We start from the raw sequence: 288,358 nt of genomic DNA on the forward strand, positions 1-288,358 counted from the left end.
GTAAAGCAATCCTAATAAGTCTTTGCCTGTTCCATCAAAACAGTGCTTTGCTGCATTTCAGGAAATGGTCTGGTCTGCAGAAGCGTCAATACTTTCAGTTGATTCACTGTGACGCTGGAATACAAACAAAAAGATCATCACTATGTACAGAGACCTCACAATAAGAGAAAAAAGGCAGCTCTGGCAGATCCCTCAGTAATTAACCAACAAACTGTGTACCAATGGAGGCTTTTACAGGGCAGTGCAAGACAATTTCACCATCACTTGTGAAAGATGTCAGGTGAGAACTAGGGAGTGTTCATTTGATCCCTGGTGGTATAGAGCTGTTGCATGTGTGCCTGAAAGGAGTATGGCACCCATCAGAAATTGCAGCACCTCCCATACTGGAACATTATTCACACATTTCACTTTCCTTCAGTCTAAACAAGGTCCTTAGTTTTCTGAAACAGTTGCTTGACATCAAGGTGTTGACTGACCATTTACTGGGCTGGTGGCATCAAGGATTTTTCAAGCAGTCTTTCTATTTAGTACAATGAGAATAGTAGAGCAACACTCGACATCTTGTTGTGGACTTTTGGCAGTCCATTATCTGACTTCTGGAGTGTATTAGTCCATTCAGGCAGTCTAAATGCTTGGCAGACACGAATACAAACAGAAAGCAACCCATTGGAGAAGAAATTAACTGCAAATGCCTGTGGTAGGGGCTGGGGAAAAGATTGCTGAATGTTTAAAAATGCTCAAACAGTTTCAGTTGAAGTGAAGTCTTTTATGCCACTGACAGATTAACTAGGACATGTTTACTGAGCCATTCCTGTTCCTCACTCTGTGTTTACAGATGTAAACTGTGCATGCCTTTCAGTCAACTCAGCTGTTGCACTGGGACCGGGCAAATTTTCCTTCCAACCTCATCACACCTTCTTCTTGGGCTGCTCTGGTTTGGAAGTCTGGTTTCTGACTCCCAGAAATATTTAGGGAATGCAACCGTTATGGTTAAAACATGTTTTCAGTGAAAAGTCATTTGTGAATAGATGGGTCTCATTCCCACAGCTGAACAACACTTTCTGTTATGTCTCAGAAACTGGAAAGGAATGGGAAAGGTGGAGCAGCCAATTCAGATGGTGAGTGATGTGCTATATATGTGTATTGTATAAATATTGGGTCAGATTCTTCTGGAAGCCACTCTGACTCCTGAATGTCTTTGTGAACAAGAAAGCCTTCTTACTTATTCCGGTCACTGGCAGTGATAGCTTTTTTTAATGAACCACTTGCAAATCCCTCAGTAAAGGGAAAAATGGCTTTAAAGCAAGGAAGCACTTCTGACTTTCAAGCACTACTGCCTCTTTCCATGTGGAAAAAACATCACTTTCCTGTGAGCTTCTAAACCAAGATATCTGTGGACAAACTTTTTAGCAGGGCCTGGTGTGACTGGACAAGGGGCAATGGTTTTAAACCGAAAGAGGGTCAATTTATATTAGATATAAGCCTGAAGTTTTTTACAATGAGGGAGGTTAAACACTGAAAGGGGTTGGTCAGAGAGAGATGGTGGCTGCACCATCTTTGAAAAGGTTGGTTGGACGAAACTCTTACCAACCTGATCTAGTTCAAGATGTCCTTGCTCATGGCAGGAGGTTGGACTAGATGACCTTTAAAGGTTCCTTCCCAGTCAAACTATTCTTTGATTCTGTGGTAACAAACCAGGGACATAAATAAAATACCTACAAACAAGCACCCTTCCCCTCATCCCTACTTATTTTTGCTTAAATGGAAGAAAATTATATTGGTATACATAAGAAGAACAGCGAGATTAGGTTGATGAGCCTAATTACCATCCTTGGAATGCTTCTCTTTGTTCTCTGTATTCCCAGATGTAATATGACATATATGGCACTGACATGTAGAAAATGCACACACATACATATATTTATATGAATATATACACACACTATATTTACATAAACACTGCATGTTTTATTTGCTTAGTAAAAAATTCTCCACTAGTGTCTTTTCTGAAGAAACTGTGAATCTGTTTTATTAACATGAGTCACATGTAGTAAAGAAATTTCTCCAAGCCAAAAATAGCGAAGGCACATCCTTTGAGAGAAAAAGAGAACAGATGTAAAAAGTGAGGAAAGAAGATTCAGACAGATTATTTCTCAGTGTGCATAATTCTGGATGCCAAAATAATGTATGTTTTGCATTTAAAGTTGTGTTGGGTTGAGTACAAACATCAGCCAAGCCCCATACAGGTGCTGGCTCACTCTCTTCCACAGGCAGGAAAGGGTAGAGAATAGGAAGATGAAAATTACATCAGTTGCTCTTCCCTTGTTCACAAATGCTGTAACCCCATTGTGGAAAGCCACCAAATTTCTGAGGCACTATGTGCCCTCAGTGAAGTCTTGTGAAGCTGTCACAAATCACATCCTTATTTTCCAAGTACCTCAGCATAGTTTCCAGGAGGATCTGCTTTTTCATTCCAGGTACACTGGTGAGATTGACCACCCTGTAGTTCCCTGGGTCTTCTTTAATTCCCTTTTTAAAAATGACAGGTCCGTTTCTGCGATGGGAACAGTTCCAGATGTGGAGGAAAACATACAGCAATTGACAGGATTTTATTATATGGACCTTACAGTTATTATATGGACTTTACTGTTACTATGTGGTTTCTTCGTATTCACACTACACAGTGCACAGCCTGGACATGCCCAGGCTTGCCATGAGTTTGCCTGCTCTCTGCTTCCCCCGCTCCTCCCCCTTTTGCCCGTGTCCCTATCCTGGTTTGTCCCCCCACTTGTCTGTCTCATGCTCCGCCCTATGTTCTGGTTCTTTCCCCTCCAGAGCTGATAAAACACCGTATGCACGTGTGAATAGAGGATTCTACCTGCATCCCACCTTTGTGTCCCGGATCCGTGCAGTGCCATGGTCTCATCCCCCCTTCGGACCGCAGCACGTTTCCTCTTTTCCAGGCAGTGGGATGTTTACTAAACTGCCATGACTTCTCAAATATGATGGATAGTGTCTTAGTTTGCTAGTTCCCTCACAACCTGCATCCTGTCAGATCCACTTGTGTGCCTTCAGATTCCTTAAATGGCCTCAAGTAGGTAGTTCTTTGGTCCCTGCCTTCACCTTCTGCAACTCAGGCAGCATAATTGGAGCACTTCTTGGTGAAGACTGAGGCAAAAAAATATTGAGTACCTCAGCCTTCTCCACATCCTGAATCTCTTGCTTTCTTCCAGAGTGGAGCCAAATTTTCACTGGTTTTCCTTTTACCAACAACATACCTATAGAAACTTTTCTTGTTGCCCTTAATATCCCTGGACAGATTTGATTCTATCAGGACTTTAGCTTTCCTAACCTGATCCTGGCTGCCTGGTCAACTTCTCTGTGTTTTTCCAGGCTACCTGTGATTGTTTCACTCTCTATAGGCTTTCTTTTTTTGTTTTGAGTTGGTCCAGGAGCTCCTTGTCCATTCACACAGGCCCTCCTCCCTGAGGGTCTTGAACTTAACCGTTTTGTTGTCCCTGAAGCCCAAGCTGCCCTTTAGCTTCATATTCCTCACCAGCCACTCCTGGTAGGTTTAAATTAGATGTTGAGAAGAAATTCTTCCCTGTGAGGGTGGTGAGGCCCTGACACTGGTTGCCCAAAAAAGCTGTGGCTGGCCCATCCCTAGAAGTGTCCAAGACCCTTGGATGGCTCTTGGAGCAACCTGGGCTAGTGGAAGGTGTCCCTGCCCATGGGAGGACTTCCATGAAGACCAAGGCTTGTGAACATGAGGCTGCTCCTGTCTACAGAAGGTGTCATCTACTCAGATTTCCCGCAGTCTGCAGCATATCCCTGTCCTTGCCCTCCCTTTATTCCTGACCTACAAGCTCTCAGTCAGCTCCTCCTCCATCCCCAGGTATAGCTCCATGAACCAGCTCCAGCTGGTCTCTGGCATATAGGGTTACACCCCCTCCTTGTCTCCCTTTCTTGTCCCTCCTAAAGAGCCTGTGTCCTTCCATTCCAACACTCCAATCACGGGAGCCATCACGCCACATCTCTGTGGTGCCAGTAAGGTCAAAGCTCTGCAGATGTGCACATATCTCCATCTCCTCTTGTTTATTCCCCACTCCCCATGTGTCATCACAGGGACATTCAGTTCCTCACTGAAGCCATTTCACTGGCCAGAGTGGCTGCAATTCCCTTGTCCCTTGGGGAATCCCTTTCAGGTGCTCTCCTGCTGATCTATCAACCCTGCTCAGGCTCTGGGCATCTCTTACTGGCACTGGCATCAAAATGGTCAGAATGGGATGGATTGAGGTTCCCCTTCCCCAGAAACTTTAGAAGGATAAATCAGGCCCAGCCAGATGATATACAAGTCCATTGTGCATCGGTCTGTGGTGTCTAAATCATATTGTCTCACACTTTCACAAGAAAATAACATGTATCACTTTTTAAGGGGCCTTTTATCCCACTTCAATGGATCACATACATATTTTATGTCCAGCAGTTTTTGTACTTGATTGCATTTATCGTGACCAAGGCAATATATTTCTCCACAACTCCTACCTACCTCTCACAGCATCCTGGAAAACAAACACATCTTAAAATGTTCATTTAGTCTGCTTTTGATTTTTCAGTTGAATGCAAATGGTTAGTGACCTTTCCTACTGTCTTTTGAGGGCTGATTTCCTTCATGTAGTCAGAAATGTGCCTGCTGACCTGATGTGTCCAGTGTGTGGCCTCAAATAACCACAACCCATCAGCGAGACCAAGACTTGTCTCCATGTTCTTACGTTCAGAGGAATTTAAATATATATACATTTACAGCTCACCAGGCACTGATACATGCACCATTGAAAGATAATTTGCAATAAATGTAATTATAATGTTACACAACAAAGCTTTTTGCAAACCCTTTTTTTTTTGTTTTATATTCTTAATCTAGATCAGTCTTTTGCATCCTAAAGTATCTCTCTATTAAGAAAATTATGCAAATTAAAAAGACGTTGGATCAGTAAAATTATCTTCTATTTTCATTCATTCATTCATGGCTAGGCTTCGCGAATGAAGACTTGAGATGGATTCTATCCATTCTTGCTACAAGCACACTGATGGCTAAAAAGGCCAATGAGAGATAGACAAGTTTGGTTGCAAAAGGCACAGCAGAAGGACTCCTTAGGTGGTATCGGCAAGACACGGTTCTTTCTGCATTGTCTTTTCTCCTTGAGAATGATCCTGCGTGCGTTCTCAAAAGAAGCAGCAGCATTATGAATAATAGTGTGTCTCCATGTCTCCCATTTGGAGGCCAGAGTAGACCAGTTATGTTGATCAATATGGCCAAGGCTGAGATGTTGTTTCAGGGAGTCCTTGTATCTCCTTTTTGGGGCTCTTCTCTTGCAGCAGCCAGTGGCAAGTTCGCCATAGAGCACAATCTTAGGGTGGCGGTGGTCCTTCATCCTTGAGACATGTCCTGCCCAATGCAGCTGTGTTCTCAGCAACATGGCCTCAATACTCGTAACCGCTGCCTGTTCAAGAACAGATGTATTGGTCACATAATCTGACCAGTGGATGTTTAGGATTGTATGAGACAGCGGTTGTTGGAAGCTTCTAAGAGTCGCAGGTGGTGGCGGTAGATGACCCATGATTCAGACCCATATAAAAGAGTAGACAGTACAATGGCTCTGTAAACACTGATCTTTGTACTTTTCTTCAGGTGTTTATTACACCAAACTCTTTTATGGAGTTTTCTGAAAGCTCTCTATGCCTTTGCTAACCTGTTGTCTATCACTTTGTCAACCTTACCCGAGGAGATGATGCTTCCCAGATAGTGCTATTTTAAAATTACCTTCTCTTTTTATCCATTTTGCTTTTAAGAAGTGATCACAGGTCACTTAGTGATCACTAAGTGAACAGACTGGTCTCCTGCTGTTTGAATCTAAGGTAGAAAGCAAGTGTCATTTTTTTTACCACAGAAGCATCAAGGACTACTTCTTTCACAATGATGTAGAGTGTTGATATGCATGTCAATCCCTTGAGCTCATTAGCAGCAGGTATGTGAGGGGTGGGAATTGATAAATAGTTGCTATTCTGAAGAGAATTACTCATTATTTTCGCTCATTGTCTCCTCTAGAATTCCTGGGGTTATACGTGATGGGGAATGAGAGGAAAACCCACTTTTCAATTCTTCAGGAAAACTCCCCATGTTTAATGAAAGTCAGAAAGGTTCAAGATGCATATTTTCAGAAATTTATGGCTGAAGTGCTAATATTCATCCAGTATTCTCCAAAAGTACTTCTTTTCTTTTTTGTGTGTGTAGTGTTATTTTTTTATTTTTATTACTGTCAGAAGTTGGAAAAACTGCAATTCTGTGACTCTTCTATAGAAAGACAATATGCTGTTTTGAGTGTTGGCAGACACTGTCACCAGTGCATGGTTGTGAGGGGTTTTTGTCTCTAAAAGACCATTTTTAGTGAAAGGGCACAAGCATGTCTATGTATGGGCTTATTCCAGGAGTCAACCACTGAAGCTCCACCTCCTTTAAGTAAAAAAAAAAAAATAAAAAAAAAATTATTTGGGCATGACTACCTTTCCATGTACCACTTTAACTGCTAGGCTTCTTCAGTAATTGAAATGACAGAGTTAACTAGACTAGGAAATTTTGGGGAGCAGGCTGTACAGCAAATAAAAGAGAAGAGAGGCAGAGGCATGAGCAAGAACCATTCCTGTTTTGGCATCTCATAGCAGGTTTGGGCTGCAGCTCTTCTTTGTCTTCTCAGGAATTAATTTGCCTATGCAGGAGTGGAGAAGAGAGGATAACGACTGATAAATACCCAGAAATTTGACTTACAAAAAATGAAATTTTACGTTTCTGGTGCTCATTCAGAGAGAAGTAAGACATGGGAAAAAAAAGTATTTTTAGGCTTATTGAAACCTTTGCTCTTTTATATGGAAGAAGAAAGGGAACTCATTGAAGTGAGCACAGCACCACCGTTATTTTTTCAAGAAACAAACTTACCTACTGCAAAGACCCCACTAATGAATCCAGGAAAATGCCACGTTGTATCTCTACTCTGCATTTGCAGCCAGTGATGCTGAGATAAGTTGTATCTCCTTCAAGGTACTGCAACATAAGTGCTTCGAAAAACGACCTCATTTTTCAAAAGTTTTATTGTTAAGTTTGAAGACTAGACAAGGTCGTACTGGTTTTACATTGCTCCACGTGATTTAAGTATATACAAAACCACTCGAATATCACACAGCTTGAAAGATTTCAAAGGTCATTGTGTCCGAGATACTTCTGTACTTACTGACACATCAGAAGCCAGCACTGAATATTATAGTTCATATTTGTTGTATAGCAAAGATACACTCATCCTTAAGTCTTCAAAACTGAGACTTAATTTGTATGCAGCCATTCCAAAAGAGAAAGTCAACCCCAAAACCGGAGCCAGTTAATGTGATGAGCCTCTAACACAGATAAAACAGAGCTTTATTTCCCAGGCTATAAACGTAGCACATTACCCAGCTACATAAAGGTGAAGCCTGCCTACAAATACTTAACTGGTTCGGGGTGAAATTTAATTAGGAAAACATTTTTAGTCTTGTTCAATGTCATTGTTACAATTAATGCAGAAGTCAAGGATCACATCAGAGCATTTCTCCAGCCCCTCTTAAAGAGACATGCACTGTCCTGCACCTCTGGTTTTGTGATGCTGGTTGCTTTCACTGGGAGAGAACAGTCATGTTAATTTATAACTTGTCCCCTATGGCAATGGTGTTCTGCTCACCTAGGACACAAAATAAAATTGAAGGGAAAAAGCTTCATTTTGGACCATAATCTAATTCTTATCTGTTGTGCTAAATCTCAAGTATTTCATGTAAACCAAGAGTTATTTCAGACTTAGGCTGCTGGCACTGGGAGTAGATTTGGTACTATGGCTGCACAATGCCATTCCAAGAAAGCTTTTTGGTAGCTGAGGAATAATGCCATGTAGGTTGAAATTGTAAGGAATCACATGTATGATTCTTTTGTAAATTATCACAGAGTGTTATCACAAGGTATGGAACTCTCCTTGCAGGATGTGAAGACTGCTGGTAGGTGAGAGCTGGCACAGGACATCAGGATGAAAATATTCAACACTAAATTAATACAAAATAAAATCACTATGTTACATACCATGACAACCCTACATGTAGATGAAGGGATAACAATTAAATTACTAAACGAAGACAGACTAATTCAAAACCAAAACTGAAGTCACAAAAGATGAAACAAACAAACAAACAAATCACTTAAGAACATGGAACAAACATTTCAAAAGAACAGTAACACAAGTCGTTAAATGAGGGAGCCTAATTTTCTGAAATGGCCTTCTGTTTTTTGGATACAGTTGACTAGAGAAGTAGCTACATGCTATTCTTCATATCTGTAATTAAATTCAGGGTCAATTACTCTCCCATAATAGGAAAATGCCTTTGAATCTCTTTAAGAATGGTGTGTGCCTTTAAGAGATATATATTACTAATTTTTTTTTATTATTATTTTTCTTAGAGCTTAAAGTGCAAAAATGGGGCAGTAGGTAATTTGGGGATAAACTCATCCTCCATTATTCAAATTTTTTTTGCTGGTTAGAAGCACCACCATGGTTGACTTTCTCTTTAAAATCGCTTGTTATGCTTGAAGACCACTCCATATATACATCATTAAGGAATGCTGTTAACACAGTCACAAACAAGACAGTAACAGTCTAGTGGCTTTTGTTATGCAGCACAAAGTAAAAAATAAAGAACAAACTTAGCAGTGTTGCACAGGACCTCAACATTTCTTACACATACTTTTACCTTTACAGGACTCTTCTTTAGAAGTTTTTAAATGTCTAAGCCTTATAAAATAAATACTTGTATAAATACAGTTTAAGGATTAAGTCATTTTATAGAGGCAGGGTGTTCTGTTCGCTAAAATGTGACAGTTTAAATGACACTATCAGAAAACCGCCACCAATATATCCCCAATTCTTGTATGTAAAATTCCTGGCTGCTATTCTGGAGTCTTTCACAGTTCAATGGATAATATATATTTAGTCTGTGGTGGAGAATGTGTGATTAAATGCAGGTTTTTTTGAAATCCAAACCATTTTGTGTCCAAGGTAAACTTTGCACTTTGCAGACTGTGGGCCAGCTAGCTGTTGGCCTGGGAAGCAATGCCCAGGTTCATACTTCAGAATTATTAGTGAGAATGTAACAGTGACAGAAAGGATAAGTCCAGTGACATTTGCTAAAACATGCAGCTGCATCTCTCTCTCTCTCTCTTCCTCTCATTCTCTCTCTCTGTATCAGCATGTTATGAAATTAAAAGGTTGACAGTAATCACAAATGCTGTTATTTCAGGTAAGAAATAAAAAGGTTCCTGGCCCATTGTCCTAGGATTTTTTTTTTTTTTTTAGACTTAGGTGATACTTTGACATAGTCACAGAACACTTTATTCTAAGGAAACTCAGATTGCTCTTCAAAGGTTGGCATTGTTACCTCCATCAACAGGGGAAACTGAGTCATAAGGGAGAACACCCCCACTGTTGCTCCATTTTTTCTTCTAAAAGCTGCTAAAATTTTAAAGTGGGGTTGCTTACAACACTGCTAAAACAGCATAGCATGTGCAAAGCATTTCTGTAGATGGGGCATGGTGAGGCATGGTAGAAACCAACCTCCTCGTGGCTCACTGGTGTGTGTCTGAAAGGACTTTTGTAGGAGTGGAGGGTGACAAGGGCCAAGGTTTTCTATGCACTCCTATGACACCTCTCACCTTCTGGGAGGAAGGCTGTGACCTTAAGAAGAGCACACAGAGAGCGTGTTCCTGGAATTAAGGGAATCATTCCTCTTGTGTGTCTTTTAGCACCTGGTTCCTCCACTACATTTTCCTCCTCACAGAAATTCAGGGGGATTCTGAAAAGCAGTAACTGGGTGGGCAGCTTTGTCTAGGGCTGTGTGGTCACCCCGGGCATGTAATGAAATGGGATTTCTGACGCACCGTGTGCCTTTACCTATATGGGCACCCAAGATGAGACACCACGAGTAGCATGGTGTCTCCTTGAGAAAGCACATCTCAAGCAAAATTGAATAAACTTTGGCAAATTCATTAATTTCATAATATACTGAGAGCAGATTTGGTTACATATGCAAACAGGTGACTTCTGACAAGGAAAACCACATCAGCAGTGATACTAAACAGAAAAGATGGAGGTCATATTCTATAGCATGCAAAATAGAGGAGGAAAATGGGGTTAATCAGGAAAACACTCTAAGTGCATGGACTCTGCTGTCCAGATGAAAGTGATGAAAGGTAGCTTGTAACACCACAGGTACTGCGCTCTACAGTACCAAGGAGTATCTTCCAAAATATATAAGTACTGACAGTGTTTGATAGGCACAATTACTATAATGCAGTCATCCCCAAGTAAACTTATTGCTAAAAGCTGCAGTATCACTTTTTGCAAGTAAGATGACAGTATGATTTATGGAGAACTTGTCAGCCCAATGTTCCTAAAGCTGCAAATAAGAGTCGTCACACCATTTCTCTTCCCTTGTAAAAAGGATGCTGCTGTTTGGTTGTTTTTTTTCCCTTAATACATTTCAACTTGTGTGAACAACTCAAAGGAAAACTAGGAAGATAATTCCACAGCAGAAGGGATAAGACTAACAGATTTCAAGGACAAAATTGGATTGGATCACTTAAAGGGCAGGCTTAGACCTCCGTGCGAAAGACAGTTAGCGGCCTACCATAAAATGAGCGAGCACTTGGTTCATGGAACACCGACTCAGCATCCTACAGGCTTTGCACTGTTTCCTCCACAGAGGGACCCTCGGTGGCAGTGGGACCCTCTCAGTTCTCGGCTGTGCAGCCCAGCAGCTCTGACCGCAGTGTGATCCGGCCGTACCACGACCAAGGCAGGATCCGCACGTGCCGCGCGTGGATCGGCGGGTCAATGACGTTCTTGCGGTGTGTGTCATTGTCAAAGTTCCCCTGGAACACCTGAAGGGAGGCAACAAGATGATTTAGGAGTGTGTGGGCTGAGGAATAGCCCCTGATGCACCCATGGGCATTGCTCTGCCATCAACTTTTATCATCTGTGCATTGAATTTAAGTTTTAAACAGACAGAGACAAGGTTTAGATGGGATATTAGGAAGGAATTCTTCCCTGTGGGGATGGTGACACCGTGGTGCAGGTTGCCCAGAAAAGCTGTGACTGCTCCAACCCTGAAAGTGTCTAAGGCCAGGTTGGACGGGGCTTGGAGCAACCTGGGCTAATGTAAGATGTCGCTGCCCATAGCACAGGGTGGGACTGGATGAGCTTTAAAGTCCCTTCCAATCCAAGCCTGTGATTCTATGAAGTGATGCTGCTAAGAGCACCCGCCTTTACTAAGACTTTGGGATTCCATGGCATGTAATGACACACTCTGGCAGATACAAGCTTTTGATTCACAGAATCTCAGAATATTCTGAGTTGGAAGGGACCCACAAGGATCATCAAGTCCAACCCTCAGCCCTGTACAGGACCATCCCAAAGAGTTACACCATGTGCCCCAGAGTATCATCCAAACACTTCTTGAGCTCTGTCAGCCTTGATGCGTGATCACTGCCCTGGGGAGCCTGTTTAGGCTCAACCACCCTCTGAGGGAAGAGCTCTTTGCATGATATCCAATCTAACCCTCCCCTTACACAACTTCAGGCCATTCCCTTGGATCCTGTCACTGGTCCCCACAGAGAAGAGATCAGTGCCTGTCCCTCCTTGATTCAAAGCTTAATCTGCTACTGCCAACACTCAGGGCCTGGCCCCAAAATTTACATAAAATTCATTAACATTTAAAAAATTAAATCTCTTTCTACTTGGCATTTGTATCATCTCAAATTAATCTCAGGAGATCATGTTATTGCTTCCAAGAAAATAGCAATAATTAAAATTAAGAAGAAATTTTATTGTATCACTTACGAATGGATGTAACTACACAAAGCCTTTGTAAAGTTGGTGATTATCAAGGATATTCTTCTCATGTCAAGCAAAAATCAGCAGATGAATTAAGGGCATTTGGTTTTGATCAAATTAAAAAATTCTAGCACAGTACAGTGTATGTTATAATCTTATTTCCACTAGTATTGCTTAAGCAACACATGAGTTCCCAAACTTCTGTCTGTGTTAAATCAGTGCCAGATTTTTCCCCCTGACAGATACTATTTAAATTCAAAGGCCATAACACCAATTTCTGGCAAAATGATCAGATTATCCCCTTGGGTTATTTTCAGTTTTTATGGGAAGTGTTCATTCTCTTAAAATGTCAGACAATTCACTTCTCATTGGTAAAAACTGAGTCTGATGGCTTTTTGACTTGAAATGAATGGCTGTCGTTTGCACCATGCAGAGAAGAATATATGGACCTCCTGGAGGTGTGTTTATACAACTGAATTAATGCAGAATTACAACTTTGCTAGAAGTTCTTGGGAAAATGTTAGAGTTTGAATTCAGAAGAGGCTGATCTACTATTTTAGCCCTTTTGTAACATGTTTACACAGTTTTGGGTCTCTACGCTGCATGTCTTTTTTGAATTTTGGAAGCCTCCCTCCAGTGTTATAAATTTAGCACCCCAAATGAAACATGTGCCCTCCATTAGTGATGCTCTTTCACAAGTGATGAATTCCCCTTCTTGTCTGGCATCTCACAAACACGGAGATGGTAGCATTAAAATATGTAGCAGTTCAGATAAGATGGATAAAATTGCAGAGAAACTGACCACAGAAACACCAGTGTTGTGACTCTAAGGAGAAAAAATATGTATTTGCCACAGAAAAAATTGTTTTCTGCCTGAGTACAGTTTTGATTGCATAAATCACCTGGAGCTTGAGCTAACAAGGTTGCACCTGAAGTTGAGTTTCACTTGTAGCACACAATAAAAGGCAGTAAGCTCATTATTGAAATTACGGAGCGGCAAGCCCCCAGCATCCCCAGCTAGGAAAGTTAAAAATAGTTTTTTTATATATATGTGACTTCTTGCACATGCATGTGATATATCTGTTGATATTTTTTACCAAGCTAGATGATAAGCAATGCATAAATACAGACAGTTCTTGCTGCAGAATTACTGGAAATTAATTTTATTCATTATTTCATTCCCTCTATGGAAGATGCATTTCAAAGATAGCATTTAAATGAAGGCTTAGAAAAAAAAAAGTGGTTTACCAGGAGAACCTCTTTACAGCCCCAGTATTCATATCATAATATAGCTATGCAAAATGAATAAAATTATGTGATGCAAACCCAGAAACAAATTCACCTGAAGAAGATGGGATTATATAATTTACTTACAGCAGGAAAACAAGAACTAAATTTTATTTTTAGCTTATACATAACTTCATTACCACTTAAATTCAAACTCATCTGTTTCAGAGGTTACTTTTATGCAAATATGAAATTCACTTTCCCTCAATATTCAAATCTGGTTTCAAGGAATAACTAAATGTGCTAGATAAGAAAAAAGATTTCAGGGAAATAAATTTACCAGAAAGAGAGGGAAGCTTTGTCAGCATCGGCCAATGTGATCAGCCAATACATAACATTCTAAGACAAAAGTACTGGATTTTTTTGCTGTGGCCAAATGGCAAATTTCTCATAGGAAAAAAAATAATTTGTCACTTTTTATTTTGTTTCAGCCTCAATTCACTAATGGAGTGAAGGAACTTGGAAAGAGCAGGGAGGACTAAGGACAAAACATGACATCTGACATCAAAAAAGCGCTATTTGTGTAGCCAAAAGTAACTTTATTTTGCTTTATGCCCAAACAGTCAACTCTAAATAAACCACCTAAGCAATTGAAAGCTCTTGAAGAGCTGGTACCTCTCAATGACCACTCCTCAAATTTGTTTCTGAGTAGTGTTTTTCAGGATACACTACCTCTGAAGACTGTAATGATTTACCAGCATTCGAGAAGATGATGTTTGAATTACAACATATAGCTGTATGTAAAAATATGCTCATTGACAAAAAAAAAAAAAGAAAAAAACAGAAGGTGACGGAATAAAGTACAGAATGTGAGTTATTAATGCGTGAGAGCATAAAGGCAGTGAAAAATCTTCATTTTGAGCTCTGTGTTGGTGCAGATCTGCTCCTGCCTTATCCCAAATGGCAAATAAATAGAGAGAAGCATCAAGACAGCCACAAGCACTGAAGAATGTCCTTTTGCAAATTATTAAACAGATAAGTCCCTTCAACCCGAAAGGAGATATTATAGATGTCTATAAAACCCTAAGTGGTGTGAGGAAAATGGACAGTAGGTAATATTGCACTGTCCTCTTGTAATGACAGTAGGGTCATCCTGGACCACCCAAAGGCACAGCTCCCCATTCAACACATAATTAAACTGTGGCACAACTCTCACAGACTTTAACCACTGTTAAAGATCAGATAAATTGTGAGGGGCAAAGCCAGCAGGGGCTAGTAAGGACACAGATAAAAAAAAAAAAGCCAGAAGCTGGGAAATTGCACCAGGGAAGCATAACAGCCCTACTACTTAAATTTTCTGGTGTCTGCTACAGGATGCTCCTTCCTTTGGACAGAGCTTCAACCTCTTCCCAGCCAGTGACTCCGCACATTGCAAGGTGCATTTTTTTGGTAAAAGTAGACTAACAAGCTCCTGTTTTTTGACACTTCTGTTGTAGAATGTTACAGATTTTATACTGGCTATATCTATTTGTGTCAGTCTGCATATTTAAAAGGTGTAACTTGCTAAAACATTTGCTCAGCAGCTGCGGCAATTTTACACATACAGACCCACATCCATGTGTAGCTCCTCTGTAGTTTAGTCTCTTGCAGCTGTTATTAAAAGAAAAAAGGTAGAAAATGCATCTGCTGTGCTTTTAAATATGATGACTTAATTCATGATCATATTATGCAAAAGAAAATGAAAACCTGGAAAATAGGTACTGATACTCTCTGCCAAAAAAAAAAAGATTTCTGAATTACAAGCAATTCTTGTTTATACTTGTGTACAACAAGCAATTTGAACGTCTTGACTTCAAACATTCACTGAGATTTTTCAACAGAACTGTTTTATGGCATCAGTAGTAAATTCAAGTACTGACAGTGTAAGTTGATTAGAATTTAAAAAAGAAAACTGTTCTATGTTTTAAGACAGAATAATTTAGGAAAAATATCTGAAGACTACCAGATTGAGAAAAATGTAATTTATCACCATTGATGTTTGGTTTGCTCCAAACTTGTAATTAGGGCACATCCACAGGACCTGTTAATAGGTGGCTGTAGTGGGTGAAACAGTTTGTGGTGCTGTGCCAGTGGATGTTCACAGAAGATGAAAATTCAGAGAGCCTGATTCTCCACAGAGACCTCATATCTCACAGAAACTTGTATTTACATGAAATATCTTCATCACCCGTAGCATCTGCTATTTATAATAATGGCTGAGTTGAGACTGAATAATGAGCTCTGAGATGGTGAAGTCACTATGTTGTCTGCTTTAGCTTAACCATATTTTTCACTCTGAGCAGAATATTTTAAACATCTCATGGAGCAGTTAATCCTGCCCATATTAGAAGAAGATTGTTTTATAAAGTGTCTACACCTGACTTTGGAGTTTGCTTCAGTGCAGAACATCTCAATGGTCATATAAATAAAGGGGACATTATTCATTTAAAATCTAAAAAGAATTTGCGTGAAAAGCAATTTATGACAGTCATATTCCTTTTACTTTAGCAACATTTTATATTTGATTACTATTCACCAAAGAAGACTTGCTTAAGCAAGGGAAGGAATCTGCAGATTTGAGGAGTCCAATTAGTTACTTTGAAATTTTTTGCTGCTGGTGGAGTGACCTCTGCACCACCTTTCAACAGATGGACTACACAAAGCGAAAGAGGTGCTGATTCCTCACCAGAAAGAGAGCTACTGTTTACAGGAATATTACATCCCTTGGAAGATGCTTTCCACTGTAAAAGACTGGTGAAGGATTTTTTAATAAACATATATAGATATATAAACACACGCACGTAAGTGTGGGCACATGTATTTTGGAGTGATTAAGAGAAGAAAAAAGTCATCCTTTCCCTCCGTTGTTATGCATAAAGTGTATTTATATATGATACACATGATTATATATTACATGACTGTGATATATAAATAATCGTGATTCGTGAAACGAATGGGTGATTACATCAAAATAAAACAAATGGATTGTAAAACTTAATTGCACCCCCATAAAGAAATAAAACAGACCCTCACAAGGTCAAGAGGCCTAAACCCTCCTTACTATCCCAAGAATGAAATATAGTAGAACTTTAAATCTTTAGGTGCCTGTTCGTCCAAGAATACATGAATTATGACTGGTTGTAGAGATAACCCTTTTAGCTTTAGCTGTAAGAAAACCCATATATTAAATACTCAGCAAAAACCTGTAGAATGAATATGTATATGATATAATTAATATGTATGAAGTAGCTAAGATAAATACTAAATGTACCCTGTAGTAAGGGTGTGCAGATTTGGGAAACTGGTCCCATTTCTGTCACCCAGCCGGCTGCTTGCTTTTACCATATAATAAACTATTATTCAAAAACTTATAGAAACTCCAGACTTTGTTTATCACAATGACCTTTATTATTTCTTCAGGTTCAGAATAGATACAAGCAGATAAAACCTTTAAACTTATGAAACATATTATCACATTCTTCCTATCTTTCCCATTTAATCTACATACTGATGGTAATAAAATGGGAATTTAGTCCACTGTTTGTAGTTTATAGGAGGTTCAAAGTCAAAAAGAGAAATATTTTGAAGATCAACATCCCCCCAGAAATTCAAGGTAGACTGTTTATATGAGCATTTTGTCTTCCCTCAGCTCTTGGTGTGGTATGAGGGAGACAGATACCTAGAATGAGTATAGCAAGGTTGTCATCTGACAGACATCATCTTAATACTGCTGAAAATAATAGAAGTTATTTGCAATTTAAACCAGTGCAGAAAAAAGTCACTTAGAATAGAAATTACAAGTATTACTGTAAATAATAGTATTAAATAGTAATAATAATAATATTACTAAAACAAAAACTCTTTACCTGTGCCAAGTATGAAGATTATCTGTAGGAATGAAATCTACCAGTGTAAACCAGGTATTAAATAATTAAACGACATCAGAAAAACCATTAGCAAATCTAGCAGGAAGACTTTTTAATCTAACATGATCTAACTTTCCATTTGTAACTAGGTTCCTGTCTTCTGTTTCTCTGGCAATATAATGTACATACAAAAGCATATAACTTATAACTAATTCCATCATTCTGTACCCAAATCCAGTGGCCATTTGCATACTGGATATTGTCTACCTGTAGCTAATTACACTGTTGATGGTTGATGATGACTGACAATGATGCAGACTACCAGACTCCTTTAGGCTACTTTACATCTTCCTGTAAAAAACAGCCTTTGAAATGCCGTTTGACACTGCGGCTGGCCTTGAGTTACCTGCAGCAGGATGTGCAATTTATAAATCACATGTGGAATGTGAATTTAAAAAAAAAAAAAAAGGTCAGATTTGGGTTGGATGTCCTTAGCTTTGGAAGCATAGTAAGCTACTGACCTCTAGTTGAGAAAAATAAGATAGCTATTAGCTCTGGTCCTGTTTCTAAAATATATTTCCTTCCTATGTGACAGCCTGCAACGTAGTTTATTTTACTTCTTGGAGGCAACAGGCAAAGCTTTCATATTTTTCCAGGCAACTCATTCAAACCATTTAAAATGAATGAGAAAGGCTTAATTTTCTAAAGTTTTATATTTTTTTCTATGCCCCCAGTAAAACTTTTGTCTGTACTCACAGAAATTCAGCACAGACGTGAAATGAAATGACTGGCCATTAAAACAGCAGAAGCCAAACAGGAGCTGGATGAGACATTGTTCTTGGAGCAGCTTTTCCATTTGAAATGGTGCAAAGAAAACTGAACACTGTATTTATTTCTCCTCTAAACCACTATTTTGTTACAGACTGATCAAAGACACAGGCTGCACACAGTGTGCAATATACAATATTTTATGTATTTATACAAATATGTATACAAGATACAATATATTGTATTTTACACAATATAATACAAGAGACCAATACTTTTTTTCCTTTGTAAAATCACATCACAAATGATGAAGAGGGAAAAGGGAACAGCCTCAGGAATTCAGTAAGATCTCTTGATATGTAGGACTCATCCTATAAACTGAGGAATAGTGAGATGCTCAGCACCAGACAGGATTAAGTTCTCAGCTCTTACTTAAATGTATTAAAGTCACAATATTCATCCACAAATCATTATTGCCAGCCTACGAATATCTCCCTAATTTATGTGTCTGGGACTTTAAAAATATGGGGGGTTTTGTTGTTTGTTTGTTTGTTTGTTTGTTTGTTTGTTTTTTCATCCTGTCTTCCTTTTCCTGAAATGTTTTGGAGCCACCTTTCTCCAGAATTTTTGGATGATTATACAAGGATGTCAGAATGAGTATAGAATGAGTAAATCACCTGTAGAAGAAATAAGGAATCTGTACATTCTATCCTTCATAGAATAAATCAAGATGTTCAGTTAATAAATAGAAGCTAATGAGGGTGAAGTATGAATAATTTACGCTTGCTGTTTTTGATAGTTGCCAATATCTACCTTTTACCTTCCTTCTGTATCTCCTGAATACAGATGAAATATTTCACAACAGTTTCACTTTGCTGCAAAAACTTGGTTTCTTCTACAGTGTTCCTGCATTTGGGAACAAATCTTGTGTCTCACCTTAAGATAAGGAAATTGTTGTGGATCCTGTGTGAAGATGACACTGTCAGATAGGACCAGTGATGCTATTTCTCCCCTGATCCTCATGGGTGAGGTACAGTATTGCTGTGGTTTGGTGTCAGACTAGGAGGGTTTGCTGGGTTTAATGGGCTCCTTTCCCCTGGCCAAAGAAATTTAAGTACTCTCAGTAATGAAATGGACAATGGAAATTGATTTACTTGCTATGAGTACAGGTGTGATCAAGCTTGTTCCCATTTCGAAAGGTGGGATCAAAATTCAGAGTGGTCTTGGCAAACTGGAGAAAGAACAATATTGTAATTTAATAATGCTGAGTAGCAAGCCAAACCTTAGGAAGTCATAACCAATGTCACAGGCTATGGAGAATGATGGAACAGGCAGTAGTCCTGTGCTAAAGATTGCATCAAGTTTGTGAAAACACACTTCAGGAAAAGCTGCTCCAATCAGAATACAAAATAATGATCTGATGTTGAGAAAATAAACATTTTGAGGGAAGACTGAAAGAAAAAAGATTGATTTTTCCCCAAGAACAAACTAAGAAGAAATAGGTTAAAGTATTCCAGGCAAGATAAACTGGAAAAATTAAGATAAAATCAGTCTTTTCTGTCCTCTGAGGGCAGGGCTGGTGTGAGGGGGATAAGCGGCTTTCCACCTTTAAGGATATTTAAACACTGGAGTTGACTGTTTACATTGTAGAATTTTCATCAATATCTGTTTCTGTGAACATATTAAATAATAATCTGGTGGAGAATAGTGCAGGATATGAGTCTTATATGAGGTCAAGAACAAATAATTGAATTAAGCGTTAGTTCTAGAATTGAACAGACTTATTTCCCAAATTCACTCACTTCTGTAATGTCTGCCATCAGACTTGACTTTTTCAGACTTTTGTGATATGGGAAAAATTAAAAATAGAAAAGATATTCTAGATTTGTGTTTCTGTATCAAAGATCTAGGTCTTGACTCTTACTAAATGATCTTTCTTTACTTTGTACAAATTTAGATTCAGGAATGCTAACTTCTACTTTCCAGCAAAGTGTTTTTGGTCTTATTCTGCTCTTAATTGCTCTTGATCTGTTAAAGAATCATAATAATGTGCATCTATTTTACTCTTAGGGATGTTAATTAATATAGGATGTGATGTGTTTTAATGGGAGAATGATTAAGAGTTTTCCATTGTTCCTAACAGAATATGCGTATAGTAATTAACAACACAGATGATGACGAAAACAAAAGAATTTAGTTGCTTTGGCAAATGGTACAAACAAGTGTAGACTGGAACAGTGGTGTTAAGTCAGAGTGCATTTTCTTTTAGATTTGGTTGTGACTGTATTTATCACCAGGGACTTGGATGCATGTTCTCCTTTACAATAAAATGAGTGCAATAGTTCACTAACAAAAGTTTGACTTGGAGAAGACATTTCTTTCACAATAGAACATTCCCTTCTCTTTTTAAAGGAAGTTAAAATAGGGACAGGGAATTAAAATAGGATGTGAACAAAGCACTGAAGTGACTATTTGTCATTTATATTGAATATATTTATGGAATTCCTATGAAAGGTGAACTGTTTGTTTTCAATTTTTATCTGATAACCAATTATATCAGAGACATCAATAATCATCGGTGTCAGGACCTTCTAAACTGAAGGTCCTGGCTAAAACAACTGATTTAGTTTTCCATATTAAAACGCCTTAGAATTTCACAGGGAAAAATGTCAGTGTGAGTTAAAACCACAGTGACTTGACATTTGGCTCTTAAGTGGGACTTTGCAGATCAGGCACCCATCATCTTTGGGTGATAATCTTACAAACATAACTTGCCAATACAGACAGGGACATACAGCTATGTACATATTTAACCCAGTAATTTAGGACACTTTCCCCCAATAAATAGATATATATTTGATCAATCATTTAAAATCAGAGAAATTTAGAAGGTGCAGTGGTCTAAACCCTTATTGTTAGATCTCCTTGTACTCACACAACACATGTCAATACATACCAAAAGCTTTCTCACTACTTAAAAAAAATTAATTTAATTGACCAATGTGGTGGATATGATTTTTTTTTTGCTGAAGAATCTTTGCTTATATTAAAAAATACAAGTGCAAATGGGAACATTTATCAACCTGAATACTCAGATTTGAGAAGTTATCAGACATATCAGCCATCTGGTATTTCAGTAAATGTACCTCCTGTTTCAATAAGACATAGCCCTACTAAGATAACTAATAAATAATTCACATTTTGTCAGCTTGCTTAACTTTCCCTTAAGCGATGCATATGCTCTAATATTTTTCTTAACACATGATACTGTGAACTGAGGTACTTGCAGTATGAAAGTGTTATGCAGTTTAAAGCAAAGGTATAATGAATAAGGAAAGGAAAGTTAAATGTTTCCAGGTAAATCAATCAGCAAACCTATACTTTCCCTATGCTGCTCATTAAACATTGGCAAAGGAAGTTGTGCAACTTTTATAAATGCTTTCATTCATTTTACAGTGTAATAAAAATAATATTTTCATTGGTTATTTGAAACCCATTAATTTTGAGAAAGAGAAAATCAGTCCAAAATGGCTACAGGTAATGAGGTACATTAAAGATGTGCTTCACAAAAAAATACTGAAAATAGTGCATGGTTACTAAAATTTGCACTCAAACACTGTTTCTGAATATACAAATAAACTGCTATTTACACACCTTCCCCTTTGGAATTAAATAAAGAAATAATTCCAATAAATGGAGAACTGCAAAGTTTTATGTCCCATATTTAATAGCATTAAGTCAGGTGCATTGCACTGATAGGTGCAATATTGCTGCACTGTGAATGTCATGGTGTTATATGATTCTTTTTTAATCCATCTTGACTTTTATTGTGGGATCCCATGCAAAGGGAACCCCATAAACCAGGCAGTGTGCAACAACCTACAGACTGTGAGGTCAACACAACCCAAATACCAATTTTGTCTGTACTTTACCTTATCCTTCTTCTGCTTCTCATCTTGGTATATTTTCCAGTGCTCCCCATCATTACTGTAGGCAAGTTTGTAGGACCCCACAAACTGGACATGACCGAAATCTTTAGCTCCCTGGGTAATGATCCCAGTGATTTTTGTAGGGACGAGCAGGTCGACCTGAATGGAACAGAAGTAAACAAAATAGAGGAGAATGTCATTAGAACAGCTTCTATTTGCAGTCTGACCTTACACCACACCAAAGCAAAATGGTGCAGCTCTCACCATGGCTCTCCCACGGAAAGTAATTTTCCTCCTCCAAGCTCTAAGTCAACCAATTTATTTTATTTTTCATTTTTTTGTACTTATTGTTTTTACCACCTAATGGCGCAACAGAGCTAACCTCGTTCCACTTTCTAGTGTGTTGAGTGTCATACACTGTCCCAACAACACAGCGAGCACCATTGGAAATGATGTGTAGCTAAAAAGTGTTCCCACGCTCTCCCAATAATCAGATTCCCCAAGTGCCTTTCAATTTCCTTTACATCCTCAGAGCCCATGCTTTACTAAGTTTTTTAAAATATTTACTATCATGCTTCTTTTCCTGCTGAAATTTCTTTTTTCTTTATGCTTTTCTTTCTTTTTTAACTTGAGACCTCAAACTTTCTCATTCCTTGATTTTCAATTTTTTTTTTTTTGAGTTCTGTATTTTACAATCTTAGCACAAGACTTTTAAAAATGCAAGGCAGGAATCCTAAACCCTAATAAAATCTTAGCTTCCAAGTGCCTTTTATGTGGGTCAGCCAATCTGTAATCAGTTTTTTTGAACCAGAACCCAAAACTGAATATAACAGATTTGGGCCAGATACCTTGGATTAAAATGATCAAGGAAAAGAATGCAATAACAGAAGTAAATTGACCTATTAATGTATTTTCAGAGGAAGAATGAAGAGTTGAATTCCCTATCAACACTGACATTTTCTTGAAATGTGAGAGTATAACTTAGGTTTCCTTCTGTGTCCCCTAGAAATGTGGCAAGCCAACAAAAAAAAAAGAAAAAAAAAGGTAGATTTATTTCAAACAATAAATGGCTGTGAAGCAGCTGGTATTTTTAATATTGTCCATTAAATCTGGCAAGAGAGACTAGCAGTAAAAATATTACAGTAAAATGAGAGGACGGCTAAATTCCTTGAGAAGAAGATTAATATATTTATACAGAAAAAAAAATACTAAAAAGAGAATGTGAAGAAATTAAAAATCTCTGACTGATCCAAATGCTGAAGATCCAGTGTTGGATTTTTTGGAAGCAGCCTGATCTGGTGGAAGGTATCCCTGCTCATGACAGGGGGTGGAATGGGATGAGCTTTAAGGTCCCTCCAATCCAAACCATTCTGTGATTCTATGATGCTATAAAGAAGAAAACACAGAAAACTGTAAGAGTGCATTTATAAGAACAGAAGAGAAAAAATGACTCTTTGGAGCAATCAGACAAGGAAGCCTGGAGATCCCAACATTTGACCAAAGAGTAGAAAATAATGAGTAGTAAATCCTTTTAAGAAAAGAAGTAACTTAAAAATATTGAATACTGAGATACCACAACCTTTACCAGAAAATGTCAGTGTCCACAGATGTCTCAAGAATTTTGGTTTTACCAGAATGAACTAATTTATTGCCCTCTGGTAGCAGCACTGTTGCTCAGGAGAGCACCCTAGGATATGAGGAAAGTATCTTTGAGAGGCAAAACTCTTTCTGTGTTCTCTTTGTTCAATGGAGAGAGAGAGAGAGACGAACTCTCTCAGAGCAGTAGTCAGTTTTGGGTGCTTTCATGGATGGCCTGATAGGACTTCTTTCTTTCTATAAGGAGTGCAGCAGGGCTTGGTTCTGCAGCCTAAATATGTCTCTGGGAAATGAACACTGCTAATTAGTATAAGTCTTTCATGAATTAATAAACATCAGGTTTCCAGACCTTCCTTCCAAATATTTTGGAGTTTAAATGAATAGTCTGTTTTTCCCAAAAAAACCCCAACCCCAGCCTGATCTGGTAAGGAATCACTAGTTGGTCAACACTTTCAGGTAGCTTTTGAACTAAACATTTGAGAGTCAACTTCAGATTCTCTATATAAATAATTTAGACATTAGCATTTTACAAGTGTAACCTCTTTTTAGCAGAGAATGCTTCTTGTACTAAAAGTCAATGTCTCTCCTGTTAACTTGAAAAAATGCCTCCACAAAACCAGTTGTTTATTTTTAAAATGCTGAAAGTAAGCTGGAAGGATTTCACAAATATTTAATATGGCCCTGACACTTGAAGTATTTCTCATTGAAATTCAAAACAGAGAGAGAAAAAAATTCTCATTAAGATTCAGGGGATTCCAAAAGTAAAATCACAATAAATCTCTATTATCACATGATCTAGTGTTAATAAAAATGTCCTACTAATGATTGTTTTGTGTTTATAGGCCGTATCCATTGGCCTTGTACTCTTGCTCAGGAAAATGATGTGGGAAGTTGGAAGGCAATTTAGCATATGCTCAGTCTTTTTCAAAAAGACTTATATAGGACTATGTGTGTGTGTGTATTATATTAAAAAAAATGTGAAAGAAAAGAGCAGTATGAAAAGACAGACTCTGTTCCAGGTCTTGACAATACAGACAATACCTGTTACTGGAGATGGAGGAACAGAATAAGGGATATAGCACCACCTTCTCCTTCTCATATTTTAGCACCTTATTTACTTATTTATTCATAAGCTGATGTGAAGCTTTCAAGCCACAAAGATCATTATTAACCCAGTATTAAATAAATACAGTTTTTTCTCTGTTACTTTATTACCTTCTACAAATGGTTAACATGCTTTTTTTCATTCTGTGCATTGAAACTACTTTAGAACAGAAAGGTGAGAAGAATTTACACCATTTGTAGGCAAAACATCTGCATTAAAGTAGCTTAAATGAAAGTCATAACTTCCATCAGGACACAGAGCACATTTATTCAGTTAGTGCAGATTGCAAGTAACAGACAATGAAACAAATTACTGGGGAGAGAAGCTGAATTAACCACAACCACTATGTATTCTTCAAAGCTGAATGTGATTAGGATTAGAATGTGACTCTGGGTTTTTCAATGCAGCAGAATTTAGAACAAGGAACGGGGTAATTAGTCTGCAACTGATAGGATCATTACCTGCTAACAAGAAGAACCATGGTTTACAGTTAACATACATTTCTACAAGGAGCTGATCAAAACGCAGTTTAACATCTTGTGTCTGAAAGAACCCTCTCAGGCTATAACTATTCCCTTTTCCCACCTTGTTTCAGATATTACAGATGATTCCGTGTGATTTGGAGGAGAATTAATTTAAAGAATGTACAAAGATAAATCCACCTGACTATGAAATATTTTCAATGAACCACTGCCTGGACGTGCAGCATGAACTCCGTGTCTGTGCAGTTGGATGTGTAGTGATGAGTATTTGTACCGGAAATAGGTCTTCTGGATCAGGAGAAACAACCCCTCTGTTGCCCAGAGAAGCTGTGGTTGTCCCATCCCCAGCCTGGAAGTGTCCAAGACCAGATTGGGCAGGGCTTGGAGCAGCCTGGGATAGTGGAAATTGTCCCTGCTCATGGTAGTGGGCGGGACTGGATGGGCTTTTTAAGGTCCCTTTCCACCCAAAATGTCTTGCAATTCCATGATTATGAAAACAGTCACATGCAAACCTTGCCTAGTCCAAAGCTAATCAACCATAACTCTCAGAACTCTGAGTACAAACAGTAACCTAACACTGCCAAGTCCACCACTAAACCATGTCCCTAAGCACCACAGCTACACAGCTTTTAAATCTCTCCAGGATGGTGAACTCTTGTTCCAGCACTTTACCACCCTTTCAGTGAAGAATTTTTCCCTAATCCAACATGACCCTCCCCTGGCACAGCTTGAGGCTGTTTCCGCTGGTCCTGTCCCCTGTTCCTTGGGAGCAGAGCCTGCCCGCCCCTGCCCCAGCACCTCCCCTCTCCCTCCCATCCAGGAGTTGTGGAGAGTGAGAAGATCCCCCCTGAGCCTCCTTTTCTCCAGACTGAGCCCCCCCAGCTCCCTCAGCTGCTCGTCATCACACTTGTAGTCTAGGAGAGAACATGAATAATAAGCCATGTGTGGAAAGGACCTAGAAGAAATGAGCATCTTTCATGAGGTCATGTGTGGAAGGTGAAGGACCAGACAGCTCACACAGTCTCTCCTGGAAACAGAGAGCCGTGCTGCAATTCTGGCTTAGGAGAAGACAAGCCTCAAGAAGGCACAAATGGCAGAAGTCTCCATGACCTCACACATTAGTGGGCGGTTTAGATAAGGTCACAGAATTCCAGAAGGCTGGGTTGGAAGGGAACTTAAAACTCATCCCTTTCCAACTCCCTGCCATGGGCAGGGACACCTTCCACTAGACCAGGTTGCTCCAAGCCTGGTCCAGCCTGACCTTGGACACTCCCAGGGCAGCCACAGCAGAAGAAAGGACCCCAAGTATCCAGAGAGCACCAGACGCTATTTCACAGTGAAGATAATGGTGAAATGGCTCACTTGACCTTCAGCTGTTCATCTCTTCATTTTAGGATTATTTAAAATGCTCATTTTACTCCTCTCCTTCTACAGATAATTATGTTCCTACTTCCAGTACAGCTAATTCTATGCTCAGCTTCCAGTACAGCTAATTCTACGCTCAGCTTCTCTTGTTATTTTTTTTCACCAGGTTTTCTTTTATTTTACCTTTCTGATTTTGTAGACCGGTGTTTTTTTTTTTTTAAATCACTTGTCAGATAACATTGATGAATTCTGGGTAGCTGTACTGTACTTGACAAATAGAAAAGCACCAGGATCAAAAATAAAAAACCTGGTCCAACACAAAGAGGGAAAACTGTTGGTTGCTTAAGGCTCTTACCCTTAAGAAATTGAGTGTCTCACTCCTAAGAAATCGAAAAAAAAAAGAAGATTGGCCTGGTCTCCAGCTGCTAATTCACCAAGGTCCAGATCACCAAGATCACATATGCTGGTCTTGCAATGAGGTCTGAGATATTTTGGGATGCTGAAGATAATGGCAGGGAGTTATGGATGGGCACCTGAATCCCACCAAGAGAGTCCAATGTACTTAACGGGTAAACAACCTGTGCTGAGTAGGTTATTCACTGTTTATTTAAGACCTCGTGATTCCCTTGAAGGGCAAACTGGCGCACTCAGAGATTTGCCACCTGCACCCAAGCCTAAGAAAAGGAGGGCAGGATTGCACTGTCTGCATCATAAAGGCCAGAAAGGCAACTCTCCTTATCTTATTGCATCAGATGGAGGTGCTTTACATTTTCCTGCATGCCCAGACTCTGGAGATACAGGAAAATCAGTGATGACACAGTAAGGCTTCCTGCAGATGTGCAACATATGTATGTTTCTAACAATGTTTCAGCGGCATTTCTTGTTTGCAAACTGTGGAGGTCAGCATTTCAGGCTGTTTTCCAAATGCTCATATTAAAAACAAAACCATCAAAGGCAAAGCCAACCCAAACAATTATATGGCTAATTTCACCTAAAAACTTTGAAGGAAAAAACCCCCAAGCATCTATATGCTCCTTGTAGACAAATCTAATTTTCATCACAACTTCTTACATAGGAAGGTTTTTTTAGTATAGTCACCTAAATATACACTACTAGGGTAAATATTTATTAATACAACCTGAAAAAATTACAAGAAGAAAGTAAGTTATGAGACAAAAGGAATTGCTCTAGAAGAAGCCATAATAATTTGATAGAAAGAAGCATTCTGTTCAATATTCTGCTATACAGGATTTTAATGCTTTCTAGGTAAAATAAAATAATATAAAAATAAAATATAATAAGATTTATTTGCATTTAATTGGGTCTGTATTAGCTAGTATATGTTTAAAATTAAACTTCTCATGAACCCAGGTAGAGATGGGTTGTTTTCAGACAAAATAAGACTGGAGTGTCATTCTTTTTATTCTTTAAAAATGTGGTATGTGTTTTCCTGGCTTTTTTTTTCATTTAAGATTAGACCTTCAGCATGATTTTAACACTGTGTCTCTAGTCCTTTAGGGTAATATAATAAATACTACTCCTATATTCTTATTAGTCTTAATTGCTTTTCCCTTTGAATGACTTTATGGCTGCAGTAACTGCACTAAAGAAATACGTTAAAAGAATACCATGTACCATCAGCTGTCTCCAATTCAATTTAAAAGTGATAAATTGGAGGGTGAAGCCTGTTTGAAATCTCCATGGACCATAAAAAATATCTCTTAGGCCAATATGCTGAAAATTTTGGAATGAAACACACAACCAAGCTGACAAGTCACTTGATTTCCTCAAGCAACTTCGTGAGTAGCAGCTACTTCTTAAAGAGTATAGATTTTGTGAATCCTTCAATTATTTATTTATATACTTAGTTATCTCTGTTATATAGATATTATGGGAAAAGGAGGGAAAAACCTCAGTTGACTTGCTATAGGATTTTTTCATTATTTTAGTAAAAATTCAGTCAAATCAGATGTATATGATAACCATGTGGCCATTTTTAGAGCAGTATTTGCTTCTTTCAGAGCAAGTTTTCATTACCACATTTTACTAAGCCCTGAAAAATCATAGTTCATTGATATTTCAATGAGAAAAAAAAGGCAAAAAGAAAATTTTAACCTTAAAGTCTAGATTTTCAAAAATGCCTAGGGGAATCGTCGCCCATTTCCTATGTGACCTCAAGGTGCTGAGATTCTGAGGTTGCATCAGCACCCTAGTAAATCCTACCTGCAGCTCACACAAGATAATACTGTTTTCATACTCATCCTGCAAACCAGAATAACTCCTGTAGGTCTTGGTAACTCTCACAACTTATCAGGGAGTACCAATATTCCCAAGGAAAATGGTAGTACCAGGCATGTTCAAGTCTGAAGTAAAAGAAAATTCAGAATTTTGAAATTACAACATCAGTGATGATTAAATCTACAACTTTCCCTCCTAACATTGAATATTTCATATCTATGCACAGAAGTATTTTCACTGTAAATATGATTAGAGGATTTTTGTAGAGATGTCATAGTTGACTGCACCACTAATAAAACAGCATCAATCTCTCTGTCTGCTATGAAATATTCAAAGCTTATCAGTCCTTGAGGATGCTAGAGGATTTAAACATTTAATTTTTAAAATTTAAAAAATTAAATTACCAGTGATTAAACAGGTCTAGACATCTGGTGGAGCTAAAAGAAGCCTTTGAGCTGCATTTGTAAACTCCAAGACCTGACAAAATCTGGAACAATGTTCTGTGTTAGCTCAATTAATTTTCTTGTGGAAAAGCCAAGGACAGAACAATACTTAGCCATTAAAATAAAGCAGAGAGAAAAAAATATTAATAGATCATGAGGAGTTCATGACACAACATGTTGATGGTGTTCTGTTGCTTTTCTGTCAAACACTATTGCCAGCAGTGCAGTGCAATTCACTAATCCCAGTACTTAGTTATGAATAGAAATAGATAAGGTAATGGGAAAAAAAATAATTTACATTCAGTTCTCTACATAACAGTAAAAAAAACAAAAGAAAAAATTGCAAAAAATTGCCTTTGAAATAAAAAAGTTACATAAAAATGGATGACAGTAAGAAGTAGCTTTCAGGAGTGTAATTTCTCGAAGACCTAATTTAGAGTAGTTCTTGCTGTGCTGACAATAATAGTGAGAAGTTTTGATCAAATGTGTTGGCTATGAGTAAAGGTAAAAAAAAACCAGAAAAGAACAATTACAACAGTAAAAAATATTAACTATTTACTTTTTTGCTTTTCTCTCCTCTAATATATGAGTAAGGAATATGCTGAGATGCTAGATGGGCATGCTCTACTCTCTTCAGACATAGAGAAGAGCAAGATAATTCTGTTACCTCTCCTTATTTTACTAAAATATATCTCAAGTGGATGAGGAGATTTATCAGTAAGATTTACTGTGTGCCAGTTCTGTGGGCTCAGTCCCAGTGCAGATTGCTTAATTTTCTGTTAAGGACCCCTGCAGGGAACCTTGAATGCTGGAGTGGGTAAAAGAGCAGCAAAATACTGGCTAAAATAGAGAGAAGAAAATTTGGAATTTAAGCAGGGAAAATGGAGTTTATTTAACAGTAAATTTCAGAATTACATTTAATAGCCAGAAATGTGAAAAGTGAGTTAACATTTTATAACAATGCTTCAAAAACCAGCCAGGAGAAATATAGGTATCTCTGGTTTCATTTGTCCTGGGGTTTTGGCAGATTATGGGTTTTAAGCTGAAATCAAAGGCTGGTGATGCAACATCTGGGAAAACAAAAATCTTTCCCTACAAATGAAATACTGGAACTTCTGCTCGGTCTTCAGTAGGGAGGATAATGTGACACTTTTTATTGGAGGGCTGACAGATATCTTTGTAAAAATGCTGGGATCATAAATGGGCTCACCTACACATGAGCAGCTCGTTTTGGTTTTCAAAATGAAAAATAATACTGGCAATATGGAAGTTCATTATTTACCTGGTTGTTGTTTCTTTTTTTTTTTTTTCCCTCAGGCAATTAATAATGTTGCAAATATTTTCTGCAGCAAATAAAAATGTCCCAATAATCTATGAGTATCTGGGCTGTAAATCAACAAATAAACTGGAGACAGGCTTGCACACAAGATACTGTAAAGCAACTCATAATTAATATAATTACTGAACTGTTGAAATACTAACTAAAACCTGTCTGTAAGCAAAGTTAAATCTGCGTAGAAGATAAGAGGGGTTAAGGTTGAAAGTTCCTCCTTGGCTGTAAAAGCTCTGACTGCATAACTCTTACTTTCACAGGAAATGCAACCAAGACAGCATCATTCAGCCATTCTTTTTAGGAATGACTTTGCCCATCTCTCAGCAGGGATTATTATGCATAACCTGTTTCATACAGCTATGCTGCTGTAGCTGTAAGCTAAAAATGTCAACATTGTGATACTGGACTTTGGAAACAACAAGAAACTGCTAAGTTTAATTTTTTTTTAATTGTGTGTTCCCTTCTGAAATGTTAGGACAAGCTTTTATTTCCACTGTTAATAACCAGCAGAAATGCACGAAATCAGTGCACTACAGTGTAGAAATTGGTTTTGGTTTTTTTTAGCTAGAGAAGTATTTTTCCAGGTTTACAGAAGAAATCAGGTTTCTTTTCCCTTTTAGGCTAAATGGCTTGGCACTTCTGAGGCAATAATCTCATAATGTACTTGCTTGAATACAATTAAAAGGTCTATTAATCTTCATTCTGCAGGACATAAGAAAGATTATCTGTTATTAGTCAAAAGGACACCCTGGAGCCCCTATTACCGAGCTTCACAAACAGACCTCTGGTCAAAACAAAACTGGGCTACTGGCAGGACAGATCCAACCCTGGAACTCAGTTCCGCCTTTGATCTGACACAGATATATTTTCCTGGCTTTCAAAACACCCTGTAAGGGCTTATCTGCTGTTCACCAATTGCGGAGCCTGTGGAGAGCACAAGGCATGACTGATTTATGGGATTAATGCTCTGCTAAAACTGTTGGCCAGGCCTGGAGTTAAATGGTAAAATATTTTCCTGTTCCCGAGTTAAAAAGAAAATAAAGAAGTCACTATATACTGTCAGAAATAAATAAATAAATCCAGTTAAGAAAAACAAAAAACAAGCAACTAAACAAGCAAAACCACCAACTCCCTCCAAAACAAAACAAACAAGCAAACAAGCAAGCAAGCAAAAAACCCGTCAGCTAAAAAACCCAACCCAACCCAAACAAAAAACCCTCAATACCCTGAAAGATGAAAGATGAAGACATTTTTTTTCAAAGAGCTGACCAACACGTTGGTTATTAGGTCTGACTGCCCCAGGTGCACTTTCTGTTCCAGGTAATGAAAAAAAGAAGGGCCATGAAAATGGACTTCTAAATGTTCCAGATAAAAGTAACAACTGAATAACATTTATTACCACTTTTAATATAAATTCCATTCTAAAGCTTCATGATGGAAGTTCCACAAAAACTGATTAACTGGGACTTATCACAGGAATTTTCAACAAGAAACTTGGATTGAATTAGCTTCCAAACAGTTCAACCCAAAATTTTGAACTGGAACCCATTGATGTTCTAGCAGTTAATTCAAACTGCACTATATTGAATTAAATATTAAATAAAGCTGATCTGTGACCAGCGCTTTAGTATTCAGAAGTGATAAAAAATCGATTTGTCTCTGAAATGGGAATGTTAGTTTTCACAAAATTAAGTGATTGACCATTTCAGTAGTAGAATGCATTTCTATTGGAAGTTCAAAATGATCTATAACGTTGTTTCATTTTCAGAAGGACAGGTATATAAGTAAAAATATGAACTCCAAAGTATCTTGAATTTCGTAGCAAAACCTAAAATGCTACATTTTCACTTAGAATGTTTTTCATCTCTTTTCATACAAATGAGAAGAGATTGTTGAAAGATTTGTAATTTTTTTATAGAAATGATGGCTATTCCGTTCTTTGTACTATTGAATAATTACTCAAAGGGGTGCTTTAGTGCAAAGGCAACAAGGTAAATCAATGGAGACCTAAGCTTTTCTGGACTTTTCTAAGTCTGAAAAAGAAAACAACACAGAAGACAGGAGGTTTGTGGACATGGAGCATGGTGTTTGGAGTTATGTCTATTTTGGAATTAAGTATCTCTACTTATGCCTCAGTAGACCATTTTCATTAGGAAGAGAACTGATTGACTGTGAATGGCCCCTACAACTCATATTAGCCCTGGATATTGTTTTTAAAATTATTTTTTCTTCTGTTTTGTAAAATTAAAACACTCCTTTTGCACTCTAACCCATGATGAAACATAAAAAGAATACACATAAAAAGTCCACAGAAAGAACACTGGTCTAACCACTTTCAGGGTTATAGAAAAAACGAGACTGTGTTTTTTACGACTTAAACACAACCTGGAGCAGGTTCCTACATATAAAGCCTCTAAAAGCCCTTCTGGAATACATAGAATGGACTCAAAGGCTGTTAATGCCCCTATATTGAGATGACACCTGAAAGTTTCTGTTGTAGATATGTTAAAGGTATGAAACAATATTACCACCTCACTCATGGCTGGGCTTCGCGAACGAAGATTTGGGAAGGCACTATCCACATTTGCTACAGGCACACTGGTGGCTTATGAGGCCAATACGTGACAGACATATCCGATTGCAAAAGGCGCAGCAGAAAGACTCCTTAGATGGTGTAATCTGCAAGACACAGTTCTTTCTACATTGCCTTTTTTCCTCGAGAGTGATCCTGCGTGTGTTCTCGAAGGAGACAGCTGCGTTATAGATGGCAATATTACCACCATTTCCAGTATAAATAACTATATGTATGTTCTAATCATTATTGCTGCTTTCTATGTTTAACATAATAAAGATTTAGGTAACGGTAAATTATAGGCCATGTTCTCACTGAGCACGTTAGTAAAACCCATTTATTTTTCAATATATGAAGAGTGTCAAAGATTCCTCAGGAGTATTTTGGCTAAAACTAATTGCAACAACTAACATTTTGAAAAAGAAGAATACAATTGGTTTTTTTTTTTAAACAAAGACAGCAAAAGAGAAATGTATAGCTATGGCTACAAAGGCATGAACAATCCTTGCAAAAACATAACTGCGTTCTAAAAATAAATAAGTCTGGATCCCAAAGAAACTAATATCTGAAGCAGAGTATTTGCAAATTCTATATTTGCACATACCCATACAACCCCTACTGACACCTGGTACAGCTCACAAGGAACTGTACACACTACAGAGAGTGAGGTTTGCTCTGCTGTAAAACAGCAAAAAGATAGGAGATGATAAATTATTAACAAAGTTGAAATCTTAAAAGTTTTTAACACCAACACACAGAGAAGTCTATGAAATCATAGCTTTAAGAAATCTGAAAAAAACCATATTTTCAGTTCTGGGTAATGCGTTTTTCTTGCAGATCCATCAGATATTTCTTCCCTTTATTTGTTTTTCTCTTGTGTTTTTAGTGTTGCCTTCTCAAAGATTAATCTTTTAAATGGTTCCTGCAGCCCTTGCTCTGCCAGGTGGATGCAAATCTAATTTACTAAAACCCAGTGTTTACCATCAAGGAATCTGCACCATTTTGAAAAGCAAATATTTCAGTCAATCAAAATTTTCAAAACCAGAATTTTTCAGTCAACTTTCAAGCACGTGGGAAATGTTGTGACACATCCACTTTCATCTGTGGGGGGTTAAAATTTTATTTTAGATATATAACTCAGAGAAATAAATTTGAATATCTACCAATTGCACGTACCAGCAAAAAGTCCAGACAAAAACATGTCTGAATGTAGATTAACTTCTAATAGAAAGCAAAGAACTACACTGTCTGCCAGACAGAAATAAAAGATCTTTGGGTTTTTTGTTGCAGTAGATTGTCTGTTGAGTGTTTTTCATCAAGAATTCAAGTAAAACTTTTATTTTCTCCACTGCCTTTAAGTAGATGTTTCACATTCATGCATTGCAGCTTCATGGAGTGGACTGTTCCCTAAGTATTTGCTCTGTAGGCAGCAGAAAATATACCTCTATTACTATAACACAAATCAGCAATAATTCTTGACTTGAAGCAGATTATTGTGCTTATATCAGATAGCTCAATGAAAAAACATAATTTTCAAATTTGCTACGGCATCCAATAGTGAAAATGTTTGTTTTTCTCATAGAAAACTGTATTTCAAAAAGCACAGGCATTAATAGAAAATTCATATATTTTGAGCAGCAGCTTCTTCAATATTTTCCCTCACTGACTGATTCCCAGCAAGTCTTTGCAGAAGTGTCTTGCTACCTGCCTTGCCTTTAACCGTTTGCCAAGGCTGCACCCAAAGGGAATATAACTGCTGTGTTTTCCCCAAATGTCATGTTAAACTAATCAGCTTTAAGGGCTTTGTGGAATTGAGGGTGGATATTCTGCTTGGAGCAAGTACTGCACTGTGTTTCAGCTGGGATTAAATGGTGTCTTTGTTTTAAGCACAAAACACACAAAAAAAGGGGCTGGTTAACCTCCTGCACTTGTGCTAATGGAGTTATTCCCATAAGCTTCAGCAAAAACCCTGGCTATAGGTGCACAGGTACATGCATTAGAGATCCTGAGTTCACAAGAAGTGAAGTTGACCTCTTCTATCATGGGCTAGGAGTCTCACCCCAAAATACAGATCATCCTCTAAGACTACTGAGTTGGGTATTTCAATCCTTTTAAGCTGCAAAGCCACTCATGAGGCAGATGAAGATTTTTCCTACAGATACTTTTGGTTTTAACAGCAGGAGAGGTTTAGATATAAGATATAGATTAGATATAAGGAAAAATTTCTTCCCTGAAAGGGCTGCGCAGGACAGGGATGGAGTCTCCATCCCTGGAGGGATTTAAAAGCTGTGTAGTTGTCACGCCTGAGGACATGGGTCAGTGGTGGCCTTGACAGTACTGGGGAAATTGTTGGACTCAATGATCTCAGATCTCTTTTCTGACCTAAATGATTCCATGACTCTATATACCCTTAAGGTTTACCCTGATTTAGAAGTACTTTGTGACTTTCCATGGTAAATGGTCCATATTCTGAACAAGAGAAACAGGGAAGACTGGCAAAACAGAGAAAGTATCTATTACAAAAAGCATTCTTTTCTCAATACAAATTGAATAGCCTGCTCAAAGTAGTGGTTTTATTTGTAACATTGTGGAGCAAGCAAATAATTTCTAAATTAGCAACAAACAAAACCATGATGATATACTAATTATCAGTATTTCCAGAATTAGTAATCAGGTTGTATGCAATCAGGTTGTATGCAATCAGGTTGTATGCACAAGAGCATAAAAGTCAGAGGATAAATCAGAGAGGAACATTCATGCTTTTAAAGTTATCTTTTCTGCATTCCCTACTTCCATTTTTGATGACACATTCAACTCTAAAACAGAACCTGAAAGAAAAGCAGATTCATTTTCTGTGTATAAATAACTCACATCTGAAATGGACAGTGGCCTTTTAGAAAGGAAATAAAAAAATCCCCCAAACAATCCCTTCCATTTTCTTGGGACATCTCACAGAAAGCTTCATTGACTGGGATGGCAGTGAAATTATCTGCAAGCAGCAGTCTGGCTGTATTTTGATTGCACAGAAGCCAATTGGGGTCTTTACATCTGCAGGGTTTTTGAAAGAGCTTTTGTTTGAAATGTTGCAAGATGGCACCTAGTCTTGTCAGCAGGTGGGAAGAGCACCCTGTCAAGACTCTTGAGCTGTCTACAGCTCAAAACATCACAGATGTGAGTGATATAGGGAACACAGTTCAGTCCTGACACTACATAAATGACTCATGCAGGGTGGATTACTATAAAAATATTCCTATTTATTTCTAATCTATATCTATAGATACACGTGCACACACACAGGTATATACTTAAATATGCAGAAATACACATATAAAACTTAGGCAATTTTTGCTTAATGGTTTTCCTAATCTGAGAAGTTGCTCTTTGTACTTTCTCCCCAGAATATTCCTTAATTCAGTTTTCCATCAAAATTCTAAACTATTTGCACACTGAGACTAATCCCTACCACAGCACTCTGTGTCCCTATGCCAGGGAGAAATAGATAGGGATTTTAAAATGTATTTATATATACATATATACATATTGGAATATAAATGTATTTATGATAAATTTAAGTACGATCAGTGAAAATACATGGAAGAAGAAGGGCAAGTTTTAAAAAGAAAAACGTTGCTGAAAGCAAGTAGGAAAAGTTAATTTCTTACAGTAGAGGAAATCAAAGTCTGGGAGACACTATGAAAAAATGGGAATACAATTCTGTGGGATGGTGTACCTGATGTATCTGGGGCAGCTATAGAAAAGAGCTTACATCCACAGTGTGAGAAGTTCCAGTTTCATTTTTGTGCCAAGGACATTTTAGAAAATATTAAGTCCCTAATATTTTTTGCCAAAGCCATGAGAAATGTTAAAAACCTGCATTTAAATTTTTTTTTTTGTTTTTAATCTGAAGTGATGTTTCCTCCTGTAGGTTCTGGATGAATACTTTGCATAGGCACAAGCCCTTTAACCATTCCTGTATTTTCCAGTACTAGGATCAATAATTGAGCCATAGAGCTTCACTGTGGAAAACACCTTCTGGAGAACATCCACAAAGGCAGTTTCTAGCCCTGAGCAGACAGGTGACACCTCCCCTGACAAGTCCAAGCCATTCTGTGAGTTTACAGTTCAATATTATTAGAAGCCAACAATCACCTGTCAGTGCAGCTCCATTTCTCCATTTCCTCAATTATTTTCCTTTTTTACCTACTCAGGGAGTTGTAGAGAGTGATGAGGTCTCCCCTGAGCCTCCTCTTCTCCAGGCTGAACAGCCCCAGCTCCTTCAGCCTCTCTTCATAGGACTTGTGCTTGAGTCCCTTCACCAGCCTTGTTGCTCTTCTCTGGACCTGCTCCAGCCCCTCAATATCCTTCCTGAACTGAAGGGCCCAGAACTGGACACAGCACTCCAGGTGAGGCCTCACCAGCGCTGAGTACAGGGCAAGAATCACTTCCCTGGACCTCTTGGCTACACTGTTCCTGATGCAGGCCAGAATGCCATTTGCCTTCTTGGCCACCTGGGCACACTGCTGGCTCATGTTCAGCTTCCTGTCAATCCAAACTCCCAGGTCCCTCTCTACCTGGCTGCTGTCCAGCCACTCTGTTCCCAGCCTGTAGTGCTGCATGGGGTTGTTGTGACCAAAGTGCAGGACCCGGCACTTGGCCTTGTTGAACCTCATCCCGTTGGAATCAGCCCAAGACTCTCTGCCCAGGTCCTGTATCCCTGAAAGCAGGGGATACTTGCCAAATTAAGAACATGATCTACCTGTTTATCACAGAAAACATACCAGTTGGCCACATAAGGAATATCTATTTTCTCTACAAACCTTGCCCCAGCTGCGTTCTCACTGATGTATGCAAGTGATATGCTATTTATTATGCATATCACCACTGTCTTAAATATTTTTGGAATATTATAGGAATAGCCTTCTTTTATCACTGATTCCTGTGCCAGTTTACATGTCCTTACTCTTATAAACAAGTATACTGACTTTTCTGAAACTTAACACACATATTTTAGGTCAAAATAAGACAAAGAAGACTCCATACATTTTAACTGGGCACTGAAATTGCCTTTAGACTGTTGACAAGTGCACTGTTACACATAAGTTACATTCTGTGCATCTTAAATTTACCACCACAACTGTTAAGAAGTATATTGCATATGGAACACCGTGTTTTATTTGTGCATAATTTCTCAGGCAGCACATCAGAAAAGTCAGGCTTATTTCTATACAGCAGATGAAATGTAATGATCCTGGAGAAATACGGAACTAACCCTCCTGAGGAGAACGCCCTGAATTAAAATAAATGAGATGAGACTTGCCAGTACTTTTTATGTACTACATTAACATAGAGTTCTGTAACATATAAAACTTCAGGAGCTGAGACTTTTCTAAACAGGATATCAAATCAATATGAAGTAATGTGACATATGGTTTTCTCTTCCTAAATGCTACTAATGTTACCTTTACTAAACTACACCCTAGTTTTTCTAAAGGTATTTCTGCATGCAAGCAAAGAAGATTCATAGCTATATACACAATCCAACTTTAGCTGATGTGCTGCCAGACCAATTCTAAGAAATTTCAATTTCATCCACTGTAAACTAGAAACAGTAGCACTTCAAAGTTGTACCTATATTAACTATGCTTTAGATTGCAAGGAACCATGAGACACAGACCATCTTCTGCCTTTTGCAGAGCTTAAATTAGTGTGGCTTTCACAGGCTCCAAAGGGGAATACATTGTGTCCCACTTCCAGTTCCCAAAAGCACAAAAATTAGCCTTGCACTTCGCTTGTTCCACTGCCTGGAACAAAGCTGGGAGCTGTTGCAGCAGCTACACCACCAGTTACAGGCAAAAACTATAAAGGTTAAGCTTCCTACAGCTGCTCAATTAGGAGTATTCTCATCAGACTGTCTGTTTAATAATTTGTTTCCAAAACTGTTTTACTAATGAAAGGTAGCTGTGCAAAATCCTAGCCCTCTTTGTCCATATTGCAGTCTGCTTAGTTATGTTAAAAAATAAACTGTGATTTTTTTTTTTATCCCTGAAGAGTAAACCCAGCAGAATACTTCTTAAAGGAAAGCATTTTTAAAGTGCTATTCACTATTTTTGACATACTGCTTCAAATTTAACTTATAATATGCTCATCAACATAAACTATCCCAGAGAGATCTGATTATTAAAGCACTCACTTGAATTTAAACATAGATTAGAAATATGTTGACACAGCCAGAGATTAAATACATACAACTGCATTTGATCATTAAAGTAACAAACCTAAATACAAAGAGAAATAAATTATGATGCAACATGCTGCAATTGGTTTGCCTGATATTAAAATTACTTGTGTCGGAGTAGTTAGTGCTGAAACTTCTCTGGTTTCATAATTTTGCCCCTATTTTTGATGTATAAATGCTAAATGCATATGGATGCAGAATATTTAAAGTTTTGACTGACACAAATCCTCACCAAATGTCAGCATCACTGAGATGGATGAAGTGATGGGAAGCAAAAGGACAGTTGGTAAAGATGTGTAAAATGCAAACCTTTATCCTTTCAAGAGGATAAAACATGCACAAGAAAATTAAATTGGGATGTTGACAACACAATTATCTGTTTCAAGACACCACAGTTCTCTTAATATGAATTATTTTTCAAGGTAGTCAGGCTGTACTGGATATTTCTGTAGTACAGCTCACTTAACTTCTAAGTTAACATGAGTCTGGCACCTGCGTCACAGGAAATTGGAAAAATGTTTAAAAGATCCTGCCCTTTTTTTCTTGAAAGTGACATACTTACATTATAAAATCAATATATATCTCAGGATACCCTTATCAGATTGCTAAATCCCACAATTTTAGCATAGTAGACAGCAGTGGAAAGGTGTGGATTACAGCTATTGAGCCAAATCTCCCCATGAATTTGAAAAGAAATCCAGACACCATTAGTGACATTACCACCCCAAGGTAATTCTGATTTAATTTTTATTCTGGCAGTGTGACCAGTGCATGACTGCAATGTACCATCCAATTTAAAGTGCTGCTTCAGATCAATATATAGGGCTTCAGGTGGATTCTGCAGAAACAACAGTCAACATTTCAGCTCTTGTGATGCAGCTAATCAAGAGCAGCTCATCAGGTCTTGCAACACATTTCATGTTAAATATTATGAAACTCAGTAAAAATAAAATGAAAATGCATTGATGATGTTATTATGACAGGTTAAATATTTCTGCAAGTGTTTGAAGGTTTGGGGTTTTTAAATTATTTTTATATATACATGTAATTTTAATTGCTAATTGTTTTACCTGGAAGTGTTCAAGACCAGGTTGGACAGGGCTTGGAGTAACCTGAGATAGTGGAAGGTGTTCTTGCCCATGGCATGGGTGTGGGATGAGGTGATCTTTAAGGTCCCTTCCAACCCAAACCATTCTATGATTCCATGATTCTATGAAATTTGTAAAAATGTATAATTGCACAAATATGTACTAATTTGGAAACCTGCACAACAATTCGCACAAAATAAATATGAGTAAAATATAAAGTTATAAAATAAGTTATCTAAACAGGCATTCAAGTATTAATTGCTGCATCCATGCAGTATCAGTTGAGCCACCGTACAAAGTGACCATCACAGGGCAGTGGGGAGGAAACCAGACCTAGAAAAAGTACATCTTATTGGCAACATTTCCTCTTCCTTCAGGTTGACAACAAGAACAAACAACGCAGAAACGCTTGCTTTTTGGTGGGTGGACAAGTTCTTATTTCTATGCCAGTTTCCCAATGCTTCTCATGTTCCCTATAAAGTTCCCTCAGAGCAGTTTGTATTGTTATGATGCAGTGTCAAGCGTTTAGGGTTTCCTTACAACATCTTAGCTCAAATCACTCATTTTTCTTACTTACTGAAAGCTTCAGCTAGTACAAAGCTCTTTCATCTTGAGCAGAGTGGAAAATCTTTCAGCCTCTGTACAAGCAAGAGACTCCTGTGAGCTCTCACAAAAAAAAATGCTGAAGCTCTCTTTGCATGAAGTTACCCTTAAGTACCTTGCTACAGTGCTCACATTTCCGAATACACTCAGCTATGCTTCCTGTGATGCTTGTAATCCAACACTAAATCCTGTGTGTCATCCTTATCTGTACAGTGTGTTCTGACAAACACATTTTACATGTAACAAACAGGTGAATTTGGTGGTTTTGATACTAAGAAACTCATGCAGACCATGAGTTGAGGAATCAGTTTTAACTCTCTAATTTGCTCCCCTGCTAACATTTATAGTGGATATAGCCAGTTACGGTCTATGCCTTGGTTATTTACTCATCAATGTGCCACAAACATGTTTGGATGTTGCAGTAAATTAAGCTTTTTGTACATAGCTTGTTATCAGCATCTTGCCTATTCCCTAATAATTCAATTTAATAGTCTAATAATTTAAAACAGGCTGAACACTAACATCATTTGTATAAAAAGCTGCTGTCAGTACTTTTAAAATTTCACTGACCATCAGAAGCACTTCCAAATTCTTCTGTGAAAAACTATCTTTTGTCAATTTGCACAATAATTTTCTGTTCCTCTGTGAAGTGTAAACCCCTCTGTGCAGTTTTGCTTAGTAATAGAAAGAATATTGTGAAGATCATTTGTCACCAACACACATAACGGTAATTTAAGAGTTTAGAAATATTGATAATGAAACTAATTAGGTAATAACAATAAATGTGTCACTCTCCTGGCTACTTGCTTAATTGCTATGTATATAATTCATTGTATGGTGAAGGTATTTCGGCTATATAACGGAAAATACAGCGCAGGGCTTGAAAGGAAGTATGTAGACATCCAAAGAGGAAGCCATAAACACAGAGGATTTATAAGATATAAGGAAGCCCCTTGTCAGGTATTTATCACCCTCTTTGTCCACTGGCCAGTGCCCAAGGGACCTTTTTTAGTTCAGTGATGTGGATAAAAACAGTAGATCTGCTAAAATTCAAGTTCCAAATATCTCGTGCTATCTGTCCACACAACCAGGTTGTCTGATTTCCAGGTCCCGGATTTTCTCTGTTTCCCAAGGGATAACTGGAAAAGGCATGTGTTAACTTCAGGACATGGTATGATGGTGGCCCAATACCATTCTTAACACTGAAATTATTGTGTAGGGATATATTTTGGGTTATTAGCCTAAAAATAACAAAAAAAAATTAGCTGGATAGTTATAATAAAATACCTTCAAGAAAAAATACCGAATGGTAAGTTGGGGGGAGACTTTTTTTCTTAAAGGTAAGGTCCTAAACAAAGCTAACCATGTCAACCCAGCAGAGTCAATGGAGACACAGGATGTTCATTTTTTATCTCCCAGAGGCATTTCAGGAAACAAGCAATTGCTCTTTGACTCTGTTTAAATGACACTAGGGAGGTGGAATGCCAATAACTTCTTTAGATTTGGCTAAAGAGATTTATGAAAAATGCAGACACACCTGTGCACAGTAAAGAATCATACAAAATGAGCTTTTTACAGGATTATAGACCAGGAACATCCCACCGAAAACCAGAGCAACAGTTGTAGGATATGATGTTGCAGAAATAAACCTGAAATCTCTATAAAACTTGAGTGGCATCCAAAAATTAGTCTTGTGACATTATTCCAGAGTCAATCCCATTATGCAAGCACAGTGGAGAAAACTATTTTGATTTTTGAGACTACATATGTGCCTCAAATTTGGTCTGATACACTGAGCACTTACTTTCAGCTAAATGAAAGAGGTATTTTTGAAATCAATTCTGCTAACAATGGAATTGCACAGACATCTAAAAAACCCAACCAAACAAAAAATACAAAGGCAAATATATGCATAAATGTGTGTGTATATATATATCTCCATAAATGTATATATATATACACACGTATATATTCATACAAACATATTATTAATTCATACATATATATATACACACACATATATACATATATATACATATATGTATATACACATGTATTCTTCATTCATTTTTCAGATCAGGGAGTTTCTTGAGCCTCGTTTATTCTGTCCATTTATCAATTTTTCCAATGGGTCTCTTCCTATCATAAAACTCTACCTGCTAATCTCCTGTGACCCCACATAATTCTTATATTGTGAGAAATGCTGCATACTGCATTCCAAACCAACTTTTATTCTGTATTCTTCCCTGATTTTTTTGTTATGATACATACAGGAAACTTAGAAGATTTGACTGAGAATGAAAAAAACCCCACAAGTGAACACACACTATCTGGCTACTTGTACCTCTACTAACAGTAGACATTGTTTATTTTGAATATTGACCTTTCTGTAAAAAGCCCAACATTTTTTGTAATGTATTAGTTAATGGCAGTTCCTGAGCTGTAAAAATCCTCCAAAATAGCTCCCACAGCAATGTGACCCTGAAGATGGCGTGATAAACTAATTAACGTAACAAAACAACCAAACTGCCTGCCTTTTTGCTTTAACCCCTGCTACATGACAGCTAGAATCAAGTGCAGTTCAACAAAGAGATCTGTATTTTACAAGCGATGTCTTTTTAGAGTCGTGGCATTTAATTTCTTTTTATGCACTTCCCTTTAATCTGTGAAATAATGCAATGACACAACACAAGGTGACAGATGATCAAATTGTCTAGAAAGCTCCTCTCAGAGTCTCTATTCAGTTTAAAGACCACATTGACTAATGGCTCAAGTGCCATGCTAAAATGAGATTTACAGGTCTCTGTAAAACTAAGGAACAGATTACATTGGAATAATTAATTTTAATGTTTTCATTTATTTTCTTGCATATTAAAGTTTAACTTGCTTATATCTTTTAATGGAAGAAATAAAAATTTCCCACAATCTAGTTCTTGTTTTAGCCAAAATGAAAGGAAAGAGTCCTGCGATGTGGGAGGACTGCAATGCAAATTGGTTAGCCATAATTTCCACCTTCCAAGTGAGATACCATAATAAATGACAGATTTTTTTTTTTAAATCCACAGTGGTGGATGTTACTAAACATGACAGCATTTATTTCCAATTGCTCCATTTTCCCCTGAATGCTATTATTCCACTTGAAATTTAACTTTTCAGAGGGTCAAAAAATTACAGTGCTGAGGTCCTTCTCTACCCATCCTTTCCTTGCTGTAATAGAGGGTGTCATTATTGTTTCATTGAAACTAAAAACAGATAACTTTTTATGACATTTTACCAGAAGAGTGCAATACAATCAGAAAATTGAAAAAATATAGTGGAAAAAAAATGTGCATCTGCAGAGATATAAAGTAACTCAGATATCAAAATTCTTAAAAGACCCTTCCTTCATTCTCTTGTATTTTGTCTATGGTATATATTTTAAATGGAAAATTACATTAGAATTAAAAAAAAGATCATGTTGCTCATATACGTAGAATCAGATTCCCTTAGCAACACAAAATCGCATACAGTAGGGTGGGGAATAAAGAAAATAAAGGGAGTAATGTTAAGACTCTCTAATAATAACCCCCAAATAACTCTTAAATTCTCATAACAGAGAGATTTAATCTTTAATATCCAAAGACTCTCTAGGACTATGAATTATTGCTGTGAACCTTGGAAAACAAGACTTCTAAGCTCCTCTCAAATAAAAAACAACCCCTCTGATGTATTTCAGAACACAATGCAAATCCTACTGTGGTCCTGCAATTTATATATGTGTACATTTGGGGGATGTGAAAAGAACAAATGGTTTGGGAGCAGATACTGTGAAAAATGGTTAAGCTAATAACTAAAGAGGCAGCTGTTTTACAGCAGCTCTAAGGTGTATTTTGAGTAAGGTGGTCCTCCCAGTGGAGGCAGACCTGCAGGAAAGAAGCAGGCAAGCTTGTCTAAGGAGCAAAACGAATGTGCAATTTGGTTTTTTTAATCACCATGCAACCCCTTTTCCACTATCCCAGGTTGCTCCAAACCCTGTCCAACCTGGCCTTGAACACTTCCAGGGATTCCAGGGGCAGCCACAGCTTCTCTGGGCAACATGTACCAGGACCTCACCACTTTAACAGACAATAATTCTTTCACAATATCCCATCCAACCCTACACTCTGGCAGTGAGAAACCATTCCCCCTTGTCCTATCACTCCATCCGTTGTCCAAAGTCCCTCTCTAGCTCTCTTGTAGCCTCTTTAGGCACTGGAAGGGAGTTCATTAACCACAAGGTCTTCAAAAAGCATTCTGTTAGGTTTTCTTAATGTTCCTTAGCTCAAAGAGTTATAAGTCTCGTTACCTCTTAACAAGGATGAATCATTAAGATGGACCTAAATATTTTTACTTTTGCTATTGGAAATTGCAGATCTGTGTTTTCTTTATGAAGGTGTTTTCTTTTCACTAGCTATATATAGAATTAATTTCTAATTGTGAATATATTTTTCTACTTAATTATACAACAAGAAAGGCTGCTTGAAATAGAATTAATATATCTTGTGGTTAATTAAACATGAAGCTTCCAAGGAGATCACTCCAACAACAAAAGCAATTAAGCCTTGGTTATGTATAGCACATAATTAAGCAGGAAGTTCTTGTAATCCCAAGGACCAACTTTTCAAGCATGAATTCCTTAAATAACTTATTTTCTGTCTTGTTTTAAGGAAAACTATCAATTTAAGTATAAACACTGCCAACTCAGGTATCTCTCAGCTTTGTCCTTATATCACATATGAATTACAAATTAAAAAATATTGCTTTATTCTGAATAAAATTGCCTCCATTTCTATCTTTCTGCCTGTTGATTGATTGAGTAGATTTACACAGAGACACAAGCCCAAAAAACAGTAGGAAAGTCCTGATGAAAGCCTGTTTTGACACTCTATATTACAAGTCTCAAGGTGCTCTTGAACAAGACCCAGATAATTGGAGAAATGTTAGTTGCAATGTTTTCATGTCTGTGGAGATTTCCCTTTCAGATTCTTTCTCACCTCCTCTGCTCAGATTTGTCTTTCATGTCATCGTTTCTGACAGGGAAACTGCTCTTTCATTACTTGAGAATGGAGCAGGATGAATGTTATTAAGCAGACTGGAAAGAGAGTCTCGCACAGAACGTTGCTGTCGAGACACATCTGAGTTAACATGGAATCCAAAACAAAAAAAAGACAAGTGTTCTACTGGGACCAACACTAGACTATGAATAGGGTGCTATTAGGGAAAAACACATGATGAAACCAATGAGTAGGTTAAGATTCAGAAACAGCAAAAGAAATGTTCAGATTTACTTTAATGTGCTGAGATAAGAGTGCTCAATTTTTCTGCTTACTGCTAAGCAAATATCAGCCTGGTTAAGCACATTTTCTCCTCCTCTGAAGAAGCCTGCAATGTAGTTTGTTGCCTTCTAATTTTGGATTAATCTGAAGTTCCTTTGCCACCACTCCTTCTTTAAGTCTTAATTCATTATTTACTTAGCTAAAAAGATACAACCTCTGTTCCCTATTTGCCATGCTAGGAAACAATCTGTTTCTATGTACTTCATATAGGAAACAGAAAAAGTGAAGAGCAGATTTTGAAAAAAGATGTTCAGAAGTCAACTAGGATCTCACAATAAAGCTTCACTTTTGTTCTCAAAGTAGCATTAAAGGAATGCAGAATTGAGTCTTATTCAGTGAAGAATAGCTTTCCTGACTTTTGTATATTTTACTTACAAGATCTTGATAGCTACTTGAAGAAAATATTAAGTATCTTGCCTAGTCAAGAAGTAACATTTGGGAAAAAAAGCTCAGGGCTAATAAAATATCACATTCTGGTTAATAAAGCACCAAGCTCTTGGAAAACAAAACTAGATTCAGTTCTACTCCATTGTTTCATTCTCACCGTGCACTGACTTTTGCCTCATCTGTGTTTACATCAGGTGTTTTTTGTTACTTAAAGATACTTGATCTTGACAAGATTGCCTCGCTTCTCTCCATCATCTGTATTTTCTTTGTCATCCTTTTTTCTTGTCAAGACTCAAAGTATTGTAAGGAAACAACTGTGACCACTTGTGCTTGAGACTAAAACTAATTCAGAAGTAGCTATGAAAACAATAAGCACTTTTATTAGGAAAAAGTGGATGCTATTTTGAAACATTGCCATGGAAGAAGAGGGCATGAATAAGAAACAGATTTGCACACTTTTTTTCTTCTATATTCCTACCTAGACAATTTTGTAGCCATTTCATTACTTTAAGGGAGGGCAAGGAAAATACACTTTAGTTTCAAAAATAGACACAGAACATTATTTCAAACCAGTGAAAATGATAACGTGGTAAAACAGGCAGGCATTTAAAACAGTGGAAAACTAATGTCTTTCCATTAAATTTTGTGGGTGGTGTTCTCAGAGATGCTGCTACTGGCATCAAGCAATATCAAAATTTCCAATGTAAATACACAGCAACAAAAAAGCCACTTCAGACTCAGATCCTGTGTACATCAAAGTTCAGAAAAACTAGGGACTTTTTGCTTATACTCCCAGATTTTCTAGAGTGAGATCAAAACCTGTTATTGTAATAGGAAAATGGGTCATTACTCAATTTAACTGACATTTGTAGGGAAGTGATACACAGAGAAAAACTACAAGTCAGTAAGGAAACCGACAGTATCCTCTTACAATCCTTTAGAGCTATACATGATTCACCCGTTTATGGAAACTTCTCAATTAATTTTTCTTAGTGATGATGAATTTCTTATGTTTCAAAGACAGGTTCTGAAACACTGATTCAGCCCCTTAGATTTACTGAGGGCTTAGCAGAAAGAGTACGGAATATAATCCAATGAACAGACTTTGTGCAATACAACATTTTCCTCCCACAAAATCTTAACCACAGCTAATTTACAGGTGAGATAGAGTCCTTCCTTTGTACCTGTCCATGGTTTAGTGGAAGTGCTGGGTCGATGGTTGTACCTGATGATCTTAAAAGTCTTTTCCAACCTTGATAATTCTACGATTCTATGAAGGCGACATCATACAAATTTTGATCACAGGATATAGAGATAGTGTATCTATCTTATATCTATTTCCTGGACATCTTGCAACAAAGAGCTCTTGTAGTCTGCCTGTCCTTCTGATAATCTCTTTGTATTTTGCCAGAGTAAATCATGATTTTACTGAGGCTCCAGACTTTGCTACCTAAATGATAAATACAGTCTAAATAAAGCATTGAAAAGGCAAATAACTCAAGATTTTATGCTGCCTTATTTAATTTCAGGGCTTAAATTCAATTACTACTATAAACATTTCCATAAAATGAATTGCAGAAGAAAGCTTTGCAAAGCCAAAAGCAATTTAGAAAGGGCAATGCTGAAATGCATAATTTAGTTCCATTATTAATGTGAATAATGTATTTAACTTGAAATGATTTAGGGGGAAAAATGGGGTTAAAGTGTGACTTCTGAAATGGCCATCAAATGCTGCTGGAAGATAACTGAGAGTAGGTATACAACTTCTGTAAGATATGTTTTTGTTAGTAGTCTTAAAAACACATTGGCAACATGCAGAGAATTAAAAAAAAAAAATGAAAAAGCTTGCTGATTATCTTGAGCTGCATGCTGTCTTAAAAACAAATAGTGACCATCTAGTTTCAAGATGAAGTCTATGGTTTATGGGCAAGTGAAGAAGTGAATAAAGTGACCTGTTTGGCATTCTAGCCTAGGCAGTGTAAAATCAGTAAATTCAGCATGTGAAGTTTAGAAGTGGGCATCATTATTTATCTGCTTTTGTCTTTGACTCAGAACTCTTTGACCATTACTACCTTATTCCACTAGAGATCTCTTTTCATAAGAAAATTTATCTATAGTGAGTTTCTGGCAAAATATGGGAAAGAAAATACTAAATATCAATAATTTTTTCCCAATCTGCCTTGAGGTGTTGCTGTATCCTGTGAACTATCAGATTGTGAACAGAGTATCACCCTGTGAAACTACTCAAACCAAGGACATGCCAAAGTTCAGTGTCCAAATTAAATCCTTCAAGAAGAAATGACAGCTGCCTTGCCAAGGACAGGAAGAAAAGGAAGATGATTTTGCAGTGAAGAGGTAACATGACCAGTGTTGACTGTAAATATCTTTCTGTATTCTAATAAAAAGCACAAAGGGAGGCCGATTTCTGCACAACTTCCCTTCTGTCATCTGAAGTCTGAGAATATTAAAATTGTGAGAATTCTGATAAAAAACCAATACCAACTCTGCATCTGGAGAACCAGAGACAACTTTTGTTACTGTTCCACTAAAGGACACTGATTCCTTTCCTGACCTATTGGTGATGACTGTGGTTTATTGAAGCTGCAGAGAAATACATGTCCTTCGTTTAAAATCTAAGTTCACATCTCCTACAGAACACGTATTGTCCCAAGACTAGTCAGGATGAATGGCTTAGCAGTCCAAGCCTTCTAGAAGTCATGCAATTACCTCATCGTGTTAATTACTAGATTGGTCTTAAATGAACATTTCATCCTATTCCAAATTTCTGTCTTCCAAGTCAATATTTAATTAAGTTGTTGTTAAGCATTTTCTGGAGGGCTTTTTTGTTGTTGGGGTTTTTTTTGTTTTGTTTTGTTGGTTTTTTTTTTGGTTGGTTTGTTTGGTTGTTTTTGTTGTTGTCTGTTTGTTTGCAGAGTGTGGGGTGTGGTGGGTTTCTGTGGCTGGGTTTTGGTAGCCGGGGGGGCTACAGGGGTGGCTTCTGTTAGGAGCTGCTAGAAGCTTCCCTGGTCCCGTGGAGCCAATGCCAGCCAGTTCCAAGATGGACTTCCTGCCACTGACCAAGGCTGAGCCAATCAGGAGTAATAGTAACGCCTCTGTGATAACGTATTTAAGAACACAAGGTTGTTGAGCAGAAAGAATTCCAGCCAGGGAAGAGCGCAGTGAGAACACGGGAACAACAACATAGACACCAAGGTCAGTGTAGGAGGGGCAGGAGGTGCTCCAGGTGCCGGCGCTGAGGCCCCTGTAGCCCGTGGTGCAGACCATGGCGGAGCAGTTGTGCCCCTGCAGCCCATGGAGGACCATCGGGGTGCAGAGACCCACCTGCAGCCCATGGAGGAGCCCATGCCGGAGCAGGGGGATGCATGAAAGAGGCTGTGATCCCGTGGGAGGCCCAAGATGGAGCAGTGTCCTGCTGGAGACCTGCAGCCAGTGGAGAGGGAAGCCCATGCTGGACCAGGTTTTTCATGGGTAGGACTTGTGGCCCTTGTGGGGGACCCACGGTGGAGCAGCTCATTCATGAAGACTACATCCCATGGAGGAGTGACCCACAGGACAGCAGTTTGGGAAGAACTGTTGCCTGAGGATGGACTCACATTGGAGAGGTCCATCAAGGACTGTCTCCCATGGAAGGGACCCCACAGGAGCAGGGGAAGGACTCCTCTCCCTGAGCAGCGGCAGAAACAACAACTGACCATAACCCCCATTCCCCATTCCCCTGCATTGCTGGGGGAGAGGAGGGAGAAGGTGTTTTTTAAGACTGTTTCTCAGTCTTTGGCTCTTATCCTGTTAGTAATAAATTTAAGTACTATCCCCACTTCGAGTCTGTTTTGCCCATGAAGTAATCAATAACTGACCTCTCCCAGCTGTTATCTCAACTCGTGAATCCTTAGTTGATTTTTTTTCTCTCTGCTCTGTCCGGTTGCAGAGAGAGAGTGAGAGAGCATCTTTAGTAGGTTCCTGGTGTCTGGCCAGGGTCACCAACTACAGTGTGTTAAAACAATTTAAGCTGGTGGTCAGACTTAAATCACTTATTTGGCTACTTTAAACAGTACCAGTAGTAATGCGTGCTTTGCTAATGACGCAATTCAAAAGATAATTAAACAATCCACAGAATTTTCTCATTAGGAGTTGTTTACATAATTTAGGAATTAATATAGTGACTTCCTATATAAAAAGCCTCTAAAATTCTTTACGAATAAACAGGTTAATGCAGCAAAAAGGAGGAAAAAGAGTAACAGACAAGACAAGAAACAAATACCATGAGAAGAGAGGAAACAATTTTTTTAGGCACAGAGCTAACACCTATCATTAAATAAGCTCAGCTAACCAATACTAGATGAAAAATAACCTTCTTTTCCAATACTTAAAAAAGGAAATATTCACCTTCTGTAACTTTCCTCATTCAAAAATTTGTGTCCTAGCTTAAAATAATTGTCCATCTCTCTCTGTGGCTGGCAGAGTAAAGACCCATTTCCAGTCCTGTAAAGTCCTCTCTAAAAAACCCAAACAAACTGAGAAGAAGCTGGGTCTGGCTCAGCATTTTAACAGCCTTCTCATTTGATCACTTAGAAGCTTAAACACTGTAATAAGTGATAGAAAATGAACATGTGTAGATCCAATGATGGCATGATAAAGATGGCTTCGTAAATGTATAACAAAAAGAGGATAATTATTTGGAATACAATTTTGCCTTTGTTTTCAAACAAGAGGAATTTCGATGTGAAAAAAGATGGTTATGTATTAAATTGAAAGACTAATTTGATTGCAGCACTGAGACAATTCTTTTCCAATGGTATCAATAAAAAAACTCAGTAATATTTTCTAATACTGGAGTTTAGGTTGGCAGGAAAAAACCCAACCTAAATCTATTACATTGCTGGCAATCATAACATTTTTAAAATGAGTAGGTACGACGGTTGCTTTGCCCATTTTCAAACAATCTGTTATCTTTATCAGCAATTGTTTTTTTCTCTAACAGTGCTTAGCTGATCCCATCACACACAATCAGTCGAAGAAACATTAGATTATGATGTTGCTGGTTGCCCTCAAAAACCCCACTATATCACTAGTTTTAAGATAAACTACAACAAACCGTTGTACTATTGTAAAGTTGGGACTAGGATAACACACAAAACAATATGTGTAAAGAAGATGGTGGAGGGTGGAGAAGAAAATTATAGTAGTGAGGATATGGGTTTTGAGGAAAATGTTAACTCTTTTAGATGACAGTCTGGGCTAGGAAAATGAGATATGGAATGGCAAAAATCCATTTACAAGATCAGTCTCCAAGCATCTGAAAGATCAGTAGCACTTATTTTCAATAATCTTTATAGACTCGGTGCCTCATTTTTGGGCTTAAGGTAGAAAGTTCTGTAACTCTTCCTTTAATGCCAAATACTGAAGAAATGGGGAGTGAGGGTAACCACGTGGAATAACAGTCCTGGATTGTGTCCAGAAGGAGCCTAAACACTCCGAAACTAGCAGCATCATCTTTAAAAGAAGAACAAGAGTGTCTTTGAGGAAGCACGTGAGGGAATTCATCCCCAGTTTACAACCGAGCTACCTTTTGGTCATCTCATCTATTTAACTTTCCCTTCACATCAAAAAAATACTTTCTTCCATCACTAGTGATGGTGTTTGGGGTAAAGGAGTATTGTCTAGGGAATCTGGAATTTGCAGAGCCTAGATCAAAACAGATTTTCAACAACGCAGCACCAACACAGGCGAGTATTCTTCTTGTACCTGAAAATGCACAGTCTGTGCATGGAGACACAAAATACTTCATATTCCCATCTCGGAAGCCAAATTATGAATGCACCAACCCAAACCACTTTAAAACAAAATGTCTGCTTGTTAATAGCTGCATTTTAAAATACATGGAGGACTCAGAGTTTTCCTTTTTGGCAGAAAACTGAGTAAAACAACTGCAACTCATGACAGAGAAGAATTTATCTCTAGTGCAAGTGGCATTTAAGCATGACGCAAACCTCACCTCTGAGCAACCATTATCACAGCAGGTGCCCTGAGATATATGTCAGCTTTTAAACAGAGGAATAATAGATAGCAGAGACATTTAGGCAAGGATATTTCCCAAAAAATTGTTAGTGAGAATGGATCTTTTCAAGCTGTCCATATAACACAACAGTAATTTTTAAAGGCAGTCAGTAGGCTTTTATCCAACTTTATAGTCTTTCTAGTTAAAATTATAAAATATAAACCAAGAAAGACATGTGGAGAATATTCAAAAGGCATGGAAAGCTAACACAGTACAATATCATATTACTAGGTCAGCTACTTTAGCAAAATCCAGAAATCTGGGTTAAATGCCTTATTTTAAGCCTATTTTAGGAAAGCATGGAATCACTACTGGGCTAATTCCTTGCAATATGTAATGACTGAGGGAACAGGGCATACAGATAAGTTTGCTTCCACCTGCTTTTTCTTACAGATGTGTTTGATTAAACTCTGTGGAAACAGCATGATGATAAATTTGCAGTCAATGTGTTAAAAGGTTGCAATACAAACCACTGTGTTTTAAGGAGAAAACCCCACCCAAACAAACAAAAAAACCAGAAAACTACCAACAAAGAGAACAAAAAGGAACCAAATGATAGACATTGTCTCTGTTATAGAATCATTACTTACACTTGAAGCATGTGAGACCATCTTACCCATGGAATAAATTCAGAATAAGCAACCTACAGTAGAAGCTAATGACCAACTTAAGCACTGAAAAAACAAGCAGTTTTAGGGCCTTTGGGGTTTGTTTTCTTTTTTTTTTCAAAGAAGTATTAGGATCCTCTGAATTATCATTATGCAGAATGATCTTCAGGAAAAGGTAAATTGCTCATATTCCTGCAAAGTTACTGAACTGAGTACACAGCCATATGACAAATTAACTAAAAGATGAGTATTTCTTCACAGCTTTCTTTTTTTGACCAGAAAATACGTAGTATTCTTGACACTTCAAGGACACAAAGAGACTGTGCAAGTGCTCAGATTAAATTTGCAGGTTCAGATTAATTCAAATATAGCAAGACTTAGAACAGTATGAAGAATTTTAGAATATAAGGATTAACTCTGCAGGCCCTTGCCATCTGTACTTAATTAAAAACCCCCTGTTACCCATAGGAGCAAGAACACACAGCAGGAAATTTCTGTCGAGTATCTGTAGACCCTTGGTTTCCCCAATGAGCCTAATATGACACAACTGTCTCTCTTTCATGTGGAGAATCATTTCATCTGCTTTTCTGCCATAAAACACAAAATAAATTTTTCCTTCTCTTCAGAAGTTGCTAACTGCTGTTTCAACAAGCTGCTCTAAAAAAAGCTTTTGGTAAATTCCAGGATCTTCAGTTAAACAGACGAGGCAACTGCTGCTTCCTCTCTGTAAAATGTTGTAAACTTGGGAGAAAAAAATAGTAATAGTATTCCTGACTTGCTTAGCAACTGTAGGTAAAAAAAGCTAATATGTCATAATTATATGTGGAAAGATTGCAAGGGGTTCGTAGCCATGTCTAGTGCTATTGAGGCTTCCCACCGAGAACTGCACTGCAAACTGGCAGCTGACTGAAAACACTGCCATTTTCAACAGTTCAAAAATGTAAATGTGTCACTGACTGGTCAAATAGGCTTCCACACCAGTGATTTATTGCAATTTCTAACATTAGTGACTTGTATAAATCACTCTCGGGCTGAAAACCACCCATGCACAGTTTATGATGAATTTGTGTGCTGAATCAGCCTTTCTGGCCCCAGTCGTGTCAGGAGGTGGTTTGAGCAGCCTCAGTTAGACAAAGATAATTTCTATGAGCAGGATTTGGTAGGATGCACAAAGCTGAAAGTAAACATGCTTCTCCAAGGAGCTTTGGAAGGACAGAAGGGAAGAAAATTAGTGCCTCTCAAAAAAGAGGAGAATTCAGTGAAACAGATCTCCAACTACTGTTTTTGTTCATTAAAAAGGAAAAATTTTGTGGCTGCTGGGGAGAGTAGAGGCATCCCCCCAGCAGTGTTTTCTGCAACTGTGGTATCAGAGGCATGACGATCAGTTGGGCTTCCTACATGTGGCAGAATTAGGATGGTTACACTCAGAAACAGAAGAATATGGATATAACCCTAAACCAGAGAATCGTCCCCATGCCTGAAACACAAAGGAGACAAATATTGGGAAAATGCTCATGAAACTTTACCTGCAACCACTGTGACTGGTCGTTGTGGCCCGAGGTCCAGGCATTAACCTTGCCTTGCTTGTCCAGCCGGGCTTTCCTGGGCTCCCAAGCAAACATGTCCATGTTGAGCGTACGGAAAACACTGGAGGCAGTGATTTGAAAGTCCTGTATGTGTCCTGATTTCATCCCTAGGGGCTCAGAGCAACCTGCAACAGCAAGATAAGGTCAGGGGCACTATCTGCTTATCTCTGTGAGTGGCTTAGATTTTTCTGTTGTGGAAAAAAACCCTGCAGTTCTCGAAGAAAAGGATTTAATCAAGACTATTGTCGAAGGAACAAATAAATGAAAAATAGCCAAATTGAGGCACTTTATTTCAACAATTGCTTGGGTGAGTCAAAACCAAGATAGAGAATTCAACTTATCTAATCCTGGTATAAATTTATGAAGACAAACAAACTGAAAAGACAATTTTGTCTCTGCTTATCTTGGTTTTATTTTCCCATCCAGCAGCTTCCTATTGTTTCCCTTGTTCAGCTTGATTTTCTCATGCTTTTATGTCACCCTGCTTCAACCATGTGTTTGTCTACTGAGGAAATATTAATTTTTCGTGAAGCCACTGCTGAAGTAAAATGTAACAATACTGAGATTTTTTACACTTCTAAATTACTTGACATCTGGTTAAAAATCTAGAAAGCACAAAAACCTGCTGAAGGAGCGGAAGGCCACAGAAAAACACTGTGAAGGAGGAAGATAGTTGGAAATCATAACTTAAGAGAATGAAGAGTTAATGGCTTATTTGTTTGTGGATGTCCCACATAATTGAATTATTTTGGTTGTAGCAAAATATAGATCTTAGGCTTCTCCTTTCTCTGTTCTCCATGAAAACAGAAAAAAAATAAATCTGTTTTCTCATTTCCTTCCTGCCCCAGTAGTCAAAGACTCTACACTGTGTTTCTCTCATAGGTTTAATACACAGAATTAAGTGGAATTATGAAAAGATCAATCAGGAATGTAAGACCCTAGGCCCTTCATAGTAGGCTAACAGCAGGAGCAAATACACATTACTAGAGACATATAATGTAACATTATGTTAACATCTTTAATGCAGTATGTCCTGTATTTAAATTTTAAATATTGATGTTTTGTATTAAATTTTTTTTAAAAAGTCAAACAAAGAAACTAGAAACGTGAGAAACGAAGTTAACTTTTTTTAAAAAAACCCAATCTTTCAGAACTGATTCTCAGTGCACAAATGAAATTGCACAGCCTTGTCTGTAGAATGGACTGCCTAGTTCAAAACAACAACAAAACAATTTTCCTGGGAGTGGGAGGGAGCAATGATAGTACAAATGAGACAGACTAATCTATTGCTTTAGAGAAGGACTTTCCTTATTATTAAATTCTGAATTATCACTCCAGGATCACAAGGGTTGTCAGCAAAGATGTTTCATCCCAGGAACCTGAAGGAGGCTCCTGACACGAAAACAGGGGCTGTCAAAGTTGTGTTTCAGTGCTGGCCAAACCATCAAAAATAGTTCTATCTTTTCTGAGCGCTATTATTGATCTATGAAACAACAGCTGTGTCTGCATGTGCATGCGTGCATGAATTAATGGGATTTTACACTTGCCTGTCTCCTCTGCAGCCCCAGAGGAGTGGGAAGGCCCCAGAGGAGTGGGAAGGACAGTTGTTAAAGGTAACAGGAGGAAAGTGAGAAGAGCAACAGGAACCAGAAGAGACAAACATGATGCACATGGGTGGCAGTAAAATGCCTTGGTGCTGTGTCACAGAGAGCAACAGCACACCCTGTCTTTTCCCAGCTTCAACAGCAGTAGACAATGACTATTTGGATGGTCTACTTTGTGTCTAAAGACAGTCATATCTCACAGAAATACAATTACAATAATGCTCATGTTTTCCCAGGATATCTCCTCACTGCTCTGTATCTTTCAATTTGCTTTGCCATGTCCCTGTGACATGACAATTCAATTTCCACAAACATTTTTACCACCTGTTAAAGTTTGTGAGAGCTCATGCAGACATACTTATGGCTTATGCCCAGTGGAGCATCTTAGCTAAGAATGTTTGAGATGCTTTGGATATCTCCATCTGTGATAAATAATACCTAATGCCTCTGTATGTTTAATTCTATCTAGGTATATCTTATTATACTTCTATTTGATCTGGCTTGGGGAAACAGGAGCAGGGGATTAATGAGGATGAGTGTGGATTAGCATCTGAAAATTGAAAGAATTCAATTTTTTTCAATTTTGTAGTGTGTGGATTGTTGACTCTCCCAAGGGTACAATCTTTTACTCTTCAGCCTGAATTATGTACCATGACCTTAATCTAGCTCTTCTTTCAAGAAAGCTCAAACCCTCGAAGGAAACCTTAAATATCCAATGCAATGAAGGCAAGCTCACCGAGGGATGTGTTTGCAAAGGTCTGCATACATCTCGTCTTAGACAAAAATTCACATAGTATTGGCAAAAAGCAGCATATGTCAATTATTTGAGGGCAAAGGTGAATTGTTTTGATTAATACTGTGATATTTTTCTTTTCTAAAAATTGAGAGATTTTACAATTTTTTCTTCATGTTAATGAATCATAGAATGGCCTGGCTTGGAATGGACCTTAAAGCTCATCCAGTTCCAACCCTCTGCCAAAGGCAAGGGACACCTTCCACTAGACCAGGTTGCTCAGAGTCCCATCCAACCTGGCCTTGATATAATGACCATAGGATTCCTTTTCAGACTAGATAGTGCTGAGGACAAACAAAGAAAGAGGAATGTGGTGTTAAATGCAGGTGTTATGAAGCCCCCTTTTGTGTGAGCTTTGTGTAAATGGTACCTATAAATACTGTCAAGACAGAGAAATAGTTACCAGGGAGCAACATGCCCAAAGAAATGAAAGTTACACACTCAGGAGATACTGTGGGTGTCACAAGGATGTTCAAGTTCTGGGACCGACATCCCTCTGCAAGAACTGAGAAACCCAAAACACCAAGAGTTGGCTGAATTGGTGCATAGGCACTAACATACATGATTATCAATAGCATTTGTCAGGGACTGCTTGCATGGACATGGATGTTTGAATTTGTGACTGAATCCATGAGTAAGCAACTGTGTTGTGTGAACAGTGATCTGTTTTTAAAACAGCAGCTTCATGCTGCAGCTATTAATAACAGCTTAATGAATAAAGGCGTTCTAATAAACAGCAGCTGTGATCTGTTTCTCTCCTCACATCAATACTCTATGGAGGGAAGGGAATTTAGGACACAAGATGTGCAAAACACAAGCGAGGCAGGAACACAAGGCCATGAAAATTAATGTCTAATTTATTGATGGCCAACTCCACTAACATTGATTGTGGTTTTCAATAAGGTCTGACTGTGGGTCCTCGTGAGTAAATCTATTTATGAGACTAAAGCAGATTGTATTGAATATTTTGTTGAAGTTTCCCCTAAAAAGAATTAGTTTTTATGATGATCTGGTGCCTCAAGTCTCCCTCTGTTCAGCAGTGACCCTCTCCTCTAACACCAGGACATGTTAAAGAAGCCAGAGCTCTCAAAGTGCTTTTCTGTCCAAGACAGACCACCTGGAATTATGAGTGAATTAGTCTCTATAATTCTACTCTTCTTTCAGTAAGGCTGAAATTGTTCTGCTGAGTGCTGGCTGCCTACAGTTTTAAGAAATGATGACCTTGAAACTGTTAGGACACCACTGAAATGAATTCACTGCAGTGGCTTTCACAGTTCTTTGAGCAAAACAATTCCTGGTCATTCTGGCAAGGACTTACTCTAAATTGTGGTTCCAGAAATGGAAGACATAAAAAAAATAAATCTAATAGACTAAAGCAGCTAGACAGAAATTTCTATTTACTTTTAAACCTATCTGTATTGGAAAAGGGCTACACTGAGATTAATGTATTAACTTTTCATTTCTGAATCTGGTTTTGATGCCACTAGAGGACTGAGAATTATTTAACTCCAGCTGTTTTGATGTATCATTCGTGAACTGGATGACTATTGTTTGTACAGTAAGCAGGCAGCCACATAAAAGTCATTCCTAAACGAATTCAGTGGAGTGTTCCTACCAGTAAAAGGTTTATCTCTTGAAAAATAAAAAAAATTTACATGCTTTACTGAATTTGTGAGAGAACATGGTTCATGCAGAGAGTGGCTAGAGGTCAGGCTTTACATTTCAGATCTACTCTACGAATCTTAAGAGGATTTATATTGGCTCCAATTGTTCATTTTAGCTGCGAGATGCAATCCCTGCTCCTGCTAAATCCACAGAACAAATCCAAACTGAAATCTTGATTAAAGCAGTCTAGCCAAATGTTTCTTGTTGCACTTTGAGTGGTCCTGGAAGGCAGTGGAAGGATGTTTGTCCCCTGGAGGGTGTCACAGAGCACACTGGTGGTGTCACCTAGAAGCTAGGAGGAATTACCCACATCAGGCTCGATCTCTGCTGCTCCAACATATAGCAATGCACAACCAGCTCTAGAGTCTCAGGAACCATTTTCAACCCTTAGTTTAGGCTGTGCTGAGTGCACCTTTGAGTTAGAAACTCCCTGTCTAGTGGTCTGCTCAGTGTGGCACATTAAGAGTACTGTTATCCATTGACACTCACTAAAACTGTCATAAATGAGCTTGTCCAGGTCACGTATGACTGGAGGTGCACAGAAAAATTTACCAAGTGTTATTAGGTTGACACAACATTGCCTTACTACTATTACTGCCCTACTGTTGTCACTGACATCACTTAGCTAAGTGTTGCTGGTTGTATAATGCACACAAAAAGAGGTGAGTAACTGTGTGGACAAACTCAGGCACAAATGAAACTACGTTTCACTGGGGACAAAACATGTGCACAGTTTAGACCTGCCCGGTGCTTGACGACTGCAGGAACCCCACCTGTGAGTTCACAGCCCAGGAGCTCCATTCTCAGCGTGCAGTGCCTCCTGCACACCTGAGGGTACAGCCGAATGTACTGGGACTTGATGGGTGGGGTGAAGGAGTTGGTATAAGGGGTGTTGTTGTCCACATTCCCACGGAACACCTGTGACGAAATAGCACACTCACAAAAACATGCCAGGAAGATTGATGGATGTTCAGTTAATTTTCATGTCTCAAAAGCATCTATTTTGACTGCCCCTGTAAGCTTTTCCCAAATAGCAGCTGTTTCAGCATCTCTAGCGCCCGATACAAGTTTTTAAGCAAAATGTCCTGCCTTTGGGTCACATCATGACATCTTTGAATCAGGCCTTCTATCTTGTCAGTCCCAGAAGCTGAAGCTATTAATGCAACTAAATTATGCCTTCTTCTCTAATTAGTGTATTAAATAGTCTCAATTCAATCTAGCCTGCAATTATTTACGCTGATTGGCATTTATTTTTTTTTCCCTCTAGTTCAAGAACCTGATCCAGCTTTCACTGAAGTGACTGTAACCCTTCCACTGATCACAGGGGAGCTGAATTAAACCTATCATCATTCTTCTATTCACTCCTCATTCTAACCAGATATCCTTGTACTGTTTTTCTTCCCTCATTATATACCTCCTCACACAGCATTTTAATTTCCTAATGGAGAAGATAAGTCTAATGCTTCACAGTGCGTTAGTTCTATGTAAACTTACACAGTAAAGGGTTTTTTTGCTCCTTTATATGCATGACTCCATCAAAAATAATTGGTAACTGTAAACTGTAACACACACATCCCACTGGATGATACTGTTTGTGCAGCACAGAGATTAGCATTGATGAATGGGTTCTATGTTTTCAAGGGTTAACACTAATCTGCCATTGTAATAAAACTAAATTGAAAACAGAGTAATGAGTAATTACTGGTAAACTAATTAAAATGAAAATCAGTTATGTGTAATAAACAGGATTATTCTAGCTTGGGGAAATAGTATTTATAAAACCATCAATTAAAGTACAAGAAATTCTTAGCAAACAGAAACTGCAAATTTGTTGATGGTATAGTTTTTTTAATTCAGAGAAAAATAATGATAATGAAACCTATATCATACTTCCAGGCAATTAGTTTTATGCAACACTGACACCTCATACTTCTAAAGGCAGCTAAAACACGAGAGATATTCAGATACAAATGACTTAATCTTACCATATCTTCCTTTGTGCCTTTTGCTTTGTACATTGTCCAAGAATTCCCATCATTACTGTATGCAATTTTATAAGATTTTATGTATTCTGGACTCCCAAGCCTCTTGGCACCTTGAGTTATAACTCCAGTGACTCGCATCTTCTTCTGCAGGTTTATCTGAAATAACAGTACATTTTTATCACTAAGCATCTGAGGGGCACAATTCTGATCCTTGATTCCTTTGATTCTTCTTTTCTTTCCTTTCTTAAATGACAGAAGAAAGCATAGCTGTAGCATTTAAATTACTGCTTTATACTTGCATTAATTCCTTTTGTCTTTCATTAATTTGATGCACAAATGCACACAATGAATGGCAAAAACTGAACCAAAACCTGGACTATGCTTATTTCATGTGTATGTGTACACATATACATACATACATTGTGGTTATACAGAATATTATTGGTGAATTACTGGGATATTGCTTATTTCTGGCATATAGGGTTGCTGCTATATATTTCCTTCCTGAAAAGTAAATACAATAAAGTGATAATTTACCAAAGGCTGCACCTTCTGATCTATTAGAAGCCAATTAACCTAAGTTAAATCCAGGCAAAATTTCTTTGTGACGGTGAAGATACATGGAAGTTCTGAAAGCAAAGAAGTATACTTTTTCTTGGTTCTCACTGAAAATTCATATATCTACAGATCAAGGTTGTAATGCTAATCCTAAAACAGTCAATAGCAAAATATCAATCAGTGGATGTGAACATGCCCTGTGTACTTGTCTGAGTTGATGGTAATACTTTGAAGGACAAAATAAAGATGTTCAGAATCAACAAAGGAAGAATTCAACAGTATTCCATCAACCTTAATTTTGACTTCTTTATCCACCTATGGACATGGAAAGCCAACTATATTCCCCAAAAGTTCAGAATGTGGTATTCAAACCAAAAATGTTGTCACTGTCAGCCTCGTCCCTGTGATGGAGCCAATCTGTGGCAGCTGCACTTCTACCTCTGGTGGGCAGCTATCTGCAACTTTTGCACCAAATAAAGCTTAACCAAGAGCTGTCACATCATGAGAGCTGAGTGAAGGTGTGTGATAAGAGGAGGTGAATGGAAATACTGGAGAGTAAACTACTGGGCCCAGATGAATAATGAATGAACAACATTAGCACTCGCCTCCTCCAAATGAGTCTTATCTCTGCTCCCCAGTTAGTGAAGCTGGCCCAGTGCAATCACCACTGTTTGGAATAGCAGTCCCAGCACAGGTAGATGGGGACTTGGAGACAGATCAGGTATCTGCTGTCCAAACACCTTAACCTCTTTATTCTTTGCAGTGTGGTCTGAAGACTTTCTCCCCCTTGGCAATATAATCTAACCTCCATTAAGGATGCAAGATTACCAGACTTCAGCATTTCAATATCTCACTGTGCACACAGTGGGAAATGGGAGGAAGTCTGGCTATTTCTCTGCTGCTTTTCTGAAATAGTTGGCTTTTGGTGTAGTTTTACCATAGCTCTCCCCATAAGAAATTAATAAACACTCATAAACCTTCTGAAAAACAATGCTTATTTTAGAGGTTTAGACTCATTGAGAGAGGAAAAGCTTCCTATTAAAGATCAGATTTTTTTACAGGATCTTTCCCACACAGGCTAGGGAAAGCTGAGGAACATTTTCAGTTCCAGTGAGGAGAATGGGCTAATGCCAGGATTTTAGACAGGTATAAATTAGAAGAGATTCATGACTTTTTACAGTCTTAGAAACCTTCTTTTCCCTAGTTACTGGTCTCCCAGGGAGGAAAACAAACCCCCAAAAATATGTTAAATTTGTAAAAGGACAGCTATAGAGACTATCAGTCCCATAACTACATTAAAAATATATTTAACATGGAATAGTAAACAGTTAAAGATTTATGGAAGTCTCTTATGCATATTCACTCTCTATATGGAATTTCAGAATATAATAAATAGGTAAGTAGACCAATTTTTCATGTACTTACAAAATTGCTAATAATGAAGTGAATACCACCTCCAAAAACAAATTAGAAAGCACACTCAAACAGAAACCAGCCATTGATTATTTGCTGACTGATAGTAACTTCACATTTCACTTAATGGGAAAAGGAAGGTATCATGCAACACCAAATAAATTTTCTTTGATTCAGTGATGCATTTAACTAATATTCTTTCAACATAACCACAAACTTTTCTTTTTCCAGATGATAACCTTGGGGAGTTTTTTCGGATGAGAACTTATGGGGATTCTTTTCCTCCTTGTTTACCCACAGAGAGTAATTTTGTAATGAAACCATGGCTTTAACAACTGGATGATCTATTCCCCCACTGGCTCCTTTCCACACCCCAGTCTCCATATCCAATGCACAAGAAATAAACCACTGCGCTTCAGAAGGAAAACAACAACAAAAAAAACCCACCCAAAAGTAATCTGTCAAAGAGTTTCACACTGTAGTTGAAACTCTAAAAAAAAAAAGTCACACTGAATGAAGGGAAGATTTGGCCAGATGAAAGAAAAAAAAATCTAATTTTTAAATAATCGTTTAATATACATCCGGATAAACATACAAAGAGAATCTTTCTTTTCACAGGAATTCTTGATCAGTACCCATCCTCCAAGGAAAATCCCAGTGAAGGGGGTGTGTGAAATGCTTCCAGATACCTTTGGCTTGCTTATATAGAAGTCCCCACTGACTAATGTCATGTTCGTGGTAGCTCTGGTAGCTCCTTTCAGTGCATATGGATACACCAGGAATTAATTGTCCCTTTGGGTCTTTGGGTTCTTTTACGTGTTTTAAATTTTTCAAGCCAGAGCATAGCAAAAATTGCAATATTACAACTGTGGCAATGACTACAATGAAACAGGTGATGAAATCTTTCTTACTTAATGTACTTCAGTAGGAAGCTGTAAAGAAATGAACTACCTCTTTTAGCAGTGAAAGCTTTCTAAAGGGGTTTTCCTGTGGCCATCGTGAAGAAAAAACAGTTCAGAAAGCTCTGCTTTGTGGATTCAGGTCTGGGATAGAAAGTCATATATTTTAATTACATGGGTGACTGTGTTTTAAAACAAAGAGGTGAAAGTCACCAGGACAAGAATAAGAGCTTAACATATCTTTTCAGAAAAGGTAATAGCTTATTACTTATTAAGGATCCTTTATCATTACCTAAATGAACAGGACAAAAATCAAGGATGATAGAAAATCAACAGTGTTTTGAGAGGTTTACCCCAGTAATTCAGGCAGTAACGCACAGTAAAGACATTGTAAGAGAAGATGCTTGCGTAGACATTTGAAGAATCTACTTAAAGAAAAAAAAAAGAAAGAAAGAAAAAAGAATCTGATCACTTTTACCAGCCCTACTTAAAATTTAGGGTTATTTTGAGAGCAATGAATTCGGACTTGACACTTGACCTCTGTTCATGGACCCCTGTTCAGTAACAACTCAGAGGAGTTTCCTGCATCCAGTAACTTCCACGGGACCTAATTCACCCAAGAGTGCAGGGTGTGCCCAAGAACTGGGGAATAAAATCAACTCCCATTAATTTAAGAAGTCCCTGAAATTTCTTCTAATCTCGTTCCTTTCAGCCAGCCCAATCCTCCTAACTCAGTGATTAGACAACTTTGGCGATCCCAGCAGGTTACAGAGTCATGGCCTTTCCCAAAAGGAGAGAAAAAGTAACCAGTGAACCATGTTTACTGCTCTCAGCACTGATTCTATAGGACTAATTATCTATTAGCCAATTTTCATATGGTATAGTAATGTTTTTGACTGCAATGCACCATTTTCAAAGGCAATTCAGAGTCAGTCCTGCAAATCTGCATTTGTGTGCAGCTCGACTTGTAGCTGGGACTAAATGTGCGAGCTTGTTTTCTCTAAAGAGTCCAAAGGGGTCCACAAAACAGAGACCATAAATAACTTCTCAGAGTGCTTAACAAACCTTAGAACTGTAGAAAAAAAGACAAAATTCACTGTCATAATATGTGAACGAAACAGACAGCAGGGATTAGGGACAGGACAGGTGGAACACCCAGTTGCACCTCTCTTATCTATATGATTACGTAATGGAGAGAAGAGGGATGAGAAGACAGAGTGCCTCTAGGAAGAGACCCTATCTGATACACCTATACAGAATACATAACCATGTTCCCCTCATTTGTTATCACGCTGTTAGTAACAACATCACTAACACTTCATATGAAACAGGTTTGTCTGAAGTAATCCTTAAGAGCAAGCTTGCCAGAAATGCTCATATTAAAACCTTCACGAAACCTTGGGTCTTTGAGACTTAAAATGTAGTTTTACATTCATAAACAGAATGACTTTTATGGAGAACTAGGGTGTTTACCTGTTTCAGTTATGAGATAAATACCATTGCCATAAATAATTCGCCATCTTTTCTAGCACAAAGTAAATATTTTTACTGCAAGTCACCATTACTCATACAAAAATAAGGTTGAATAAGAAATCAAGGTTATACTGGCATTAAAACAACCTTTCCCCAATGATCTCATCAGTTTTTGAAGGATTGAAGTTTAATTTTTTTGTCTCCTTTTTTTTTTTTAAAGTCATAATTCTGACAAGGTTAGATAGAAAGCACCCGTGGAAGTATTTTGTGGTGAGATATAGGGACACTTGCCAATAGAAATGTTTGTAATAAACTCAGGAAAGGAACAACCTGAGAAAATTCCTTCAATACTGGGAAATCCAATGTGTCTTAAAGTTCCCTCTCATGCTTCCTTTTCAATCTCCAAGCTCTGGAGCCCCTGAACAGGGCTGAATGTTGCTGTTTCACCCTAATGCCACGTTAGGAGTGCAGAGCTGGGTTTGTATGTGATAAGTGGGTGGGAGGTAGCGCAGTCACTTACATTGACTCCCCGTTGCAAAGTCCTGCTAACACCCCGAGCACAAGTATTGTTCATCTATCTTGCCTGTTTGTGGTTTTTTGATACTCTCCTAATCAGCACTGTCAGCATCTGCTCTGGATTTAGTTGAGGCATTAATTAATGCGTCAGTACAGTGGTAGTGATACATGCTTTAACTAGAGCCCAGCTCAGCTAACACAGTGATTTATCCATGGTAGCACCACAGCTGTTGCTGACATGCTGGAAGGAGGACAGTTACATGGAGAAAAGCCAACATGTTTTACCTTTTAATATTCGCATTGCAATGTAAAGTATTGACTTCTAATAGCCTAGGAGAACTAACACGGTCATTTGCTGCAAATAATATTCCTAACGTGACTGTGGAATTGTACCTGAGGAAAAACAAATTAAATACTTATATATATTTACTTTATACATACTTTACTGTGTATATTTATAATATATACTTAATATATAAATACTTTAAAGAAAAGTTTCTGATCCCAAACGATTTTGTCTCATTTAAGTGGACGTGGGTCCAGTAAAGTCTTTTCATAACTTTGCTGTTAGATCCTCTGCAAACTCATCCTCCTGATGGTGTTGGTTTTAGTCTGTCATACCTCAAGGTAACAACAAACATTCTCACAACTTTACTGTACTCAACCACATCTCAGCCCCAGTCAACCCTCTAAAAGCCACTCATCACCTTTGCCATCTTCAATAAGACTTATTTACATACTTCAAATTAGGCATTCTGAATCAGAGACACAAATTGACCGCTAATTTAATTTGTCTCTCTGTGAAAAGATCAGAATATAGGTTAAACCCTGCTTGTATGGAAAAGAAAAATATAAAGATTTTTGGCCCATGTAATGCTAATGTGGAGGAACATATGTTATGGGAATTATCAAAACCCACCTATTTCATTTTGCTTTTGTTGAGAACTTTCAATTTATGCCTCAGAGAGCTTACATAATTAGACAGAATAAAAACTGCTTAGTCCATTCCTTCTTACTATTAAGCCATTATTTTAGTCCCCAAAGGTAGTTTTATGAATACAATTAACTGGATGACATGAATTATTCAAATACTGGCATGTGGAGACTGTCATCTCAAGAAGAGGCCCATAATCAATCTCTTGTCTTTCAGAGGTTTATAACCCTGCAAAATTTAATCTTATTTACAAGATATTGATTAAATGAGTATTAACTATCTAAAATTTAAGGTCAGCTAAGAAACACCAAGGTCATTTATTGCTAGTATTAGTTTTCTTCATATACTTTTAACTTATGAATACTCTTCTTGTCTTTGGCGTGCTAATGTCTCTCTGGAAAGAATTTCCCAAGAATGTCTATAATACTTCTTAAAGAATCAGTCCAAGAATATGTAAATAAGAATGTCTGAAAATATCTGTATGTATTTCCCCTTGTAAAATAGAGGGATTTAGAAGACGGAGTCAGACTCAGGTCACAGAAACAAACAGATACGTTTCTTTTAATGCTACATGAAACCCCCCTTCTTCAGGGAAAAGAAGTGAATTCATAAGGTACAATATAAAAATCACAATGAAAATATACTCAGAGAAATTTCTGGTTGTGCAATAATTTTAAATATCAGAGGTACTTTCTCTAACATACTTTCCATCTACTTTTATGGCTCTTTGACAGATGCGTTCTGCTAACAACTCTGGTGACAAATAATACCTTCTCTCAAAGCTAAAATGGACAACTAAAAAAAACTTCCAAATCTGATTTCACTGGGCTTCATCTAGGTCCTATGGACCTTCTTAGACCAAGAAATCATAGAATTATAGAATTACTAATGTTTGAAAAGACATCCAATGTATTGATTAAATGAATAATAACTATCTGAAATCTAAGCTTCACTAAGAAACACCAAGGTCGTTTACTGCTATAATTAGTTTCTTCATATTCTTTGAACTTGTGAATACTCTTCCTGTATCTGGAATGCTAATGTCTTCTGGAAAGAACTTCCTCAAAATGTCTAGAAGACTTCTAAAAGAGTCAGTTCCTCTTAAGAATCTTAAAGAATTGGGCCCCTCTGAATCTCCTTTCCTCAGGCTGAACCCCTCCAGGTCCCTCAGGTAAGTAAGCAGATGGTAAGTAAGGAGGAAATGTGTCAGAAAATGACAAGTCTGTTGCACAGATGAAGAAATAATCTGATTTAGTTTCGAAAGATGGGGGCTAAAGCAAAACCCGAAATAGCGGGGAACATGCAGGAGTTCAGAGTTCCCTGTCCATGTAAGATCCCTACTGCGAGACAGCATTGCGCATTCCCAGTTTATCTCAATGCAGTGGGAAACTACTTAGTTCCTCAACCAGAATAAACTCAGCAAGTGATAATAGTGCTCCCAAATGGTGCACAACCTTATTGTTGTGCACAACCTTATTAAAATACACAACTTTACTCCCTGTTTTCCATGGTCAAAGTCATCCTAATGAATGTTTACCTATTAAAATTGTCTTTTCCAATGAGCCTGGCCACCACAGCAGCCTATTATCCTTGCCCATGCCACCCTTTTGCTTTTCCCATATATCTGCAATTGTCTTTTCTAGTCACTGTTGGGTTTTTGGTTGTCAGTTTATAGAGGATGAAAAGCACATTGAAGTTGCACATGTAAATAGTACTTCTGACTGAGATGGGAATGCTACACATAATTAGGACTGTTAAGACTGTGCCTACAATATGACAAAATCTGTGGGAGAAAGACAGGTGGCAAAGCAGGAGTGTATGAAAACAATCCTTCCCAAAAATATTGCCATCTTTGAGAATAATCTCAGTTGCTATGAGACTGGTTGTGCAGGGAGAGAGGCCAAGGTTTGAGATGGACACAAGAGGAGTGATGAGTTAGATCAGTAAGCACACAGGGGACAGATGGCTTTGTGATGGATTAAAAGATTATGCCACTCAAACAATTTCTCCATCCTCAGATGTTACAGAACACAAAAGGTTGGCTCAAATGATGAATGTCTCCTGAACCTTGTGAAAGTACTTGGCTGAGTATTTGTTGAACAATGACAAACATACTCATAAAATATTTTCATTGTCTTTTGAAATTAAGAATCAAAGGACAAAAAAATTAATTTTTCTATCTGTCATCTATAAGTAAAAGTTACCCTTCCATGAGACTTCCCTTGTTTCTCTATGCATTTTTCCTCAAAATTCTTTCTACAGAAATTGTCAGGGAAAAGATTAGATTGAAAACATCAAACATTTCTGGTTTTGTGATAGACAATTTTTGAAAAGTCTCTCTGAAAGACTCAAGGCTTGAACAATGTCTTTTTATCTTAACCACTCATGGAAGAAAATGTTCTAAGAGTGCAAGACTAAAATATGCTCCTATTTTCAGTCTGTAGAACTGATGATTGACTGAAATTAGGTGGTCTTGGAGATGACAAACACATGCTGTCATTTCCAGGGAGGCCAAGAGCATGAGTTTACTTTAGCAGAGAAGGACCTGGGGGTCCTGGTGGACAACCAACTGTCCCTGCCCAGCCACATGTCCTTGTGGCTAAGAAGGCCAGTGGAATGTTGGAGTGCATTGGGAAGAGAATTTCCAGCAGATCAGGGATGACTCTGCTGGAGCAGGGAGGTGGTCCCCTCCAGCCTGACGAATTCTGGGATTCTGTATATAGATGTCTTGTACCACACCAAAAAAAAATTTCTAATTTACTGTCATATGATTTAACTTTTTCTTGAGCTTTGTTTCCTGAACCTAAGCTATAATGAGATAGCTTGAAACAGCATTTTTATAGAAGTCAAGTCTAGCATGAAAGTAACTAAAGTGAGGACCTTTTGCTCTGCCAGTTTTGAAAGTGAGTGTTTAGAAGATGACCTGTTTGACTATCATCTATCAACATTGTATCATCTTTCAGATTTAGATCCTGTCCCCAAAACAGGGGGACTCTGATCCTCATACAGCACCACCATGTATGTGCTGGGGCATCCCTTTTTACTGATGCAAGAAACCAGGTGGAGACACATTTGTTCATTTCAGTGTGTTACCACTTTCTGGTTTGGTTGTTTTTAATATCAGGGTGGCAAATGTGGAAAAAAAAAGTATTTAGCTGAAATGGATGGTTTCACAGATGCAGAAAATAATGTGTTTAAAGGTCCTGTTGCTTCAGCCCTTTATCTACATTACAGGGGGTAATTAAGGAGAGCTGGCACACGGGTTGACAGAGCACGTGATGGATGTGTTCACAACAGCATCAAATCTCAGTTGCAATGGGGATGCTGACTCTGAACTGACTGATTCTGTGCACCTGAAACCTCAATCAAAAGTTGTTTGAATATGTTGTGCGTGGGTAGTTGTGTGTGTACGAGGAATGAAACTGGGAGATATGATATGAAATAGATATAAAGATAGGACTCCAGAGAGTTTATGGATGATTACACTAAGAAATAGGTTCCCCGTCCTTTTTGTTTTCTCTCCTTCTTTGAGTACATAAATTATATTTTTGGCCTGTAAACTAAGTGTGCAGATGCTGAGAGCAGACACTGGTATTGAGTTCAGTGAAGCCACTGAATCTATGGCAGGCTTTGGTTAGCTGATCACCTCTTCTAACTCCTGAAGTTCAAAGATGGGGTGTGATAGTTTTCACCCTAGGCCTTCCTGGAGACCAGCTTGTAACCAGGAAGGAACTAGGGTAGTGACCAAGGAAGTATTCCATGCTATTCCTTTACATAACTTGGGGTATAAATAAGGCGTAGATAAGAGAGCTCGCTCTCTTCTCTTCTGGCAAGGTTCGAGAACAGTAGATCTCTACATGGTCTTGCTTATCTGAAGTTGAGACCTGTATGGACTGATGTTGTCTGCCACACGTGAGGCGAGAGTGCTGGGCTGCAGTCTGGCTGTCCTGCTTTCTCAGGGGAAGCGATGAGATTTTGCCAGTTCTTTAGTCTGCTGGTTACTGGGTTTTTAGATTGTGCATACCTGTTTTGTTTCTGTCCCTTTTCATCCTTCTTTTGTTCTTTTTTTCCCTTCTCCCTTCCCCTCTTCCCTTTCAGGAAGTTATTTGAGGTTTCTGGGTTGATAGGTATATAGTATTCTCACTGTGTATATCTATTTTATACGTAATATATGTATATTTTGCTATAGCTGGGCTGTTTTTTTTTTTTTTTTCCCCTCTCTGGGAAACCAGGCTCTGTTGTTGAGTTTTGGAGACTTGGCGGCAAGCCAGCTCTAAAGTTGCACAGATAGTTTTGAGAGAAGTCAACTGCACTTGCATTGTTAGTTTCTGTTCTCTACTGTCAAGGGCTCTCAAGGACTTACTACCACTCTTCAATATCCTCCAAGGAAATTCTTCAATGATATAAGTCAAATATGGAGTATTGACAACTTTTAACAGTTTTTTCAGCGTCTAACTTAGCAGGTGAAGTCTTCCTGTTTGGTGGGCATCACAATACACGACTCTGACATTTTGTGTCATAAGGTTCACTGGCCACATTATACCAAGATGAGAGCTATATTAAGTAATATTAAACATTTAAGCTGTGACAACAGATATTTTTGGAGGCTGATACAATAGTACTCATGAACGCAGAAATGAACTTTGACAAAATGAATGGTTTGACAGATGGCAGTTTGCTTAGAGCTCTCATCGACAGATGTCGGAATGAATGTTCTGCAAGACCTCTGTGTATTTTCAGTTTTATCATTTCATTAGCAAATAGCTATCACCTGGTGTATACTTGCTCTTTGGAAGCTCTTGATGAGGAATCTGTTAATCTTTTTTTCCTTGTCTTTTTTTTCAGATTAAAAAACCACCCAGTACTTTATGGCTTCCTGCTTGAGGGTAACAATGATGGAACTTAGAAAGTTTCTATTACAAGTACTTTTTTTTGTGTTACACTAGTTATGATTAGGTCTGTGATATTCATACTCACAGATCTAATTACACCACGGGACTGCAAGCACCACAAATTGTGAGGCTGAGCACCAGAGGTAGAATTGAAACCAAAAGTGGTGTGGAGACGGTTGTGTAAAAACCAAAATAAGACAGAATAAAATATAAATCTACCTACCAGAAATAATATACAGTATATTTAGACTTTTTTTAAAAAAAGCGTTGACAGTAATCACATCAAAAAACCAAAACCAAAAAACAAACCAACTAAACAGAAAACAACAAAACCACAAACAATAACAACAAACACTAAATAAAGTAATTCTAAATTAGGCAGAAGTTTTGGAAATATTTTGCCCTGAAGCTGCTGGAGTAGATTCCTTTCCATCCCAGATTACCTGTTTTTTTTAACAATCTCTGCAGGAAGATTATTTACTTATAGTTTCAAGAAACATGGTGAAAAAGTTTTATTAAAACTGTGAAAAATTATTGAAAAAAGCAAAAAATTTATTTACAACAGGTGCAATGAGCAGGTAAAAGTAAATGAAAGTTTTATTTTGGAATGGACTACAAATATTGAAATTACCAATTAGAAGTTAGACATCTTTTTGATAAAACTATTGTATCTCAGAATATAAAGTTTCATCTGAAACCAGCACATAGTTTTAGAAAAGCCATTTAGGTAATAAATTAGAAAAAAGTAGAATTAGAATGCTCTTTTCATATATTCTAAATAAGACTTCTAGGTTTTCCCTTTTTAAATTACATTTGACTTTTAAAAACTGACCCTGGAAAAGAACAAAATGTGAAATAGACCTGAAAAGGGATGAATTCTTGAAAGAGAAAAAATCCCAAACTCAATTATTTTGGATATTCTTGTATTCAATAAAAAACAAGAGGAAAAAAGCTAACTACTCAACCTGAACTAACTTTACTTCCCCTTTTTGATTCTGCAACCAAACCAAGCAGTCCAGCTGTTTTGTAAATGAGTCCTTCTACTTATCAATAATAAAATAAATGTTCAAATATTTTATTTAAAAACCCATTCGTAACCACACCGATGTCTCTAGAGAAAGAGTTTATGCTATTTTAATGAAAGATAACAAAATAGATTTCTTATTATTCTATTTAATAACTAACATTTGTATCCAACAACAGTTCAGGTGTTCAATCACATCTCTTACACAATGGCAGGGTACACTGCAGTAAGTGCATTTTCTTAATATTCTCTAAATGTAGGGTGTGCTCAAATCTGTTTTTGGTGGCTGTGGGTTAACACCTTGTAAAAACAATTTCCATGTCCAAAAGACCACAAAATACTTAAAAAGAAGAGGTGGTAGTCTCTTAAAAAAAACCAAAACAAACAAAAAACCCCACCCTATAGGCAGGGATCCTCTTCATGATTCATGATTTGGATATGATACAAATCCAATCAACAATCCTGACCATGGAGATATCTATTCTGATTCATACTGCCTTAAATAAAAAAAAATTAATATAAAAAAATATGTGTGCAAGGAACGAGTAGGGATGAAGTGAAATCAGGATGAAACAAACCAACATATTTTAAAGCCACAAATGCAAAAGGATAAAGAGAAAAGAGAAAATGCTGTTTTTAAAAAAAGTTGACAAAAACGACTCATTACTGGACAAGGTAAAGTAATCATTTTGGTTATATTTCAGGACCAAGTAATGAAAAATAAAAGCATGGGATTTTAATACCACTAAGAAAGTGGTAATCAGTACGTAGGTGCTGTTTTATTCCAGCCAAATTGTGAGGAGAAACAGAGGCCAGCAGAACTTTAAAAGGCAGGTATGACTGACTTTAATTTGCTTTTGAAAACATGGACATTGACCCTTTAAATCACAAGCCAATTACAAGCATTGTGGTGCCATTACTAATTACATACTGAGAGTGTAAATTTAAAATGGAGATTTCAATTTTCAGTTCATTGGGAGAATGCAGGAAAATTAAATTGCATAGTAATTCATGTATATCAGACACCTGAAAGATTAGAGCAAAAAAGCTATGCACTCATTAAAAGTGAGTTATAAGCAAAGCACTCAAACCTTTCACTTGCCAGGCTGCATATAATAAAGAAATTAAATGATAAAGAAAATTGATAATGATGGATCAAGGCAAAAATAGCTACAGACCTGCACATAATCATACTTTGCCTGACTTTGCCAATTATACACAGCTTCCCCTAGAATTTATCTAGCATTGGAAACTACACAAACAGGTTATTGCTTCAGGTTCACTAAACTAATGTTCATTTACATTTCCCAAAAGGAGACTTTCTGATTTTGTAACTTTTCCCACTTTATCTCTGCCAAACATTCACACCATTTTTCATGCTTTCCTCTGGACCAGCTTCTTTGTCACTGGAAGCAGCACAGAGAAGATTCCATGTGCAAGCTGCTCACAGTAGGGTCTGAGGAGAAACTGGTGACAGGATAAAGTAAAAACTCAAATAGGTACTTGTCAGAGGGTTTTTTTCTCCCACCAGACCAGAAGGAAGGTAGCTGGTAATTTAGCCCAAATCAAGAGTGAGTTGACTGCTTTGCAACCCTCCACAAACGTTGATGAAGTGTCTCCGTGGCTACCAGAGAACCTGTGCAAAAACAAGTTGTAGGATTTCTGCTTCTCCTCTTCCCTCAACAGAAACTGTTCATCCACACAAGGGTCAGGCAGTTTTTGTCTCTTAGAGCTCATTTTATGCTTGAAGAACAGTTCTCTGATGTAAAGAATTATTATGCAGTGCATAAAGTGTGAGTGTGTGGAGCTCTGCACCCTTGCCAAATCAAAACAGGGTTCCTGCAGAACACTAAAAAGCATTTTTTTCCCTACAAGTATAATTCCCCTAAAAATTCCATATTTTATGGTCCTAGGTGTTTTAAAGAGAAAAGTCTTCAGAAATGGAAAGAAAGAAATCCTGTTAAGATTTAAAGCTCTCTTCTGAAATTATAGAGTACTTTTAATTTTACTGTGAATTAAAAAAAAATAAAATAAAAAAAGAGAAAAAATATTTGGCAAGTTTTGTGAAAATTATAGACCAAGTTTATTATGCAAGAAGAGTGAGAAGAAAAAGAAGGAACTGCTTGTTGCTTAGAATACATTACATATCACTTAACTCTTCTAGAAAATCCTTACACACTATGGTTGTCAAAATTACAGAATAACCAGTATGGGACAAGAATTACTTAGATTTGATCCATTGACTCCAAAAAAAAAAAAGAAAATTGTTCAGATCTGATGCCATGGGCTGAGATTTATAGACACATTTTCTCCATCAGTCCAATGTCCCTCCCAGATAAGAGGAAAGGGAAGCTTTTCCTGGGAGCAAAGCCCAAGTCAGACCCAAGTCTGGTTTGGGTACACACCTACACAGGGATCTGGGAGCTGCCTCCACTGTGAGTTGCGGCTTTGACAAGTGCAAACATCAGCAGAACCGTGAGACCATCAGACATGCCCATCAGTTCATCTCCCAGAAAAAGATGTGTCTAGGAGTTCAGTGCTAAATGATTTGAATTTTTTCCCCCAGCTCATTTATTGAAGCCCATTCTCTAAAGAAGCCCAAATTCTACTGTAATGCTGACATTTTCATTATCCATTAAAGTCACATTAGCTTTCTGCTCCTGCAGAAATAATTCTGTCGGAGTCCCTTAGCCTTACTTTTTCCAGTTCTTTCTCATTGTATAAATTTTAGACTTCCTAACCCCTCTGGTCTTTATGAATGAAAACTGACTTAAGATACATTGAAGGGCCTTTGTGTTTTCACTCTGCAATAAATAACAAATAGTAACACTGGCTTCGTTTTCCAGAACTGACAAAATTCAGCACTCTCACCACCCCAGTTCCAGAAAACCTCATCAAACAGCGCTTTGTGTCTGCTCTCCAAACGAGAAAAATGAACAGGTAATCCCTTGTGCTTTTTCCCCAGAGCCACTCAGGAAAAATCACTAGTGGTAGTCAGGACAAAAACTTGAATATGACAAATATTATGACATGCTCACAAAGGTAACTTGAAGTAGAGTGTGTCTGACACACCTGAGGGACATTATGGACAGTTCAACTTAGTGCTGACAGACAAATACCATGTTTAGCTAAATCCTGTGTTCACTGGAAGGGAAGCATCCTCTTCACGTATTGACTATCCCGATTAATGCAAAAGGTTTTCCCTTAAGTATCTAACTTACTAACCTTTATTAACCAACAGCTGAAATTGCCAAAGCTTAGGTCAATTCATATATCATGAAAACCTCATAAGAGCAAAGAGCTACAGCTACTAGATAATCATTATCTTCATTAAAATACTGCCACAGGACTTCATATTCACTGCTTCCACTGAAATCATTTGTTGGGCACAGAGAAATCCAGTTCACAATGAGGGCACTGCCATTTGAATCATTCCAGCAATAACACCCTTGAGTGGGAATGAGAAAATCTGTATTTTTGGCCCCATGGATGTGGCTGAACTAACAGCTGTTCCAGCCTTAATTAAAACACTTCTTGTTACTTCCATTACGATGCACATGATACTTAACCTGTGTGTCCAGAGCAGCTCAGCAGAGAGGACCAGCTCTTCCTGCAGGCTCTGGTACAGCCAAAACCACATTAAAGCTCTCTAGAAAGATGCCCACAGAAGACTGCACATGTCAAAACATCTCCACCGTGAGATATTGCTGTGATGTGCTTCTAAGGACCCAACTAGGAAATGTAACATCTGCGGAAAGTAGCTTCTTTGAAAGCAGCCTTTATAAACTTGCTTTCCACAGTTTAGAGCCACAAAGGAACATATGTACATTTTTAAATAAAAAGATTTGTGCTTTTGTGAAATCAAGATTATCACTGTTTTGCAACTAAATAGTCCCTTTTAGCCTAAGCCATTTTTCTGACAGTGAATAAGAATCTAGCTGTTCATTAACCACTTGTCTTCATCAGTTTCTTAAGTGACACTGGCAATTGAGTCAAGGAGATTTTTTTCCCCCTCAGCTCCATCTGTTACCTGAATCCATGGCCATCTGTCATTCTCTGCAGCAGTCCAGGCATTCACAAGACCCTTCTTATTAAGCCGTGCATAGTATGGGTACCATTTCTGGAGGCCAAAAGAGCTCGATGGGTGGATGATGCAGTGATTTGTTGGTTTGACACAATCCCTCCTTCTATCCCTAGTGGGCCAGAGCATCCTGCAAATGCAAAAGGAAAAAAGAAATGAATGCAACTCAAATGATCAAGTCTTCTGAGCCCCAAGTGGTTGTAATTGCAATAGCATAGAAATAGATCCAAAAAGTCATGCCAAACACAGCTTAGAAGGAACTTAAAATACTCAACTAGCATCTTGGTTTTGTAGAAATTAAAAAAAAAAGTAAAAATACTTCTGGTAATTAACTGTTCTCCTTGTAAAATTAATGTAATGGATTAAGCTTTTAGTTTACTCTGTCTGAAGAGTTGAGGGTTTGAGTTTTGTGGACAGAATTAAAAAAACAATCCTCAGATTCAAATATTGAAATGATTGCTAAAAGCAAATTTAAAATTCTGCAATTACTGCCAAGTTCCATATTGCTGCTCTTGCCCCAGAGGTTAGCATTTAGCCAACATACCACAAATTGTTATTGCTGTTTTTTTTTAGAAATAGGAAACTAGACACATCATTGTTCAGTTACACCAAAAATATTTAACGGTCTTATACATTTAATCAGCAACCATTAAGTGTGTACTTGACTGTAATGTCCCATAATTCATCATTAATTTATTCACCAGAAAACTTGTAGACATAATATTTTAGAAAATCAAGATAACTCTGCTAGCATGTTTTCTGAAGCCACTCCATTTGAGTACAGGAAGAAAAACAGTCAGTTATTGTGAACAATCCAAACTGAGAAAACATTGAAAATTCATTGTATACAAATTTATTGGCAGTCTATCTACTATTCAACACCCCCAACCAGTTCCAAGTAAATCAGATTTTTCTTTACTCAATTCCAATGCAGAATCTAAAGAGAAGGTAAATTCAGGAATTGTTCTGGCAACCAGTATTTGTCTGTTGTCCAAAAGATCTTCTGCTTTGTGGGTCAACTGCACTTTGTCAATTTTTGGTACCACAGGACAGATGTTTACCCACATTTCAGATTTTCTCAGGAACCTTGCAGTGTTTCACCTTAAGCAGTACCCAAGAATGAACTCTGAAATGCCCACATGGGCAGAAAGTCACAAGTAATTTAATTCCTCATTAATTTAAAGGCACAGAGAAGAAAAAGTGACTGTGGCAATTTGCTCCTCTTGCCAGGGAGACAGTGCAGGGAGCCACTGGTAGCACAGTGCCCTGGTACTGTGTGTCACTGGTGATGGAGAAAAATATAAACTAAACTGAGGTTTTAAGCTGATTGTGGAGGATGCCATGAAAAAGCACTTACTGGTGGTTTGAAAAAAGGTAAACTAAACCTCCCATAAGAGTGGGGTTCAGGGTGTGATCCTTCAGTGCAAAGCCTGGATAAAACTTCCAGGATATCCTTAAATGAAATCCTGGCCCCACTGAAATTAACAACTGACTTGCACCACACTATGATTTCACACATATTTTTAACACTCCATGAAGCTGGGCTAGAATCTATTCTTCTTTATCAACCAACAATAAAGGCTTTGCATCCAGCACTTGACTAATAATGGTGCTCAGAACACGATAACACGCAGCCCTATCCCATTGCTGTGCCAGGCGTGCAGTAGTGCCACAAGAAAACAAATCCTTTGTCACTAGCACAGGCAGGCTCACTATAGAATGTATTCTATGTTGGAAAAGTGTCATTCTTCATTGTATTTTCATCACACTGTTACTTAAGAATTGAAAGACCTATTCCAAGTCTTAGCTCTGCCTCTGAAATATTTCCATTGAAGCAGAATAAAATTCTTTGGTATATGAACTGCTATATCTGCTCGCAAGTCAGAGGCAAACAACTTTAGTTTTTTAAGGAAAGTGCATATCTTCAAAAGTTTCTTATATTTACTTATTAAAATACCTTTGCTATTTCACAATGGAAAAGAAATGCACACGGATATGTCTGTGTGTATGTGCAGCTCACAACGCACATAGGATACATGTATGAAATTAACCACCCTTAACAGCTGCAGTCATAGATTGATAATTATTAAAAAATAGAGATGTGAGAAAGCAGGAGAGGTCTCCAAGGGGACATTAAAAGGAGACATGTTGAAGGTGTTAGGTGTGTTAGGTGTTAGATGTGTTAGTTAGTACATCTCTTGTTTGAGATGCATTAAAAATTTTTTGAAACATGTGAAATCCTTACAAGAGAAAGTTGAATTTTCCTTTCCAAATTGAAGGCAGTTTAATTACCAAGTACAGCACTTAACTCTTACTGTGACCATATATGCTCAGAAGTGTTTATCTTCCTTATCATTAAGAGGATTATTCCTGAAATCCAAAGCAAATCTCTACCTGCAGGGAATAGGCACTTTATTGTACAAGCTCCTTATTATCATTGCAGCTCCAGTCATGGTTTGTCATGTTTGTCACTTTTTCAATGTGAGTTAAACACAAAATTTACCACTCTTAAAAGTTACAACCACCACGTTAGAGATATTTTGGTGTTCAGTTCAGACATTACAACATGTGATGTGTAGGAAGTACGAGACTGGATAATAATTTCTAAACAATATTATAATTATAAGAACATTTCTTAAATCAGAACTTTTTGGTATTTTTAAATTTATTCAACAGCCAGGACTTCAGCAGAAGTCTCATTAGGATACTGTGAGTAAGCTCTACCACTGTTATACCTTCCCTTCACTCACCCTTTAGGTCTTTATTTTAATCAGACAGTATTCAACAAGAAAACCTTTCAATTTACTTTATTTTATCAGTTAAAATGAAATATTGAACACATTTTTGGATAGTCAAATACCACAGCAAATGGACTTCTCTTAGCCATATGCTCATTAATTTCTTCCAAATACTCCACTAGATTAGCAAGTCATTCTTTCTTCTTATGAAAACTCTAATGGGGCTTCTACTCTTTAAATTCGCAAGAAATTCACCTTTCCTGAAAACTCTCAGCTGAATGACTTATCTCTGGTTCCATCAAACGTTTTATGTATAAAGGACTGGTTACAGACTAGTTTCGGCATAAGATATTAAGTTTCAGACACAAACAATATTTTTCTTCAAGTTAAGGTATAAGTTATTTCTTTAAGTGTTTAAGAGCTGTGATATGCCATTGACCACTAACAATGAAGAAAACAAGCAATGACAGCTTTTTCAGATTGTTTCTTTTTTAAGGAAAACTGAGATGCACATTTTAAGCAAGTACAGCTGGATTATATTTTATTGTTATATCCCTACTTCTATTAAATCCATAGTTCATTTAACAAAAATCATGACAGCTTGAGAAATAATGGTATCACTGCAGTGTGCAATTTAGACTGGTCAACATTAGTTACTAAATAAAAAAGCCTATTTTTATTAGTTAATGCTGACACATTGGGGTATGACAACACACTTGATGCAAGAAAGATTAAAAAAATAAATTAAAAAGCAATAAAAAGCTACCTGACAGGTTCATTATACAGATTCACAAGGAAGATTTTGTCATCTGGAACTTTTGTTTTAGTGTCATTAAAAAGCAAGACACTAACTCATGTAATACTGGTTTTAATCCTACAGTGACAATTACTGTTTTGCACTAAATAAAATCCCTTTAAGGTTTCTCCTTTCTCATCAAACACAATTTACTTTATATCCTATATCCATAAAACGTCACTGTCCATGGAGGTAACAGAATGCAAAGATACCAACAACTAAGGGAATGTGAGTGGATCCAGGGAATGATAGGAAAAGCTAATAACATGGGAAAAGTTAATAACATAGGAAAATGAATCTTTCCAGTTCTCCTAAGATTCCCCACCGACTCACATGAAGACAGCAATTGTTATAAATCTGCCTTGAAGGATTCTTATACAATTTCAAACTTAATTAGGTCTAGAAATATTATGTACCATTTGGCACTACAAACCAATTCATTTTTAGTCCAGATTTCACTTGTAGGCTGAGAGTATGGGAATCAAACAGATCCCAAGACAGAGGATGAGTTCTATGCTTCCACTCTGATCTCTGACAACAGTAAATCCCTCCAGTTGAACAATAATATTGGTGTAAAAGGAAGCAGAAGATGACAGTCAGCTTACTGTGTTTTACATTGATATCTCCTCAGGAGAAAATTGAAATAAGGAAATAAGTAATTGAATCTCTCTCTTTATTGTGAAAAGACAAAGCCTTTATAATAAAGAGTTACTACAGTAAGAGATAATAAGCAGAAAGTGTTGGGTAAACATGAGTATGTTCAATTTGAACTTTTATATTTATGTCAGTCCACAAACTAAGCAAAACCTCCAAATGGTTTAAAAATTGCTTGAAAATGTGAGGATTATGCCTCTGCAAACAGAATGAAAAGACTTCTCATTACTGATGGTGAAACATGCCTGATTTCGCAGCAAGAATATATTGCTTTTCATTCCCTCAGTTGGTCTGCCTCTAGCCAACATCATCAAAACAAACAGATGCAAAATTGAAGGCAGGTGGAAAACAAATCTTCTTTAGATATCTGCAATCATGCCTTCCTCCCAGCACCTAGTTTTTTCTGGAATGAGACTACTCTGGCTGTGCTTGGTATGGCCTGATGACGGTGTTGAACGTAGCTCCTGACAATGGGATTACAGATGACCTCTGGTACAACAGCAATTCATGCTGCCCCCACCATGCCATCCCAGCCTCCTTTTTGTTCTTCTTGTTCCTCCTGCAAGGATGCACACATCCTCAGCCAGTTTGTTCTGTCAAGGATAGCTGTTCTCACTTAACAGTGAGTTTGACTCTTAGGAGCTGGGTAGGTGGATATAGATATGGAATTAACAGTCTGTTATCAAAGTGCCCACCGATATGTAACAGGATGTTCTTGAAGGGCTTGTTTTTTCTCAACTATGACATGATAATGCTAAAATCTTTTTTATAAATCCTAAGTAAAGTGCTTTTGCAGGGAGATGGTTGGATACACACTTTTAGTAACATGACAGTTCCTGGTTGCCAACTTTACCACCGAACAGTGGGATTACTCATGACCACAGGCATTGCATTAATTAATGCTGATATACATAAACTAAACATACAATCTAGTATTCAAGTTATTTCTTCTGTATGTTTCACACAGAGACTTCAGCTTTCTGTCCATAAGCATTTTCTCACACTGGGATTCACCTCCCTCTGATGGACATTCAGAGGGATTTTCTACCTTGAGTAAGTGTGCAAAAAAATTATGTTTCCAACATAGAAGAAAAACATATGGAGATGATAGCTCAGACAGTGAAGCAGATTATGTCTTTTTTAAACAATGTTGTGATTGAAATAAGAGGGTAGTTATTCAGGACTGATTTACTTAGTTCTAGTTTGGTAATTTCTCCATTCTGCTCTTTGAACAGGATGGGTAGGATTGCAAATTCCCCACCAAAACACACAGTTGGGGAACTGCAACCTACAGCACAGTTGAAAAAGGGACCTATACAACAGGAGTAAAATTAAAGGAAGATACAGCTTCTGAAGAAACTGAAGACTACTTAAATTGAAGACTACTTGAAGCTGGGAAAACACAATGGGAGAAACATTACTTGGTGCTTGTCCATGTTCTTACACTCATTCATCAAGCATTCACTTCTGATCAGACAGGACTCTTGGACTGTCACTAGACCAAGCATGGTTATTCCTATGCTCAAAAAGAAGGGTACATCTGAAACCTCATATCTGCAAAGCTGTAATCAGAAAAATCACAATTTTTTAAGTATTTCTCCATGAAGTGATTGTTTTGTGTTGAGCTCTGTCATGTTACTTAATGTTACTGACATCATCCTCAGGCATGTTCAAAACGCTTTTAATGGAGCTGGCCTGAGAAGACTTACAGAATGAACACACGCTGTTTGTGTGTCCCTATCTGAGAAAATCACAGTATCAAACCATCTGGAAAAGTCTCTATCCAAAGAAACATGAATTACATTACAGCCACACCATTCTGACAAATGTTTGCTGAATACCTTTTTTTGAAATGATCCAGTAGTGAACATTCAACAACCCCATTTGGTGTTTGAGTAAGTCCAACCTCAATCCTTCTTACTTCATTTGTTATTTCTTGTCCTGATTCTCTGAATGTGGACAATAATGTCCTCTTAAAATAGCTTAGAGTATGTGTCTCCTGTCCTACTCTCTGATTTACCTGGGGGATGCCAAAAATCACAACTTAGACCAAGCACATGATGTAGCACCAGCTGTGAACTATCACAATTCTCCTTGCTCTGTGGGTTACTGGCTAGCTGGAGGCACAACCCAGCATTCAACATTTTACTGATACACATTACCTTTATTTTATTATGTTGCTAAGCAGCAAATATGAATTTTTGCAAGAAAAAAAATATTTTGTAGTGAGGACTTCAATTTCCCAAACTCTGCTTCTGAACTCTCATAGAGAAATACTTCAATCTTTATGTGAAAAATTATTTTGATCTTTAAAGTTGACACTGTGAAAAATAACATTTATACCATGTTGGAGTATTGACATTAACCATCAACATAACTCACAGTCACTTAAATACTACTAAAATTATTCTGAATAAAAGAAATTATGGGGCAACACTGAAAAAAACAAACCTCCTCACAAGAATGAAACTGCATTCATATTATAGAAGGTAAATTCATAGTAGTTTTCAAGTCACCCTGTAAAGTAATTGCCATACTTACACACCTCAGGGATGACAGACACAGAAACCAGAGCTCCTAATTGCCACATAAGAGTAATTAATTATTTTTATTTTATCTTAGATTGCAATGACATGACAAGATATGTGATTCTGAATTCTGATTTTTTGGTGGATCTGGATTTGGGCAGAGCCCTATGAATGGAGGAGATTTGGGCAGCTGTGGATCTATTAATTACCACCTTTATTTCTAATGATTACAAATGGTTATGGCACAGTCTACAGCCAATCAACAGTTTAAGTACAACTTAGTAATTTAAAAACAAAACTAGGAACCAAACTGGATTTAAAAATAATCTTCTTTATTTTCTGCTGCTGAACCCTGTACTGGCCATGCACTTCTCTGCTCCCTAGGTATGGATAGAAGTATTTCTTCAAAGAATACAAGAAAACTCAACAGTTTTCCAGCTCTTTTAGGAAATTTGTTATTTAGACACAGTGTTCTGAGAAAGTTTAGCCTGACTTCAGGAGAGCTGCAGACAACTTCTTTCAAAGTTTCTTAGTTTTATATTTACATTCACATGTCTTTAGTGATGTGTACGTTTCTTTTTTGTTGTTGTTTATGGAGTATGCAACAAAAACAAAAGCTTACCTATGTGGAAAATGTAGTGTATCCTCTCCTACCCCTCAGTTCACTCCAAAGGACTTGTTTGTTTTTTATTTTTTTTGACACAAAGCCGCATTACTACAAAAATTCATGATTTTAACCTAAAGTAGCTAAACAACTACAGCCGTTTTGAAGGTAGCTCATGACACATGCATCCATATGCTTGATGACTGCTCCCTGTTAAACCTGCCTGTTAGAAAAAGCAGCTCTGGAAAAAAACCAAACCCAAACCCAAACCTTGTCTTGGAAGTGAGACTGAAACAGCAAGATGTAGTCACACTGAAAGACAATCTTTATTTTTGTAGGAGGTCTACAATGGGAATCAGTGGGATTACAGCACCAGTGTAATTAGTATTCCCGTCAGCCTGCCTGATGATGAGCATGTTCATTTGCTAGGAGAAGAGTATGTGCTTTTCAAGAGGCAGTTCTTATTTTGCTGCCTAGAGTTGTTCTTTCTGTCTTTGTGGTTTGGCACTGTTTGCTTTCTTCCCCCTTTTAAGAACACCAACTGTTTCTAGAAATGATAATATTATTTGTTGCAAGATGTGTTCATTGAAATTGCTTAAAAATTACCAGTGGCACTAATATGAATTCTACATTACAATGAATTCTACATTACATGTTCTTCAGAAAGAAGGAAAAAGATGGGAATATCCTACAATATGTTGCTGAAGTGATGTGCTAAATATGAGCTATATCCACAATACTGGACACAAACTGCATGCAAACGACTGTTATTTAAATCTGACTACACAGAAACAGCCGCTCTTATGGTCTCTAAGCTGTTTCCATCTTCTTCTACAACACATCTAACTATTTAATAACTGGAAATTCAGATATCTGCATTTAGATCTCGTTCCCAGAAGCCATTTGATGTAGATATAACCTTATTCATGTAAAGCAGCTTTAAGGATCAAGGCTTGAAGCCCTGTTAAAAAGACAGAATTGATCGAAAGGTCATGCACTTTTATTAGGGTGGAAAAAGAAAATCATAGCGAAGATTCATAAAGGTTTCTTTTTATATGTGCAATGGAATTCTTTCATTAGTATAGCAGTGTAGTAAAATGAGATGATATGTTTGTGACTCCACGGTGTATTTTAAGCATAAATCTGTAACTCTAGATTTTTTTAATATCCCTTAGTTCTGTGTATACTCTTATTTTTTTCTTATCAACATCTCTTTTCACCTTAAAAGAACATTATTCCAAGAGTTTAAACTGAGCAATAGTTAATTGAGCAAAGCAACCATAAGGAATACAATCCATGTAACCCAGCTTCAGCCACCTAAAAGTTCCTTATCTATGCCAAACTAACTGCTCAGGCTCTGCTTGATATCTGTGGGAGGTAATACACAAACCTAAACCAAAATTTAATTATTTCATCCTTTCTTTAGAAAGCATCTAACACAGATATAATCAGCTTTTCTGTATCTACTAAACAAGAATAAACTGGAACACTAACTTCAACTTAGAGCCTGGTTTGAGAGGCTAAAATTAATTGAAATGAATCCAATGAGTTTGAAAACACTGCAAAGGCATTGCTTTAAAAAGACATGATCATTTATTTTTCTGAAAAGCCAGATTACTAGACAATCAGCATACTTGGGCTTTCCAGAAAGATTTTAAAATGGGAAATTCGATGTGAACACAAGAAACAGGGTTGCTTTTATTTGTAGGAGCTTTTTTGGTTGGTTATTTGGTGGTTTTACTGTTGTTGTTGTTATTCTGTTTTGTTTTGGGTTTGTTAGGGTTTTTTCTGGTTTGTTTTTTTTTTCCTTGGGTTCCATGAGTAAGCAGAACATGTTATACAGATGTGCTTGCAGTCCCAATTTTTTAGCATAAATTTAAATATGAATATGTGAGTATATTAATATAGTTCGGTCCCAACTTGTCCAAGTTGTTAGAATGATACCTGACAAATAAAAAATTTCTACTTGTTTTCCTATAACGCATCAATTTTTTGCTGATAGCTGCATGGATACTTGGTATATTTTAAGAAGTAGAAGTTGTTCTAATTGTAGGAATTACATCTTCACTGCAGAAGCTAGAGGTCCAAGGAGACTTTTCATGTTGCCAGAAGATACTGCCTTTGCATATGTGTGCAGATCATATGTGCGAACTTACACCACGACAGACTGAAGAAGAGTTTGAAATCTGAAGGCAGTTGTAAGTACTGGCTTGGCTTTGTACATTCAGTCATTTTACTTCAGTCATTCTTGCACACATATTTGTGGAGGTATTGTGAAGGACAGTCATGTATCTCAGATCATATCCAATTAACTATGTCATGGCTCGGCTTCATTAGTCCAACAGCACTGATTACAGCACACCAGTCCAGCTGGAGGTGACACAGACATGAGAGGTATATTCCTACATACTCATTTTTTGTAATGTATTGGTCTCTTTTTTTTTTGGCCAAACACGTTCTCAGTGCTATCTCATCTGCTCTTGAGTTGATGACAGTTTTTTTTTTCCTCTACTACCAGCTATTGCTTCTTATGTCATCTGTTAAAACATCACTTTAAATACAAGCAAAGCCTAAACCCTCTTGTACAGAAGCAGATTTTCACTGGAAATAATTCAAGTTGTGCAAGAGCTGTGTATGGAAAACTAAGTTTTTAAAGTTTCAAACTCTGTAGACACATAAAATGAACTTAAAATCACCACTGCTCAAAAGTGATGGTGTAATACCGCATTCACATGAGCTACAAATCTGATTTAACTAAACAGATCATTACCCATAATTAAAAATCTCTAGTTTAAATGTGGTGATGCTTTGGTGCTTTGGCTTGGTATTCATTGGGCTTGGTATTCATTTTATGGAGAATCCTGGTGGCCATAATGTAGCATGCTTTAGCTACTGGTTATTTCAGTCATTCTGCAGCTGATCACATTGTTTGCTACTCTATGTAGGTCCTTTTTTTTTTTTTTCCACAATCCAATATTTGATCTGAGAAGTATTAAGCAACTTGGTGGTAGCAAATCATGTTAATTGTTGTCCTGAAGACTAATCCTACAGGCAAGACCAAATCAGTGCTTTCATTCCTACTGGAGGAATTAATCAGCATTTCTGCTGAGACAAGGCAACTGAGACAAGGAAACAGACAATGCATTCCTCTTTCTAGTCCATCACAATGCAAAATGAAACCAGAAAATGGAATCTGCAAACCCCTTTTTAATTTTTGTTTTAACTTCAGTAGACTTGGAGAACACATAGTGTCAGGGACTATTTCAGACAGTTTTTGTCTATTACTAGATAAAAAATGAAAGTCACAAGGTTTGTAACTTCAAGGTGTCTTCTAACTACAGAATGAAACAACACATTTTCACCCAGATCTCTTAAGTTTATAAAGCCATTCAGCTCTGAAATCTGATTAACAGGAGGCATTTATCTCCACAAGTTTGCTTCACAGATTTAAAACAAAACAAAATGATCTTCTTGACCTATTAACATTCTGATTTCTGAAGTATGACTTCAAACCAGCTAGTAGCCAGTGTGGTATTGCAGCACTGAGGTGAAGGATACGATTAATCTTGTTTCATGCGTTCACATAAAATAATGTATGTCAAAGGCAACATCTTCACCAATTTGCAGCAGTAGCAGTTAATGAACACACAGACACTTTCAGACAAGTAAACTTTTCAAATGATGTTGTGTTAAGCTTCAGGTCTGCAGGAGGTGACAGGTTTGCCGACAAAGGAAAATCATGTTTGTGGGTCAGGTCTAATGAACAGATTTTGCTGGGTCAGTAATGGATACTAATGTACTCATCAGTTCAAAAGGGTAAAAGTTTTGTGCAATATTTTTCTCTAAAGAAAATTTCTAACTACACTGCATTAAGAACACTTAGAATTAATACAAGACATTTAGCATTAATACAAGAAAACAATCACCAATACGAAGGAAAATCAAATCAAGAGTAACTCAGTCAGCTCTTCTTGACAAAATAGTCTATCATAGTTGTGAATTTTTAAAGTTTAAACTCTAATTCCTTTAAAAAGTCACTTGTACCTTTCAGAGTCCCTGTTTATAATCATTATGACCAAAACACTGCATAGCCTTTCTCTCTCCCTGTTGCATTGCCACTGAATTTTCTGGACCTGCTCATCTCCTTGCAAGTCCTCGATCCTCTAATGGGATGCAACAAATGATCATGGTGGTGGCTGGGGACTAAAACAGCCATGACCTCCCCAGCACCAGTTCTCCCCTCCTACGCATCTCACATGTTACCGCACCAGCAACGGGAGCTCTGCCGGACCTTCCATCTGTCCAAAGCAGCAGAAGCTGCAAATCATCCCTCAGTGGGAAGCTGATCACTGAACATATTACATTTACTTCTGAAAACTGCAGGTGGGAGAGCTGTGCTGAGCCTGGAGATTTTATTCATTTAGGGCTAATGTAACTGTGTTTTGTTCCGTGTTTTTTTTTTCTTTCTTTAGTTCACACGGATTTTCATCTCTCTCAGCTTGGCTTGGATTCCAAGACTAAATGAAACTCCAAAGAGTGAGTCAACTTTCAAACTTTCAACTTTTGCAAGGCTTATGCCATATTCACTCAGAATTCTACTCTGCGCCTGGTTTGCTGCAAAGACAATTCCATTATGAGGAGTTTGTACAGCCCTAAAGATGATTTTATTCTCATTGCTCATTCCTGTGTCCACCAAGGGAAGCAGCAGACTAGACCAGGCTGACTCATCTGGCCAACCACCCTCCCTGATTTTATTTTGAAATAAGTAACCTATGTCATATAAACAATGTCTTGAAATAAAGTATTTTCCAATTTTACCAGTACCCAAACAGAAAAAATAGTCCTGCGGCTTGGCTATTGGGAACTTTGTTAAACCTACTGCAGCTGTAAATTATATATTTAATATATCCTTACATATTTATATGTAATATATACCCTTTAATGTATTATAGTTATCAGTGCTTTTTCATTCCATACTTTAAGTGATTTTTAGTCATAAAAAGCTACGATTTGTTTTGAGCTTGCTTCTACAGGCTGGTCTTTATTTCTTTTATAATACCAATCCCTTACCTGCAAATTATTTTCATTTCTGTGAGGACATAAAAAAAAGAATATGAATTATTGACCATGACAGGAACTTAAGAGCTTTAGAGGCTACTTTGAGAATAATTGTGTGCTGTAATTTTTCTTTCAGGGCTTAGAAATGCTGAAATATTCATTGTCACAGGCTTTGCCACACATAAAAATTCTCCCAACAAAAGAACAGTGGATAATATTTATAAGATAAGTGCTCTGGTTTTTGTGAGTGTCTGTGATTCTATGTTACTGGAAAGGTAGGGTCATGTTGCTTCCTCAGTAACAGGAACAGACAAGTGGAAGACAGGTGGAAGGAATCCCTGGCTCCTCTTTACTGAGGGTAACTGAGGGATACTGTGAGGCAAGGATGACACACTGAGAAAAGTAGATTTGTAGAAAGAAAGTTGTTACAACAATGTGGTTCAATCTAAAGTCAACAATACAGGGTTGAGTTAATATTTTGGTTATTGACGCAACCCAAAATCTACTATTACACTTGATGATTCGTGCAGTTAGGAGACATTTAAATGTGTAAAATATTCGTGTTGGGCCTTAAAGGCTTGCCTGAGTATTTTACGAGATTCTCTCAGGCATATTCAGTAAAGATTGAGTCCTCCACTGCCTAATCAAAAGAAGACATTGAGAAATTAGTTTTCAAAGGGAGACACTACTGTGCAGTACAACTGCAGCAAGATGAAAATGCACCCAAAGGCTCAGGGTTGAGGACTTTGTTTTAACATCAAACACTGAGAGATTAGTCTCATTTTCCCATTCTTGCTGAAAGGAAGAACTACAATTCTGATCTGCTGAGCCCAACCTTGTGCCTTGGATGGAATGCCTGGACAAGGATGGTCTGCAACAGGAGAGCTGAAGAGTGCTTTGTTTGAAGACTCAATATTAGAAATGTTAAAACTTTAATTAATATTGCCCACTAGGTCATTGAAATGCCTGGGAGAACATTTCAATGTTAACTATGTGTTATGTCATTTCTATAGTATTTTTTGCCTCTTGGCACTTCCACACCAACACACTACACAAAAATGCCTGACGGACAATATTCACAAAATGGTGCAGACTCAGCAAAACCCATCATTTTCAGTAAGGGATTCAAGATGGGTTTTGTCTAATGCAAATACAGAAACTGTGTTCCATCTATGACTACCTAAAATAATTAAAATATACTAAATATTTTAAAATATATTAAATATAATTAAAATAGTTAAAAATTTATATACATTAAATATATAAATACGCATAAAATAAAATATATATTCTATTATAGATAAGATATAACATATATAATATATAATATGCAATATAGATTAAAATATATAAATATAAAAATAAAAATATAAATGTATATAATTAAAAATTTGTATAAATATGTACGTCATTCTTACTACTGACATTTAGCATGTCTTTCAGCATTAATTTAACTTCTTAAATAATTTTTGGTTTTATTCTTATAACATGTTCAAAAAAGGACAAATTACCAAGATTGAGTTGAATTACATGGCCTAAAGTCAGATTTGACATGTAAAAGTTTTTCCTCCTGCACTTTCAAGGTGTATTTCTGATATATTTCTGTTCTGAGATATTTCTGTAATCCAGGGAGCTCACACATGAAGTATTACTATTAGCTTTGTATTAAATGGACACAATTCTTTTAGGCACAAATTTTTTTCCATTCTTCCTTTTGTCGGACATTAACCAAAAAAAAATATTTTCTCCGCAGTTAATAATACATGCATACCTATAAAATCTCCTTAATTTTTCTATGGAAGTCCTAAATTTGTCATCTAAATAAGGATAAACAGGAATATACATATTTACTGCATTTTTATATGTTGTACACTTGGTGAGTAAGCTGAACAATTCTGGCTTTTAAATATTATGATTTTTGAAGCGAAATAAAAGAAGGAAAAATATGAAAACTAAAATAAACTCTTCTCTTTGCCTTAAATATGAATTAAGAACACTTTCTACTCTCTTGATTAGACCACAGCCTAATTAACATTCTTTAACTGCTGTTAAGTCTTGATTTCATGCCCAGCCTCTGTCCCCTGCCATTCTTTTGTACCAGCCCAGTATCAGTGTGCCATTAATTACCTTTTTTTTTTCTTAATTATTTTTTCCCTGGGCCAGTTTTTTCATTCTGTGTCCAGTTTTGGTTTACAGCCATTTCCAACTTTATATATAACACCAGTATTTCAGCTCATAAAACTGGCAGATGTTCCAAACAATCAAGAATATGCTTAAAGCCAAACTTCATATTGCATTATTCACACAATTAGTCAAACTGATATTTTAAGCTATAGGAAAAGTTAGGTCATCCTAAATCTCATTCAAAGAGGTTGTAACAGTGATCAGTCATTTAGGGAACTCGAGTCTGTGCTGATTCCCAGCAGGTAAAGTGTTTCACAGTGTGAAAATAAGGTGGAGGTACACTGCTTAGCAGGATTTCTGATATGCTAGACAAATAAATGGTGCATATGTCTGAACGCAGTATCCATCTACATATGGACATGTTGAATACATAGAAAAGGAGGTGGAGGGGCATAGTATATGTAAAAAAAATATTTACAGTTAGTATCTGATCTAGATCTTTAAACGAAAAAGCATGAGAACGTTTTGCCATATTTTTAATGGCAGCAAGTCTTGGCATTTAGCAAATCACAAGCTTCAAAATGCACAGTAATGATACTATAGGGTTGCCCATTGTATAGTACCATCTGTTAGAATAAAAGAAATAATTTAAAAAAAAAAGAAAAAAAAAAAGAAAAAAAGTGATCAAAAATTACCTGTGGAACTGCTCACATATTACTGCAATTCACTACCCATGTTGCTCATAGGAGATTTTAACAATACAGATCTGCACCGAATGAGGCAAACAGCTTGACATTGATGAAAGTGGCCCCCTGTTTGCTTGCAAGAAAATTCTGTGATCCACAAATAAAAACTCCAGCCCAGGAGAATCTGCCTTGGAAGCAATACTTATTTATGGATAATCCAGAACTAAGGAATGGAGATAATCATAACTGATGGCTTAAATTCACCACAGAGGCAAGAAATTGGCTCAGGGAGTGGAAGAACAGAAGGAGATACAGCTGCATCAAGGAAATGCTTAGGCCTTGCGAAATGTGGGAAGTAATATTGAATTAATACAGTTTAGATTTTTCATTCAGAGGATGGGGAAGGTGCTCTCTTCCCATTCCATGTTTACTAAATATTTGCAGGCAAATTCTGTGGAGACCAGATATCCTGTGAAGTATCTCAAAAGGGTGATAAACTTATTTCAGAACGGCTGAGTATGTTTTGAGGCTGCCGGTGGTCTCACATTCCACTTTGATTTTGTCTCATCCCCTGCTTTCCAGCAAATGAGAAGCAGCTGGTTTAAATATCATTTATGCCTGAATTGCTAAAGATAGTTGTATCAAGGATGGAAGGAAGGAAGGAAGAAGGAAAGGAAGAAAGAGGAAGGAAAGAAAGAAGGAAAAAAGAAGAAAGAAAGAACAAAAAAAAAAAAAGAAAGAAAGAAGGAAAAGAAGAAGGAAAGGACCTGAGAAAGGAGAAGAAAGAAAGGAAGAAGGAAAGGAAGAAGAGAAAGGAGGGAAGGAAGAAGGAAGGAGAAAAAAAGGAAGAAGGAAAGGAAGAACAAAAGTAAGAGAGAAGAAGAAAGGAGGAAAAAAAGAAAGAAAGAAAGAAAGAAGGAAAGCTACCAAGCAGCCTTCCCTCTTATTTCAGTTCCTGGGACTAGTTAGAAGGATTTTGGGGGGTATCCCACAAGGGCTCTCAGGACCTGAGTGTAACAAAACAGTTGTCTCACACCTGAAAGTGCCACATGTGAGATAAAATGGAAGGGAACTATTTAGAAGATTAGCTAAGAGGAATTAAATAGTGGAAGTAAGGGTAGAATTAAAAAAAAAAGAGGGAAAACTTAGCAGGACCACTAGGAAAAACAGCCTGGCATGAACTACGGAAGCTATTGAGTAACATGACAAATCATTATTACAAAGCACTGGATTTGGGGCTATTACTAAACTAGATAAACTATTAAAAATGCAGTTTGAATGATGCATTTTTTCTTTTTATTCTAGATGTAGAATATTTTACATATTCTATGATGTGGCTTAGCAATCTTTGAGCTTTGTGAGGTAATTCTGAAACAGCAATCAGTAATTTACATAATTAGTATAACAGTATTTAATTATATGATTACTGTAAATATGTGTAAAACTCTAATGGTGTAATTATAATGTGTAATAACTACTTGTAATTACATAATTAAGTATGATGACATATCCAAATTTCTAATGGGAAAAATAGGATATTTTCAAGCCCTGACATAGAAAATGGTATAGTGCACAATTATAGTGTGGCATAAACCCACAAGTCTCCCTTTTTAATGCTAGCTGTGCTAAAACTACCCCAAAGTAGATGAATTAACCAAAGTTTGGAAGCCGTGCCATAGTGTTAGTGTAAATGTGTTGACTTTCCTGAACATGGGCAGCTCAGTGATTACAATCCGTACAAACAGGTGTTTGCATGTGGTAGACAGTGGAGTGCTGAGTCACAGTTGCCAGCATTTCTCTACAGAATTATCTCCCGAAAGACCATTTCATTATGTATATTGTATGTACACATATATTTGTGCCAGTATAATTCTTCCAAAATATGACTCAGAAAGATAGATTGTAGGTAGTTTTGTTTTGAATTACAAAATTAGTATTTTGAGTTGGTATTTTGAATTACAGAAAATTTTCTCTCAAAAATAGAAATATGTAGACATACATTTTGTAATTCAATAGCAGAATTCTTTCACAGTTTCAATAAACTTGAAATTTCTACTTTTTGTACATGTACACCTTCTGTTATATTCTCTCAAAAAATCAGTATAATATATGAGATATGAAACTTCACGCATGAAATAACTTTTACATATACATCTGTAAAAAAATTAGAAATATAAATAATAGTTGATGGTTCAGAAAATGAAATGATCACTTCAAGTAAACAGCTCTGACTTCCTCGTTTCTAGCATAACAGGAGATTGGATTATGTGATCTATTATCTGAGCAATGTTCACCATGCAGCCAAAATATAGAACGGATAACTCTGAAGAGATGGATGAGATTCCTGGTAGAATTCCAAAATGGCAATTCAGTTTCACCTAGTAAGGAAATGCATGAATTGCTTCAACAGCAAATTTTGAAGAAAACTTTAATAGATGTTCATTTTTTTACAAACTCTTTGAGGTAGCCATAGAGACCCTGAACTACTCAAAGCAAATCCTAGTCTTCTGTTTCTCTCTAGGACTATGTACACATTATGTTCAGGGCCTTAAATCTTTTTTTTTTTTTTTTTTTTTTTGTGGTATGCAATCTGAGAATTCATTGAAGCTACTTAAAAAAGCTCACATCTTATCATTTGTGGTTATTTCTTCATCCTGTTTTTGTCTCCCTTTTCTCCCATACATCCACAAAGTGAACACAGGAAAAGGAGTCATATTTTCAGTTTTGTTGTGGTTTAATTTGTTTAGTATTCAACTTCTAACCATTTTTTTCTTCTTACAGTATTTCAAACTCAAGAGCCTCTAATATCTGTTATTAACTTTTAAGGTATATAACATTTAATTCCACGGCAGTTTATTCTACGTCTGTTATTTCTGGTCTTCGAGATTACTTGGTCTATCACACATGAAGAACTCTGTAGTAACAACTTTAGGAATCAGACCTTTATGGTGCATTGAGAGTCAATGTTACCGTAAAATCATATGAGATCTGTCCCAGGACAGATCCTGGAGGAACTCCATAGATGATTTCTCCATAACTGAATGGTCCAAATTTCAGAGGCTACAGACATGTCAGAAAAAATAATTTATATTTTGGCCCTGTTCTTACATTGTTGATATCTGCTAATAATTACTGTTGAAGCCAGGATATTTGGTGAACACCTTGTGGAATTTTTCTACTTTACACTATTTAATCCTTCTTCTTGACTTTAGATAATGATTTTTCATTTTGCAAATGTTTCCACATATCAGATGCTTTACTTGAATTCAGATTAGGTCTCTGAATTTCCCTCCATTTTGAAAAAAACAAGATTGGCTATTTTGAGTATTCTGGATTTGTAATTTAGAGAAATATTTCCATATTTCCATAGTATATTAAAGTTTTTTTCTGCAAAAATAAAATATATTTTATTTATTACCATAGAATTTACAAACATACGTACTTACTCTGTTGACAGTTTCTTCCCATAAATTCACCTGGGCACTCACAGGAATAGTTGGCAACAAGATCTGTACAGATTCCGCCATTCTTGCAGGGTTCAGATTCACATTCATTCACATCTGCACGAGGTACATGGGATATGTCAGCATTAACAGAGAAAAGGTAAAAACGGTAAGCACATGTTTTAAAGAACTAAAAAGGAAGCGTTATTATGTCCCATTATACAATATAATTTAGTGTTTTGCTCAGGGATTTCCACTATAACTTCCAAGAGGATATCGGGGCAAAGTCACAGTTTGGCCTTAAAAAGACAAACTGAAGTAGTTCTAATGGATTAATCAGTAGTGATCCCTGCAACTTCAAGAAGTGTAGCTACTTCTTTATCAACAGATGCCAATTAAGAATGTCTCTCAGTTCATCTTAATTCATTAAACATGTAATTGACAAAGTTGTTTAACCGTCTAAAAAATTTCCTCTCTGTGCATGAGTTGGTGGGCAAATTGAAACTAATTTCCATCTAGAAGCTTGCAAATTTTGTTAAGTTCAAAGACAGAAAAGGTGGGTAATTTCACTTGAGTTTCTGTCTTCAGGTACACTTTGTGAAACACAGCGAGAATAACACTGTCCTGGTGTTTTTCAATGTAGTAAACTTGAAGTGCAATATAAGATTCTTTCAAATGTGATATGGTATTTTTCAGTCACCATAAATAAGCAGAATGAAGGATAATGCCGTATCATAAATAAAATCCTCAGTCTCTGCATTTATTCTGCATGGAGTAGAAACAGTTTGTAAGGATTTTATACATCATTGCCTCAAAGGGCTGCACTGTTGCTAGTAATATTTGCAACATGGTAGATGATATGGTAAATACAGTAGATAATATAGTAGATAATATCTACTGTAAATCATTGGTGAGTGAAACGCCCTATGAATTGAAGTCATAATCCTTGTTGTTGTGTTGTTGTGTTGCTTCTGTCCTTAAAATGTAAATCAAGTTTGTGCTACACACACAAAAAATAAAGAAGGTGTTAAAAAAAAGTCTAAATCTTATGCAGTACAGCTTGTGCAGAAGAAGCAGAATTCAGTTGCGTCAACAAAGTTGCTTCATTTTTGGTAGTTTGAGCATGTAACGTTTGTACTTTCAATTTGATTTTTTTTTTCATTTACTAATCGTGTATGTTCAAAACCTCAATGTTTTAATACACTTGACAGGATAAGCTTCCCATTTCTGTGAACAGAAATGCAGGAACAGACCTTCAGCTAAATATGAAGGCTAGTTCCAATTGTTTGAACAGGAAAAAATTCAGATTTTTATACCAAAATTGATGATGGCAACTTATCTCTGAGCTTCTTTTTAGTCTCTGAATGTTTTACTATTTCTTGCTTATAAAGATATCATATTAGGGCTTAATAAAAAATTAGAGTTAGCTGAATTTCTGTAAATTAAAAAGGAAGAAGAGGAGTAATAGCTTAGAGTACAAGAAATAAAATCTGCCAAGGGAAATGACTGAAGAAGAGATCTGCTAAGTTCTAAATTAAATTCTTCATATGTATTTATAAAATTTAACAAGATTCTTCAGCTTCCTATTTGCCTTTTTAAGCAAAGTCCATTAGCCTTACATTTTTATTAGCTTATTAATAATTTTAATACAGGCTAATATATTTGTGGGGAAAAAAAATATCAAGGTCACGGGGAACTAAAAAACATTACATGAACATATGAACTATCTCTTCCCTGGTGAGATACAGGTGGTATTTATCCTCTTAAAAGCTTTTCTGTGTAAAGATAATATCTTCTTGACTTGTTCCCCCCCCCCCCCCAATTGCATTTTGAAATATGTAGGAGAAAATACACAGGTTTCCAAAATATTTCATACTGTCTTGTGGTGGTGGAGAAATAAAATGAACTTGAAGTACCAGTACTCTCAAAGTAATCCTCATATTTCATCCCCATGGAGCAACTAGCAATGATCAGTGGAGAAATATGGAAGTTTTCCATTACTATCTTTGTTATTTGGCTCCAACAATGATTTTTTTCCCAGTAACTTCAGAAACTTCAGCCCAATTAGTTCAAACAAATGTGTCACAGAGAACTGCAGGCTCTGCACCTCCAGTGATCCAACAGCGCCCCCTGCCAACTGTGATTAGAACTGCACTAAAGGACAGAGAAGTATTCAGACTTTTTTTCTTTTGTTTGAAGGGGACTTTTTTTTTGGGTACAGGACTATTGTCTAGTTTTTTTGTGTGTTCTGTCACTGTTCTTGCCAACATACATATATCTTTTAATATAGGGTTGTTATTTCTTCTGGTTTTTCCACACTTCCTCGATTAAAGCCCCTAATTTTGTATTTACAATTGCTGAGAGAGAGGAGTTTGGTTTATCTCATAACTCATCCTCTTTAACAAACATTCCAGTCTCTTCAAACTGAGACACAAGATTTGGTTTTAGTTCAGGGCAGATTCAGATCAGATTTTGAAGTGTTGTTCAAGTAACAATCTTACACATTGCAGTAACTAAAACACAGAAAGCTATGTATTGCCAGAGAAATCAGAGTTCCTCACAGAGGTAGCTAGAGAAATACAGAGTGAAATAGACTCATTAAGAGGTAAAGTCTTGAGGGTCCAGGTTAGATAAAAAGAACCCAAATCTCAAACAATTAGAAAAAAAAATGAAAAAAAAATTTAAAAAGGAGGTAAAGAAAACTCAAAAGAACTCCAAACTATAAAACCCCTACCCCCGTGCCCAAACCCCAAGATTTCTGTACCGAAGGTGGATCTGAGATTGATTTGATCCAGGAATAAGGAAACATTGATCATTTTCTGAAAATAGATTGTTCCTTGAATAACAGCTTGAAGAGCTAAGAGAAGTGATAGGAAGTAAAGGCTATGCTGAGGTTTCTTTTATGCTGAAGAGGGTTAAATTTACATTTCCTATCCTCTAAAATCAATCCATAACTACAAAGCCATTAAGGACACCTCTATCTGAGGCACAGCTGTGGTGCACCCTGAAACACAAATATATGCCAGAAACTCTGAAAGTAACAGAGAACTTGGCTATATCACAAAGTGATTTGGAGAATCATCAAGAGGTAGACTTCTGTCCTTTTGTCTTCCTTTGATGGATTCTATATGTATATATAGTTAATATATACTCTAAGTATTTAATAAAGCATAAATAAAACCTACCACTCTACTTGCAAATGTAATATAATTAAAAATATTTAACACTAATTTTGGACTTTACCTATTCAATACAGTCATATGTGTTTTCCTGAAAAATTATCCCACATGGAATAAGCATATAAATTATTTAACTGTTATAATAAAACTTTTAACTTTTACTTATGGTCATTTAGATTCTTCAGCAAGCTACTTGGTATAAAGCTGAGTTTTTATAATGAAGAGACCAATAAGCTCAATTTACCTGCGTGGGTTTTTTTGTCAACACATCCTGTGTTTTGGCTGCAAATACACAACAGTGCCTTGTTCCTGTCCCCTGCTTGCTTGTCCTTTACTCAGCCCAAATTCCTGATTCCTGCCATCTGGATGCTTGTTTCTGATCCAGGACTGCTTCTTGCAGTACAGACTTCCTGATGTTCCCTCCTGCTAACAAGCACGTTCTTTCCTTATTCTTTGATTTTGGTACTCTTTTTGGCTTCTGGATCACACATGGTCTGCTTCTCTCAGCTCTTACTCATGTTTTAAGTCAGTCCTCTATAGGATAGAATGGTTGGCCCATCATACATACAGCTTTTAACTTCAGGAGTTCTTACTGGAAGTCAGCATGGCCATTAAAAAAACACTGGTTAAACATAACTTTTATGCTTTACTAACATTGTAAATATTTTTTTCCCCCAAAATAAAGTCAATTTAGTATATAGAATACAAATACCTCTGTATCTTAACTGGCTTCTGTGGGGACCCACAACCATACACTGGATAAAGATCAAGTCATAATCTGAGAAACTTGACACTCCCTCCCATCCCCCAAATTTTAATATTCTTAAAGAAAACCAGAAAACTTCCCTATCTGGTTCTTCTTCAAAATAAATTTGTTCACAACTAACAATATGTTCAAATATCTCTGGAAACTGGTGTGGTATAAGGTGGAAAAACAGGTAGCATGCAACAATTATCTTTTAGTTGGAGTTTAGTCCAGACTACTCTCATAGATGCTTGATGGCTCTCAATTGATTTTAAAATAGCATTCTAGATGTTTTTTCTTTATTGTATATTGATCCTCAATGATTTAAGTTATTTACATGAAGAAGTCCTATCTCAGTAAGGTCACACAAAATGTTACTTGCAGAACTTTGTAATATCCTGTTATTATTTAAACTTGAGCTTTCAGACAGTCAAATTTTCCATTATTAATTTCCTATTAAATACCATGAAAGTCAGCTTACATACTATTTTTTTATTATTTGTACCAATTCTAATATTTTTTATGAAACATTAAATGATAAAGCTCCATTAAAAAATATAAACTATGTTGGTTCTATTCTGACTCAAGAGAAACAATAAAATTTAATATGACTACCTTAAGAGCAAGCTACTCAATGATACGAAAAAATTTGAAGGATTACAGCAATTCATGTATAGAAGGACATATCTTCTATAAGAGTAGGAGGATTCTGTTAAATTATTTACAAAACGAAAAAAACAATGAAAGCATTCTTTCTCATATTCCTACAGATTATTAAACCCCACCTAAATTGTAAAGGTGTCCTAAAGGAGGTTGAACTTGGTGGTTTTTTCTCAAAAGATAATAAGTAAATAAATGTATTTAAACAGAATAAAAAATCATCAGAAAAAAATTTGCACGACAATCTACAAATTTTTGACTAAAAGATATGGAAAATATAAGTAATTAACATGATAATTTATTTTACACTTTTTAAGTATAAGTTGAAGAAAGTTTCTAACCTTACTTCTGAATAAGTGTTTATCTGTAATTCGTATAAACAATACTTCAGCTTCTATTGTTCCTTGATTTAACCAGGATTATAGAAAGACAAGCATTAGTATATTACTGGCTCAACCCTGACATGAAACATTTAAAAAGAACTGGGGCATATTCCTGTGAAATATGTGAAGTTAGTACATATTATTAAATCTGATCTGGATATATTCAATGCACATTCAACACAACACAGATATCTCTTAGAATTCAGTGCTTTTATTGCTTTTTCAAAGCTAGTTTCCTGACCACAGTAGGCTCTGAAAGCACTGTGCCAAAAAACCTGCAGGAAACTTGAAGTATAATGTCATACTGAAGGAACTCACGGTTCAGATATCCTTATTATCTGATCTTCAAAAAGAGAATAGTTTTACACTTGATACAAAAAAGTACAAACCTCTTGCTCCCCACCCTTAGAGGCTAAACATTGCAATACCCCTACTCTCATAATTCTATGTATAGTTTTCCTCGACCTGTGAGCATTTGGTACAAGATCCTGTGGTAAATATCCTCCAGAGTACTCCATCATGAAGTCATCTACTAGAATTTTTCCTGAAACATTCAGTGGACAAGGGATGGGCTATAGATGTCATTTATCTTTGAGATGGTGCCCCACAACATCCTTTTCTAAATTGAAAGAATGGATTCCATGTAGGTGGATGAGGAATTGGTTAGCTGGTCACATCCAGAGGGTTGTGGTCAATGGTTCAGAGTCCCAATGGACATCAGTGACAAGTGATGTCCTTCAGGGGCCTGTACTAGGACCAGTATTATTTAATATCTGTGTTAATGACACAGACAAAGGGATCAAGGGCACCCTCAGCAGGTTTGTAGGTGACCCCAAGCTGAGGGTGCAGTGACACACATGAAGGATGAGGCCATCCAGAGGGACCTGAACAAGCTCCAGAAGTGGCCCCTGGAAATCTCGTAAGGTTTGACAAGGCTGGTGCTGCACCTGAGTCAGAGCAACCCCTGGGATCAATCCAGGCTGGGGATGAGCAGGTAGAGCAGCCCTGGGGAGAAGGACTTGGGGGTGCTGGTGGGGGAGAGGCTGGACATGGCCCAGCACAGAAACCCCCTGTGCCCTGGGCTGATCCCACAGCGTGGGCAACAGGGCAGGGGGGAATTCTGCCCCTCTGGCCCCTCAGGTGAGACCCCACCTGCAGAGCTACCTCCAGCCCTGGGGGCCCAGCACAGCAAGGACATGGAGCTGCTGGAGTGAGTCCAGAGGAGGCATCAAGATGATGAGAGGGATGGAGCAGCTCTACTGTGAGGAAAGGCTGGGAGAGTTGGGATTGTTCAGCCTGGAGAAGAGAAGGCTCAAGGGTGACCTGACTGTGGCCTTCCAGGACCTGAAGGAGCTACAAGGAAGACAGAGAGAGACTATTTAGAAGGGCCTGGAGTGAGAGGACAAGGAGGAATGGCTTCACATTGACAGAGGGCAGAGTTAGATGGGATACTGGGAAGAAATTCTTGTCTGTGAGGGTGGTGAGGCCCTGGTACAGGTTGTCCAGAGAAACTGTGGCTGCCCCATCCCTGGAAGGTCAGGTTGGACAGGTCTTGGACCAACCTGGTCTAGTGCAAGGTATCCCAGCCCATGGTAGGGAGTAGAATGGGATGAGCTCTAAGGTCTCTTTCAACCCAAACTATTCTGTGATCCTATTAAGAAGAGAGTAAGTCAGATAAGAGAGTTCCTAAAGCTGTGTTCTGAACTCAAAAGAAACATTCTAATTAAATGAACATTGGAAATAAAAATAATTCCTGGACGTAACTCAGATTTTTTTCCTTGATGGTGCATGAGTGTTTGAGACACCTTTGTAATCAGCAATATACATTAACACCTAAATACATAACAAAAATAACTTTGGACAAAATTCAATTGCTCCTATCTAGAGTTCCTTCAGAAACTGCCTCTTAAGCATTCTTACATCATTTTTTTCAAACAATTTTATCTCTTCTTAGGCTTCTATAGACTAATTTACACATTTTTAAGTATGCCTATGAAACTAGCCTTCTTAAAAAAATAAAAAAAATATTGCTACCTTCTAACAATCCATTGTTGTTTCCCATCCTACTGTTTCTGAAATATAGTTAGGTCAACTTGTTTCAAGAGAAACTGGAACATATAGCTATAATTCTGTTTAATTTGATTCATAAAATATCAGAGGTTCTGAGAAACTGAAAAGGAAAGAGTATTTTGAAGTTTTTTTAATTGACACTTTCTTAAATTTAGTGTGGCAAGTAAAAACTTTAATTTTGACAAACCGGTATTTTTTATTATGACTTCTTTTTCCATCAGCTAATTTATCATCTTTTCCACCTATAATTTACATTTCTGTTCAATGTAAATCTGGTATAGTTTCAGTGAATGAGTTGTGGCATCTATCTATAAAATCACAGTTTAAAATAGATTTATTTCCTATAACATTTCCCTACCTTTCTTTGTGTTCTGCAGTGGCACTTCCCCTACACAACCCTCATTTAAAGAAAAATTCAAAACTAAATTTAAAGTTTTGAAGTGAGTACATTTCTTTACAGTAGTAACTATAACCACAGTTTTCAGAATGCTAAGATTAACTAACTTAAAAAAAAAAATCAAGAATAAAGCACGATTAAGTATTTTGCAGAATAATTTTCCACTTTAAAATAAGGCCAGTAAAAAAGGTAATAACATCATTAGCCTCTGTGAGAGGAAAGTACAGGGGCAACCTTTTCACTGTAAAGTTTATATACCAATCCAATACATGTATTTAATCCTTTATGCGCTATGCACACTTTGTAAGGTGGTTTTCCATCAAGAGAGCACATTAGACTAAAAAATTATTTTCAATTGTTTTACCTAGAAACTAATAGAAAATTAGTAAAAGAATTATGAGAACAATTTCTTCACAGTCTAATGGAAGCTCCTAGAAAGAGTATAAAGGTGCTTCTTTACTTCAGAGGATTTTAAATAGGCTAGGAGCTTTACAAGAATCTTTGTAATAGTATCTTGTGACATTCACAGTGATATTTGTGACATTATTTTCATACCTTTTTTTTTGTATTTTTAGATATTTTCTATCCCTATTTCAGTTTTGAAAACTCATAAAATAGATGATACAGAGAAGTTCCACTCTGCATAGGTGTCTACAGCCTGCCTTGCAAAATATTTATATTTTTGTTATAGCTGCTGAAAAGTTATTACAATTTTCTCTGTAGAGTCACACTTCCAACACTGGACTATGTCAGTATTTCCTGATATTCTATTTACCTGTTTAAAAGCATATTTAATAGCTTTTCATCTGATGTAATTTAAATCTAATATTATTTTGGCATAACATAGTCAAACCCTTTCTTATTAGTCTTAGAAGAGTTGGTACTTTAGAAGTTTTAATATACATTGAATCAGATTTTTCATTTTTAATTACTTTTAATGAATACTGATATGAAAACTGTCATTCTATTGAGTAGCTTACCATTTAATTTTACACTGTAGATGTCTTCAGGATGACTATTCCTAATGTTTCCAATTAACCTTATTAAAGTAATTGTCTATTTACATAACAAGCATTTGACAAATAATTTTTAAACTCTAGTTGAAAAAAAATCTTACTAGAAGATGAATCAACTTGTGAATCATTTTTCATTACAAACAATGCTCTAAAAATCTCAGCTTCACAAGTAAGCTTCAATTATCCGGCATTAGACTGTAATCTCTAATGACTGATTTGTTAAAACAGTGTAGGTGGGCACGTGGCAAGAAGTCCAATTATTTTCTGAGCAAGTCTGACCCTAAATCAGTAAATTAACATTATTTTCCTTCACATATCCCCAAATCACTGTATTCTTTCAAAATGCAGTTGTTTATGCATTTCAAAATAGAGTGAGTGTAGGGTTACATTATTTTCATGTGAGTAAACAGTCATGGCACATGTTTTTAAAAATGTTTTTAGACCAACAAGTCCTGGAGGATATGATGCTGGATGTTCTAAAATGCTGACAACAGATGGTTATATTTGTTTACGTGTCTGTAGTTGACATACACAGGGTGAAGTATATTCAATTATGGTCCATCTATATAAATCCCATTTAAACTATCATAAAAAGTTGCCTGTGGGACTCCAGTGCAGTTACATTGCATAAGTGCACATACATGTACTACATAAAGGTAACTCCTACTCTCTGCTAATAACTTTCAAATTCACACTCATAGTTGCTCATAAATATATTCATGTTTTACAGTTAATGAATCTTGTTAGATTTGATCACAGGAACAACTAGCACTGTAAACAGGAGAACAGATTAATAAATGAATGGATGGCCTAATAAAAGATTAACTGAACATCTGTTATTCACTATAGAAATCACTATGTTAATTATAACTATACATATATCCTTAGTCCAAATATTCATACATTTGTTTACAGTATATGCAGAAGAACAAGAGAAAAGATCTGGCAAACTACAAGTTGGTCAATGTCATCTGACAGCTCTGTTATCTCAGGGTACATGCACTCTGATTGTTCTTCATGTTTGACAGAGTTATATGCCCTGCACTAAAAACATGTCTTAGAACTGGAGTTTGTATTTATGGCAGCTGATCCAGACAATGCCACCTTTGCTTGATGATCACATCAAATAAGACCTATCCAAACAGGTCTGTGCATTTTCCACAACTATGTTTAGCAGCTAAGGATTTGCCTTCCAGTCTACACTCATAATCTGTACCATAATCTAGAGCTGTGGGTGTTACAATTCCTGTAAAAATCTCCATTTTTGCTGAGAGATAGGAGGAGGTTTTTTCTCTGTTAGAGCACTGAAACCAGAACTAAGCATTGTAAACTCCTAATTTTAGATTTGGGCAAAGGCTTTTTTTACCTTTCACTCTTTTCCTAATTTTGGTGTATGCCTTTGCAGTATTATTCTGAAGCTCCCTTAAATATTAAATATCACTGACAAAACAAATAGAAAAGATGAGAAGAGAGCAGATTAATTTCTCTCTAACAATGAAAACTGCTGGTATGGAAAAGAATATTGCTTTTAAGTAAACTCTAAAAACTTCATGAGAATAATGACTGTAAACGTAAAAAACTCTGCTAGGTACATGAAAGGATAACACAGAATACATTTTCAGAGCCAGATGCCACCTTACTGCCTTGCGTAGAAGATAAAATGAAACCTGATGAGATTACAAAATGCCCATTTGCCCATTGGAATGTTTTATATCAATTTCTAGTACGTCAAGTCCTCGGAATTTTAGACTACCAGACTGTTTTCTTTTAGATTATTTTAATCCAAAGGGATCTGGTTCTTGTGCTCTCAGACTGCTGTCACACAAAGTAAAGCACTGTAAGTGGAGATGATCAAGAGATTTTTTTTTAAAAAAATACACTCCTGATTCAAACTAAAACACTCATCCAGATGACCTACAGAAATAATTGTATATTATTTAATACATCAGAATAAATGCAATCCAGGAGAATATCCTGGGTATTCATATACAAATATGACAGCACCGTGAGTTTTCTTGAGATATTCTATGAATACGAAGGGAATTCATTTGTAATGCAGACTAGTGTATATTAGAGTATTATCTCATTATATTGAGCTTCAGGCCCAAGCAGTGTTTTTTCAGGTTTTGTACACACAGGTAGTGAGTCTGATGCAATATCCTTCTCCACCTCTGTATAACACTTGATCACAAAAGTGTATCCACATGAAAAAATACTGCTTATAACTTCAAAGGAGTATCTTACACTAGTGAATGTACCTCTGGATCTTCCTTCTAAAAAGTTCTTTGGCTTTTTCAAACTTCTCACTTGGTCTGTGGTATAAAACCAACCCCTGATGACTCAATTTGTTTTCTTTCATTTTTCAGAAAAATTGCCATGTGAATTGTTCCAAACAATAAGTCATAGGATTTTTAGCTAGTTCAATGAACAGTGGAGATATCAATATTCTAAACAGCATCAGGGTACTGCACAGCCTTAAGCCAGCATGAATTCCTAACACAAATATAATATTTTAATTCCGTGTCCTTGACACAACTACACATACGGATGGTTGAGCATAGTAGTTCTTACACTAACAAGAAAAATATCTGAATTACAAATCTCCTCTTTTTTTTTTTTTTCCTAAGAGCTGCTTCCTACACAGATGGATCAGACTGTGCCACTGTGTGACAAAATTCTAAATGATGAGTGTTTTCTCATTAAATAGTGAGATTTCATTTCAAGATTTAATTTCAAGATTTAATTTATCTTTATTATCTTTTTCACAGGAATATCTGTAAAAAACCTATGGGCAAAACAGGGACCGAAAGCAGTTCTCTCTTTAAAGATGTGGGGTGGCTGTGTTATCCTAAAGCACCACAGTAGCTGCAATTGTCTTATAAGTTTCTGTGTCTACCTAAATGGGCAAAAAAAGTGGGAAGAAGGAAAACAGATACTTTGTCCAGCCACAGTTTTCATGTGTTCTTCCTCTAACCATCCATGTCTCTAGTATGGTTTATCAATTGCTTGGGACTCAGTGTACCTTCAGCAAGTCATTACAATATTTATCGTATAAAAGGAAGAATGCATGATGTAGACATTACAACTGGATAACCAGTATTGAATTTAAACTGGACTCATTATTTATTCAATATAAGCTTGTATGTGCAAAGTATCTTCATCTGCTACCTTTTTAATGCAGAACATGAACGAATTTAATTTCCTCCAAAATCAAACAGCAATTTCTGTATTTTTTGAACATTAATTTCTTTCCACCATAAAAAAAAATACTAATCCTTAAGGAATATAGTAATTAATTAATGGGACCCACCTACAAAAGAAGTTTATAATGACTATTGACAACCTAAGTGACTTATTAACCATACAAACATACATCTTCTTAAAAGCACAATTCATTAAATAGTTCAGTCAGTGTATCATAAGAAATGCAGCCCTCTGCTCAATATCCCCATAAAATGCAAAAACAATCTGGAAGGTCTATTTCCTCCCACTATTACACCTTATGAAAGAAAGTTAGCCATCACCAAAGGCTGTTCAATAAAAGCCTCAGCTATATATCCACTTCTGGTTAAAATAGGGGAAAAAAAGAAATATAATAACGCAGCTTGCAAAAAATGCCACATGAAAAATATAGAAAGAACTGTAAGGATCTTGTAACAAATAAATGATACTGCTTTATTTTCAGAACAGGTCATTGTGGCAGCAAAATACACTACAGAACAAAAAAGATTTTGAGAATGACACCAAGAAACCATTTAAAAGTTTGAGAAAAACTATCATGTGAAACAGAAAAGGCAACAATTTTGATTAGTTGCGTAGAAGTAAGAGAGTGCATGACAAATGTCTGCAAGATAATAAGCGGTGTACAGAAAACATTCAAAATCTACTTTTCTTCTCATCTTATAACAGACAATGACTGAAATGTTTAAAGAAGCTGAAAGACAGCAGGTTTGAAAGTGAAAAGGGATATTTTTCAATCTGCTGCAAAATTAGACTGTGAAACTCAATGCAATGCATGAGAAAATTTTTAAGATTAGTAATTCATCAAGAAAAAAAAGCTATTTGAACTGTGTATGAATCAAAAGACTAAGCAGTGCTATGCAATCAAATACTAAGACGAGTGAAAGAAAATTGGCACAGATATTATACTTCCAACCTATGACTTTAAGCCAATCTCTGGTTCTTACTAAATGAAATAAAATCTTCCAAGTAGGAGGCAAGATATGCCCCACCTTTTCATGACGCCTTCAGAGACGTATCCAGTATTGTTCTATTACCTAAGGTTTAATCCTTTTCCTCTCTAGGCTTTATGTAACCTCAGCTCAAACACCTTCTGCTCTAAACAAGATATTTATTTGAACTGCAAGGAAAACAAACACCCTTTTCCAATAGCCCCAAAATTGTTGTCACTGTTGCTCAATCTCACCACACATTTGTCGTAGGAATATTCATGAACAAAATTTTCTCCATTTTCAGTTGACAAATCTATAATTTTTTTCCTCATTAGAGCCTTTGTTTTTTCCAGGCAGTTCCACACAAAAGTTTTTTTTCTTTTGCGAATGGGGCAAACATTTACTGTGTTCCTGCACTGTTACACAAGTTCTATTTTAGTCCCTTTACACAACTTCTATTTTAGGAACATTTTACTGACTTTTCTTCCAATAGCCTTTGATGGCTATTTGCTTGTTTTATTCTTTATTGGTGATCTCCCTTATGTGTCTTTCAAATTATCCACTTCCTCTCACATTTAAATTAAGCAAGATTCTAGAAGGTTCCCAAGAGATCAATGTACATCCTTCCTCCTTCATTTCTTGTCTGTGCTCCTGGTCAAACACAAGAATAGTTTTCAGACTTCATCTCTACAATGCTTACAGGAACAAGCTTCCTAGGACATACTTATATGTGTAACTTTCTACTATATTATACAGTTTATTACTACTCCATCAAATACCTTATTGATAATATAATTTGTTAAAACTACGCATAGAGCTAATTTCTATGAAAATTACCCTCACTCTCCCCAAAATAAAAAGGAACACCTGAGTTAAACTGACAGTGCCCCACACAGACAATTCTTTCCAATGGAGAAACCATAGTAAGTGTTTATCAACAGAGCCATGGGATGAACACCTGGTGTGGTGCAACTGCCCAGTACATTAAATTTGCCCACTTGGCTCTTGTGATGGCTGGCTTGGAACAACCTGTATCTGTGTGAGATAACAATCGATTTTAGCCTTCAAAATAAGACAGCTGCATGAACACCATCTGTGGGGAATTGTTTCTGGAGTGCTGTACTGCCACACCGCAGCGAGGAATGGTTTGGTAGGAGCACTCAGCCACTGCAACACACAAATTCCACATCACGGGACTTTCTGCACCTTCTCCACACATATTTCTTTCTGAAAAGTCACTATAGTCACTATAATTCTGCACCAGGGAGGAGCAAGCCTAGATCTACGGAGAGGCTTGCAATGAGGTGCTGGAAAGCAGTGCCGGAACCCTAGAGAACGGCTGGAGCTGTGTCAGGGAAGGTTCAGGTTGGATCTCAGGAAAAGGTTCTTCCCCCAGAGGGTGGTAGGGCACTAAACAGGCCCCACAGGGCAGTGGTCATGGCCCCAAAGCTGCCAGAGCCCAAGAATTGTTTGGACAATGCTCTCAGGGGCAGGGTGAGATTCTTGGGGTGTCCTCGGCAGGGCCAGGAGTTGGACTTGATAATTCTTTGAGTCCCTTTCAATTCAGGAGATTCCATGAATCTATGGTTTGACTTTGCTGGTAGAGCTGAAGCTGTAGATAATGCATCATGTCAACTGCTTGCCATGTTATGGCCACTGGCCTTTCCAGTTGCAGCTGCACAGTTAAAAGCAGCTGTCTTATGAATAGTTGGGATGACGCCTCAACACACAGTCAAAATGTGAGTGGGTGCTCTGCCACACGGCCCCCACCTGTGCAGTTTTCCAACACATTTGTGTAGCAGATGTGAATATCACAGGCCATCTATGGTGTGGTGGTAGGAAGCAGAGAACTCAGTACAAACACTGGGAACGGTTTGCTTACATTATTAAATGTGTTTGATTAATAACCTTTATTCTTGGAGTGCAAGACATTTAGTTATGTCTGACAGAGTTAATGATACTCAGAATATAAAATCACATGCAAATCAAACCACTAAATCTGAACTCTTTATTGTTTCAAACTTGAATTTTCCTAGTAGGATCTCTGTCATCTCAACAAGTTGAGTGGCAGTCAGTAATATATACTGTGACTAATGTTTCAATTTCCTCCTTTTTCCAGCTGGCAATCTCTGTCTGATAATCACAAGAATGCATATTGAATGTATCTTTCAGTGTTCTGGATTTATTTTTTATTTCGTCTGGAAAAAATGTCCATTTCATTCTTCAGGGTATTACCATGGACTTTGTCTTGTTCTAGGCTGTTTTAATACAGAATCAGAGGATGTTTTGAGTTTGGATTGTAAGAGACTTTAAAGATTGTCTAGTTCCAACCTCCCACCTCGGTTTCAAACCTGCCCAGGTTTTTACCTGAGGCAGACTTTCCTCTCCAAATCCTGGTTACTTTATAAGCCTTGAAATGGGAAGTTTGGTTGTTTTTTTTTTTTTTTGCCACTGGATAATCAGAATCTTTTCAGACAACCATTGCCAATTAATATCAGTTTTGTATTAAATCAAGAATATGCAATCAGTGAAACTGCTAATGATCTCTTTTACAATTTACATATTAATTATTTACATGGGTAGGAGGTCAACAAACCTCAGAAATATTGACAGGATGTTTGTTGAAGTGAATAATAGCTTTAGGAATATGTCTCAACTGCAAAATCAATCACCTACCTTAATTGATTTCACAACATAATATTAGATATGAAGAAATCCAAGATAAAAAGCCTTGTTCAAGAGAATGATAATGTGATTTTTGGAATTCTTGATGTGTAGAAGAAGAGACATGCTGTACAATGAAGTAATTTTAATTTATCTTTTTATGATAAATTCGACAGACTTCTTACATGATTTACAGTGAGTTCAGAATTGAATTACCAAACTTTATGAAGCTGAGGAATTTGTATCAAAGGAACTCTGTGAATTGAGCTAAAGTGATATAACATAAAAGAGTCATATTAAGTCCACCACTGAAAATTCCATACTTCTCCCTGATTTTGAGACCTCCTTGGCTGCTTCTCACAGCTCACATCCTTAGAGAGCCTCTGAATACCTACATAGTGCCTCTGATTTATTACCAGATCTTAAATCAGATTTTCTGAAAAGGGCTGATTTTCATTGTCCCTCAAAGAGTAATTGTTCATATTAAACTTGTCTTCTCTCAAATATCTTTAGCTGCCTCCATGGGTTCTGGTCTCCCCTCAGTGAGCTTGGATCAGTTGAGTGAGAGTTTTACTTTGTTCTGAAGTTGATACAAATACACTTTGCTGATTACCAGGATCATTTGCTAACTGCTACATATCTCAATATTTTTGAAAGGATACTGGTGACCCAGGAAACAACTACGATAAAATCACTCCATAATATTTTCACCAGATTAACTCAGTGGAACTGCCTACATTACCTACGTAATTAACTGAGAGAGTGAGTAAAGTTAATGAATTTGAATGTCTTTGGGGACACTTTCCATTGGGTATTTAAGGGACATAACGAGCATTAAGTAGTTAGTTGAGCTGATCTGCATTAGTAGTTAGTTGAGCTGGACTGCACTGACACTCCAAATTATAGACAAGTATCTAAATGGAGCAATTAATTCAGATAGGCTGGATTCAGTACTTACTCACCCTGATCTGAATGAGTGAACTAATCTTTCACATGCAAATGGAACTAGATTCTTGAGTTTTACTTGAGTTTTTATCTTCTGAGTAATGGTTGGCTTCCAAATGCAGCAATAATTTGAGATTTTAAGAACTACGCTGCTCTTAGTTAAAGAACCAACTCATGCACAAAATAACCCCCCAAAAATTCGGCTCATGAGCCTCTCCTTAGGCAAGCACTTGTTCTAAATGAGTTTTGCATATGGAAAACCCCCCGGGTTCTATTCAACTGACAGATAATGCAGGTTATGTGACCTGATGAACTCCCTTACTAACTGGTTTTGATCACTGGTGGGGTGGTGTGAGAAGCAGACTCTGTGGAAGCACTACCCAGTAGTAACTAAAACATCCCTGAATTAGCAATGCTGTTTCCAGCACAAATTCAAAACCCAACCCCACACCAGCTACTGTGAAGGAACTTAAGTCTGCTCCAGCCAAATCCAGCACACTCGAGATTTCTTTTCCTGTATGGTTACTTGTCAGTTCTGTAGCTACACACTGTAAGTCTAGGATTCTCACCTAAAAACAAGAAATACCCTTCAAATAAGTGGTAAGGATTAGATGGAGATCCAGAAATTCTGTTGTAGACAGGATTAAATGCACATTCAATTTAAGCCTTGTGCTTCTATCTTTGAATTTAAGTGTTGTGAGTTAAAACATTTCTTAACAAATTATAAAGACATAGGTAAAGAAAGATCTAGAAGATCTATTTATTCAGAAATTTCTTTTCAGTATTTCTTTCCTCTTTTTGTCTAGCATTAATCAAAGCAAACCCACAAACAATACTGAGATAGATCTCTACTATTTCAAATATGCTTTTCCATTAAATCCATGTAAAATGTATTTACTTTGTTGTTGCTGTGCTCTAAAATATGCATAGCAAATTATGCACTGTTGTGTCCAGCAGGTAGGTAGGTCATTTTCTGAAGGCAGCAGTAGTATTCAGTGGTATTAGCTGACTCACAATATAAAGGGTAAAGTCTGATATACTTCAGAAAATCAGATTCCATGTTAATCCTTAACAGACTATAAAAAAGTTCCTGTCTATAAATGCAATGAAATTTACCATATGGAACTTACTGTGCTGGCAGTGAATCCCATTAAATCCCTCTGGACATTTACAAACATATCCTATGAATGTGTCACCTCGGTATGCTTCACTAATTTCACATATCCCACCATTATGACATGGATTAGGAATGCAGGGTCCTGAGAGAGGGGGGAAAAAAAAAGAGAAGAATGTATACACACATAGTAACAAGCATAATAATTTCAGTCATTTATAAGCATTCATTAAAGAAATAAAATGCCTTATGGATAGCTTTATATTCCATCATCATCATCATCATCATTCCACTAACCCAGTTAAAACACACCCTTCACTTACTTCAGATAACTTGCCAGCATAGATTTTTATGAGCAAGAAAAAATATGAAGCATATCATTACTCATTAATCACAGCATTATTTTTTAATATAAGAGAAGACAGGAGATAGAGAAGTTAAATCTTGTTCTCCTATTAAAGATAAAGGGCATTCTAACTTTTACACCACTGAGGAAATAGGTGTTAATCAAACATGCTTATCATGTACAGAGTGATATGTACAATGTCCCTGAATGATCCCTACATGTCAAGTTAGTAGTCTGAGGAGATTTTTGCTATGGCTTTGGGTGACTTTCTGAATATGTGATGATCTAGGCCAGCACTTTGCAGCTACTAAACCAGCTATTCCTTTTCCACTGAGTGCTTTCGTAGCACATCCACATCAAAATGATTTCAAAAAGCTCTACTGATTAAATATTCTTTTTCCCCAACAAATCACATGCTAGTATACATAAAATTTCAGCAGTGAGATCTGATCTGTTAGGTTTACAATTACTATAACTTTAAATACCTGTAAAGAACAGAATTTTTTGGCCTGAGGTCTAAAGTTTACTCATTTAACAGCACATACTACAAGCTTTTTACATTTTATTATCTTATTAATACCACCTGCAATATGACTCTTACCAGGAGAAAACACTTGGCATTTTGGTGATATTTTTTTTCCCAATATAATTTTAAAAAACTGGCAATCATTGATTAGAAAACCTCATGTACAAGTCTGTGTGTGAAAGGATTTGTGAATTCAATATAAAGTATGTTATTTGCAACCTTTGCAACACACACAGAAAGATGGTACTCATTGCTTATTGAAATGCAATCTCATAATCATTCAACTGCATACTTATTAAAAAAAACCAAACCAAACCAAAACCCCAACAAAACAGAAAAGAATTCTATGACATAATTTACTGAAAATCAACACTGGGAATTACAGAATCACAGAATCATGAAATCACTGAGATTGGAAAAACCCTCCCAGCCCATCAAGTCCACCCTGTGCCTGCTCCCCACCTTGTCACCCAGCCCAGAACACTGAGTGCAATGTCCAGTCATTCCTTTGACACCTCCAGGGATGGCGACTTCACCATCTCTCTGGGCAGCCCTTTCCAATGCCTGACAGCCCTTTCCGGTAAGAAATTCCTCCTAATGTCCAACTGACTCTCCCCTGGCAAAGCTTGAGGCCGTTTCCCCTTGTCCTGTCCCTTGTTCCCTGGGAGCAGAGCCCAACCCCTCCCGGGCTCCACCCTCCTGTCAGGGAGTTGCAGAGAATGAGAAGGTCTCCCCTGAACCTCCTTTTCTCCGGGCTGAGCCCCCCCAGCTCCCTCAGCCACTCCTGGTGCTCCAGACCCTTCCCCAGCTCTGTTCCCTTCCCTGGACATGCTCCAGTCCCTCAATGTCTCTCTTGTCTGAAGGGCCCAGAACTGCCCCCATCACTCGAGGTGTGGCCCCAGCAGTGCCCAGCACTTGGCTGAGCCAAGGCACTGCCCTGGGCCTGTGACACACCATGGCTGGGACAGCACAGGGACCATCGGCCTCTTGCCCACCTGGGCACAGCTGGGTTCATGTCCAGCTGCTGTCACCAGCATCCCCAGGGCCTTTTCCAGCTTTCCAACCCCTCTTTCCCTACCTGGAGTGTTCCATGGGGTTATTGTGACCCAACACTTCATCATATTGAACGAATGAATGATTGAATTGAGTGATTTAAACTTAAAAGAGCTGTAAGTTAAAGTGTTTCTGAGGGTCTGCTGATTAGTTCATGTTTTCAATTACAAATTGTGGGCTGAGAGATGTTCATAGCAGCAGCATTCATCAAATGTTACATTAGTGAAAACCACACTCTCCAAGAAAATATTAATTTGCAGAAGACAAAAATTAACTGAATGACAGCATATTCCCAAGTTATAATTGCCAATGTTGTTGCTGACATCCAGGTGCACATTTCTATTGCAAGTTATGTCATCAGCCAAGACACATCCCTGAAGAATTTATGCTTTGTTTACATCATTAAACACAGGATATGTCTCACTGAACTCAAAAAACAAGGGACACGAATATACAGTAGCTTATTCCAAAAGCAGTTGGTAGTTAAAAAGGGCAAAAATCATGAAGATGAAAACAAGGACCCTGGCTGCTGCCTGTTTTGCCTTTCTCCATCCACATTCTGCATTACACATTAAAAGTAATGGTACATTACATTCTTAATTCTAGACAACATATATCATCAGGGCTAGGAAGGTTTGTGTGTTTCAATTATCACTGCTTCTGTTCATGCTCTTTCTCCTTCAGAATATTTTGGGAAAAATCATATTTCATAATTTGTACTTTTGGTCTCCCAGTGAATATAAACTGTGAGGTTTTTTTCAAGCCCCTATCACAGTGCTGCAATTTGGGGAGTAGGTGCAGGTAGCCTCATATATTAATAGTTTCTTTGCAAGCAGACCTTTAATCTTCCAAGAATAACAAATCTTTTAATGATTACTTTTTTATTTGGCTTGCTACTTTGTCCATATAGCTTGTTAAGCATGTGTTCAGCCTACTTCCATTGATTTTCTTTATATTTTGCATTTTCTCAGATCAGTCCAAAGTACAAAGGCTTAAAAGGTCATTTGAGGTGCACAGTAATAAGTACACTGGTGCATAACAGTATTTTTAACTAATGTTTGTCTTCTATGATGACTTCCTTCTGGAAAAAAAACCCACACCAACAATATGGACTTTTTTTTCCCTAATTATGGTTGTTATTTGGTTATAGATAAATAATAACATTATTTTCAATACCAGTGTTAAGTATTTTACTTTAGGTATTTTTGTTTGCTTTTATTGTTGTTGTTAATAGAAACTGGTAGTTCAAAAATTATTTTTAGAGCAACAAAACATCCCCATTGAATGTACTGAAATTAATAAAAACCAATCACCTAACTTTCACTAGTTAACATTCATTTATTAATAAGGACATGGGTTAGACTGATCTGTGTTCTAAAGCAATGATTGATTGAAAATTAAAAAGCTTGTATCATCCTACCTTGTTTCTCCTAATTCTCCAGAGAACTAGCCTCTCAGTTCACACATCTTCAGAATATTTAAATTGCATGAACACCCAAACATATGATTTTTTTTATTTTTTTTTTTTTAACTGAGTGTACAGGATCCTTGATACAAGTTCTGCAGCTTTGAGTGTCCTGAAGAATTTGGGCCCTAATCCTGCCATCATTCCATTTAAGACCCCAAAATGGTATGTAAGGTCTAGGCACAGCTTCCAGATATGAGGGGTTCCAGTTAGCTTCCATAGGGATATGTAGGCTTTTAAACAACATGGTATTGAGCGCAGTATAATTAATTGCCTCACCTTCTGATTAATGTTTTCTCTTACTCAGGTCTATAGCAGCAAGTTCAAACCCATTCTTTTTTTTTTTTAACAACAACAACAACCAAAAAGAAAAAACCAAAACCACACAAAAAAACCAAGAACACAAAAAACCCCTCCAAATAAACCAACAAAAGAAGAAACCAAACCTGTCAATTAATTTTGAACAACAGTGGCCTTCAGGGACTGGCTTTTTAAAATCAATAGCGTTGTAATACTTTTACAGGTAATCTTTAAGTGGCTTCCAACACAAAGAGAACAGCATTTGATCAATATTAATGAGCAGAGGAATTCAATGGTATGGTTTCCAGGCATTTTTATCTGTGTTCATATAAAATAATGTCAGCAAGATTAATTGTGCACTCAAAGTAATAGATCTATTCACTTTTGCTGTTCTTTTCAGTACTTTGTTCATTTCCAGAGGTATTAGCCAACATAATAAGTGGAGTCCAAAATACATCATTCTCTTATTCAGTTGAAATCTCATGCTATTTTTGAGAAAAATATTGAAAGTTAACTCACAGCATAGCAGGTTTTAAATTTTAGATGTTCTCACCAAAAAACTCTGAGATTTTATAGATGTATGAATCAAAAAAATACATCCTCAATAGAGTTGCAAAGTGGCTTAAGACAGAACCGTGTTATCTATTTTCTTCTCTGACGAGTACGGTCAACTGAAATTTCATAAGAAAATCTTGTACCATACAATACTGAAGTGCAAATTGCATATTTGAGAGAAACCATTAGTTTACTTTTAGCAAAAAAAGCCAGGAAAGCAAAGAAACCAGTTCAATGATAGTCATCTGTAAAATAACCCATTTCTCATACTTCTAACAAACAGTATAAGCTTTTTTTTTTTTTGGCTAAATATAAAATCTGCTGATGCTTTGAAGACATTCAAAAACACCAGGCAGTTTCAGAGGATGTTATTAAACACGAAATCTACATCAATCACATTTTCCTCCCAGTGTTATTCCGCATACCTGAAAGTGAGCTAAAACAGGAAGGTGATCAAACATAAAAACCTATTATTTCTTACTAAGTCAAGATTAAGTAATGAATATGAAAAATATAAAGAGAGAAAAAAAAAAGAAATATGTACTCCAATGGAGTAAAACATGCAAAATCACTACATTTTTTAAAAGTAAAATTAAAGACTGTGAAATAGAAATGTTAACACTTTTGATAGTATTTACAAGTGTTAACACTTTTGATAGCATTTATCTATCCATTTTCTCTTCATATAGAAATAATGCAACTTTTATGAAAAATACTAAATTTGATATTGACCTTGATATACATCAAGATGAAGATACTGTTAACAACAGAGCTAATTGCTTCATTTATTTTGTGGAATACTACTGAAGTAGGAATAATAGATAATGTTACTCTCATGATATAATAAGCTACAAATGCCATCAAAAAAAAATATTGGGAGTTATCCTCAAACTAATTAAAGGTATCAAATTATTTTAGTTTTCATTTTAAACAAAACCACTCTGTAGCTGCTTGCCTTTGTAGCACTAGCTTTTCTGAAGTCCCTCTTGGCTTTACACAAATGTCAAAGAGGGTGTTTTCCTCCCACTGGTAGAAAGAGTTCTCACACTGTTATAGCATCAGTAGTTTGAAGTTTTCCTCTATGTTCTGATCATACATGATTCTTTAGATGTTCCCTCTGCCAAAGCAAATTCTTCAAAATAGGCTGTGACAGAGATCACTCAGCAAGAGCTCCTGTATTTTGAATTCAATATGTGCAAAAGCAGCTAGAATTAGCCTCCCTGCTGCTGGAGCTAGAATGGCCCAGGCTTCCCATGAGGAAGAAGTTAAGGATTATCTCACTGAATTAAGCTCAGTGTCCAGGTAATCCAACACTCTAACCCTTCTGCTTATCAGTTCCTGCACCCTGACAACAAAGATGAAGGATCCTGCAATGGGAATGAGTGAAAATCTGCACTAGATATCTTATAAATACCTGAGATGAGCCTAAGCTCTGAGTCTTTATATTTGACATAATTTTCTAACATGTATGTTTTTTTCACACTGTTAAAAATCATACCACCTATATACGCACAGATGATAGACCACCTTTTTTCTGAAGTATATTGACCTTTTTCTTTCCTCATCACCCTTTTAAAAACTCAAAATGAGTTTTTGAAAGGTCTGCCCTTTCAAATGTGAGATTATAGAATTCACACTTCAGCAGACACAAATCCAAAATACAACATAATCCTATTCAAAAGAGACTGTCTTCCACAGAGACACATTCAAATTCAGCAGGAATGTTCCCACAGGTTCTAAGAGAAAACTGCTTTATTGCACATAAAGGGTAGGAATATAACAAAAGCTTGTGAGGGTCTCTGATCTTCCCCACATTTACTACTTTGTATAATAATTCAGCTTTGTAGTGAAGGCTTTACCTGACACAGGGACTGGTTCTGAATGTCCCCAGCTGTGTTCCTGCATGGGAGTTGTGATGCTTCAGAGACTATTTTAACAACTTGACAGAAATGATCCTGCATCTGCTGAGCTCTGGGGATCAATAAATCATACCAAGACACACACTTATATCTCATCTTGCCTATACATTCAAGCACACAACGACACAGATCCATTTCAGCGATGCAGTGCAGGAGTCAGGTCCCACCTGTACCTGCACCTTGAGCCTCTGCACCACCTTTGTGGTTAAGACTAAGCTTCTGCTCAGGTATTTTGTAGATTTCACCTGCATATAGAAGAAAACTACCATTGTCCAAGACCACTCTTCTTGTCCAAAGCACAGCATATTTATTCACCATGTTTCAGCTGCCTGCTTTGTACGGCACAGCTTTGAGGGCACTGGAAGAACATGTTCCCAGCAGATGTGCTATTGACCTTCTGCCAGAAGGCACTGCAACAAGGAAAATGTCTTCCAGAAAAATATGCTTATTCTGCCACTTAAGGATGAAGCATCTGCAGCAATGATTGAATATGCTGTAGTGCACTATTTGTTCTTTCTTACTTAAATAAACATCCAAAAAATTCAGGGCCCAGCTCCAGTTATACTGGTGCATCATGACATGGCTCTAAGAAAATAAAGGAGTCTCTTGGTTTAACTAAAGCCCATGGAAGTTGAACTTGATGTATTTTGAACTATCCCATCCGTCAAATCTTCTGAAAGTATAATATTCTTGCTTGTCCAGTAAACTTGAATATTTGTGAAACAAAGAGATAAAAGAATAAACCAAGCCACAGTAGCTCCTACACATCAATGTATTTTGCATGATTTCCTTTTTGAATTTGCTACCATTGATTCTATTTTACCATTAGAATATGAATATACTTTGTGTCAATAAATATGTATTAGACCTACAGTTTGCTTTTTGTTTGGTTATTTTAACTTGAAAAGAGAAGGCACTGCAGAACACCATTCATAGTTTATGTGGAATATCGATAACATTAACTGATAGCTATATGTTATTCCAGTTAATGCATGTAAGCAGTAAAACAATTAGGAGCTACAGAAACTGTCATCTCATTAACATTCTCAAGATACCAGCTTTGGAAACAAAAATAAATAAATAAATAAATCTATTCGGCCTGGCTCATAAATGGATTAGTATCGTATTAGATTCTGTCTACCTATTATGAACTAATGATACCAATCCAGACTTAATTGCACTGTGATTAAATATTTATCTTGTTTTTTAATACAGGAAATGGAGCGTGTTGGTTATAATGATCAAGGTGTCTTCATCTGGATGCAGCAAAAGCTAAGCTTCACCCCTTGAGTGCAAAATGCTTTAGGTCACTTCTGCACATTCCCTTCTAATTCTACTCTGTAGAATTCTGTTACAGGGAAGAAATTTAGGATAATTGTCCAGCCATCTCCCAACCATTTTTTTTAACTGAATAACTAGAATATTTTCTGAAAAGATGCAGTTTAAACTTGATGGCTACACAGTGCCTTCCTCAATAGTCTTAAGCTTCTCACCTTACTCTGTAATTGATTGAGAAAGGCAGATTATACCCAAATTTGAGGCAGAGTCAGTGTAGCAGGCGGTGTAGCAATACCACAGAGGATGAGACATGACAATCCTCTAAAAGCTGGGGAAAGAGTTCAATGCGCTACAAGACATTTTCCCCAAGTTGTCTCTCATTATTTCTCCTCATACTCCTCAGCATCTAAGCCCGAGAACTTTCCTTCTCCATCTTCAAATCTGTTTTTCACCTGTTTATACCCTTTGTCACCTAAATATGTGTTTCTGAATAATGCCCACAGTATTCTTACCCCACCAGCTCTCTCACAAATCTCCTTAGCAAGTTATTGTGTGACTTATTGTGCATCTCTGCATCACCTTCCACAGGAGGATTTTACCTCCCCAGAGAATACTTGCTCTGTTTACAGAAAATACAGGTTCAGGGCCTTTTTCTTCTCCTGCTCTAGCCTTACACTCAGGCAGTAGCATCATTATTTTTTTCCTAGATGATCCTATTTCTGTCATGACTTTTGCTCTTGCTGACCCAAGTGTGGCAGATTGGTTGTTACACTCCATTTCTTGTTTTTCACTTTGTACCATTGTTAAAGCCAGCTTAATTTTCCAACTTAAGTTAGAAATATTTTGCAAACTCATTTTTCAGTTGTTTCTGAAAAATCAACTGTCCAAATACAGAGAATCTTTCATTTTGTAAAAAACTTTGCTGAAGAATTTCAAAGACTTCAATATTTAATGTTGGAACATTGAGAGAAATATTACAGTTTTCAGCTGGGATGTTTGAGAGATTCAGTTCAAAAGAGCAGCCCTGACAACACTAACGTCTACAGATTCTACATTGAAATAAACTCTCAAAATCCATTTTCTATGTGATTGAAACAAATTCATATCTCTGTTTATTGCACTGGTATTTTGTTTAAGTAAAACAGACCCAGCAATAAGGAAACTATACACAGTTTGGTGCCTAACGCAGAATCTCAATGCTAATTGGATTTTTGTGCAACAGTGCTATTTTTATCTTCATAATTCTTGTCATAGTATATGAAGGCATCAGTTTCCATTGTTTCACTGCACTTTGCCAATGATCAGGACTTCCCATCCTTTTTCATCATGTTCTGCTAATTACTGGAAAACAGAAAAAACCTACAAAGCCTATGTGAACCTTAATTATAACAGCAAATAGATTAAAATCCAGTTAGTCCTCTTGATGAGCACTCCAGCAGGAACTAAAAAATGCAACAGCCTAAACTTAGGCTATTCATATTTGTATGAGTCAGGTCTTAATTACTAATGTTGCATTAATGTCACAGAATCAGCAGAAGAGAATCTCAGAGGGTGATTATCCTTAGGATATGAAATATTATTAAAAAGTGATGAAAGAGAATCACTAAATGTGAAATATATATATAGCCCAAATGGGCATAAAGTTGTCCACAGCAGAAACCAAAGAAAATAGATAAGACTTACATTCCAGTCATTTATTTCCCTGAGGATGTAGGACAGAGGAAATATATTCTTTCCTGTTCCATCTTTTTCCCAATCTGTCATCAAACCCTTCCAATTTAATGTAAAAATCTAACCATAAATCCCTGTGAATTCCAGATTCTGTCACTATTCTCTAACTCCTACTCCTGTCTGAGGTAGATCATTGTTCTCTTTTCTTCTCATCTCCCATTCCTGCTTCATATCTGTCTCTTGTCAACTCAGAAAGCCACATGCTGAATAAGAATCCCAATTTAAAATCACAACCCATGTTTGCATTCATGAGCCTTCAGACTGGAAGATATACAGTAGGATCACTTGATATCTGTTTCCTTAGCACCAGCAACATCCACAGCACAAATGTAAGTTAATTGTTCCTGATTAATATGGTCCTCATCGAGTTAGTTGCACCTGGGTGAAAATACTGACCTGTTTTAGTGGGTACTGGTAATAATTTCTGTTCAGCAATAGTGGAGATTGGTAGCTTCTGATAAAAAATGCATAAATTTAAAATGACAATTTGTGTTATTTGCACACAAGGTAATAGTTTGTAATAAAAAGTCCAAGTACAGTTCTCTGCACAGGTAAATTCTGCCTTCAACAGAGCCTTGTGCAAGGGCTGGGGCATAAGCTGCAGCATTCCCAAGGCCACTAATGTATTCCTTTAGGGAATGGCATGGCAGAGCTCCTCTGGAGCCACACAGTCTTTTCTGGTGCCCACCCTCAGCTGTGTAGCTCATTAGGCACATCCGCCTGTCCCGTGGTTTGCAAGATGCAGGGATCTGTGCGCAGGTATAATGATGGCATTATTCATCTGAGTGACTCCAGAAGATGAGGACATGAACTAGGCATGAGTAACTTCCCCTCACCGCAGGATAGATGATCAGAGTGCATGCTAATATTGTCTCTCTAATCTAGTCCAGTTAGTAGCTGGACACGATTCCTGAAAGGGGACCCATAATATTGGTCATCTGGTTATGGAATGGAGGCACAGAGAAGGATGTCTGCTTGAAAAATGTGGATCTGCAGCTGGGTTTTGAATGATGAGGAATAAGACCAGCAGGAGATGTTATGAAAACAAACCTAGCTACATGAATTAAATATTTTGAGGCAAGTTCTTTATTTGGAATTTCCTGACATATTATCTGTATTCTGCTATCAAAATTTTAGCTGGGAACAAGACTTGATGATAAATACATTGCTTTACACCTTCTGCCCCTGCCCTTGCTCATGGGAGGTTAAAGCAGAATGCACACCTGACAGGATCACTGATTTGCATTTTTTCAAAAAAAAATGCCCAGTACCCACTGTTTTGCAGGGGGAAAAAAAAGTAGAAAGATTTTTTTCTTACTTAGGAGGCAAGATTAAAAAATGAAAATTGAGAAATTCCAGGTCAACACGGAAAAATTAAGAATCTGATATTGAAATGCTGTCACTCTTTCCCTTGGAGTATATTAATAAATAAACTGTTCTGTAATTTTAACAGGATAAAATACTGTTGAAAAGTTGAAACTAATGAAATTCATGAATAACTGTAACACTGACTTGTAATATTACTGTGGAGTGTTAATCCATGCTTTGCAAGTAAATGTTGAAATATGGTGCTGCAGGCAAATTGAACATATAAATCTCTATCCAGACCTTTTTGTTCCTGGGCTATGGCTCATTCATTGCAGATAGTCATTCCAATAAAACTTATGAATTCCAAGTTATTTCTCAGCTTATTTCACACAATTCAAATAACTTCTAAAGTATATAAAGGTAGAATTCATTTTAACATTTTTTTTAACAATAGATAACTGGACATTCATGGGAGCATGCTACATTTTAATAATTATTACTTTTATCACAACAGTTGTCACACAGATACAACCTCCACAGTGGCCAGTGGAAGTTTTGTCTTAAATAAGTAAAGAAAATATATTTCTGGACAGGACTGTGAAAGCTTTTGCCATTTTCCTTACCTCTAGTCATACTGATAGTTTCCATTTAGCATTTTGTTACTTTACAGTTCAGTGGATCTTATGCAAATTATTTTGCTATGATTTTGTTTTGAAGTCTCACAGTATTTATTTGTAAGGAAGACTAATGAAGGTAACAGTTTTATACAGGTGGAAAAAAAGTTGTTTCCAAAATAATATTTTTAATTACTACAATTGTATAGATGTGATGAAATTAAACACAATACATCAGAAGACAGCTGAATGCCAGATGTCCTTCTTTCTTTCAGCCTATAATGGACATTCATGCTCTGAGGTAAAGCACTGTTTGTCTTAAAAGACTTTCAGTGGAAAACAAAAACAGACTTAAAGATCTTCTCAACACCACAGTGATACTCCCAGAGTTCAGCTGGTGTCTCATGGATCAGTACAGACTGGTGAAAGACTCGAAACAGTTTGGGATAGCAGGGATTTTTTTACTTGGGAGCATTAGAAATAGGCAGAAGAGCAGTAAACATAGTGCAGTGCAGGGGGAAACTTATTTCAATGAGAACTGGGCACGAGATCAGCAGTTGATGAGGCAGAGATTCATAACCTAGACCAGATGGAAGAAAACAGTCCATGTCAAAGCTACTCTAAACCCTGCTCTTGGTCCTCCAGGGTGCTTAATTCTCCATGCAGATAATTCCATTATCTGCCAGCTACAACATTCCTGGGCTTTGATGCACTAAAAATCCACACCAGTGTAAGGTATTACAAATATCCACGATCGTGATCAATAAAATACTGCTGCTTCAGACATGAAGAAATATTCTTTTGTCTGATATTTATCCATTTTTTCTGATGTTTATGAATTTCACACCTAAGATGTGCTACAAACCTTTGCTTCTCACAGCCCTCTTGTAACCTATGCACCCACACCAGAAAATTATCCTGAATGTCGCATCTTTCCCTGATTATACAATGTTTCAAAGGAGACTGAATTTAACTAAGTATCACATTTTCTCAGTTCAGCCATGCTGTCTCTACTTTGCCACCTGCAGAGAGCTTTCCTTGGCACTTCCTCTGTGCTTGCTTTAGCAGTTATCCAGTCTGCTCAAGCTTGGGCATATGCATAAGGTTTTTTAATACCCTGACAAAATATGAATTACTGAAAAAGTATGGTTGTAAGAATTATCACCTTTTTTTTTTTTTTTTCAGGGATCAGAGCAGATTTTTGTACATTTGCTTGTTTTTTACTAGACAACAGTTATGGATAAAAAATAAATTTATTTAATGACAAGAGATATGAAATGTTAGAAGAAGGTGCCAGAACAAACATACACGATACATGATTGAACTTATCATTAAAGGTTTTCTTGACTGTTTCAGAATGTCAGCCCAAACACAAAACTGTAGAGCTTATGCAATAGAGGCATTCCCAAGGGAGTTATTAGACAGGGATGTTTCCTATTCATCCTGCTGTTTAACATCATAGCATAGGGAACAATAATAGTGATAACATACAGTGACAATTTGGTTTTAATATTAAAATACTGGGCTTTGTTTCTTTTCTTCTCTTGCTTATTGCACTGGACAGCACAAAACATGAGTTTGCAATACTTAAATCTTTACATTAATTTCTAACCTGATTAATTTTCTATTTTTTTTAATTGATTTTATCATATTCTCAATTTAAGGTTTTCTGGTACCCTTCTTCAAACATGACACTGGAGCACAACAGACATACCAAGGGTTTTTGCAAGATTCATACTGGTTCACAAATCTACAAATCTTACGTTGAAGTAGTCAGCACCAAGAGTATACAACTCCCATCTCAAAACCACTAAATTTCAAGAAACCTCATCACAGCCACTCTTGTTTATTTAATATAACCAGAATTATTAGCACCCTGATCTTTAGCAAACATCAGTACAACTCTACATGGATTCAGATTTCTGTAGGCTCAAAAACTTTGAAGCACAGAACAATCAACATGCTAAATATATATAATGGAAGGAGATACCACAAACTAATGTGAGGAAAACCAGATTGTAAATATAAGAAAGCAGCAGCTATACAAAAAGTGAGGTCCAGAAACCTCAGGATACAAATCATAAATATGTGCATACTCATATGTGCACAGACACCACAATACTGGGCCACACAAATTCAAGATTCACTTGTAGTCCTTCCCAGAGAAACCAGAAAAAGGGATTCACTTAAATTCTGAATTTATTCCTAGTTGACATTTACCAAACACACTCCTATAGCCATACACTACAACTACATGTAGAGAAAATAAGGGAATAACTACTCTTTTTGTTTTAAATATCTAACTTATTGGGATGACTCATTCTCTACAAGTTTGTGTTTCTTTTCTTTGGTTGTAAATTGGACTCTTCTCTCTTGAAGAGGAAATCAGAATGAGATGACATCTATGCATGTTGTTGCTGTTCAGCCTTCCAAAATTAAGACTACTGTCCAAACATTTCTGTCACAATTTAGCGCCAAATACACAACTGCTGATAGTGAGGATTTCAAATCTGTATGTATGCCAAAACTAGCACTCATAAACATATATTCCACTACTAAAGCCTTACAGTAATTAATATTATTATTTGGGTTAAAATATCTGTCATGGAAGGGTTTGGTTTGTTGTCCAAAAATATGACAAACATATGAAAAACATACTTAGCATCTTTAAGAGCACACTTAATTTACAGCTTTTAACTTTGCTATCATGTACTATCTTGGTGCAGAACCAGCGGTTCCACAAATGGGTCATTACTAAATACATCCATAGCCTCCTGAATTGATGTGCAACACAAAGCCTTAGTAACTAAAAACCACTTAAATTTGCACTGTAAAGGAATAACATTTCTTCCGCAGTACTCTTTATGTTTTCACATTCAATCTGAAGCTTTTAAGATGGTCATAAGTCTTTAAAACTAACACAAGCACAAAATAAGCCTCTTTGTGATGTTTTTTCTTGGCTAGAGTCCTTTTCATCAAGCTTGTTAACCTGCTTCTAAATCCCCAACCAACCACCACTCCTCTTTGGTTTGCTTTCATTACTATTTACCTTTTTTTATTTCGCTTCCCAGACATCTAATACCTGGATGGGAATCTTTGAGTGCTTCAATCCAATTTAATTACAGCTTCTCACCAAAGATGGTTGTTGAGTTTTTTTACTTCGCTCTAACTTTCACCACACATTTCCACCAAACTCCCCTTTCCACTGAGCGCACACATGTGACTTCATGGCAAGATAGATCAAGATGCTAAACCAAATGAACACTGGCTCTATCAGAGAAATTGCATTATGGATGCGGTACTTCCAACTGGAACAGAAACCTGATGTAGCTCAACACAGGTGCTAACACAGGCACAGAGGAGAGAGGAAGAAAGCATCAATGTGCTGGAAGAAGGGATAAAAAAATTAATGGATGACGTGAAGGAAACAACACTTGTAACGGCAGCCAGACCCATGCAGATCAATCCACTTCTGCCTCCCTCTCTGTTTGCACATCTTCAGACTCACTCCCTCTGTGCTCATACTCAACTTACTGATCCCATTTTTTTGCCTGTTAATTTCCTTCCCCAGGAACTTCTTGTCTCAGTTTGCAACACCTCTCAGAGGAAAATCTGTCCTGTAATTTGTAACTTTTTATCTGTTTTCTGCCATGCTTAGCCTTTTCACGGAATCACAGAATGATTTAGGTTGGAAAAGTCTTCCCAGACCATCAAGTCCAACCTGTGACTGATCTCCACCTTGTCATCCAACCCAGAGGACTGAGTGCCATATCCAGTCATTTCTTGAACACCTCCAAAAAATTGTGCTCCAAAAAAAGGAGGAGCTTTTTTGTTATAATTCTCCTGTACTCTTCTTGGAAGCACAGACAACTCAAGGAGCAGCAGAGTACACTGAGATCCCTACAGCAACAGGAAGAGCAGTTTGTTCATCTTGCCTATTCCTTCTCCATCTTCAGAGGATGAAGCAATAAATATAAAATATTAATCTCTGATTTCTTTAATCATGTCTCTCAAACTGCTATTTCACCTCTTTTTATCTGTCCTAGCAAGGTCCAGGCACCTGTAAAACCTCTGCTTGGGGAACACGGCTTCCAGACGGAAAAGCACCTAAGTAAAGCTAACCTGTGATATAGATCTGGTATCAATAAATATTAGGTACAGAAGGTTTAAAAGAATCATAGAACCACAGGATGGTTTGGGCTGAAAGGGATTTTAAAGCTCATCCAGTTCCAACCCCCTGCTGTGGCAGGGACACCTTCCACTAGACCAGGGTGCTTAGACCGCCATCCAGCCGGGCCTTGATCTGAGCTAAGTTCAGTCTGAGGCAGATGCCTGGTATGAAAAACTTCATCTTAGAAAACATGAGTCTCTAAATTCAGGTGAGAAAGTGAAAAGAAATCCGAAGAAAAAGTCAACGACATAAAGCAGTTTCTATCTTGCGAGATACTGTATGATCTTCCACTTGTATTTGTACACTAGGATGAATATTTTATACCCACCAAAAATATAACTCTCAAAAACTACGCAGATTATGGAAAAAAACACATGTATGAATTCCTCAGACATCTGCCAGCACTGCAGGCTAATCTTAGCCTCCTAGCTCCCTTTTTGTCAATCTTGAAAAGAAGTAGAGCCATTTTGCCAAACTGTTGTTTTTATGATCTATGGAAAGACATTCACTAAGGGATATGCTGAAAATACTAATTAATTTCCACTTCTGACCTAAGCAAGGTTTCTTGCTTTTAAATGCAACATGCTACTCTAATAACCCTCAGTACCACCTAGCATGCAGAACTATATTTACTGCATATACCTCATTTCCATCAAAATAGGGTTTAATATGACCTTTATATAATTTTCTGATTTAGTCTATATTTTACTTGAAATAGATGGAAAAGTAATCAACGAGTTAGATTCAGGTACTGAAAAAAAAATCAGAATAAGCACTTCAAGAAGAAGAAGAAAAGGAATTTGAATTGCTACAAATATGTAAACCAAGTTCAGCAAGAGAGCAAGTCCCTGCTACAAACCCTGGGGGAATGGCAGATCCTTTCCCTTGGAATAATTCTGAAGGATGATTTTCCTCTTCAAAATGTGTTAAATAGAAATAGCTTTGCACACCACAGCAAAATCACTGTGACCCAAGAGACAGCTGCCACAAAACCACAATGCTTCTACAGTGGGCAGAAAACTGAAGTCCTTGAGACTGAACAGGGTGCATCCTTGATGTTTTGAAAGTGACACAGAAAGCAGATTAAGTATCTCATGTGTGTTTTTTTTTTTTCTTTTTAATTTTCATTTCAATGACTTATAAACAAAATCTGGTTTGTTGTTTTTCTTTTCTGATAATCACAGAATGGTTTGGCTTGGAAGGGACCTTCAAGATCACCTGGCTCCAAAAATCATCACACTAATCATCAAAGAAGTTCTAATTTCAACTTTTTTTACAGTCAATAAAGGCCATTATAAATGACATTATTTTCAGGAAGAAATCTAGTTTCAGACTCACAATCAGTTGAGTATTTGTAGAGAATACATATGGTACAGTTATTATACAAGGATATATGGATAATTCCTGTGTAAACATCAATGTCAGTAAGATCACAAATGTTTTTGTTTGAAGTCATAATGTGACTCTGAGAATCACTGACTCATGTCCAGAACTTTAACCAAATGGATCTCATCTCCCTTTTGGTGAGCAGTGCAGCAACAAATGGTAAAAGCATTTTCTGACATGGAGGAAGGAAAGACAATGAAAAACTGGCTACAATATTAATCTGTTCGAGAAAAAGACTTATTGAATATTTGAATCATGGAATCCCAGAATGTCCTAGATCATCCAGCCTCACCCTGTGCCATGGGCAGAGACACCTTCCACTAGCCCTGTTGCCCCTGGTTGCTCCAAGCCCTGTCCAACCTGACCGTGAACACTTCCAGGGATGGGGCAGCCACAGCTTCTCTAGGCAACCTGTGCCAGGGCCTCACCATCCTCACAGCCAAGAATTTCTTCCCAATATCCCCTTAAAACCTACTCATTTTCCAAACTATCTAATATAAAATTATTTTAAACAGTCCAATATAAAGCTATCTAGAATGGTGCCAAGTAGAACCATTCTAACTTCCATCACAAATAGTTATGGAAAAACAAACCCATAAAAATTTGATATTATGAATATCAAAGTGAAATTAAACCAGTACAAGGTAAAACCCAGGATTTTAATAGCATTATGTCCAGTGTTTTAAAATGATAATTCAGTCAATTTTTAAATAGAAGCATATTTAGAAAAAGAAAAAGCACTTTTTTTGCCAAAACTGTGGCTATTTTATAACATTTTTATAATATAAATTCAATTTTTTATTTGTTTTTGCTTGTCGGTTTGTTTGGTTTTTTTTAAACTCACCATGTCCCATGAAGAAAGTTATTTCTGACGAACCATTAATTTCATGAGAAATGCCCTCATAAGAATAATTCATAAGAATCAAAGCCTCTGTTCAGTAAGTCAGCTTTGAAGTACCTATTGACCAAAGTAATTTATAACTACTTTTAATTTTTCATCTTTTACAATGTATTTTTCTTTCTCCAAACCATAGGTTTTTTATTCTGCAAGTAGGTTCCAAGAGAAACACTAAGACAATACACTGTGGTGCCCTTCTTTAAAAGGCTTCTTGAAGACAAGAAATCCAGGGAAAAAGCAAAACAGTAAAGAAACCCGGAGTTTTTCTAACAGAAACAAAACAAAACACATAACTTTTAAGTAATTTTGATTTCAGATATTGGTTAATATCATGCTCCTACAGTAAGGAGAGTGGGTACTTAAAATTTTTAGACATCTATTTTTCATAACTTTGATAACTCTCAAGTGTTATGTCTGGTACAACTTTTATCCTGAAACTTCTGGTACTTTGCTTTTCCATTCTAATTCCTTTCTGAAATTCCTTTAATTTTCTTTTCTGAATTAGACTTCATTCTAGAGATTTTTCCAGTTGAAGTCTCAAGGCATTTTCAGCTTTTGTTGGGTTTCAAAAGGGATTGTCTATTATCCCTTGTTATTTCCTTATTTAGGAAAGACATGCTATAATAACTTTTATATAAAAGTTGAAATTCTAAATAAAAAGGGAACAGATTAAATATCACAGAGAATTGTAGAAGAGTCATATTATTTTTAAAGGGAAAAAATAAACTGTTTGGAGATATTCAGTGCAGCTGTCCACACACATACATAGACCTACATACTGTGCCACAAGGTCTTTGTAGGGGTTATTTTTAAGTAATGTCTTCGAAAAAGAAGTTTCTGTCATATATTGAATCCTTAACCTCTACAACAACTAAATTAATTTAAAACAATATTAAACTCACACTGTAAAAGACTGCAATGGAAAAAGATGTATAGACCAATGCTTATGTAAAAGAAATACTAAGGAAAACCATGTTGAAACTGTGAGGATCATCTGAAAAGCTCCACTGCTTATCTTTTGTTAAAAAGCATTTCAGATGAAACACATTTGATGGTTTATAATTACAGTTAATTAGACTGAAGCATTCTGATGGAAATATCCTGTGAAATATCATTTCTATAAAGACAGAACCACAGGGCATTTATTATTACAGGATTAGTGACCTTCAATAGTAACCTTCAATAGTAAACTTCAATCTAGTGCCTGCAACACAGTAAAATTTTAGTAACTTCACTTCTACAAGATTCCTCCTGGATGATGTTGTCAGAGCAGCTGGACACCATCCAAAAGAGCAGAGTATGGAAAATAACATTGTTTTACCCCTCTGATCAAATAGGAAAAGCAATTCTAGTTTTGATCCTGATGACAGGTCAATTAAAAGTTTATAATGTTCATAAGATGCAGAAATAATATTCACAGTCTTCATAAAGCTATTAACTGCAATTTGTCCCATCTCATGTTCTTTCATAAGTAAAGGCATTGTTTGGAAAAATATGTGTATGAATAATACTCAGATACATTTCACAAACTGGAGGAAACTTTCTGCTCTTTTTTTAAAATTTCTTTTGGAAAAGAGCAAAATCTGGTATTTGATAGAACGACCTGTACCAGGCACATCCTCCTGAAATTACTGTGGAAGTCTCTAGGTAAGTGCATGAGGCTTTGGATGCAGTTTCTATTTACTTTTCAGCATGCCTACAAATTCCAGACTGCATGGTTGCCTTTCTACTCTGAGGAAGAGGAATGTGCTTTAAGCAGAACACACAGTTTTGTAAATGTCAATACAAACTGAGAAATAAGTTGTGTTAAAACAATCCTGTAAGAATGCACTGATCTGTTACTTTCAACTCAGCAACATCTAATAGCAAAATCAATAGAAAATATAAATTATTAAGCATCTGAAGAACTAGTACTGTTTCTAAAATTTTAAGACAGAAATTAATATTAGGTTGTACTTTATTCATAGATTTATCTCCTAGAATAGATGATATCTGTAGTGGAATCCAAGTGGCTGTCTTAAGAACTCCACTTCCCTCCATTTACCCGTTTTCAGCTGATCTGTCTGGTTAGCTTGGCCAGCTCACAGTTATGGGCTTTCAGAAAAACATCACTGATGTTCAAAATGCAGAGACGGAGGCCATGCCTTCGTGAGATGATCCACTAATCACAAGAGAAATGATGGCTTTACAACACACAACCATAGCAACTCTATCTCCAAGAAGTATGTGCATTTAAACCACCTCCATAAATGGAAAAAGGCTGGGTTTTTTGCTCTTTCCTGTGTGAAAACATCTCCTTTTTTGACTGGCACTTCTATTGAACGGCTGCAATAGGTTTCTACTCAGATATTTTCCATAGAAATTTCAAGACTGACAGATCTCTCAAGAAATGTATGGTTGAAAGTTGATGCTCAGAAATTATAATGTGTGGTCCATGGGGTTGTGTTAGTGCTCCGCAGTTCTTCCCCAAATTCTCCCTTTCCCTGTTTCACAGTGGTTTTTTTCTCATCTCAATCATGGTTCCTGCTCATTCCTCTGCTACACTTGTGTTAAAAGCTCTCTTTTGCTTCTTTCTGTATTCGGTGCTAATCTTCACTATTCTCCCTCTCATATTCTACTCTTCGCTTTGCTCTCCGTCCTTTCATTTATTATTCTCTGCTCTACCCTAATTATTTATATTGCTCCCACCTTGTAGGTTAGCATGTAAACAGTGTTCAATCCTTCCTTGCCATCTTCATCTCCTCATTCACTTGTCTTACTTTTTCTCTTTTGGCCCTCTGGAGGCCTTTCCTTCTTTTAACAAGCCACTGTAAAGTGATTCCCCATTTATTTGATGTTTTAGCTCACTGAGTTTGTACAACTCAATGCCGTTTCAAAAACATTAAGCTGCTCAGTGGCATTCTTCTTTGGTGCATTGTCTTCTTTTTTCCTTTAAATACTCCCCAGCTAATGGATTGCCAATTAATTAGAAATAGCAAATCTTCACTCTAGAATAAACACTACATGTTTGTGAGTCTTCAGGAGCTTCTAAACTAATTTTTATGGCTTTGATGGTAACCATTCCCACTCCTTGGCAGCTTGTCAATGGAAATAAATGTTCTCTGAGCAGATACCCAAGCTATCATTTGGAGAATGTTTTCTTTGACCAGGATGCTCCTGCATATGCTGTCCTTCCCCTCCCTCACTGCTTTTTTCCCCATTATCTTTTAAGGATGTCAGTTTTGAGGGGTCATGTAGATGGTTGAGTTTCCCCAGGATAAAGACAGGTGAAAAACTAACGCTAGAAAATAAAACAAAAATACCAAACAAAAAACCCCAACCCACCAACCAATCAAACAAAAAAAAACCCACAAGCAAAACAAAAAAAAAACCTGTTTCGTTTTTTTTTTTTAACTCCTTATTACCTTTGACCTGTTCTGTCTTCTGAAGCCCAGTGAATATACCATCTTAACCAAAGAAGAGATGAAAAGGAAGGAAGTTGAGAAGATTTTTAATTGCTACTGGAGGAGAATATCTCCTGCTCTTCTCAAATTGAGGGGAAAAAAGACAAAAGGATGGGGGACCAGACAGAAGAAGGAAGAACCCGAATCTGATATGTCTATTTAGCATGTTATACATGAAGTAAACCCATTTAAAATGGTTTATAAGAAAGGTGCTTCTCAAGAAATATTTACTGCGAGCCAGATGTAATGTAAATTATTCATACCTGATGAGGTTGGTTCCTCTTCAATTGAGGTTGTGCAAAAAGGCATCAGGGATGGAAAGGGTGGCAGGGACAAGGAAGGGGAAGGGAAGAGACAGGAAGAAAAGAGAGACAGAGAGAAATACAAATGAAGAAACCATATAGTCCTAATTGTTATATTATTTACGTTTTCTTAATATAAGTAGGTATCATGAAAAACTTTATTCTCTCCATTCCACACCCCTTCTATTCCCTTCAGGTCCTTGGCAACCAGGATGGGGTGGTGACAGCAATGAGTTACTGATTCTGAAATTGAGTAGTTAGGGAGCAAAAGTGGCAGTTTTGGGGTGGGGGGTGTGTGTGTCAGGGACACAGTTACCCACTGGACTCTCCATTCCAGCTGTCTGGGGCAAGTGACAAAAATCCATATCTTCACCTTTCCCTTTTATGAATAGATAACTACCTATAACCAGCACATTCAAAAGAAGGGAACAAGCATGTTCACAGTAAAACTGCATTTTAAAAGTAGGTCAGTGACTGAGTTCTTTTCCTTCCTGTAGTCAGTGTACGCATGCATCACAGAAACATTCTTTTCACAGTCTTGCAAATTTCTCTGTGACAGCAAAAGCCACGTTCAAGTGTTTCTCACTTGGATGCTGTAAGAGAACCTGCAGGTGAGAGAACTCTCCATAGATAAGATATAGAGGTCCCCTTGAGATATTAAACACATGTATCCATCCTTTTATTTTTTTCTCTTTTAACAAACACCTTCTACCAGTGGCAATGGAAGCTCCTTCTGCTTGATTTCTTGCAGAATCAGTTCAAACAATACTCCCACAGCCATGACAACCACTGACCCACCCTGACAGCCCTCAAGCTTGCACTTGGCACAGATAAAGATTTCAAACATTTTCTCAAAGACCAGCACAATGCTTGGTAAACTCATTTATTTTCCTTCACTATCGCTCCCATTTATTGTGCAGGGAGGAACCAGGACAGGATCAGGAAGACCTTCCCTCTTTTTAGTGAAAATTTGTGTTTGAGACCAGCAATAAATCTTGGTTAATTCAGTACAATATTCTATATATGCAACTGTATGAGGTGACTAACACTGAACACATCAGTTATTCCTAATGCAGAGTAACATGGTGTCCTTTTGTGGACTGTCAAGTCTAATCAAGACAAAATCATGAATTACTGTCTAAAGCACCAGTCAAGCATCTTGTCTCTCGCTAAGATAAATAGGTGATTTTTATTTCTAAAGCTTGGTGTTCAGATAAACCATGAAGAAGGGTACACAACAACACAATATTATGAAGTACATAATCTAAAATGACCTAAACAGGATGCTTAGCTAAGCCTTCGCTTTTGTAACTCCTTATTTAATGTTTGAATGTGTATTAGGAAACTAGATTAATCTGTTATGCAGTGTATGTAAAGATCACATTAAGCTTTCAGTAAGTTTTTCTTTTACTGTGTAACTGCTGAATTTAAGTAAAATCTGTTTGTGGTAGTAGAGTTTCAAGACAATTCAAGAAAGAAGGAAAAATACTGTCCTACTGTTTTAAATAGAACCAATCAGATAATCTTTAATTCAACAACATGACAGCTAATTACACAGACACAGAACAAACAAACAAAAAAACCCCACACCTGAATATTTGAATCTCAGAACAACAGAATCTGAAGTAAATAAATAACAGAATTTGATTGTAACCAACTCCCTGCCTGTGGTTCCTCAGATTAGTCTCAGCCATGCTGTTCCTCTTGGCAGGAGGAAAGAGTGACCAAGTTCCTTCTCTGTGTTCTGGGGCAAAAAGTCCTTTATTTGAAAGTCCCACAGCTTATATCGTCTCGGGGGGGAGGGCTAGAAGGAGGAATGTGATTGGGCTATGGTCCAGGGGAAAGGGAGTGACTTAAGGGCTCCGCTAACTAATAGGGGAAACAGAAGGACCGAGGTCCCATAACAAGCTCAGGACTGGGGAGACGACCAATCCTGTTTGAGCAGAGGCAGGGTTGTGTTCAGGGAGGGGAGACAATATGGTTCCAAGTGAGGGAGGGAGCCACACGGACTGGGGAAATACATAACTCAGGGAAAGACTGTACAATGAAACACAAGTAGTGGCTGTTTTTCTGCTTTGCTCGGTCCCAGGGAGCTGCCACTGTGATGGACCCGTTTCTAAAGCCGCTCTTTCCAGGTTTCGTAATCCTGGCATTCACCCACAAATAAACAAACTACAAACTAAGTAAATAAAGTAGGTTGTAATTTGTCAAAGTGCCACTGGAAGGGAGGACTACACAAACAGAACAGAACAGAACATGAAAGTTGGAAGTTCCATTATTAAATTTTACAAATGCCCCAAATCTGTATTATCTGTAAGCTCTACTGCTGCTTGAACAGCAAGTAATTCAAACTACTAGAGACTGTGCATTAAAACCGGTTAAACAAAACTGCCTAATTATACAAAGAATATTCATTCCAGGAACCATTTTCTTCAGACTGCTATTTGAATAATATCCTTAGACTTAATTTTCGGGATGAAAACCAGCATTAGCAATTCAAAGCTGAATTCTGTTACTACTGTGACGATTGTTTCAGAGGGACCACTCTGCGATTAGATACACATCTAAATAAAACAGTATAGCTGAATCTCAGCTGAATAAATTGGTCAGATGACAGCTAAGCAAATAATGTCAATTTTCTGTTTATTTAATTAATATTGGCTATTTGATTGTTGCTTTGAGATCTTTCAGGAATAGGCTATGTTCTTTTCTTGTCTGAGCTGCTGAGAACTGCTTTTGCAAAAGCCCTAGCTCTCTTGTCAATACCATATTTCTTAACTCTAGACAGAGATTAAATATGGATATCAAAACCAGATATGAAAATGCAGTTATGAACTTGTTCATACTTCATGCAAACTTTTATAAAAAATCAAATTAACTTAATCTCTTGCTTTATGTGACAGGATATTTGCATCTCCCATAGCTTTAGAAACCATGTTTAAAAAAACAGCCTTCAGAAAGCTATTGAATGCTCGGAGAATACACTGCTTTTGTTATATCATACCAGCTCAAATGCAATGTCAGCACTTTGTTTTCCATTCGTTAAGGAAATATATTAAACTACCACACCAAAAATTTCCTACACATCATTACCTTTTTTTCCATCAGCAGTGATTTAAAGCATTAAGTTACTTTTAAAAGCTATTCATCTCCATAGTAATTATCTGTATTTTACTTTTTACTTGTTCCAGAGGAATGGAGAGGAAGTAAGCTGGAACTACCTTGATGGCACAGGCCAGCGATTCACTGTGGTGGGTGGTGGATCCCCATCAGCCTGGTGTTTTCCTCTTGACCTCAGAGAGGTGAGATTCACACAGAGCAGCCACTTACATAACAAAAAAGTGCCCCAAACAGTCACAAGCATCCCCAAGTCTCATAAAAGCACTGCGTGACCTTAAAATGTAAACTTCTCTGAAGTTTTAATGCATTTTTGACAGCATATTTCTTCCCCTTTTAATGCATCATTGACAAAATATAATAAGACATATGGCAGCAGAAACATTAGATTTTATCTTCTTAGGGAAAATCTGATGTTCACTTGGGAAAAGCTGATCTTTTTTTCCTTAGAGGTGAATAGTACTGCATGACATTAATGAGAGGAAAAAAGCCATGAAGACACGGGCAAGTTTGCAAAGCCTATACCAGGACACATATCACCCAACATTAGCTTAAGAGAGATAATACAGGAAAGCAATGCTCGAGTAGTATCTGAATATCTATGCCAGATTCCTGATTATTTCTCTTACTGTGGTAGAAGCCTTGATGGGCCTGGGAAAAAAAAAAAAAAATTTGAAGCATTAATAACAGCCTCCCGTACTATGTTATATACTATGACATATTACATTACTTTTGTATTATATTGAAGCTTATGTTAATTTTATATTAATGTGAAATATGTTTGCCTTTAGCATTCAAATAAAATGTAAGTCTCATATATAAAAGAATAAACTTAGATATATGGTATTATCTCTATGGGAAAGTCTATGCAAGAGCTCTATAATATTACCCAAATAAACAGCAAGATCCAAGAACAAGTAACATTTTTCTGAATGTGACATCGAAAATGAATTATATGTTGCTCATCATCAAATCTCAGGATCTCAGGGGGCCTGCAATGCCAGGAAGACTGACTTGATTGACTTCCTAAAGACTCAACATCAGTCATTAAGGGTGTGATTTTAATGCTACAGATGTTTCATTGAAAATATGTGTTTAACAAGACTGTCTCTTCACTTGCTCCCTATTTGACAACCTACAGCATTCAGAGGGCCTTGGAACAGGGTTGCTGCCTTCTGTCTTCAGCTGGCCAGGTTGTGTTTGCAATTATTCCTGAGAAACAAAATAAAACAAAACAAAAAATACACACAAAAATCCCCAAAAAATAGACCAAAAAACCCCAACCCAACCCAACCCAAAACCAAAAACCTGTCATAGGTTTGATGCTGGAATTTTTTCCCAGTGTTGCCTCCTCTCCCCTCAGTCTGTTTCTTCCAGGATGGGGGGAGTTAGGAGAGGGGCTGCCTCCTTTTTTTTCTCTGAGGGGAAGTTTGGGGTTTTTTTTCCTTTTCCCTGCTGGATAACCCGTGGAGATCGACTGAGAGAGAGAGACATGAAGACGAATCTCAGAGCAAGGTAACCTTCCCCTGGGGCTGCGTTAACAGAGCTGCCTGAGGTGAAACTGCACCTGTGGGAAGAAGAACTCTTTCCATGCTGGTTGCTCACGTGGCTACAAGCAGCTGTTGAGCTGCCCAGGACAATTTACCCTCAGCCCCCAGGTTTGCTGTGGACTTCTTTCCTCTCTTGGCAATTAGGACTTTGTTTTGTTTCTTTTGAAAGTTTTGGTTGCACCATTTGTTGTTTATTCGAGTTTGTTAATAAAGAGCTGTTCTCTTCCTTTTCCATGCTTTCACTTGAAGCCACTTAATTTCAAAGTTGTAATCTTGTTAAACTTAGACAAAACTTAAATGACAAAGCAACAAAACCAAACAAATAAAAACAAAACAAGAAGAACACATCAGGAACCGCTCTAATGCATGTGAGAGATAACTCACTATGAACTGATAAAACTCGGCCTGGGTGACAGATGTTATATGGAAAACACGTATATTAATTAAGAAATCCTAATTAGGCCCGTGGAACTTAGTAGAGGAATTGTATCACTCTTCATGGGTTTATGTCAACTCAAAGGCTATGAAAAACTTACTCTTTCTTCATTGTTTTATTTCAAAAAATAAAATTTTTAATAAGAAGTGGGTATCTGAGCAAAACTTCAGGTATTATTAAAATCTAGAATACTAGTATCTTAAAATGACAGTGTTAGAAAAGCCAATAAGGGAGTCTAATTCATTCTCATTAGTCTTCATTTTTTTCTAAGCATCGGGGCTCCGTGCTGAATGAGGGCATGTTTAAACATGAAATAAAAGGTTTATTTAGGTGAAAGTCTGCATTTTGCAGAATACAAGATTAGATAATGATTTTTTTTGTAAGTGCATTCATATTTACACATCTGTAGAACAAGGCAGTCAGTGGAGTGGCCCGCTGAGCCTACTATTTGGCAGGATGGCCTTCTTAAGGAAAAGAGTGTAAAAAAATATTTAGCTTTAAAGCAATTCCTGAGTTCTTAGTCAGTTGCAGTTCTTGCCAAGGATTCATGTGTTACCAAAGGCATGACAGTACTAAAAGTTGTAATTCTGAAGCCAGAAGTAGTCTGCCATGACTTGAAATATCACAGTTTTACACAGACTCACACACACATACTGTCATACCCAGTTTTGAGAAGATGTGAATGTCACAAAAGAGAGGAGAGTGTAATGAAAAACTGTCCTAGAACTTTTACGCCACAAAATAAGTGTACTCAGATAGCTGAATGAATAAGACTATAAATCAGTGTACAGTAATCTTTGTTTCTTTAAGTGTTGAAGAATATTCTCCATCAATCAAATGCATGGTCTTAAAATTAAATCCTAAAAAAGGCAGTAAAATATACTTATGGAAGTAGGTACCTGCTAGTGTCTGTTTGTCCTAGTTAGAACAGCTGGGACCGATTCATCACTGGATGGGTGTAGCCCAAAACTGTGTATTCTATAGCCTTCCATACCATTTTCCCAGAAACTGTTGTCAGTAGAGGCCTGCAAGGTGTGTGTGGGGGATATTCCTGAGCACCCTCATACCCTTTTATGGAATGAGCATACTCATACCCTTTTATGGAATTCCCCGCTCTGAGGGGAGGACTGAACATACCTACCTGAATTGGAGAGTATATAAACCTGGAGTTTCAGAAGCTTTTTACCACTCGTGGGATCCAGAGGAGGACTGCAGCTCACCGCTCTCAACCAGACTGCAGCTCACCGCTCTCAACCACACTGAGACCACCACCCTCGGCTGGACTGCAATCACCACTGTTGGCCGGACTGCAGTAGCTCTCCCACCAGCAGGTTTTTACCCTCTCCCTTTGCTTTGGGTCCCCCCTGGACTCAAGGGGGGGCCCAGGGAGCACCGCTTTGTTTGTGCCCTGGGGTGCTGGGTTGTACTTTTGGGCTTTGTGGGTTAGGGCCGGTTGCTTGTCTGTGTGGTCATACTTATTGTATTATTTTGTTAAATTGTTATTGTGACTTGTAATCTCTCTTTTGAGTTGGGTTGGTTTCCCCTGCTGGTTAACTTTTAAACCAGCACACTGTTACACTTATGGACGTGAAAACCTACCTGAGATATACCCTTAGTTATACATAGAAAGCTTTACCTTTCAAGTCAATCAATTTTATATTTTCACATTTCAGTCAGTTGCCTGAAGCTTTTTCTCTTGATTGTTTTTGTGTGTTTTAGGGAAAATTTTAATAGCTATTCTTATATGAATGGAGAATTTTAAAGTAACATCATATACCACACTGAAAAGTAATAATGATGATAATAATTTTTTTTATTTTATGGATATTCTCCCACTTGGGAAAAAATACCATAAAATTCCCACTCAGATGCTCACAGAGTGTTTGAGTCTGGTTATGGACTGGTACTAGGCTCTGGATTAGCTCTCTGACTGCAGACTTGATCTGTACCCAAGTGTTTACTACCACACCACTTGATCCTCTTCAATATCCAACATCCAACAGTATAAGTTAAGACTTAAAAGACAATAAAAAAATGCTCAAAGTGGATCAGAAAATTGCAGTTAAATAAACCTGTAGCCCTTAACACCAGATGCCAGCTTTAATGCCTGAACTTTCTGTGACACTATTTGTTCTTATATCACCCCAAAATGACTTCAACCATCTGTCCTGCTGCCAACGAATTGCACCTAGACTGACCATCTTGCCTTGTGGGAATACATAACTGAGAAGTTCAATAAACACACAGGAAAATCCAATGGATTTCAAATACTAAGATTTCAGGATAAATATGTATCCTGCAACTTTCAGTGATTTCAGGGATTTTGTCAAACTCTCTAATTTGCCAGTTGTAAATTAGTTCTGCCATCCTTTTTGGGGAATGAAGCTATATAAACCAACTAGAAGGCCACAACTTTATCACAGAATCCTTAAGACTGGGAAAGACCTCTAAGATCATTGAGTCATGATACGAAAAGCCTTTAGATTGCAACCGGACAAAATGGAAAGTACTTAATAGTCACTGTTTCATAGAAAATACAGCATAATAAATAAAACTGCATAGAATCAAGGACATACAGTTCTCAGTGTAAATGACTCACTTCATTCACAGGCCCTGCAAAGGAATTAACTTCTTTTTTTTTCCCTAAATCCAAGTCTGTAATACTCTGTTCAGCATGACTGAGGGCCTGCATCCTGCTTAACCAAGGTGATTTCCATGCAACACAACATTCATCATGGGAAACTTCAACTTTAAATTGCATATTGTGTCAAGAGGAGAATTCAAAAGAGCAGATGGCAGGTAAAATGAGAGATGTGGTGTCTAAGGAGTCCCATGCAGGGAGACATAATGCTCTGATGCAGTGTGTGTTTTTAATCATTTTTTGGTGACTTCAGGAATGAAAAAAATACCCCACCATAAAAGTACAGGGCATGAGCACAGACGTGGCAAAGAGAAGACTTGAGTCCTGGTGTAAGAAATGCAAAGCAGATATTTTCAAATTAATAACAGTATTTTCATTTCTAAGGCAAAGTTTGGGGACTGGAATACATTTGAGGAATAACAGACACACCAATATTCATTTCAAACTCTTTTAATTGGACAGAAACAAAAGGAGATCCTATGACCTTTGGATCTAATACTGGTTTTATATTTAACTCCAGTACAATCACAATAAATACCTAAATACATCTGAATCCATTATTGCTTAGTATTGAAAAATGAGTGTTGAAAAATACGTGTGATGTAGACTGTGGTAAAACAGTGTCAATAATATCCAGTTTCAATAAAACACTGCCCTTATCTAGATCTCAAAGAATTTATTAACGCATAACTCTGTTAACAACAGTGACGATGGGTTGTATATCAATTTGTCTAAGGATATCTGCAGAGGTCTACTGAACCTGGACCTCTCCAAAACTAGCACACTGTTCTGCCCTAAAATATGATTGATGAAGAGTGTTTACATTAAACCTGAGGCAGGTTGTACAAATTGCTGTGCATTTAGAAAGCCAGTGTCTTTGCTGACAACTGTAATTTGACAAACAGAAATTTCCAAATGGGAAACATGCCTAAACACAAATGTAAAAGGAGATGTTTTGTTGACACTAACATGACTTTGCTATATGCAAACAAGGCAAGAGATAACACTGTGATAGGAGGAAAAAAATCACACCAGGTGTGAGATTTCTTTATTCTTTTCAGAAATGCTATGTTCCTAGCCCTTAATTTGCTATCTGCATACCATTCCTAATTTTTCAGAAAATAATTAAAAATTGAAGAGTCAGGGCTTTTTCTCATGAACAAGTGAAGATAATTTACACTGGTTTTTCTTGTTTTAGTGAATAAAACCACTAGAAGTCAACAGTTTATCAGCCTCTGAATTCACCCCGAAAGAAACATTTTCACAGCAGTCATCAGTCAGCACTCTGGTGCTCCTCCATGCCTTTCAGTTTTCATTAATGTAGGAGCCAGGCCTATTGATTTTGAGCTTTTTATTTTTTTTTTTAAGTTTTTTTTTTTTTTCATCCCCAGTATATGGATTTTTCTGAGACCCACCTCACCCCTACTTTTCCATACATTCCTCAGAGTAGATTTATTCATTTTCCGTGTAGGGTTTTTTGCTGTCAAAGGATGCTCAGCACCCTCTGTGGTGAATGTATTTCAGAAACATTCCCAACCAGCACCTCCTGCCAAGAGAAATAAGAGCTGTTGGGCTCTTGGTAAGCTGTGCTAAAATTCTGCCTTTCATTCCTTTTCATTTTCCTGTCTTCCTTTCTGCAAACAGATGGCAAAACTTCCACACATCCCCATCTCCACTGCAGCCTACAACAAAAACAAGGACTGCCACCCTTATAATCTGTTCTTGTCACTGGAGATGTTGGAAATGCTTTTTACTTGGGATGTTTCAGGTCAAAATAGTTACAATCAACACTTTTATCCTTGCTCCTGCATTCTGTAATGCCTTGTTTTCGTAAAAAGGCATACAGGAAATGCACGATGCACAAAGGAAGATGAACCACTGAGTACAAAGCAACTTTCCCAGGTGGCAAAAAGCAAGACAAAGGGGAAATGGCCTCAAGTTGCACCAAAGGAGGGTAAGGTTGGATATTGGGAAAAATTTCTGCACCAAAATAGTGATTAAGCATCAGAACAGGCAACCCAGGACAGAAGTGGACTCATCATGCCCGAAAGTGTTCAAAAAATCAGTAGATGTGGACTTAGTGCTGTGGTTTAGTGGTCATGGTGGTGTTCAGTAATAGGTCAGGTTTGATGATCCTAGAGATCTTTTCCAACCTTTGTAATTCTGTGATTCTATGAAGACCCATAATCTTACCTCTTATCTGCTGATGTGGCACTTTTTTGTTGGGCTGTCAAAGTACTGGACAGGTAGGGAGTTGGAAATGGATGAGCTTTAAGGTCTCTTCCAACCCAAACCATACTCTGATTCTATGATTATTGAAATATGCTACATTTAAATGACTAATTATAAATACAGTGATGGAATAATCTCTAACATTCAAGGTAAATACATTGACGTGCTCTAAGTGTGTGATACTGGAGATCTGGGAAAATGACAGGCAGATATCACATATCTAAGAAAACCTGGAATGGAACTGGATTAATTTTCATTACAATTAGGTACACTAACAAAAAAGAAATTACTAGCTTTTCTTCTCCATCATTAACTGCTTCAAGACAGAACCTGAAGAATAATCTTTTGTTTTTTGTTTTCCTGGTTTTTTCCCCCTATTTATCTATATATATTTATATATATGTATATATATAAACCAGCATATATTAAGCAGAAGTGGAATTACTTGTATTTGAGTCAATCAAAAATTTCCATGCTTGTAGTGAAACATCTCATCTTAATTTCAATCCTTTCAAGAAACAAAAATTTGACCATTTTTTAACACTTGGAATATTTTTTTTTTAAAATTCAAAATTAGGTATCAACAAACACTGTCTCACAAAAATTAAAGGGAAATTCAGTAATATATTTTCCTAAATATTTTCCTAAATTTTTATGGTAAACTTTTCTTCTGTTACTTTTTAGGTCAAAGATATGTTTTTTTTTTAAAGTTAAAAATTCCTTCTGAATTTAACATGAACGCATGAATAATTTGCATGGCCCCTGTGGCATTTTCCAGTTAATATTCATGCAAAGAAAAGTTCAGGTTCAGAGATGGGTGATCTAAATGCTAACAGATGCAATTTTATTGCATTGTCAATTGCTCAACTTTATACAGCATTATTAATGTTAACACGAAATGCTGACTTACTAAGTCAGTGGAGTTATTTAAATCTAACAAAGATTTAAAGACAAAAAGTCAAAAATTAATCCCAAACAATACTAATTCCCCCCCCCCCCAAAATCTTTTCACCAGGAATTTTATGATGACTTCACCCAACAGAAAATAATCCTCTTAAGGAAATGCACTAGAATATAAAATTAGAGTATTAAAATTTACCTTAAACCATGTATTTTAAAGTCTATGTTAGTCACTATGTGCAGCATTCTGCAATCACACTCTACATCAAAGATTATTGTGACTAAGTGCAAGATATGTTGAAGAAATAAGACATAAAATATAGCAGTCATGAAATATTCATCTGGTGAGCAAATCCTTCTGCTTCATAAATATTCCATGTTGTAATCTAGTGAATTTTATCCATGACTCTGCATTAAAAAGACACAATGACATGGTACAGATTTAAAAAAATACATGTACGTAACTTAGATAGAAGCAAATACTCCTACTCTGTGTAGGCTGAAAGAGCAAAGTGTCTTATTGCTAAAGCAAAATAGTCAGTATTTGACTGAATTTCCTCCCATTATGTATCTTCTTCTTGAGTCTTTGTACCACACAAAGCTCTTTACATAAGATCTATTTCATAAATGCAAAAGTGACTGACTGAATTTATTGTCTCCTGCTGACCTGGAATAAATCAATAAAATATACATTTATATTTACCTTCCACTGGCTGTGTTTCTTTTACTGTACTATCTTGCAGTTTAAGAATTATTCAAATGTCCCCTCACACCACTCAGGGACAGACAATTAAGACCTATATATTGCAGATAGCCACTGATATCACTAAAGTGTAGTCTAGCCAGGACAAAATTTGAGCTCACAACTCCAGGATAATTAATTCCTCTGTAATTAGGTCAAGTTTTCCCAGCAGAAAATGATGTAAATGTAAATTTTGCTACAATTTTGCCACACGAAACACAAACCTCAATGAGCAAAGAGATTTGTGAGGTTCTTTCTAGTTGTTTTCCAAAACATCTTCAATCTTTGTTTCATCTGTGGCCCCACAAGTTTGGGTGAGGTCTGTAGTTGCTGGTCTGTGTTTGGCTATTGTGCATCAACCTGGTCAGTCAGGTCACAGGAGAGGGATTGTTTTTTTTTCCCCTTTTTTTTTTTTTAACTGCCAGAAGCTTCTGTCTTCCTCAGCTCAAATTAATGAGCTTTCTTTTTCTTCTGATAATCTTATACCTGATTTATCAGGCAACTTAAAAAGTGACAGGGGACTGAGCAACTTGGTAAAACCCAAGGAATAGCAGATGATGTTTCCTTCCTAATAACATTAAGGAGGAAATATGTTAATGGTAGATCCATGTTATACACTAGAAACTGAACCAGCAAACTGGAAACAAGGAAACAATGAAATCAAAATGCTTTCTGGCCATGTTTCTTCTCCTTCACCTTCTAAAGTTCTTTTGCCTTTCTTAGTCTCCCTGAAGCCTTTAAAGGATAATTCTAATCAGCTTCCCACACACATCCTGTAGTCTGCATCACCACTCAGAAGCATGAGCCTGTCACCTGCTGCTATTCTGCAATAAAATTATGCTTATGGGTTGAAGATGCTCAATGGTACTGGAGAAATTATAATTTCTCATCCAATTTCATTTGGGGCACACTATAATAACTGGATAACAGCCATTGCTAATATTTGGTTTTAAAAATGAACACATAAAATTATTTTGGTGTTTCCTATCATACTGCTAAACCAGATTGTATTAAAGTAACCAGTTCTTGTGTCTACATTTCAGCAGAAGCTTGAAAATACTGAAGAAAGAAAAAAAATTAAAGACAAATGTTGCCAGAACAGGAAACACTAGATATAATAAGAAATAAGGGGTAGACAATTCTGTTACTCAGGTGATGAAAACATAAACAGAGTAGCACCTGGGTAGAATTTATTTATAGAAAATAAACACCATGCTGAAAAGCTGCCCCCCCTTTTTTTTTTAAACATATTATGCTAACAAAGATAACAAAGTTCAGTAAATTGGAGACATCCACCTCAACATATGAAGTGACTTCTCTACATGAAGTTGTAACTGTATATTGTACCACAGTGGTAGCCATCTAAAGGGTCAGGGAAAAAATACTCTGAAATATGCATAATCTAAACAATTTTCCAGTTACTTTTAGAGTAGAGACTGCGATCTATTTCAGTTGGGCTTCTCTCGCCTCATCAAACTCCCTTCTCTAAAATCCTCTCTTCTTGGGTGTATCCCACTTGTAAGTTCCCTGAGAAAGCGAAGCTTTATCGGGCTCTTTGGGCTGCCTGCAGCAATATTTGGGTGTGATGACATTCTGGGATTTACAGAGGTCAAACTGCACTTCCTAATGGCCCTATTCTGGTCCTAATGTTGATGAATCCTCATAGCCAGTCAGAAATTTAAGTCTATTCAAGTTGCATGCTTGTGAATAATGAACCCTGAACACCTGTTAAAGGGCACATAGATTATGTTTAACAATTTTTTTTAACTTGTTCTTCTTTCCCTGAAGAATGGCACCTGTATTTTGAGCCCCTCTATCACCATTTTGCCCTGCCAAAGGGCTTGGGAACCCATCTGCAGCCTGAGAGTTTCCTGTACTCCCAAATAGTGGAAATTTGTGGTCCTGCAGATGACATAGTCCTACAGATCACTCACACCACTTACTAAACCGCAAGAAACTTAATTTTCCTGGAGTTTCTTTTGAACTGTGGAATCAGTTCCCTCCCCTTCTCTTATGATGCTGCTGAGCTGCTTTACTAGGTTGTTTTGATGCCTTTTATTCAGGTTCCCTTCATCACTTTGATCTCACCAGGTAGGCCCTTGCTGTTATGTTTCACTGTACTGCACTCTGGTTTTCTATCAATCACATCCTCTTTGTTGCTTCAGTTCTCACCAGACAGACTGTTGCCACACTGGGTAATGACATAAAAAAAAAAAAATCCAATGTTTATAAAGCTAAATTGTCTCTTTACTATTCAAATATAGTTGTGAAGACTGTAAAGGTGCAAACAAAGTAGATTTATTGAGTCTTACCCACAAGTCCCATCTCCTCCCCCACTTCACCTATAGACTTCTCAGGTTCCAGGTAGACCTGTCGCACCAAGATAAGTGACTTTAACAAAGAAAATGTAGTTTTCTTCTTGGACAAAGGCTTCTGCCAACACCACATGTCTCACAGAACAATCAGCCCTACAGAGTTGAAGTAGACAAGAAACTTTGCAAAGAAAGGCAACAAACAGGGCTGAGATTTAGGGCTACCAAGTCAAAGCAGAACAGTGCAGCCACTATGGACCACTTTTGAATGAACACAGTTCATGAGAAACATACGCAACACTTTGTTACAGAGTATGAAATTAAATTCAGTGGAAAATGAAATTTTATAAAAAATACCCCATTTAATTCAATACTGATTAACTAGATTACTGTAGTTTTAACATATGTTTTTGCTAAGCAAGGATCAGATATTTCTCCTGAAGTATTTCCATCAGTTTGATTTCTGCAAGGCCAGAGAAAAACTGTATAATTTAATTCTTTCTGTATTTAACTGTGAGATGCATGAAAGAAATGCTTAACACATCCCAGTTCTAAGCAGTATCAAGATTCATAGCCTGTTAGTTTAATATTCACACTCTCTATTTTAGTAAACTTTTTGTTTCATGGTCTTTGGGCATTCATATATTCAGCTGCAATACTCAAAATATAATTATTCTATTTCATTTTGAATTACTGATTCTTTGGAAGTGTTTAGGTCCCTTCTTCCACCCTGAGAGGGTAAGTGATGAACATACTAATGTTTCAGAAGGACCTGATGTATTTATTTACTTTGTTTATGTTGCATTGGTCAAGATCTGTTGTTTTAATGTAACCAAGGTTGACCCCAAAGACACCACTAGTGAGGACAAAGTTAATCCACTGCTCCTTTTTGTTGCTGACTTAGGCTAATGTATTGTTCAGTTACAAACTAATGACTCCTGCAGATGTTTCTTATTTCATACCAGAAAAAACAGAAGCTAAAATTAAATATTTTCTTTTTTATGATTGTCACTGTTCCCCTTATAAATTACAGCCCATTCAGTCATATTTTTGAATAAATCAAGTGACACTGACAGTTTTCTTATCTGCAAAAATTAATCTTAAAGGACCAAATTCTGTCCTCATTAGACTATTCATAATGAATAGCTGATGATTAAAAAGTTGACCTGCCTAAGAAGGTGAGGAAAGTAATAGGAATTATTAATCAAGACGTGCCTCTTTCTCTCTATTCCAGCAAGAGCATATTTGTACTTAAATATGTTGACATGTCTCTATCTTCATGTTTTTTACACCCTTACTGCCCTCCTCTTGCAAATGGAGAAACCAAGGAACAACTTCAAGAATGTTTTTTGTTTAAAAAATAAAATTTGTTGCCAATTTAAACTGAGTTTGTTAGAACTGAGTATGCTGCTTTATATTTCTAGATAACAGGAATATAATACACTGAGATTTAGTTCTTAAAAATATTTTTCTTCCTGTTTTTTGGGGGCTTTAATCTTGATCCACAATCATGATCCTGTTACAAGCCTTGATCTCATTCCTGCCTGTGCCTATGCAGATCTTGTACCAACACAGGGCTGCAACAACTCCTCAGAACCTTTTCTCAGGTGTATCTGTGTAGCTCGGATTTCTTACTAACGATGAAAACTCTGACTCAGTAGGAACATTTCTAGTTCATATTGTCCCAAGATGAGAAAACTGGTTAATGTAAAGGAAGGACTCATCTACCATAAGAACTGGGTTTTTGTGTGGAGAACTGAACACAAAAAAATGGTTTTGAAGATCTGAGAATGGCATGGTTCAGGTATTATGGTGCCTTTTAAACAACATTAATACTTAGACAAGTATATTCTACTGAGCCCTATAGTACTCACTTTAGGTTGTCATCTTAATTAAGTGCAAGCTGCTGGAACTGAGCTTTTCACCCTTTCTAAATCTCTAGTTACTTTAAAAGATAAATAAACTAGGAAACAAACATTTTTTAATGAATATATATGTTACTATCACAACCTAGAAGAACTGGACACAGAAGATCTCAGTTCTTCTTTTCTGGTTCATTTCTAATAACATCTTACCTTTTCCTCAGGATCTTCCTTTCTTGGCACTTCCCCATTGATGGCCTTTGCTACAATACATCTGACAGTCTGGGGACTAACACACTCTTTTTATCTTACTTTGTTGTGGGTTTTTTTGTTGGTCTGGTTTATAAAACACATTAATTGTTGATTCATAGCAATAAATATGCATTTAAAGCTGAACTTGCTTCCAGATGAGGCTGGAAATGAGACCAAGGCATTTCCTACAAATGAGGAACTTCTCTCTTGTTTCTGTTTACATCATGAAAGGCACCAGACTCCATGAAAACTGCTAAGTATGTTTAGAAGAAAAAATAATTCTAAGGCAGTTACCACAGCAGCAGCTGTTCTTTCCTCTCTAATTTTCCCTGCACTTGCAGCTAGAAAGACCAGTTGAGCGAACACAGTCAACAGAAGCCAAATAGTAATTGCTGTTCAAAGCTATGAGGAGCTACAAAAGGTACTGGCTGGGATTTAGAGAAAGGACTCAGGAATTTACGGATATCCTGGACTTTCCCTCTGAAGCTCTGAATCCATGCACAGGTGCATCACTCCCAACCCTACCTTCCAGAGGGTGGAATGCTACACAGGATAAATAACTGCAACCCATGATCTTTTTGGTGGTTAAAAGAAATAAAAAAAGCATTACTCAGATTGTAACACAACATTTGAAGCATCTCCATGGGGATTTGAAGTCTCAGCATCTCATAGTCTATGCAGAAAATGCTTGTATGGCAAACACAAGTATTCCAGGATATTTTGACCAGCCCTGTTAATTTCTTAGGAAATAAGTGTAGGACATCATCAAAGCTGAGAGAACTGGGATTATTCAGCCTGGAGAAGAGAAGGCCTTGGGGTGACCTAATTGTGACCTTCCAGTACCTGAAAGGAACTGACATGAAAGATGGAGAGAGACTATCCATTTAGACTGACAAAGAATGGGTTTAGATTAGATATTAGGGAAGAATTTATTGGCTGTAAGGGTGGTGAGGCTCTGGTATAGATTGCCCAGAGAAGCTGTGGCTGCCCCATCCCTGGAAATGTCCAAAGATTCGACAGGGCTCGGATCAACTAGTGGAAGGTGTCCCTGCCCATGGAAGGGGGATAAAACATGAACATCTTTAAGGTCCCTTTCAACCCCAACCATTCAGTAATTTATCTGTCCATGGATATGGACAGATAAACAAAGAGATTGTATATGCATGTCTTGTACCCATCCATTTCTAAAACCAAAACCCTGCATGCGTTCATGCATATTTGAATTAGATTTCTGTCGAAAACACAGATTAGAAGAGTGAAACTACAGATGTTTGCACCAATTATGCATGAAGCAACACATAAACTGAATAGAATCATAAATACCAAGGAATCTGAAGTGTGATTTCACCAAATCATGAAGCCTAAATTCTACCTCATTCTTTTCCTAGTTTCGGAGACAAAAAATCTAAGATCATATCCAAATCAACCACCCCTTGCACATGCTTTTCTAGACTTCAGAATGGCCTGACTTACAGTGGTATCAAAATGAAGATGGTATGGATGACTGGAAAGTTTGTACCCCAAATCAGTATTCTAATATTACAGATATAACCACAGAGGACCAGCTGAAATATTAATTTCAATCTTATTGATTTTCTTCTAACATTAGAAATAATATATTTACTCTTCTAACTCATGGTGCAATAGCAATTCTCAAGCAGGTGTTCAGCTCAAGTAATACATGTGAAATACTTGTTCTGCAACCATAATTCATCATAAAATCTCGTACCTTAATAAATTTGATCACTAATATACTATAAATATAAATTAATTACTCTTAAACCTTATTTTATAGCATCATCAAATTGAAGAAAGCTCTACATCTGTGATAAAAAACTCCCATTATCTCTAAATTAAATTATTTATATACTTCATATAGTCAGCATTTCACTTAGGTCCTCATTATCCAGCAGTCATGAGGGTATAGGAAGATAAGCACATGTCATATAGTGTCTTTTCACCTCAAACAACCATCCCGGTTAATTTACTAGGCAAAACCACAAACTTATTATGCAGTTCCTGTGATTATACTTATATTGGGCAGAGAAAAATAAAGAAAAAAGAAAAAACAACAAACAAAACCAATTAGGAACTAAACCATTTAGTTATTTCCCTTATCTAAGTAAAATGGTATTCTGTGAACAACTGAATCATATGCTGAAAAAAGTAAAAAACTCTTTTAGTGTGTGCCACTCAATTCTTGTACATTCAGAGTTGTGCTCACTTCAACCAGCAGTTCTCATTCTTCAGCATACTTAAGAATAAGGTATGTTTGTTCAAGATAATACTAGCTGTATATATTCCATTTTAAAATCTTAAAAAAAAATCATTTAGTATGCTGGAACTGCAGAAAAAAAAAAGAGAGAGTAGATAAATTATTCTACACTGTTTTAAATGCTTAAAGGAATTTTGCATCTGTATGATGAACAGCAAAGATCCTTAAGCAAATGACCTAACAGAGATTTTAAATCAAAAAGTAATAAGCATAGGAAGGCATCAGATCACACAGTTACACCCTGAAAAGAAATTTCTGAGATACTCAGAGAAAATTTTCCCAGTTTGAAATACTAAATTTATTCAGAGAAACATTTGGGCACTCTCATTCTCCTGCTTCTGAATATAAGTATTTTTGTTACTGGAGAAAATAAAAAGGATTTATGAACTATTGCATCTGTTTTTAGGATCAAAGAAATATTTCCTTAATTCATCATTGTGGTGGGGGAAAAAACAGTTTTCCCCCTAGAGCTATAAAATGGTAACCCCCCAGGGGGTGGTGTCCCTTAGGGTTGAGCCAATGAGCGCTTCTGCAAAATATAAACATCTTACCCAGACTGGAAAAGAAGGTAGTTGTAGTAGTTGTTGGAGGAGAGTGGCCATCTTGTAAAGCCACGAGGAGAAGGGGCTATGCCCTCCCCCAGCCCCCGGCTGGGGGGCTACAGGGACTTGGAACAGTGTTAGGTTGGGCTAAGTATCTGTAGCTATAAAGCCAAAGGAGTTTTCTCCGCTGTAAGTGGGCAGAAAGAGCAGTGGTAGAAAGGGCACTGACCGGAGGCTATGGCAGAGAGCCAGAAGAGATAAGAACAAGCAGCAAAGACAGGCATGCAGCAACACAGAGAGAACTCCTGCAAGGAGAGAGAGAGAGAAAGAGAAAGAGAGCCAGCATAGAGCAGAACTAATCTCTGTGGACAGAGTTGTGGGGTAAGAACTGAAAACCAAAACCCCCAAACTGCTTTTGAGATCCCTACTAAAGTGGAGGGGGTAGACTTCTACTGGATGGAAGCCCTAAAATGCAGCATGCACTGCAGAGAGAAGAGTTGAGAAGCTCAGGCATCCTGGAGCTGGACTGGGATGAATGGAATGCGGAGGAGGGCTTTGCCCCCCCTGTTGCTGTTAAGCTAGCAGCCTGAGATCAGAGTACGGGAGCTCTGCAAGGGAGTTCGAATCCCCTGAGGATAAGGACCATCACGAAGGCTTCTGCACTTTGTTGATATGATGTGGTGAAGTGACCTTTGTCCTGGTGAATGCAGCCCATGGAAGAGAAAGACCCTCGTCTGGAGTCAAAGGGCTGAGAGGGGCTTGGAGGCCTCCCTCCTGCATAGTGATAAGAAATCCAGCCACAGCTGCTGCATGGGAGAGAGAGACTGCTGCCCTAGAGAGACTGCTGCTCTGAGAGTGGAAAGGGTCTTTTCCTTCTTCCCTCCTGGACTTTTATTTGGAGGGAAAAGATCCATTGAAAATACTGCTTTATCATAGAAAAGATAGTTAAGATTGTATTTGATGTATTAAAATATTTATTTGTACAGTCATTGTAATATAATTCCTTCCCCCCATATTGAGTCTCGTGTGTTGTCTGGAGAACCCATCTCACACTGGGTTGAGATGAGGGAAGGGGGCTTGGACTCGAGAATTGCATTTTGGGGCTCTCAAACCATTACAATAATTTAAAAACAAGTAAACATATATGAAGAGAAAAAGGTAAGCAGAAGTGATTCTAAATCATAATGAATTTTGCTCTGCTTAATGAACCCTTTATATAAATAGTTTAAAAAAAAAAACTGGAAAAGAACTTAAAGGGGAAAAGAAAGAAAAAACAATAATGTCCATCTTTCTCTGGCTTCAATATTCAGCTTTAATTTTTGTTTCTTTTATTCTGGAAACTGCACTGCATTTAGAACTTGTATTAGCCTGAACACCACCAAGTTTTTGATCTGATCATTTTTCCCTAAGAAGACTAAAATCTTCTAATCTGAATCTCCTAGGTTGCCAGAATTAATATTCATTAAAGACCAATTTGCCTTTTCAGCTAAAGAATCAGCTTCTTTCTGGAATTTTTATTTTAGTAAGTAGCTTCCGTGCTGCTGAGTCACATCCTTCTACAAAAAAATCCAGGAGAATACTATGTTATATAAAACAGGAACACAAACAGGAGCAGAACTTTAAGAATATTTCTTAAGTCTAAATTTTATGAGCAAATTATGTTGTCTGGTCTCTTCAAAAACACCAAAACCAGTTACTTAACATTAGCCAAGAAACTAAAGAAAAAGAAACTATAACTATCACCCCATTGCTGGCAAAAAACAAGAGTAATTAATTACTGAGCATGATGATACTTAATTATCCCTAATCATCAAGAATTATTAATTCTTAATGAGCAGTGTATTTTAAAAGTATAAAGAGTCTTGCAATGCTTCATTTCTTTAGAGTCAGACAAGATATATGAAATTCTTATTTTAATATTTTGCAAAGATAGTGGCAAACATACAAAAATAAGTCTAATACAATAACCTGTCTGAAGGGCACTAAAACCCAATTAGTAATAATAAAATATGTGTGTTTTCCATGTTTATTTAAAAAATAATAGTATTGTGATGATAACAATAACATTAATAATATTTCTATTGTTATTGTTTTTATTCGTAGTAATAACAGAAGAATATAACAGTAACAATAGTAACAATAACAATAATAAAGGTGGTGAGAGACCCATTTTAAACACCAGGACAGGGATACTGAAGTACAAAGCCAACACACCATGGAACATCACTACAAACAGCCCAGTAGCTGTGTCAGAGAGTCTCACAGGCACCTGGACCTGGACTTCAGAGGCACTTGTGGTTGTGAAATGTGCATGAAGTTGTGTACCAGAACATTTATTTCATTAGACCTTGGCGTGTCAGGTACTCTGCTGTTTCAATATGCTACAGCTGCTGCCCACCAAGACATCACTCTTTCAAAGTGGTTGAATTATTCACATGTTCTCTTTCCAGAAAACATTAAGAGCACCTATCCAAAGAGCAATTTCCCTTGTCTGTCAACATAAGCTCTCCAGGTTTTTATGTGCTGCCTATTTCACTGGCAGATCCAGCAAAACACAATTGGTTTATTCTACCTACCTTTTTTTGAAGCTGGTTTAAAATATGTAAAGCCACATCACATTCCTAGGAAAATTTTTTTTTTTAGTTCCTATTCCTTCCTCTGCCTTCTTCTGTCTCTTCTTCACCCCGCAAAGTACAGCAAAACCCAATGGAAATGCAGTGTTGGAGCTCTTAATCAAAACATGATGTACTATTGAGTCCTTCATCTCTCCGATTGAAAGCAGGGGCTGGAGATGTTTTGCAAATAAATGGGTGCTCACAGACCCTGTTTATCTTTGCAAGGCCTCATCCTGATCAGTAGGCCTGGCAACAGGAGGCTGGATGCTTTCGATTTGTCCTTTTAATTAGATGTATAAAAATGCATAAAATCTCCTTCAGTGTGTTCCACTGCTCCTTTGTCAAACACTCCAGTGCGTGACTGGAACTGCTCATTCCTTGCCAGTTTGTACTTTCAAATAACAAATTTGTAAATGGAAAAAAATAAGAAATATTATAATAATTTCAGCACAGGGTTTATTTGATGGGCTATTTTTCATGAAAGTATTAAACTTCTCACTACCTACAAACACTGTGTATGGTCATATCAAGATCAATGGTATCATGTAGGCTTTTAATGTGTGTCATATATTTCAAAATGCTCTATGAAAGACATAATCTGATTAAACTTAAGAGTGTATTAATCACTTTTTTTTTTTTTTTCAATTACCAATGACATTTTGGGCTGCACAAGGCAGAGCATTGCCAGGAGGTCAAAGCAGGTGATCCTTCCCTCTGCTTAGCACTGATGAGACGCATCTGCAGTTCTGGGCTCCCCCAGGACAAAAGACAGAAGAACATATTGGAGAAAAAGCCCACAAAGATGAAGAAGGAACTTTCACACAAAGAGTAACCAATAAGGGCATCCTCAGCAGAGATAAAGAAATCATTATCCCACTCTAATAATTGTTTGTTGAGTCACACCTGAAATAGTGTGTTCAGATTTGGTCTCTGCTGTGGAAAAGAGATGTGAATGGGCTGGAGAGGGTCCAGAGAAGGGCCATGAAGATGATCCAAGGCTGAGAAGTCTGACATGTGAGGAAAGGCTGAGAGACCTGGGTTTGTTCAGCCTTGGGAAAAGAAGGTTGAGGGGAGACCTCACCACCATGTTCCACTATTCAAAGTGTGGCTACAAAGAAGATGGAGACTCCCTTTGTACAAAGAATCACATGGAAAAGATGAGGGGTCATGGGTACAGATAACTCCTAGGCAGCCTGTGATTGGACACAGGAGGAAAATTTTTGCCAAGAGAACAATTGGAATAATCTCCTGAGGAAGTGTTGGATTCCCCAACATGGGACACTTTTAAGATTCAACAGGAGAGGGTTCTGGGTCATCTTGTCTAGACAGAGCTTTTGCTAGAAAAGTTTGGACCAAATGATCCTTGAGGTACCTTCCAACCTGGGGTTCTGTGATTCTATGGATACCCATTATTGAACCAGTCTTACTAACTGTGACTTGAGGCCTTATTTTCCCAACAGATTTACTGGCAATCAACACCAAAGGCAATTGTTTTGGCAGAAACATTGCAGAATTATGACTTACAACATTTTCTGCAAAGCATTCAATGTCATTTATTAAGCCATTCTGCTTGCACGCATTCAGATTACTCAATTTAAATTTCTGTGTATTATGCACTCTTCAGGCTACTTGGAAACTAAAAATTAGGGCTTAATTCATCAAATTATTTTTATTATTTTGTATTGATTGCTTTTAACAGCATTTCATAACCTTTGAGAACATCTTGATTATGTGATAATTTCTGTTTAAAATATGTGGTTCGTAGCTAATTCCACATAAAACACTTCTATAACGGAAATGTGAAACTATAGGCTATAGGTTTCAGAATAGAATACTGAGAAATGCCCTCAACATACTGAATGTTCAACTGCTATAGACTTACTAGAAGGAATATTACCAGTCCATACTCATACTGCAGAATCTAATTGTAAGGAAAGTAACACAGAAGTGGTTTTCAAATACCTTGGGCGTCTTTCCCACCAGAAACACAAAACCAGAAATCAGATTCACAGAAAATCATTTTAATTGGGTGCCATACTGATAGGGTTCCACTTTACTTTCATTGCTCAGAACTGGAAGCACTCACGGTTTCACGCTTTGCTCACAAAGAAAGACAGAATCAGCACAGAATTGAAACAAACACCACAGAGAGAGCCCAGCAGGAAAAAGCTTGTTTTTTCAATCCCTCCTCTACCACTCCCTCTCCCTCTTTTCCCAGAAGAGACCAACCTTTAACCATGAAACCTGATTATTCTTCCTCAGTTCAGATAAACACAGGCCCACCTCACCAATCTGATGATGTACCTTTTTTTTTACCAATAGAACCACTGAAAAAATCTTTAAGAATAAAAATATAAGCAAATAGAAAATCATCTCCTCTTCTCTTTTTCCAAATAATAAATCAAGAGTAGAGCATGACACTTCACTGAAGAAGAACTCACAGCCTTATAATAAAATCTCCCTGTTGACAGTAAGAAAGGTGGTGAATAAGTCTTTACCTAGATTCTGTTGCTATAGAAATAAATATAGTCAATTTGGGTGACATCACACATTAACAGATGCAGAAATCTGGAGTCCAAACTCTATTTTCCAATATCCTGGTCAATCTGCACCTAGGACTGTATTCTACTAGGGAGAACATTGCCAACAGGCTAGGTGATGTGGTTATTTCTCTGAAGTCAGACTGTCAAGCGTGGGAAGAAAAGTCTCACAGAAATAAAGATGACAGAGCCCAGGACTTCTCAGTGCTACCATAGTGACAGCACAAGAGACAATGAGAAGAAACTAAATTTCACAAAACTCCTCTTAAACTTATTTGGGTGTTTTGGGTCTGTCTGCTGTTTCCTTGCTTTTTTCACTGTGCAGATGATTAAACACTGGCACAGGTTGCCATGACAAGCTGCAAAGTCTCCATCCTTGGCAATATTCAGAACACAACTGGACATGGCACTGAGAAACCTGCACCCCTGGATCATCCATAGAGAAGGGGGGTTAGACTACAGACCTCCCAAAGTACCTCACATCTTCAACTACTCTGATTTTGTGAGCCAGTGCTTTAATTTGCATTATTTCAGGCTGCCTAATTTAGAAGTAAAGCAGCTACTTTCATATCAATTGCACACCAGCTTCACATGACAGACATGAAGTTATTAGAAGTCTTTTGTTAGAATGGTTTCATTTCACTAATTCCACCTTAGAAAATCCATTAGTACATATGTTCAATATGTGGTGCAAGTAACCCTCCTTCTTTAAGAAAAATCATGTATTTTAAGACTATAAAAACATCTTTGAAATCACTCAGTCATTTCTGCTCATAGCATTAAAAAGAATCTGCAATACTGACTGGAAACAAATGACAGGAATTTTATCTGTACTAATTTTTTTCAGAAGCCCTTTTCCTGTCAGTGTAGAGGTCAGGACAGCAAAAACAGAGAGTTGGGTTGTATAAACAAAGACACAATGCAAGCAGATTAGAGCACTCTGGGTCTAATCCATCTCACTGAATTTTTATTTAGCAGCATGAAAAGGGAGGAACTCCTTTGATTCTTGCGTCTCTGGCTCAGAGAGAGCAGCTGTCAAAGAAACAGTTTCCTTTGGATTTTAGAAAGAATAAACTGATATGGGAAGCACTGCAATGTGATAAACAAGGAACCCACAATCACTTCTTAATCACTTCGCAAAATAAAGATATCAGCTCGCATCTCTGTTTCACCTTTCAGCTCTCCTCCCTTCACTCAGCTGCACTGAGACCCAGGTTCCCTGCCTTTTATAAGATCATTAACTTGCCTTTCCATCCTTCTAGAATGCACACAGACATTTTTACCATGCTTTTCAATAACAAGTTCCTTTCAGCAAGTACTGAGAGTTGATGTAAAAGACACAGATACTTTCCAAAAGGACACCAACAGCCTATTTGAATGCAGCTTGGGAGAGTGTTCCCACCTCTTCTCTAACATGCTCATGGCTCCTCTATCCTCCTTGTCATTTTACATCATTTATTTCTCCACTTACACAAACCAAACATGTTTTTCAGTTTATCCTCTCAGACAGTTACTGAATTTCAGATTTGGGAGATCAAAACAGAGTGATTTTAAGACGCTTATTGTTCAAAAGTGAACAACATCGTCACTCATGGTCTGAACTCTGGTAACCTCACAGTACACTAAACTTAGCTGCTCTTTTTTCATCATTGATCATGTATTTCTGTCCCTGTTTTCCCCTGTGCACACACTAAACAAAACTGGAATAATTTCTATGTCAAAAAACCTTCCACGCATATCATTTCAATGTTTACGGACACACCATCATTGCTCCCCCCATGTGCTGTCCATGGCTAATCTGTTTTTCCTTCATCAACTACCCATGATGATCAGGAAGCACATTAAGAGTTTTTTTGAACAATATTAATTAAAGACTTCTAATTTTCTGTAATGGTTGTTGTTTATGGTATTTCCCTAATTTACACAATTCCTGAGAATTACTCACGAGTTACTTAAAGGATGTAAAGTCTGTCAACTTCTTTGTAATGCATTTCAATGTTAATGTTAAATAATTGAAAATCTTTTTTAATCTAGTTTAAAATTAATGTTTCCATATATTTACATAGATGTTTGCTAAAGAGTTAAGTCATAGCATTCTCATTATCTTTGGGATAATCCTGCTATTTGGGATGCTTGATATAATAACCTTTTACCTGTTTAGCTAAATCCTTTTCTACCTTGCTGGAGGATGTGCTACACTAAAAAGAACTCCAATGTGCATTTTCCGATCTGCCTCTATCTTATTCTCCGCTGGTTTATCATATATTTAGAATCTGTTAGGATATACTGACCACTGAAATGACCAGGCTGCACAAATTGGGTGATATTACAGATCTGACGCCTCATCCTAACTCCTTTAGCATGACTACGTACCGTATATAATATAAGGAAACATAGGAAATAAGGTGAAGTTGCTGTTAGAGAAAGAGTAGGATCAGAATAGAATTAGCAATTTCAAACATACAAATTACTATGACAAACATTTTACAAAAATTTTGGTTGTTTTAGATACACTCAAAGTTACAGGACCAGAAAATATGGAGTATGGCAGAAAACTCATGATTTTTCATTGATAAATATGTAAAAAACCAGCAATAATTAATATTCTTAGACTGAAATAAGGTATTATGATCAGGCCAGTTCTATTAAGATAGCAAAGGAGAGCTACATTTTCAGACTTTGAACTATTCATACAGCTCCTAAACTGTCTTTAACCTTTGTTAATCTATTTAGCCTTTACATGAGTTCATAACTTCCTATCTGAATGGGATTCCTTTTATTTACCCACATTACTGCATGAGTAATGCATTAATTAATCCCTGTCGTCTTTTACTGTGAAATCCTCATATTTTAAGGTATGTCCCTTGAAAATTTGTGACTTTCCATCTGGTGTCCAGAGATCAACATTATATCCTGTCATCAGGGCTGAATAAAGTCCAATAGTGGAGTCTCTAATGAGCGGGGCACAGAGAACATTTTGCTTCGAGAGCATTCCTTCTTACATCTTTCATCCAATAAATACTCCTAGTTAAAAGTGATCACTCAGGGTCTGGCACTCCTGGACTCCTCACAGACCCACCTTTCAACAGGTTATTTTACTTGAAACACTCCCATGTTTCAATTAACAGAGTATAATTTACTAATAGCTTATATTTTCATAGGAAAAAAATCAAAATATTATCTTGAAACACCATTTTTTTCAATGACTTATATGACTCCCTAGGGGAACATAATGCTGAGTACCCTTTTACTAAAAAGTAAGAGAATATTTCAAAACTTATTTTTAAAGTTTTTAACGAGGCTAGACTGTGAATCCATACATGTAGCATAATCACATAAGACAAATACAAGCTACATCAACACTTTGGATTTTAGTTAATATAGAAATATTAGTAAGTTCTTTACTTAACCATGTTTTTCAGTAGATATTCCCTATGGATTTTAAACTAGAAATGCAACATCCTGCCTGTGTAAGTGTTGTGATTGCCACATACCGTCAACGTGTTTACTTATGCTTTACTCTGTTTACCAAACTGAGTTTTCGCTAAAGTGCTTAAGATTTTAGTTCAGTATGTGTGTATTTTTTAAAGCCCTGTTAATACTCCTTTGTTAATTACTGTGGCAACTCTCACAGTACCCTTTTATCTGAGATTCACTCATGCCATCCTCCCAGTTAAGAGCAATGCAATTTCCTGCCAACCAAGCACACAATAAATGCAAAAGTTTCCTGAAGTAAAGCCATGTCAAGGCCATTTTAAGGCAGCATGACCTACACCTGTAGGATAAATTCAGGCACTTCAAGCACTCATAAAAATGATAGGGAAAGGGATGGAAAATGGGATTTTGTTGCAGTATCTTCTGACTTCTTGTATGGCTGCACTAAGGGAACAAGCACTTTCTTGTGCAATTCAAATGTTAGATAGCAACCAGCTACAATGACATTTTAGAGACAGAAAAAAGTACAGCTGGTGTCCGACAAAAGTTGGCCAATCACAGGAATTAATTCCATTTGTTCGTAGAAAGCTTATCTTCAGGCAAATCAAATTAAATCCAAACTTCCTTAAAATTGCATTGTGGAGACTTAGAATTCACTCTCAGAACAGTGGTAGCATTCCTGGGCTGAGTTCTGCTTGCTGTCTCTCATGATAGAGATATACTTAATCCTCAGAGTATCATATTCAGGTTGTGAATGTGTAGACTTTATTTATTTATCAAAAAATGAGAACCACACAGATTTAGGACAGTTGTAACCTTAGAGAGGTGCTGAGCCCAGCTGTGACATTTTAAGCATTTTGCTCCATATACATCTTTGGGGTAATATAAGAATTCAGTCAACTTGCAATGATCTGTCTACCATCTTTTCCTTAAATTTTGATTTAAGTTTTCTTAAGAAAACACCTGACCTGCCAGGTGTTTTGGAGCTACCACTCATATTTAGGTTTACTCTGAGTCAAACGCACATCACAGAATTTCTGTACATTTGCCTTGCGCTCTATGGACTCATCTAATGATTAATTACAGCCTCCAGATGGGTAACTGTTTTGAAATTCAAACAAGTGTCTACTAAGTGTTATTCTGTTTTCTCCTGTGCTGTTGCTGTCACTTCTCATGTTTAACTAATTAATCTTTACTCTGGACATTGGCATAAAACTATCAGAAATGGTACTTTAAATAGTCATTGGCTGCAGGAGGATACATAGGAGTATCTATTTACATTGATCTTTGAGAAACATTGGACATTTTGGGGCACCACTATGATCTTTTTGTAAAGTAGAGCACTGAACTTTCCTGAGTTCTACAGATAGTCTCAAATGCTGTTTTAACTGCTTGTTGATTATTATGTAGATATCTATGATACAGATGTAAGGTTAAACAAACAAAAATGAATAATGTAATGAACCCATTGCCATAGAAAATGCCATGGACGTGATCACTGGTTGGGTAGTCACAGATTAATGGAGTATTTAAAACAATTATTTCAGAGTTTAAAGTTTTCACTTACCAACCTCCACAAGGCTAGAGCAGTTGGGGTCTGTGAAGCCCTCAGGACACTCACAGGAGTAGAAATCATCACTCAGCCCTGATAGACAGATGCCACCATTCTGGCAGGGGTTGGAGTCACACACATCCGCTGTGGGATAAAAGGGAAGAAAAAACAAGGTTCTTGTTATAAAAGTCACCAAAAGTTATGCACAAGCTCCAAATATGGCAGATTACTTGTAGCCAAGAAGAGAAAGGAATGAGAAACTCTATGTCCCTGGAATAATTTCTGGCTAATCCAATTTTATATTTATTCAACAGCACACCTCTGTGTAATCGACTCAATGACAGCTATTCATTTACAAATACAATGGCAAAAGGTAATCTTTTGCTTTCTCTTGTGTAAAGACATGTATATAGCCTCGGAAAGGAATTTACCCAGAATTTTACTTCTCTTCATTGTAAAGCTGAGAAGTGATTTCAATTCAGGCTGTTGGTTTATCACCTGGTTTGTGAGTAAACAACTGTGGCTGTGGTTACACCACCATGTGTTCCACTGAAGTCACTCAGTGGCACAGCTTTGATTCATATCAGCCACTAAATTCAGGTCAGCAGACCCACTAACTCCACTGCAGAGATGGAGGCAAAAGAACCTGAGAAACCACAGTCCCTCAGTGCCCCTCAGCAATGCCGTCCATGTCCCAGAGAAGTCTGACAAATTATTCCATAATCCATTTTGACTGCAGAATCAGAAAAAAATAAAAAGAAACAAAGCTATGTTTCACGTCAGTTGTTCAGTTGGCATCAAAGTAATCAACAGATGCAAATCCTTAAAGATGCATCACGGGGTTGCTTTAAAGTTCTACAAATACAAAGAAATGCAAGACTGAATCCTCATACCAATAGGATAAGTGGAATTAATCCTAAAAAATGCCCTAGATTTTAGTCAGTTTCAATTTAATACTTTTTCTTATATAATCAAACATGTATTTAGATGCATTTTTATTTAACTCAAACTTCATTTTAGAAGACAAATTTGTACTCTCAATTGCTCAGCATTGTTTTTAGAAATACTAATAATTTGTGCAGTAAATGCATCTGAAAGAAAGATCTCGTAATTATTAAAAAATAAGTACCTTATTTTGCATGCTTTTTAAATTGAAAAGTTGCCAGTCCTTTAGCCATGTAACTGAAAAGAGTTAGAAAAATTCCCTTGTTTATGTGAGTAGTACTGACAGTATAGCATGTTTTGGACTGTAGTGGTGGTAAGGGAACTCAATATTTCAACATCCTTCTGGCACATAAACTTCAGATAAGTGCTTCAATTTTAACAATCACTTGAGAAATGCAACTGACATATGAAATTGCCTTTACAAATTCTGTGCATCAGTTGCAAAAAACTTGAGTTGTGCTGGGTTACTTTTAGTTTTATTTAATTTTAATTTGTCTTCTTTAATCTGCCCTTGTGAGACAGAGAATTTTAATGTGCTTACATACTTGGAATTAACAGTTTTGTCTTGAAGACTCCCCAGCTGATGGAGAAGCAAAGCTATTTGAAAATAGTAAATGACATAAAATATTACTTGTCTAAGGATCAGACATTATTTGTCTTCCTAACTAAATCTAAATAAGTCAAAACTTTTCATTTTCTCCTTTTGTTGCATCACTGAGGTAGCAAAAGATGCTTGTTTATTCCTTTATGGGGCTTAGACATTTGGTTGTGAAAGAACAGATAATATCAAACAAATGCTGTGACAACTGTATTCCCATACCTCTAATTAAATTAATAAACTAAACAGTATCTGGAGCAGGAACACTTATTATGCAAATCCGTATGGATATTCTGATTAAAATGAGAGAGGACATATTTACTACGTATTTCCCAATTCAGTGTCCCTCTGATTTTAATTTTGCTATTGAGAAAGAAAAAAGAAAAAAAAAGGAAGATAAAAAGACAAATACTTTTTCCATTTGTAAATTTTATATTAACTGACAAGCAGATTGCATACTCAGTTTTCCACTATATTTCCAGAAACTGAAATCTCCTACAATGACCAAAGTGTGCACACTTAATTGTGTAGTTTTCATTTTTCTGAAAATCCATGCTGGCTTTTTCAGTCTGAAGTAAAGTGACCTGACCTGCAGTTTGAGACTAATAAAGTAGAGGCTATCCTCTGTCAACAGTCATTTATTTCCATGTTCAGGAAATAACTGCACTAATTGATCTTTAGACACACCGCCTTGGCTTGTCATTCATGGGCGTAATTTTTATAATGACATTATATCATATTACAGAAATAATATGAATACAGCACACATCTAAACAAAATGGGACAAAAAAAGGAAGAAACACAAGGGACAAAAGGCTCCAACAAAAAAAAAATTCCCTAGCCTGTCTCACTATGCTAAACAGGCCTAAAGAGGGAATGATTAAAATACACCATGGTATAAAATCAAATATGATGCAGTCAGAAAAATGAGAAGCTGCACAATTCTACTTAAGACAAGGTACGAGGCTGTGCAAATTTTGATACTTAAATTAGTAAAAAATCACAGAAAATATTATCTCCCTTACATATAACTTAATGTCTGTGAAATTGTACTGAACAAAATAAATATCACCTTTGAATCAACAATATTCCCCTTGATTTACATTTTGTGCCTCTTGAGAGGATGTTCATGTTGAAATATTGAAATTAATTTGTTACACATTCCCCTGAGTTTGATGAACAGATTTTGATTTTGAAGGCTGTTCTTAGTAAGAAGAGCTTATATGGGTGCCATTTGTCTTAACACAACTGATGAAGGCATTTGTTACCATTAAAATGCAACACAGCTTTTAACACAACAATGGTTTTAGAATTTCACATGAGAACCATCGCGAATGAAAGAATAAAATAAACACAAAAAAATATATCCTTTACAGTAGCTCTTACAGAACTGTGCTCTGTGCTGATGACTTTCCGCAGTGATGGGCAATGTGCTGTTTGTGTAACAGACTGTGTAATTTGACAAATTTCTGTAAATTAAACAAACACTCTAAGAGAAACTCAATTATTAAAAATAAAAATAAAAAAATTAAAATAAAAATTATTATTGTACATAATTAAGACACTCTGAAAGGAGTCCAGTAATATGCAACTGTCAAATAAAAACAATGTTTCATACTTTTTCTTTCCTATGTCTGACTAACCTTTCACTTTTCATTAAGTGGCTACTCAAGTGTAAAAGTGTGTCTCAAGACTGTGCATAAACCATGTGCTACAGCTATTGCTGCCTTCATGTCGCCCCTGGGAAATTCTCAGACAGTAAAACCTCATTGCATCAAAGCTACTGAGATTCAGTGCAGGGACTTGTGGAGCAGAGTCAGTGAAGGATGAGCTCACACACCCTCACCTTTTTGCCCCCAGGCTGGTAGAACTCATAACCACTTTGAATTTACCTCTTTTAGGGAATGCTTGCTTTGAATCAATGCAATATATCAAGTTTATTTTGTAAATTAAATTATGTATGTATATACAAACACTTTTCCTCCTTTTTGATGACATAATTCATGGACTCACTCACTCATGGCTAGGCTTCACAAATGAAGATTTAGGAAGGGCTCTACCCACATTTGAGGGGCAGACAAAACATTCCCAGGATCAGAGTATATTAAATTTGGGGGATTTTTTTTTTAATTATTATTTTTCCTCACACTGTTTATTTCTTCAGAACTTCTTAAGTCGAATAAATCCTCGAGTGAATTGTTCATCCTCTCTTTGGAAAGAGCAATTGGTTAAGAATAAAAAGAGCGTGACAAAAAGAATAAAATTAAAGTGGAGATCCACACATATTCAAAAATTAGAATTTTAATTCTCCAAACTCAGGAAAAACTATACAGCAAAACTCAAATAAAATGCTATTATATTTGCTCTCTAATAACAACTAGAATTTTTTTTTTAAGACCATGATGTTTTTGTCCTTAGTGAATAACTTAGTCAATGAACGTGGGTCTCTTTTATAGAAGCACTTGGAGAAGAACTGTTCTTTAAGTCCATTGCACTCCATGATGTACCTTCACACAACCACTCTTAAACCACATTCTTTTCAATAAAATACTGAATTGCTTCTTTCCACAAGCAAGCAATGGTGAGGAGCTGGGTAAAAACTGTAAACCCAGTCTTTGTTGAACTTTAAGCTTTAATATAACATATTATTTTGTCCTACAAAACCCCACAAAAATTGTGTGATTCTTGACTGAGGAATGCAATCCTTTACTTGACAGCAAAGGACAACCTGAAAAAAAGAAACTCAAGTCTTCCATATAAATAATGCAGCACACCAAGATGTTAACAGTTAGCCCATCAATCCTTGTCAAGAACAGAAATTCACAGTTTATGGAAAAAATTTTTGTGGTATGAAGGCTGAAGAAGATGCACTGGGCAAAGAGAGAAGTTCCATCCCACAACCACCTGCATTTTCACGAAGCACTCCTTGTTGTAAAAGTACAGAGAACAGCCAGCTACCATTACTGTACACTAATTCGTTTGCAGTTCACTAATGTTTGTCAATGAAAAATATGAAAAAAAGTTCCCTCAGCTATCTTCTAACACCTAGAATGATAACTACTAGGATTTCTGGCAGAATTGTTGCTGTAAGAAACATCTGCTCGAGACAACGACATGATAACTAAGAAAGAAACATCTTTAAAGAGTCCTGTGGATTCACAACATTTCAAAACTGTAAGGAAAGAAGTGACTGAAGAAAGACCATTCAGGTGTTCGGGCTAGATTTGCTTACATAATTCAAAAACAGAGAATGTTGCATGAAACAGAAAGTGTACATCGAAAAAATTCGACCCTATTTCTGCTTTCATATAATATATATTAATATAAATATGAATATACTTAATATGCATTGCATAACGAGGCAGTGAAATTTACAGTAGCTGACACTCAGCTAAATGCACTGGTATTGTACTTTCAAACATAATGACATATGAGTTCAGGATGTTAGCCACACAAGTTTTTAGGCAGACACAATGCTCTTTACTAGTAAGCTGTGTGATGTGTGTTATAAAGTTCAGGCATTTGGTTCCACCATTCAAGGGAAGAGGTGGACCATCATTCCTATCTAAAAAGCAGCTATACTTCTATTTAATTTTCTGCATGGCTAATGGAAATAAGGCTTATTTTTAAAGCTCTTTCAAAAGAAATAAAAATAATAAACATTCCCTTTCATGAGGATAAAACTAATTTCAAAGAAGAAATCTCCAGGTGGCATCAAAGAACAAAGAGCCTTGAAAACAGTCAGTCAAATCTGGTTTAGGGACAGTAAAAATGAGCCTCGGTTATGAAGCCCAGAAGAGCACCTAAAATTCAGCAGAAGACTGAGAAAGTACTTGCTACGTGTAGCAGTTTCATGTTAAAATCAATTTTCAGGAAGAGAGCTTTACTAGTTTTTTGAGTTACAGAATCATCTGTCCAGTGCCCAAGTTCAAACCTGTTTCTCCACAGCTAAACTACTGCTTAGAAGAAGAACCATTAATCATGTTGAATACACACCTGTGCAGAGATGCAAAATGTGAACATAGAAACAAATGAGTTCTTAGGTTCTTTTAAAGAAATTTGTAAGCTGTTTTTTTTCAGTTTTTATGGTGAGACAGCTAATTTGTTTTTTCCTAAGTTAAAAAGACAGTTGGAATAATTAAATTATCTCCCTTATTATTTGAAAAATAAAGTTTCTATATATCAATAGCTCATCTACACCTCCTTCTGCTTGTTTTCTAGGCTGATTTGCTTACTATGCAGGTAAAAAGTTCAGCAAACTTGCTAACTAGAATAATAATGGCACACTGTTTAAATGGTTTTATAAAATGTATGAACAGGTAACATCAATCCTTAATGTCTACACATGAATTGGAAAGAAAAACTACATGAGATTGTTAATCTTGAAGTAAGAAGTTCAGGATTTTATCACAAGTCTCACAAAAAACAAAGTAGTTACTTCTGAAAGCCTCTGAGATCACAAGAGACCGTATGTGCTTGAATAAGATGTAGCTTGTAGTTGTGGTGGAGAACTGAAAAGTGCTTGTGTAAACTAGGTGTAAAAAAATTCTCTAATTTTTAGTTCTGGTCTTGTAATCTGAGGGGATGCACCAGCTGATTTCTCAAACCCTGAGCTGATAGTATGAAAAGAAAATCAGATTATTCTAAGCGGAGAATTATCATTTGTATCCCACTCTGGAACTGGGCTGAAACATTAATCCTGGGTGAAGATGAAGTGCTGACTTAAGCTTTGGATTTAATCTAATAGTACAATACTGTAAAAATGTGTCTCCATTTTAAGAGTTAGAATAGAGCTCTAAAATAATATCTGCAGAGACTAATTTCTATTATAATAAATCCCCTTCTGACTTAAAAAATATAATCTCTTCCCTTTCCAAAGGTCTACAGTATGAGCTAGTTTATTCATTTGAATGTGAAAGCGCAGTAGGCCACTGCACTTCAACCTGTTGTTACAGAGTTTTATAAGTATCTGATGTTTGACAATATGAAACACAACTAGAAACAGAAAACAGCTTAAAAAGTAAACTCTTCTCTCTTTCATGGGTTACAGAGAGTTCATTTCTATGCCAACAGGCTCTGTAGGGAAAAATAAAAAGAAAGATGAAGTATTCCTGTCATCTCACATCTTTATTAGTATAAAATGGATCAAAAACTATTAAAGGGGGGGTGTGGTTATATAACACACTTCTGAGTATTTTTACAGCTTGTGGGAAATCTTTCATGCTCATGCTGCCATGTGGATTTGGGGAGAAGCTGTCACCAACCGAGACACTGCTTTATCAAAGGAAAAAGAGATATATTCCCCCTCTGATTGATCAGCTGACGGTACCAGTGACACACCAGCACCCACCACCAGCAGTGATACTTCCCACACAAGAAGGGAGAGAGCTGGTAAATACCTTTAATGAAGATACCCCAGTTCCCATCAACACAGTCTCCCACATCTTTTCTCTCTGCATGCTCAACAAAGCTGGCAAAAAATTACCCAGGCACTCCTTGCAGGTATTCCTTTGATTTATGGCTGTCACACACGTCACCTGTGTTTACATTGTTATTTGCCACTTGCTAACACTCAGGTGGGTAAACTTGAGTTTCTACACCTGTTCAGGTCTGTGGATGAAAGTGGTTTATGAAAAGGGAAAGAATAAGAGTTTAAATTGAGACTTCCCGCACAAGGTACTTAGGCTAAACTGTCATTAATTTGTTTCATTCAATTAAATCTTTCAAAAGAGATTCCGAGTCAGGATGTAAATATACTATCATTTCCTGTCACTTGTCCTTTGCTTTTAAAGGTGGTCAGGAGATTTTAGCATTATGTTGTTCCCTTGAAGTTTATCGGTTAATAAAATATTTACATTTATTGCAAGAATTACTAGGTTTTGCAGATCTCCTGAAACAGTTTTACTGGTTTCTGTCAAAAATCTGCTGGACTTCTGCATGCTTCTCTACCAGCTGTTAGTAGGCTCCACCCCTATATCCAGACCAGGTGGTCAATATAGGAATCTAGATTTCTTATTTGACTTAATCTGCATCAAGCTTTTGGTCATCATCTTTTCCTAAATCTTTACTTAAAGTACTCATGATTCCCAAGGCTCTGGAAATGCCTCAAACCCCGATCAGGGAAGAACTCAGATGCAGGGCAGCTTCTCTCTTGCCCATCCCCTGTTTTCCACAGAGAAACAATCCACACCCACAGTCTAATCAGCATCACAGTCCAAAGAATGTCCTTTAAAATTAACAATCTTAAAGTTTATGACCTTCCCATCCTTCTTGTCCTTCTGGACTGAAAGCATTCATACACATATTCATACCGGTCTTGACAGTTATTTTCCAGTTTCTACTTTTGCTTCATCAGAGAAACAAAATTATTTAAAACAGAACCCAAATGCTTATTGTGGAATTATCAATTTTAAATAAATATTCCCAATTTTCATTCACAGTTTTCCTTTCCATTCCTCTTTCTTTGTGCTCCACAGCATTTGAGATTAGCAACTGGGAAGCACCAGAGTGTGTGTCTATGTTTATACATAAACACACATATATATTTATACTTACATATTTATATGTACTTCATATATATGGAAATGAGTTTGGTTTGTTCTACCTTTGTATTCCCTATATTGGATGTATCCATTGACTGGTTGCTAGGCAATTATTAATCTCAACACTGGTGAATTTATCTTTTCCCATCCTAAGCAAATCCAAATTTCAAAGCTGAGCAATTAAAAAGTCATCATTAACAGTTTTTAAAACTCTGATTATGTTTCATTATACCCTCCTATCTTCACCAAAATGAAATACCGTAGAACACAAATTCTAAACATATTCTCATTACACTTTGAAAAGTACTCACTGACCTCTAGTTACTTCTATTTTTGGATATCCACTCTTAAAGAGCTTCTTTGGTGATATTTTCTTACAACAGATGCCAACACTATTGAAGAAATGGTTCTGAATCCAAAACACAGTTTCTGAATCTACACTAAGTGAAATCTGTGGATTTTGCTTCAGATTTAATCGTTTCCCTCCATGTGATCCTAAAGGTGCCAGGATGACCTGGTATTAGTTGAGAAGGCTCAGTAACCATTAGGGTCTCCACTTAAGCTCAACTTCTAGGTTGAGTCCTTGGGATTAAATCAAGCTCCTCCAATTCCAAACCCCTCTGCAGGCAGGAATAAAGCAAGTGTAGGACGTGAGGCAACACAGGATTCCTTTCCAAAGCCCACCAACACATGAGATGACCATTTTACCAGACAGACCAGCACTGAACATGCTTTCCCACATGGTCACCCTCTAAAATGATGTCTTCTCTTACACCAAATCCTGCAGCTAAAGAGAATAAAGCAAATTATTCTGTAACTTTCCCTTGTTATAATTACCCAGTCTTATTGCATTCACTTAATGCATTTTTGGCCCCATGGATATTAAGATCCATCACCACCAAAGTCCTGTCACCATCAAAAAAGATATGTCACTTGAGTAGGTAAAACAGTATTTTTGATTTTCATAATTTGCTTTCTGGCTTTATAGGAAAGTGATTCTACTGATCACACTCAGAATATTAATCAGGCCCTGCAGATATGTGCCCCTCCTGTGAGGGATATGAAATAATAAGGGCATTACAGCAATCAGCTACAGTAAAGAAGTGATTCTGTTTGTTCTGGACAATGTGGCTGGCAGTAGCATGTAAGCATCCCATGTGGATGAATGATGAAAATCCTTTAGATCATTTCTGCTAAGAGTCTCTGGAAAGGACAGAGGCAATTTTTACCTTATTGCTTTCATCTTGTTCTACAAGCAGAATAAAATCTGAAACTTTCACACATATAAAGACTCCTGTATAGATTCTATAATCTGTACAGCAGCATGTGACACACAGACATCTAAAACAAGGATTTAGCCAAGGTGGTAAATTGGATTATGACAAATTCCATCTCACTGTGGCCACACTGCAGTAACAAACTGCATTCTTGGCAGTAGTTTTTAATTTAATTTTTGTTATCTGTCGTAAATTGTAAACTAAAGCTAAACAAATGTGGGTAGTAGCTTGTATGCCCTTGCTGCTACTTATGGACAATATTTGAAAATTAAGAGCTGGGAACAGTAATTGAAAAAGGATGAAAAAGGATAAAGTCTGGTAGAGAACAGTGTAAATTAAAGATGTTCACAGAGTGACTGAGATTGTGATGCTTTTAGTACACTAAATGGAAGAGGATCTTAACAGTTATTTTACTAATGATACATACAGATCCTTGACTAGTAAGCTAAATAAGTCTCCTCTTTCAGCTTCTGAATACAGAAAAACATTCTTAGAGAGGTTCTCATCTGACATTGCAAAATATCTATCTGGAAGAGTGAAGTGCGTTATAACTGCTTCTAATCTCAAGGCCAAGTCACTTACCTGCCCTTCAAGATCCCAGATACACCCCAGATGCCACAGCATGCCTGGAGCAGACCTGGAAAGAAAGCTGGTTTCCCACTCTGTCTTACTAGTGGGAAGAAACACAAGGAGGGTTTACCTAACCTATCTATTTTGGGGTTTTTTTTGGTTTATCTGCAGCTTTTCTTTCTTAACTGCATCCAGATAATGTCATGTAGTTGTAACTAGTGTAATGCAATGTTAACATGGTTAAGTTTGTATAGAATGCCCACATTGTACTGTTTGAAATTCAATTGCTGTTCTTGCACACTTAATAGAGTCCTGAGTCTGCATGCACAGTATGTATTTTTAAAACACAGGACTAAGTAGAGAGTAAATCCCAAAGGAAGGGAAAAATACTAAAAAGGAGCTGAAAATACTGCTTATTATGAATACACATACATAAATAAATCTAATCTATTTTAAAAAAAGAACAAACAAAAAAACCCAAAAAACCACAATGCAAGTTAATTCCTTTTTTTTTCATCCAGTGTAGAGGAACAAAGGGAGGAAGGTGATCACAGTTTAATAGATAAAAATAAAGCCATAAAACTTTGGTACTCTATATTAATGCCTTCTGATCTTTTCCACATTCTTATAATTTGTGAACATGGGATGCCACAACAGAGGACAGTAAATTTTTAAGCGTAAGAGGACTTTACATGGATTTACATGTTAGCATCACAGTCATACAACATGTGTATGTATTATGTGTACATACATATGCTTGTAACCTAGATCATAATATACAAAATGTAAAGTATACAAAATAAAACTCTATAACTCTACTAAATGTAGATTAAGGATCCAGAATGGAAAACACTTATGGTCATGAATATCTTTTCTGTCAGAAGACTTCATTTGAGAACAGTTTCTGATAGGAATGAAAAAAAAAATCATTGAAAAATCACTTTACTTTGTAAAACTTTAAAGCCCTTCCAGTTGAAAAGATGAAAGAATGATGATTTTACTTCTCAGTTAAGTCTGCCCCTCTTCCCCCTCAGGTGAGACCCCACCTGCAGAGCTGCCTCCAGCTCTGGGGGCCCAGCACAGCAAGGACATGGAGCTGCTGGAGTGAGTCCAGAGGAGGTACCAAGATGATGAGAGGGATGGAGCAGCTCTGCTGTGAGGAAAGGCTGGGAGAGTTGGGATTGTTCAGCCTGGAGAAGAGAAGGCTCAAGGGTGACCTAATTGTGGCCTTCCAGGACCTGAAGGGGCTACAGGAAAGGTGGAGAGAGTCTATTTACAAGGGCCTGGAGTGACAGGACAAGGAAGAATGGCTACACACTGCCAGAGGGCAGGGTTAGATGAGATATTGGGAAGAAATTCTTGTCTGTGAGGGTGGTGAGACCCTGGCACAGGTTGTCCAGAGAAACTGTGGCTGCCCCATCCCTGGAAGCATCCAAGGCCAGGCTGGACAGGGCTTGAAGCAACTTGATCTAATGGAAGGTGTCTCGGCCTATGGTAGGGGGTGGAACTGGATGATCTTTAAGGTCCCTTCTAACCCAAACCATTCCATGATTATATAATCACTACCAAGCTCATTGTCCTTGTACTTCAGTTTATTTCCCATGTGTTCATAGAATTAACTTTATTCAGTTTTCTTTCTCTCTTCAACCAAACACAACCAGGTGATTAGAGAAGCCTCATTATTCACCACCAGAACATATAAAAGAGTTATTGTGACTGCACAAATAGATTGCTGCAGCCTGATCTTGATGAACAAAGGGACTACAATAATAAAGACTGAAAAATAGATTATAATATTGGAGCCTGGAATTCAACATATTTCTTCTCAAATGAAGGTGTTAATAACAACCCAGAGGCTCATTGGGGAATTCCTTTGTTTTTCCCTCTATTTGTGACCTTCATTAAGAGAATCACCTGTTATTTTGAGCATGCTGTAGCTGTGTGTTTGCCACTGGAGCTTTTTATTTGTTTCAGTACAGGCTTAGATATTTATTTTTTTAAATAGATGCTGGTTGTTCCCCTTCCCAAGGTCAAATTATTGTCCTTAACCCTGTGCAGGCCTCTGTATTTCTAGGACCCATGAATCAGAATCACAATGGGTTAACTGCTGCCATTTCTCTGCTTTGATATCCTTGACCTCAAACTAACTTTCTGAAAACACATTTTTTCACTGAGCTGGCCCAGACCACTGCCTGCCATGAGACAGTTCCACCCAGAGTTAGTCACCACTGTGGGGCTGGGACATTATCCTTGCTCTAAATTCAGTTTTCTCTCCCTGGTTTGGCACCAGCCCTGTAGCAATACCCAGGCGCTGTTCCCCCTGATGATCCTGCCTCGTTACTGGCAAAGAGAAGGAGTACATAATGCAGAGCAGTGCTGAACATCCTGGATGATAAAAGTATTATTTGCACAACACTTGGCGTTCCTGCAGGTTTTAAGGACTAATAAATCTCCCAGCAAAGTTAAAAAGTAAAAAACTCTTCCAGAAAGCTGAATCAGTATCCTGGTGCTATGTCAGGAGCTGTTATACAAGAGCTTTTAAAAAGATCAGCAGAATCAGTTTAAATCCAAAGGCTACCTGCATGTGCCAGGCCAAATTAAATCCATTAATTTGATGGTGTTATTCCTGTCCAATATTGTCAACAGCATCTGTATTTGAATTGTTTTCTCCATCGCTTAATTTAACAACCAAAATAATTTTAAGACAATTTCCTAGGATTTAATTTCCTCATGGTATGGCTTCTGTCCTCTCCTCCAATTTCCTGTCTCATTTTTCAGTCCAGCAATGTTTAAACCACATTTCCTATTTCTCACGTTTTTCTGATTAGTTCTTTACTTTTTAGCCAGATTGATTTTTTTATTATTTCAGCTTCAGTCAGTAGTGTTTTTCAAGTCATGTACAGCCTTGTATGATTTTCTACTTACTACTTATCTGTTACAACTTTCTTGCTATGAAGTTCAAAGCTTTTATTTTTAAGAACCATGTACTCTCGAGACGTTTAGAGAGTGGTATTTCTAGTGGCATATCAATTTTATCTCAGTAGTATTCCTAATTGCCAGGTTACTAAGCCAGAAACTGCTGCAAATAGCTCCTGCTAGTCTTCCTCTAACTAAAAAGAAGTATGAAAGACATTTAGAGAAATCAATAAATAAACATTAAACAAAATACCCCTAAAAGGAGTCAGGCGTTTATTACACTGGACAAAGTTATTTGCTGAATTCTCCTTCTATATTATTCAGAAATAAAGTGATTTAGTTTATGAAAGCTGCATTTGAAGTATCAGGATATTGCAGAGAGTTCAAGACAACAATTTCAGCATTTTGCAACCTTGTTCTTCTTTACAACTACCCTGGTATGTGACTGAAAGGAAGACAATGAGACATGAATATTTTCCTTTCAGCAGCTGCCAAGGAAGCCTAACAACACTGTCTGAAAAGCTCAACAATTGAAAGTAATCTACAAGGCATGACAATAGAAAGCATCTTGGGTCATTATTGATCAAAGCCAGGCAGTACTTCACTCCACTGCAGTCCTATTGAAACATGCTATAAATGAATAAATAAAAGCAAGCATGAAGTAAACTTAGTAGGTTTCACCATCAGAAGTGCAATGAAGACAACAGGTCTTCTCAGATAAAACATATTAGCATATAAATTAGATTAAAAACCACGATGAAAGCAGTTTAAAAAACCAACAACATAGAAACCATAATATTTATCACTAGTAGAGATCTCTGTGCTAATAGTCAAAATCACTGGTTGCAAATCATAGCTGTAAGCATTTCTGGAAATACTTATCTACCAGCATGAAATCTAAGTCACATGAAATTTTAGTTCCTGGGGTACTACACTGCTTCTGTTTTTAACTGCAAAATTATCAGTACCTCCATAATCATCCTCTTCCTCACAAATGTGCCAGATACCTGATCTTAAAGAAACCAGATACTTTTTGCTTATGGATTTGTGTTTGTTTGGTTAGGTTTTTGTTTGTTTGGGGTTTTTTTGTTTGGTTGGTTGGTTGGGTTTTTTGTTGTTTTTGTTTGTTTGTTTGTTTCGGTTTTGTTTTTTTTTAATTAGTTTTGTTTGTTTGGGATTTTTTTTTAGTATGAACCTCTGATCTTGCCACAATAGAAATGTGAGTAAACAGAAAAAAAATGATGTGTGGAAACAGCAAACACACCTCTGCTTTTGGCCATCCTAAAACCAAACCAAACCAAACCAACCAATCAAAAAAAAAAACCCAAAACAACAAAAAAATCCCACCAAAATGTAATGAGGTCCATTAATGAGTCCCCATAGGTGACTCTTCCAGTTTTGTCTATTACCAATATGAGAAATAAATAACTTGGGTTTATTATAAGCAAAATAATTTTAGTGGAAAAACAGAGGGTGGCAGGACTTTTCTTTCATTTAATTCCAAGGGGTTTTTAGGTGCCTCGTGGAGACTGTAAGGTGAAAGGCCCATCTGGGCCTGACGCCAGGAAAATATCATGGTCGGGACAGGGAAAAAATATAAAAATGGAAAATATACCCCAGCCACGTGGCTGGCCTTTGTGTGCAGAGAGAGCCCCCTGTACATGACACCCCCTCCCGAATTCGAAAAATTACCTTTTAAGGTAAAATACCTGTTACTTGTTGAATATTTAACATCTTACGTAATCAAGAGGGTACAAAAAGAGTGCGTTTTTCAAACCACGTGTGCTTTCCAGGCCATGTGGCTTGGGATTGCACTCAGTGCTGCAACAAAGGATTTCTTGCTGCAATTTTCCTTGTCCTGCTAGTATTTTTTGACGTTTCATAAATTGAAAGGAAGGATTTTTCTGACACCAAGTCTTCAAATCTCACTGTCTTCCAATCAGTACCATGCATTGTCCAAGAGCTGATAAACCTCTGATATGCCCAAGATAGGTGATGTACCCAAGCTATATCAAGGAGAATCAAGAATTAAGCAGTAGAGGCTGTGATAGCATTATGCCTGGCTCTATATAATGAACCTATTTTATTATGAGTGACATAGGTTCTGTACACATCAAAAATCCCCTTTCTGTGGTATCAGATTCTATGCTTGCACAATTCTATATCCAGTTTTTCCTGCTGCTGTTATAATGAAGGGATACTCCCTACATTTATGTTCTAACAGTGTATTAAGCACTTTTGCTAATGAAACCCATAGATTTTAATGAGATTTAATTGTGGGTTTTTTTTCCTTTCTAAGCAAATTTGGCAAATGCCTGGATGTTTTCTGTTAGCTTGGGGTTCGTTTTGTTTTGTGTTCTGCCTGCTCTTCACTGTTAACATTCAGGTCTAGGCTTCAGGTGAGCATAATATAGAAGCTTAACAATCATATTTTCAATGACAGACTACAGCAGAGAATCTAAGCAGGCCATTTCTTGGGGTAGAACAAAACCAAAATATCTCAGTAGCCATAAGGAAAGGAGATCACAGGGCACCACTGAGAACACTTCTTATGTGTGTCCTCATTTCAGCCCAAGAAAGTGAAGTTTTTTGGTTAAACTGATGATGACTGAACTTTACTATTGTTCTTTGGCAGTATTAACAAATTTTTTGAGGTTTTTTGGTCAGTTGGGTTTATTTAATTTGGTTTTTTTTAGTTGTTTGTTTCATTTTGATTTTGGTTTGTTGCTTTTTTTTGGGGTGTGTGTGTTTTTGTTAGCAGTGTGTGGTTTTGGTTTGTTTCTTGATTGGGGATTATTAGGCGCTTTTTTTGCCTTCTCCCCCCCCCCCCCCCGCTTTTTTGCCTTTTTTTGCCTTTTTTTTTCCTTTTTTTTTTTCCTTTTTTTATTAAGAAAGGCAAGGGGGAAATACAATACCTACCCATTCTTCTCCATACCAAGGCACATTTATATGGACTACTGCCCTGTTGCAATCCACACAGGAAAAAACAGATTTTATCGATTGCTAAGAATCCAGAGAAAATAAAATAAAAAAAAAAGACATAAATACCAACAACAACAATCAAGCATATATTATGCTAGTTGGCTATTCAAAGAATGCTATTTGAAATACAGCTTTAAGAAAGTCTGGAGTTCAGCCTTTCAGAAAAAACACTTCAACAAGTTTAGAGGCCTTGGCAATTGGGCATAGAATTCCCAGATAAATGATTCTTAAATTTTAGCTTCCACTTCCAGATCTGCTGAATGAGAAGGGTTATAATAACCCTAACATTTCAAAGATTTACCTGACTTAAAGCACAGCCTGTTACACGTACATCAAAGGGTCTCTTCCAAGACCAAGCAGCCTCCCTGAATTGAGCATCTTGCAGGCTTTGTGCTCCAGGTCTTGGACACCAAATTATGTGGGAACCAGGATTACAGGTACTCTCAAGTCACTTCTATATACACATAGTTAATTTTAGTCCTGAAATTCATAATTCTGCAGAAATTTAGTACTTATTATCCTTTTTGCATTCAAGCCCTTTAGATAATGCCACTACCTTCCCTAGCTGTTTGGACACAGGAACGTGCACATGCGTATTCAGGAAAAAACTCTTCCTCTCATTTCCCTGCTTTCCCTCTCTTTTTCTTTTTAAATAAACAAAACTATCAGGATGTGCCAAGACTTGATTTAAATGTCCGCATGACCAACATATTTCACAGAATCCCAGAATCAATAAGGTTGGAAAAGGCCTCCCAGCCGATTGAGTCCAGCCTGTGCCTGATCCCCACTTTGTCAACCAGCCCAGAGCATTGAGTGCCATGTTTTGTAGTTCCTTGGACACCTCCAGGGATGGGGACTCCACCACCTCGCTGGGTAGCCCCTTCCATTGCCTGACAACCCTTTCCAGCAAGAAATACCTCTTGATGTCCAACCTGACCCTCCCCTGGCACAACTTGAGGCCGTTTCCTCTCACCCTGTCCCTTGTTTCCCGGGAGCAGAGCGTGACCCCCACCTGGCTCCACCCTCCTATTAGGTAGAAAGGAGGTTGTCTACCTGAAATGTTCTGCTTATTTTAAGCTGGACTGTATTCTGAACCTCACTTTACAAAACCAAAAGTAGTACTGGAGTAACAAATTGATAAGCAATATTATAGATTAATCATTAACAGCATCATCAAAAATAAAGCATATGTCTCTCCTCCTATCTGAGGCTGCTTGGAGAGAACACACTTGTTTCCTCATCTTTGTCCCTGTGTCCTGCTCTTCTCTTTGCTTTCTTAACTCCCAGCAGTCCAAATAGGAACCACAGAGAACAGGCAGGTGGTGTGTCAGCAGCACAGCTCACACTCTGCCTGCAATACTCCAAAGTGGATTTAGAATGCCAAAATTAACCTAATGCAAAATTCAAGCTTGAATCCAACAAGGACCTTGCTCTTTGGTTATTCATTTTACAACACTGGTGTTTCCACAAGGAGTTTGTTCTGAATTTCTCAGATCTTCCTATCTAATTCCCCCTTCTGAGAGAGAATTCCACACCATATTTAATCTGCAATGATCTACTCTTGTGTAGTAAATAGGCAGCAATCTGAGAATATATTCCATATAAATGTGTGATAACTGACACTAAAAAAATTATCCTGGGAGAAACTCCAGCAGAGCAGTGGTTGATTCTGTGTCTGCTGCTGCCCAGCCTTCCGCAGGGATGAAGAGGAGAGATTCCAGCCCCTGGGCCATGAGCAGCACCCTGTCAAGCCACAAGCAACCAGAGGAACACCTTTACAGAGAACTAAATGTTGACACTTCTCATTGTCAAGTAGAAGGTAGTAGGTGTGAAATAACATTTTCTCCTCCGGGGGTCTCCTGGAATTTCATGATTAGTATGTTGAAAAATAAAAAAATATGAGAACTCATGATAATTTTAGTTTCTAAATATGAAATGCACTGAGAAGTCAGTGCCTATGTTTGTATTGCTTATTCAAAAGAATAAAAAGACTACAGAGTTTGCGAGATTCTCTTGAAACTGTTTTTTTAATAACAATGCTCTTGTGAGACTTTCTTTCAGTAACGATGAATCCCATGGGATGCATTTTTATGTTAGATAGTGAAAAAAGTTATTCATGTTCAGGAGGTGCTAATTATACATGATAGATTCATAAGCCTGTTGTTACTTTACACTTCAAGGCCAAAGGGATTAAAAAAATAAAAAAAAATGGGGATGCACTGCTGACTGGTTAGTGATTCCTTAATTACATACCTATAAGCCACAGACTGTTGGTTTAATGAAGTAAATAGGATATTTATTCAATTATGAAAAACTCAAGGAGAATGCTTTTTCAATCTGCAATATAAATCCTTGCTTTTTTTTCTTTCAGAATGTAAAAACATATATATACCTTCCATACTTACCCATACCTTGATTTTCACCTGTTCTATATCAAAATACAATGTGAAAAATCTCATCAGTGTCACCAGAAAGTGTTGATTGAGGAATAAATGTGGTATGAGGAAAATAACTGAACTCATTCTCTTCAAACTTAAAAAGAAAATGAGATGTTAACTAGTGTAACAAAGCACTTATTTACTGTAAATAACTCACCATGCTCACACCTGGTCATTATTTTCAGTCCCTCCAACAACACTTGCCAGACAGAACATTAAACTATGACAAATCCTATTTAAATAATCCTTGTATACTCCTCATGTCATGAGCCAACAGCATCATTTTCACCCATAACACATCTCTTTCATCTCTAGTCCTGTCTCAAATTTCAATTTTACTTCAAGCAGAAATTACAAGGGGGGGAAAAAAAGCAGAAGGCAGTAAAAGATAACACCAGATAACCAAAACTCTGCGTACAAAGAGATTTTCAGTCATCTAACAGTTTTGCTGTTATTATCACCTTCTACGTGGCAAAAATCAAAAAAGATTATCTGACCCATAATTAAAGATAGATTCTGAGTGTTTGCTTTTTGGGATCATATCATGTTGTTCTCTCTGTTCCTTTAAAAGGTCAAGGAAGATTATTTAAAAAAAAAAATAAAAAATGAAACTACCAGTGTATTACACGGAAGTACGTGGGAGAAGCCAATACTGGGGACTGGTAGCTTGTTCTGAGATCTTGTGTTGGCACAGCTATGAAGGTTGCTACAACACAACATAAATATAATATTAATTCAGCTGCTGAATTTTTCTATCTTCAATTCAGTATTGCTTGGTGTAACTCATGCACAGTCAGCATAATGTCCTGCATGGAAATGATCTGGAAAACAGGGTTTGTCCCCTAAACTTGACATTAAGTTATCATTACTACATTGTGGTTTTAGGAAAAAAAAACAACAGAATGTCTCACGGGGAACTTGTGTTGAAGTTGTTATTAATTCCAACTCAACGTGGCGACAAGTGGTGGAAGAAATTTTAGTGAGATGATTTTAGCTGGAAATTTAGTTAGATGGGAAATTTAGTTGCTGGGAAATTCATTAAATGAAAATCACCCTTGGTATGTAAAAAACACAAACTGTCGCAGCAATCAAAAGGGTGGTTATTTACCTGTATTATAAATACACTGCATTTATAAAATGTATAATTATACATATTTATTTGTAATTGTGCAAATAAATACATTGCTAGTTTAATTTTCAAGGAAACTAACCAATTTACCATTTCAATCAGTAGATTGTATTTTACAAGAAACTTCATCACTGTGAGACATAACTGATACTGGAATAGTATTTAAATATTTATATGGCTTCTGAGAATGTAGAAACGTTGGCCTTATGTCTAAGCTATTTGAGTAAGATCCTTTATGATGCAAACATCTGGCTTTGATTTAGGCTATGGGGACTTGCAATCTCTTAGTTTTCTACAAAGATTAGCCAGTGTAAAAACAAATCACTGCAATGACTCCAAAATTTAATTTATCATTAATACAATAAGGTGTGACAACTGATGGTCTGTAAGTAATTGCATGTCCCGTGAAGTCCAGAAAACATATAACCTACATCTGAAATAATGAACAATCATGGCAATTTATGATGAAATATGATTAGTATGATGAATCATGGTAATTTATGATGAAATTCATAACTCTCCAGGGCTGACATGAAAGCCTGCTGTGTGAGATGATTACACAGCATTAACTACATTTTTAAGCTATTCAAACTGTTTCTTACAAGCTCCTAATCCTTGAAATTCTGCATAACACACCCAACGGCATTTTGTGGATACAGGTGTAGAGCTCTCAAACTATATGATTTTGCACAGAGTTTGAGATTGGTTTTTGTTTACTTGTTTGTTTTTGGTTTGGTTTTGGTTTGGTTTGGTTTTGATTGTTTTGTTGGTTGGTTTTTTGTTTTGTTTTTTTTTTTTTTTTCTGAAGACACATAAAGAAATTATCTAACCTCAGTTATCCATTGCATTTGAATTATTCTTGCTGATAATCCATCATACCCAAAATATGTGAACTACTAATGTTAATATGCAGCTCTTTTATTGTCAGCCCAGTACCATCTAGCCCAAAAGACAGGTAGGAATCCAGAATTGTATCCGTTTCTTCTCAGTCCACTTATCCTAGATATACTTCTAAACAACAATACTAGACCTTTATACTATATTTTTTTCACACATGATTCTACCACTGAAAGCTTTTGCATTAGTATGAATTTATCATAAGCTTTGGGATGAGCCTATCTTAACTATCTCCTTCAGCCAAACTCCTTGTTTTAAAGAACTGGAAAGTGGTGCAGCTGGATGAAAAAAAACCGCACTCAAGCCACATCGTAAGGAAATGCAATTATCAAACAAACAAGCACAGCAACTTCCAAACACAACTTTGCCAAAACTGAACTACAGATATGACTCAATTCTTTGTTATGCAAAACAATGAGAGCCTGCTGTGTTGACTGTGCTCCCACACAGCACCACCAAGGGTCTTTGTCCCAAATTTTAGAGGTTTTAGTGTTTTCTTTAAGTACTTCAATACAAGCAAGGAATTAAGTGTCCTTCTCAAGTAGTATGCTTCATAAAATTAAATTCATAGCTCATACGTGAATTTCGAAAACAGAGATGATCATAAGCACAATCAAGAAATTAAAGAAAATCGAAGGTGCATTAAAAGGCTCTGCTTTTCAATAGGAGGAAAGTACAATGTGACTTAAGCTTGAGTCATGGTGTGGAAAAATTTATGATTTTTCAAAAACTCTAATGTAGAGAATGCCATTCTATTACAATAGTAAGTTTTTACCAGAAAAATTGGTGATGTACAGTGGATTATGTAGGGACTGAACTTTCCTGGTGCTAATTAAACACAGAAAGAAGCAGCAGTGTGACAGCAGCCATGTACCAAACGGGCAGGAAAAAAAAAACAGCCCAAACTCCTAAAGTTAAAAGGGTATTAATTTTTTTGCAGAAACGAAAAATTAATTCCGAAAGTTACTTGATGTGTTTTCTAAGGGCCTAAGGAGTCAAACAAGCAATCACAAACATAATTTATCTAAGAGCTCATCCATCCCCATTAAGTAACAAATACGGGAATGTTATACAGTATCAGTTACAGTAACAAGCAAGAAGTGACGATCACAACAGAGAGATATTCCTGGGTGCCTACTTCTTATTAATTGCTTTACAACAAGCCAGCAATTAATTATTTACAACGATTATCTTTTTTAAAATTTAGAAGCCATATGAAACATGCAACGCAAATACACTGCTGAAACTGCACTAAAGGAGGACAGAACGCATTTCTTCCTCTCTTCAGATTGAAAAATACAAATAATCACCATTCCAGTCAATGACTAGGAAAAAAATGAGTTGGGAATTAAAAAAAAAAAAAAAAAAAGGAATGCTTGAACTAAAATTAAATAACTGACAGTTGCACTAATTGCTTACTCAGCTTAGCAATTCTCATTTTGAACCAGAGGTTCCAAAATAAAACTCTAAGGAAAAACTAGGAGAATTATTAAGTTGATCACATCTTGACTTCTAAGTCTTATACTGATGATCCTTATAGGGTCCATATTTTAGTTCACTGTAAAGTTATAAAAGGGATTGATGATATGGAGTTAAGAATTGTCCTGCAAATATTACTAGAGTTTCTAGAGAAAAATTATAACATTGTAATTATATTCTGCTATTTTCATCTATATCCAAAATATAATTTAGAAGTTTTGTTCATCCTCTCTGTTTCCCCACTTGTAGTGACCCCTTTCCACCTACCTTCCTTGGAAGAGTATGGTTGATAAAGTGGCTCGTAAATATAGACATTATTAAAATACATCAGGCAGGCTGACTTTCTAAATAAAAAACTTGACTTTTAGTAAAAAAAAATAGATCTCATTTTACAGAAAATTGAAGTAGAAGCCTTCATTCAATCACCTCGTTTCACATGTTACACTGTGCTGGTTTTGGCTGAGTTACTTTGGTTCATGACATACATTACGCAGTTAATGTGCAGGTTTCTACTCAGTTCTTAAGTCCTGATTCTCGTTTGAAAACACACATTTAGCTTTTGGCAAAACACATCATAAAGAGGGGTCCGGCTGACTGAGTCAACACTGACAGGAGGAGGAAACTCATTTCACAGGTCATATGTTTTCTGTGGCAAACAAAGTCCATGGAATTACACACAGAGATAGACAGATACAGACAGGTAACTCCACAAGCCTAAAGGAGTTAATCTGACACATTTTCCCTAGGCAATCAGGTGCATGGTAAAAATTCCCCCAGAAAAAAAGAATGAAGTCCTGTCTCCTCCACATAATACCCTGTCAGAATAGGTTGCAGAAAGATTAATGTTATTAGTAAGTTGTCATACAACAACTCTATATTAATTTGAGCCTCAACCCTACAGTCTGTCTCCTCGGATGTGTGTTATAAGTCTCATTAAAGTTAATGAGGTTTTGACGAAGCTTCAAACTTAAGAGATTGGATTTTATGATTGTGCACCTGACATTTAAATCAGCCTGGTTTAGTGCCACCTTGCTTTGAAGTTTGTATCTTCCCCTTCTCAAAGCTATTTCCCTACAGTGAATTTCAGGCATCTGTGTCTTTACTTATGAAGTCAGCTTACTCACATGAATATAAATACTGTATATTCATGCTATGATACAACATTTATTTTGAAATGTCTGCTGTAAATACCACTTCATGGGGTTTTTTTGCTATCTAAAGACTTACACAGGCTGACTGGAATGTAAATGGAGCCTGTAAGTACACTGGACAAAATACCTTCTGAAAAACTTCCCAAACTAATAGGTGATTAATATTAATTCACCATTAAAGCGTCTTTTCCAAAACAAACACCTCCCTGACGAAGTAAACCAAAACTAAAGAAAAAAAACAACAAAGAAACTCAAAAGCAGCAGAATCCATCTGTGTGACAGTGCTACATCTCAATGGAAGGAAAGAATTTGCCACAGTCAGAACATCAGGACTTTGCACAATTTCATGCAGGAGAATCCACAGATGTTATTCACTGACTTTTATTATTTTGGTATGGGCACTCACCATTTTTAAAAATGCATTATGGAATTATGCATATTTTCTCATTAGAAGTGCCTCATCATGTCTTTGAAACTGTCACCAAAGCATGGATTAAAGCGGTTCAAAGAAACTCTGGAAATAGTTGTTGAAGATCATTGTTCTGAAATTCAGTGGAGAAGGGAGAACTGCATTTAACTCAATCTGAAAACTCCAACAATTCTTTCAAGATATGAAATATATTTCCGCAAAATGAGAAATTGATCTGAAGTTTTTTATGTGTCATCACAAGAGCTAAAAGAGTATTAATCAGCTAATATATTAATATAGATCTGGATGCTCAGGATCATGCCTGATTTTCTGACCTCACCCTCCTCTTTAGATGGTTTATGAGATAATTTTAAATATATGATTTCTCACCCAACAAACCTTAACATATGTAACTTTGTTGGTGAGCAATTCTCCACAAACAAAGGCCTCCTAAATCTTAGAATCTAGCACTATTTCAAATTCTCCCAGTTCACCTGAAGCCTGAAAGATTACACCCATTTAAAGTTACCTTCTGGTGGAACCGAGGAAAATTCTCACTTAGTGAAAACAGGAAGAGATGTAGGAATGTTACCCATCTAACCTAATCTCAAAAGTCTTTGCTATCATGTTTGCAGCTATTTGTTTGGCTATGTTCTGTCCTCAATTAAATTTTACAACCAAAAACAGCTGCAAAATTCAACTGATTTATCTACTGTAACTTAGATGTATTTCCATTTGGTTTTGGGGGGGGGGTTCTTTTTTGTTTGTTTTGGTTTTGGTGTATTTTTTTTGATTGTTTGTTTTGTTTTGGAGGTTTTGTGGTGTTTTTTGTTTGTTTGTTTGGGTGTAAACACGTCAATTAACAAAAGCTTATTTCCAGAACCTTAGACTAAATCTGACAATTTGCACAGAATCTTCTGGTAGAACTAAACTCAGAGTAGAGCCTAGCACTCCGTCCGTGACAGCCTCACTCATAAAAAACATCCAAAAATGCCAAAAATCATTTACTCTGAGCAGATATGGGCCAAAAGGTTTTTGTGAGCCTTTAAAAATTATTTAGTTCTGAAGCTACAATAATGAATTGTCCATGGCCAGCTTGGACAGGGCCTGGAGCAACCTGGTCCAGTGGAAGGTGCCCCTGTCCATGGCAGAGGGTAGAACAAGATGATATTTAAGGTCCCTTCCAATTCAAACCATTCTGGGATTCTGTGATTTCATGAATTGCACCAAATCTGGGCATAACTATGCTGTCAGATACACAACGCAAGATTACAAAAACCTTCCCTTGATTTGATTTTGTCTGCTTTTATTTTGCTTTAGTTAGAAAACTAACGTTTATTAGAGCAGCTGCCCCAATTCATTTGTATAACTAACTTAAGGCAGCCACATACATATAGGCAAACACTGCACTGTAATGTGAAATTAGGTCCCAGGTGCTCAGCAAATATTGAATATGTAAACTGTACCTGTTGTTTTGTACTAGAGATTAATTGCTACTTTTGTGTGAATATGCTTCATAAGAAATAAAAGAAAAAAATATACAAAAACTTAAGTAACTGAAGATCTAAATATTAACTCTGAGATGGGTACCAAATAAATAATAACTCTTTTTTTTAAATTTTTAGATATGTAACAGCATTGACAAAAGGAAAACTAAATGCTATCTGTTTATATATTACCTATAAATAAACCATATTTGAGAAACATTTCTATTTTGGGAAGTGACTAGATTCCACTGAGAATACTGGGGAAAAACAGCAAGATAGAAGTAAAAAGGGTACAGACAAGTATGACCCAATCCATCATAAAATCCTGGATGACAACTTTGTGAGAGCAAACAAAAAGAAAATTTAATCTTAACTTGATACTAAACATTTTCTTACTACCTTAATGTGAAAATGCATATTTGAAATAAAATTCAACCATTACAAGTAATGATTTTGGAGAAATTATTTTTCAAATCTCTCTAGCAGTAATTCCTGGATGACATACAAATATTAGTATATAAAATGTACTTATGTTACATGCTTTAAAATGCTACCTTGCATTTAAAACAACAAATCTCCTAAACTTGAACAAGCTTGAATTTTCAAACCGAGGTGTAATAATTATGTACCCTAATCAAAATTCATGAGTCATATGGAACCAGTGACTATCCATACCTAAGTATGTTAAGGATATGAGATTGGACTCACTTCTCTATTTTTAGTTTTCTACAACTTCTAACCAGCTTCTCCCTAGGAGCTTTCCAGGCTTTCATAAATCAGCTTAATTAGCAGATACTCAGCTGGATTGTATTCTGTGCCAATTTTTCAGCTTTAAAAACAGACAAGTATTCATAAAATGTATGCACAACATCATTTTACCTTAGTGGATAAAACTGTATCTATGTGTAAATGCAATTCCTATTAAGTCCTTTTTTGGACTATGCATTATTCAGGGGTATTTGGAGACTTAAATGGTGTAACGACTCTACCTCAGGAAGGACTAAGGAAGGACAAAGACTTGGAATAGCTTCCCTGATGTACAATTTTTAATTATTGTTATTGTTGTCATTTAGAAAAGCTTTTAAAACGGATTATTTCCTTTTAAATCTCACATTGGTTTACCTGGCTTTCAGGTTCATGCATTTTTTAAAGTAACTACTATCAATAAGTATGGCTGCAAAAGTAAACAAAAACTTCTTTTACCAACAGAAACTCCTAAAGGTCATTGCAGTAGGAGCAGAACTCTAAGATTCAAGACAGATGCCTGTATCTCTCTCCAGAAATTCCTACTTGATAAAATTCTGAGATGTCTGACCCTCTCAAAAGTGCAGATTCAGAGCTATGTCACTCTATATTTGCAACATTGCTTTGACTTTTCAGGGTTATTCTTACCAATCAAAATAAGTCTGCAGTTACAGCAATCTAAAAAAGCCCTACAAAAATCCATTTATTTGATGATTATATTGTGCGTACAACTTTTTCTACCTTGCAGCAACAACAGCATACAAATGGCATAAGAAAGCCAAACCATACATTCAGGAACAGCATTGAGATGGCAGTACTTGCTAGAGGAACTATGTGTTATAAAGTCAAAAAATAAACAATACTTCCGTGCTGAACTCTTATTTTTATCAGTATTGTCAATAAAATATTTTTCAATGTTTTGACTTTCCATAACAGTCTTCAGATGACTGGACAAAGTATAGACAAATACAAATCAAACAGCTTGATATGATTTAACTTCAATCTTTCAATCTGTCATTTGCAAGAAAACACATGAACATGAAGATATAAGCAGACAACAATATAAAACTGAATTTAGATGAAATCATTGATGTATTGGTGACATTAATTCCAATGTAAAATGCCTTGAGTTCAACAGATATGCAACACAAAGGAGTTTCTGTGCCACAGCCATTTCTTTGGAATTACACTGATAGCGGATTCACTGTTCCCTCATCCATTTTCTCCTAATCATCCTATTTCAGTATAGTTAAGGACATATTTGAAAAAATGCTTCTCCTGGAAAGAAAGTAAGTCAATTTTATAGTATTTCTGTCTCCTGGAGAAATAACAAGCCATCCAGGAGCACTCCACATTCCTTTTGGGAGAGAAGATTTTAGAGAGAGGACGGTTAGTCCACATCACACCCAGTGAATAGCAGGTAGCAGTCCAATACATGATAGTGAAATCATTATCGTTTATTCTTCTTTGGTCTTACTCTCACTCATATCAGCAACACCAGTCAAAAAAACCCCAAAAAACCCAAAAAGAAAGCAAAATAAAACAAAAACAGCCCCCAAACAAAGAAACAAAAAATCCCCAACCATCAAAAAACAACCACAAAACCCAACACGGAATCAGAATGGGTGGTAGGAAGAATGAGTAATCAATTAAAACACTGTAGTAAGTGCAAGACAGCACTTACTGGGCAGCAGAAGGACAAACCAGCACATAAGAGCTGTAAAGCACGAGACCGGTCCTAAGTGTGTGGGGACACGTAAGGAGAACAACCCCTTGGTAGAATAAAGCCAGATGATTTCAGGTTTCTCAGCCAGCATTTGACAAAGTTGATAGCCTGAATTTACAGAATCACAGAATCACAGACTAGCTGGGGTTGGAAGGGACCTATGAAGGTCACCCAGTCCAACTCCCTGCCTAGGCAGGGTCATCCAAAGCACGTGACACAGGAATGTGTCCAGGTTGGTCTGGAATGTCTCCAGATAAGGAGACTCCACACCCTCCCTAGGCAGCTGTTCCAGGCTCTGCTACCTCCACTGAAAGAAGTTCTACCCCATGTTGTGGGGGAACTTGTTTTTTTGAGTTTATGGCCTTTGCTCCTCGTCCTGTCTCTGGGCAGAGTCTGGTACCATACTGACATCCCTTCGGGATACTGGTGTGGATTGATGGGATCCCCTCTCAGTCTTCTCCTCTCCAAACTAACATGGCCCAGCTCCTACAGTCTCTGTTCATCAGGGAGGTGTTCCAGACCCCTCATCATCTCTGTGGCCTCTGCTGGACCCTATCCAGTATCTCCTGCTCTTTCTTGAACTGTGGAGCCCAGAACCAAACACAACGCTCCAGATGTGGCCTCACCTGGGCAGGCCAGAGGGGCAGGATCCCCTACCTGACCTGCTGACCACATTCTTCCTGATGTACCCCAGGATACTATCTTTATTCAATTCTAAAAATCTTCCCCAGTTGGAAGATCAGTAGAGTAGAGGCTCAGACATATCTTTTTTTAAATTTCCACACACAACCAACCTGTGTTTTCTGCCTATTCTTTGCAACTTCAAACCTGTTGCCAAGCACCTTAATATCAAGATGCTAAATCCAAACAGACAGGATATTTAAGGTGTTCTTCAGAAACGAAGTTGTAAAAATGTTAGTGCTTTGGATCAATTTCTGTCACCTTTGAAATTTGGACAGAAAAATGACTGCTTCCAGTTTTCTAAGAAACTGCAGTCTATTTTAGGTAAAAATTTGATTACATACTTTATTAGGTTATATTTTGCTATCTGTACTGATTGTGTCTTCTGGGAGATCCAGTTTCCATTTTCAGAGCCTCAAAAGTATTGCTGTTGTACCAACAGATGCTCACAGAACACCAATAAGAGATTTCCACCAGACTGAGAAAAGAAGGAACTACACGATGCTGAATAGTGTCTTTGGGATATAAATCCTATGTCTTTGTGGTATCAATTTAAGACACGTACAACAAGTCAAGGATTAGACAATTCTGGGCTTAGGAGCTCTGAGGTTTTTAGCTACTCCTGGTAACAAATATTTAATGTGGGGCATATGACTGCATATGACAAATTAATTACGATTTCCTCACATGTTAGTAGCTGAAAGTAAGAGAAAGAAAATGTAAAGTTTCAAACCATAAAAATGGTCTTAGTGTTTGCCACTTAATTGTGTCTAAATAGCTTCTGAGCTCTTAACACGTATTTTTATCACAACACTTTTAAGCACATGCGATAACTTGACTGTCTTCCAAAACGACTCTTCCAGACACTTAAGTCTTGACTTTAGGATTAAGATACCACTTCCAGAAATTTAAATTCTTGTGGTGGTCAAAACTGTACTTGTGACTGTATCCACCCATGAACTCCCTACTTGTCATATAAATTTTTCCTCTCAAGTTCTTACTGTGAACATTTAACCATTGCTGTCTCTTCAAGAATACAAGCTTAACTGCAATACATCTACTTTTTAAAAACATGTCATCTGAATAATGATATTGTTAGAAATCTTCTTCTGTATTTAAGTCATATACTTGGTTCTGTGTGATGAAAAATTCATGAACGGCAGATGAAAAAAAAGTATTAAGTAAAAATTTCTGTGAACGCTTCCAAATCTCTTGAATCTTGAAGTTGTTATGGTCTCAAGATGTGAATTGGAAACAGAATTCTCATCAAAGTCAGTAGTGCCTTGCCTGTCCCCATTCCCACTTCTCTGTGCTCTAAAAAATTCTGAAATCTCTACACAGTCCACATTGTGGATTAAACACTGAATCACCCAAAGCTACCCCTTTTGGAGAGCAAATCTAGGAAAGTAAGTATTCAAATCCATTCCTGCTGATTCCTCAAGAAGACTGCTTCTATCCTTCTTATTTTGCCTTGTCCTGGATTACCAGGTAGGATGGGCAGAGCTGCTGTTTACACAGACGAGAAAAGGCACAGGAAGAAAGAACACAAAGAATAGAAAAAAGATGGTGTTTGCAAGGTAAGCTGATTTTAAAAACCTACAACAAACCGCTGTGGTCATTCTCATGTTCCTGTCTGGGCACCTCCTGTCACCAGAGACACAATGATGAGGCGACAGAAACAAAAAAGGTCTCAGCAGTGCAGGGGAAGAAAGAATACTGAGTAGAGTAGGATCTCTCCATCCCCCTGACTGAATCCTTAAACATCTAATTCAAGAGAAACAGATATTAGCAAAATCCTTGGAGGAAAGAAAAATGCTTTCTTAGCTTTTTTCCCCTCAGATTACTTGCTCTGCCCTTGCCTGTTGGGTTTTTCAGAAAGAAGTGCATTTGCAAAGGAACACTTGTCCTCTGCCTTAGAGGTTATCACAAAATCTATGTTGGAAACCACACCTCAAGCTTCCAGATGTCTACTATTTTTTCCCTCTTTCCTATCTGCACTAAGCAAATGACATTCTTTTCTCTGTTTTGCACACCTTTTCTTTTTCAAGGAAATCTATGCTCAAGTTTTCCCTTGCAGAGACAGCAAACTGATTTTTTTGGTAGTAGTGGCAGTACCAAAGTATACAAGAAACCCTTTCAATCCTGAGTCTTACACCAGTCAAAGAGAGGAAATTCATCCTGGTTGACACTGTTGTGTCTTTAGTTTTATTCTAAAATTGGCACCTTCTCAACTGAGATCCTTCTCAGATTGTCATACATATTCTCATTTTTATCTTGGAAGCTCGCTGCATCCCTTGGAAATTAGTAAGACACAGTGGTACATGCTACATCTGAATGGATAACAGCTATGTCAACACTCTGCATTGCCATCTGAGAACAGAATGCGGTTTTGATTGACACTTACTCATGAAGCAGCCAGGCTCTCTCATGATTACTTTATCTAAATATCATTTTTCCTTCTTCACAGCACATCACGTTCCTGAAATCCTCACTGCATTCACTTTTAAGAGATAACTTATCGCTTCCACTGCTGCAGCTTGCAGTTTGTCCACACCTGCACATCCGCCATGAGTTTAATTGTAATAGGTATTCCCAGATAACTCCAAGCATGGGCAATTTCACCCATTTCAGATGGATCTATAAGAGCTATTGCTATAAAAGTTTATGTGAGGAGAACTCCTCAGCGGGTTGAGACACACAACAGTCTTTCCCTGTTCTCTATACTCTTACACTCATGTCCCTTTTGATGCTAAGATAAATATTTGTCTGTCTGGAGTCTCTGGGAGAACTTTTTTCTTAATGGATGAAGCAGCAGTAGGTTGTTATGTGAACACAGAAAAATACATTTTGGTTACTACTTGGTTTTGTTGCTTTTGTGGTAACATCCTGAAATTTGATAACTCAAAATAAATGCAAAATATGCAGTAAAATTAACCAGAATAGGATGTAAATAGCAGTTTCAAAGTAATTTTACAGGATTTTGATTTTCACTGTTGTTTCTAGCAGTTTTGCCTGCTGATGACCACAATAAAAGCTCACTAGAAGTCCTTGTCTGTGAAGGATCTGAACCCTCAGATTCCAATCTTGCAGCACAAGATTGGAACAAGTTTCATTCTTCCTTCTCACCACTGGATGGAATACATGGTTGATTTTCTCTCTGTTGAAAAATAGGGGTTTATTATTTTCTGGTGCTACTTGAATAGAAGAAATAAATGGATTTATCTACATGAAAGCAAGTATATTGCAAGATATAAAGCCTTAATTCTGGACTTAGGCGCTAGGGTTGCTTGATATGAGCAGAAATATTTGTATCAAATATTATCTTATTATCAAATATTGTCAAATATCTTGTATCAAATATTATCTAATATTCTTTATGCATGTCACAGTGCATAAAGAATATAAGATTTTAACAGCCTGCTAATACTTCCTGCTAATTCACCATCAAAGGTGTATTACCTGTTTTCTAGTGTTGCTGTAGCACTGGTTAGATAATTATGGGGATCACAGCAATTTACAATTAGAGACTTTTCTTGTGAAAGTATGTCTGTATTGTTTTTTGAACCTGAGCAAAAGCTATGGCAGCAGAACATGAAAATATGTCACTTTTTACCAAAATACTGAATTAAGAGGCACTCCCATCCATTTGCTTTAATGTGAGACCACCTAATCCAAGAGTACAGGCAGGGGAATGAGGTGTGCCCACAACACAGTCACCTAATGACTTATCACATATCTTTCTTTACTGGCAAATCTCTAAGTTCTGCCTAATCTTCTGATCAACTTTGATCCAGGAATAACTTTTAATACCTTTGTTTTGTTTTGGTTTTTTTTTTTAATTCCAGTACTGATCAAAAAGGTTTCACCTTCCCTGAGAAGCATGTACACATGCTCAGATATTTGAAAGAGAAGGACAAAAAAAATTTGATTATATCTGTAAGCACAATATAAAAATAATACTTATATATACTATATAAATATACTATATACAAATAAAAGAATTCTGCGTGACCACTGAGATCATTGCATAATAGCTCAAAACCTGCTGTAGAGACATCAGTTACTGAATGAGGAGATGCACTACTAAGTGAAAAAACACCCACCACTGCCTTGTGCAATGATAAAAATCCCAACTTTTAAGACAGAGAACGGTATGTAATGAATTCCAATCACTTATGACAATCACAAGCCAAAGACAAGCTAAATAAAGGCAACTCAGACAAAGTTAATTTTTGTGTTTTCTACCTTTGTAGTGCTTGACTGACTTTGCAAACTTAATATTGTTTTAGTATTTTTTTAATTTGTAGATACTTTATTTTTTTTTTTAAGCAGAAATTAGAGCAGCTGAACAGGAAAGATGTATCAACTCAGACTTGATGAAAAGCTATAAAAATTTAATGAAACTCACTAAGGGGAAACACAGAATTTTCTTCCAGGGACAGAATAAAAAGTTTCCTCAGTTCCTAAACCTGAACCATGGCACTTAGTTATTTCTATAAGCCTTAACTTTAGACTAATATTTAGAAATCACTAAAATAATCTCTAAAATTTACTATTATGGCATGGCTCACTGGGAATGAAGCACTCAAATGAGAACACGTTCCTGAAGGGAAGCAAATTGAAGTGGAGAGCGGGAACAGCCCAATGTTAAATGAATTTTAACATTCTTCAAGGTGGCATCATCTAACTAATTAAACTGATTACATCTGAGAACTTGAAAGGCCTAGAGATAAATTCTTAATCTTAAGTAGTCTTAAAAACCTTGATTATTAATCTGCTAATTGTGTGAAGGCATTTGCTATTAACTTCAGCAGTTCAGGAAGAGAAAATAAAGCAACTTTTGTCTATTTCTCAGAGCCTTTTAAAATAATAAAGTGAATTTTTAAACTCTGATTCCCACTGTAGTCACTGATAGTAAGTAATTGCATTCTTTATCAGAAAACAAATTTAAAGTTAACAGAAGGATAGTTAAAACTATTCTCAGAGTTCCAAATGATACTTTTTTTCATTCCCATTCCAGTGGGAAATATTATTCATCACAAGACCTGTTTGGGAAGGAGTTTGTCCCCAGTGTGGTCATGATCCTCTTTACTCTGAAGGAGAAAGGTTTGTATTTTATATTCTTAACCCTATTTATGACCAAGTCTAAAGAAGCACCATTATCACTATGACGAAGCAAGAAGTATTATCTGAGTTATATAAAAGTGACAGTGAACAGCAGGAGGAGGGAGGAAGGTACCAATATCATTATGGGCTCCTTACAAATGAACTATTCTTTCAATAGATTAATAGGTTCTACTTAAATTTGAGAAGCAGCTTGAACCCAGCTCCAACTTTTTGAAAGGGCTTTTCCCTTATTGCACAATTTCTCTGAAGGTTTCAAAGGCAGAAATTTATTTCAGACAGACCTGGCACCTCTCCCTGCTAATAAGGAGGACTCTCTCTTGGCTTCCCTCTATCAAATACAAGCTGGGGAAAAAACAGTTTTGATGTTCCCTTTTGTTTCAGAGCACACTACAGAAAGATGTGCCCTCTCTTCCTATACTGTTCATCTCTACCTTCCAACTCTCTCTTCCCCCATGGCTAAACTACCAGTAAACCTAAGTATATAACCTATATAGTCCTGTCAGGTATAGCCCTTCTTCCTGAAGGATGAAAGAAGGATGTGGAAATTGGACATATTTTTATGATTATACAGACTAAAGCTACTCTTGAAAGTTCTCAAGTGAAAAGGAAAGGGCAACGTGGACAGAGTTGTTTCCGTGCCTTGTGCAACATCCCTTGCCCACACAAATGTCTAGACCTCAGATTTACAGCTCCTCTTGCATGTTTTCCTTACTTCGGTATGATTGGTCAGGCACCCCTGCATGTCTCCAATTTCCAAGGACTTCTTTTTTCTGCTTTTGTAAGCAAAAAGATATATGCCATTTAATTAAACTAATTTTTAAATACGCATCAATTTACTTAGTCGGATATTAAGAAATTCAAAATACTTACCTTCTTAGGAGTTTTGTGAAAGTATATGGCTCTAGATAATTTATTTCACGTGTTGTCCCATCCCTACACCAAAATATGCAGCCCAAGTATACATCATCAGTTATCAGGCAGCCCACTTTATAAATACGCTAAATACCAGTAGCAGTTTAAAATCCATTCTTGCAATCAAAATACATAATTAGAAAAGTTTTTACAGAAGTATTTAAAATATTTTAAGAACCCTTTCTGACAAGCCAAATGTGATTTACAGTGGCAACACAGAAATAGATTAAAAGGTGGTTAAAAATAGAGGGGGAAAGCTAGATAATCTATTCATATTTGTTGCTCACAAAATTATATTTGTAATGATACAGTTATTTGAATGGAAGGGGATATGCTGTTGCTATCTAAAGGAAGTAACTGAAGTCCACGTAAGCTCAAAACAAATACTGTGGCTGGTTAACAGCTGTCTGTCAATGGTCTGTTAGGTGCCAGTCAAGGGTTGTACAAGAATTCTTAATACCCACCCTTCATTTTTATTAAAATGACCAAAATATTTTCTCAACCTGCCAGTCTTTTCAGAGATAAATCAAAAGGCTTCTTCTGACATCAAGCCTTGGAACTGTCTCTGATGGAGAATAGGGGCTGCCACATGATTTAAATTTAAAAAAATTAGTTACCTCATTAAGAACTAATGCATGTTCAGCAAGAAGACAATGCTATACAGTGAGAAGTGATGTGGGCCAGATGATTAAGTTGAAGAGCCAGCAGAATGTGTCTTCCATTTCAGCAGGAAGAATTCCTGTGCTAAACTTTCCAAGTTAATTGTTGTTTTACTTTTCAATCCCAGTTCTCACAGAGGAATTACAACGTAATAAGGCAAACGAGGCTAGTGAGGCTTCAGTGAGTAGGTGAGAGAATTAAGCAACATCACCATTCCTAAAACAGCTGAATGTGCAGGGATAGAGAAAGAAACAGTAGATCTTGCAGGTGGAAACAAGGAAAACATATTCTACCACCTATTCTGGAGTTATTCAACACTTGTAACCCACAGATACAAAGTACAAGAGGTCCATGTTTGTCTACTTCACTCTGTTTCCTGAATCTGTCCTGAACTTCTTGCACAAGCAGCTGAAGAAAAAATAAAAATGTTGAAAATTTACATCAAAAGTAAGACACAGATTCAGTTTTGTTGCTGCTGTACACTGCCTAAGGTAAATGACTTTCTTATGCAGTTTATAAAAAGGATTTAGAGAGCCAGAGTCTATAATACTGAAACAGAGAGCCCAGAATACCTTCACACAATTTTTTACCTTTCAAGAACTCTGGCCTTGGAAATACCAACATTCACACACAAGCCAGATACGCATAAATAAAACCACCTACAAACATATGTTTGTAGGTTTTACAGGTATTATTAGACCACAGACTTCTTGGGTCTAGGATCCCCGTTTTATGTTACACATAATGTGTGATTAAGCGTAATGTGTGATAAGAAATACTGTGATCTCTGTTATGTCTTTATGTCCCTTACTGTACATTATTTATATGTAAATGTATAATACATCCTAATATCTGTCTGGACAGTGGGTTCTCCACATCATTTATATAGTCTGAGTGTATTAAACCACAAAGGACGTTACATTTTACTTACACACTTATAAACCTCCATGTTTATGCTCCAGAAGCTGCCAAATACCAGTTCCCTGGAGCTCAAAAACCATTTGGTGAAGTGCAGGAATCCACACAAATGCTAATATGAATGTGAGGTTTTAAAAAAAAGAACCTTCTACACCCATTTTTTTATGGTTATTTTGCTGTTTCCTGTTAATCTTCCCTCAGCCGATAAGAAGAAGGTTTTAATTTAAACCTGTTACTAGTTAGATACTAGATTAAATATTATTTCCATATATATTACAAAACACTATCACTACTACTGGTTTGTTATGGAATTTTAGTAGTTATGAAGCAATAAAGGGTGCAAGAGATTATTTCCCTAGTACATTATGATAAGCACCGGAAAGCAGTAAATGTTTCCTGACATCTGAAGGTCTTCCTAACATGTCACTGAACTCAGCAAGACTGTTTATAGTATAAGTAGACTCAGGATTAGTTTTAAAGTGAGAACTCATTCCACAAACTTTTTTAACAGACCTGTTTCATCAACCATATTCCATAGGCATTTGAACGGTGTAATTTACTTGCTGCCATAACCAGGATCAGAAGGACAAGGAACAGAAGAAATTATATCAAAAAGATAAAAAAAAAAAGCCTCACATGAAATTTGACGATGTTTTGCACAAATGTCTGTTGGAGTCATAAAGGAGTAGGCATGGAAGAAAAAGAAGATAAATCAAATAAGAGAAATATTCCTAATGAGTGATGGAAAATCTAGTTGAGATAACACCTATGCTAAAGAAGTGTGCTGTTATGAGACAGAGCTGTTGATTAAAATGCAATTGAATCTTCTCTCACTACCCCAAAAGGAGTCTCAAAACAATCTAAAGAAGGATGAATGAGCATCTGACACTTCCCCTAAGTACCTTTTTTCTACCTTTTTATTGTGCTCTCAACCACTTTCCATATAAATTTCTTTATTCTTTCACTTGGAGAAGGACCTCTTTTGTTCGCCTTTCTCCCTCCCATCCATGACTTTTCTTCTCTAAGCAACAAACTAATAAATAAAGCTAAAGGGAAGAATAAGCTGAAGATCAGAAAGATACTCTGTTGTATCTGTCTTCAACATTCTTCCGTAACCACTTCCAAAGAAACCTTTTATTATGATAATACATTTTATGTTGATACCATTCCTCACAAAAACGTAGATGACAACAGCCTTTATGAGGACGTCTGTGCTGCCCTTTTGCTTTTTTTTTCTGCCAATTCTCAGGCTGATGCCATAATTGCACTGGACACCTGGAGACACAGTCATATGTAGTGGATATGACTCTCCCAGAGTCATCAGCAACCCTCAGTTTTGCCTCACACATTCCACCTATCACAGCATTCATGACAACAGACATCCTGCCCATGCCTCCCAGCTTAATTAGAAGTGTCACTTTCCTGGGCTCAGATGCTATGCAGTGAAATTGTAATGAGTCTAATGCATGTCTAAAACCATCATCTTTACAACAGACACAGAAATACATCATTATCGCAACAAGTCAACTACATCCCTGTTCTCCATATAATTTAATTTCACCTGCTACTCTTTGCACAACATACTGGAGGACTTATATCCACCAGCTCTGTGCTAGCAGGACCTCCTGTCAGCATCATTAGCAAAGACAATGCAAGGTGAATCTAGACTTTGCATGGATAATGAGCACCCTGAAAAGAGTAACTCCAGCAAAGAGACGCATTGGTTCTGAAACTTCTCATTGAATAGGTCTTTTAGTGTTTCCATTTGCAACCCTGCTGGTGGTACAAAGCTTGGGAATGCTACCAATACTGAGGTACACTAGCATAGCAGAGGAATAATTGGATGGACTCAATGCAGTAATACAGATGAGAGAGCATTTACAAAAACAACATGCCAGTTCTCAATATGTTGGGATTAATATGTCCCTCTGAGCTGCAGGCTCAAAGAGCTAGTCAATCATATTAATCTATCATATGATCCATACTGGTTTTACTCCATGAAGAAGGCAACTGGCATATTGAGGTGGTATAAGGTGAAATATTTCTGGTAGAAGTGGAAAAACCTGAGTATGATGCTGAAGATCTCACTTAGCTCACATCTGGACCATTATAAACAGTCATGGTCACCGATAAAAAGTAAATTTAAGCACACACAGAGGAGAAAAGAGCTTACCACAAACATGAAAATAAGAGTGGGGAAAAACCAACACCACATTCTGATTAATTTCAACCACTGTTCTTTCCTGACGTTTTCCCTACATGTTTCTTTTACAGAATCACAGAATATTCTGTGTTGGAAGGGACCCATTACCACTACTGACTGCCTGTATGTAAATTATTCATACTTAACATTCTGAAAATTGGAAAAGGTTTTTGCATATTACTTTGATGATTACTAATACCCAGCTTAGGAACTGCTGCATTACTAGTCAGTAAACATTTTAACCAAATCAAACGAAGGAAGGAACGTATTTCTGTTAAATAGAGTAAATGATACATAATTTATGTGAAACACACTGGCAAAAGGAGCAGGTCTATCAGAGCACCATTTACACCAGAGGTGGGAAGGTCAGATGTGGAACCAAAAACCCTAAGCTTGTATTTATTGTGGTTAAAAAAACCAAACAAAACAACCCCCCCAACTCCCCTCCAGCAAAACAAAACAAACAAAAACAACCAACCAACCAAACCAAACAACCAAAACCCAGAAAACTTAATCAGGGAACTAGTAGCCATGTATGAGAAATATATCCAGTGCAGGTACTACAGTCCTTATTTTACATTACAGAGAACATGGACTTGCTCTGCTCAAGGTGTCCACAACTCACTCATGTCATGTTCAGCTTAATGTAATACATATGCCTTTTACACCTTCCCAATCTTCCCTAAATCTGTTGATTTTGATCAAGGGCACACATTCAGGGGTTTTTTTGGCTCATAAACAACCCATCTGGGTATGGACAATTGTTACCTCTACAACTGCAAAGGAGTAGAGAAAAAGGCATGTGAGTTACTTAAAACTTCTAAGCATGATTTACCTTTTAATCTAAGGACTGATGGCAAAGCAGCTTGGATTAAGACATTTTGTACTTTTCCTAAAATTCTGGCTCCCAGAGTAATTTCATTCTGTCCAAACAAAATGGCAGAATGCACAGGAAAGACCTGAAGTTTGACATAAGGAAATCACTGAATGCAGTAATTTCCATTACCATCTTCCATATACACACCAAAACCTGTAAAATAGACAAAGCTGCTCTGCCAAACCCATTATCACAACCTGGAATACTGTACACGATAATGCTTATAGTGTTTACACTTTAAAAACCTACTTATTTAGCTTATACATCAGTTACTTAGAATTTCTAAAACAATATTTCTGCTTCAGACATGACTAACAGGAATAACTAGAATTCACTTAGTGATTTCTGTCATAAAAAAACACCAAGAAATCCCACATGCTTGAAAGTGGAAAATTTTACTGAGTGTTTACTTTATCTGCTTCACTTGCTCTCACATGTTACCGAAGAACTGTGTGAGAAGCACAGTCAGATTACAAAATTCCTCACAGTTTTTAACATCTCAACCCCAGGTGACCAAGACTATCAGTTTATTGAAAGGGCAAAAACAAGACAGTGAGTTCAAAATGACAAAATTATTACTCCATTATGAAGAACTATATAATTCAAAACAGCATTTTTTAGATTAAATATTTTTTTCTAAATGAAGAAACCAATCTGCAGTAACTGTGAAATTTAATTTTTTCATCATGAACATGGCTGTAAACAGGAAAAAAAATAGTATTTACTAAATGGACAATTAAAAGAAACAAGAAAAAGGTCATTTTACATAAAAATGGCTGGTTCCATTTAGATATTTTATATCATGGTACAGTTTCTAAATACACAATACCTTGCAAAACACTCTAGGATTTAACAGCAAACACTTGGCTGTTCGATAACATGACAAGCATCTCTGATTTTACACAGATAAAAGAGCCTGGTGATCTTTTTATGACCCTCTCTCCCCTCTGCTGATTCATGGCTTATAAGTACTTGGCAAAGGGCAGCTTTCAAATTTCCTCCCAGGATGCTATTCCAGGTCCATCTGTCCCAGTTAACACCCTTCACATTTCATTACTAAGCCAAGGGTGTGTGTGTTCATGTGATGAGAAGGAACGTGGGAAAAAGGAAGAAAAGGGACAAGAGAGCAGAAACTACAGAACACAAAATCTTGACAGTGTTCTGTGCCTTTTGGCAGAGCCCCAGGCTAAGAGCCACGCTGGGACACTTTTTGCAGATGATACAACCCTGTGTGAGGCTGTTTCTCTGTGACAAATTTGAGTTTTCCATCTCAACGTGTGTAATGCAGAGTTTTACCCACTCTTGTGTGCATATGTCTTCACACACACCTTGATTTCTTTAAAAAAAAAAATAGCACACTTAAGAAATCTGACTGCCTCAAAACTTCCCATGACACACCAGCTCTCTGTTTTAAGTAAAGACCTGCTCCACACAGACTGTTTGCAGACGTGACCACCCTGCAGTATTGGTATCTTCCATGTCATTGGCTAACTAACAGGCAAGTTGTGCATAAGTCAAAGAGCAAGCTGAATATAAACAAATATTTGCCCAGGTGTTACTAGATAATGGCAGTAGTTACATGTAGTTAAGAGACAGAAAATGCTATTTATACTTCCCAGTTTATTTTCCTGTTTTCATTGGACAATTTTAATTTAACACATCAGAAAATATTTAGAGAAGGTCTGTGCTGCCCAGAGTTTCTCAGGTAAATCCAACAGCAAGAAAATCCACACTAGCCCTGAAAAGAGCAAGGGTAGGGCAGTTCAAGCTGTGTTGGTGTGGTGCAGGTGTACCACCACATGGCATCACAGTGCAACATGTGCTGGGTAGCCAGCATTAACCTCAAATAGTGACCAAAAATTCCTACCATCTGTAGTTAATCTCTTTGCGCAGACTTTTGGCAAAGTCTGTCAAGAAAAGGGTTTTTTGACTTTGTTTCACTCCCCTTGCACTTTCACATATCTCCACCAGTATCTTGAGTTCAAAACCACCAAATTCTCTGTGAAGAAGCTGGATATTGCACAAGGCACCAGAGTTAGGAGGAGCAAGAGATGCAACTTGTATAAGGAGATCCAAGAGTTTATACTCTTGAAAATTTGACCCCAGAGTATCAAAATTATATACAAAGTGAATGAACCTACAGTCCCTTAACAGACCACAGGGAGCCACAGGAAGTTTTGTGCATACCTATTGCTCTGGGTAATGAGCTGTCAAAATACTTTACTATTCATGAAGTAGGTCTTCATCATGAAAAATACTCTAAGAATACAAAACAAAAAGTATTCCCAGATGCAAACAAATACCTGGAGTCCCAGGATAAGGGAAAGGACATTTTCACCAATTACCCTGGTATGAATGCTTCAGTTTGAGTTGACTTTTATTCAGGCAAGAGTCCACTTTTACAAGCAGTCATACCTGACAAGTGAAACGTCCTTACTTTTCCTAAAAATCTGTAAAAGCTGCATAATGTTGATCCCCATCTCCTGCTGTTAATGAACATGGGGAAGCTATTCACTGTAATACAGGGAAGTGCTACAGGAGATCTAAAGTACAGACTCATCAAATTTGTTTATAGATTCATTTCCTATTGAATTTATTTATATACTCATTTGGTGATGTTAGTTTCTTTTTCTTAATAGATTTAGTTTCATCCTCAAATATGTGTTTGTAACATGTAGCTAAAATTTCTTTCTGGTTAAAGTCAAAAAACCCCCCAATGTACACATTTTAAGGAACTGCATTTGTTTAGGAAGCATTTGATTTACTCTTTAAATGCCTAAAATGATTCTGTTATTGTCTATGCTACTAACTTCTCTTTTCCCTTTGACTTCTCTATCCTAGTCTATCATTTTGATGATTCTGCTGTCCTTGGGTTTTTCCACCGGAACAGTCCTCAACTGAAATTGTGTCAGATGATTTAAATCCTCTTGTGACAACACTAGTGAAAGAAAACACTTCATCCCCATCTCAGATCACCACATCACTGCTGAACATGGGGAACTGTCAAGTCAAAAAAGCCACTGCTGAATTGTAGTCAAAAGTTCATCTTCCATCTCAAAAAACAACAAGGGGAATACTGGAGTGACTCGGTGTTTGTTCATAAATATGAGAAGGAATATATGTGCTTATCTTTAGGATTAAATACACTCAGATATTAGTAATTTTCATAGGTTTGTATCACTTGAGGAATATTCAAAGCTGCAACCTTGATAGTCACTAAGACCTTAGTGAGAGACAGTAAGATTTTTTTATTCTAGGCACTGCGTTCAGGAATACCCCAAATCTCATAGCACATCCAATATGAATTCTCATCTTTTCTTTGCTCTCTCTCTCTCTGCCTTTTATGAGGAACAACAGTTTCATCTTTTTGTAAGAAAATACATACTATATATATTCATTTTCTTCAACAGATAGCTGTGGAAGTCTGGAAATTCATTTGCTTCAAGAAACTCTTCGATTATATTATTCAGTCCTTCTAATTGCAAATTTTAAGCTGACCCAACATATACATCTAAGTATCTTGACATGAAAAAATGCTTGTAATTCTAGTGTGGAAAATTACTATTTCTGTTTAATGGAAGCCTGTAATCAACATGATTTACTTTCTTACTCCTAAAAACTTCAGTAGCTATGATGTGAATGAAAGAAATAGGAAATGCCTTAAAAATTACTATAAAACAGCTGAAATCAATGGAGTGTGTTTGAAACCTCCTACTTTGAAGAACAAATATTTGAAAGCTGTAGGTAGGTCTTGGTGATCAAGAAACAACCCCTTCAGGTGTTAATCTTGGAACTGTCACGTGTCTAGCAATTTGGTGGTTTTACTTGGATTTACTGACTTTGGTGGCTTGGGAGGAACAGCATCAGAAACTCAAAAAGAAGGAGAAGAAAGTTCCTTCTTCTGGATGAACCAAAGGTTGTATTTCTCTTTTCTTTATTGAAATGCATGGCTTCAATAACCTCAGTGAAATTCCTATGAACACTGTATCAGGGATTAATTATGCTGATACTTTTGGTCTGTGTTTGGCCCCACCACCTGTGAAAGTTTTGCTCTTTACCTGCCAAGTTATGGGAAAACAAGCACTGATAAATTGGAAAGTTGTCCTTGAAGAGAGCCTCTTGTATTATCTGTTTTAATTGGTGTCCTGTGGTTGGCTAATTGTCCTCCAAGGTCGCTTGAAGGAGAGATTGAGGAGGAGGAGGATGAAGGACACCCCCAGACTCATTTGGAAAAGACCCCTCTGAGTACAGTACACAGGCGCAGGGAAAGCCACACGTGCGCAGAAGAGATGCACTTACATAAGTCCCAAGGAGGTGGGACTGAGGGCCTCGGGCTGGGCAGTGATGACCACACCTGGGAGGTTGTGGTCACTCAATTAATTGTATAAAAAGCAGATAGCTCTTTCTTGGAAGAGAGCTAGCTTTACCTCAAGGACAACGTTGCCTTTTGACAGGGACGCCTGCCAGTTTGTGAACGTACTGACTCTCCAAGGATGCAGCTTCTGCTATGGGTAATTCTAGGCATGCTAGGTTGGTAAGATAACTTTATGGGCAACAGCTGGGTAACTGGGGAGGTTGTGCTGGGGGCTTATTTCTCTCCTCCTTCCTCCCTTTTGGGTTTGTTCGTTTTGTTGGCCACCTCAATCCAAAATATTGGGGTTTGTTAAGCTTTGAACAGTGTCATGGTTTCAAGATTTGGTATGTTTCGAACCCTCCCTAATACAGAACACAATCCTGATTTCTGATCAGAAATACAGATGACCTCAAAAAGAGGTTGCTCCCTCCTGCTCCATGAGAACGTAGAGTAGCCACAAAATTTGCCCAAAATATGTTTGAAAAAGCAAGAATTTTTTAAGCAGAGTGTATTTACTGAAAAAAATCAGCTTTTTATGAGTAAAAAGAATCCAGAAAATTTAATGACAAGCCACAGCTTTCCTCTCATCTACTGCTAAATCAAAATTCACCTTTGCTAATTTCTAAGAACGATACAAGCAAACGTATCCTGGCACTTGAGTTACAGCAAGTTCAGCTGTAACCTTACTAAAAGAGCAAGAAGCTAGCATACAGAGAGCCATATAAAAAACACAGGGAATGTAGCCCAAGCAGGAAACTCTCCAGGCAAGCTGGTATTAGTGAATATCATATCTAGTTGCCTGAAACATTACTCATACAGTAAGACTTCCCAATATCATCATACTCGAGTACATCTTGTCTTTATTATACTATTCCTTGATGCTCTACTGCTATTCAACCTATTTCCAGTCCCCTTTTTTAAGGTTACATGAAAGTATTTGAACACAGTGTTTGTTTTTAATCTGGGGGGGTTTTATTACCTATGAGTTAGACAGATGCTCAGAAATGGTACTGCACAAATAACTATGGGAAGCAGACACTGGCAAAACATTATTTCCCTGCATGTATTAGGACTTTGCACAACTCAAGGCCATAAAAGAAAACAGAGGAAAGGAGCAGCAGGTGCTTTAAGGTGCTGTTTTTGTCAAAAACCTGCAGCCAGACTCTCAGCTGGTGGAGAACAGAGATGCTACAAAACTCTGGCTTTCAACCAGAAGCAAGCAGCGCTACTTCTGTAAACAGCAACTGCTGACAGCAAGACATGGAGAAAAAAGCATAAATAACCTTAAGTTACTTCTACCTCTGTGGCTCCTTTCCTCTGAGACTCTGCTATCACTATTTCCACAAAGGTATTCTGCCATTTTATTTTTTTCTGCAGGACTGAGCAAAAAAAAGAAATTCAATAAAGCTGCCTTTCATCTTCTCAAAATCCATCCTTAAAGCTCTCTGTGTCACATGGTATCCCTGACCTTTAGTTACACCAGGAGATCACTGTGACCATTTTGACCATCACAGCCTCTTATTTCATGAGGCTCCATCGCTGCCCAAGCAACATTTTCTTTTATCCTGAGGCTACAATGTTTGAGATTCTTTCATTTTTCTGTGTGGTTGGTTAACACAATGCTGTGGTACCAGCCAGTATGTCCCTGGTCACTGTGAGAACAGAATTAGACAGATCTCTTTCTCTTTTTCTCTTTCTTCTTCTCCTTCTTTCTCTTTCTCTTTCTTTCTTTTTCTCCTTCTCTTTCTCTTTTTCTTTTCCACTTTTTCTTTCTCCTGTCTTACTCTGCCTGGGCAAAGTGCAGCTCTCATATTCTACCTCTTACTCCATACCAAAAGTTTGTTAAGAGGATTAGGAGCCTGCTGAAGTTGTAAAAGCTGAGAGCTATTGTTACTTGAAGTTTGTTGCAGGAGTTGGACCTTGTTGGAGCTTGTAAAATTTAAGGGTTTGATAGCCAGCACTTTTGAGACTAAATAGTGTCAAATTGCCAGAGAGAATGTAACTATATCATAAAGCATGAGAGTTCCCTGATACGTGGACTGGTGTCTTTGTTCAGGCTGATGAGAATTTATAACCAACATCATGCCCCCTACCAAATGGGTCATGACATTTGGGACTCTCGGCCTGTTGCACATTTTTCTGGGAGAGAATCCTTGTGTGAGCATTAGAGGGAAATGCAGAAATCTGAGCATTAATCCTGAATCCAATCCTTATCTGACGGCTTTTTGTGATAACAAGTGAAATGGTATGTCTCAGAGCATATTTTCCAAAATCCAAAATTGCAAAATTACACTTTTTTTTTTTAAATTCTAAGTCCTATCGAATGCTCTCAATATGTAATGAAGGCAATCAAAGGCAATGAAAACTGCCTGGTTTATTGAACCTACACATTCTCATTTTTCAAACAAAAGAAGCATTTCAGACTGAACTAAGGGAAACATAACTCATGATCAATGATCAGTAATCAGGACCATTAAATTTATGCATATTTTTATTTATCTTCTTATGCAGATTCTGCCATGTTTGCATACTGCTTTCATTAATAGACGGGTGCAGGGTACATTCATTTTACTGGTTAATTTGCTTGAAACTAATTTCTCAAGGCATAGCCCAGTGAACTAAAGCGCCCATAGGTTTTGTGAAAAATATAACAGCACTTTCCATTAGTTTTAAAGATCAGCTGCTTTATTACACAAAATACCTCATTCCTTACCTCAGTCAAGAAATAGGGATGTTTTAAATTAGATAATTAATTATTAGAAAGTGTCTGCTCTTCCCCCAGAGTGTAACCAAAATGAATCGCCATTTCAGTTCATTTTAACTTCTTCTCTTAACACTCATATAAGCAGAGTTGTTAAACTCTTTGCGTGATCACTGAATCTTAAATCTATAGACCTCATCATCTCAGCAGGAGGTTTCCATCCGAGGTCTCTTGAGCTGAACTCAGATTGCATTTTAAAATGCAGGCTCATAACTTCATTCTAATGTGCTTGAAGGCCATGGTTTTCTGTACCAGTCTGGAACTCGGATATTTCTAATATTACCACCTCCAGGAGAAAAACATTCAAGAAGAATCTCCACATATTGCTACCCAGTGGGTTTTTTTCACCTGTATTTCATAAACAAACATAAAGGAAAGTTAATAATGCAAGTAAATCTTTGTTTTGGGGTTCTTGCTGCCAGCACACACAACTGCAAGATGATAAAGCGAAAATTGCAAAACAAAAAAACCCACAAAATTGAAAATCACAGCTTGTTTAATGTTGCTTAGCCTACTTTATTAATGATAAGCAACAATTAAAAAGCAAATGAGCAAACAAAACCAAAAAAACACCAGCTGCACCTTGTATGTGTTAAATTTTATTTTGCCAGCATCTACATGAAATGCAATCCTATTCTTTATGTTGAAAGGAGAGACTATTCTTCAGAAGGCAGTTGAACAATGCTTTAAGCTCACACAGACACTCGAAATGGGGGTTATGGAGGGGCATGAGTCTTCATCCTCATCCCCAGTAAGCGTCATATTTACAGAGAAAGTGATTCTCACTGTCCTACCATGCACTGCTGTGAGGAGTCTGCCCCTGTCTCCTCAACCTCCCCCTTCGGCAGGCAGTGGGAGCTACATTTTGTCCCTGAACCTGCCCCATCCATGATACAGCCCTGGTCCCACAGGTCTCCTCTGTGTGCAGGGCAGGGGAGCCAGTCCCCACATGGTCTCCCTGACCTCACCCCCAGTTACTCAGGCCTTTCCTAAACTGGGCATCAAAAACGCAAACACCAGTGCACTCAGAGGGGCTGAGTGCACAACACCCACTGCTCTCCCCCCATCCTCACCCCACCCATTTCTTCCCAGAAGGCCCTCAGGCAGGTTGGGTGTGATTTACCCCGATAGACCCATGCTGAAAGCTCCCAGGTACCCAGAAATATGCTTCATGATTCTCCCAGGAACCAAGCAAGGTTGATTAGCCTGGAGCTTCCCCCTTCAGCCAACTTTTCTGACTTCATGGGATATGGATGCAACACTTGCCTTTCTTTGGTCACGGCGGTCCTCCCTGGACCTCCCAGAGGTTCCAAATGTCCCTCTCTGCAAAGGCACTGTCCAGCTCCCAGCACCCTTGGATGCAGCCACTGGCTCATTGGCCCAGGGTGAGGTTGTCTCTGCCACCCCTGCTTGATGTTCACCCAGGGCTGGTTATTTCTCTCCTTGGCCCACCTCTCTAAGCACAAAGACCTGGCTGGGGAGGACTCTGCCACTACGAGTGGTTAGTTCCTTCCACGCCCACTGCCACACCACCCCACATTTTCTCTGTCAGACCATCCCAATAGCATCACTGACCACAGTCTCCTTGCACCACCCTAAACTTAAGTGCCCCAGACAAGACATCACCCTGTCTTTGTTTCCTGCAGGGGAGTCTTCTTTAACTATCACCCTCCTTCTTTTTTTTTCCCCTTTGCTCTCTCACCTAGTTGGTATCTGTAACTGAAAAACCAGACTTGGGAAAGAGAGCTGAGGTGTGACATCAGAAATTATGAGTTTCCAGCCTCCTCCATCAGAAATTATGAGTTTCCAGCCTCCTCCATCATGGAAGTTTCTAATCACAGCTCATTTGGGGATGATGCCTTGGACTTCTCTCCTCCTCATTTGCAGTGAGCTGTTGGCTTTGCGGGGTCTTTGCAAGACCCTGTCAGTCTCCTGTTTGTCACACAGCACATTCTGACAGGCACCACTGCCCCCACCCTGGGCATCTCCACAGCCCAAGGCTGAGGCTGCAGCATCCTCATTCGAGGTCTCTGGTGTTCCAGGGAAGATGGTCCAGCCCATGCCAGAGCCAGACTTGTTTGCCACATCAACAAAAATATTCTTGCAGGAGAAAACAGCCTTCTGCAACACTTACATTTGAAAGACAGTGGAGTTCATTTTGGATACAAACAGTGTTACTGAACAGGTATGTTGCAAAAGGCCGACTTGGCCACTTTGTGCTAGAAAAAGTTGATAAATATTTTATATAATTGCTAACAAGCAACCCAGATTAAGGGGCCCAGATAGGATCAAAAAGAGATTCTCGGTTATTAAGGCACAACACACCTAATTCAGCGCTGGCAGTTTTTCCTCTCTGTTTTCGCATGAGAGACACGAATCCAAACCTGAATATGTAATCTAACAGCCTAAAATTTCAGATAGGTTTTATCCCATTCTCCAGTAGGCTATAATACATCTGGTTTTTTTTTCCTGAAGGTTCTCTGAAACTATAAAATCCTAAACTATGTTTATAGTAATAAAAAATTGCACATCTGATCTGAAGATTTAATAACTTACTTTGGACGTGAAGTGACAGCTTGTAATACAGATAATAGTTTTGGCAAAGCTGCAGACATTAATCTAGGGACAGCTTTGGTGTAAAGTTATTCTGCTGTATTCAAAAGAGGTGTCTTTGCATTATTAAAATCAAGAGAAGACACAAAAATCCATATTCCTTAAAAAAATTATATCTGAAAAACAACCTACTTTCAATATCAAGTTTGGATTAACAGGTACCAGGGCCTTTGGTCTTCGAACCATCAACTGAAAAATCAAAAATCCCCAAGTCCAAGTCAGTTCAATTTACAAATCGAAAAAGAAAATAAAATGAAAAGAGATAAAATAATAGTCCAGAGAAAAGAAGCACTGGGTTAAGGTATAACATAAAGCTGAAACCTGAAAACACTTTCAAATAACACCATGTTTGACACAGTGGAGCCTTTTGTCTGTATTTCCTGCCCTGAGTGTACTGCAGCTGCAGCTAACTCTAGTTCTTAGCCATTATGACTTGTAACACTGTTAATGTTCAGAATTATTAGAAGGCATTCAATTATCTAAAGAGTTCTTGGAAAAAATAAAAAGTCCATATAAAGCCTTTGTGCAAAGGGTGAAATTAGGACCTCATGAAAACCTCAGGCTCCAAGAAACAAAAAAAATCCAGCCAAATACAAGAGAATTACACCTCTTCCCACAAAAATACGTGAATAAATAAATAAATTTATTCTTTACTCTCCCATCCCAGTAGATGTAGTCTAAAAATTCAAGGTAGTTAGTGCTAAACAAACTAGATCACTACAGAGATACCAAGGATAAATATATTTATTTTTAATGCAGGAAAAGATTCCCTGGAAATTTTTTGACAGCCTGAGATAGCTGTACTGAATGCAGAAACCTGCAAACGTCCTCACCACTCTTCACTTTTTGGTGGATATTGCAGAACGTAAACACTATATAATGACCTGCCCTGTGTTAGTACTCAGAGATGTGCTAGAAAAAGCCAAAAGTCAACAAAAATATTGCATGGTAGTACAGTAATGACCCATCCTGCCCAGATAATACATCCTTGTACAATTCATGCACTGTTGTTTATAACCAGACTACCATGAGATCTGACAGGATCAGGTGGTGACACATCCATGCTGCTCGAAGAACAGCATTGACAATACACTACAAATTTTACAGAGGTGTAATTTCTTCAAAGTCCTAATTTCCACCAGGAAAACAAGGGTTCTACTGTTCCTTAGAGAGCATCAAGACTAAATACTCTCCTTTTTCCCCTTACAGTAGTAGGAAGCATATGGTACAGGAATGACTCCATTCCTTCCTCAGTCACTGGCAGAAGGATGTCTACATGTGGAATGATGTCTACCTGTGGAATGGTGACAACCTCTGGCTGTTCCCCAAAGCCCAAACTCCAGGTGAAGCAAAAGAGCAGGGGTGATTCAGGGAGGGTACTAGTCAAAAGAACTAAGTGTTTTATTTTTAAACCACATCAGTTTTGAAGCGGCACCTTTCATAAGACCAATTTCAGCAGACATACACTGCAACCTGTAATCTACCAGAAATTCAAAGAACAGGTGTAATATGTCTAAAATCTTCAGTAGTTTTTCTTCTGTATCTTAACAGAAAAATGGGGCAGAGCAAAACTAGACCCTTTCCAAAACTGCTTTTTCTACAGAAAATTTGTTCTGAGATCCCATATTATATTAAAGGCTTTTAAAAATTAGTCATAGAATCATAGAATCAGCTGGGTTGGAAAGGACCTCCGAGATCATCAAGTCCAACCCTTGATCCAACACCGTCGTGATTACTAGACCATGGCACTAAGTGCCACATCCAGTCTCATCTTAAAAATCTCCAGGGACAGAGAATCCACCACTTCCCTGGGCAGCCCATTCCAATGCCTGATTACCCTCTTTGTAAAGAATTTCTCCTAATATCCAACTCTCCAGCCTGTCCAGGTCCCTCTGCAGAGCCCTCCTGCCTTCCAGTTGATAGACATTCCCCCCCAGCTTGGTGTCATCTGCAAATTTACTGATGGTGGACTCAATCCCCTCATCTAAATCATCAATAAAGATATTGAACAGAACTGGGGCCAACACTGATCCCTGGGGGGCACCACTAGTGACCGGCTGCCAACTGGATGCAGCACCATTCACCACCACTCTCTGGGCCCGGCCATCAGCCAGTTCCTAACCCAGCACAGTGCCCCTGTCCAAGCCGTGGGCTGCAGCTTTTTCAGGAGTATGCCATGGGAGATGGTGTCAAAGGCTTTGCTGAAGTCCAGGTAGACACATCCACAGCCTTCCCCTCATCCACCAGGTGGGTCACCTGACCATAAAAGGAGATCAGGTTGGTCAGACAGGACCTGCCCTTCCTACACCTGTGCTGCCTGAGTCTGACCCCTTGTCCATCCTGTAGGTGCTACGTGATTGCACTTAGGATGATCTGCTCCATAACCTTGCAAAGTACTGAGGTCAGGCTGGCAGGCCTGTAGTCCCAGGTCCTCCTTCTGGCCCTTTTTGTGGATGGGTGTGACATTTGCCAACTTCCAGTCATCTGGGACCTTCCCAGTGAGCCAAGACTGTTGGTAAATTATGGAGAGCGGCTTGGTGAGCTCTTCTGCCAGCTCCTTCATCACTCTTGGGTGGATCCCATCTGGTCCCATAGACTTTTGGGGATCCAAGTGACTCAGCAGGTTGTTAACTGTTCCCTCCTGGATTACACGGGGGCTATTCAGATTCTCATCTCTTTCTACAAGCTCCAGAAGCCAGCTGCCAGCTGGCTTTAGAAGGTAACTGTTACAGAAGACATATATTATGCTATAAACAGACTGGGCAGTTGCAATTTCAATTTTAAGAACTTCTTACACATCATTTTGAAATGAAAAAGAAATTAGGATCTCCTGCATATACAGTAATGAATGAGAATAATACTGAATGGCATTAACAGGGTTCTCCTGAAGCAGCAGTTCCAGATGATTCCCTGTTTGTGAGAGCCCTGTAACTCTTTTTGTAAATATTTCCACTATTCTAACGCTTCTCTCTCACACACAAAATGAGATGTGTATGCAAGCAGTTGCTGTGCTTGAGCTGGCACTACAGGGGATCTAATACTACAGATTTTAGCAGACATAAGTCATCAAATCTCATTATTCCTCTTAAAAGTAGATGCCTTTTTCCACGTGATGCATTGAGCTTTGTTTTCAGATTTCAGGTTGTGTAGTCTGGGGTGTACAGACACGTCAAGAATATAAGGTGGGGGACAACATCACAAAAAAGCTTGATGTGACCCAAAAGACAAAAGATTGTTATGAAAGATGCTAGCACAAGGCTTCATGATTATCTGCCAGACTGGACCATTCATAGGGTGAAAGTGGAGCTTCCTGAAACTCAAAAATCATTAAAAAATGAAAAATGTTTTTTTGCTACAATTCTTCACCTCTGTGAATGTTGCCCCTCTAAAGACAATAACTACAAAAAAAAAGTTCGGAAAAATTATTATAATTAAAGTTCAGTGAGCCTTATTCCAGTGAAGTTGCGATACAGTTTTGGAATAGTCCTCCTTCCCTCCTCTGCCTCAAAAGGAAATTTTTACTTAGGATTTAAAACTCTGTTAGCATTTAAAACTCTGTTAAGATTTTTCTACAAGTACTAATGCCATAACCACAACTCATTACTGGTGGAAAAGGAACCAGTGTACCTATTTTTAATTATCTATTGCTTTTACAGGAAATTTTTTAAAAAAATATTTATTAGGAAAAAAAAATAAACAAAAACAACAAAACAAAAATAAAAACAAACAAAAAACCCCAATGAAGCAGCAGACTAATTGGTCAAAATTAGTCAATCACTAGTCTCAGACATTTTGAAGAGTTTTCTCTTTATCCTCCTGAAGTAACTGAAGCATGTAATGATTTTACTCATTTCGCTTATTCTTTCTTCCTGCTCAGCCTTCAGCTGGTCTGAGTGGAGGAGCCAGAACCACACTGACTAACCAGTACTTTTAAAGCAGTTTTCTTGCTTAGAAATAAGCCAGAGTAGAATTTCTAAGACAGGCAGCTCCTCCTGTTCCACTGAGAATACACAGGAGCTCCGGAGCCTCCTCTGCTTTGCAAGGCCCAGGAGGGATCTTTATCCACTGGATAAATATTTGCAGCAAAATACTTAGGGAAGGAAAACACAGTAATCTGTCCTCAACAAAATAACCTACTAGGTTAGTTAACCAACACTGAATCTGCCCCAGGATGGGAAGATAGCCACTCAGGGCGGGGAGATAGCTGAAGAAATACAGAATTTGCTCCTCTGCCTTCATCCATCCAAGGAAATGTAGACAAGAATCCATGGATACTCATGGATCTGAACTCTCAGCGTATTTCCACAGTGGGACATACAGAGCTCTACACAAGACAGGAAGAAATCTGGCATTCCATGCCTTAGGGTCAGTCCAGAAATCTATTCCTTGGAAAAAAATGTGTAAAACTGTCACTGAGAAAACTATCTGTAACTCCTCTTCTCTGAGGGAACCAGGTGAGGATACATCTGGTGTCCAACAGCCCTGTCCAATCCACTCCCTCCTCCCTGTCCCCACTTCCTTGCACCATCAGTGGCACTTGGCTGGTCCTGCCCTGATTTATCCCAACAAGATAAAATACCAGGAAATTTTACTGCTTTGCATAAGACCATCAGCAGTGTTGAAATCTGGGGGAAGTCAGTGGCAAAGGAATTAGATGGGCTTGGCCATAGTGTCAGATCTTACAGGGCATAGCTACTCATCTCAGCTATGTCTGGCAGTAAAAGAATTTGGAGATTTAGGAATTTTACTATAGATCAGACACTTGTTCCACTCCTCTGTGTACAAGATGTTCTGAGCCACATGTCAGAGCTGCACCTTTTACTTTTCCAATTTTATTCACAACTCAGTATTTTGGTTTCAAACTGACAGAGAGAAATTCTTCCCTGTGAGGTTGGGGAGGCTCTGGCACAGGTTGCTCAGAGAAGCTGTGGCTGCCCTATCCCTGGAAGTGTCCAAGGTCAAGTTGGACAGAACTTGCTGCAACCTGGGATAGTGGAAGGTGTCCCTGCCACTATCCCTGCCTGGGATAGTGGAAGGTGGCAGGGATCTGGATGGGCTTTAAGGCCCCTTCCAACCCAAATCAATCTGTGCTTCCATGATTCTACAATTTTAAATGCATATTTTTATGTAATTATTCATCTACAATGAAAGACATTGAGGCATACTGGAGTGATCACTGCTCTTGCTGTGTAAAGCCATATAGATGTAGTATTAATGTTAAGTCAATATACATAGTCAATCACACTTTATTCCAGCTGATTTAAGAATTCTCATTCAGAATGTCTCTTTGATTAGTTTTTTCTCCTCAAAGGATTTCACAAAAGAAGGGATACATCTGACACTGCATTGTCAGGTATGCCTGACATTTCTTCAGTTACCTTTTTTTCTTTTTTATTGTGACTTTAGTGATGGGCTGAACTACAAGACCCACATTTGGAGAAGAGTTTAAGGTTAAGTAAAACTGCCATAGGAAGGAACCATAGTGTTGAAGAACAGTACATAAATACGGCATTTCTAAGAGAAACTTCTGAAAGCAAAATATACCTGAATAAAGACACCAGTTTTAAGAGAAGTCTGGTGAAGACAGCGAAGATGCTAGAATAGAATGGGCTTGATCACAAACAGGAAAATGAAGGTCATTGTTTAAAAGGTTCCTCTTTATCCTCGAGGACTATCTATAATTGTTGCATAATTTTGTACAGGTCAGAAGCTAAGCCATAAAAAAAGACATCAAAGAAATTAGACAAAATCATCATTGAAGGAACATATTTGAGACACACCATGGAAGAGAACTACTAGGTCATTTTAGCTACCTCCTGTGACAACGATACATCATTCCTCCATCCACACTCTACACTGTTCACAGTACTAATCTAATATTCCCTTGAAATTGTTCAAATAAACAGCATTCTGTGGTTTTAAAACAGTTCCAGAATAGTATCTGAAAGCAATCAGCTAGTAGGTCTTACTTTTTAACCTAGAAAAAACCTTGCGAGGCAGTCCTGTGGAATTCCTCACACAAGTAAGGAGTCTGACAAATTACATTGCATATAATATTTTCTGCATCTGTATTTCAAAAACCTGAGCTGAAAAAGGAGTAAAAAGAAAAAAAATACATTTTGGAGCCCTGTCTAGAACACACTGTCTAGAAACATAATAATAATTAACTAGAAAAACAGAAAATCAAAAACAACTGACAAAGAAATTAAAGTGCTGTGGTCTATAGGACTGTAACACAGAATAATTAGGGAGGAAACTTGGATTAAAGGGTCTGGTTGTATACAATGATCATAGAATCATAGAATCATAGAATCAGCTGGGTTGAAAGGGACCTCCGAGATCATCAGGTCCAACCCTTGATCCACTACCGCTGCGGTTGCTAGACCATGGCACTAAGTGCCACATCCAGTCTCATCTTAAAAACCTCCAGGGATGGAGAATCTACCACTTCCCTGGGCAGCCCATTCCAATGCCTGATTACCCTCTCTGTAAAGAAATTCTTTCTGATATCTAACCTAAACCTCCCCTGGCACAGCTTAAGACCATGCCCTCTTGTCTAACTGATGGCTGCCTGGGAGAAGAGACCAACCCCCACCTGGCTACAACCTCCTTTCAGGGAGTTGTAGAGAGTGATGAGGTCTCCCCTGAGCCTCCTCTTCTCTAGGCTGAACAGCCTCAGCTCCTTCAGCCTCTCCTCATAGGACTTGTGCTCGAGTCCCTTCACCAGCCTTGTTGCTCTTCTCTGGACCTGCTCCAGCACCTCGATATCCTTCCTGAACTGAGAGGCCCAGAGCTGGACATAGTACTCCCCGTGTGGCCTCACCAGCGCTGAGTACAGGGGAAGAATCGCTTCCTTGGGCTTGTTGGCCACATTGTTCCTGATCCAGGCCAGGATGCCTGCCATTTGCCTTCTTGGCCACCTGGGCACACTGCTGCCTCATGTTCAGCTTCCTGTCAATCCAAACTCCCAGGCCCTTTTCTGCCTGGTTGCTCTCCAGCCACTCTGTCCCCAGCCTGTGGCGCTACAGGGGGGTGTTGTGGCCAAAGTGCAGGACCCGGCACTTGGCCTTGTTGAACCTCATCCTGTTGGAATCAGCCCAACTCTCCAACCTATCCAGGTTCCTCTGCAGAGCCCTCCTGCCTTCTAGCTGGTCGACACTCCCCCCCAGCTTAGTGTCATCTGCAAATTTGCGGATGGTGGACTCAATACCCAGCAGTGACAGAAGCTGTTGTAGATGAGGGAGAGACAGATTGAAAGAAGTAAATGCTAAACAAAAAATAAATCAAACATCTCCTATTTCTTATTTTTCATGCTAATGCTTGGTGTGTGCAAGTCCTATCCAAAAGTATTTCTTGTGTTGTCTGTTGTAGCTTCACGATTGCAGAAACCCAAGACATGGGTAATCAGATGGCAGAAATTACTGTTACTTATACACTGCTGTCAGAGCTCTCCATAATTACACAGGCTGACACAGCATCTTGACAATGGTAAGAAAAAAAAAGCAGCTTTTGTAGAAATTTTGTCAGCCTACTTACACAGCAAATAAAATTACTGTAGCTAAAAATTGGCAAAGCAGTCATCTCTTTCAAGGTTTTTTTGCCTGTCAAAAAATTACTATTGTGAGAATACTCAAAAGATATATAAAAAAACCCTCTCTGTCTAAACTGTAGACAGTAGGGCCACAATCTGGCTGTGCACAAATGCCTTGTGCTGTTTAGACCTGAAAACTACCAAGGAAATAGTGAATTGCAAGTGGAGAGGGACAGGAAGAACAAAAGAATGTTATCTGCAAAAACACTAAAAAAGAAGTCCTGCTCTGTATTTAAATTAAAAATTTGGAACTCTCAGGTTCAAATTCATGGTACTTTAATAGTCAACACGTGCAGTCCACGTCCCATGTGGGCAAAGTACTGTTGACTGTTTAAACTCTTGTATGTACAGAATTATAGTGTTCTGATAAAAGTATTTTCTTGTTAGAAATTTTCTCAGTAGCTTTAACCAAGAGTCATCACTTGATGCAGATACTGCATCCTGGGTGGGTTGTGCCTCTGGATCTGACCCCAGACTACCACACACCCATCTGGGACCAGAGACAACAGAGACCACCCCACATCCAACATATCCAATCTCCTATCTCCCCTGGGGGAGGTCTGGCTCCCTCCCCTGCTCCCTGTGGTCTCCAGGGTCTCACACAATGCACACGTTTTTTGCTCGTTGGTTTCCTGCCAAGATGTGCCAAGGATCCAGCCCTGGCTCTGCTCGAGGAGCACTGATCTGCCTGATCCTGCTTATCCATCCGCTGCTCCTCCCTGCTGTCATGTGCACACTTCCAGCTGACTGCTTTAAATATTGTGTTTAAAAATTGTAACTCCTCAAAACTGAAAATTTGGTGTTCTGCTGTTGCAGGTGGAAGAGCTGAGATAGTCCAGGATTCTCCATTTAAATTGCACAGATGAACTAGTACTTTCTTCTCTATCTTCAGAAAACTTAACCAAATTCTTACATCTATCTATGCCTTAAAAAAACAAAAAAACACCACAACAACAACAAAACCAACACAAAAACCAAAAAACAAACAAAAAAAAACCCCAAACAAACAAACAGACAAACCCCACACCAATCTTTTCCCTACAAATGGTCCCTCATTAAAAAGTTTTAGGGGAGCAGAGTGAGGAATACTATCGTTATTCTCAAAAAAACCCAACCAACCAACCAAAAAAAACAACCCTAGGCATTTTTTGGTTGTATATAACTATACTTTTGTTGTATATAAACCCAATTTTTAGTTGAAATACAGAGCTCTGCAAGCTGAGTTCACAGGATGAAGAGATCTTATTACTAAAACTTTTAAGTATCAGACCAGATGTGAGGCAAATAATTGGATATAACTCTCTAAAGTGAAAATATACCCAAAATACACTATGTATGCAGACAGCCACTACACATTATGTAAAATTAAGATGTTTTCAGGTGTGTTTCACATGATAATGCATTCACACACATGACATATTAGCTAGATTAGCTGGAGACTTTATTAGATAATCATGGTTTGCTTCATTTCTCAGCTTTTAAAACTCAAAGTATAAGAGCACCCCCGCTGTGATGAAAGGTAACACAGCTTGCAGATTAGAGGGAAGAAAACCCACACAAAAAAAACAAACAGAAAAACCCTGCAAATATATCCGGTATATTCCCACAGCAGCAAGATTGGAATTTGATAAAACCTCAAAGCATGAGAAGATGGTGCAGGTTCTGTGCCTCCAGATTTGTGGGATACCAGGTGACAGTTCAAATCCTTGCTCTCAGAGCACCCTGGTCCACAACTGCAGCTACTGTTATTGAATGGACCCATGCTCTGGTCCTGCAATGCAAATGGACAAAAGCTGCTCAACCGTCTACACATATTGTTAGAAAATCAGCCGTACCCTGCTGTCACTACACACTGTAAGTAGTTCTCTCTTAAACATAAGATCCAAGTCTTCTATAAAGATAATAACCTAGACCCATCATTACTTATTCCTCAGGCTGACAAAACACACTGACTTTAGGGTCCTGTTGCCTTTCCCCTAGGTTCTCCCCTTAATTTTAAGTGAAAATTGTGTGTAGGTCGTCCAGTATAAGACAGCATTTTCCAGAGGTTTTAATTTTGCAGATGTTGATGTTCTTACAACCCTTCTTTGGGTTTGAATCTTTTTTTAACTCATCTTTTATTTTCTAACAGATCATCTGACTAAGGTTTCACTGTATTTTTACTGTGAACGTTTTGAAAGTTGAAATAAATTAATACCCGTTTGTCATTCAACTCATATTTATTCAAACTCAAGCTGGGCTTCAAGTGTGCTACAAACAAGCCCAATATCATAGAATCACATAATCATAGAATGGGTTGGGTTGTGAAGGACCTTAAAGATCAACTCATTCCAACCCTTGCCATGGGCAGAGACACCTTCCACTAGCCCAGGTTGCTCCAAGCCCCATCCCACCTGGCCTTGGACACTTCCAGGGATGGGGCAGCCACAGCTTCTCTGGGCAACCTGTGCCAAGACCTTACCACCCTCAAGCCAAGAATTTCTTCCTAATATCTAATCCTGCTTGTAATACAACACTAACCATCCTTTAAGATTCCACAAATACTCCTGGCTCTGTGGCTTACCTGAGCGTGAAACATTTAAGAAAACAAGAGGATTAAAACAGTAACATACTAACTCCTATGTGGCTCACAGTAAATTTGAGAATAATATAGACTTAACTCCTGAGTCTTGTAGTTTCTTAAACTCCACTTCCCCGGACATCTTCACTCTGAAAGGGTATCAGGGTGTGAATTTTTTACTGCTGTTGTATGGACACATGCTGCATAAACAGTTAATTTAAGGCATAAAAATCACCCTCTTAATGGAAGGTCATTGTTTTTTGAAATAATTTTCAAAGTGGATCATTTCCTTGATTTTGAACCTGATGATAACTGGAAAAATGTAGAGGAGAGAAGATAAGACAGTACCCCTTTTCACTATGCTGCCATTGATACACAATCTTGTATGAAGTGTATCCCTTGAAAAAAGACATAAAGGATAAGGACATAAAGGGTAGCGAAACAGGTAGCTGGACACATAAAAAGCCCCCAACTAATAATACCAAAACCATTAATTCCAGTTATAACAATGCGTGGCTTGACACCAAATTCTGTCCTGGGCTGACCAGACATGTACAGAATGCAATAGTATATCCTCTATATGCTTTCTGGAGGCTATACAAGCAGTCATGGAAAATCAATTTGAATACAAATGTTATTTGTTAAAAGAACAGTGAAAATCATTATGCAGGGTCACACTGTCAGAAGTTTGTGGTGAAGCAATTGCCATCCAAAGATGCAAAGACACTCGGTAAAACAGAAGAATCTTGGTCTTTAAAAGTCTCTGTGATCTTTTCAGCCTTTTAGTATAGTTACATGAGAACAAAGCCACAGTTTACCTCTCATTTTCCAGCACTCTTACTCCTTGCAGCTCATTCCAGCTGCAGAAGGAGGCTTTATAGAAACTTCTAAGCCTCAGAGAGAGTGAAGGTTCCCACTGAAATGGAGAAAAAGCAACATCTTTGAAACTGTTCCTTCCAAGTGGTAAAGTATTTATCTTGGGCTGACAGGACACAGACATAAAATAAAGAACTAGTCTTGACTGGTTTTGGCAATGTCAACATCATTTTTAGACACAGCACACATAAAAATTCAGCACCCTGCTAAGTGGAAAAGGATGATACAACTTAGGGATCAGCTTCACTATAAAGATGACTCAAATGGTAATTTTTCAGAAGGTCCTGTTGCAAAGCCATTTATCACCAAGACATGAGATATACTGATTTACTGTGCACTTACAGCACCATTACCATAGCTGATCAGCATACCCTATGGCCTGAGGTAAATCTGGGGACTGAAACAGCCATCGGTTTTAAATTATGTTTTCCTTTCCTTTGATCGCAATATTTACTGACTGTTCTGAAAGGTATTGGCTTATTTGTCCCTAAAAATAATACATGGTGGGGATTAAGGAACCTGTATTACAGTACATGAGACACACTACATTTTTTCCACCTGAAATAATCTCTTGTAGTCTGTGTACTCACCCTGGTAGTTTCTGTCTCATCCACTGCAGAGCAGAACACCAGAGTGGTTCTTGTTCAAATTTGACCAAGGAACAACAGCAACAACAGTAAATGCAAAAGCTTACAGCTGTTTTGAAATATGTGTAAAAGGACATTGCTTATTAAAAATGCATCTACAGCTGTCTTGCAAACTAAGGGGTAGAAGTCACTGCATCCTTGAAGCCTGGTTTTATCATGTACTTGCATATAAACACCTCTGAAGATCAGGCTCCTGTTACAGTGCATGAGACTGCAAATTTATTAGACTGGCCAAGAAGAAGAAAATTACAGTCTCCCATTGAGATGACTTTTTCAATATCATCATTATTTCTCAATTTTCTCACCCTTCTCTCTCCCTTAAAAACAACAACAACAAGACAAAAAAACCCCCAGACTTGCTGATATACTGTGTATTTGTACCAAACCCAAAAAGCAAAAGATGTTTTTAAGACGTTATGAGTAAATAGGATTTTGACTTCCATCATTACTTTGCAGAGCCCCAACAAAAAAAGCAGTTGGTATTGTTCTTTAACAGTAGGCTTGAAATGCAGGTCAGTAATGAAGTCTATGACTTAACTTTGATCTGCACTTGGAATTTACCCCAAAGGGTGGGGAAGAATCAGCCACTGCACTTCCACAGATTTTCATCGATGGACTCGCCAGTAAGTGATGTTGAAACAATGTATAGGCAAGTTTTGTATTGTTCAAAACCTGCTTTCTAAAGAGTTTTGGTTACTTACAGAGTCATTGTAACTTTCAAAGGATCTATTAAAAGTAAACGTTATGACAGCCTGCAAAATTAACCCAGTATATCAGACCTGTCAAGTAACATTTTGCTCTGTTTCAGCAGAAAGAAAAGACTGTATAATTTTCTTCTGTTTCATTTGAAGAGCCAAGGACAAACCTTCAACTGAAAAGCTTAAGCAATCACAGAGCAAATGGATTTTTTCCTTCCTATTTCACTCCTGCTAGAAAATCTATTAAGTTCTCTCTGTTCTGAAGTTACCTAAAACCATGACAAACTGTAGAATTTAATGAGAAAATGTCCCAGATGTAAACTACAGTCCTACAGAAGCCCGATGCAAAGCACTTATGACAAGTCTAGACTTCGTGGCACACACAGCTATCTTTTGTTTAAAAAAAAAATAAATAAATAAATAAAAGACTTTGGGGGATAATCTGCAGGTACAAGGACACATTGCATAAGCTATCACGTGCTCACTGTAACTGTATGAATGTTACCGGATTTTGAGAATCCACCGTGCTGAATAATTTAAGGTCTAATAAAATATTCAGCTTTACTGATACACTGGTTTCATTTAAAAAAAAAAAAAAAAAGGTGAGGGGAGCAGGTCTAAAAGTCAATGGGAATATTCATTAGGACAACAGTTGTTCTGCTAAGCTCGGGAAAGGTACAAGAGGGAAGATAAAAAGGTCTCCAAGCCGGGTGGAATCTCAGGGAGGGACAGAACATCCGCGGCACAAAGAGACGCTCGGAGCTCGCAGAGGAGGAAAAGGCCCCGCGGAGGGACGCGGGGAACAGGAGAGGACCCTTGATGGTTCCGAGGGAACCCAGGGTGGTCCCGGAGCCCAGCCCAGCCCCTTCCCCAGCAGGTGTTCGAGCGGGAGTCATAGGTTGGACCGGATGATCTCAGAGGTCTTTTCCAACCTAACTGATTCTGTGATGCGACGGAATGGGCAGTGCGTGATCGCCCACCGCCCCAGGCAGCCCCTTCTGCTGCGGGGTGACCGGTCCCACACCCCCTCCATCAGCTCGTCGCAAGATGAGCTCCTACAACTTTTTTAATGCGAGGAGGGAAAACCCTCATAGCCCGCACTAACCAATTATTATAAATAATAAAGAGAACTCCTAAGAGCTCTAAAGTTATCTTTCGGGGTTAGGGTTGGCTTTCTAATTCTTTTATTTATTTATTTTTTCCCCTGGAAGGGGATGAGACACCGTTGGTGTTTTAGGTGGAGATGCCCTAATTAGGAGGCAGCAAAAGGGTGGCCTGCCAAGAGCTACTCGCTGCTGCCGAGATGCTGAAGCCCCCGAACGTGTTCGCAAAGTGTTCCGCGGTTGGCTGGATATGTGTCTTGGAGCTCAATAGTCTCCAAATTTACAATGAAGACTGGTGACTGGGGAGGGTTGGCGAGGGGAGGAAGGGAAAAAGAGACGTGGAGAGCTCTGCGGATATTAAACGTAATCCAGATGAGAGGCTGGGAAGATTTAAGCTCTCACGTCGTTTCTTTCCCCACTATTTAAGCATAGTTTCAAAACCAGAACGCATCTGAGGATGGATCTTCCTCCGGCTTGTGTTTCAAATGCAGATATTTAAAAAAACCCACATACTTATCTACAGAGAAAAAAAGGAGAGAACAGACGGCGGTAGCCGGCTCTGAGCCGCCTCCCCGCACTTGCACTCGGACTTTGCGGGAGCTCCGGTGCGACCCCAATCCCCGGTCCGTGCCCGCTCCATCCCCAGCGCCCCCCGGGCGCTCACCTCGGGCGGGGCGCGGCGCCGCCAGGCTCCCGCAGAACGCCAACCAGGCCAGCACCGCGCGGCTCATCTTTCTCCTCTTCCTCCTCCTCTCCGCCGCCTTTGCCGAGGGATGAGAGCGGTGCCTCCGCCCGGCGCTGCGCTGCGAGAATGCTATGGGAGGGTCCAGGTTCCCCGGCCCAGTGCAGCCTCCGCTACGCTCCCACAGCCGCTTTCAGCGCCCTATGCGCGGCGTGGAGCCCGTCCCGCCGCCCTCCCGCTCTGCGCGCCCGCCAGGTGCCGCCGCGCCGCCAGCATGGCCCTGTCTCCTCCTCCTCCTCCTCTCCCTCCTTCTCCTCCTCCTCCTCCTAGGGGCGGTGCCGCGGGACACACCCAGGCCGCTCCCCGCCCGCGATGCGGTGTGGGACGTGGGATGTGGGATGCAGGATGAGGTATGCGGAATGGAGCGCCCGGACAGGGATGGGAACCCCTGACTCATCGCGCGGATGCTCCCACAGCGCCCTGTTTGTGCTCCCTGTATCCTTGGAGTTCCTCTCCCGTGGCTTAGTCCCTGTGGGTACCTGCCCTCTTCTATCAGGTTCACGCAGGTGTTTTACCCTCCACACAGGTATTTTGCCCTCCACAGGTGTCCCGTAGTTGCTGTCCAAGTCATGCACTGTCTGAGCTTAAAACTCTTCCTGAACATCCAGACAGGGAACTTGGATAGAATCACAGCCATGAAATGGTTCGAGTTGGAAGGGACCTCAAAAGTCATCACATCCCGTGGGCAGGGACACCTTCCACTAGACCCAGAAGATGTCTGTTCTTCCACTCCTCTCCCTCCCCGGGTAGGATGCTGTCCTGCCTGCTACTAAGAGGAAGTTAAAGCAAAAATGCAAGACCTGGTGAAATTTCAGAAGTAGTGCAAGGGGAGGACGGGAAGGTCTGCTGTGAGACCACTATGCACTTTTTTATTCTTATCTCTTTTCCCTAAGTGGGTATATGGAGCTACAAGAGTGAAAAAAAACCACAAAAACTAATTGCCCAGTGGTCATCAAAAGTCTCTTCAGACATTTTACGTCTGTAATTTGCATCCACTCTACATTCCCTCGTAGTAAAAGACTCCAAATTAATATTATATTAAGATATAATGCAATTGCCGAGTGAGAAGGATGTACTGAATAGCACTGCGTTGTTAAGAAGCGTTTCGGCAGAAGCTGTGGGCTGGTTGCATGACAACAAGAAGAGACATGGTGAAATTAGGAGTGGAAACGACCCGTTAAGTCGTTTGATCTGTTGGTTATTTTGGCTGGCACCTCAAAGTAATTCCAGCATTTCATTTTGCAACCCCTTTGTCTACCATTAAACGCCTGTCAGTGGCAGGGTGATAACCCTTCCCTAAAGCTCTGGTTTTACATCTCAGCTAGCAATTAATCACATTTTTCTTTGACGTTGAAAGTGTTTTGGTTTCAACACACTGCATTGTCAGTAAAGATTTAAAAGGATCAGGCTTTTTTGTACTGGTCAAACTATGGAATTAACAGAAATAACACACCTTCATAAAAAGCATTTGACACCCAGAATCCCAGAGCATTTTCTGCTTGTGTGCAGACCAGTGGTGCACAAACCAAGTGTGCACTACACCCTTCATGAGGGCACAGGCCTCTCCAGTGGCCCTCAGCCAGCAGTGGTGGGGCAGTGCAGAATTATCCATCCAGTTAGGACAGATAAAGGGGAAAAAAAAAATCTCCCCTACATTAATTTAGCCCACGCTGATGGAGAAGATACGTTTTCACAGGCTGCAAACCAGCGTTTCTCTGTGGACACTCAGTAACTTGTTACATGCACCAAAACTTCCACTGTCTTCACTATAATGTGCGCAATTAACCTGGCCACACTCACGTGGGCTGCAGTCATGCCTTGGTTTAGCTGCACAGACACACCTACGATTGCATCACTACCTCCACAGCAACTTGGATTTTACATGTTAGTCTCCATGTCAGAGATCTCCCTGAAGAACTGCTGTCTGGAAGGAAAATACTATTATTTCTCCCCAAGGGTTGCTCTGCTGTCAGTACAGAGATAGTGGAAATTTAGAAAGCCTTAACAAAGCTCCTGATATTAATGCATCGTTTCTCCACAGCAGTGCTAATTTTACTGCTTATCTCTGTTTTACAACCAAGAATCCAGCTGTCATAATTGCAAGGCAAGCTGCACTATAGCTGCTGTGGCAGCCCAGCATGCCTGCACCCCCAAGTGGCAGGCTTGCCTGGTTTTTTTTATTTTTCTTGAGGGAATAATCCTGTAATGCACCCTCTTTATTCCTCCAATTAGGATAAATCTAAAGGGCCTAACTACACTTGGTACTGGGAAGCCTTTTTCCATTGAGAGCCCTGTGCAGCTGATTAAAATGACACAGTAACAGTTTCTTCAAAGCCAGGCATTGTTTATTCAGCCAAAAGGGATGAAACAACAAAAGGCTTTTATGTCTGGTTCTTACCTAAAGTGCAATGTGGTTTTGTTTTCAGATTTTCAGTCAGTTTTATTCAATAAAATCCATTTCCCCACCCCAGAGTAATAAGACTGTTCCTGCAACTTTCTTGCTGCCACACTCTGCTGAGCTTCTCTTTATGTGCTGCTTCCTCCTACTCGTTCTCCTGTGTTCCTGGAAGGACCTTGGCTGGGGGCTGCTGCAGGAGGTCTCCTTCATCTGACACTTTCCTTCTATCCCATTTGCTTTACTTAGCACAGGGCAACACATCACCCAGCTCCAGTTCAGCTCTCTGAGGATGGCTCCGAGGTGCAGACTGTCCCTCAAAAATCAAATGTAGTAATGACTTGTACCTAGGTTTTCTTAATGTGGATTTCATGATATGTATAAGCCACACTGTGCTACTTACTGTTCTAGCCTGGGTTTCACACAATAATTCCTTCACTGTTGTGCTGTGGGCTTGCGGTTCTTCAGTGCTGCATAGCCAATATAGTCATCAGGTTTGTTGTGGTTGCAGCATCTCCCAGCACTCTCCTTCTACAGTGGCCAATCCCTGACCTGACCTTCTCAGCGAAGAAGCTGACCCGACATCGTTCATTGTCAAAGTTCAGAAAGAGTGTATATTTGCCATTTCTAGAGTATGCTTTTCTTGAAGCAATGGCCTCATTGACAGCAAGAAAACATGCCTTGTGACTGTCGTTTGTAAATACTATAGGTATGTAAACATCATTTTTATGGGGGAAACCCCAAGACCAAAGGCATCCTGACAGTTCTCTTTTCCTTATTCTGTTACATGTCTACAAATCCTTATTGTGTTCCCAACCGTAAAGGTACTTTGCTGAAATATGGACAAGATGGGACTGGGATGGCACAAGCCATTGTAGCTGAAGCTGACATTCTCACCTTTTATATCAATATTAATATTTATACTCAATACATAAACAGATCCGTGGGGATCTGCAACATCCCTCCCTTAGGCTAAGGATCCCTATTGACCTTCCAGAGTAGAAGAGGTAGAGTGGAGAGACAGATCAGCTGCTGTTTATCTAAGGCAAACCCTCAATATTTTCGACTGGGAAAGAGCTACTCCATGGCTGCTAATGTCCCCAGTATTTTCCTCCATCTTACTTTCGTGAGTAGTTTATTTTTCCTGCATTATTTTCTGTCTTGCCTCACATGCTCAAATTAACCCTTTGAAGTCCTGCAGTATATTAAACAGAAAAAAATTATATCCATTAGAAATATAGGCAGCCACAGTGCCCTTATATAAAGAGCCATCAGTGAAGGAACAAGAACAACAGATCTGAAAGTGTGAAATGAAGATGTTTTTAGCATAAGAAACAGAATAATAGTTAATGTTCAATAGCAGTGACATCAGGTCTAACACTTGTTACACAAAAGATGAACCAAGTAACTCCCACCTGTGCTGTAGCAGAGAGGGTAAGAGCTAATCCTTACTGTTTGCCAAGCTCTTGCTGATTTTAACTGTCATCTAGACAGGGTAAGTGTAACCTGCCAATTACCCTGTAACACCTTTAGGGTATCTTGGATACGGGCTTTGTTTAGGAGATTAGCTTTATCACCGCCTGCCATCACAGCACTGGTCAGATTGGAGCCTTCTTAAAGAGAGATCAGGACGGGTTCAGAGACCAGGGCGCACAGGCAGAGATTATATTGCCACCTCCGTTATAATTAGGGCTATAAAATCCGTTGTTGCACGCTGTAGAACTCCCCATAATGTTTTCTAATAATATGCACTTTGTTCTTGGGGGATTTGTCACCACAACTGGTTGCTCTGATTCTGCGAGCCTTTGCTGTGTATTTGAGAAAAGTAGTGATAATGCATGTCTGTCACCAGGGCAGCAGCGCTGCCAGAATTATTCTTTGGGTTGACACTGCCTCTAAAAATGAGAGCAATCCGTTCTTTCATCTCTTCCCAAACACAGCCTGTTCCCCCACTTCTTGAACACGAAAGGTTTCCTGTTAAAGTAAAACGTGGGTTTTGTGGAAGATCCTGCTTTCCCTCAAACCTCTCTGGTTCAAAAGCGTTGTCTCTCCCTTTCCATCACAGGAAAGGGAGAGAGGCTGTGCAACACAAGGAAACACTCAAACTCCATTAAAAAAAAAAAAAAAAAAAAAGTAATTTTTCCTTCAGTCTTTTGCAGCACATATTTTTTTTGTTACTATTTATAGAAATAAGCCAACAAAATCAGTGTCATAGTTGGTTTTGATTACCTTTCTTTTATTTTGGAAACAGGCCTTTACTGTCTACAGAGGACTACATTAAAGAACTCTGTCTAAATGTCTGAGAGTGTTTTAAAATAAGTCCTTTGATTCCCATAAGATGAACTTGTAATGCCCACAAGAACATAAAACAGGAGAAGGGTCCACAGGGTAAGGTGTGAGCACAAACCCTGAAAGAAGGTACTCCCATGTTTTGTTATATAAAGCCTTTAGCACACCACTGAGGCTGCGGAACCAGGAGCTAATTAATTTCAGCTGAAATTATTCCCTGCCCGTTTGTGAAAGGAATTTAGATTTGTGGATTCTTTCAGCATAACTAAGATGTGCAAAAGCTGAATGTGTCTGTTTATTTGTCTATTCAGTGCCTCTGCACACGGTTTGTCACCAGCACCACGTGGTTCCTCTGTGAGAAATATCTCTAATTAAAATTTTGGAGACAGTTAAATAAAGTGAAACAAAGAACTTTATAATCAGCGTGCTGGGTGCACCAGACTCATGGTCAGATCTGAGCACACCCCAAATGGGAGGGGCAAGCTCTTCTAAGATCCTTTGATTTACATAACCACTCCTTCGCTCCTCCCATGCCAAGCTCCACTTCTTTTCTTCCTTAAAAGGTGATATCATCTTCTTCTTGCAGTCCAGTAGTTGTTTTAACCAACCTATCAGGTTGTTTCCCTGCCCCGGCTGCATGGTCCCCTGGCAGTGAGCCCTAACTGGTCTTACTGCCTTACATACATTTTCCAGCCCACCTTCACACCCTAACTGGAAGCAACAATAAGTAACTGTAAGCAGCCCACCAGTCCTCGACCACAAAATGGCTCCCCAACTCTTCAAACAAAATGGCTTCTAGGTATCTTGACATGAGGTACCCATGGAAACTTCTGCTTTTAATAAGACTGCCTTATTTATTTCCTGCACCTCCATTTTCTAAGTACGTCAGAAATCTGAGCTAAGGATTAATGTCACTCCTCTGTGTGGCTGAAATTCAGGTTAAAAGATAAAGTCATGTGCCAAACTGGGACCCCAAAAGTGGGGATGCGAATCATTCCCCAACACCCCCGGACACCTAAGTTGGGCATGAAAAGGGTTCCCTAAACCCAAATTGGGATTGAAGAGGGTCCCTAATCCCCCAAGACACCAACATGGGAAGGAAAAGAGTTACTAAAAACATATTGGATCCCAAAATTACTGGTAAAAGGGTCCCTGAAATCCTGGGACCTTCCAAATGTGGGCAAAAATGGTCCCCAAAACCACCTGGAAACCACAAACTGGGGGTGAAGTGTCATACAAGACCCCAAGGCCCTCAAATTGGGGCTGCAAAGTTTCCCCTGAAACACCTGGGACCCCCAAATTACGGGTGGAAAGGGTCCCCCAACCTCTGGCAATCTCAAACTGGGAGTGTGGGGGGGAAAGGGTCTCCAGAAACTTCTGTGACCCCCAAATCAGGGGTGATAAGGTTCCCTAAATCTCTGGGAATCCCAAACTGGGGGTGTGGGGGGGAAAGGGTCTCCAGAAACTTCTGTGACCCCCAGATCAGGGGTGAAAAGGTTCCCTAAACCTCTGGGAATCCCAAACTGGGGGAAAGATGTCCAGAAAGACATCTTGGACCCCCAAAATTTCTGCTTAGGCCTCTGTGCCAACAAGTGGTGATGCTGCCAGTGATGCTGCGATATACCTACTTTCAGCTGAGCTCAAGTCCCTTGGCCAGAGGACTATGGGGTACCTGCATTTGTGAGAGGTTGATGAGGACCCAAGAGTGTCTGAGACACTGCTTCTTCCCACACTTTGCCACCCACATCAGTTTTTAAAATGCTTTTCCACTCCACGGTGAGGAGGAGTCTGACTGGTATCTCAGATATTGTGTTCCCATGCCTTCCATGGCCTATGTATTCCAGATGCAAATATGAAAGGAAATCAGTCAGTGGAAGAGAGACTGTCTTTCTGAACAGAACCAAGTTAACATACACGTCTCTCCTCCAGTTTGTCTCTCTCTCCCCACTGGTCCACAATTCCCTTTTTTTCCACTTGCACAGTGTCTGCCTTGGACTATTGAAGATTGTTCTTCCCCACAGGTTTTCTTGTGCTGCCTTTTATAGCAAAACCAAATCACCATCATCAATGGGAATGTTGGAACATTTACACCTTTCTAAACAGCTGTTTAGGGAAAAGGGGCCAAACAACTCTCTGAAATCTCTAACAAAGCTGGCCTTGCCTCTCATGCCTCAATATCAGGACATACTTCCACCCTGAATCATTGCAGACACATCTCTGAAGCACAGTGCAGTGATCCAGGTTTGCAGAAGATGCAAGAATTCCTTCTCTTCAATATGTATTGCAGTCTCAGTGTCCTAGTTAGAACAGCTGGGACCGATTCATCACTGGATGGGTGTAGCCCAAAACTGTGTATTCTGTAGCCTTCCATGCCATTTCCCAGAAACTGTTGTCAGTAGAGGCCTGCGAAATAGGAAGATGTTCCTGTCCTCATACCCTTTTATGGAATTCCCCGCTCTGAGGGAAGGACTGAGCACCCTCATACCCTTTTATGGAATTCCCTGCTCTGAGGGAAGGACTGAGCATTCCTGCCTGAACTGGAGAATATATAAACTTGGAGTTTCGGAACCTTTTAACCACTCGTGGGATCCAGAGGAGGACTGCAGGCCACCGCTCTTGACCAGGCAGCAGACCACCACTCTCGGCCAGACTGCAGACCACCACTTTCTACTGGGCTGCAACCACCACTTTTCAACCAGACTACAACCACCACTCTTGACCAGACTGCAACAGCACTCTCACCAACAGGTTTTTCCCTCTCCTTTTACTTTGGACTCAGGGTGGCCCAAAGAACACCACTCTGTTCATGCCCCAGGGTGCTGGGTTATGTATTTGGGTTTTGTGGGTTAAAACCAATTGTTTGTCTGTATAACTGTACTTATTGTATTATTTTATTAAATTGTTATTCTGACTTACAATCTCTTTTTTGAGTGAGTTCATTTCCCCTGCTGGTTTACCTTTAAACCAGCACACTCAGAAATCAGAGTTCCCTGGTTTTTGCTAAGACTTGACCAAATCAGGCTGAATTTCTACAAACTGCACAAGGGCTGTGCTAGAAGAAAGTTGATAAAATTCCAGACACAGCTTTTCAGAGGTAAATCTGAAGTTCCCGCATTAAATTTGTAACAACCAAGATGTTGTTTTGGTTTTAATGCTGAAGTTGCTGTTTTGCAAAGTTAAACATGTTGTACTGAGGTCTGCATCCTACTGTTACTTATATCAGAACTTTAAGGAGAACATCATGAATGAACTTGGTGAAAGAGTTTATTTCAAACACCTACAAAACATATTTTCATCTTATCAAGAATATGCTTCAACCATTTAAGCTGTAAGGAGTTCTTAGGGTGTCTGAGATTGGGCGCTGTTGCATATCTTTGCCATAAATAAGAAGAGGTGGAGGTTTTTTTGTTTCTATTGTTGTTAATTTGTTTTACTCTGAGGGAGAAAAAAAGATTTGAAACATGATTTTAGGAATTTTACGAATTACTTTGTCTTACTTTCAGCACTAACTTTCAGCACAGTTAGTTGTAACAACTCAGAATTGTGACACAGAATTTCAGAACCCAGGGGGGGAACTATTACAATACAGCACAATAAAGTATTTAATGGTATTGTGCCATCTGCATCTCAAGGACTCAACTGCAAACTTTGCCAAAAATCTCATGATTTCAAAATAAGGAAATATTATTAGAGCTACAAGGTTTGGCTCTTGATCTCTTGTGGTGGAATTAATTTCAAATCAACATTACAGACATGTGACAGATTTCAATTATTAGTTTTGTATGAATCAAAAGAACAACTAACCAACATTGTTTCTTCCATCTGCTGATACCTGGCAGTCTAACATGACAGTCTGTAGGTAATTCATGTTGGAATTTGACAATGTGAGAGATTTTAGAAATAATTTTTTGTGGTACTGCAGTGAACTGACAGAGCCATGCTATCTCAGTGTATGACAAAAATTATTTGTCATATAAAATTATTCTTAAGTGTTCTTGGGTTGGTGGTTGGTTTTTTTTCATTGCTTTGGTTGATTTTGTTCTTGTTGTTGTTTTTGTCTTGAGGTTAAGACCTGGTGATTGTGTGTTAGAAATTGATATTCATCACACACAGATCTCTAAAAAAAACACTAACAAGGAAGGAGATGTGCTAGTTCTAGTTAAATTTCTGAAAGGTAACATTTTTCATCCCTGGTGGAACAGTTTTTTTGTGAGATGGGAAAGGGCACACTCATCTAAAGACAAGAGATCCTCTTTTCTTTTCAGGTTCTTAGTGGTACAGCAGCCAGACAACTTGCCTGACACAAGAGGCTGAGATTCTGACCCATGCTCTGGCTCAGGTAATGCAGCTGCTTCATCTAGGTTTCTAGTATATCATTTAAACATCTTGACTGTTTCTTTTCCACCAGGGAACTCCACTTTTCCAGTGAGTATTCTGGCTCTCACGATCATTTTGAGAAATCTTCATTTTGTTTCACTTGATTTTATCTCTACTGACAGTCAAAGCATATTTTCCAGGCAGCTGCTGTATAAGATCGGGTGCAACAGCAATAGGCCCTTCCCTGGTGAATTTCCAGTTTAAGACTGCAGGCAAAGCCACAAATTACTGTAGAGAAACAAAGTGAATGGGAAAAAGAATAAGTATAAAAAAATTTTTTATGAAAAAATAAGACATATACATGCAATTCTCTCTCTGTTTGTGGTGTCAATTGTGTTGGATTGGATGGTTTGAGTTAAAAGCTCCTTCAACCTTAGACTGACATTTGCATTCTCACAATCCCTAGAGGATTGTGCAGGCCCTGGAGGACCAGCAACATCATCTCTTTTTTTGGGGTTCAAAATTCACCTCTCCTTGGAGCAGGAGGGTACTGCAGTATTTTAATAATATTGATACTGATAATAAATATAATATAATATAATATAATATAATATAATATAATATAATATAATATAATATATTATAATATAATATAATACAATATTATATTATATTATACTATATTATATTATATAAAGTATTATATAAAGTATTATACAAATAATGTTAATAACCATAATAATAATAGTTGTGGTAATAATAATAATAATAGTAGTAGCAGTAGTGGTAGTAATAATAATAATAATTCCTCTAAAGGAAATAAAGAGAAACTCAAAGCAAACATATATTTAAGCACAGGAATATATAGCAAACAAGTTTTATATTTAAATGTACTCAAGAATCAGAATTTTCACAAAGGTAGTTTTCTTTCAACTCTTTTGGTTCCAGTCAGCTAATAGGAAAGATTAATTCCTGCTATAAAATTCAATTATAAATTATGGATGGATATAATATGGAATTTAATATAAGGAGTCAAATATTTTAGTGTTTTGTAAATTAGACTGGCTTTTACAAATCTGGTGTACTCATTCGCCAGAGCTGTAATGGTGTATAACATCCATTGAACAATAAGTTTCTGTAGCTCTGTTAATTAAATAGACAACATTAGAGCACTGCAACCATGGAGAAAAAGAATATTAATTCTCAAAATCCTTCTTTTCATGGTGGGAATAGGAGAGAGTGAAAAAAAAAGCAGAAGTGGATAAGAGTAGCCGAAGATACACTTTACAAAAAGACTTTAAAAGATCTTGATCACTAAGCATTGACAAGTTGGTGATTAAAATGAAGCATTTCAACCATATATATGCATATGACCAAAAAATGGCCCACTTACACACAGATTTTTTCTGCGTCAAAACCGCTTCTTTAACACTGACAAGGTTTAAATTCACTTTCACAGTCCTCAGAGTAACACAAGAATATTGTGTTTGAAATAAAAAAAAAAAAACACAACAAAAAAATAGCCTTTGAGCCTGAAGAAAAGTCAGATTCTATCAGGTGGACAGAGAAGACTTGTGCTTGAATAACAAATGTTATTTGTTGACTCACATATAATTTCTGTTTCTGGCAACTAAATTCCTTGGAGATAAAAGGAGTGCCCCAACCCACCAGTCTTTTGTTTTATTCATTCTGTTTATCTGATCATATCTGATGATACGGAACTGGGGCAGGGGTTGATCCACCTGAAGGCTGTGTTGTCATTCAGAGGGACTTGGACAGGCTGAAGAGTTGGGTGGAGAAAAACCTAATGAGGTTCAACAAGGGCAAGTGCAGGTCCTGCACCTGGGGAGGGATGACCCCAAGGACCAGCACAGGTTGGGGCACACCTACTACAGAGCAGCTCTGTGGAGAAAGACCTGGGGGTCCTGGTAGATGACAAGTTGGCCATGAGCTGGCACTGCCCTGGAGGCCAGGAGGGACAATGGGATCCTGAGGTTCATAAGGTAGAGCATGTCCAGTAGGTCAGGTAGGGGATCCTGCCCCTCTGGCCTGCCCAGGTGAGGCCAAATCTGGAGTGTTGTGTCCAATTCTGGGCTCCACAGTTCAAGAAAGAGCAGGAGACACTGGAGAGGGTCCAGCAGAGGCCACAGAGATGATGAGGGGTCTGGAGTATCTCTCTGATGAGCAAGGAGTGTGGGAGCTGGTTAGTCTGGAAAGGAGAAGACTGAGAGGGGATCCCATCAGTCCACACCAATATCCCCAAGGAATGTCAAAGGATAGTGCCAGACTCTGTTCAGTGATGCCCAGGGACAGGATGAGGAGCAATGGCCATAAACTCAAACACAACAAGTTCCCCCACAACGTGAGGCAGAACATCTTTCAATGGAGGTGGCAGAGCCTGGAACAGCTGCCCAGGGAGGGTGTCGAGTATCCCTGTCTGGAGACATTCCAGACCCACCTGGACACGTCTCTGTCACCTTCTCCAGGGGCCCCTGCCTTTGGCAGGGGGTTGGACTGGATGATCTCCAGAGGTCCCTTCCAACCCCAACCATTCCGTGATTTTGATCTACAGATGCTGTTATTTTGTTATGACATTGAAAAATGCACCCTTTACAGAGAGGTGCAGTGACACATGTGCTCATTAGAGAGAGTAAAAACTACACTTGTACCTGATCCATGTCAGACTCCCAAAGCTCAACTGCACAAGGGAAATTTGCTGCATCTCTCTAGTTTACAGTGTTTGTAAATATTTTTATATTTGTCATGTATAAATGATGTTCTGAATAATAAACTCCTTTCAGTTTTTGGAAGAAAAAAAATCACATGGTTTAGCCTATTTATTTTGGATTACAAATACAGAATTTGTTTGTTAAGTTTCAGAAAATCTGGTATTGAATGGTACCAAATCCTGCCCAGAAGTCACCCAAAGTTTTACTCTTATTCCTCCAAAATTCCTCAGTCTTTTTGTAGTTTGGTTTGTTTGTTCGTTTGCTCTGTGTGTGTGTGTGTGTGTGTGTGTGTGTGTGTGTGTGTATGTGTTGATTTGGTTGGTTTGGGGTTTTGCTTTGCGTTTTTTTTGTACTGTTGTTTGTTTCAACAACATGCTGAAACATATTCTTTTAACACATATTTCTTACTCCATTTTCTTGTTGGGTATGAGACTTCTGGAAGACCATGCTCCCACAGTAACTCCAGGATTTTTCTCTTCAACAATTTAAAATAACTTCTGCAGTCTGTTTTGGGTGAACGGCAGGACTACGAGAACTGGAAAGAATAGCTTTAGGAACATGCCCATTACAGCGACAGCTCCCTGGGACCAAGCAAAGCAGAAAAAACAACTACTTGCGTTTTTACTGTACCAGTTTTTCCCTGAGTTATGTACTTCCCCTGGCCCATGCAGCCCCCCTCACTCAGAACCATGCGGTCTCCCCTGACCCCTGATCGTGGATCTTGTTGCGCCCACCTCTCCCCAGATCCCTGTCTCGGTTACAGGAACACGGTCCTCCTGTATCTCCCATTGGTCTGTGGGCTCTCAAGCCACTCCCCTCCCCCCATACCTCGACCCAATCACAGCCCTCCTTCCTACCCTTCCCCCCCGAACCCATATAAACCGCGTAAGTTTAAGATTAAAGCTCATTCTGCCATGGAATACACTGGTGAAGCTTGGTCTTTCTCTCCCCCTGCCAAAGGGGGACAGAGCGACTGAACTCCACTCCGCGGAAACCAGCAGAGAGTTCGCACACAGATCCGTTAGTCTGGCTGTTTGGAAGATGAATGACTGTCCTAAAACACTGGGAAGATCAGCTGCCAACTAAAGGTATTTTTTTTTTCTCCACAGACAGAAAAACATACACATAATTTAGGCAGCAATTGCTCACACTGGTGGGAGGATGCAGAATAATCAGAGTACAGGGTAAGGAGGTCTTTCTCCATGAAAAAGAAAAAAATAAAAAACAAATAAAAATAAAAATGTAGATATTATCATGGGAAGCAGGAGAAAAATCATAGGCTCCTTTTAATTGAAGGACCACAGAAAGCAACTACAAATATCATCAAAGACCAAAGAAATTAAAAGGGGAAGGAAATTTAAAGGAGACTGAAATGCTGTGATATATAGAGAAATAATAAATTATTGGAAGGGAGTGACATGATGGTCCTGCAGTCTGGTTTTATAGCAGAGGACAGAGATCATCATGAATGGAGTATCATACAGACACTGCGGTTGATTTTCACAAATCAAACAAAAAGACCCCACAACACATGCAGAAAACTAGGCATAATTAGTCCTTTTGCTTACAAAGGAATTCTTTTTTTTAATTGGTTTTTAATGCAGATGCTTTTGAAATGGAAATGTAATACATTTGGTAAATAGAGTTACTGGTCTTAGAAAAAGCAAAATGAATCTTTCTCTCTGTCTTTATCTACAGTGACAAAAGAGGACATGGACAAATGTTAACATTAACACTTTGATGACTTGCAAGAAATAAACATTTAGCCAGCAATTTTAAAGACTAAACTACTACACATAATGTTGCTGATATAATCTCTAACAAAAATAATACCATTGTAACAATATAGATGACCAGTATTTATTGGATTCCATAGTTAATGTGCTGGCTGAACTTCAGATGTTTTATACATCCAGTTTGCAGCCTGTTTTTTGGGTTTATTACCTTTTATTTCCATCAACTTAAAAAAGTTACCCATTGAGCTCACTCTTTTAAGACAATATTTCCTCTTAATATGATTCTGTTTCATGGAATCATTGATCCTGGAATACTTTGGATTGTAATGGACGTTAAAGATCATCCAGTCCCACCCTCTGCCGAGGGCAGAGACACCTGCCACTAGACCAGGTTGCTCCAAGCAAAAACCAGTCTTTTAAAACATGCAGTATCATACACAATGGCAATGAAAAAGCAATTTCTTCCCATCTTTGATACTCTTGATAATTTGATAGTCTCTTCAATTAAAAAATTGAAAAACGCATTTTTTTTTCGCCTAAACTGTAAGGGCATTTACAACATCTTTCATCCTTTTGTTTTCCAAGCACTGAAACTTAAAAATGCTGTTTCATTTGATTGCAAGAAAGAGACACCTGTTATTACAAACAATCAAGCAAGCCAAAACTCAAAATAAGAGATGGATATTCCAGTAAAAAAAGGTCAAAGTACTTCCTTGAAATTTAAGCACAGGCAATTAATTTTCATTCAACACCATGGAAGTTAGCTGGAATAATGAAGAGTAAAAACCTGATTTTACTTAAGTAATTTTTAAAGGTAGAAAGCTAATAAATGTGTTGAATAGAGGATATGTGTTTACCAACACCTGTAATTTGCCAGCCTTTTATCTCTGTTGTTCTTTGAAAGGCTGATTGACTGATTGATTGATTGATAATTGGCTGATAACCTCCCTTAACATGCTTGTCATCTCTTAATCCACACACAAATGATCCTAACACATGGTGTTAAAATATGTGTGCAGAGCACTCAGTCAAATTAAAACCAAATATAAACAATGTGGAAAACCATAGCCTGTTTTCACTGGTCAAAGTTGAGGATGTTTCTGGTAGACATACAATACATAAATAAAAGCAAAAGACATTCTTCCACGTTGACTATAAACCCACACAGTATAATGAAATCTTATCTCTTATTTTTTTAAAATCTCTTTTATCCTTGTAAAACAATGCTCATTGCTTCATATTTATTCTCCTTTATTTTGTATGGTGAATATCTTCCTGTCATGGTTTGAGATAGCCCCAAAATCCAATTCCCTAACTCCATCCCCCTCCCACATCTCAACCCAATGTGAGATGGGTTTTTCCAGACAAAACACAACCAGACTCAGAATGGGGGAAAGGGAATATATATTACAGTGACTGTACAAATAAATACTACAATACATTATATACAACCTTAGCTATCTCTACTATGACATAAGTATTTACAATGGATCAGATCTCTTCTCTCCTCCAAATAAAAGCCTAGGAGGAAAGAAGAGACAGATCCCTTCTTCAGAGCAGCAATATCTCTAAGGCAGCAGACTCTCTCTCTCTCTTCTGTTTCTTGCAGCAGCTGATAGCTGGATCTCTGCCAGCACACACGAGGGAGTATTCCACTCGGCCACTCGTCTCTCCAAACGAGGGGTCTTCCGTGGGCTGCGTTTCCCAGGACAAGGGCGCTATCACCAGGTCATATCACGAAGCACAGAGGGTCTTCACGACAGTCCTTATCTTCAGGGGACTCAGCCTCTTGCAGAGCTCCTGTGCCCTGCCTCAAAGATGGCTGCGAGCTTCTTTGTAGCTTGCAGCAAGGGAGGGCCTCAAGGTCAACCTCCACACACTGTCCTGGCTGAGCTCTCAGGACGACCGAGCTTCTTAGCTCCTTTACTCCATCTAGGACTTCTAATCAGTAAGAGTCCACTCCCTCCATTTTTTGAGGGATCTCCAAGGAAGTTTAGGGGAGTTTTGCAGTTCTTACCCCCAAGCTTTCTCTCTGTAGAAACTTAGTTCTGTTCTCTGCTGCCGTTCTTTCTCTCTCAGGTTTGCAGAAGTTCTGCCTACTTTGCTGCATGGTTGTTTTGCTGCTCTCTTATCTTTTGGCTCTGTGCCGCCGCTTTTTCTCCGGTCAGTGCTAGGCTGCTGCTGCTGTCTCTGCTCACATTGAAGAACCATTCTCCAGTTCATAGCTACAGATACATAGTCCAGCTTAACACTGTTCCACATCCCTGTAGCCCCCAACCAGGGCTGGGGGGGGCCCAGAGGCCCCGAGGGGCTCAGAGCCCCTTCCTCGTAGCTCTACAACATGGCTACCTCCTCTAACCTAAAACTACAACTCCTCTTTTCCAGTCTGGTTGTGATATGTTTACATTTTTGCAGGAGCGCCCATTGGACAGAATTTCAAAACTTCCAGGAGTTTCCACCCCTTTGGGGCTACCACTTTCTTAGCCTCTGGGGAAAACAAAATCCAAACCACTACACTTCCCTTTTTCCATGAAAACATTATATACAGGAAATAAGTTTATAGTAAAACAAGATTAAGAAAAATTGTTAAAAAAACCTGAATTATTCTGAAGAGGGAAGGGCATTTCAACATCAAATATATGCTTCCTACAACTTTAACTTGATATATTCAGTTCTGCTGCATTCCAATACATCATGAACTCCCAGTCTCTACACCAGAATTGTTTCTCCTTTTATACACTCTACCTTTAACAATAATTATACAGAAAAGATCCTTCCACAACAATGTACAAAAATCCAACAATGACTCATCAGGAACACCTCCAATTCAATCAAACCAACAATGATTCATCAGGAACACCTCCAATTCAATCAAACCTAATTAATGGTGCAACAATCTTTTGTTTCCTAAAGGTTCAGCAGCTATTTTTAAAAATACTTTCTAATGTTGATTTAGAATTATTTGTCCTTCACTGTAATTTTTTTAATGTTATTTTATTTTTTTTAATGTGTTGATTATCTATGGGCAACCTACACTGATTAGCTTTAGATTTTCTCAGTTTTCTCCACAAAAAAAGGGAATTCACAGTGCTGCCTCCTGGAGCAAATTAGGACTTAATTGTTCCCCATTTGTTGTGGTTATTCTACTTAAGAGTGAAAATATAAGTGAGAAATACAGGTCATTCCTACCAGAAGTATGAAGCACCACAAACATTGTAAGTTTTTTATGCCGTATAGTTCCCATAAAAAATACTAATTGTTAAAAAAAATCATTGCTGTATTTTAGTTCTGAGATGTGTGAAAAGTTGTCCTGAATAGGAAGAATATAAGCGGCTTTGAAATTATGAGACATCTCCACATGCTGTGCAAAACCTTTTTCCATTTAGCCAGTATTATGTGCTGGAAATTGTTAAACTGATTTGTAACAGACTCCCACAACACCTGAAATACCTGAAATGCTAAGCACACAGGTTTCTGTGTCGGAAGAAGCTGCAGGAGGGATAACAGAGGGATTCCAGTCTACAGGACCCTTTCGCATTCTTTGCAGATGTTCTGAATTCAAACTAACAGGAAGGAAAATTTTAGACAGGTTTTCTCCCAGTTGTCATCATGGCTGGGCTTCGCGAATGAAGATTTGGGAAGGCACTACCCACACTTGTTGCAAGCACACTGGTGGCTAAAAAGGCCAATATGGGATAGACATGCCCGGTTGCAAAAGGCACAACAGAAAGACTCCTCAGGTGGTACACTCTGCAAGGCATGATTCTTTCTGCATTGTCTTTTCTCCTCAAGAGTGATCCTGCGTGCTTTCTCAAAAGCATCAGCAGTGTTATAGATGGTGTGTCTCCAGACCTCCCGATTGGAGGCCAGAGTAGACCAGGTATGTTGATCAATATGGCCAAGGCTGAGATATTGTTTCAGGGAGTCCTTGTATCTTCTCTTTGGGGCTCCTCTCTTGCGGCAGCCAGTGGTAAGTTCGCCATAAAGTAAGATCTTGGGGAGACGGTGGTCTTCCAGTTGTATCATTTAACAAAACTGTCTCTTAAATGGAAATCCTTTAGATGGTGGTAATAAGTTAATGCCATATTTTTTTTAGCGTACCTAACTAGCTGTTTGTTGGGTATTTGGGATTGGGTTTTTTTGGTTTTAAAGGCAGAATTCTCTCCTTATAGACATTTTACAGTAGTTGGGTCTGGGAACTTAGCTTTGTATCCCAGACTTTCCCTGTTACATTTCCAAAGCCACATCCTACAGTTTCCTGTTATTAACTTGATTACAGACATACCCTCAAGGACAATCTTAAATAATTCTTGGTTCTCTTCCAGTTCACTCTTTTTTTGTTTTAGTCTTGAAATACACTGTAATACCTTCCTAGATCTACTTCTCAGCTGATTCACTTGCTTTGCTTGTACCGGGTCCCCACACTGGAAGTGTTTGAGCTGTGTTAAAAACGGACTCTCTGTGACTCTCCCTTCTGCCTGCCCTGGCACTCTAAGAACTTCTTCCACAAAGCTCCTTAACAGGCTGCTCCTTCCAAATTCCTGGTAAACTGTCATGATTGGATACATGGGTGAAAAGTGTAGTAATGCTGCATAACTACACAAGCTCAGGAGATCTGGAAATGCTGCAATTCAAAGTAGGAAGACATCTCACATCTGAACAGAGGCAAACACTCATGCTCCTGATGCACTGATAGTTCAGTCAAAGGTGACATATCCCACAGGATATTCTGTGCAGAATTACACAATAGTTGTCAAAAGCATCAGTGTGCTGCACCATGCTCCCAAATCACTCTGCTCTGGGCAAAATAAATGGATCTTCTATGTGGTTATTCTATTTTCTTTTTTTTTTTTTTTTTTTTTTTTTAAGTTAATGGGAATGGTATTGATTCCTGACGAGGCAAAGATCTTTGCAGTGTAACAGTGTAGCAGAGACTCTCAGAAGTGACATTAAATGAAACACAGAAGTACCTTCTCATGGATACTTATTGTAAAAACATTAGGAGGACTGGAACAAGGCAGAAAGAGGAGAAACCTTGTAAATATTGTCAAATGCTGAACTGAAAGTAGCATCTGGCAAACCACATTAAAAGGACATATATTTTTATTTAGTGCAAAATTAAGTGGTATTAATGCTCAGTTGGTGGTTTCTTTGAAATGCCCTTAACTTGTTAGGTTGAATTTAGGATGAAACTCAAAATATTTTGCTATTTCTAGCACATGGATGCTACTCATCAGAATGATATTTTGAAATATGAAGGAAGCTTATTGCAGAAAATTTGGCTGTAACCTTTGAGAGACCTTTCCTTTCACAGAAGAAAATGGTGACAGATTCATGCATTAGTATCAGTATCGTTCTCCCTGTCCAGCTGTCTTATATGTTTAATCAATGTATTTTCGGTGAATGATTTCTAAGGTTCTTTGCTATGTCCTGTCAAATAGTACAGAGAGAATGCTAAACACAGTTTAAGAAATATGTAAACAAATACTTAAGGGGTTTATGCTTTGTTTATTGAACAAAAGGCAGAAGAGAATGTAAAAATTCTTCATTAGCTAAGTTCTGTCTTATAAATTTACCAAATTTTCTATTACCTTTAACAAGGAAACCGGAATCACTAAAGTTTTTACATAAAAAAGTGATTTAAAACGTAAGTTTCTCTGGGGTTTTGTTTGTTTGTTTGGGGTGGTTTCATGTTGGTTTTGTTTGGTTGTTTTTATTTGTTTGATTAAGGTTTTTGTTTGTTTGGTGGTCTTGGGGCTTTTTGTTTTTGTTTTTTATTTGTTTGTTTAGTTGATTTTCATGAGGTTTTTTTTGCTTGGTAGATTTTTTGTTTTGATTTGGTTTTTTGTGTGACCCTCTTCCTAAAGAATAATAATAAAGAATAATAAAGATCACTATTTTTGTACTAAGCTCTAAAATAGATGGCATTGCTGGAGATAAAGCTGTTTATGTATCTAGCCTGGACTGTTTGTCTGAGAACAGGACTCAGGCTTTTGCTTAGATCCTGGTAGGATGGAAAGGAGGAAAGGACTTCTGATATATAGGCCATTCACCATGACATTGTCTGCATTAAATTTGTACTGGTAGCTCTTCATTAGGTTCTCTCATTCTGAAGAGGTTTTTACTCGGTTTTTTTCAGGGTTTTTTATTTCTGAAAAAAACATATGAATGTAGGGAAGCTAGAGGTAAAATATTATACATTGTTTTAAACTGGCAACCTGCTCTGGACTGTGATTATTAAATTTCATCATCAGTCATAAAGTCAAATAGAGCATCATATAGATACACCTTACTAGTGCAGATGAGTTACTAGCTGCACATTTCTCTGTCAGACATTCAGTACTTATAATTTGTTAGTCTTCTTAGTGACCATTGTTATAGGTTAGAATTCCAAGAGGGGGAATTTTTCTTCCCCCTGCCTCCACTGTAGGAGAGACGGAGTTTGAATGGAAGGGGGGGGTGATTAGCATTACAAAAGAACCTAGCTGGCCATTCCTAACGGATGGCCCATCAGAGGCTGGGGGGAGAGGGGAGGAGTTTTTGGGGAGGAGGTTTGCTGGCTCTTCTCAGAAGGGAGAGGTCAGTTTGCTGGGTTCTCCCTCTGGGACGGAAATGGGGTAGCTGTTTTTGTCTCCAGCTCGAGTCTGCTGTGTCTTCATCGGAGAGGTCTGTGCTCGCTGGGAGAAAAGGAGGAGCCTTGAGGTGCCGTCATCTGAGAACAACAGTGAGTCCTGTGGGAGTGGACTGTTTTTCCTTCTGCCCTTCTTCCACTGGGGGAAGGGCCCCCCGTTGTTTCTTTTTCGGCTTCTCCCGCAATCCGAGACCAACCCCCCCCAGCCCCCCTTCCCTTCCCGCGCAGTGACCGCCAGAGCCCAACAGCGCCCCCTGCAGGTCAACACAGAGCACTGCAGGCTCTGCTCCTCCAGCGATCCAACAGCGCCCCCTGCCGACCGTGATCAGAGCTGTGCTAAAGACAGAGAAGTATTCAGACTTCTTCTTTTGTTTGAAGGGAACTTCTGGGTACAGGACTATTGTTCAGCTGTTTTTATGTTCTGTTACTGTTCTTGCCAACATCCATATATCTTTTAATAAAGGGTTGTTATTTCTTCTTTTTTTCCACACTTCCTCGATTAAAACCCCTTAATTTTGAATTTACAATTGCTGAGAGAGAGGAGTTTGGTCTGTCTCATAACTCATCCTCTTTAGCAAACATTCCAGTCTCTTCAAACTGAGACAACATAAACTACGAATTCCCCTTGTTTTCTTTATATCCAAAATCCAACTTTCCTTTTGTGTTTTTCCTGTTAAACATTTTTTTTTCTTTTCCTTTAAAAAAGAAAAAAACTACAACAAAAAGCCAGAGGGAAAATGATTTCTCAGTGTGCAGTCATGTGCAGTCAGGGATATGGAAATAGCCATCAAACTTTATCTCTTCGTCTTTTAGACACAAAATTCTGCAAAAATTAACCATGTTGTAGTACAAAAAGAACCAGACAATTCCACCTCTCTTTTTTTTGTTTTGTTTTGTTTTTGGAGTTGCCCTTTGTTTTCCCCTTCTATACTGAGTTGAACATTTTACCTTCACATGCTTCCATGGACCACATAAACCACTAAAATACATCATATAAAGATTTTTAGTACAGAAATCTCTTTCACACCATTAATTTAATTAATTTTATGATTAATTTTATGATGCCATTTTGTCCTAGATTATAGGTTTCCCCTGGATGTCAGAGAAATGGATTCCTTTAAGGAAGGGTGAAGTTTTTAAATTGATTTTTCTTGTACTGGATTTATGCTTGTCACAAAAACACAGAAAGAGATACCATAATTAGTTTTTTATAAAGGATATTGCTTAATCAAGAGTGTATATGTGGAAATTATAAGACTCTTCACATCATGTGACAGATTCAGCTTATGTAACACCACATCCCCAAAAAGTCTAAAAAGCACATATAAACATCTCCTCTCCCAGGTCCTTCAGCTCAATAAAGACAAAACTTTAAGTCCTTTCAATAAAAGGAGAAATACTGGCTCTGTAGAAGATATTAAAAGATTATGGAAGATTTTAATAGCAATTAATTTATGTAACCTGGGAGCTATTGATAAGAAAAGGGGAAAAAAAAAGAAGAAAACTTTCCCTAAACTTATCTGTAAAAAAACTTATACACTTTTCCCTATCATTGAAAAATCAATTGAGAATCACACATATTTTCTAAAAGCTAAAAAAGAAAAGTTCCATCACCCAGGCTAGAAAACAATTCCCAAACCTCTAAAAATTCCGTGAGTTTGGATAAGGAAATATCTTGTCTTCACTGATGTCAGTGTCTAACGAGGTATCACTTTTGCTGTATAAGAAAATATAGACAACAACCTGTATTTATACACGCAGGAAAAGAACCTGATATCTAGCTGTAATCCTAGGAATGTTGCTAAGCCATCTTTGAAGGGAGTAAAACTTTGAGGAGGAGGCTCGTTGAAGGATGAACTCTGTACCTGAAGGACTTGTTTATTAATTAATTTAATTTCAGGTTAGCTGCTAATGCCTAACATTGTGAAGCCAAGAATCAAATATGTTAAAGTCTGCTCTTATTCAAGCAACATGAAAGAGTTGCTCATAAATTTGAGAGTTTGAAGGGCAATTTGGCATTACTCCTGAGATATGGGAGAGAAACACTCCATGCAAGAGTATTTCTAGTACTAAGCAGAGTGTTTTCTCCTCCTGTTACCCTGTGTAGGAGGACTTTGTGAACTTGCTCTTTGAGGCTGAAGTAGTCTCCATGGACAATTTTTTAAGTATTTACTGTTAAAGGAGCTTAAGAATATTTAACTGAGTCACTTGGATAAACATTATAAAAGACTTATGTCTGCATTTTCAGTGGTGCAGGCTACAATAGAAAGCAATCTTAGTGACAAAACGTTATTATTACTTACTTTAAGTGCTTTACAGAGGTACTCTAAGTTAGTTTTCTGCTTCTTATGGAACGGAGAGAAGATATGGCAGTCTCTTCCAGCTACAGTTTGCCATTTGTTCCTATTTGGATACTAATATATGGATATTTAGAAGTAAATTATGGGAGTAAGTTCTTTTTAATTTAAAACAAAACAAAACAAAAAAATATCCTCCCTCATTTTCTTTAGAAATTAAATATCCCTAAGCCCTAAACAATTTTATATACTATCATGCAGCTTCTGCAATAGATGGATCCCAACAGCGTTATTTTGGGCTGATGGACACTCCAGAATGATACATTTGTTGAAACTCAATGATACACTGATGTCCTTACACTGATCTTGGCATCAAACGGTACCATCATAGCAAGGGATGGAAGTAAGTAGTAAAAGCTATAGTTCAAGATTTTTTGTAGCAGAAAATCTGGTGGGGGTCAGATATCTTTGTTATTGTCATTTTGTCTGGAGAAATTGAGAACCCTCCAATATCAAGTGAAAGGTTCTGAAGGACAGTGAATATATTGTTTAAGGATTTCTCTTCCTTTCCATTCCACTCCTTTCTATGCCTGCAGAAATAAAGGGTAGCCAATAGACCTTAATTGCTTTCCCTGGCAAATGTTAATTAGCCATCTGAGTAAGTTCATAGTATACTAAAATGCATTAGAAAGAGTTAAAGATATATTTCAAGCAGAATTTTATCAAAATGCTCTCTCTTTCCTTTGACAGTCAGAGCAGGATCCAAACTCTGTAGCTCATCATTATGGATAAACACAAAAAAAAGGATAATCTTGAATATCTAGACCACAGAGGTTGTGCTATACACCTGACCTATCTTTCTATTGTCCCTTCCCTTCCCCTCCCAAACCTTCCCTTCCCTTCCCAAACCTTCCCTTCCCAAACTTTCCCTCCCCTTCCCAAACCTTCCCAAACATTCCCAAACCAAACCTTCCCAAACCAAACCTTCTCAACCTACCCTTCCCAAACGTTCCCAAACCTTCCCAAATCTTCCCAAACCTTCCCTTCCCAAACCTTCGCAAACCTTCGCAAACCTTCGCAAACCTTCCCTTCCCAAACCTTCTCAACCTACCCTTCCCAAACCTTCCCTTTCCTTCATATAAACTTTTCTTATCTCAACCCATAAATTTTCTTACTTTTACCCTTCTGACCCACAACAGCCACAAGGGCCATAAAAGACTTAGATAACAACAGATCTGACCATGCTAAAACAAAGCAGTTACAAATATTTATTGTATTAGTTGAATAGTCCCTGGTCAGAATGTTGATTTATTTGCTTTCGGAGTTGCTGCATATTTTCTCACAGTAGTGTTGTGCAGCACCTTCCTTGTATTATATATTTTATTATGGTATCATTATTATTTTTATTTTATTTATAATTTCACACTGTGTATATTTTCTGAAATAAATAAACATCCCTATGGTGATGTTTGCTGTCTCTGAGGGCTAAGCTGAGGTTATCATTTTGCTGTACTGTGTATCACTGGCTCACAATAAGAGAAAATTGGTGGTTGTCAGACAAATCTTATGTTTGTACCCAGACCTGCCATCATCTCTGTACGCTTGGAATCAACTCTCAGAAACTATTAATAATTGCACCCTTTACCCTTTTTCCACAGAGAGCCAATCTGTGGGGATGAAGAGGGACAATTTACCCTGCTCATGCACCTTCCTTTTCTTCTTCCTCTTCCCCTTCCCCTCATGGTTGGCTAAAACAGAGAATTTTGAATATCTTTGGCTTATTCCAAACAGCATGTGCCTATTGCCATGTCCCTGAGTGTGTACCAGGCCTTGTTTAAGGTTAAAGAACTCTTTAAGAACATCCCCTAGAGATCTGTCTCGAGGTTGGATAGATGTGAGCAGCAGGATGTGGGTGATAGTATGGGCAAGGTCTTATCACACTTGGCATCTCCAGCATTTTGGAGTTTTGCTCCTGAGCAAGTGCATCCTGAAAAAATAAGTAAAAGATCTGGAAAAAACTATGTTGTCACAGTGGGAATTCCACTGCAGCTGAACCAGAGAACCAGCTCAGGCTGGTGTCAGTCACCCCTGCGCACAAGAAAAGCTCAGCTTGTTTAGTAAAAGAAGAAATTCCTATGGAGAAGGGGAAAGAGAAAGGAATGGAGCAGGCAGAACACTCCAAAGCAGGGCCATCATGAGGAAGAGGAAGAGGCCAAACTCAAAAATGAGGCAGTGACCACCTGATCCCTACCCCTGAGAGAGCTGTGGAATATGCAAAAAGACTCCAGTCATCTTCCAGGTGAGCACATCATCACGTGGCTGCTCCAGCACTGGGATAAGGCACTAATAGCCTGGAATTAGAGTCAAAGGAAGCCAAGCAGCTGGCAATAAACCACCAGGGAAAGAAAAACACAGAATTAAAGGGGTTAAGCTAAATATAATTCCTGTGGAAAATCAGGAGGAGTTAACTGCTTAACAGTAATTTTCAGAATTTTCTTTGGGCAGAGGCAAATTACACATGGTATTATGGTATTTTTTTAAAAAAATTACTTATAATGTAATTACTACAAGGTAATTAATCATTTTGTCTGAACTGACTGAGCCAGATCTTCCCCTTGCTGGCTGTGCAAACCAAATGGGAATATTGTCTTTGTGCCCATTGATGTTTTAAGTGTGTTTCCCACTAAAATACAGTGCTGGGTTCAAGGTGAAATTTGTATTGAACTACTGATGGCACAATTGTGGACAATATATGCCTACAGAAATGACATGAGGACCCCTAAGGTCCAGTTGTTAACTGAAGCTACCAGATAGTTTTAAACAAATTGATTAAGTCTTTCCTACAGACACTTCATTTTGGTATTAACAGTCTTAATTGCTGGGGTTTTTTTTATTAAACCTCACTTTTTATGGAAAGCTTTTTATAAAGTAGATTTAGAAATAGTTTAGTTATTTTTCTAATGTATTTTACCATATTATGTTGGTCAAATTTCAGTCTTGGAGAGGTAAGATGGGTTGCATTGATATTTCTGGGGGGATAGCTATTGGTGGTAGAGGTGTATTTAAAGTAAATTCTTGAATTTGTTGAGGAAAAAAAAAATGGATACTACTTGAAGAGCAAAGTTTGAACACCTGTTGAACGAAACAGATTTTTGAACAGATCCAGTCGTGTCTCACTGAAGTCCTGAGAAGTTTACAAGTCTTAAGGGAAGACTTAGAGGTGGATGTGGTTTAAACTCTAAGTGAACATAAAAATACACACCTATGTTAATTTTAATCCAATTTCTCTGAAAACAGCTTATTTTTTAACAGCTGCAAACAAACTTAAAGTAAATTACTGAAATATAATATAGTTTGTTTGTTTGTTTTTAAGTAGCCTGAAATGAATTTTTGCCATGAGGAAATTCTTACTTCATCCTCTTTTCCTTTGCAACATGCAGTAGAATATAGGTCTTATTTAGCAACATCAAAATACCAAAACATACAATTAGTGCTTTCTTATTAGGTTTCATACTTGGAGGTTTTTTCATTTCATGAGATTATATCACCAGAAAAATAAGTATTTTTACTTTTTTGTTCCTCTTCTTTTGTGCAGTTTTCATTTTCTCAGAAGAACTGCAAGTATAACATAAAAAAACCCCTGTCAATACTAGAAATTAGTCCCTTTTTTTTCAGTTATGAGATGAAATAAAAGTTCTAACAGATAAAATTTTAGTATTATCTATCCTGTCTTGGAAAAACCCTTTGTCAAGAGGAAATACAGTTGTATAAGGACAGGGCTCTGGATATGACTTAAAAAATCATGACAAACTGTGACATGGATTTCAAAACTGAAATGAACAATTTTTATGAATGTATTTTTTATTTATCATCAAAATAAAAGACAATAAGAAATTTTCAGCTTAGATTATAACCACTCTGTTCAGTTTCCTTTGAACATAAAATTTAAAAACACATACTTTATGGGATGTCCTGAGTTTAAGGAAAACAAAAAATGGTCTTCCTTTGAAAGACTCTTTGAAATAACTCTGATGTTATGTATATTCTTAAAACTATTCGTGAAATAAATGCCCAAACAATATGTTAGTAGTGTCAACTTTAGTAGACTGTTAACTTTTATGAGTGAACAGTATTACTTTTTCCTGATAAGTGAAAGTTAGTTTGTTAGCATAGATGTTAACACGTATGTTGATATAAATTTGAATAAAAATATACTTTATTCAGTATAACTAATGATCTAGAAATTGTAACCCAATGTCTCAGTTGAGCTTTCAGTGATGGTTGGGTAGTTTATTGTATGTATCAGACCATTCCCGAGGAATCCACTGCCACTGCTCGTATAATAAAGGAAAATTCTCTGTGGAAATGCTCATGCCAGTTAAAAAATATCACTAGAAAATCAAACCCTAATTAAGATCATATTTTTTTCTTTAGTGACTGTCTTCAGTATACACTGAAGCTGCAGGGATAGAGGATTTAATGCCAAAGGAGTTAAACTAAGAAACACAAGCAGTTCTGCTACAGCAATGCAGATTTACCCATGTTGTTCATGCTGAACACATCCCATTTATACACAGTCAGGAATCTTTATGACAGAAAATCTTTCATGCTTATTTCTTATTGTTCTGTCTACATTTTTCCTCTTAACACTTTCATTGAGTTAATAATCAAGAAAACTTTCTGTATGATGTTAAAGAGTCTGTTATGAGGGTCAAACATCCTATTCCCTATTAAATTAAACTTACCTAAGTAAATTACTTTTTTTAAAGCTAGTTACATTATTTAATTATTGCAAATCAATATTTCCAACATTTTTCCTTCTGTGGTCTTTATAGAATCCTTAAGATTTTCTTTCTCTGTTTCTTATGTGCATTGCTCTTTCTGTCTTCTTTGAGACAAATTTGCCAATTCACTTCAGTTGTCTTTGGTTTAAGATTGTAAAAGTTGTTTGGTTGATATCTTTTGAGTCAGTGAAAACAATGGTCCTTACGGTTTCATTAGTTGGCTCAGAAAAGTGAATACAGCTCATTACACTTTGATAAAAACATACAATTGTCTACAAAAAGAGTATAGATCCTGGAAATAAAACTCAATCATCAAACATTGGTTCTTGAATTTCATGACATAGGATGTGTCACAGTGGAGTTATACTTTGGATAATTTGTCAGTTAGGAGAGGTCACTCCATGAAGGTGGGTAACAAAAACCTCAATGTTTTTCAAACTAACAAATAAACTAATATTCTCATGGTAGAAACAGGTCTTAAGGGTATTATCAAACAAGGTAGAGAGGATTTAAGAGGAAAACGTAAACAAAGCAGTAATGGGCAGAACTTGAAACATCTCATGTTATGGAAGAAAACCTCCCCTGACCTCTGCAACTCTTCACATGGACTTGGGCTTTGAACGAGAAACTCAAGAAACTCTTGTAATTTTATTCTAACTTGCATAGTTGTTGGTAATGTTCTTGAGGGTAATTATTAAACATTAGTAATTTAATAAAATTTACAGGATATGATCATACAATGAGTGTGTTTCCCCCTACAAAAGTTTCTCCAGGGAAGAAAATTAGCATAAAATAATCCTAAAGAAAATCTACTCTACTGTATTTGTCCAGAAAAGATAACAAATAATTAGCTACTTACTACACTGAAACTGATCAATTAGAAGGGTATTTTTCTAAGACGAAACTTTTTTTCTTCCTGTATTCTCAGAATATACTGGTGGTTGTTGAAAAAAAATAATAAAAAAAAGGAAAAAATATTGCTCTGAGTGGTTTTTAACATAAATACAGTTGTGTGTTTGTGAGCATACTGCTTAAAAAAACAGAAGTACAAAAAGATACGAGAAAATCTAAGGTCACAGACAGAAAAAGGCAATAGATCACTGTATTTTTATCAGCTTTACAAGGTTTTTAGCAATTAAATGAGTTATAAAAAACACAGATCATTCCACCACTCTTGACTGTCCCTAGCACATCCATAACTTAACAAGGCTGCAGTGTTCGATGCTAACATTCCCCTTTCTAGCCAAGGGAGAGAAACAGTCATCTAAATGATCTGCTTTAGGTCAGATGACATTTTAAATTAAGGGTGAGATGAAGTATTCTCTTTTACTCGCCATCCACAGTAAAGAAAATCTTCGTGATCAGCTCATCATCTGAATTCCAGCAAAATCCATGGAATGGGGCTGATCTGTCAGGTGTTTGCATATTACTAGCTGCTAAATATGTGATGAGAGGTGAAATTGCTTTTGAATGTCGATCTTCCAGTTGCAATAGAGCCAGGCAGCCCTGGGATAGAAGATAGGAAGGAAGCCTGATGCAGCACACAGGGCCAAAACCAACATGAACAAATACAGGGTGGAAAAGTTCTTTAACAACAATTCAAAACCAAAGATGTGACATTGTCTCTGCCTCAGAAAAACCCTGAACTTTGCTAAAAGCTGGGTGAGCCTTTTGCATGCCTGACCTGAATCTATTTCCCTCTGAAGCAACTCTTCCAAGCTACATTCAGAGGCAGGATAGTTGGTGAACTGTGAAGAGATATTTTCATAGTTCATCCTTGGTAATGCTGATCTTATATTTTTATGTATCCTTTCTTCATTTATTCTTGATAAGTCAAAGCAGAGCCTTGCTAGTTCCCATGAATCATTTCTAGGGTACCTGTATCTGTGTTGCAGAGTGGATTCTCCTCATTGGCAAAGTCCCTAAATACTCACTGCTGTGATCTTCATCTCAGTGTTGCATGGCAAAAACACTTTTTAAGGAAAAAAAATCTAATTTTTTTCCCCCTAGGTTCTGTTCTATCAATTTCAGGCAAAAGGACTATTCAAGGCCCATTATTGAGAGGGAGATTTTGTTGTTCTCTTTGTGGGACTTTGGTAGGATCAAGTCCTGTGCAATAACCTGTAAAACAAACCACAGTCCAGCTCTGAGGTCACCAAGAGTCAAGAGAGTTTATGAGTTCCCCAGACTTGTTCAGTGTCTCAAAACCAAAAAAAACCAAAAACTCAAAAGCCAAAATGTGCTTCCTTTCTTTACGATCTGTGATACAAAAGGCAATACATCAAGCCTTAGTGGTTCAAGTCCATGCAGCTTTAAGTGCCCTAGAAAATAAATAAGGGGGAGATGTAGGGAACCGAGACTATAGGACCTTGAGAGGAACTTAGAAGGGGAACCTGGCAAGATAAATGAGAACATGATGAGATGTGTCCTCTAGCTGCAAGAGCTAGATATTCTAGTGAACAGCGAGTGCTTGACTAAAAGTAGATATAGAGTAAAGTTACTAATGGGAATTTACTGCAGATGTAACAAGGTATATAAACCATGAAAGAACTGTAATATAAATAAAAATAAATAAATAAGAACTGTAAAAAAATATTATTGTTCCACTCTCCTTGGGGTTTGTGCCTTCATATGCCACACCTTTCTGTAACTTTGGGTTGTACGCTCTGAAATGCAGACAGCAAACATTCTGAACTGATGAGGCTCAGCAGATGTTTGGTACATTTTCCTTTGAAGTCTTTGCTCAGAATTTTGAAGCAAAAACTCTATCCCTTTAAATTCATGTGTTTACAAAAATTTATATGTGATGAAGCAAAAGAAAATACAAAAGGAAAAATGAAACAAACAAAAAAAGAACCACAAAACCAACTCTTCTGGAGAGGGAAAGGAAAGCTAAATGCTGAAAGATTTTTATGTAGGCTGTTACATCATTACTGAGTTCTTACTGCTTTTTTAATTAATCAGACAATCAAAACCTTGAAGATAAAACCTAGAAAATTCTCCTTAAATTCCGTTTTCTGGACTCATCTGAGGTCTGACATTCTTTTCTTTGTTTCTCAGATGGAATTAGTGGCTTCAGCAGATTTTGCATTTTAGGTTTCTCTGATTGTTTTAGAATATCAAACCTGAACTTTGGAGATACTTTATTTATTGTCGGAAAAATATTATCTAAACTTATCTTCTATCACTTTTAATAGAAAGTGTTTTACATTATTCTTTCTTTCTCTTTATGTCTGCTGAATTAAAACCCTTTGGCTTTAGGACTTCTTCTAACATTTCATTTTTTCTTTTACAGGGTACTTTTCCATGAAAAATATCTTATTTTAAATTAATGTTGGATAGCTTGAAATGAAATTAAAAATTAAGTTCTTAATTGGCTTCAGGCAGGATTACACCACCCTCACAAATCCTCATTCTGTTCTCCACTCACATATAAACATCCAAATGATAACTTTTCCTCCAGTAAATTAAAAGTAGAAGAAGATTTCACAAGTAGGTCATATACTGATAAGTTTCAGGTCACCAACAGTTAGTCTTCGTATATCTCGTTTTACCTGTAATCATTGGGAAGTCTTGTCCAGACAAGACCAGTCTGTTTTGCATAATCTTTTTCTTCATGTCACCTGCCCCTGTTTCCCTTCTGTATATCTATTCTCAGCCTGTTTCCTCATCTGTCTCATATCTTCCTCCCTCGTGGCACAATCCCAATACGAAATAATATTTGCTAACAGAAAATGTGCTCTTTTTGATCAAAGGTCTACCTACTGTAATGTACTTTTATTTCCACTATATATTCTTCATCTGGTTATATTATGCTATGGATAAATCTGAGTCCAGATCAAATTTTTTGTTCTCTAAAAGATCTAGCATATTGGTTCTTTGCATTTCTGGTATGATCCTTTTAGAGTTGGTCTTTAAATTTTTCTGCAGGTTGTTAAAATTCTGGAGAGTGAGTAAGAAAATTACTAATTTCTTTTGTATTATTATGGAAAGAAGGCAAGACAAAAATATTTTAAGATTTTAACCATGACTAATTATATAACTTTCCACTTGAAGTTTTTTAGATCCATTTTAGATCTTATCCTGAGAATCAAAATCTTAGCAAGTTTCTATAGTGCAGGAACCACATGACACTAAGTCTTTATGTAATAAAGAAGGATGCACGCTCTTTGTGAGATGGAGAACAAAGAGATTTATTTGAATTCGGTGCTTCCTTTTATCCCCTAAAACCACGTGATCTTCTAACCAATAGGGTTATCCATTTAGACGCATGCTCCTTTGGGCTTCTCTGCCCCGACACGTCCCCCGTGCCTTGGGCACACCTTCTACATCACTCCCCTCTCAATTATATAAGAAGGTCACAAAAACAGTGCAAAAACAGCAGTGCAAACAATCAGAACAGTACATTGTAAACTACCAAAGCTCGCAATGACCCAGCACATTGCTTGCTTGGCCTCTTATACCTCTATGATAAACCTTATAAAACTTTCTTATATTCCTAAAGGGTAGTGCAACTTGGAGAAATAACTTTATTAACCTAAAGGTCTTAATCCAACTGTGCATAGATTTATAATCCTTATTAATCTGAGGGTTTTGAATAACTGAGGAGAACAACTTTATTTAAGAAACGGGCTAAGCTTAGCAAAACTAAATTCTCTTAAAGTGACCCTGTGGCAGAGGTAGTGTTATTTTGTGAGGTGTTTTGTGTTTTAATATTTGTCCAGTCAAACAATTCTCTTATTCATTCACTCACTTATTCATTGGCTACTGCCATTCATTCATCTCACACACATTCACAGATTTTTACAGACTGCTTTTTGCCACATTGGTCGTCCCTAAATGTAAACCTTAAACATAAACATAACTCTTTTATAACTTCTGTGTTACTCTGGTTCTTGTTGATGTGGTTGTGTATCTATTCCTTACTTACTTAAAGGAATCCACTTAAGCTCTTTTCCTGCAGCCACACAGGCATAGCCTCTCCCCCAAGCTATGAGATCCAGCGGTCCCGCCCACTGTCCTGAAATTAAGTCTCTCACCATGACTAGTGGTTTAGGGGAGGCGGGAGCCTGAGGTCTGTGTTGCTTTTCATACTTACTTCTTTCAGTGCTGTCACAATTTAAAAAATTGATAACATACATGGCTTTCCACAGACGCTCTTGCGGGCTACACAGATTCCCCCCATTTTTCTGTCTAGCTAACATTTCTTTCAGTGTACAGTGTGCCCTTTCCACAATTGTCTGTCCGGTAGGTGAGTGTGGGATTCCTGTGACATGTGAAATTCCCCACTCTTATAGGAAATTTCTTACCTTTTCTGAGATGTATGCCGGTCTGTTATCGGTTTTTATTTGTTTTGGGGTACCAAAGGTGGCAAAACAACTGAGCCAGTGTCTTATCACATCCTTGACCTTTTCTTCTGCTTGTGCTGTGGCGGTTATGTACTGTGAGTGTGTGTCTACAGTTACATGTACATACTTTAATGTGCCAAATTCAGGGATGTGTGTGATATCTGTTTGCCAGATCTCATTTGCCATTAACCCTCTGGGGTTAACGCCTTCCTGAGATAGCATGGGTGTGATTTTCTGACAGTCTGGGCATGCCATTATGATATCTCGAGCTTGATTAAGTGTTATCTGGAATTGTCTCTTCAGAAAACGTGTGTTCTGATGAAAAAATGAGTGAGATAATTTCACTTGTTCTAAGACTAGGTATGGTGTTAAACATAGCTGCTTTATCAGCTTCCTGGTTCCCTTCAGCTATTGGCCGTGGTATGTCAGTGTGAGATCTTATGTGTATTATATAGAAATCAAACCTTCTGTGATTGACAAGAACTCAAATAGAACGCATTTCACATAACAGGTGAAAGTTAACAATATCTTGAAGAAATGAACTCTTGAGATGGGGTACTAACTTTGCAGTATAACAGGAATCAGTTGCAACATTAAAAGGTTGTTCAGAAAATTTCCCCAAGGCAATATGAATGACAACCAGTTCCAGAACCTGTACAGAAGTTTGGTTCATGGTCTGTACTTCTTGTTCCCACTGTTCTGTGGCAGGATTTACCCAAGTCATTGCAGCCTTTCATGTTTTTTCCAGATGCATCTGTGAAGGCCCTAAGGCCTTTCAGTGGTTCATTTTTGCATCTGGTTGTGACTTTTAAAGGTAAACTACCGATTTCTGCCCACAATCTGTGTTTAGGGAGATGGATTGAAATGTCACCGTCAAAACTTGCCAAGGCAACTTGTAATCCTGCGTCCTCAGCTAGCATCCAAGTTGTCCTTCGTAGATGGAACGTAGATGATGGTAGGATTCCTTCCGTCTAGTTGCTGCAGTTATCCTCTGCCTTTAACAACAAGCTTTGCAAACATCTCATTAGCAGTCTACACAGTTTTAGGTGGTATATGGGGTTGAAACAGCCACTTAGAATTTGCAGTGCATCTTTCTCAGTCTGATCCCACTGAAACAAAACTACAAATGGCTAGTACTTGCTGGGAACTAGGGCTAGGTAGATTTGCAGTTCAGGATTTCCCTATTGCCTTGTCTACTTTCTATTGCCTTGGCACAAAAGTCTAATGCCTGCCTTGCCTCTGTTGTCAGAGACCTGTTAGACGTTAGATTGGAGTTCCCCTCTAGCAGCTCAAATAGAGAGTATACTCTCTCTGGGGTTATGCCTAAAACAGGCTTTAACCAGCTGATGGCTCCCAGAAGTTTTTACAACTCATGTAAAGTTCAAATGTTTTTTTACCTCAAGCTGCAGTGGCTCTGGAGAAGTTTCTGGCTGTATGATTTTCCATCCAAGGTAAGTCCAGGGTTGTGATGGTTGGATTCTCTCTGGAGCAATCTTTAACCCTGCTTCTTGGACAGCATCAGTTAAAACAGTAACAACAATTTGCAGTTCATGTTCTGTGACCATGGTAATTAATATGTCATCTACATGATGGTGTATGATAGTTGTCTGATTTCTTGTCGGGCTGTTTTGAATCCCCTGAGGAGGGACAACCCAGTGATACCTTTGCATGGGCTGTGCATTGTTCAAGGCCACGATGGAAAAGGTAGACCTTGGTGCATTCTCAGGGTGTAGGAAGATGGTAAAGAAACAGTCCTTTAAATCAATTATCACTAGTGGCCAAGTTGCTGGAAGCATTGTAGGTGAGGGCAGTCCAAGCTGTAATGCTTCTGTAGGCTCTATGACTGCGTTTTTTACTGCTTTTAATATTTGCAGCATCCTCCACCCCTCACCTTTCTTGGGGGTGCAGAATACAGGGGTACTTTTGGGGCTGGTTGTTGACACATTGTGGCTTGCCTCAAACTGCTTCCTCTCTTGCTCGGGAAGGCGGGTGGCAGAGAGGAGGATAGCGAGCAGCATGGCAGCAAGCAATGTGATGCTCATGGCGTGGTCTCTGCCTCGCCCACGGCACCCTTGGTATAACTCAGTCCATTCCCTGTTCTTTAGGTACTTGTGGGATGTTGCTGCTAAGGGTCTCCAAGGACAATCTCTTTGAAAGTGGTCGATGTCACCACATGTAACACAACTAGCTCTGTGTCTGGCCTCTTCTTGCATTCTTAACTGGGCTCTTAGGGCTGCAGTAAAGGGTGCAGACTGGTGCTTCACAGAGCCAACTGTCTGGTAGGCTCAGCAGTGCTGAAGCCTTCCCTTTCAGGAAGGGCTTGCAAAGCTCTTTCACAGCCTGAGTTCGCCTTTTCAAAAGTCAATTGCTTTTGAAAGCAATCTCTCTGGCTTTATTGTACTCAACTTGCTTGTTTAAAGCAGATTGCAGTCGATCTAAGCATCTTGAATTTGGTTCAGTACAACCTTGTAACATTTTTGTGGGGGACAGGTAGTCATCTTGGTTTGTAGTGGGAAGATTTTCCACAGCTTTTAGGGCCTGTTTGGTTATTACACCGTATATCTTTCTATGGTACTTAGATTGTGTATTTATTGAACTATAATTTCCATCCACAGTTAACTGTTGTGCTGTGATGCCTGCTCGTGGATCATTAGCATACTCAGAGCAATTCTTTTGAAAGTCAGCTAACCAGACTGTATACTGGGTGTTATTAAGAGCTAATTTCATTAGGTTCTTCAAGTCGTGTGGGGTGAAAAAATAGATGGAACTCAATGTCTCCAAATACTTGAAAGTATTGGTTAAGGACATGTCAGTATCTCTTACCGACTGCCTCAATTTCTCTGCAGCCTCATATGATAGAGGTTGAAATTGAGGGGGCTGACATTGGCTAGTATCGATTGAGCATGCCTGAATATCCTTCAAGCCTCCCACTCGAAATGCCTTGTCCAGACATTGTTCCCACATGTTAACTGACTTTCTCCCATTTGCCTCTTCGCTCCCTCCCAGTGGAATCATCCTTGGTCCCTTCTCTCCATCCCCCTTTGCCTCCCCTCCTGTGGCCCCAGTAATCCCAGTTCCCTGTGGGGGGGTGGTGGGTGGTGGTGGAGGAGGCAAGAGGGCAGGGTTACCTCCCCTCTTGTGCCTATGAGTGGGGTGGGGTGGCATTGGGGCTGGAAGAGACGGATCGGTTTCCAGTCCGTTTGGCAGGCAGGATGGCTGTGCCCAGTCTGAGACACATGGTTGCTGTTCATCTGCAGCATGGGGTGGTAAATATGCTGGGTTACCTCCCTCATCACTGTAACAGAGCCCTCTGCTCTGATCCCATGGGCGTGGATCTCGCATTTTAGGCTTGTTCCCTCCCAGTGACTTGTGTCCCCTTGGCTCTCGGCTCTCGACTTGAAGTTTAACTCACGAACGACTCCTTTCCCTCCTCCAAGTACGTCCGGTGCGTTTCTGTTACTATACCTGGGGGTTGTGTTGTTGCTAGCAGTGTGAGCAGGGGGTGGGGTATGGGTTAATTGTTTCGTTCCTCTGTGTGCCTTGTGCAGTGCAGACCTTATTACGGAGTAAACTGATTCTGTGTTGCAAGCTTGGCAATTGCCCGTGTTCATGTTTTGGTTCAGAATGTGTAGAGTTAATGTGTTTCATGAGGTTTCCATGGAAACAAAGCGTCCTATATTACCTTAGCTCCAGGTAGCCGCTGGCACACGTGGCCGTGAGTTCTTTGTTTGGTTGTTTTTACTTTCTGTTTCTGAGTCGGCTGCAGTTTCTCCGTTTGGCTGCGGCGGCGAGGGGTCCCTCGGTGCGGCTGGCGGCTCCAGGCGTGACGGGAGGGGTGCCGGTGGCTGCAGCGGCACGGTGGCGGCGCGAGCGGCTTGGCTTCTCGGCGCGGGGCGCGTTGTCTGTCCGGGGGCTGCTCCAATGGCAGCGGGAGCAGTGCGGCGGCAGCGGCATGGCTGCGGGCGCAGGCTGCTGTGGCAGCGGCAGTGTTCCTCGGCGTCGGCCAGCGTAGCAGCAGGCGTGGGTTCTCGGTGATTTTTCCTCTGCTTGGAGGGTCTGCTCTGTCGTCACAGACAGGCAGGGATTGGCAGGAGGCAGCAGGCTGCAGCAGTGACCTGTAGCACTTTCTACTAGGCAGAAAACTGATGCGGGTTTCCCGGGGTCTGGCAGTGGGACTGGGTATGTTAGAGGGGGCAGTGGCGGAGCTGCTTTTACGCTCACGGCCGAGCCGTGGCAAGCAGCAGGTGGTGGGGCTTCCCTGGTGGTTCTAGGTTGCTCCGTCACCCAGGTCTCTGAGCTGCAGACATGGTGCCACTTAGGGAATAGCCCTGGCTGTGTCTTGGATGTTGGTGGTGCCTCTCAACCTGACTCACCACTTCGGTGGATGCTGGACTCCGGTCCACTGTCTTTGGCTGCCTTCTTTTCTTCTTTCTTCTTTCTTCTTTCTTCTGTTCCTGTGCACTTCTCCTAATATTTTTTCGAGCTCACTAAACTAAGATTGCGTTTCTCAGATGCCACTGAGACAATGGTTTACAGATGCCTAGATTTTTTTTCGGTGAAAATTCCAGTCTCCAAACAATTGAAATGATATCCAGAATTACCGCTAAATTTCCTGATTCAGGGTAAGCTAAACTAACCTAATATAGGTTCAAGCCCCAAGTACGGGCACCACGTGTAGGAACCACGTGACACTGAGTCTTTATGTAATAAAGAAGGATGCACGCTCTTTGTGAGATGGAGAACAAAGAGATTTATTTGAATTCGGTGCTTCCTTTTATCCCCTAAAACCACGTGATCTTCTAACCAGTAGGGTTATCCATTTAGACGCATGCTCCTTTGGGCTTCTCTGCCCTGACACGTCCCCCGTGCCTTGGACACGCCTCCTTCACTATAGAGCCTGGTAATCTTAAAGAAAACTAAAATACTTGAGTTATTTGTTTGGTAAGTGGCTTTTACTTTGACACGCAGTGATAATTTGGCTTAATTCTTTAAAATAAAGTGTGATATACTTTGGATGAATCTTGTACCAGGTTTATAGGTAAAACTAGCTTTTTGCTAGCATTTAAAGTAAATAATCTGGAATGTCTTTGATTTTCTTTTGTAATGTTTTTGTAAAAATATGATTTGGAGAGCACTCTGCTGATACGTATATGAACTCAAGCTGGCTCAAGGTATCAGTATGTAATCAGAATCCAGTACTCACATAATTGTATGCTTTTCTTTGTTAAGTAGTTTGAATTCTGCAAATAAGGTTGCAGACTAGATGGTGATGCTGTTCTGATATTTTGTTTCTTTGTTATTAGTGTTTAAAGCACAGTATATTCCTACCCTTCACATAATTTATGTCTCTCTTAGCATTCAAAAATGCAATATCTCAATAGAAAAAAATGGAAAAGAAAAAATGTGAAAACTTTTTTCTTCTTCTTTTATTTTTTTTTGAAAATATAAAAATATCTTGATCGTGTTGCTGGTAGCAGCTTTTCTTTCTGTCATAGTTCTACCAAAAGAGCCAACCAGCTGAGGGATCCACATGTCTGATTCTCATGTAAAAATGAAAAAGATATAGAGCCCAAAAAATAAAAGCTTCCAGTTTACTGTATATCATTAATGCGCAGTGGGATTTTCATAGTGATTCAGCTTTAGTACAGGTATTTACTGATGAAGTCAGTGATAAACTTTCCCCTGAATTCAGAATTCAGCCCCCTTGGAATTCTCTTTAAAAAGTCTCACAAAACACAACGTGAAAGAAAAGGGAAAAAAGTCAAACTTACAATGAGAAGTAAATTAAAAAAAAAAAAAAGACACCTCTCCTTTAAAAATCTAAGACCTTTTGCATTTTGTTCAACACAGCATAAAGTCAAGCTTTATTCACAGTCATGACTTGAGGAAAGGTCTCTTTGCACAGAAGCCTTATTTCCACAGAAGGCCTGATGGAGGATCCAACCCTCATTCTTCAGTCTTTACAGTGCTTTTTTCTCAACTAACTGTCTAGATAAGAGAGGACAGACAGTAATCTTCTTTCGGGTATGAGGTGTCCTTCCAGCTGGGGGGCAGGTGATTTGATTTTTTTTACTGGACTCAGAACCTCCTGAAACCAGATTTTGAGTGTAAAAATTTCTATAATGAAGGTGTAACACTCAGGAAAGCCAGAGCATCTTATGGCTAAGTAGTGAAAAGTGCCTTGACTTTTATTTCTTACATAATTGATGAGAAAACTCTGTACTTTTTATGTGTGCCAAAGGGTCTGTGGCTTGGGACACAACGTTTTAGTTGTAACAAGATATGCTAATTTTTTCTTGAATCCATTTTGAGGCATTTGCCTTGTTTTTGCTCAGTTTGAAGAGCTATAAAAAAATACTGCTTTTAGAAAACTTTTGAACATTCTGCAGTTCATTCACTTTTCCATTTCTGAGAACAAAATCTGTACTCGCCGGATTACCTAGAAACTGTTCAAGCACTGAGAAAATGCTGGAATTTATAGAAGTAACTTAAAAAATTGAAATATTGAAAATAAATATTTGATTTGATTTATTTAAATTATATTTTCAATTATTTTTTATTAAGTAGCTATATTTCTTTGAAAACTTTTCCTGCTGATATATTTGAAAATGTATTACCTTACTGAGTACCAAATGTGCACTGATTCTCTCACTCTTTTTTATCTTCAAAAATTGGTTGGACTCTGCTTTAAGAAGTTTCCCAGTGATCTGCCAAATTTTGACACTGTTATTGCAAACTATGCTGAAATATTCCCCCAAAAGCAGATTTATAGCACTACTACAGCACAGGAGTGTATCCTTTACATTGCAAGACTGTCACCAATACTCTAATATATAATTTCCATTCGTAACAATTATAAGGGCTATGGACAGAGAATAAATGAAACATGGATGACAGAAGTTCTTTTCTGCTCCTGCAATTTTTGGCTTTACAGGAAATCCCTGGGGCTCTTTCTAAGTAACTCAAGGTAAGCAAGCGTGTTATTTTAGGATAGCATACCTCTCCAACGTTGATAGTCTGGGAGGTGCCACTATTTTGCATCACGCCCTTTCAGGGGAAAAATTTTCCACCTCCCTTAAAAAGACATGCTTGAATCTCTGATCCCTTCTCATATTTCCTTAAGGTATCCAAACACAAAATCAGAAAATGTCAGAACATTTTAGTAGATTATTATATGAGGGGATTGTTTCACATTTAATTCATCAATACCATTGTATTTAGCAGATTACTTGGTAGATTATTTCTGTGATTTGTGTTACAAAGTCTGTAACTAATCAAATTTAGCTCCTTTGTCCCAACACTTGCTGCAGCGAGCTATGCAATTAGTACTATAATGGGGTACTTCTGGTGAGGGGATCAGAGCTGTGTCATGCCTGGGGGGAGGTAGGAGGTTGGGGCCTCAGCATTAAGATGTAGCTGGAAGATGAAAGATGCTGGAATCTGCTTTTCTGAATAAGATGGATAAATAACCCAATGCCACTGTGCTCTCTTGGAGCTTGGTATAAAAGTGGACTCTTTAACTTCAATGTCACAGAGACATAGAATGTTCTGGGCTGCATGGGACCTTAAAGCTCATCTCGTTCCACTCCCTTCCACTAGACCAGGTTGCTCCAAGCCTCATCCAATCTGGCCTTAGACAATACCAGGGATGAGGCAGTCACTAACTCTCTGGGCAACCTGTGCCAGGGCCTCACTGCCCTCACAAGGATGAATTTTTCCCCAATATCCCATCTAAACCTACTGTCTCAGTTTGAAGGCATTTCCCCTTGTCTTGTCACTCCAGGCCCTTGTAAATAGTCTCTCTCCACGTTTCCTGTTGGTTCCTTCAGGACCTGGAAGGCCACAATTAGATCACCCTAAAGCTTCTTCAGGTCGAACAATCCGAACTCTCTCAGCCTTTCCTCACAGTAGAGCTGCTCCATCCCTCTCATCATCTTGGTGCCTCCTCTGGACTCGCTCCAGCAGCAACATGTCCTTGCAGCAGCCCCAGGGCTGGAGGCAGCTCTGCAGGTGGGATCTCACCTGAGGGGGCAGAGAGGCAGAATCCCCCCCTGCCCTGTTGCCCCCACTGTGGGATCAGCCCAGAGCATGGGGGGGGGGGGTTCTGTGCTGGACCATGTCCAGCTTCTCTCCCATCAGCACCCCCAAGTCCTTCTCTCCAGGGTTGCTCTACCTGCTCATCCCCTGCCTGGATTGATCCTGGGGGTTGCTCTGACACAGATGCAGCATCAGCCCTTGGCCTTGTTAAATCTCATAAGATTCCCAGGGGTCACTTTTTGGAGCCTCTGGATTCCACCCTATCAGTGTGTGTACACTTGCAAACTGAGCTGTGGTGTTGTGCTTTGGTGCTATGCTGCTCCTTTAGACAACTTTAGGGAAATTGATGTTAAATTGACAGTCCCTGTATCTTTGTCCTCATAAGAGATATCAAAATGCTCTTTGTCAGAGTATGACTGATTAAATGGTAGAACTGTTCTACAGAGCTAAGAAAAATTGATTGGCCTGACCAAAATATTCGTTTATTCATTTAGGTCAAGCCTTTGTTGCCATACTGTGATTAATTTTTTCTCATTAATTTTTATTTTCATAAACCTCTGCACTTCCAAGGTTTCCTGTAGGCCCCCAGGCAGAGATGTTAATCGCATAAATACCTCTCAACCTTATACTGCATCTAACCTGAAAAAAAAAAATTAAGTAATTTGGGTAAATATCAGTGTCATAATCCAACATCGGTTTGATATTAAATTTACCACTGTTCCCAATACTGAATCTCCTCTGGTTCTGAAGGAAAACTCTTGTTTGTCTCTGCAGGAAGGACACAATAAGAACGAATTTATGTCCACACTTTTGAAAGTCTTGGGGTTTTCCTATGAAGCTTGTTCAATTGACCACCTGGTTACCAAAGTTCTAGGAATTTTCTTTCATTTAGTGTGTCAAAGTTAAATTTTGTTCACAATATCTGGCCAAGTTGGTTTTTGCAGCTACTTCTGAAATAGCAGGATTGCATACTTTTCTTTGAGGGCTCTTTACAACTCATTCATGGCTCTTCTGTTACTGTGAAAAATTAAAGGATTGTGACCATTAATAAAATATAAGTAATGTAATAGGCAAGCCAATTATAAAGAGTGTTACAAGGAAATTCACTAATGCACAAAGAAAATGCCAGCCAAATTTTACCCTGACATTTATTTTAACAGCAGAGCAATATTTTTTTCCAGAAACATGTTTCCAGGAACTTCAAATTTTAACAGCAATGACATCATTCCATTAAAATATTTTCCTAGTAAAATCTAAGAAATGTTTACTTATTTTACAGTTTAACATAAACCAATGAATTAACAATTTGAAAGGATTTCACAAAATTAATGAATTCTTAATATAACATAATAAAATTAAGTTTTTTGAATGTAGCCTGCAAAAACTGTCTTTTCCCATGAAATTATTAAAATATATTCACAGAAGAAGTAAATAAGACATTCTGGACATCTCCCTAGTTATTTCCTTCAATTATTTCTGAAAGAGACAGTAATGAAAGTGGATGACTAATAAAATGGGAATTCTCACTCTAGAAAAATTTTATCTCATGGAAAACAGTTCAGAGAAAAAAAAAAACAACTAAGAAACTAGGTTATGTAAACATTGAATGGTATGTAAATATAGAATTTAGGTTCCAAGCACAATATATTGGAAGAATAAACCATTTATATATGGCAGCAGATAGAGACTACTGTTTTGGGTAGATACCTACCTGCAGTGTGAGCTTCTCCAGAACATATTTATGAATGATTTTGAAGTCAAAAAGGGAAGAAAAGAGAAAATATGAAAGTCTGTCATTAAGCTGTTGGTCTTCACAACCTATTTTAAGCAATTTGTATTGATGGGTGACTGGGTAAAATATGTGACTTGTGACCACAGGTTCCTGGTTTGATAGTAACACATTCTCGTTTTCCCCAGCGGTACCTGCAAACCTGTGGTAGTCATTATTATCCTTCACAATTAAAGGTGATATCAGCACCACAATACATGGCGACTAACATGTATCTGCAACTCAGTGTGTTATGACATGTTATTTGCCTCATACATGGAATTACAGGACCACTGAGGTTGCAAAAGCCCTCCCAGCCCATCGAGTACCACCTATGCCCGATCCCCACTTTGTCACCCAGACCAAGTCACTGTCCAGTCATTCCTTAGACACCTCCAGGAATAGGGACTCCACCACCTCCCTGGGCAGCCCCTTCCAATGCCTGACCCTTCCAGCAAGAAATGCCTCCTAATGTCCAACCTGACCCTCCCCTGGCAAAGCTTGAGGCTCTTTTTTCTCATCCTGTCCCTTGTTCCCTAGGATCAGAGCCCGATCCCCTGCCTTGGATCCACCCTCCTGTCAGGGAGTTGCAGAGAAGGTCCACCCTGAGCCTTCTTGTCTCCAGGCTGAGCCCCCGCAACTACCTCAGCCACTCCTGGTGCTCCAGACCCTTCCCCAGCTCCGTTCCATTCCCTGGGCACTCTCCAGTCCCTCAATGTCTCTCTTGACTGAAGGGCCCCCCCATCACTCGAGGTGTGGCCCCAGCAGTGCCCAGCACAGGGATGGGCACTGCCCTGGGCCTGTGACACACCATGGCTGGGACAGCACAGGGACCATTGGCCTCTTGCCCACCTGGGCACACCTGGGCTCATGTCCAGCCGCTGTCACAAGCATAAATTAGTTTTTTTGCACCTCGTGAGTGAAATGGGGACGAACTGCTTGGAGGAAAATACTTCCCAGTGTCCAGTGCCCAGCGCAATATTTTATGGTCAATGTCAAAGCAATTGTCCTGAAAGAGCAGTGGGCCCTTTTGAGTGTGAGAGTCGAAGCTTTTATAGACCAACATCTGCTTTCTGCTGGATAAGACCCTAAAGCTTCTTATTTTGGCTGATGTTTTAGTGTTTAATCTGTTTTACTAAGGAGCCCTGATATCAATGTTAATATTTTATAGTATGATGTTTCTTGCAAATAGCAAGAAAGCCCAGTAGCACGTCTGAAATTAAGTTCCTGGAATTTTCTGAACAAGGCAGAAGGCCATATTGGAAGAAATTTTTCATCATTATTCACAAAAATTTTCCCATGCACAGTCTATGGGTTTTAATGGATCAACACCATTAATCTGTTATCTCAGAAGTCTTGAAAGTTAGCCGTAATCTGCTTTAATTACCCATAGTCTGGGTTAATGAACATCTGAAATAAGTTCAGTAAATTTGATATTTTTCTAGTGCAGAATGGTGCAAAGTTCATAATAGGACATGATTCTATAATAGTCCTTACAGGTAAAATGTATATATATATATATATATAACTAAGGAAATCTTGAAGAATGCAATGCACCAAGGAAATTCAGAAAATAAAACATGAGTAATTTTTACTACTTTAAAGATTCTATTTTCTCTGTTCTTCCTAGTATGGGAACACCAATGGATGTTTTCACTCCATTTGGTTTTTTATTAATCTTGATGAAACATACAAGGTCCAATAATCAGATCATTTTAATCATGTTTAGTATTTTAGTACAAATGTACAAGTCATATGTGGATTTTTTGAGTAAGAAGGCAAAATGTGCACACCAATTCTGGTAAAAGTATTAAAATTGACATTAAAATATGGGGAAAAAAAAGGAGAGATTGTTTTAGCAGAAATTAAAGCTTCAAGGAGAATGATAATCAGAAACTGTTTCTATATTATATTTTGATCTAAAAGTCAATGGGTCTCCAAGAACTGTTTTGATAAAAGATTTTTCTTGTGGGTTTAGGATTTTTTTAAATTATTTTTTTCTTAATTATTATTAAATACAATCCATTGCCAAGCAGTTTTGTTCAGGATCAGTCTGTTGAAATACTGGAATGGAAGGAAGGGAGGATTTTCACCTTAAAATTTATGACATTTAAACATCCAGTTTTGCAAATGAAGACATAACTGGCAGCATCTCTGGTGAAAAAGGTTTTTCAGATATTCAGGAAATAGAATAACACAATAAATTTAGCATCAATACCACTCAGAAGAGGTATTTCGTGTTGATTGTATCAGCACAAGCATATCAAGAGGCTGTCTCCTTTTCAGATTAATTTTAGGCTTGTGCAGCTCAACAACACTATAGTAAGTGCAAATTTTTTCCAAAGTTTTCACTTGCAGAAGGCTGTAAAATTTTATTTTTACCAGAGAACCAAAAAATTATAGTTGTCTGCTTTTGCTTGTGTATAAAAACAATATAAGAATGTGGAATTGGAATGCTGTGGATATGACAATGTTCAAGTAACATAGATTTGTTACAGGTATAGAGATCTGGATGGAAAAAAATGTACTGCCACAATCCACTTAAATATTGAGAAGCAATGAGAAGGCTTGGGTAGCACTACTTTAAATTCTAAAACCTGAAGTTCTGATTGAAAATAAATTATCCTGAGAAAGAGTTTAACATTTTGTGATGAAATGCACACTGTTTTTCAAATAACTGAGCTATCTTATTGAACACCAGGAATGATTTCTGGCCTCAGATTTCCATTTAGCTAATGACTCTGCACAGAGTATGACTAAAGCTGTCACTGCAGTGATGATAGTAATACATCAATAAGCAATATTTCCATGGTTTTACTACCTTTACCTGTGGAATGAAAAGTCTGTAGATTAATCAGGCCGCTATTGGGGGAATGAAAATTCACAAAATATGTACAGCTGAAAAAAACCAGAAATATTTTCTAAATGTTCCTTTTGTTTGTTTGTTTGTTTTTGGTGGTTTTTTTGTTTGTTTGTTTTTGTTTTTTTTACTTCAAAGAAGATCTTACACCTAACAAATATGGTTGTGCAGAGCCTATTTTTTTGGTAAACATAATAAGATTTTCATATCTGCTCACACCAATAATTAAGCATTGGTCTAGAGAAGGTAACATGTTAGTCTCTCAGATCTTCACAAATATTCTATGAAGTGTAGAGTTGTACCTATTTTCACCTGTTAGGATATTGCCTAGATCACCTTTCAGCTCTAGAAACTAGTAAAACACTGAGTCTTTTTGAGTACGTCTTCAAGGACACTTTTCCTTAAGGTTAGGAACCAAACCATGTATTATCATTTTCTCTGAATTGCTTCCTACTCAGATTGGTATGAATGAATTGTTAATTAAATAAGGCAATTTTTTTTTATGTTCTAACACATGTGAAACCTAGATTACTTAGCAGTGATTACACCCTTCATTGACAAGTTCAGTTTTCAGTAGATGAGGTGTCACCTTTCAGTTTTATTTGAAAACTTAAAACATTTAAATTTTTTTTGTTTCTGTTACATTTCAGGCTACATTTTCCAAAGCTATGGATCATGACTAGCAAATCAAAAAATAAAAAAGGTATTCCTAATGACAATAAGTCATGAAACTTTTTTCTGCATCGCAGATCAATGACCATGAAAATATTCAAATACAGCCTTAACTCTACAAGCTCCCAAGAATTTATAAGCACAGTTTTTTTCACTGTCCAAATATAATTAATTTTATGCTTATTTTATCATTGTTCCTGTCAACAGGGATGTTCTTACCATCTCAGACCTTTGTTAATTCAGTTATTTGACCCTGGGCTCACCCCATATCATTGGCTTATTTTGTGTGTTCCCAGGAATCCACTCACAAGCTGATAAAAAGGAATGATGTTGGATTTAGGAGTCTGAAAGTAGAACAGACATTGCTGTTATGTAGGTAGAACAGCTGGAAACATGAGGGGGAAAAAAAAAGGATTTACCTGATCTTTCGAGAGGAAGCTGCATGCAACTAAAAAATGGGCAATTATAATGATTGACTATGTTATATATTAACAAAAGATGATGAATCTCAAGGGGAAATGCTGACTTTTTTCAAGAAAATAAAGGAAAAACAATAAAAGGCTTTGTCATGTGAGGAAACATGTTTTAAACAAGGACTTGTTTTAAAGTAGTTTATTTAATGTTTAATGAGATGTTATTTGAAAAAACTCTTTCAATTATATTTTTTTCAGAAGATAAAATACTTAGAGCATCTCAAGAAGAGATTGTTGCTATGGGATGTGTGTTTCTCAGGAGTTAATGTGGTCAAATGGACTATCTGAGTGCTTTCACCTCACGGAGGAGTTAAACTACATCCTGGTGTGAATAAGCAGACAAAATGCACTTATTCAATACCAATAAATATAAATAAATACATATTTTATATATGTATCCAAATACATATATTTGGATACAAATAAAACCACATTACATCTTATCAGTTCTCCTTGAAGTTAATTTGAGGTTTAGGCCATAAAGGGAGGTCAGGCAGGAAGGAAGGAAGAAAAAATAAAAGGAAAAAAAGAAAAAGAGAAAAAAGCATGGAACTGGGAAAAGTTAATTTCTTTCAGACTTTCTCTCTGCATGGGAGGTTTGATAACAAGTACTGCAGTTTGAAAGTCTGAGTAAGTGCAAATGAAGGAGAAACTGGAACACCTGGATATAAAGGTATATTATGTAGTTCCAAGAGGTCCAAGTCGCAGTAGTGTTGTATATAATCAAGTAGAACAAAGTAGATATTAGATCCTTGTAGACTATTTTGCTTAGCATTCTACAAGTTGTATTTAAATCTCGGTGACCTGAATGCTAATTATAGAACAAATTAATCTTTTTTACCCAAAGGAAATTTACAAACATGTTCTTTTCATGCTTACAAGTGTGTTTACACTGTCTTTCAATGGCTCTGTTGGAGAGACTGAGTAAGAGACGTGGCAGTCCCAAATCAAAATTAAGAAGAATCAGGTTTTAATCAGTGAGGTTTTTTAAAATGTAATTGTTAGAGCAGAGCAAGGTTGTACATCAACTCAGTGTCAAAACAGTCTGACATCTCAGAGGAAACCATTTTCTCAGAAAGAAACTAATTTTTTTCCATTGTAGTTTGTAAATCAATACTTGTTCTCTAAAGGTATCCAGAGGTTTTCTTAATGTGTTTTGCTAATGGACAGCAAGGAAAATAAGATTACAGAGGATGCCAAATGGAAAAAGGTATCTGAATGGGAAGAAAGGGAAAATGTCCGGTTCCAATTGTTGAGGTACAAACTCGGTGAGGGCACTGTGGGTGAGAATGAGGGATTAAATGTTCCAAAAGAAGTCCTTTGCACCTGCTACATTTTGGGTTGGTGAAGAATGTCAAGGAGATCTATAGAGCAGGAGGGAGATATATTTTCACTGACAAAAGGCCTCAAAGGAATATTTTTGCCAGAGAAATAAAATAAAAAATTTTGGATCATTTTATATTTATATTAAGGAATTTCTTAGAGCATGGGAAAGATTTCTCCAAATAAATATCTTCTCCATAAATGTGCTGATTTTAGATTTGAGTCCCTGCTCTCCAAAGACACATCCTTACCTGCTTTGCCCTTGTAAATTTTCACACTGTGATAGAAAATATCAAGTTTACTTTCTGTGCTTTTCCTCACTTTTCATGACTTCATGTGTGCTCACTGTTTCTCAGGAGGAGCTGGTCATGTTATTTTACTATTAAATGTCCAAGGCCAGGTTGGCTGGGTCTTGGAGCAACCTGATCCAGTGAAAGGTCTCCCAGCCCATGGCAGGGGGGTGTAGAGATGATCTCTAAGGTCCTTTCCCACCGAAACCATTCTGAGATTTTATGATTCAACTATTCTATTTATTGTTTGTTTGATAATTTCAGAAATAACTATAATAACAATACTAGTCATAGTAACAATAACAACAACAATAATAATTTATTTCAATTATTAAATTACTCTTATCTCAATTCACAAAGTTTACTCTATCTTTTCAATTCTCCTCCCCAAGTAGGGGTGGTTTGTGATTTTGGGGAGTGAGCAAGTGGCTGCAAGGTTTTTTTTTCTGGCTGGGTTTAAATCACAACATTGCTGTCATCATTTCCATGTGCAATTGCAAACTTTACTCTAGTATTGTCCAGTCTCAGCCCTGAGCTGCGCAACTGGCCAATTATAAGACCTCTTCTCAGACAGATCTTTAAACACAAAACCTGTGTTAGACTTAAAGGCTGCAGACCATGGTGATAAATCATCTCACAAAACCAGATCCATAAGTGGTAAATATCTTTTTGCTGCCATCTATGCTCTGGTCTAAATCAATTGTTTTTTCATCCCCCAAAATTTACAGGATTTTCATCTGTGGAGGGTTGTAACACGACAACTGCAACAGTTTTAACCTCCTTCCTGACATTATTCTATTTTACAACACAGAACAACTTTGTCTTAACACCATTTTTCATTCTGTCCTCAGCCTTGTATATAAACTCACTTATGCAGGCATGTTGCCTAGCTATCCTCATTCATTTTGTTAGTATCATTCAGTCAAAAAATTTGTCACTTCAGCTTGGATGTCAGGAGTGACTGAGAAAATTCATACATCCATGACAAGCCAGCTTGTCAATAAGAAAATCTACATTTCTCACTGGAAACCAGAAATGGTCAAGTAAAAATACTTTATAATCAAACCTGAATCTGTGAGCCCTAAAGTTTGGCAGTGTTTATTCAGCCAGGCAAGGTTTACAGCTGACCAGACTTCCTCAAAAATCTTTTTGGTCTAAAGAGGGGAGTGCTGGTGGTACTGAGCATCCACAATTGGATCACACAAGCACATTGTCTGCCCTCGGAAGAGGTGTAGCATAGAAACTGAGGAGCCTTCAGAGCTTCTCTGACCTTATGAGCACCTGTGTAAGATGTCAAGAGTTTTCATTTTCATCAGTGAAAGCAAAATCAGGATGTCAGGTCAAGACAACTTATACAGTGTGACCCAAAAGAAAATGGACAGTAACCATATTCTATTTTGAGTGTTTCCTACTAGAGTGATACTTGTATGTAATTTATTTCTAACTGTTGAAAACCATTCTCTGTAGGCTGTTTACAGGTGGAGAAAAAAAAGGTGGTTTTTTTTCCTAAGGCTGGCAAAAAACCCAAGTGTTCTGAATTTTCACCCTCATGGAGAAGTCCTACCCAGAAGATGTATTTCAGCATATATAATGAAAAAAAAAAACAAACCATAGCTGAGATTTACCTTGGTCATACCTTTTTAACAACCATGTTAGCTGCCCCTGCCCTAAGCTGTGCACACATAGTATACCACATGTAGTCTCTTCTTTTTTTTTTCTCAAAAATGCAAACCTTCTGATGGTGCAAAAATACTAACTGAGGAAGATCTTGGCCCAGCGTATCTCCTGAAACTATAAAAAGAGTACTGTGTCATTTGTTGCCATGGAGTTTTTGATTTTTAATTTTTGTAGGCTTTAGAAGTAGCTATATAGCAAACGTAGATTTTAGAAGCAGCTGCATTCATTCCTTCACCCTTTAGCACAGTAGCTACACAGATCCTCAACCCTCTTACCCCATTCCATGTTCCCCGTATCAATTCCCTCTTAAATTCCATTTAGCATATTTAGTCTTCTTTCAAGGCAGGCCTTCTACTGCTCCCTAGCCTGAACCGCAAGACCAAGAACTGGGTAACTGTGTGCACTTTGTACTCTGAAGAAGATCACGATGAGGAAGAAAAGGGTCCCAAAACGACCCCAGATCCAACTCCCGAGGAGTGGGTTGGGGGTGGACCAGGTTAAAGGTCGGGGCGTTGATAAATCAGGGATTTGACAGACAGTATTACAAAAATTGTAACATCTGACAGGAGTGGAGCACATGTAACTTGTAACCTCATTGCCTGAGAGGCACCATTAAACCTTCCCTCACCTTTCCTCCAATTAAGTTGCCCTGGAATTTTTTCTACCTGAGTTTTCTTTTAGGCAACATATTAAAACATCATCTCTTTCTTTCATTTAATTTGACTACAACACACAAAATATTGGTGGTGTTTTTTTCTTTCAACTATCAGAATCAAGTAAGACCATGGAATGGCCTGGTCTGAAAGGGACCTTAAAGACCATCCAGTTCCACCCCCTGCCGTGGGCAGGGACATCTTCTATTAGACCACGTTGCTCCAAGCCTCATCCAGCCTGGCCTTGGCCACTCCCAGGCTGAACAACCCCAGTTCTCTAAGCCTTTCATCATATTCTGACATCATTTAGCCCCTTTCTTTTCACATGGCAGTCAAGTCTCTGGTTGTAGCTTTAGCAACAGAGTCTGCTCAGGTAACATATAAAAAGTACAGCATTCAGCTGGGATGACCCAAGAGCACTCATTCATGTCATGGTGCTCCTCAGCCAAGAGAGCAATTTTACAAGGCCTTTTTATAATTATTAGTATGTGGTTACTCTGTCCTAGCAAAATGAAGCAAAATAATTAAAGTGAGTGGACTGCCAAAGTGCATGTTAATCAACTTTTTTAACTTCCTCCACTATTAGCTGTAAGAGTGACATCATTTGAAATAATTAGTCATAAGAGACCTCTAAAAGTTCATCAACTCATTCATTTGCTAATGCTTTGCCCTCACTAAACACTTGTGGACCTCGGGGACCTAGTTGAACAATGCTGCTAGCACTGACCTCATAGGCAGGTGTTCTGGTGCTGCATGTCTGCAAAAAAGCAGGAACCTCACATTAGTGTCAAGTCACTTGGATGAAAATGACAGACACTGAGTTTTACAGGGCACCAGCAGGATGAAAACCTGCATAGTAATAATGCAAACCAACAGAACAAGTAGGTTTCCCTCCATCCAATGGTGTAACCTATACTCAGATAAGGATAGAATGAAAAAGACTTTCAGATTAAAAAGAAGCATGCAAGTAATTCTTCACACACTAATATATCTCCTTATGATTTTGCTAATTCCTACAAGCCTTCTCCATTAGTCTAAAGAGAATTTTACTAATAAACATTATAGCTGTGGTCACTGTATTTCCCAGAAAGAGAGTAGCAACCTTCTTCCCACTCCTGGTCCTGTAAAATGTATTCACCTTTTAGAAATCTCTTGAGAGCACTGTTGAACCTCCTGAACAGGAGGGGAAAGTAAAAACAAAAACCTAACAAACAACAGAACAGACAGAACAGTTCTAGGAAACCAGGTACGATGTAAATATGAAGGGGAAAAAAACCAAACCAAACCAAAAAAAAAAAAACAAAAACAACAAAGCCCCCATCACTAACCACCTCAGTATCTCTTTCTCTAGTTTTCAGGATAACTATTATTTTCAAAAAAATCACCATTTGCTCATAAATTTGTGCAAGTGTTGCCCTTAAGATGCGCCCTAATGGTATCCTGCTTATTATGTACACAGCATAACCCTTTCGTGTACCCAACCCACCAATTCAGAAGACTACAAGTTTCCCAAATCATTCATCTTTCTTCTAATATTTGTACAGCCACCTACTCCAAACCAACACTCTGAGCCCAGAAGAAACATGCAGCACTGTACTGTACCTCAGCTCTTGAAGACAGTGACCAACATTCTGTTTCACTGCTACATTTTTACAAAGGTAGGTGTTCTTAATTAATTCCTCTTGGGTTGAGGAATTAATGGTCTCAAGACCAGGGCATTGAACCAAGGAAGTGTGAATGTTTCACAGAGCTGAACTTAGAACTGAACCTTTAACGTACTGTAGCAATAAATTCGGATTTATCTATCATGTCCATTTCTCACAACTGTAGCACAGCCCTCAGGCTCCTCATCATTGACCTTGTCCTTCCCTTCCTGTCTGCTGCGCACCATTCCCAAAGAGGACACAATTCCTGGATGACTTTGTACAGGGTTTGAGAGGTAAGGTTTTGGCAGTGGGGGGATAGAGGAGTGGCCTCTCTCAGAAACTGCTGGAAGCTTCCCCTATTTCTGACACACTGCTGGCTAAGGACAAGCCCATCAGTGGTAGCAGGGAAAGAGGGAGAGAACTCAGGAGGCAAATTTAGCCCAGAGAGAAGGGATGGGTGAGGGGAACCTGTTTGGAGATTTAGTTATCTGTAGCAAGTCAATAACTAAGATGATCCCAGTTCGGAGGCAAGAAACTGGAATGGTTTATTTGTACAAAAACTGGTATTTTATCGGTCTGGTGTGCTACATATTTATGGTGGGGTTTACATATTCATCAGTGGGTTGGCTTATTACAACTGGGGGCTTTACAGAGATGAAGTAAAAGGTAAAAAGCCAGATTTACAAATTTTAGGGTCTTAACACATACACCATAGGGGAAAACCCACTTTATCTGAGGGGAATTATATGAGGGGGGAAGGTATTCAGGTTTACTGAATACACAGGATTCAGGAAACACAAAGGGAGATATAGAGCACAATAGGTCTTCTGCAGATGCTTGATAACATCAGGGTATGATGTCTCAGGCTTGGGCAGGGCATGCGATAACATCATGCAAGAGAGTCTCTTTCATTTGCTGGAGAAGGCAGGAAGAATTCACAGTGATGAAGTTACTAAAGAGGGTTTTTCCCCAGCTTTCACATGTAGCTCATGGCATTTTACAGAGACTGCTCAAATTCTTCTCTGCAGAATTTGTATTTTTTTGAGTCCAACAGTTACCCTGCTTTGATTTTATTGGTAATAAATCAAACTAATTTCCTCAAGATAAATCTGTTTTGCCCGTGACAGTAACTGCTGGGTAATTTCTCCCTGCCTTTATCTCGACCCACCAGCCTTTCATTACATTTTCTCTCCCTCGTTCAGCTGAGGAGGGGAGTGACGGAGTAGTTTTGGTGGGCACCTGGCAGCTGGCTGGAGTCAATGCATCACAGCCCTACAGGTAAGTATAACCTAGGTTAAAAAAGGAAGTTCAAACCAAACAAAATCCTCACTTTTATTTTCTGTTGGTTTAGTCAAAGGTATGAAGGGTATTTTATCAACATAAAGGATTTCTTACACAATCATAAACCAAGGATAATATCACTATATTCTTGGAGGTCCTGAAAAGGTATTTTGAAATGCCCTCTGCAAGGACTTGCCTCCCTCAATATTTAAAGTCCTGGGGTGCTGTCAATGCCCAGCTTCTCCAGGACATCTCCATACCTTGCCCATGGCTCAGGACATGGTTTCATCCCAGCCTGGTTCAGTCAGGATGTCACAGCCCTGCCCTTCTTGGCCCATAGGCTGTGGTCCCATGTGCCAGCTGACACCTTGCACATCCTGGCACCACAGGTTGCAGACCAGCTTGGGAGCTCCACCTGAGATTGAGGTGAAGCCATAAAAATACTAATTTCTCCTTCTCTGTCCTTATTACTGCAACTCTCAGGTCATTATGCAATGTAACTTCATCTCTGCCGGAAAGCTCATCTCCTTATGATTATAGACCATCTAAAAAAAAATGGTTCAAATTGCATAATTGAGTGAAGCATCAGACCAAGAGGAAAATTTTTTCAGAAAAAAAAAATCTTTGGTAATTTCTAAATCTAAATCTAAATCTAAGTCCCTTCAGTCCTCTGCGGAGACTTTTCCCATTAACATCAGGATAAATCATCACAGCAATCAGTTCTGAATGCTGCAACCTATTGAGAGATGGTTCCTGCACTCTTTGTGCTGATGAACAAATGTTTGTTTCGTCATTTTCACAGGTCTTCAGAATGACTCCAGTGAATTAAACTAGAGATTTTTTTATGTGTCAAGAACTGTAGCATATTGATAAGCAACTATGTTGTAAAAGTGAATGTCAGTTTGCAGTGCCATTTTTTACAGCTTCAATGGAAAGTCTTTCCAGGTGCAGCTTTGTATTACTCAAATATGTGTATTTCACGTGTCCAGTACAAAACTCTTTCCTGACTCTCATTCACCTTAATTAGTAGAATAGGTTTAATTGTTTTTTCCTACTCTTTATTCATAGAATACTCTTGTTCATTGCTGAGGTTGCTAATTTATGTTTTTTCTTTCTCAGCCCTCATTTTCGCCAATAGTCTGAAGATTTTGTATATTCTGCTGGAGACACCTGCTTTTTAAAATCTGCACTTTTCAACTAGCAGTGTTTATCTAAAAATCAAGTACTTATGAATGGAGATCTATATATTGAATTTTCTTAATTTTTTTTGCAAAACTTTTTTTTGTTTTCAAAAGAAATATTATTAAAAATCTGTATTTAGATTTTCTAGCTCAGTTTCTTTATTTCTTCCATTACTAGGACAAAAGAAGTGCTTAGAACAGTGTGAAATCTTAACTTACTCACTTTTGAATTAAAGACTTTGAAAATAACTTAATTTTTAATCATTTAACAGTGTTAAATTATAATTTATTTCTAGTGAACAAGGCAGGCTTAAAAAGAAACTTAAAGTAAAACCTGAAAAAATGTGTATCTGAACCATCTATACCTTAGTCTTTTCACATATAAAGCTATTTAAAGGCCAAGAATACAAGACAATTCCATATTGGTGGAAAATTAAAATACTGGATTACCAAATCTCAGTTATACTGGTATTCTCCACACTACAATAGGCTGTGCAAAGTTAAATTGACTGAAACACATTAAAAAAAATTCAACAGGAGACAGCTTTGGAAAAGAAGTTTTTCTGTTCAGTCAGTCACTTGGAAAAATGAAAGTTTTTTTCACAGAGTATAAAAACTAGTATTTTTTTTTTTTAATCAGTTTGGGCTTCTCTTCTTCTTTTTCTATTATTTACTGCAGCTATGGCTGGGGAAACAGGAAGAATTATTTAACTCCTCTAGCTCAGGCAATTTTACTTCTGATCTGCATTCTTTTACAGTTTTTTGGATCAAAGAACAAGAAATAATTGAATAAAAATAAAAGTCTTATTTGTTTAATTTGACCTATTCTATTTTGCTATTAAAAGAGCAGCATATTTTAAGAACACTGTGAAATTCTACAGGCCAAAAAACCTATGCAGGATGGCAAATACATCATAACAATACTTAAACATTTTAGTGGATTAGAGCCAATTGTATCTAATGTGCTGAAGAATAATTATATTTTTTTTCTGAAATTAAAAGTAGAGTTTTATAAACTTCAGCTAAATTCAACCATAGCCTTTGTGAAGCCTACATTTTGGCAGTCTAAATTTTTTTTAAATCTTGTTTACCTTATCAAATCAGTCAGGTATTAAACCCATGTCAACAAAACATTGTTCTTTGGAATACTGATTTCCAATTAGGAGAATCCCTCACCCTTAGCAAATTAATTTCTTATCTGTATTGCTTTCACGTTATCACAGCAAAGTGAAGAAACAGGACAATATTTAATGAAATGTGACATGAGACCAAGAAATAAAACAATAAATAGAGAATGTAGGAAGCAGAGCCAGTTTTTCACCTATTGTGTACAGAAGAGTAGTTCTCCTGAAACTCAGCTGAGCTGAAGTTTTTCTGAACTGGAATATTGTAATGAGAATTTACATCAATAAAACTTACAGGTGTGTTTTCTGATCATTTGTTTGGTTTTGTTTTGGAGTTTGGTTATTTGGGTTTTTGTTGGGGTTTTTTTTCCTCATTTTGTAGTCTTTCAATCTGATTACAAAAATCTTTTCTGATCACAAAAGTCTTTTCTGATCCATTCTAGACTATGTAAAATGTTGTTTATGCAATTCAAGCTGAGGTTTTTTATTAAAAGAAAGACCCACCTTGATTTGCTTTCTAAATTCCTCCTCTACTGGTTGATTGATATTTCTACAGTAATTTGAAAAAAAGAAGAGTTTTATAAGCACCATTAGAACCTCTCTAGATGTTAAAACTTAGTGCTGACCTACGTAGAGCATTCTTTGATTTGTATCTTAGTTCTGTAGAGTAATATAACTTGGACAATTTCGTTTCTAAATTTATAATGAGATTTAAAAGGAAAGTAAAAATATACCATAGGAAAAACTGAGTTAACATTCTCAAAAAACATTGTGTAATGTCTTTGTACAGAAATTTAAAATATAGTCAGGAAGCGGTTTGGTTGCAGGATTATAGTAAATTAAATCCTTTTTTAACTGATGATATTTACATTAGGAACTTAAGGTCTGGAAAAGCTGCAACTTCCTACATTTTACTGATTGAATTTCTTATCATTCCAGGTACTAAAGCATTTCAGGGAACCAGACAGAGTGGTATTGACATAGAACATTGATTGCCTTGAAAAGGAAGGCCTTTGAGAGTTTCTTGTATATATACCTGCATTCTGCATGTGTGATCATATTTTGTGTGTATGAAGGTAAAGGAGGTTTTTTCTCTTCTTCTAACTGGACAAATGGATGTGACCATCCAAAATTTATTAAAATATGAGGACACTTCCCTCTCCTTTCATGAAACTTAGAAAGATACCTTGAAAGCAATGAAACCTTGAAAGCAATGGCAGTAATAGTTAAAATACCTTAATATCTCTTGAAAGATGTGATATCAAGAACTTGGAAGTTAAAGATACAAAAACGTTTCTTGGAAATAAAATACAATTTTATTAACAAGAGCAAGACTATTTAAATAGGAACTTTCTAAGGATTAAATGAGATTACACAATCTTTAGAACAGGGATAGATATTTTCCTCACTGAAAAAATCTCCACAACTCAAATTATTTGCCAGATTAAATGGTTTAACTCCTTGAACCATGGAAATGTTGAGGTTAGAAGGGGTATCTGCAGATATTTAGTTCAACTGCCCTGTTAAAACAGAGTCAGCAACAACACATTGGCCATGACCCCGTTCAGTTAGGGTTTGACTCTCCAAGAATGGAGAGTCTCCAAACTCTATTAATGAAAACATTTAAATATGAGATAAACCAAGCTACCAAAAACCTCCACTTGGAGCTGCTGAAATTTTAGGCTGCTGTTTCTCGGGAATTTTGAAAATAATTTGATTCCAAGTGAAATCAAGCAAGTAAATAACGAAATCCTCTTGGAAATTGAATTCTAGGTCTCTAACTAGGACTTTTTAACAGTGTCAAAAAATGCAGTACCTGTAACTTGGTAAATCTAATATGAACATAGGGAACACCTAGAATTTAGGTCAATATGACTTACAACTACATCTTACTTTTCTGTCTAAAGTATACTTTCTTCAGTACATAGAAGCTTTATAGTATTCTACATTTTGCATTTATTTAGTGTTAGAATTCAGAGTATTCAGAGATAACAGGGAAATTTAGGAAAGTGTTCATCCATATGGATAACAAAAGAGGCAAATTGTCTTACTGAATTTTGATGTCATCATACAGAAAGGGTTGGTTTATTTTCTTTCCACTGAAAATAAACATTGGTTTAGAAGGAGAATAGGTTCAAAGCCAGACTAATGTGGAACAAATTCTGCAGCCTCTGCAAATGGGTGACAGACCAAAATAATTTGATTTCTCTTGTGTGCTGTCCTGATGATTGAATGAGAGTTTCTAAAGCTCTTGGGTTTGGCTCAATGAATTTGAAAACATTTTAAAATTATTTCTAGATGGTCAGTAAAAATAAACAAAACCCCAGTTTTCTTCTCCTATAAAGTTTCTTACAGTAACACCCATATTTATAAAGTCTATCAAGTAAAACCATATCTGTAATACTTATATCTCTCAATAAGTGTATCTTTTTTCATTTTTTCCAATACAAGTTATATTGCTTCTTCGACGCAAGTTAGACATACGTTAGATATGCAGAGTGAAGCGTTTTCAAATATTCTGAAAAACAGAAGCAAACACTTGAATGACACAACATAACATTATTTAAATTGAAGCATTTTATGATTATCTAAATGCATTTGAAACTACCAAAGTTCGTTTTGTTATTTATTCTTTCAAGACTACCCTTCTCAGATACCCTAGAACTCCTAGTGGTGAACATTAATTTAAATTTTCATTGAAGAATCCGTCCATTTTCAAGTGTTCAGCTTAATAACTACATTTAAATTGACATGCCAGGAAACAAGAAAGGATCAATTTTCACTAGTTTTATTTAAAGTTGTTTAGGAGCCTAAAAAGATCAATTGTTCTGTATATGCACTTTAAACATCAGCAAATGGGAAGTGAAACGAAATGAATTTTTGATGACATCAGGAAGGTCAGTTTCTGTACATCAGTAATACTAGAAATTCATCCAATAGACGCATTATGCTTTATATTCTATTATCATTTCTGTTAGTAACAGTGATATTTCACATACTAAAAAAGGTCTTTCTGATTCTTGTTATTTTTTCTTAAACAAATTTTGAAATGCATTCTCAAATTGCAAGGATGTAAAAAGCTAAACACATAGGATTTTTCCATATTCTTCTAGCACATGCCGAATTGTTTTATTTTTCACAATGAGAATGTGTTGGTATATGCACAGTGTACTGATATTTAAAATTCAAAGAAAAATTTGCAAAATCGGACATTCTGAATGGGGATACGGAATGACATGTAGACATCCCGCAGAGAGGGCCTGCATTTCCAAATACTAACATCCACACCTCTGATCATTTTTGCAAGAAACTTTAAAGGTTATTTTTTGAGCCAATGGGGATTGTCATCAGATTACCATGGGCTCATAAATCAGTGTTCCATGACCTGATTTAAGGTGCAGACTGAGAGACTTAAGACAAGTACCAGATACTCAAAACCAGGAAAAAAATATTTAATGAAAATATGAATTAAATACCAGCAGAAAAAGTAAAAGGATGTTTTTATATTTCTTGTCATGATCTGAATCCTTTCAGAGCCACTGCTTTGTATGATATTGTTTCCCTTTATAAGAGTGTGGACACATTCCTTTTATTTACAGGTCTTAAGTCACATGGATTCTAAAGTAATAATCTGAAATACCTTTCTCTATCGATTCTGCTTTTATTTGTCCAGATCGCCAGATTAGGTTTCAGCTGAGACACAGAGTTGTGGTGCAAATGGCCAGATGGAAGAATCGTGTGAACGAAAATGCCTATTTTGCTGTGAGGACAAAGCCTGAAGCAAAGCTGTGCTACTGCAGATAGTAATAAACGGGAAATAATTAGGCCTGGTTATATGGGAGATCTGGGGATTATTATCAAGTTATATTAAAGTCTACTTTAGTAATCACAGTTTGTCATGATATGTGTCTTTTATGGTTTTTTATCACCTGGAAGTGTATATGTAAAAGTAAGCTATTTTTTTAAATGCAGAAAAATTTAATTCAGAATCTAAGTTGAGTTTAGTGTTCTGTGTTCCAGTGGCAATATACTGATGGAAAACTGAAACATCTGTTGCAATTACCTACTGCTGAGAGCCAAAATCATGACTTTATATATCAGCAATGAAACAGGGAGGTGGCAAGAAACGGAGCCATGGAGAAATAAAGGTATTGCTTTAAAGTTCCAACTCTTCAAAAGCACCTGTAAGAAAAGCATTCCTTATTCTAAGATGAGAAATCAGAGTCCACACTGACACACCGTACAGACCTAACTCACTGCATACCGTGGAAAAAAGTGTAGTCAGAGCTTCATTTTTTATGGTAAAACATAGTAATTTTGATTTACTATTCTGAAAGATTACACAGTTAGTTTCTTTTTCACAAGGTGAGGGGAAAAGTCACCTCAAGAATATCATAATTTCTGATATTGAGCGAATTCACGGATAATCGGGTCCTCAGTAGAATTTCAGAAGAAGGGTTCAGAAGTTTTTCCTCCACAATATACAGGGGTGGGTATTTAAGGGCTTCAAAATGGATATCATAAAAAAACAGACTGCAACACAGAACTGCCCTAGACAGCAAAAGATATAAAAATTGCAGAGGAGAGCAAATGCATCAGTTAAAACTCCTGTTGTCTCCAAGGTTTGAGTTATTCTTCTTATGTGAGATGGGCAAGCTTGAAGCTTTTCTTAAATGCTCTTTTATTTTAGAACAGAGAGGAAGATCCTGCCCTTCCTCTAAGGTTAGGAAAACAATCAATATCATCCTACACAGCAGCTGAGGGGTGAGAGAGCAGCCCACCATCACCTGGGTCAGACATATCCTGTCTCCTTTTCCATGTGAAATGTTCAAACTCCCACATCTCCTGCTTCCTTGGACTATACCCACTATATCAGACACTAATCCGTCTTAGAGTGATGGGAAATATTAAAATAAAGGATGTGATTGTGTGTCACTGAAATTCAAATTGCCAAGGGAAGTGTGGTGGAAGGCAGTCTGAACAGCCTCTTCTTGGCCTCATAAAGCTATTAAATACAAATGTTCAGGGGGTGTGACAAGGAAGTCAGAGAAGCCTGTTTCAAACTGACTGCTTTCTGAATTCAAATACCTCAAGAATTGCTTATAGTGCAGTCTTTCTGAATTAATTTTTTTTGCTAAATCTCTTCTTTAATGATTAGTATACTTTCAGAAAGTTGTTTTTTTTCCACTCCATAATTCCTAATAACTGAAACCCATTTGAAGAGTTTGCAATCTCTTTCTGTAATTTAGAAGTTCTTTCCAGGAAAGGCAAGGTTTCTGCAACTTATTTGATAACTTGAGGTGAGTACGGGTTGTACAGGTTCCTGCAGAGAACAGGGTCTGAACCCTTTATTTTATCTGATACTAATTAGGGTTCAATCATCAATAGACAATCCTATTGATTGCAAAATCACATGGCTACCAATGTACAACACCGAAAATCTTTTTTTTCTATTTTCTGGAATTATTTTTTGGTAGGATACAGCTGCCAAAGTCACTCCCTTTTCAATCTCATTGAAATCATGCAAAATATTTAGCTTTTTTTAGCTTTAAATTGGTAATAGTTGTATTAAAAATAATGGTTTTTAAGTGGAAATATTTTTATTTGGAAAAAAAAGAAAAAAATATTATATTTACTTACTACTTATTTTGAAAATAGGGTAATTTAAAAATTTTACCCAAACAGGAAAGGTATTACTTATGGGGAGAAAAAGTACGGATTCTCACTGAATATTCTAAAAATCTGTATAAGATGATTTGCAGTAATTATAAGCATTTGTGAAAAACACCCCAAAATCCTCATCTGTTAGTTTCTGACTGGGATAACCATCTAAGAGTAACTCTGATGCTTATAAGGATTTCACTGGCTTCACTGAATATTGTAGTAGCTTCTTATGTCCCATTGTATAGTGGAATGTCTGCCTAAATCAAAGCTCTTTGGTATTTTTATTATAGTCAGTGAATAATCTCATGTGACACTGAAAATTGACATAAAACTTTGCTTCTTTTTGAATCAGAGTAAAAAAAAAATACTATAGGTTAGCTTGTAAATTGATATTTGTTTTAATTGTTGATTACAAAGATCTACTTGGCTTTACAGTGACTTATAAGATTAGCTTAAATCATGGTATGGATTCAACCTGGCTATATATTCTGCCAAAATCTAGAAAATTGCTAGAGTCGTAAACCAGAAACCTTGCTGCTGAGGATGCTGCCATTTTTTAATGTCTCACTCTGTCAAGGGAGTAAATATGCCATAATCATAGCACAGTTTGAGTTTTAAACTGTTGAAAAAAATCTTGTGCATCTCCAAAATTAGAGAGGTACAACATGGATTGGTAAAAGGAGGAGTCCCCTCTCAGATTTAAATCCAATATTTAACATATGGTGCAAATTGTGTCAGTCTCCTCCTGGGGACAGACTACAGGCAGGTTTATTTCTGGTAGTATTTTTAGTAATAATTGGAGGCACCTTTCTTGAAAACATTAATTTCAATAGTACAATTTTGGAAAGGATAAATTCCTTTTTTTTTTTCCTTAAGTGAAAAATTTCCTCCCTGTGACATCTTTTAGACAGAGTTGAAATATTTGATTTACAGAGAGAATATTCATCTGAATGTGTCATGTTCAATTCACATACCTGAAGGTTTATGACATTGACAGATTCTTGGGTTTTTGAGGGTCATAATATTATCCTGAAAATTTAAGATTAGAAAGTAGTCATACTTTGGCCATTTGAGAGTCCAAAGGACTCTGAAGATGCTTCAGAACCTTCCCCTACCAGATATATGCAGCCAAACACATGGAGATGCACAGCTGCAACCACAAAACCTGAATTTTCCTGTGTAGATTATTAACCCAAACATATGTTCTATGTTCTTTTCTTCTTGACCCACTAAGTGTTGACGAAGTAGGAAAGACATGTTGTGTGTCTTTATCATTTTGCACTAGAGATTAGTAAAATTGCATTTTTAAAGCAAAACAGGGAAGTGCAACGTGAAAATAATTACCGACTTCCTTTCTACTTTTTAGTAGAACCTACAGAAAATCATTAGCTGCTGATATAAATTTTGGTATTGCCTGTTTTATTATATAATATTAGTTTATTAGGTCCTGCCACATACCTTATTTAATTGAGATTTATATATAGTAGTTGCTCTTCACTTTCTTAGACATAGTTAAAAATGTAACGTTTCATTTTAATAATTAAATGGTAAAAAAACCCACATTATGCCATGCATTGGTGTTGCATCATATATCTTGCAGAA

At 37.7% G+C, this 288,358-nt stretch overlaps 1 protein-coding gene across 1 annotated transcript; it reads right to left on the reverse strand.

Annotated features, from left to right (window-relative positions):
* Positions 1–7,137: 7,137 nt before the first annotated feature.
* EDIL3 (EGF like repeats and discoidin domains 3) lies at positions 7,138–225,770 on the reverse strand. Its single transcript, XM_032676101.1, is given in 12 exon segments — positions 7,138–11,005; positions 21,790–21,945; positions 54,798–54,982; positions 59,693–59,837; positions 60,905–61,060; positions 76,644–76,747; positions 76,750–76,824; positions 95,329–95,442; positions 112,687–112,815; positions 133,927–133,956; positions 162,984–163,112; positions 225,504–225,770. Coding segments are annotated over 12 exon segments (1,440 nt in total). The 5' UTR covers positions 225,571–225,770; the 3' UTR covers positions 7,138–10,855.
* Between the last annotated feature and the right edge of the window lie 62,588 nt (positions 225,771–288,358).

The sequence above is a fragment of the Chiroxiphia lanceolata genome, chromosome Z (genome assembly GCF_009829145.1).
Source record: "Chiroxiphia lanceolata isolate bChiLan1 chromosome Z, bChiLan1.pri, whole genome shotgun sequence".
NCBI classification, from domain to species: Eukaryota; Metazoa; Chordata; class Aves; order Passeriformes; family Pipridae; genus Chiroxiphia; species Chiroxiphia lanceolata.